This window comes from Chlorocebus sabaeus, chromosome 3 (genome assembly GCF_047675955.1).
Source record: "Chlorocebus sabaeus isolate Y175 chromosome 3, mChlSab1.0.hap1, whole genome shotgun sequence".
NCBI classification, from domain to species: domain Eukaryota; kingdom Metazoa; phylum Chordata; class Mammalia; order Primates; family Cercopithecidae; genus Chlorocebus; species Chlorocebus sabaeus.
Window position 1 is genome coordinate 9,816,854 of NC_132906.1, and position 288,358 is coordinate 10,105,211.

Genomic DNA, 288,358 nt, shown 5'->3' on the forward strand with positions numbered 1-288,358 from the left:
TTTTTTTTTTGAGATGGAGTCTGTGTCACCCAGGCTGGAGTGCAGTGGCATGATCTCGGTTCACTGCAACCTCTGCCTCCCGGGTTCATGCCATTCTCCTGCCTCAGCCTCCCGAGTAGCTGGGACTACAGCCACCCGCCACCATGCCCGGGTAATTTTTGTATTTTTACTAGAGGCAGGGTTTCGCCATCTTGTCCAGGCTGGTCTCGATCTCCTGACCTCGTGATCCACCTGCCTCAGCCTCCCAAAGTGCTGGGATTACAGGCGTGAGCCACCGCACCCAGCCTGTGATAAATGACTTTCTAAACACCAGAATCCTGTGTTATTTGATGGTCTGTCCTACTGAAGCCTTTTTCCTAAGGTTTGTCATGTGTAGAGCAAAGCCATTTTGTTTTTAGCTGTTATGGTTAATTTAGAGGGGTTGCACAGCAATGAATGGGTTTGGACCTGAAATGCAGGAGCTTGATTTGAAGTTTCATGACTCATATCAGCTCCACATTCCAGAATCATTTTCCAGGAACCTGAGATACATTCTGTTCTCTCCCTTGGCTCATCCTTCATGCCCAGGACATTGACGACCATCTAGATGGTGATGAATTCCAAGTTCATGTCTCCAGCCCACGTCCCTCCTCTGCATATCTCCAAAGGTCTGCTCAGCCTCACCACTCGGATATTTCACCACATCCACCCCTTTAGCCCGGCCCACTCCTGGTGAATGGCACGGCACTCATTAAGTTATGCAAGTCGGACGTGTTGGAGTCCTCATTGACGCACCCGCCCCCTCATCGTCAGAAATCTCTCCTCTCTCAAGTGCCTGTTTCTTTCACCTCCTCTGTAATTCTTGCTTCCACTCCTTATTTCCAGCTGTTCTTGCACTCTGTTTCCTGGCCTCATATCCCAGTCTTGCATGCCTAAGCCAGCTTCCTACCTGGTCCTCCTCTTTTCATTCTATTCGCCTAAACACTTTTCTATATGTAAATCTGATTGCCTCTCACTCTGTTAAAACCTATGGGTCCCAGTCTCCTTTAAGATAAAGACTGCATTCCTAAGGATGCTCCCAAGGCTCCACTACATCAGGTCCCTGTCTGTACCTATCCTGGCTCCTCATGCTCACGTGCCCTTGTCCCCTTTGCATAGCACGTCCAAGTACTATGTCCCCACCTACCAGCTTCTGGCACCTGCTGCCCCCTGTGCCATCCCTGCCTCACTCCTCCTTCCTGTCTCAGGCATCTTCCTCTTTTGGTCATAACTGCCCTGACCCTCAGCCTAGGCTGGGTGTCTGGCCACCTGCTCTTGAAAAGCCACTTGTTCCATGCTAAACCTCAGCTTTGCTTGGGATTATTTATTTGTGGGTGTCATTACTCAGTCTTCTTGCGTCTCCCCGACTAGACCAGGCTTTCATGTGACCAGGAGCTGTGTCTGGTTTTGCCACTGTTGTACTCCCAGTCACATCCATGGTGCCTGGGATGACATGCTTGCATAATACGTTCTCAGTAAGTGAATGAACCAATGGACTCACCTACAGAAAGGACCTTTGATGTCTCTCCCAACTCATCAGAGTAATCTAAAATAGTCAGCTTTGAAGGAAAAAGGAGTATTTGTTTGATGCCACAAAGAATTCTAAGAGAAAGGAATGCTCCGAATCTTCTAAGGCACATGTAATAGGAAGGCAGGTCTGGAGTGAAAAGCTTGTCAAGTTAATGATTAGTTTGGTGTTTCTTTTCCTGTAGGATTATGACAAAGTAACAAGATTGTAGATGTAATTAGCCCTGGCGCTTTGGCCTTACATTTTACACTTACCGGTTTTCGTGGAAGTAAATCTTGACTCCTACAGCTCTCATCAAAGTGGATGCTGCAAGTGCAGTGACATCATAGCAATAATGATGTGGAGTATTTATGACCAAGCTTTTTGTTGAAGGTACTTATAATACATCTTCTGTTTAGTGTTACTAGAACACCACGATAATTATTGGGCTGGTTATTTGTTAAAATGATTTAGACAAAAATTTTAGGAGAAAATTAGGTGCCATCGAATGCTAATCTGCCCTTAGCAGAGGATGATGAATAAATACGTGAAGATTTGCTCCCAGCGATTCAGAACTAATACTGAACAGGTAATAAACGAGGTTTTCAGTTATGCCTACAGAGAATAAGTGCGTTCTCTGAGCCATTCAGACCTCTGAAACCAGTACTACTTCAGAATAGGAGAAACTAGTTAATTTCCACATACTGAGATCACCTCAGGGGAAGCTCAGTTGGATTCTAGAACTATCACAAAGACATTGAACCCTGGTGTCCTAGATTAAACAAGAGTCAAGATCACAGTGAGAAGAGAAGAAACCTGTGCATGTGTGTGTGTTGATCAAGGAAGAATTTGCAGGTAGATTTTAAGCCTTCAGTTTGAGCACATAACTTCCATTGAGAGTAATAGGAATTGAATATGTAGCCAAAGAGAGAAAATTCAAACCAGTTCCCAGCACACAGTGTAAATTAGATATGTAAAAGAAAAATGGAACTAGGGATTTGTGAGGTGAGTCTAAGAGGAGGAAGACATCTTGAAACATTAAGAAGCACTGCCTATGAAAGTCTGGAGGGGACCGAGAGATAGAACATGGCACACACGGATCCATAATCATCCTCTCAACCCTCTTAATGCTGACGGATGGAGCATTATTCTGTAAGCAGTTCATGTGACCAAAGAAATAAATATGCAATTCTTGATTGGTTTTGTTTGTTTATTTATTTTTGTTTTTGAGGTGGAGTCTTGCTCTGTCCACCAGGCTGGAGTGCAGTGGTGAGATCATGGCTCACTACAGCCTTGTTCCTGGGCTGAAGTAGTCCTGCTTCAGCCTCCAGAGTAGTTGGGTCCACCCACCACCATACCTGGCTAATTTTAAAAATATTTTTGTAGAGATGGGGTCTCACTATGTTGCCTAGGCTGACCTTGAACTCCTGACGTCAGGCGATCCTCTTGCCTTGGCCTCCCAAAGTGCTGGGATTCTAGGTGTGAGACATCAGACCCAGCCTGTTCCTGGTTTTTATGCTTGGAACATCTTATATACAAATGGACTTTTTTTTTTTTTTTTGCCTTGAATCAGAGACAAAAATTGAGCTAAATAAGGAAAGGGAGTACATTTGTTAACTCCAACTCACTAACAGCTTCAGCTTTTTAATATTTTAAATAAGAGGAAATCTCTCCCTTCATTTTCATTCATCTGGCTGTGCCCATTCCACAATAGTAAATTTTAATTCATTTTGGCCAAACTCTGATAATTTTGACTCATTTAGAAGCTCAAGGAAGTAGAGTGTGTCAGGTTGATTTATTTCCCCTATAAATTCTCCAGGTTGTCTGTTAAAGGGATTTATGAACATAAGTCATATCTACTTTTTTAGTTACTATAAGCCTATAACTTTTATTCTGATTTCAGAGAGGGAATGTCTTTGAAATAAATCTAGGATTGTAGCTCCCCAACCAAGATGATTAATAAAATCACTTGGGGAACTTTAATATACAGATTCCTGGATGTCATCTCCTATTTACTGAATCAGAGACTCTGGTGGTGGGGCCAAGGAGAAAAGGTCCTCAGGAGATTCTGATGCCATTCCTCTGGGCCAACAATTAGAACTAGACTCCAACTTCTCTCCCAAAACAGAGGCCAGAAGGAAATCATTGCAAGTTCATGTTCTAGCAATGTTAGAGGAAGGAAAGTTAGACTTGTGAAGAAACTAAATATCTCCAAGTCAAATTCAAACTCTTTTAAGTCACCAGAGGATTTCAAGTTCTTTCTTTGGGAGCAATTCAGGTCCGGGGTGTAACTGGGCCTTTAAGGCTTCAGTTTTCCTTGAGCGGTTCCAGGTGACTGCTTCCCTGTAGGAACATTCTACTCTACCCGCTCTGCGCCGCATCCCAAATCTAGGGAATCCTTCAAGGCTCAGCCAGAGATCACCTCTTCCACGAAAACAGCGATGACTACAGGAGCTTTTTCTCCCTCTGAGAACCCCTGGGCTAGTCAGAGGCGTATAATTTAACACTTAATTGTTTTCTAATTGCTTCCGATCTGTTCTGTTCCCTCACCCTATTATAAGCAGCTCAAGGGTGGAGACCGTGGTTCTCTCTCAGTGTCTTTAACAAGGCTGGTTGCCTGCCTGGCTCACCGCTGTGGCCCCAGAGGCCCAGGCTGGCATGAAATTGGCTCTCCATGAATATTTGTTGAATTAATGAATTTGTTGATGGCATGAGTGTTGGAACATTTAGTCAGAAAATCATGGCCTGAAGACAAATCACCTCATAACGTGCTCCGTTCTATTCCATTCGACCAACATTGAATCCATAGGTATGGGGGGCCTCCTCTGGGCCGGGCACTGTCTGTCCTAGGTGCTGGGGACAGAGCAAAAATATCCTCGATTGATGCACTAAGTGTGAACCTGTAAGGGAGGGTAAATTAAAAGCTTTTGAAAATGGAATTGCTTGGCTGGGCATAGTGGCTTACGCCTGTAATCCTAGCACTTTGGGAGGCCGAGGTGGGTGGATCACTTGAGGTCAGGAGTTCGAGACCAGCCTGACCAACACGGAGAAGCCCCGTCTCTACTAAAAAATACAAAATCAGCCGGCCGTGGTGGCACATGCCTGTAATCCCAGCTACTCGGGAGGCTGAGGCAGGAGAATCGTTTGAACCTGGGAAGTGGAGGTTGCAGTGAGCTGAGATCACACCATTGCACTCCAGCCTGGGCAACAAGAGTGAAACTCCGTCTCAAAAAAAAAAAGAGAGAGAAAATGAAATTGCTCTTCCAAGTCCTGGAAACTAGGAAAAACAGTTCAGAGATCATTTCAATAACAACCATAGCTCAGAAAACATAGGACGATAGTCCAGTACCAGTAATTGGGTGTTGCAAGATTGCAGTTCAAAGTAGCCCAATGTACGAGACAGAACCACAATGAGAACTGTTTTTCTTCCCTCCCAGAGCCTTCCTCACCACATATTCAGACTGACAGAGGCCTCTACAAACTGGGCATTGTGGCTTGTTTTAATTTTGAATGTATTTTATGTTGAAAGTTTAGCTCTTTGGCAGCATGAACCGGACAGGCAAGCCTTGCCCATTGGCCCTTGGTGTCCTTTGATGTTTTCCCATTTCATGACAGAATTCTAGAGTCAAGATGTGAAGACCTCACACTAAGGCAGTTGATTTGAAACCACCCAAGACTTGGCGATTTGGTCTAAAGAAATAATAGTATTAGCTTTGCAGAAAAGACTTCTTTTCTATTCACAGTGATTTTGGTTTTTAATAATGTGATGGGTCCGTCTGTCCTTCCTGCTCCCTATTTTACCTGCCAGCATTGTCTTTCTGTGCACATGCTAAAGTCAAGAGTAGGCATTTCAGCCTAACCCAACGCCGCCCTTTCCTCAGCACACAGCTTGGCTCTAGCTCATGGTAATTACCTAAGGAATTGATTGCAGGGAGAAGCGGCCCACTGAAATTTCTACTGCCAAGTAATTAGGGCCGGAGAAGTTCCACAGACCATTAGTGTCACTTTGGGGAACAGGATTTTACAAACATTGTGGTAGGCACTTGAGCTGAAGTCCTGTGTCTTTTTAAGGAGGAATGAACCTCAGTAAAAGAGAGAAAAGAGGTGAGACGCAAATGAGAAACAGATGGAGAGAAATTAATCCAAAAAGGAATATGAGGGAAAGGTAGAAAGAAACACAGAGAGCCTTAGGTTTAGGTAGTTTTCTGTTTATCCGAGGAGATGGCCAGTGTATTCATTTAGAGGATTAGTTAGTTTTTTGTCCCTGTGTCTGTCCCTGAGTCAAGGGGTGCCTGTCACACAGGAAGGGAAGTTTTGCTAGGCAAACTGCTAACCAAATGACACCCCAAATTTGTTTCACACTGGCTTTCCTGGATTGGGAGCCCTTTACTGTAATGTGGTCCCCGGAGTCCCTGGCATGCAACACTGTATAATGGAGCCCTCTGGTGCTTCATCTAAGTCATCTTCTACGGGGGTCCAAGTCATTCTTCCTAGCAAAGGCGTCTTGGTGAAGTTGTGGTAATTATTTTGAAGCATTATTAAAATGCATTTGGTGTCAACAAATGGTCCTTTGATGTAGGGGTGAGATGGGACTACGAGATGCAGGAAAATGATTTGTTTCCTGTTATCATGCTCAAGATATATTTGCATAGATCGCTTTTCTGGTTACTTTGAATAGAGGCACCACTGCAATGCACCAAGGCAAAGGTCAGAAGTGTCTCTGTGTAAAGTTCAGCATGGATTTCTGACCACCTGTACCCCTGAGATTTTCTGATTTGATGTCATTAATATTTCCATTAGGAACAATTATTATATGACAAAACACATAAGATTTCATTATTATACTTTTTTTTTTTTTTTTTTTTTTTGAGATGGGAGTCTTGCTCTGTCGCCCAGGCTGGAGTGCAGTGGCGTGATCTCAGCTCACTGCAACCTCCACCTCCTGGGTTCACGCCATTCTCCTGTCTCAGCCTCCCAAGTAGCTGGGACCACAGGCGCCCGCCACCACGCCCGGCTAGTTTTTTGTCTTTTTAGTAGAGACGGAGTTTCACCATGTCAGCCAGGATGGTCTCAATCTCCTGACCTCATGATCTGCCTGCGTCGGCCTCCCAAAATGCTGAGATTACAGGCGTGAGTGACTGCACCCAGCCCATTATTACACCTTTTTAAGACCTGAAGATGAAACAAATCAGAAAAATAAAATGATGATAGTCTGAGATTTTTGTCTTAGAAACTGGGTCATTCTCAGAGACCTCAGAAATCTTAGACTAGGTACCCCCAAATTGACTCTCTCTCTTTTTCTCTTTCTCTTGTCAATCTATCATCATCTAGCATCATCACCTATCATCTATCTATATCTAATCTGTCTATCGTCAACTATTTATTTGCCTGTTTCCGTAGCATTTGATTCCTCACAGCAAGCTGTCTTCCCGGGTTCTGGAGAATTCTGCTTAACGTCCTCACTTCTCGTGGCAGAGTCCGACCATGGTTTGTTATCCCTGACATTGTTCCTTGGGGCAGCAGCCATGCTCCTTGGTGTTTTAGACCTTCTGAAAACTCTGAAAGCCGAGGCCCAGCCAATCAACACCTCAGTGGGGGTTGTGCTAGAATTGCCTCTGTTTGATTTGGTCAATATAACTTGTCTCGGGAACAACCTGTTAGTTCCCCCAGCTTGAAAACAATTCTACTTGCCAAGTTCCTGCTGACGGGCTGTGCTCCCTCGCAGCGCCAGTGGCTGTGCTCCCTCGTAGCACCCGTGGCTGTGCTCCCTCGTGGCGCCCGTGGCTGTGCTCCCTCGCGGCGCCCGTGGCTGTGCTCCCTCGCGGCGCCCGTGGCTGTGCTCCCTCGCAGCGTCAGTGGCAGCCAGCAATTCACCTCCAGGGGCCGGGAGTGGCTCCGTAGGAGATGAGACCCTGGAATCACAAGAATTCAGAGGTGGGGCCGGGCACTGCATGAGCCAACAGATTTATATTCTGGCTTCACCTTGGCGCTGCCTACTGGTCTCCCAAGCCCAGATGCCCCCTCACCTTTCCTGTAGAAGGGCCCTGTGGGCACTTTGTACTTGCTTCCCCAGTTGAACAATTGAACCAACCTTGAAACCATTTGTGGACACGACTGTCACCCACTAGACCATGGGCTCCCCAGGATGGAGGCCGTGTCTGATTCATCCTTGTTTTTAACAATGAATACAACACTCAGGTGTAGGGTGTGTAGCATTTATTTAGTGTTTATTATGTGAAAAAAATGAAGATACAAATGGAAGGAAAGGGGCAGGGGTGAGGGCGCGGGACTTCACTCTGACAGTCATCACGTCTGGTTCTAAGATCTCCTCTTTCTTCTCCCATCTCTGAGCAGTCCCTACGGGGTACATATGAACTTTTATGTCTCTTTCCTAGTCCTTCTTAGTCCCAGAGAAAAAGTGACAGGGGCCAGGCAAGACAACAAATGATCCACTCCCATATTTGTTAGGATGGGCTAGGTTATGCTGTGGTTAACAAATAGCTACCTGAATCCTAGCAGCTAAACGAAAAAAGCTGCTGGGCATGGTGGCTCATGCCTGTAATCCCAACACTTCGGGAGGCCAAGGCTGGTGGATCACCCGAGGTTAGGAGTTTAAGACCAGCCTGGCCATCATGGCAAAACCCTGTTTCTATTAAAAAATACAAAAAATTAGCCAGGCGTGGAGGCAGGTGCCTATGATCCCAGCTACTCAGGAGGCTGAGGCAGGAGAATCGCTTGAACCCGGGAGGTGGAGGTCGCAGTGAGCCAAGATCACGCCTCTGCACTCCAGCGTGGGCGACAAGGGTAAAACTCTGTCTCAATAAAAAAAAAAAAAAAAAAGGAAAAAAGCACTTAAAAATGTTGTTTGTTTATTAGATCGCTTACTGTAAACGTTTATCACAGACTGGCTGATTCTCTGCTCCGTGTCGTTTTCCTTTTAGGACCCCAGCGTTAGGGAAACTTCCATCTGAGATATTATTGATTGACAGCACAGAGGTCAAAATACTACAGCGAATCCCTCTCGCTCCTGATATTCTCTCACAGAAGTGACACCATCTCTGTTCACATTCCCACTGTCGAGACCGAGCCACACAGTCACACCTAATCTCAGGCAGCTAAGAAATGCAATTCTGCCATGTGCCTAGGAGGAGAAATGAAAATATTTGGTGCAAGGTGCTAACAAGTACCACAGCTCAAAAAATGAGATCTATCTGTCCATATCTAGGGCTACCTCTCTCTCTGTCTATCGAATGAGACTTTCTGCCACGCTTTCCATTTTGCCGAATCCCATCTCACTTATCATCTATCTATAGCTAATCTGTCATCCGTCTATTTATTTGCCTATTTCCGTAGCATTTGATTCCTCATAGCAAGCTGTCTCCCCGGGTTCTGTTACGTGATCCCAGTCCACCCAGCAAGGATAGCTCTGCAAAGGTCCAGGTCCCTGACAACTGTGAAGGGTCTATGGGAGCCTCTTATCTCATTGGAGAGGTCTAGAGAAGCAGACATGATGAGACCACTCTTCCCTGGTAGGTGATGAATTGAAGGGGGAGGAGAGCAAAGATTCTCAAAGTGAGGTCTCTGAACCAGTGGCATGGTCGCCACCTGAGAACTTGTTGGAAATGCAGATTCTTGGGCCCATTTAGAGGACCTGAAAAATCTCTGGGGACACGAGGCAACCCTCTGTGTTTCAGGCGACTCTGATGCTGCTGGCATCTGAGAACCGCTGGCTTTGGCTTCGGCCGGTCTTTGGGTCTCCTGCAAACACATGGGGCATCTGTTACAACTCACACTCTTAGGCCAACCTCAGACCTACTAGGTTGGAATGGCTGAGATTCCCCCAGGAGTTTTCACTTGAATAAATGCCCCTGGGGACGTTACTGTCTATCAAAGGTCGCAGAAGACACTGGCAAAAAAAGGGCCAAGGGGTCTAGGGTCTGGAAGGGTGGGAGTTCTGGGTTTGGAAGGCTTAGGAAAGTCAGGGAGTTGCTCTAACTACAGGAGACCAAGAAAGAGAAAAATCTGGGAAGTGTTAGCTGGCTAAATTAATGTAGTCAGCTTGTGATTATCCAGCTGGAGGACAGATAGGCCCTTTGACCAGCTGTTCCCATTTAACCCAGTTAGGATACTGATACTCCTTCAGCTCTCCGGCTGCACACTAGCACCTCTCTGACTTTCCCTCCACTCTTCCTGAGAGCTTCCTAGTGCTTCCTCCATGTGCTGGGGAGATGCTCCAAGGCTGCTGCATCATCTTCTCATCCTGCCCCGCAGCTCCATCCCAGCGGAGGTCCCCATGGGACCCCTGTTGCATGGCAGCTGTCCTCTTTGGCCACAGAGTTGGGAGGACACTGCTCTCCTCAGGTGCAGAACAGGGCCTCACCACCCTTCAACAGAGCAGGGACCAGGCTGAGATTTCAAACAAGGCTCTAGGGAAGGTTCAGGGAACAGCGAAAGGAAGTGCGACTCCAAAATGCGATCCTTGCTTTTCAGCCCTAGACCCACCTGGCATCTGGTGCTGGGCAGGCTTCCCCCTTCCCCTTCCCCTTCCCCTTCCCCTTCCCCTTCCCCTTCCCCCTCCCCTTCTCCTTCCCCTTCCCCTTCTCCTTTTTTGGTGGAGTTTTTGCCCTCATTGCCCAGGCTGGAGTGCAATGGTGCAATCTCAGCTCACTGCAACCTCTGCCTCCTGGGTTCAAGCGATTCTCCTGCCTCAGCTTGCTGAGTAGCTGGGATTACAGATGCCCGCCACCACGCCCAGCTAATTTTTGTATTTTTAGTAGAGATGGGGTTTCACCATGTTGGCCAGGCTGGTCTCAAACTCCTGACCTCATGATCCACCCACCTCGGCCTCCTAAAGTCCTGGGATTCCAGCGTGAACCACCGCACCTGGCCGTCTCCTGCTTTCTTCTAAACCTGCCTCCACATGGCCATTGTAAATGCTCCCCAAATTTCTGTGTCTTGGAATCAGGGTCACAGTGGACTTCTGGCTTCTAGGAGGGTGCTCCCTTCACCACAGGACCCTTTCCCTGTCCCAGGGCTGGCTGCTTCCTGGCATGACTCGCTGTGGGTAAGACGGTTCCTTTTAAAGGAAGGTCCGCTTTCACCCCAGTCAGTTCAGGTCTCCTGGGAGGCAGATACCAGGGCAGGATGAGACACACAGGAGAAATGTGTGTGGAGCATGAAAGGGGCTTAGCCTTAGTCATTGGCTGTCTTCCGTACCTCATCACCTGTCTGTAGGGTGTCAGAACAAATTAGTAACCATCAGCCAACTCTCCTGTCCTTGCAGGCATTATCCCCTTGTACACGCCAATGTCCAGTACTGGCAAGGGTATCCCCCTTGGCCCAGACATTTTCACAGGTTGCAGCCTATGAAATCTTCAGCACTTGGGCTGTCACTCTGAGTCTGGGACTATCCAGTCCCCACTTTCCATTCCAGAAGGAATCTGACTTGCCAGCTGGGCAGCAAGTGAGCCAGTCTCCAATATCATCTTATCATCACTTTCCTCACACCACTCCTGGTACCCACTGTGAGTTCTCTGAGAAGTCAATGCCAGGTGACATGAGGGAAATAAGAGATTTACTGGGACAAATACATGTGAATGATAAAAAGGGAGAGCAGGATCAGGTTGGAGGGCCTTCAGACTGAGAGGCAGCTCTGGCACCTGAGAAGGGAGAGCAGAAAGGAAAGATTAGACCAGAGGAGCCTCAGGATGCAACATGTTCTGAGAAAGTCTTGGCCAGGCCAGTTGGGTGACCCAAGCGAAGTGCATTTATTGGAAGAACCTCATGCTGGGCAGCAACGGCCTGACTCTGGGACCCCGGCTGTGCTCATCTTGTGCTGGGAGCAGCCCAGGGAAAGTGTGGCTTGGCATGAAGCCCATGGGGGGTCTGAAGGTACAGCAGCTGGAGGCTGCCAGCCATCCACATTCCCTGCAGCAGGCTCTCTTGAAGAGGGAGCCAAATGATGCATTTCTACGGCCGCCACATACCCAAAGAGTTTTGGTCCACAGTCCAATAGCCCAAGAAGACATTCGCACAGCCGTGTCCTTTCCCAGCCACTGTCCCAGTCCTGGCTATTGAGCCATCAGTGGCCTCCTGTGGCACAGCAGCAGCCTATCAGGCTCAGTGCCATTCCTTCTCAGCCTGTCATCAAAAGCTCAGTTATGCTTAGGATCCACTCCTATGCAGAGACGACTTGCTTCCTAATAAAGTAACTTCATGGAAAGGTACTAGGAATCTATTTGAGTTTTTTAATAGCTGGAAGTTACATCAGAGAATTTTGTTTTAGTCCCTCCCCCAATCAGTTATGACCCCAACAGGAAACAAATGGCACGCTCAGATTAGGGTAATTTGGGGAGGGCTTATTTACAAAGGTGTGAGCAGGACGCAGGAAGCCACAATGGGTAGTACAGTGCTCTGGGTCAGTGGCAGCTAAGTTCTCACCATCCCTAGGTCCTGGATGGGGCAGGAGGACAGAGTCACACAGAGGAGACCATCTTGAGAAGAACAGTGACCTCTGGATACAGGACACAGAGTCTGAAGCAGCCACTCCAGGAGTGAGCCTGAGGAGAAGGAGTCTGCCCTCACTCCATTTCCTCCCCCCACTGGCCACACCCAACCAGAGACCAGAGGGGAAGGGAGTCCCTGACGTGGTCCAGACAGGTGAGCATCCCAGGGCGGAGAGCAGGTGCTGAGTGGACTGGGGTGGGGGAACAAGAGCACACCCTCTAAACATAGAAGCGAGGTGCAGTCCAAGGTCACACAAATGGTTGAATAAAGGAGACGAGCAACAATTCATCCTTCATTCATCTACTTAGCAAATATATTTTCCAGGCAGCACAGTGTTAGGTCCCGGAAATACAAAGATGAACAAGTATTAACTTTGTTCCCTGCTGGGCATCCTGAGGCCTTAAGGACATTGAGTGACATAAGGTTTGGAAGCTGTGGCAGTTCTATTTTTCTTAATGTCATGGTCTCCTATTGCTGACAGAGAATTGAGATATAAGCTACAGTTACTATTCTGAGTAAGAATCTGCCTGTATCAACAATTGAGAGAAGCTGGGAGGGGTCTACTCACCCACTGAAGCCTGAATCCCATCATTTGGGTTCAGAATTGGGTGATAAAGGGTTTTTTCATTTTTGAGAGTTCCATATGATACTGCAGCCTCCAGCTCTCACCCCAGGAGGGTTAAGTCCTTCTGTCCCCGGCTCTCAATGTTGGCTGCTCTTGGGAATCGCCAGGAGAGCCTTCAAGAATGCAGATGCAGGCTGGGCGGGGTGGTTCACGCCTGTCATCCCAGCAGTTTGGGAGGCTGAGGCAATAGGATCTCTTGAGATGAGGAGTTCAAGACCAGCCTGGGCAACATAGTAATACTCTGTTTCTATAAAAAATAAAGAAATTAGCTGGGCGTGGTGGTGCATGCCTGTAGTCCCAGCTACTTGGGAGGCTGAGGTGGAAGGATCCCTCGAGCCCAGGAGTTCAAGGCTGCAGTAGTGAGCTATGATTGCGCCATTGCACTTCAACCTGGGTGACAGAGCAAGATCCTGTCTCTAAACAAACAAACAAAACCAAAAACAAAACACAGATATCTGGACCCACTCCCAGAAAGTCTGTTTAACTGGCCAGTGGGATCCAGCCTGCTACATGTTTAGATTCTCACCTACAGCCAGGCCTGAGCGCCAGGGAACCACTACCTGAAACCTTCGCTGAGAGTCAGTTATAAGCAAAACTGGCGCCAGGGTTGGAGGCAAATATTAGCACTGAGAGGGGAAACAGAGACACCAAAGACCTTTACAGTTTTGTTCAGTGTGGGCCACGCTGGGGTGGGGGACATTCGTGAACCTGCAGCAGGGCTTGCTATCATCTAACTGACATGGGTGGCAGCGTGAGGGGATCCCTATCTGTTGGACGAAGATGATTTGGAGGGGGTGCGTAGTGGGCACACGTGGACTGCTTAGGAGTGAGCTGCCCTTGAGCGCAGGGCCCATCTGGGGTGAGATGAGGGAGGATTTACCCTAAGGGAGCCCAAGTACTGGGCTGGGTCCTGTCTTATTTACAATTTTGATATTTTATTCATCAGGGATATTTTGCATTAATTTTGATTTGCGTTAAAATATCATTTATGGTGATCACTGAGTTCTCTGGTGCTCCTTTCCATGTTTTTTGCCAGAGCTGGTGAGACTCAGCTTACCTGGTCCTGGCCCTACTATGGGGCAAGGGACATGGCATTTATTGCAGTGCTGTTGGCTGCAGCTTATGATGATGGGAACAGGCTTCTTTTGCAATGGGACAGACTTGGATCTGAACCTCAGCCTCAGTGGCGTGACCTTGGGCTGGTCACTCACCTCTCTGAGTCTCAGTTTCATTCACTGGTATCCTGGGGATAACAGAAATCCCTAGGCTAGGCGGTAGGGCTGGCAGGGTGAAATTCATGCATCGGAAGTACCTGCAGTGCCATGGCAGGACCTGCATAAAGTGGGCCACCAGAGTGGGTTTCATCAAGGCTCCTGGGTGGCGGTGCATGGCACTGAGTCTGAGTGGGGCATGCTTCTTACCCCCCCCACTCCCCACAGCCCCACCCCCACCCCCACCCTCCTGCGCCCCCACCTCCCTGGCTCGGCAGCAGATGGTTCTGCGCCTCCTCTTTTCAGGTGCGAGTGAGCCTTGGCAGCTCCAGCTTCTCCCTTTCATCCACCAGCCCCCTGCCTCCTCCTGCCCTGGCTGCCTCTCCAGGCTCCCCGACACCATTGTCCAGCCCCCGCGGTGTCCCTGTCCCCGCAGCGCACAGAGGCCCCTTTGTCTCTGGCCCACACCTGACTGCGGCTCAGCAAGGCGGTGACAGCACTGCTGGCGGGCAGCCAGGCACTTTCGGCAATAACAACATTAGTCATGCCTCTTCCAGAAAGGCCTCGTAAACCTGCAAGGGTCTGGGTGGCCCTGGGCGGCCCTGGGCGGGTGTTTTTCATTTCCTTTCCCTGTTGATTTTTAAATGCGGCTGCTTTTTGGTGCCAAATGGAGACCCTCTGGGCCAGCCTTGGGACTGCTCCCCGGTGCTCTGGCTGGAGGGGACCGTCACCACCTTCGCCCCTGCAGAGCTGAACACTGAGCCTTGTGAGTTCTGGGGTCGAGGGCTCCAGACACAAAGGCCAATCTGTGGGTTTCGCATGGGCCGTAGGAGAAAACCCTGTGGCAGCTCCTATTTTCCTTCCTTCCCAGAGCACCCTGTTGCCCATCACCTGACACTGGCAACCCCCGAGGTGCAGGCCACTCCTTACTAGCGGTTTTCTTTTTCCTTTTCTTTTCTTTTCTTTTTTTTTTGAGACGAAGTTTCGCTGTTGTTGCCCAGGCTGGAGTGCAGTGGCGCCATCTCTGCTCACTGCAACCTTTGCCTCCTGGGTTCAAGCAATTCTCCTGCCTCAGCTTCCTGAGCAGCTGGGATTACAGGCGTGAACCACCATGCCGGGCTAATTTTGTATCTTTAGTAGAGATGGAGTTTCACCATGTTGGTTGGTCTTGAACTCCTAATCTCAAGTGATCTACCTGCCTCGGCCTCCTAAAATGCTGGGATTTTGGGTTTTCTTAATCCTCCGTTGGAGACATCCAGAAGGAGGTGGGGATCATGACTGCTAAGGAGTGAAGCTACGTGCCCAGCGTGTCAGGACGAAGCAGCCCCGCACCCAGTGGCTTCCTTCTCCAGAAACGCTGGAGCACAACGTGGAGTGGGAGGGCTGGCTTTGGGGAGGCTCTGGCACTGGAGTGTCTGCCTTGCGGGGGCCTGGTGCTGAGGGGGTGTCCCTGTCAGTGGGGGCTCCTGGCATTGAGAAGCCCCAGGCACTGAGGAGCTCCTGGCACTGGGGAATCCCTGGCAGTTAGAAGCCAGGCTGTTGGTACAACTGAAACGCAGAGCTGACGGTGGTGATCTTCAGGGCTGGCTCCAAAGATCTGCGTGTTTTTCTCCCACCAGGCGTGTGACAGGATTGCATTTTCTTGTCTTCTTGAACGCAGGCATTTTTTGGGTGGAAATGACTGTGCTGCTTTTGAGTGAGCGTTTGAAAAGCCTGTGCTTTGCTTTGCAACATTCTTTCCCTTTGCCATGGTAACTGGCAATGTCCTAGATAGTGGCCTCCCCTCGTTCCCCCCACCCTCATCAACCTGGGGCCTGGAGTGAGGACGATGAGCCGCTGGCCCTGGTTGTCCCTCAGCATAAGCTGGCCCATCCTGCCTGCTGCACTGACCGGCCCTCCCAGCTCGGCTCAGGCCACGGGGACAGGCAGGAAAAATACCATTTCTTGACCCCTTATAAACCTGCAGAGTCTTCTTGGTGAGCTGGGAGACTCTGCAGCAGGTCAGAGGAGCACCCTAAGAGCGTGGCACCCATGACTCTCCATCTGCTCACGCCTTGCCCGTCTTTAAAAAGGTGGATGAAATATTATTTACACCATGAAGCCTTCTATAAATAGGGTGGACAGTCTTACCACATAAAAACCCAGGACACACAGCTGAATTTGAATTTCAGATAAACAATGCTACACAATGTATAATTTTTTAGTATGAGCAATGTTTGTGACATACTTATACTAAAAATTACGCATTGTTTATCTGAAATTCAAATCCAACTGGGTGTCTTGTATTTTATCAGGAAATCCTATCTATAAACCTTTCTTTCCTCGAAACCAATGTAACATTTTTAACTCTATTTATGACTTTCTGCCCAGGATTGTAATAATAATGTTCCCATTTTATCTGTCCCGTTGGACTCTGGGCTTCTTGAGGGTACACCCATACAACTCAGGTATCCGGCACAGCACCTAACCCAGGCCCCTCACTTAGTACAGGCATTAACTCAATGAAAAAGTTGGTTCTGATGTGGCAGAAAGCTTTTAGAGGTGCTCAAAGAGAGAGAGAGAGAGAGAAAAAGGAAAGCACAAAGTATCAGACATTTGTATTTTTCTCCATTTTCCTGCTTCCTTCCAAATAACATCAGAGTCTAGCATTTTGTATTTTGCGGTGACCATGGTCTTAGCAGTTGGAAGGAGACCCTAACTTCTTTTCTAGGTTGTTATCGCCCTTTCCCAGCAGACCCTATGCTGGAAACCGAGCTAGTGCTTCCAGGATCCCTGCGCCTCTCTGAGAAGCTGCTCTGCAAACTCTTGCATCCTGGTGGGTATGGGGGCACTGGGAGGCACCGTCCTGGAAAGGGAACATGCCACCGAGAGTCAAGGCACTGGGCCTTCCTGGGCTGCAGCACATAGGTGGACGAACTCCTGCGGCACCTCCACAGTATCAACTCTGCTACAGAACCCTGGAACAAAGCTGTAGGGGACCGCAATGGCCGCTCCTGTGTTGAGCGCCTTGGGTGTGGCACACGCCATGCTTTCGACCTCAGAAATCAGCATTGGGAGCATCGAGGTTCCTGCATGTTGGACATTGGCCAGTTCCTGCTATTGAGCCCTTAGAGAAATGTCAACATCCTGAGAGCAGATGTTCCTCACTCCTCATTGCCAAGAAACTACTTAATGCTTATCTCACTTTCCCTTAGTCTGGGCTCAGAGTAGGGAAGTTTCTATTCATCCTCTAATCGCAGAAGCCAGCACTGGGTTTCCCTCCCTGTGATGCGCTAGGTAGCCGTATTCTCCCTGAGGTCCTGGATTATTGAGGAAGGCAGAAACAGCCCCAATTTTCAGAATCTTAGGAAACTTTAGACGACTACTACTGCCAGTGGTAGACAACGTACCTCTAACTCAACTCAAACGAGGAAACTTTTACAAACATTTATGCAGCTGGTGAACTTCTCTACATTGCAGAGTTTTCCCCCAGATTCATCCCAGTTCAGCTTCTCTTCCATCTCCATAACCGCCTGCATCTCAGGATAAACAGAGAGAGCCATGATCACCAGAACTGGACTTAACGGGTGTGCGCTCAGTGTTTCTTTGTGGGGGTTTCTTATCTTCTAGTAGACACTTGAGTATGAAACCTGCATTTAGTCCCCAAAATGGGTTCAAATGGATCTATCGGCTCCCAGTGTTCTCGACACTTAGGTCCATGTGAATATGCCCTAGCAGCAACATCCATGCATCACGTACACACAAGGTAAGCACAGGAACACACAGACCTGCAAAGTGAGCGGAAGCCTCGCCTTTCCCTGGCAGGGAACAGGAATGATTCTGGAAGTTAAAAGTACGATGTGAGGCCGGGAAAGGCATCAAGGACAGCCATGACCCAGTTTAGCAATCCAGATCTCACCCTGACTCCCGTTCCGTTTCTTTTGAGTTCTTATTTTTCTTTCTGCATCTACAGATGCTCCTTTATCTCTGTCCACAGTCAACCCAAGCACGGGATAGACCCCCTCGGCTTCCTGCAACACCTTCCCTGCCCACTCCCCATTATCAGACATGTTAGGAATGTTTACTGGAAATTGAAGCCAAAAGGCAAATTCACCACATCCGGAGCTTTCCCTGCTTCTCTGTCTTCTTTCCCAGTTTCTCCCACCCACGAACCCTGTTCACCTGAAGCTGTGACCAGGACGAGCTTCTAGATCCTGCCCATGCTCTGCATCTTGACGTTGGTGATGGTTCCATGTGCATTTGCTTTACAATTATTTTTAAAGCTGAACATATATGACTTATTCTTCTGTATGTGCAATGTATCTTACATTTAAAAAAAGAGGGGAAGACTTTCTGTTCATTTCTCATGTGGTGTGGCTCAGCTATCTCTTGTTTATTTCCTTCTATGTCCTTGGAGGCTTATCTTCTATTTCAAAGCAGTTTATCTAGGTATTTTGCTAAACATGGGCAGTCCTCCCACTAAAAGGAATGTCTTGGCATAAGATAAGATAAAATTTCATAGTAGGATGGACACGACACAGTTTTGAGAACTGCTAGGGTCCAGCATGGCCAGAACGTAGGGTGTGAGGGGCAGGGCAGATGAAGATGGCAAGGTTAAGTGGGCCTGCTCTGGAGGACCCTGCAGGCCAGGCCAAGGCACGTGCATCTCATCTTAGAGACAGAAGGAGCCATGGATCTAAGCAGAAGCATGCACCATTAGATTGGATCAGAGGTTCCCAGAAGGTGAGTTTAGAGCCTGGGAAACGAGGTAGGAGGGAATGTAATGAGTTCAGTCAGAAGAGTGGGCATGAGCAGGGGCAGTGTGGTGGAGAGGAAGGGGGGACAGGAGGCGTGCATTGGGATAGACAGGACTCCCTGGCTGCGTAGATATGACATGGAAGGGAGAGGAGAGACTGAGATACTGTGGCATTTCTAGCTTGTGTGTGACTGTGAGTGACTGTCATGCTGTTCTCGGAGATGGAGTAGTGGGAGGGAAGCAGGCCCTGGTCAGTGTCCACACGCGATGCAGAGCACACGGAGCCCAAGGCAAATGACAGAATTCTAGGACCCTTGGCCAATAGTCTACCCCTGTTTAGTTAAAAACAGTGACTAGCCAATCCCAACCCTTGGTCTCATGGCCAGGGTGAGCAAACTCCTTAGTTGTGAGCATCACCATCTTAGGCAGGGACAAGAGTGGAAAGAAGGAAAGGAAGGGAAGAGAAAAGAAAGGGGATCAGGCGAGTCAAGGTAGAAGAAGAGGCCAGGAATGGCAAGTGAAATGGGAGAGGAAGCTAGTAGAGGAGGGATGTGAGAATGATGAGATAAGAGACCAATGGCTGTGGTTATTGTTTTAGTCCATTTTTGTGCCACTATAAAGAAATCCCTGAGGCTGGGAGCAGGGGCAGAGGGCAGGTGACACACTCGTTTGAACAACCAGAACTCCGGTGAACTCAGAGTGAGAACTCACTCATTACTACAAGGAGGGCACCAAGCCATTCAGGAGGGATCTTCTGTCATTGGTCCCATGACACAGACACCTCCCACCAGGCCCCACCTCCTGCATTGGGGATTACATTTCAATGCGAGATTGGGAGGGGACAAACCATATCAGTTGCCACAGGGAACAACCTTTTCTTCAGAGTGTACATTCATTCACTTATTCACTCACTCGCTCATTCATTCAAGAGGAGCTTAAGTGTCTGTCAGGTGCAGGCCCTGTGCACAGGCTTCGTGAAAACTCCCTCGTGAACAAATCAGACGTGGTTCCTACCCAGGTGGAATTTACAATCTGGTAGGTGAGGCAAATAATGAACAAATAAAAACAGAATAAATGTGTAATTACAAAGTGTGATAAGGATTGTGGAGGAAGAATGAAGAAGGCTGTGAGAGAATAACAAGGGGACTGGATTTAGGAACGTGCCTGTCGCTGTGTGTATCTGCAGTTGTATGTGTGGTTGTGTGTGTGTGTGATTCTGTAAGGCAGGGTCAGGGAAGGATGAAAAGGCATTCTTTATGGAAGGATGAAAATCTCCAGGATGAAAAGGCAGGCTGTGCTCGTTGGAATAAGTGTAACAACCAACCCCCAAGTCTCAGTGGCTTACCATGATACAATTTTACTTTTCACTCACAATAGTCGGTGGAGAATCTGGGCAGCTCTTCAGGGCAGCTGCCTTCCAGATGTGGCCCTGTGTTCCAGGAGGCTTTGATCTTCCAGCATCTCCATGTTAACTTGTCTTCCAACAGCATCACAGCAGGGAACGGAGCGTGGAGAAATGCACTCTGATGCCGAAATTCCTCTGTTGCTGACACATGTCCCATCCACCGACATCTCACTGGCCACAGCATACCCCATGCCATGCCTAATTTCAAGGGGACATGAGCTTAAAAGGCGAGACAGCCAGAAATCTTGGGGAGTGTTAGTAATGCCTACCATATGGGCCAAGCCTGGGGAGAAGGGCGTTCCAGGCAGTAAAGGAGTCCAGGAAATGGGGGATGGGGGCGCGGGTGGCTGAAGTAGAGTGAGCAAAGGTAACGCAGTCAGAGTAGAATTTTTTTTTTTTTTTTTTTTTTACACAGAGTCTCGCTGTGTCTCACCCAGGCTGGAGGGCCGTGGTACGATCTCGGCTTACTGCAGCCAGGTTTAAGCGATTCTCCTGTCTCAGCCTCCCGAGTAGCTGGGACTACAGGCCTGTGTTACCACACCCAGCTAATTTTGTATTTTTAGCAGAGATGGAGTTTCACCATGTTGGCCAGGCTGGTCACAAACTCCTGACCTCAGGTGATTCGCCCGTCTCAGCCTCCCTGAGCCACCGCACCCAGCCAGAGTTTGATTGAAGAGGTGATCATGCATCAGATCCTACACAGGAAGGATTATGAATTCTAATCTAACTACAGCCTAAGGTTTTAGCACGAGGGAGTCAGGGTGCATGATTTCTAGTTTAAAGAGGTGGTTTGAGTTGTTGTATGGAGAAATGGAGGAGGAGACTATGGAAGTCGTTGAGGCTAGAAGTGATACTGGCTTGAGCCTAGAGCAGTAGTGATGGAGAGAAAATATAATTGAGACATATATTGGTGGTAGAGTTGATAGGGTTGAGTGATTGATTGGAATGGAGAAATAAGAAGGGTCAAGAATGACAGATAATTTTCTGGATCAAGCAACTTAATGGATGGTGATGCTGTGTTTGGAGGCAGGGAGACAAGGGGAGGAATAGAGAGAGAGACTGTGTGTGCGTATGTGGTATGTGTATGTCGTGTGTATGTATGTGGTGTGTATGTGGTGTGTGTATATGCTGTGTATGTATGTGGTGTGTGTGTCTGTGGTGTGTGTGCGTATGTGGTGTGTATGTGTGAAAGTGGTGTGTGTGTGGTGTGTGTGTGTGTCTGTGGTGTGTATGTGGTGTGTATGTGGTGTGTGTGTATGTGGTGTGTATGTGTATGTGGTGTGTATGTGTATGTGGTGTGTATGTGGTGTATGTGTGTATGTGGTATGTATGTGGTGTGTGTGTGTATGTGGTGTGTGTGTGTGTGTATGTGGTGTGTGTGTGTATGTGGTGTGTGTGTGGTGTGTATGTGTGTGTGTGTATGTGGTGTGTATGTGGTATGTGTGTATGTGTGTGTGTATGTGGTGTGTATGTGGTGTGTGTGTGTATGTGGTGTGTGTATGTGGTGTGTGTGTGGTGTGTGTGTGTGGTGTGTATGTGTGTGTATATGGTGTGTATGTGGTGTGTGTGTATGTGTGTATGTGGTGTGTATGTAGCGTGTGTATGGTGTGTATGTGGTGTGTGTGTATGTGGTGTGTGTGTGTGTGTGTATATGGTGTGTATGTGGTTGTGTGTATATGGTGTGTATGTGGTGTGTGTGTGTATATGGTGTGTATGTGGTGTGTGTGTGTATATGGTGTGTATGTGGTTGTGTGTATATGGTGTGTATGTGGTGTGTGTGTGTATATGGTGTGTATGTGGTGTGTGTGTATGTGGTGTGTGTGTGTGTGTATGTGGTGTGTATGTGGTGTGTATGTGTATGTGGTGTGTGTGTGTATGTGGTATGTATGTGTGTGTGTTTATGTGGTGTGTATGTGTGTGTTGAGGGGGAGAGCTCTAGGGTTCGGTGTTGTACAGCGCAGTGAGAGACCCTGTGAAGCACCCGGGTGGGGAGAGCTCTAGGGTTCGGTGTTGTACAGTGCAGTGAGAGACCCTGTGAAGCACCCCGGTGGGAATATCAGAGGGCAGCTGAGTGATGCCTGACTCTCAGGGGTATTAACGTTAGATGAACAAATGCTCCACTGTTGCACTTACAGAGAAGGAGACTCTCATGCGACACCCTGGGCTGTCTCCCCACTCACCCGCAGTCCTTTCTCCAAGTACAAATGGCACTGCTTATTTTAAAATATAGCGTATTAACAGGAAATTGGAGCCACAATAAAGCCAACAGATCAGAAGATGATTGCCAGTGGAAAGATAGTTGTGGCTGCACGCGGTGGCTTATGCCTATAATTCCAGCACGTTGGGAGGCCAAGGCGGGACAGGAGTTGAGACCAGCCTGGGCAATACAGGGAGACACTGTTTGTACAAAAAATTTAAAATAAAAAAAAAAGCCAGGCACAATAGTGCGCACCTGTAGTTCCAGCTACTCAGCAGGCTGAGGCGGGAGGATCACTGTTACCCAGGAGTTCAGGAATGCAGTGAGCTATGGTTGTGGCACTGCATTCCAGCCTAGGCAACAGAGCAAGATCCTGTCTCTAAACAAATTAAAAAAAAAAAAAAAACCCCGAGAAGAAAAGATAGTTTGTTACTCACAGTTCCTAAGAGAAGAAGGCACACCCTGCATGGGGTGCCACTGGGTTGGGGAACAGCAGCAGAGGGAGAGGGAGGCAGGGTGGACAGGGCTGGGATTGACTAATTTGAACACTTTCAGTGGGCTCTGGGGTGTAGGGACTGTCCCTAGTTGTCTGCTCCCTGGCCCTGGGGTTATTAGGGGAGGTGGACAGTGAATAGAGGAAGTGGTTTGGGTATGAACTCTGGATTGGTTCGTTTACATTTTAAAAGCATCCTCCTGGGTGAGTTGTTTAATATCTTCAGGAGTTGGCTGAACTGAATTTGATCAGCAAGACTCTAGAGGTCAAAGCATAAGAAAATAAGGGACATAATGTGCTGACACACTGTGTAACAGAGGCCCACACTGCGCCTAAGCCCCCAACAATGTTGAGAGGTTTAATGCCTTTGTTTGTTTGCTTGTTTTGGAAACGAGGTCTGGCTCTGTTGCCCAGGCTGGAGTGCAGTGGTGTGATCATAGCTCACTGCAACCTCAAACTTCTGGGCTCCAGTGATTCCCCTGCCTCAGCCTCCTGAGTAGCTGGGAATACAGGTATGCACCACTAAACCCAGCAAATTTTAATTTTTGTAAAGGTGGGGTCTCATTTTGTTGCCTCAGCTAGTCTCAAACTCCTCAAGTGACCCTCCTGCCTCAGCCTCCCAAACTGCCGGGATTATTGGCATGAGCTACTATGCCCGGCCTTAATGACATTTTTAAAAGCATTTGTAAATGATGTTGTTGAGAGTTATTCTAACACACTTACCACGTAACACATTTGTTAGTCATCTGCTCTTAGAGATACGTATAACAATAGGATGTATCTATCCTTCTTTCCCACCTCCTGACACCACTATCAAACAAATACCTTTCTTGGCCTCAGTGACTCTAAATGAACTCAGTTTAGATCAAACATGAGAGAAGGAAGAAAAGATGAAGGTGTATATTTAATTCTAATTTCCCCTTCTGAGAAACACTGTATTTTCGTTAGAGGCATGGGTTGCCTGGGAGATATGTTTATCAGGCCGGATTTTCAGTTGTCTGCAAAGTAACATGGACATTACCAAAAAGAGTTCTCATGCAGTTGAATGATTAGGGAAAGGACCACCTGGATGGATGAAGATGTTGGTCTCAGCTGTGCACTCTTGCTGTCAGGTTGCAGGGCTTACCTATCTCCCAACACTGGGCAGTTTCCTAGCTAGTCCCACAGATACCTAAGTCGGTCAGGTGCTCACAGAATGACTACTAAGTAGCCGCTCACTCCGCAGGAGGAGGAGGAGGAAGAGCTCCTCTGCTGCTTGCCGCAATGTTTGCTGCTCACTCAGAAAGTGCTGGGCCCTTGACCCTGGATTCCTCTGCTGCAGTGCATCCCACTGAGTGTGTAGCCCTCATCTGGGCCTGTTGTGCCATGGGACTCGGGGCAGGACGCCGGCTGCAAAGATGCTAGCGCTCTCTGAAGTAAGTGAGAGTGCTGTGAATAATATATTTTGTCTGTGATCCAGGAGTGTCATGTCTTCTGTCAGAATCCATGAAACTTGTTAGCTCACAGCTGGGGTAAAACCTTAAAGCTTCCATAGGTCTTGACATAAGAATCCAGCTATTGCATTCAAATGTAAGTAGTATATATTACAAAGCAGCTGTCAGTCCGTGGAACAGGGAGACCACGTGCTTGGGCAAGAGAGACACCTGGCAATGAACACCAATGGCCGTTTTAAAAGGAGGCAGGTGCTTCTACTTCATTTGGATCTTAGGCAGTAGGGCATTCACATAAGATGATTGCTGGTTTGAAGGAAAGAACGAAAAAAAAAACACAACCTTTTAGTGTTTAGTATGATTATAATGTTTAGTATGATTATAGTGTTTAGTATGATTATAAATTGATGATTTGTTTGAAGAATGAAAACTCCTAGAAGGGGTCACTGGAAAGGAAAACCTTAAAATCATGATGATCTGTAGGGTGATTTTCCTGAGAGAAAAGCATACTTTGCACTAATGGCTATCTTCCTAGTGAATTCATTTGGAAGCCAAAGTGGATAATTCCCAGCAGCCAGCCTTCACCCCAGGGGATCTGTCCCCCAGTCATCCAGACAGCAATGCCAATGGGTGGACAGTGGCGCAGCCCAGAGCCCAGTCCTTCCCTCACCCTTCCTGCTTGAAGTCCCGTCCCTCCATCAGCAGGGAGTGTTGTCAACTCGTTAACCACAGAGCAGGACATGGACAACTCCTCGTTTCTTTATGTCTCTTTTAAGCACAGCTCCATTGCACCCATGTTCAATTTTAGCCTCGGTGTCTGCCCTTAGCCACAAGTTCCCGGCATCTCTGTGGGAATTCATGATTGTGAGAGGAAGACAAGCACCCGTGTGAAGGGATGATTCACCCTCTCCCTTGAGAGTTTCAGTCTCAAAGCTGCCAGCAAATGGGGCTTGATGGAGACAAGTAGGAGACTGAGTATTTGGGCAGATGTCGTCATTTTAAATCTTTGTTGGGAGAAAAAAAAAAACCCCCAAACAAAATCAAAACAAAAGCCCTGTCAAACGGCAATATAGCCCTTCTTTATGTAATTGCTAGGGGGTCAGAGTTGCAAAATGCATAGAGAAGAATAATTCCTGTTCTACAAGGACTTTTAGGACAGGAAGAAAAAACACACACAACGAGAAAGGCCTTGTTAAGGCTGGAAATGCTCACGTTTCACTAGTAGGTGTCTGCCCTCGATGCCGTCTGCCCCTTGGGTTCTGTGGTCCCTCTCCTCACCTTCCCGCTGGCTGCCTCCCCATCCTTTGTCTCCTCCTTGCTCTTTTGCTCAGGGTTGCCTTCTCTGCTTCTTAGTCGCTTTTCCCATTTCTGTGGCTTCATTTCTGTCATTTTGTCCTTTCTCTTTTGATAGACCATGATCTGGTTTGAGTTCTTTGTGCACACATGTATGTGTGTGAGATATAAAAAAAATTAATATAATGCAGTGGGCAAAAAACCTTAGGGCAGCTTGGAAACAGACCACAGCCTCAGCCTACTACTTTGGATTCAGTATCTTGCTTCATCCTGCAAAAAGCCTATGGAGCATTAATAGACCCATTTTACAGATGAGGAACTGAGGCTCACAGAAGTTGAGTAGGTTACCGGGGGTCACACAGGTGGTATACTGTGGAGCCATGGCCAGCTCTACTACTCACACTCTTCATTTCAGAGTGTGTCTAGCTAAGGGGGCTGGAAGGGAAGTAAGCCTTGAGCAGTGGGGTAGCTTGGACTCTGGAAGCAGCACACTTGCGTTCATAACTTGGCTTCATGGACTAGCTCTGTGAGTTAGCCTTTCTGGGATTAATACTAGTGGTTCTCAGAGGGTCATTGTAAGGGTTAAATGAGGTGGTGGAGGAAAAGGTACTGTATCTGGTGCATAGTAAATGCTTCATTAATGTAACCAGGTCTGAAACCTAGGAGTCATCCTGGAATCTTCCATTTTTCTCACATCCCACATCCAATCCATCAGCAAGTCCTGTCAGTTCTACCTTCCGTATATCTAAACCCAGTCGCTTCTCACCACCACCTGTTAACCTCAGTCCTTGTCTCTTACCAGGTGATTGAAACTTCCAACTGGCTCTGGGTTTCCACTCTTACCCCCATCAGCCAGGACGATCCTGTTAAAACGTAAGTCAGATTATACTCTTCCAATGTTTGGAACCCTCTGAAGATATCCGATGTTATTGCACAAAGTTAATAGCTGAGGCCCAACAGTGGGATGCTCAAGCCCGACAGCAGCACTTTATAAACGGTAATGTGCACGTGAGCTACTGAGGATGTTGTGAAAATGCAACTCTGACTCAGTGGGTCTGGGATAGAACCCAAGATTCTGCATTTCTATCAAGCACTCCGCTGCTGCTGCTGCTGGTCCGAGACCCTGGTATTGAATAGCCAGATGCTACATTATCTGCACTCCACCTCCACCTTATCTCCTCTGTTATCCCCTTGCTAAACCTGCCCACCTTCATTAGCCTCCTTGTTGTGCCTCAATGCAACAAGTAAGTTCTACCTGAGGGCCTTTGCACCTCCTGTTTCTCTCTGTCTGGGAAATTCTATCTCCAGACACATGATTAGCTCACTCCCTCACTTCCTTTAGGTATTGACTCCAGTGTCACCCTCTCAGGAAAGGGTTGTCTGACATCTGTTCTTAAAATTGCATAACCCATCCCCGGTAACACTATTGGTTTTCATTCTCTTTTCTTTTGTTCACAGACTACAACTTTCTAACATCATACATATCATACTTATTTTGGTTTTTGTTGATCTTGCCCAGCTAGAAAGTAAGCCTTTTTTCAAAAGGTGAATTTATTTGTATTTATTTGTTTTTACTTTTTTAAATGTTAGATTCAGGGGGCACCTGTGCAGGTTTGTTACATGAGTGTATTGCATGATGCTGAGGTTTGGGCTTCTAATGATCCTGTCACCCAAGTAGTGAACATAGTACCCGACAGGCAGCTTTTCAACCCTTGACCCACTCTTTCCCCCCTTTTGGGATCCCCCACGTTTATTGTTCCCATCTTTGTGTCCCTGTGTACTCAATGTTTAACTCTCACTTATGAGTGAAAACATGTGGTATTTGGTTTCCTGTTTCTACACTAATTTGCTTAGGATAATGGTCTCCAGCTGCATCCATGTTGCTGCAAAGGACATGATTTCATCATTTTTTATGACCGTGTAGTATTCCATGGTGTATATGTACCACATTTTCTTTATCCAGTCCACCAGTGCTGGGCACCTGAGTTGATCCCATGTTTTTGCTATTGTGAACAGTAGTGCGATGAACATATGAGTGCAAATGTCTTTTCGGTTAGAAGGATTTATTTTTTGGGGGAAAGTATATACTTAGTCATGAGATTGCTGGGTTGAATGATAATTCTATTTTTAATTCTTTGAGGAATCTCCAAACCACTTTCCACAGGGGCTGAAATAAGTTGCATTCCCACCAATAGTGTTTAAGTTATTCCCTTAACAGCCTCAAAAAATAAAACAGTTAATTTTTGACTTTTTAATAATAGCCATTCTGACTGCTGCGAGGTGGTATCTCATTGTGGTTTTGTGTCTAATCATCCTCTGATGATTTGTGATGTTGAGCGGTTTTTCATATGTTTGTTGGTCGCATGTATGTCTTCTTTTGAGAATTGTCTTTTCAGGTACTTTGCCCACTTTATAACCAAATTAGCTTATTGATTTGTTTAAGTTTCTTATAGTTTCTGGATACTACTCCTTTGTTGGATGCATAGTTTAGAAATATTTTCTCCCATTCTGCAGTTTATCTGTTTACTCTGTTGATAGTTTTTTTTGCTGTGCAGAGGCTCTCAGAAGCAAGCTGGTTGAGGTCACACAGCCTTGTCTCTTTGTTCAGTGCTATATATCCTCAGCTACAAGAAGAGTGCCTGGTATATCAAAGACATCCAATAAATACATGTCAATAAAATTATTATTATTTTATTCCTGCTATCCAGATAGCACTGAAACAAGCTCCCTAAAAACAAAACAAAAATGAAAAATAAAAAACAAAACAACAACAAAAAACCCTGTCTTGTTCCATTCAGACTATAACAAAATATCTTGGGTTGGGTAACTTACAAACAGCAGAATTTGTTGTCCACAGTTCTGGAGGCCGGGAAGTCCAAGATCAAGGTACCAGAAGATTCATGTATAACGAGGAGGGTTCCTCATAGTCGGTGCCTCCTATGTGTACTCACGGGGTGGGAGAAAAGGGGCAAATAGGTTCTCTCAAGCTATGAATAAAGGCATTCATCCCATGCATGAGGATGGAGCCCTCATGATCTAATCACCTCCAAAAGACCTCACCTGTTAATACTTAATACTTAATACTCACCTCTTAATACTTGGGGATTAAGTTTCAACATGAATTTGGGGGGAAAACATTCAGATGTTTTTCAGATCATAGCAGGCCCTCCCTCTCCCCTCCCAAAAAAAAAAAAAAAAAAAAACAATTGGCAGGTCCTCTGCCACACTACAGGTATTCAGTGATTTCTCTGTAAATTGAGTTTCTGTACTTTAATTTAAAAGCAAAAGCTTGCTTCTCTCTAATATATTTCTATGGTGTGTGCTGGGTCAGTTGCTGAGAGTTGAGGCAGAATGTAAAATCCTGAGCAGAGACTGTGTGGGAAGACAAATTACAAAGTGCAGCTGGATGGCCAGGCTCAGCTGCCTCAGTCTTGCATACAGAGCATGTTTTAACGTTGTCTCCAGTTTCATTACTTTGTGCTACTCTTGGGTCTATTCTCCAGACCAAGTCTGAGTTCCTGATTGCTCAGTGGGACTGTGTGGGTTGGGGGGAGCCTTACACCCGACTGGTTGCTCCAGATCTTGGTCCTGAGTTAGGACCACCTTAGACCCATCCGGTTTCTCCAGATCTTAGTACTCAGTTAGGACCAGACTCTTGTCAGGCAGCCCTTTGGCTTCCCGAGAGAGAACATTCTTGGTCTCCCACTCACAAGGCATACCCCCAACTTAATACCTTTCCTGGATTCTTTCTATCCCCTTGGTGGTGACTTGTTTTCAAGCATTCCTAACTGCATGTTCTAAAATTCTCTAATTAATGATGACAAGGCTTCCCTGGCTGCAATCAGATCATGTTCATTTTTTATTTCGCTTCCTTAGTGAATCAGCTTCCTTGTGTCTTTCTCCATGTCCCATCTGAAACAGATATATACATATTGAGGTAGTATTTTGGGATCAACTTTTCTGTAGAATATGCACAGGGTTTTCCCTGTTTTTACTTTTGTTGTGAGTCATCTCCCACAGCATTTTAGCCATAATGTCCAATGAAAAGGGCTGTCTTTTTCTATGTATTTATTTATCTGTGGCAAGAGCACCTGCCACGAGATCTATCCTCTCAACGATTTTAAGTGCACAATACAGTATTGTTAACTGTAGACACAGTGCTGTGTACAGCAGATTTCTAGAACTTATTCATCTCGCAGAGCTGACACTTTATACCCATTGAAAGTCAACTCTCCATTCCCACTCCCCCCAGCCCTTGAGAACTACTCTTTTACTTTCTGTTGCCATGAGTTTGACTATTTTAGATATCTCATATAAACGGAATCATGCAAAGGACTTGAATAGACATTTCTCCAAAGAAGACACACAAATGGCCAAAAGTCATATGAAAAAATAATCAACACCACTAAACATCAGAGAAATGCAAATCCAAGCTACAACGAGAAAGGCTAATTCCTTGCCTCTGTAAAATGACACATTGTTTTTCTAATAAGTTTCCATTTTCTTTAAGTTTGCTTGAGTTGGGTTCTACCGCTTACAATAATGATAACACTAATAATTTAATTAAACTAAGTGCTTAATATGTGCCAAGTATTTCATATTTAGATAACTTTCAATCCCAGAGGAATCCACTTTACAGATAAAGAAATAGAAGCACGAAAAGAGAGGTTAAGTAACTTGCCCAAGTCACTTGGCCAGTAAGCAGCAGAGGCAGGATTTGAATTTGCAATCTGATGCCAAGGCCTACATCCTTAACCACAGTGATGTTGACCCTCTCCCAAAAGAAGCATGGTGTCCCTCCTATGAGCAGCCTCTCCGCATCTCTCCTTTAGGACAGATTCTCACAGGTGTAACTTGTGTCTGATCTTAACCACACAGAAACAACATAGAATAAGGGCAGGCATCATTTGTTCCCCAAGAATGTCTTTGGGTTCTAGATGAAAACATAGAGAAGGAGAGAAACTCCATGAACAAACTTGTGGCACCATGATTACGCCTGTTGTTTCAGATGCATTTCTTTTAAAATGGTAGGACACTGGCCTGCCTCAAAGTCCTATTAAAGGCAAATCCAGAAGTAAAATAGCTTCGGTTATACCTGTGGTTTGACCTACCTCAGCTTCTCTGGTCCCTACCCCTCTCCTCCATCAGCCAGAAGTTTCTGTAGCATAGAAAATATCAGGGAAAAAAGAATTTCACTAGACAGGAAGAGAAAGGCATCAGCTGTCATTTAAGGGAATTGAGAAATTAGGTCCCATGAGAATGCTAGTAAAAGTCTTGGTTAAAAATAAAAACATTTATCTTGGTTCTAATAGATAGAGGGGTGGGCCTGAACTCACCGAAGTCTCTGAATAAAGATGAGCATTTTCATGGCAGGAGACACAGAATTCTTTACTGACACTTATCTGTGGCAGCAAAGTTTGTGATGAAGAGATACACTCCAGCCAGCCCAGAGAGAGGGCGTTTGGAGACACAAATGGTCAGGGGCTGGCTTAGAGGGGACTGGGCATCGAGACTAGAGATGTAAGCTAGGTAGGATGGGAGTGTATTATCAATCTCGCTCAAGGTCAGTGAGCAATTAGATGTACTTTAGCTGATCATAGCAGATGCTCAGTTTTTTTTCACATTTTCAGAGATAGAGTCTTGCTATGTTGCCCAGGCTGGCCTCAAACTCCTGGCTTCAAACCATCTTTTCACCTCAATCTCCCGAGGAGCTGGGATTACAGGCACCACCTCATCTGGCTCTCAAATAGTTTTGAATACATTAAAAATAAAAATCGCTTCAATGTATTGAGCACTCTCTATGCCAAGGACTGAGCTGAGTGTTTTGCTCATCGAAATGCCTCTCCCAAAAGGCAGATGCACCGGCCATCCTTCTGCAACGGTCAGTTGGATGTGTCCACTTGACGAGGCTGTTACTACCCAGTTGTGGAGTCAAATATTAATCTAGGTGTTGCTGTGAACATGTGGTTTATAGATGTGGTTAACATCTACCATCAGTTGATTTTAAGTAAAGGGGATTAAAAGGGTGGGCTTCAGCCATCAGTTGAAAGGCCTTATGAGCAAAACCCAACGTTCCCATAGGAGAAGAAATGCCCCCTCAAGGCTGCACTATCAGCTCCTGCCTGAATTTCCAGCGTGCAGGCCTGCCCTACAGACTGCAGACTTGCTAGGCCCCATAATCTTTTTTCTCTTTTTTTTTTTTGAGATGGAGTTTTGCTCTTGTTGCCCAGGCTCACTGCAACCTCCGCCTCCCAGGTTCAAGCGATATTCCTGCCTCAGTCTCCCAAGTAGCTGGGATTACAGGTGTGTGCCACCACACCCGGCTGATTTTGTATTTTTGATAGAGACGGGGTTTCACCATGGTGGTCAGGCTGTTCTTGAACTCCTGATCTCAGGTGATCCGCCTGCCTTGGCCTCCCAAAGTGCTGGGATTACAGGCGTGAGCCACTGCGCCCGGCCTTAGGCCCCATAATCTTGTGAGCCAATTCCTTAAAACCAATTTCTTAATATACGTAAAAGACACACACACACACACACACACACTCCCCCTATTGGCTGTTTTTCTGGAGAAACCTGACTGATATACCTTCTAACAATCCTATGATTATCCTCATGTTTTAATTGAGGAATTTGAGCCTCAGAGATATTAGGAAACTTGTTCACAGTCACACAGCTAGTAAAAGGTAGGGCTATGCCAGTTTCTAAGATCTAGACTTTTTAATGCCACAAAACATGGACTCACCAGGATAGCTGAAATCCAAGAAGCCCAGCCAGGGAGTTCTGGAGAAATGAGTGCTCGAATGCAAGTCACCTCTGCAGTCATCTGCAGAAAAGTTCTCAGGAGTCTGGGGTGAAGTACAAGTAAAATTCTTGAAGTACAATTCTCAGAGAACCAGCTTCTTCACAACCTTGACATCACTAACAACCCATTGCTGGCCTGCTGCTATGCTGGCACCCTCGACTTTTCTCACCCAAGCTAATGGTATGTGCATTCTGGCTGCCTGGGCCGCCTGCCTCTCTGTGAGTACCTGGGCCACCGTGCTGCATGGCTGCTGGATGCTTCAGTGTAACAGTTGCCTGGTCTGCCTCCTGCATTTCAGTCTATAAGACAGACTGTGTGTAATCTTGCTCGCCAGCAAATTCCAAGCATGCAGCTCAGAGCTAGCCACATAGTCTATTCATCAGCCTGTGCAGAAGGAAGTCATGAATGGTTGCTGTGACATTTCCACTTTGCAGGTTGATTTGAACTTTGTCTCCATCCTACATTTTTTCAAAGGTGCTTAAAAGAGGCCAATAGCCCCATGACCTGAAGTCATTGCAAATCTAGAGCTCGGATCTCTGCTGCAGGATTAGCTGCCAATGAATGAATGGACAGCCTGCTGCCTGTTATCAGCGAAGTGCCCAGTGCCTTCCTGCGCTGGCCAGGAAGACACAGCTTGAGAACATCACCGTCATTCCTGGGTGGTCCCCTCACAGGAAGTCCACGCTCACGCCATGCCCCTTGGAGCATGCTGTCAGAATCAATAAGCTAGAGATGAATTTGCAAAGACCTGTCATTTCACGTGTAACAGGAGCAACCCTTTAGAAAATGAGCATTCCTTTAGACTCAGTAAACATCCGCAGGACAGGCAGAAACTGGCATTTAGGATCAAGTGAGCTGGGCTAGAAAGGGGTGGGGAGAGCTGGATGTTTATCACGTGAATGTCAGGCTGTCACCCTGAAACAGCTGGGGAATTCTCACTGAGCTGAGTGGTCTGGCGTAACATGTAAAATCATGATAGAAACAAAAAGAATCCTGGTTTGGGATTAGACGATTGAGACAAGCCCTGAAACCTTCCAGGCCTTCATTTCATTATCAGGGTAATCGGTCATCAGGAACATGCCTGAATTTTTAAGATAGGATTGCCTCGAACTTCTGCTTCTACAGCTTCAAGGTCTAAAGTCCTTGCTGCATTTGTGCAAAGCCCTGGAAGCTTCACTCTCGGCTCCCTCCTTCTCTCCCTTCTTGTGGGTGCTGCCTCCCTTTCACTGGGCACCGAACTAGATCCAAAACTCAGCACCTTTGCTTGTTTCCTCTCATGGAATCCATCCACTCTTGCGAAGATCTGCAAACCACAAGATGAGTATCCCAGGATGGCAAAGGGCTTCATCGTGTCTGGGTGGTGAGTATATGGGGCCAACGGCTGGCCTCCAGGCACTGCTGTGGTGTCTTTGAGTCCCACAGCCTCACACTGATGCCACCCCCACCTCCGCCAATCTCCAGCACCACACCTGAGACCCTTGAACTCCTGATGTGCCTGAAACCGGGGAAGTTCCTCACCACTCTCTTGTCTTACACCCTGCATGGGGCACCAGGATCCCCTCTTTGTGTGCTCACGTCTCTCAGAGGGTTTGGCTAAATAATCAGTCCGCTGAGATGCTGGCCTGAGGACAAACCTGGTGTCCACTGCCAGGCCATGTGGAGGAGCTCGCCTGCCTCTGACCACAGAGCCACGCACGACCCGTCTGGCTTCCTCTTCTCCTGCAGGATTTTTCTCTCAAGATGTTCCTCAGTGGCTTGGTGAATGCAGCTATGGTTATGGTCCTGTTCTCCAGACAAGTGGATGAATCGGGAGTGGATGTAGCTAAAGGTTGAGCAGGGATCTCCACTGTGAAGGAACAAGTGAGTTCTGTGCGCTTAGGCATCAGGAAGCCAGATTCATGTGCGCTCCAGAACACACCAGCCGGTGACCTCAGGCAAGTCACTCACTTTGCTGAGCCTCAGTTTCCACTTAAAAGGGACATAAGGGCATGTTTTCTATTTATTTCACAGTTTGTATGAAGCAGAAATGAGTGCACATGTGTGAAAGAACATCATTCAATTTGCACACAGTCTCCATAGAAGGTGTTACAAAGACACAAAACATACAAAAGGAGCCTATCTCTAAGTTTTCGGATTTGAGATTCTCCCCCGATGTCTGCCTGGAACAAAGCTATGTTGGGGATGAGCTCTAATTTTGCCCCTTTTATTGAGGGAGAGACAGAATAAAATTCCAAACTTGCTCACATAAGCAGGAAGCTGAAAGCATTCCTTCACATAGTCAGAGCTCAGTCAGATTCTCATCTAAAAAGCATTTAAGCAGCATGACTGAGGTTTAGGTGGTTTTCTAAGGTTGAGAGGACATGCACCTGATGTGGAGTTTCTGCAGCTTTTTGTCACGATGGCAATGTTCTTCCTTGCTGCGCCAAGGCTGTGTGTCCGGGGAACAGTGTCATGCAGGTAGCCTCACAGTTTACCACTTCAGCCGACCCATGTAATGTAGCCAGTTGTAATGTAGCCAACTGAGCTTCTCCCTGAGTTGGGGTATCACCCTGGCGTCCATGGGTCCATTGTTGTTCCTGACTCCCCCATACACGCTGATTCCTTCTCAGATTTCTCAGCTAGGTCAGCCTCCTGAGCCCTTGCATTTCCCTCAGACTGTCTGTGAGCACAGGGGTTCTACCTAGTCTACATTTCTTTATCTTTGGTGTGTTCTGTTCCCTCAATTCTTAGGATAGGAAATCAAGATCTGGTTTATCAGTGTTAAGTACAAGATGTTCTTTAGGCATCCAAGCTAAGTAGGCAGTTAAATATAGTATTACTGATTTACTGCTGTGTAACGAATTATTCCTAAACTCAGTGGCTTAAAACAACAAATAATATCTTACAGTTTCTGTGGCGGAAGGCATCTGAGTGTGGCTTAGCTGGGTCTTACCTTTAGGTGCATTCCCCAGACTGAGCCAGCACTGATGGCTCCACTTATCTGCTTAGGAGGAAGCTGTAACCTGTTTGGCTCAGGGTATCCCACAGACTGAACTTGAGGAGCTGTGATCTTATCTGAAGGTTCTTCTGGGACGGATCTGTTTCTGAACTCATGCATGTGGCTACTGGCAGGATTGGGTTCCTCCCAGGCTGTTGCACTGAGGGCCTCAGGCCCTCACTAGCTGTTGGCTGGAGGCTGCCCCCGGTTCCTTGGCACATGAGCCTCTCCCCAGAGTGGTTCACAGCACAGTAGCCGACCTTCATCAGAGTGAGCAAGCAGGAGAGCAAGAGAGGGCCAGCAAGGCAGAGGCCTAATCTCAGAAGCAATCTAGCCCACCCTCAGGAAGCGGTGTGAACACCAGGCAGTGGGGAAGATGGGAGCCATCTCAGGGGCCACCTAGCACAGCACACAAGCCTGACATTCTGGGGAGGTGGCTGGGCTCCAAACAGACATTGGCAAGTTGTCAGGTCACCTGGAGATGCAATAACGGGAGTGAATGTCCAAAGAAAAGAGGTCCTTGGCCTGAGCCCTGGATCGTCCAGCCTTTAGGAATAGGAATCCTGGAAGGAACAAACAATGGAGTGAGAACGGGAGGGCCAGGGCGGTCTGACAGCTGGTATAGGCTGAGGCTAATTAGAAATGACCACTCAGAAATGGAGATGGAAGTGAAGGGATTGGGAAATGGGACCACAGTTCTTAAAGAGGTTGCCTACTGAGAAGAGGAGCCCTTTCCCAATCTTCAGAGATCAGCACACCTCTCTTCTTCTCTCCTCCACCCTAGCACATTAAACACTGAACCTATCAGGTGGCCATCCTGTCCTCCTGGGTCTCCTCTTAACTTAAGGCTGGCGGGGGAGTCCTGAACTCCTGGGAAATGGGGAAGAACCTTGAGGGAGGTCAGTCAGTACAAACCAGGAAGCATCTGCAGGAGAGAGAAAGGTTAGCGGCTCTGGCAAATCATTTCCCCAGGACTTTGATCCGTGTGTTAGGCCCCAGCAGGCAGAACTGGCTGGCTGAGTCAGCACCAGCACACTGCAGCAGACAGCCTGACTTTTCTCTGAGTTCCCCTAGAGCTGAATTGCAGGCCAGGCAGTCAATTGAGAAAAGGTGCAATTAAGCAAATAGAAACAAAGAAGAGAAATAACAGCTGGCAAGCTCCTAAATTAGCAGCAGTGTGTGTGGTCTGTTTTCTGTCGTCCAAGACATTCCCTGGGCTTAGTATACTAGGTGTTCACTCATTCATTCATTCAGTAAATTCATTCACTGAGCATCTGTGTGTCTCAAGTCCAGCGCAGGTGCTGAAAGAGCATGGTAGGCAGAAGCCAACGATGGCCTTGTCCTCAAGGAACTTACAGTCTAGAAAGGGAGACAGCTGTGAATCCATGGTCACATGGATACATAAAAATTAGATTAGTGGGCTGGGCGCAGTGGCTCACAACTGTAATCCCACTGTAATCTGGGAGGACGAGGCGGGCAGATCACCTGAGGTTGGGAGTTCGAGACCAGCCTGACCAACATAGAGAAATCCTGTACTAAAAATACAAAATTAGCTGAGCATGGTAGCACATGCCTGTAATCCCAGCTACTCGGGAGGCTGAGGCAGGAGAATCGCTTGAACCCAGGAGGCAGAGGTTACGGTGAGCCGAGATGGTGCCATTGCACTCCAGCCTGGGCAACAAGAGCAAAACTCCATCTCAAAAAAAAAAAAATAATAATAGACTAGTGGTAACTAACAAAGACTGTTTCCTTGACCAAGCTGATCAGATTCCTCTCAGCACTCTTCTCAACTAGGCCCAAGCTCTGAGCTTGGCTCTTGTTCTGTACTTGTGGTGTTTATGTCACCTAGTCTTTGCAAAAATCAGTTTAGTAAGAGTAAGTCAGTTTAGCAAGAATGCCCTTATCCTTGATATCTGATGACTCTCCCTGTTTGATCAAATTCCTCATTCCTCACCCTCAATTTTTATCACCCTGCCTGCCTTCAGCAAGAATCCTAAGTCAGTTTAGCAAGAATCCCCTCCCTGTGATGTCTTCTCTTAGTAATTTTCTATCCATCCACCCCTCACTCTGTTTCTTGGCTATAAATCCCCACTTGTTCTTATTGTATTAGGAGTTGAGCTCCATCTCTCCCTCCCGCTGCAAGAATCTTGACACCTATTGGAATTGTCCTGAATAAAGTCTTTTTTTTACCGTTTTCACAATGTCAGAATAATTTTTAATGTAACTGTCAAGAAGGCGAAATACCTGACACTGTGGAAGCAAAAGTGAATAGGGGATGTGACCTCGTCAGGGAGGCCAAGGAAGGCTGGCTTAAGGAAATGACACTTGAGTTGAAATCTAACATCTTAAGGCAGGATGTAAGTTAGAAATTATCCCAAACTTAGAAATAAAGCAAAAGGATGACCACAGGACTTTCAGTGTCGTATTGAAACATTGTCTAAGAGGCCTAGGCACGGATCACCCAGTTCTCTAGGGGAGTACACCTGGTTTGATGTACTAGTAACTATTGATTAGGGCCCAAACTGTGTGGAGTTAGAGGTTAACTTGTAGGAGATTGTTAAGTTGCAAATGATTTTTTTTTTTAATTTTGTCTGGTTGGAGATGCAAACATTTCTGTCCAGTGGAAAAGGTCGTAGTTATATTGCCCTGTAGGGTATTCACTTGCTTTGTATTTAACTTTGCAAAGCTATTTCAATATTCCTTTCCTGAGAAAGCACGTAAGTGTCTGTTCCACAAATACTCTTTGTGCAGTTTTACCTCCCTGTCGGTTCCCTCATTCGTGAGTGAAATCAGTCTTTATCAGGTGTTCAGTGTATATTTGTATGAGAGCCATGCTTCTGGTTATATAAAACTCATACTTGGACAGAGGTGGGCAGAAGACATTAAATAAGTATGGTGAGCACCTATTTACTCCTGACCGAACACCTGGACTTATTTTTTTTTCAATTTTCAGTTTTTATGGGTACAGAGTAGGTGTATCTATAGAGTACCTGAGGTATTTTGATACAGACATGCAATGCATTATAATCATCTCAGGGTAAATGCGGCACCCATCACCTCAAGCATTTATCCTTTGTGTTACAAACAATCCACTTATACTCTTCTTGTTACTTTTAAATGTACAATTAAATTATTATTGACTATAGTCATCTTGTGCTATAAAATACTTGGTTTTATTCTTTTTTTTTTTTTTTTTGAGATGCAGTCTCAGTCTGTCACCCAGGTTGGAGTGCAGTGGCATGATCTTGGCCCACTACAATCTCGGCCTCCTAGGCTCAAGCAATCCTCCTGCCTCAAGGTCACAAGTAGCTGGGACCACAGGCACATGCCACCATGCCCAGCTAATTTTTTTTTTTTTTTTTTTTTTTGTATTTTTGGTAGAGACGGAGTTTTGCCATGTTGCCCAAGCTGGTCTTGAACTCCTGAGCTCAAGAGATACACCTGCTTCGGCCTCCCAATGTGCTGGGATTACAGGCGTGAGCCGCTACATCCCACCTTTTTCATTCTTTCTAACTACTTTTTGTGCCCATTAACCATCTCACTCGCCACCCCCAACCCCACTCCCCTTCCCAACCTCTTGTAACCATCCTTTTACTCTCTATCTCCATGAGTTCAATTCAAGAGCTAGACCTTGGGCTCTGAGAAAACTTGGAAAAACCTAAATGTGGTCATTGTGTTCATGGATCTACCGGACTCATGAGTTTAAAAAAAGCAGGAGTTAATAAATTATCTACTCAGCAAAGTGTCTCATTGCTACAGACACACTGGTTCCCACTCAGCAACAGTTGGGGGCTGTTGGTGTCCATCTCTCAATACAAGTTTGTATATCTAAAAAGAATCCCCCTCATATCGGCTCCTTTTGCATACTTTGCTCATTTTCCTCTCTAGCTACCAGGCTTGCAGTCTCAGTGTGTCTTTAGGTTCCCCTTCCTCTCCTTCCTCGGCCAGTTGCTCACTAAGTTCTGTCAATGCTTTCCTCAGCCACTCTTTGGGAACTGCCCCTTTCTCTCTGTCCTGTGGTCCCCTCCCACTCCAGGTGCAGGGATCTGTAGCATCCTCTTCCCTCTCTAGGGCGTCCCACTTGTTATTGTCAGATTAATCTTCCTCATAAAAATGATGCTTCCCCATGTCACCGCCCTGTTTAAATCCTTGGGCACTTCTGCAGTTGTAACCCAGACTCATTTCCAGGCTTCCGAAAGCTTTCTACGGGAAAAGCCAAGTGAGGTGCTGGTCATAGTTTCTCCTTCTCGGAATCCTCCGAATGTCTCTCCCCAGGCAGGCCTCCCGCAACGGGGGGCTCTGAGGATAGCTTGCCAAGCCGAGAGACCCACTAATAAATGGATTAGACAATGAGTGGGTGCTTGATTCACGGGCAGCCGGCACACGCGGCCTGACATAAAGAGCCGCCCAACAGGAGCAGCCGGGCCTGGCTGGAAGCCACGGAGACAAGCCGATCCTCTCCTGGGAGTCTAACTCCAGACAGGAGCCGCAGAGGAGAGTCAGCGTGGGGCCGAGGGCTGGTCACCCAATCCAGAGCGCTGGTGGCAGCCACAGACGAGGGCACCGCCAGAGCTACATCGTGTTCCGAATGTTCTCTTGGTGCAGTAATTCTGTCTTTTATTTTCTATATTCTGATGCTTTGACACCTGGGCCTTGCTGGCCCTGGAGGGACTGTCCCTCCCAGGGTTACCAGTTATTCCAAAGATAGAAAACTACTTCCCACCCCCCCACCCCCCACAATGTGCTTTTCAAATGCAAACCAACCCCTCCACAGCCCTGCCCCAACCACCTCTCCACCTGCCCTAATCACTCCTCCCGCAGGGCCAAGTCCCTAACTAAGGACAGCCCATATACCCCAGAGCCCACTGAAACCAGCCCACCCTGAGCCTACCTGCTCTGCCTTGCCCACACCTTCCAGCATGCGCCACAATAAGGGCCCCTGTCCACAGGTCCAGCCTCTCCGGCAACCTCCCGACTCGCTCTGGGGCTCCCCTGTGTGCCCCCTCCCCACGTGGCATAGCATGCCCCCTCCTCTTGGAAACCGTAACAAGCTATCTTTTTGCTGGCAGTTGTCTCCTATCTGTTTGCCTTACCATACCTCAAATTTTTAATTAATTCATGCGGTTTTAAAACACTCAGCTCCCACACTACATTCCTGTCTCTCTGGAGTTTGGCAATGTGACTGCCCCTGCATTTTTAGAGGCAGAGCTGTGTGCTCTTCCTGCCTCATTCCTGCATCTCAGAGTCAACCCCCTTCACTTAAGGTGCTTCGAGTGTCTCTGCTCCTTGCAGTCTAAAAAAAGCCAACTTTAGGAATTCCCCATCTTACCCGTATCTACTGACACCTTTTCTTCTACTACGCTTCTCAGACTCTCCGCTTCAACCATGTAAGCCATGTTTTCATTCGTGTGTGTTCCCGTTCTCCGTTATCTTGCTAATATAAGGTCTTCAAGGAATGCCCTCCCTCCTTTCCGTTGCCAGGTGAATCTATTCTTCCTTTAAGACCTGACTTGTGTTTCATCTCTCCCGTGGTGGCTTCCATGACTCTGCTTCCCCGGGTGGCTTCTCTGTGACTGGCTCTCAACACCTGTATCACCTACTCCCGGGACACGTACAGGCAGCCTACGCCACCTTACATTAGTCAGTATTCACTTCTCAATATTCAGGAACTGTCTTTCCCTAAGGCTTTATGTTCTCTTGGTTCAGGGACCAAAGTTTTGATTTTGTGGGATGATGGGATGCATTTGATACCAAATACATCCTCCACATCTTCCTTCTCATTGAATTGCTGTATACAATTCCCAGTTCCCAGAACAGTTGTTGCCTATGGACCTAGGCCCTGGCCTACAGGGGAAGCCAGGTCTCTGCTCACCTCTAGTCTAGGCTTTTCCCGTTTGGGAGGTGAGGTCGGCCTGCCCCCAGCTTTACTGAATGGAGAGCGTGCGTTCATTTCCTAATATGTCAGGATTCTTGCGAAGATTTTGTTTGCTTTAGTTTGCTGTCAGGCCTGGAAGGGAAGGTGAAGTGGGGAGTCAGCGAGGAGGGGGCTGGGCCACCTGGTGGGATGTTGGGAACTATTTTCTGTGCAGAGGCCAAGGCTGAGGCTGGGGCTGGGGGTGGGACACATGGAAATCAAACGTGTACTTCACAGTTTGGTCCCGGGCTGACCTGTTTATAATAAAAACATTTGGTTTGACTTCCACAGACTCCAACCCATGATGTCAATGTTGTTGCATTTCAGGCCACATTCCTTTAAGTCTCCGGAGAAGTTCTTTACAAAAAGCATGAGAGGTGGAATCAAATAGTTCCTGGGATTGTCTCCAGTCTGAGACATCACATTTGCACTTTAAGCAAATAATTCAGATACTAAAATTCAAGCCCTAAATATGCCTTTTCAACTACAAACTAATTATTTGTGTCTAAATCAATGGACGGTGTCTCTTTAAATGTTCCCTTCATTCCTCATGCATGCTATAATCAGCAGATGGCCCTACCTTCCCCCACCACCCCGTTTTAAACAGACCCTTCTAATAGCTAATATCCTGCAGTGACCTAAGCCATTAGAAGGATTAGGCCATTACTATCCTGTCCAGCAAACACACAATGCTCACGGGGATTGCTTTTTTTTTGGTTGTTGTTTTTATGGATGAATCAGGGCCCAATGGTGGGCTGAAAAATCAAAACAGGGAGGGCAAAGGCTTATAGTCATTCTTTTCAAGGACACCTCCCAAACAGCCTTAGGATTTGAGATTCCTTTGTTAGAATGACGGCAGATGTCAGCTTTGTGGCTAGCGCAAGCTCTGAAAGGACACAGTACGCAGACTTCTGTCCCTCATTTCCTTAATATCTAATACTCATCCTTTCCAGAGCACCACCACGACTCTCTCTTTGCTCTGCCTGTCCACACAGGCCTGTTTGTGCTGTAACAGACAAGCAACCAGCAGCCCAGCCCAAAGCCACGTTGCAGGGCTCAGGACTGCTCTGAGACACTGCCACCCAGTGGCACTTCTGAAGCATAACAGCACACAGAAAGGAAGCAGGGAACCCAGTTTTATAAGCATGGAGTGGGTAGGGGGTGCAAAAGCTGGCCTAGAATCGTGAGGCCAAGCTGCAGAAAAGCATGCTCCGTGGCACGGAGGCAGGTAGCTAGTTTGGAGATGGCTAAATAGGGCAAGTGACAAAAACACGAAGAAAGGCAGCTGGAATATAGAGAGGAGTAAAGAAATGTGATGACATGGAGAGCGTGAGCAGTCTCTTTTCTAAATGGAAGAAATACGCACTTTCTCTAAGTGAGAGCTGGAGCGAGATGACCGAAAGATGAGTCAATGGAGCCCTTTTTTGGAGTCGGCCTCAGTTCGGATTACTCAGTATCTCACATGTCTGGGTTCTTATGGATCCTTGAGCTTTGCTGACTTTGGGGAAGTCATTGTACTTCAGTTTTGTGACCCGAAGGGGCTGAGCTGAACCTCTAAACAGCTTCTCTGAGCCCTAACAGTGAGTATGTTATTAAATACCTGAGACGTTGAGTGAATAAGAAATAGAGAAAATGCAGGCTGCGAGCAATCCTTAAATCTTGTGTTTGATTTCAAAATGCTGTGAGGGAGAACCTGAAAAATACATCCGCTTACACCTTTGGTGGTTCAGCACTTGCCAGGAGAGTGCATGGAAGGGACCCCCATCCCACAGGGCGTGGGTGACTCTACCTGCCATCTAACTTCCCTGAATCTCGGCAGCAAAGGCTAGTGCACTGAGATCTGGCACCTCCAGCACTTTCAGTGTAGGGGGAGAGAGGTTTAGAAGGAATTGGGCTTCTCTAAGATTGAAGCTAAACCAGAAGCTAATGAGTTAGTAATTTAATAGGCCTCCCTTTTTGGCAATATTTTCATTTTAAAAAGAAAACTTCTGTTAGAGGGCAAGTAATTCCAAAGAAATTCGATTCTGCTGGTTGAAATGTAAGAATCCAGCAGGCGGTGAGGGAAATTTGTTTTCTGGCTTCTCCAATCTAATCTGATAGTGCCTGTCTTGCTTCAGTCGTTAATATTTCTTGGGAAAAAGCATATGTGATCACTCTTTTAAAAACTGTTAGAATCACTTTCCTATCCAAGGTCTGAAAGAAGATTTGGGCTCAGGCTCCATTTGAAGAAATCCAGGTTGTATTTCCCCCAGCATTTAGGGTTTGATAGTTTCTGCTTATCTAAAGTGCTCACATTGCAAATATGAGCAGCAGGGCTGGGGATTTAAATTCTGTCTTGATGAGAATGTGAACTGAAATACTCTGTCCACTGCCACTTTATAAGCTGGGAATCATCAAGCTAGCTACAAATACCTCGAGGGGTCCTTGCAGTTGCTCAACATAAATCAGCAAAATGACAGGCAATTGACTTTGAAGACAGCGCTCACATGGCTGAGTGGCTGGAGCTGCTGGAAGCAGATGAGGGCATTTTCCTGTAAACATGATTGTTATTAGCAGCAGAGTAAATAGCGAATCGGGCTCTATCTGTCAGACTCCAGTCTGCTCTGGATTTTTCATTAGGTAGAAATCAACATATGACTCAGTGCAGCAAAGTTGGCAATTATAAGAAATACGTTTCTATTTCAACACCTGGTGAATACTTCTGATTTTCCCAGAAGGTAAGCAAGAAGGAAACGATTTTGCCATGATTTCATGTAGGGATAAAATAGGAGTGCGGGAATCAGTCCTTTCACTGCAAGAGCAATTCAGCTTCTAGTCCGGGCTCTGATGCTATCTGACATAATGTCTGGCATAGCTCAGATTTTGGCTAAGTGGAAAGTGGAAAGATGCACATTTGAAAGGTTGACCCTACCAGTATCATGTGAGGTCACTAATTCATATGCCTAAAGAACCCAGGAAGGTAACATCAGTAGCTAAGCTGGCTGCAGGGGCTGAGGCCAAGTGGACTGTGCCAGCCCTGTCCAAGGAGGCAGGCTGACCCTGCTCCAGCATGGACTGCTGCCAACTGGGGCAGAAAGCCTTGGGTTGTCATATCAACTGGTTTTTCAAAAGAAGCCAGAAATTGGGATTTTCATGTAAAACACTAGGTGTGCCAAATCAAACATGTCTATAAACCCAAAAGCATCTAGCCTGTTTGCAACCTTGTATTGGGCTCCCTTCATGTTGGATTCTTCCACACTCATTCTAGCTACACCAGGTCTCTAAGCCATTTCAAAGGATTTCCAGAGAGAGCTTGCACAGACTCCCTTAGCAAGGAAATGAAAAAATCTATCAGCTCTCCAGATCTAGAAGGTTTTTTTTTAAAAAAAATTCTAATTTAGATCTTTCGTGCTGCAACATAAACCACTTCTTTTTATTCTCAATCGATGGAAATGAATCAACGGAAATGATAATCATAACTCCCATGGGAATTTTAAACTCAGTTGGCACTGAACAGAAGGAAACCTCTTAAATGCTCTGGAGCTCCGTTCTCTCAAACGTAGCTTGTGCTATAGAGGAGTGAGAACAGTTGTAACTCTGGTGAGCATGGGTCAGGTCACCACCTGCTTTGAACCTCAGTTTTCTCCTTTAAAAAATGGGTTTTCTCCACCTCATGGGCTCTGTACTGTGAAGAGTGGGTACTGGCTGACTGCAGGAAGATGTTTGTCTCCTCTGAGGTCAGCTCATCTGGCTGGGAATCTCAACACCACCACTTACTCCGTGTGTGACTTTGGGCAAATTTCTTACCCTTTCTAAACCAGGTGTCCTCATTTCTTTCTTTCTTCCTTTCTTTTTTTTTTTTCTAAGACAGGGTCTTTCTCTGTCACCCAGGCTGGAGTGCAGTGATGTGACCACAGCTCACTGCAGTCTTAATCTCTTCGGCTCAAGTGATCCTCCCACCTCAGCCTCTCAAGTAGTTGGGACCACAGGAACATGCCACAACACCTGGTTAATTTTTGAATGTTTTAGGACATGTAGCCCAGGCTGGTTGGTCTTGAACTCCTGGGCTCAAGTGATCCTCTTGTCTTGGCCTCCCAAAGTGCTGGGATTACGGGTGTGAGTCACTGTGCCCAGCCTGAGTGCATTTGTGTGTGTTTGGTGGGGGTGGGGGGAAAGGTGTCACTCTGTTGCCCAGGCAGGAGTGCAGTGGCACAATCTCTGTTTACTGCAGCCTCTGCCTCCTGGGTTCAGGCGATCGTCCTGCCTCAGCCTCCGGAGTAGCAGGGATTGTAGATATGCACCATCACGCCTGGCTAATTTTTGTATTTTTGGTAGAGATGGGGTTTCACCATGTTGGCCAGGCTGGGTCTCGAACTCCTGACCTCAAATGATCTGCCTGCCTCAGCCTCCCAAATTGCTGGGCTTACAGATGTGAGCCACTGTGCCCAGCCTGGGTGTCTTCATTTTTAAGACAGAGGTAAAATAGGGCTTTCTCCGTAGCATTGTGGAGAGGAGTAAATGGAAAGCTCTAAGTCAAAAGCTTTGCTCAGGCCCCGGCCCTCAGAGGGACTGGAAGGACTGGGCACAGTGGCGATGATGAGGAAGGAGGAGTCTAGGGTGATCCCAGGTTTCTGGGTGACTGGGTGGATGAGGGAGAATTAATAAAGACAGACGATACCAGAGAAAGAACTGGGCTGGGAGATAGGTAGTTTCTTCCGTTCAGGACATACTGAGTTGAAGATGCCTCAGAACTTTTCAGGAGGAAAGGCCCAGTTGGAAGTTGAGAAATGGCTTTGAATACTTGGCCAGAAACAGTCTCAGCTGTAAGCAGCTGTGGCAACTGTGCATGCGTGAGGATGCCTAGAGAGGGTGTAGCTTGAGAGGAGAAGAAATGCTAAGAGGACCAAAACTCCAAACGGGATGTTAAATGCTGACACAAGCCAGGAAAGACTGAGATTGTGCATCCTGAGAGGTCAAGGGAAGACCTGCAGAAAGGAGCTTCCTGGAAACCAACAGAGAAATAGAAGATAAGGTTTCCATCTTCGATGGCTTTACAATCTGATGAAGGGGCCAAAACAGAAACACACACAACAACCAAAGGACTTTCTCAAGACAAAATACCAACGAGGACCAATTAAAGCAGCCCTAGATAGTGTGGATATGCCTGGGGACTTCAGCAAGAAGGAGACACGGGAGGCAGGCAAGGTGCACCACGGGCTGTGGAGAAGACGTGCTGGAGCTGGGTTTGCAGAAAGGAATGCATCTGGGCTGGCCAGAGGCAGGGAAAGGGCATCCAGGTCACAGCTGGGCTGGAGACCAAGGTTCTGCAGGGTGGAGTCAGGATTCTGTAGGGTGGAGCAAGCCCTGTTCAGAAATACAGATGGTTTCAGGCAGAAACGTCGAGGCATTTGGCTCTGATGGAGCAAGTATTTTCTTCTAAATAGGGACTTTCTTCTCTTGTGTCAATTTTCTTTTAAAATTTTTCCTTTATTATTGAGCTCTGTTCCTCAGCTCCTTCTGTCACTCTAGAAGCTCGTTTCCTCCTACCTCTTCCCTGTGGGTGATATGCACACTCGAATGTCCCCAGTCAGAGGCAGACACTTTCCAGGTTGATTTTAATTTCTCTAGGAGCCTGAAAGGTTGGAAAGAGCATGGAATCTGAGCCCAGGGCCCTGGGTTGGAGCTGCTGCCAGTTACAAGCTGTGAAACTGTAAGCAAATCATGACATTCCACTGCGGTTGCCTCTGGAATGGAGAGGATGCTACTCTGCTCCTTCAGTTTGTGACGCATGCTATGTGAGGTCATCTAAGGGAAGCCATTAGGGAAACAGTGACAGCACAGGGGTGAGGAGCTCACATAACTCCTTGTCCTACATGGGATTGACCTTCAGGGGCCACTGTGGGGTTGAAGTCAGGGATTCTGTGGGGTGGTCAGGGGCTCTGTGGGTGGAGTCAGGAGCTCTTTGGGGTGGAGTCAGGGCTGTGGGTGGAGTCAAAAATCTGTTGGGTGGAGTCAGGAGCTCTGGAGGGGTGGAGTCAGGGGTCTGTGGGATAGAGTCCGGGGCTCTGTTGGGTGGAATCAGGGCTCTGAGTGGAGTCAGAGCTTTGTGGGTGGAGTCAGGGGTTCTGTTGGGTGGAGTCAGGGCTCTGTGAGGTGGAGTCAGGGCTCTGTTGGGTGGAGTCAGGCATTCTGTGGGTGGAGAATCAGGGCTTTGTGGGTGGAGTCAGGGGTTCTGTTGGGTGGAGTCAGGGTTATGTTAAGTGAAGTCAGGGCCCTGTGGGGTGTAGTCAAGGCTCTCTAGGGTGAAGTCACGGCTCTGTGGAGTGGAGTCAGGGCTCTGTGGGTGGAGTCAGAGCTTTGTGGGTGGAGTCCGGGGTTCTGTTGGGTGGAGTCAGGGCTCTGTGAGGCGGAATCAGGGGCACCGAGCTTCTTGTTGGAGGCTCTCTGGAGGGAGTCCGTGGCTCTGGCAGGGCGATGGTTGTGGGGTAGTGAAGCTGCACTGGGGGCTGGTGCCTGCTTGCTGACTGATGAGCATTCTGGGGACTGACGTGGGGAGCAAAGGCCCACCTCTCTCTCTACCTGTTTAAGGCCCACGACATGGCTACAGAGTGGAGAAGGTGCGAAGGCTGACCCCCGTCCTGAGAGGACAGCAGGGGCCTGGGCATGTCGGCATGGTGCTCCTGGAATCTCAGGAGAAAAGGCCTAGGACGCAGAGGGATGGTGGATGCTGGGCCCTGGCGGGGGGATGGAGGGAACCGAGACGGGTAGAAATTCCTGGAAAATGAAGACAGCGCTATTTCAGAGGGGGACTATCCCTGCATCAGAGGAGGAAGCTGCTGACTTTTGCTGAAAGGGAAAGGAACATGCAGGACAGCGATGGTGGCAGCAGCTGGGCCGCTGAGGGCAGGCGAGTGTGTGCTCCGCGGCCCTAAGCCTGCACCGGCCCGGTCCTTCCCTTGGAGCAACGGGACCTCCCCGCAGGGACCTGCGCATGGGGACTGGGGCACGGGACAGGGCTCCGCAGAGAAGACCGGCCTGCGCGGGGCAGCTGGGCCCACCAAGGCTGCCAGACAGCCCAAAGCCTTCCCAGGCTGCAGGGAGGCCCCAGCTGGTGTGGCCTCAAACCCGGCATCTGTTTCTTCACTCCTGAGGCTCCCTTTGAACTTGAACCTTGCAAAGCCCAAGTAACAATAAAAAAGCCAAGGAACAGGTGCTGCTGCAGAGGACGGAGGACAGGCCGGCTGGGAGCCTCAGCGGGTGCCGTCTTTGTTTCAGCGCCTTCAGTCTCCCCACTCCCGCATGAAACTGCTCGGGACCCACGTCAGCGCCAAGTTCCAACAAGGAAAATATAGCAGCGCACAATATGTTGTTTTGGCAGAAAGCTATGAATTTTAGTATGGAATGTCTGTCACAGGGCCCATCCAATTAACTCACTTGTCGAGAAATCAGAATAAATAGTTGAGAGGAGGCGACTGCAGCTTTGCTCAGACCTTTATTTCTTATTTGTTTTCGTGGTGAAGCAGGTCTGCAGTCACCAGGATGTATATTTAGGGCAGGGAAGGAGAGAATACGCATCTTCACGGTGGTTCTCCCTTTGGAGGGAAAGAAGGGTATTTTCTATGCATTTTGGAGGAGGGAATTCTGGTGAGCTTCTGTTTTAGAAAAGTGTTATGGAGGCAACCCTGGCAAACTCCCTCGAGTTTTGGACTCAGCGCTGTTGAGTCTGAGACAAGGACTGGGCCCGACTAGAGGAGTTTCTCTTCCTCCTTAGGTTTTCCACAGTGGCTGCTGAGCGTGGCAGTGCCGGGTGAGTGGGTCAGCAGCCCCACCTGACCGCGCATCTGAGCCTGGGCCGAGCTTCCTGATGGGAGGACACCGGGTGCTCTGGGTTAGCAATGGCAGCTGGCACTTGGGGGTGCTGGCATGCCTCCCAGGGTGCCTGCTGTGCCCAGAAACTTTGACATTTGTGTGGACTCCCTGCCAGAAGCCCTGCTGCATAGTCAAGGCCCTTGGGAAAGAGGCACCTCAGATATTCAGCAAGGGGGCTTCTCTGGGAGGGCACCGGCCATGCCTGTGCTCGACCCGTGTGAATTCCCAGGGGCAGGAGCTCCTTGCAGCCCCGGGCAGGGTGCTCTCCCTGTTCCACAAATTGCCAACTATGATTTACAGACATTCAGCAGATAAAACTCTGAGGGAGTCTTCTGGTGGCTCTGTGAATGTAGAGCCTTGCTACAGCAGAGATGAAACCCAAAGCCAGTTTGTAACAGCCTGCATTCTTGAGTTTTGAAGGAACCTAATGTGAGCCAGTTTTATGTAGCCAGAGGGACAGCCAGGGGAATACATTTCAGCTGCCCAAGAAAAAACTTGGCCCATAGCTCCCCCATACCTTTTTCCAGCCCAGTGCTTCTGAAAACCACCCTCTCTCTAATCCCGAGGGCCCCTGGCCTCCCCTTTGAAGTATTCACTCTCGGGGGGTGGGGTGCGGGGGTTTACATCAATATTTCTCCAGTAGTGGGGCAAGAGCTAATCCAAGGCAAAACCAGTTTTTGACCTTTGCTCTCATGAGCAAAGTGCCCCCAAGTCATGAGGACCTGGAAGAAGGGAAGGGCACCTTCTCTGTAGCCTGCCATCCACATCCGAGGCTGTCAGTCAGGAGGCAAAGGCACGGTCTTCAAGGGCTGCAGACTAAGTTCGTCTTTGTGCTCTGGTGCTGCTTCCATTTCAAAGGCTTCGCCAGCGAATCCCGTGAGTCATTCCTGGAACCTTCAGGAGTCTCCATGGTGATGGGGTTGAGTGGGCCTGGGGGAAGCCAGCATTTACTCCACTTCCCAACAAGTTCCTCTTTTCTGATTATTTTTTTTCCTTTTTTTTCCAATAGAGACTGGGGCTAAGGCTTGAGCTTTTTTGTTTTTTTAAACAAATCACAAAATAAGAACTCCCTAAGCCTTTTTTCCCCATTTTATTGGAAACCCATTCTAGGTAAATATATAATCTATTGTTACTTGCCTCTATTGAGACCATATAAAACAACAAAGCACAATAAAAACTGTGCATTTGCTTTTTTTTTTTTTTTTTTTTTTTTTCTTTTCCTGCAAGTGTTTTCAGAAGGGATCTGGTTTTCTTGTTTTCCTCAGTGAAAAGATGAAAAGGCTTTGGGTAGATGATTGTAGTCTGAAGCAGAGATGCCTGCAGCATCAAGCCCAGAGGAAGGCTAGCCTACTACTGCCCCCGTGGAGGTCTACCAGGAGTCTGAAAATGATGCCCAGTCATGGTTGGCAGAATTGTGCATATTCTTATAATCCCCAACGTTCTTCACATGTACAGACCTCTCCTTCATTCTGTAATGCTCCGGAAAAGCATAGTATCTGGGGTTTATTAGGCAACCAGCATTAACGTTGCCATTTTAGCTACAGAAAAATGTAGGTAAATCTACAGGAATCTATGGGATTTTCTACATGGTACTAAATATTAAAATTTGAAATGAATTTAATGTGAATTAATGAACATCAATAATCTTTGGGGGTATAAATCCTCTGTCAAATTTCATAATGGTGTGTGGCCCCAAAGTTCCCACGCCTGAGGGTGAAAATGAGTTTTCAGTAACATTGAAGACTTGAATTCGGCTGACTTCGTTATCCCCTCGGGCTGAAGCAGGAGGTGCAGCTTCCTGAAGTTCTGCTCCCAGATTTCTGGGGGCCTCGGGGACATCTCGCATGTGCTCCACTCTGGAGAGCGCAGCCGATCTCTGCCGGTGGCTTAGAGTGCCAAAGCCTCGCCCGGGGCTGGGGGGAGGTGGGGAACGGCTTTCTCTGCTGTGTTAGTCCCTGTGTGGGGCTCCACAGCAAGGCTGGTTGGGCCTTCATTGACCAGCCATCCAGTTTTTGCTTCCAGTCTGCTCTGTCCTCCCTCAGCCCCAGCCTTGCCCCCAGGGGACGGCTCCAGGAGCATGCCAGGTAAAAGCCCCATCTTTGTATTTGGAATCCTACTTGGCTCTGACAGCTGAGGCTTTTCTAACAGGCCAAGCTCACCGAATCTCACTCTGGGTTCTTATAGCCGTGAAACCTTTTCAAAAGATGATAAAAGCCCCAGCCATTCTCTCAGAAAAGTGAACACACAGGTAACATTTCACAGACAAACTCAGGAGTTTCTGGGTCTTCGGGAGAGAATCCTTCCTCACGGGAATTTTCTCTCGAGAACTTTCTCAGCCCCTGCTGTGGATGTCAGTCCAGCCTGGCTCACTACCGAGCCTGATACACTCATTCTCGTTCACGGCAGAAGCCTCACCGTGGGTGTGTCCCAGGCCACGCTGAGGCTGTCACAACACGCACAGTGGTTTTCAAAGCCCGTATTCCACATGTGCTGTCAACAAATAAGTGTGCAAAAAATATGACTCTACGCAAGCCTGTTCTTCAAGACCTCTCAAAAACTCTGCTTGGAAACACAGAGTATCAAGGCCTGATTTCAAATCCCAGCGAGCCCAGGAGGCCAGAACCTGGAGCTGGAGGATCCAGAAGGGAGTGGCCTTGGAAAAGATATCTGTGGGAGTCCTAATCTAACGTGGATTTTCAAAAATTCACACAATTAAATTTTTCTGCCTATTGTTTTGCTGGTAGTGAAGTAGCTTTTGCTCTGTTGCCTAGGCTGGAGTACAGCAGTGCCATCACAGGTCACTGCAGACTCGAACTCCTGGGCTCGAGTGATCCTCCCACCTCAGCCTCCTGAGTATCTGAGACTATGGGCTCATGCCACCGCACCAGGCTAATTTTTTTGTTTTTATTTTTTGTAGAGAGAAGGTCTTGCTATGTTACCCAGGCTGGTCTTGAACTCCTGGATTCAAGCAATCCCCCTGCCTTGGCCTCCCAAGGTGCTGGGATTTCAGGTATGAGTTTCAGATAAGTAACTTACCTCTGACTTGTCCCCCTCTGCATATTGTCCTTCGGCTCCTAGATATCGGGATGCTATTTGTATTCATTTCCCAGGACTGCTGTAACAAATTACCTCAAACTTGGTGACTTAAAACAGCCAAAATTTATTCTCCCATAGTTCTGGAGGCCAGATGTTTGAAATAAATGTGTCTGCTGGGCTGTGTTCCTCTGAAGGTTCTAGCGGGGACCTTTCCTGGCCTGGTCCAAATTCTGGTGGCTCCAGTTATTTGGTGGCTGCGGCTGCATCACCCAGCCTCTGCCTCCATCTTCTCACAGCCTTCTCCTCCTCCTGTATGTGACTCTTCCATTTGTCTCATAGAATGTTTGTCACTGGATTTAGGGTTCACCTGGCTAATCTAGGATGATTTCATCTAAAAATCCTTAGCTTCTAAAAATCCTTTCATCTAAAAATCCTATCCACAAAGACTTTTTTCCAAAGAAGGTTATATTCACAGGTTCCAGGGATGAGGGTGCGGGTATATTTTTCAGGGGCCACCGTTTAACCCACCACGGTATTGCTCATTTATATCCCTGCATCTAACAGTGCTTGGCATGCCGAGTTTGACAGTCACTAATGTATTTGTTTTTGATGGTTTAGATTTAAACTTGGACCCAGGCACTCTATCTGCTCCATTCCCAGATCTCAATAAAGGGTGGTATGTGTTTGGAATACAATCAATGTCTTTGACACTCCTTGACTATGAAATAAGCCACTACGCTAATTAGGATAAATAGTTTCTTGCTTTCCTTAGGGATTTCTGTTAGAGTATTTCATGCTATGGTTTCAACTTATCACATGCTAAGTATGCAGGAATCACATAAGCATAAGGCAAATATGTTTTAAGGTCTTTTTTCTCCCCAGAATGGGGTCTTTTCAGACCCTCAGTGTCTGATTATAAATTGGATTTTATTTATGAGATAAACTTTCATGTATGTATTTCATAATATTTATGAGGATACAAAGGTAAGTATTTATAGGAGTACAACTATATATGTAGATGATTTTATTTCCATCATGTGGCATTTCAGTGCCACCTGATACTGACTTCCAAGTGTCCATTTAGATGATATGCATACAAAGGAAGTGACATGCTTTTTATTCCTTTAAAAATATAGCTGATGTGATGCCCCTAATAGAGAGTAAATGAATATAATCAAGTTTTCCCTGCTTTGGAGTACAAATTTTAAGCTTTTATATTAAAACCTATTTATGCCTAGTGTTCCATTATTGGAACACTAAGCATATGGGAGTTATTTATATCCTACTGCTCAAAGTTATCACCAGGGTCTGATTTTTCGCACTCAAAAAATTGCAACCTCAGGCATAAATGGGTTAAAATGTACTATGACGTATCTCCGACTTCATCCTGGAATGGTTTTATCTGACAGGGTTAAAAGTGGCAATGAGAATAAGTCTGACTTTGCCAGCAGGAAATTTTAAAAACAACCTCTCCCTGTGTATGTAACTCACATGTTATGTACCTTACAATTCATGCAGCTGGTCATATTTTATTTATGAAATATTTGAAATCTGGAATCCAAAATCAGGGAAGGTGCAGATTCTTTGTTCCCTATTCATAGTGGAAATGAGTCCAAGTTGCTTTATTTTTAGCGTTGCCATTCCACATTATTTTAAAGATAAGACTTTTGGGGTGACAATTTATTATTATTTTTATCAATGTGTATTCATTTTTCCAATAATCAAGAAACAGAAAAATCAGAAGAAAGCCAGAGAAAAAGTGAGTTTCCTGTCTGCAGTGCTCAAAGCATACCACACACATTAAGAAATGACAGAAATGCACAAGCTAGACATCCAGCCGATCAAAACACATTGAACAGTCAAGTTTAAATGGGAGCATGCGTTCCAAGTCTTGAAGTTTAAGACACATTAACGTTAAGCCTTTCAACTTCACATAGTAATACAATCCAGCAACAACACAGCATCAATCAACAAACTCAGACTTCACTGAAAGAAAGAGCTTGTGCTTCCCCCAAGGGAGCCCTGTCGACAGATTGCACCTCAAAGTTGAAAGGACAGTTAAAACTGCCTCCTCCTTGTTGCTTTCTCTGTTCTGGGACCACTTTGCAGTTTTCCTTCTTTCCTGAATATGTTTTATCTCAGATACAAATAAGTTGGCTCTTCTGCAAAAGACTAGCCAACTAATCTACCACAGAGTTAGTTCAGTCTCATTGTTTCAAAGAAATTTGTGTTTTAGTTTTAAACTCATTGACAATTCTATGTGTTTTTAATTAACTTCTTTGACTTCAGTTGTTTGAAATCCAAAAGTGGGCTTGGATAAAAATTAGCTTTATCAGTTTATGTCAGTGTGTGTTTAACCAGGCTTTTTCTTTACTATACATTAAGGCTGGCTTTTCCTGCGTATCTCTGTGGCAGACACTGGTTGGGTTACCTTGTGCAAAATGGCTCACACCAAATAGGGTTGGGGGAAAGAACTGACGCTTCCAAAACCAACTATGGTTGCAATTGTATACAAGTGTCAAAGAGCCCGCATTCTTTATAAAGCTTAGCTAGGCATTGAGCTGTAGGCTTTTAAAATATGACTTCTTTGTGGGGTTGTTTTGGTTTTTTGTTTGTTGGTTTTGAGACAGGTTCTCACTCTGTTGCCTGGGCTGGAGTACAATGGCACTATCATGGCTCACTCTAGCCTCGACCTCTTGGACTCAAGTAATTCTACCACTTCAGCCTCCTGGGTAGCTAAGACTACAGTTGTGTGCCACCACACCCAGCTAATTTTGTTTATTTGTTTGTTTGTTTGTTTTTGTAGAGATGGGGTTTTGCCATGTTGCCCAGACTGTTCTGGAATTCCTGGGCTCAAGTGCTCCTCCTGCCTTGGCCTTCCAAAGTGTTGGGATTACAGGCATCAGACACCATGCCCGGCCACAATATGACTTCTTAAGCACCTTTATTACACCTAAGTGATGAGCCCTGTCTTTCAATTTGCCAGATACAGGGTGGCCATATAATTTATTGTCCATGCAAGGATCTTTTTGAGAATGGTTAGGGTTGCTAACCAAATGGGTTGCCAGGACATCTGGTGTAAACCTGGACATCCATATATGTGGGACTCTTCTGCTCCATGTGCCACTACCAAGTGTTTCTGAAGGCCACCTGTATGTTGAAAATATCACTAAATTTCACCTGCTAATTGTTGTGATGAATCTATGCATTTTTTCTCATCCTGGAATCATCCATGACTTCCTGCTTGATCCATCAGATATCAGTATCTCACTATTTCTGGACCCCAGGACACTTTTCCACCACGAAGTTCTTTTTCTGCTTACAGTGCTACATCTGTGTTTCCCATCTGTTTGTGGAGATCCCAGTGATTCTTTGGGACCTAACTCAGCAGGGTCACTTCCATCACCGTAGCTTCCACAGGGCTGTACTTGTATCCTCCTTAGGGCACTCAGCTCTTTCTGTTTTGTTATATTTTTATGTGTTGTATTATTTTCATTACTGAACTGAGAGAAGGAACCAACCACAAAGCTGTGCCTCTACATTACTCATTGAATGTGAGCCCCTTGTCTTAGCTACTTCTTATGTGTTTGGTGAATTGTTTTTAAAAGTGTGGTCGGAAATAAACATCCAAGAAGGTAGAAAGCCTTGTTGCATTTGGCAAGGAACAGGCCGATGCTACTGCTGGATTTGAATGCCAGCTGCTCCAATTAAGAGCTGTGCAATCTTCTGCAAGTTACTTAACCTCTTGGTGGCCTGTAAAATAGGGATAATAATAGTACCGACCTCCTAAGATACTGAGTATTTAATGTTGCCAGGCATTGTCTTCACAGAACAGTGCTTGGCAAACGGTGCCTGGCAACATTAAATACTCAGTATCTCAGCTATTTTTATTGTTCAGACTTCATTTCCCTATTTTTTGAGGTTTTATTCACATTTTTGAATTGTATTGCAAATAAAAGAAAACCAAGAGCTATTGGCATGTGTAATGGAGGGAGGCCTAATGGCCACCTACGTCAGGCACACCAGCAACATCCACTGAGAACTAATGCCTTGGTGACCCAAAGGACACTTTGGGACAGAAGAAAAAGTCCTCTTGACTTGAAGAACCAACCAGGCCAACCCCTGATCTCTGATCTCTCTGAGATCAGACAGTCGAGGTGCTGGTTCTCTGCACATCTGCAGAATAGGGACCTTAATAATACCTATCTCATGGGGTTACAGTAAAGATGAAATGAGATCATCTGTGTAAAGCACTGAGCATAGTTTCAAGTACCTGCTCTACATTTGCTGTTGTTCACAGCATCTGTCCTGGAACATGAGCTGATTGTTGAGAGAGGTGTGGTGGGTGTTCAGGGAAAGGTATCCTCATATTTCCTCCAGCCATCAGGAACCTCATGGGCAGCTCCACCAGGAGAAGCTCAGCAAGAAAGTGAGAATGCAAGCTTCTCATTTTTTTGTTAGAAATGGTGATGAGGAGAGCACCTTCCCCTCTCTGCGAGCATCCGGTGCAGGAAGGCCAACATCTACAGCTGCAAGAATGATCGGGTCGATGCTGAGGCAAGAGTTAGGATTAGCAACAGAAGTGGCAAATTAAGGCCACTGACTGGCAAGCTGGGAACAGCCAAGAAATCTGTATAAATCACCAAGGACAGAACATGAGCTCTTTGAGACCCTGCAGGGAGAAAAGAGGCTGAAAGTATCCACAGTTCTTCTGGAAGGGGGCTCAGAACCAGTGAGTTTTCATTAGCATGGCTATTGCATCATATAACCCTGGAGTGACTCACCCAGACTACACTGGTCTAAAGAACTCAGTTACACAGAGCACAAAGCCACTGTCCCAGGGAGAGAAGTTTATTTGCTTCCAGGTGCCTCTGTACCTAACTGTTACTGTTCTTTTCCCAGGGTTCCCAAAGAAGAAAATTCCACCAACTTTTCTTGGCACTCTCTGCCAATAATTAGCAATTTTTTCTTTATGTTTGTCCTTATTAATGCCTATTCCTGTTCAGCTGTGCTCATGGAAAGATAGCCAGTGTGGTTTGCCCTCCCCCAAGCAAGCACATCTCAGAGTCCAAATGGCACAGTTGCCTTCAGTTAATTTTCACTTAGATCTTAACCTTCTCAGTTTATTTCCACTTGAACTCTGGATATTAAAGTAGAAATAATGCTTTGTGACCTTTAAGCGGAACACCAGCTGCTTCTCCACCCTTTCCCCTGTGGTTTAGTGACCCACACAGTCCAGTTCTGCAATAGCCTTGCTTCTGGCGCTCTAACCTCCTTCCCAGCAGGGAATGACTAGTGCTCAGAGCCGCGCGTCACACCAGCGTTTACCAGGCAGAGCAAATAAACGGCCATCTGAGACATGCTTTCAAACAGAGATCTCTGTTCTTGGCATGAAGGTTAAGGTTAGTGAAAAAAAGTCCCACCTCTGCCCCTTTCTGCTCAATTCCGCCCCTTTATCTTCCCAAGGACATGATGAGAAAGATTTTTAAAGTGATCACAGTAGTTTATCTTCATGACATGGGCAGAGTTCCATGAGTCCTGTGACTCAGTGACACTCCGAGGGACCCATGACTGTGGGGTGGGCTTGGAACAAACTCACTGTTGGCAGAAGCTGTCCACTGCCCCTATTTTTTGCCCTGGCAAAAATAGATTTCAGTGGCAACTTAGGAAGGGGCTGTGGTGGGGAAGAGGTTGTGGTAAGAGAACGTTCTCTCACATTCTCCAAATCTTCCAAACCAAGCTTTACTCTATGGGACCACTTCGCCCAGAAGTCTGGGCAGGAGCTCAGGCTCTGACATTGTCACGGCTCCCAGCTTGATGGATGGGAGGAGGTGGGGAGCTGGGTTTCCAGCCAGGAACTAAGGGAACTCTACGCTTCTAGAGTCCCTTGTACTTACTGGGATGGTGTTCATGGCTTCTGCCCACTGAGCCTGCCAAAACTCATTTTGTCACAGCCAAGCCCGATCACTCCCCATTCCCTGCTCCAAAAAAGAAGAAACCTCGCTGCAGCTTCATGGAGACTTGGTCAATCTGCAGTAATTAAAAATAGAGGCAGTGGGGCATGGGGAGAGGGAAAGAAAAGAGGCTGGGGGCGGGTGATGGGACAATCTGAGTTTGGAGTTGCAGAGTGGGAAACTACAGGATGCTGGGAATACACAGGGGAGGAAGCCTTCTTCAAGCAGGCTTCCGATGTGTGTATGGATCCCCTTTGGGTTTTGGGATAATTAGTGAAAGATGAGAGTTATCTTGAAATTCCTTTTGTTTGCAGGACTGCATGTTTGGCTGCTCTGTGGGGGTCCAGGCTGTGTAAAGGTCTTGGATTATGGGCTCACTCATCTCCACAGGGCAAGTTGGAGAAGTTTTTCTTGACTCACTGGAAACAGAAGTAAAAGGCTGAGGAAGGCATTGTGGGGTGGATATATCGCACAGGCAGTGGTGAAAAGTGGAGGTGATGTGGTAGGGAGGAAGGCATCCGTGTTTGCTATTCCCTTTCTATTTCTTCCGTCAGGGAGCCTGGCGTCCAGGTCACCTGTTGCCCAGCAGTGGAGCAGTCACTTCATGTCACTGTGTCTCACAGTTGTCTCTGCTGTTGGCAGCTGGATGTGGGAGGGAACAGTGAAGAGACTACTAAAGTTTAATGTCCTTTTTATGACCAACTTTTGTTGCTGGCACCTTCCTCTTGGAAAAAGACACTGATTTATGACTGAACAATCCCTACACACAGAAATCAAATCGTTCTTTCTGTCTCTTAGCTTATTTTTGTTTAGAGGAGTGGATGGCTTCCATAGGCTGTTCAGAAAATGGCTGGGACAAATCGGAGTAAAAAAACTTAAAGTTTTTATTTCTGTCTCTTTCTCCCCACAGAGGAGTTTGAAATTCTTGCTTCAGGCCATATGGAGTGGATATTCCTTCCAGAAGGAAATTACAGACCACTCTCTGTTTCTACTCAACTGCTTTTCAATCCGCAAGTGGACTCTTTGAAGCAGCCTTTTATTTACCTCAGATTCTGACATGAATAATTGTTTAATTGCCTTTCAGCCTACACAAGATAAGGAACCATGTCTCAAAAGTTGTGTAATTCTCTTAACTAAACAATAGCCAAGCCATCCGGAGTAGTTTTCAAAGAAAGAAAAGAATTCCTCACACATGTTAAGCATTTTATTCTTTTCAAAGTGCATTGCTCTGTATTATTTCCCTAAATTGGATAATGTCTACGAAAGCACTGTGTAAATTACATCCCATAACAAAAAAGTAAAATGTTATAACAATGATTGATTTGATTTTCCATGTGGGAAACTGAGGCTTCATGGGGTAAGTTACAATCCAAAATCACAGCAGTTAAACGGAGCCCAGATGGAGGTCTGTCTTCTACCTCCAGATGTGTCATCTCCTCTGCAGAGGATGTTTCACCTCCTGGGGCCTTCCCAGCGGAGTCCCAGGATGACCCGCAAAAGGCTTCCCCAAGGGTGGGGCCGGAAGCAGGGCTGTAGGTTTGTGTCCTGAACCTCCCACAGACCCTGCTGACTCCCTTCAAAGGCTTCCGGCATAGCGACTTGCCTTTCCATCGTGTTCAGTCGTCACCAATCAGCCGTCTGCAGACTCCTCTCCCTCATGTTGTGGCAGAGGAGTTGTACATTCTCTAGATTTTAAAAATATATAGGTTACTTGTTCTTTAAAAAAATTGTCTCTGAAATAAGCTCGCAATCCATTTGCATATTTTTAAAACGTGTTAGCAAATTCTCATAATAGGATTTGCGTTTGTTAGAAGAGGACCTGGGGCAGAAATCACAGAGGGATGAAGCACCTGCCACTCCCCCATCCCTCAGTGGGTGCAGCCCACCCAGGGAGGCAGCAGGATACAAGGTCGAGGAGTACTCCCAATACCCCAAAACCCCATGCGAAGTGCAGAGCAGCCTGACAGTAGGCGCAGGATACTGGAGGGAAGGGCTCAGGAGGGTTTCAAATGCATCAAAGGACACAATCAACACAGTGAAGAGGCAGCCCTAGGAGAATCAAAGAAAATATTTGCAAATCATGTATCTGATAAGGGATTGGTATCCAGAATATATAAAGAACTCCTGGCCAAGCACAGTGGCTCATGCTTGTAATTCCAACACTTTGGGAGGCAGAGATGGGAGGATTGCTTGAAGTAAGGAGTTCAAGACCAGCCTGGGAAACAAAGTAGGACTCCATCTCTACAAAAAGAAAAAAAAAATTAGCTGGATGTGGTAGTACACACCTGTAGTCCCAGTTACTTGGGAGGCTGAGGCAGGAGGATCGCTTGAGAACAGGAGTTGGGAGGCTGTGGAGAGCTCTGATCTCACCACTGCACTCCAGCTGAGCTGATAAAGTGAGATGCCCTCTCTTTAAAAAAAGATAAAAAATATTAAACATTTAGAAATAAGAACTCCTGTAACTCAACAACAAAATCAGTCCAAATGAAAAATGAGCAAAGGACTTGAATAGACATTTATCCAAAGATGATATGTATACAAATGGTCAATACGCATATGAAAAGATGCTCAGCATCACTAATCAATCATTAGGAAAATGCAAATCAAAACCACAATGAGATACTACTTCACACTCATTAGGAAGGCTACTAATGAAAAAAAAGTATTAGAAAATAACAGCCGGGTGTGGTGGCTCACGCCTGTAATCCCAGCACTTTGGGAGGCCAAGGCAGGTGGATCATGAGGTCAGGAGATCAAGACCATCCTGGCTAATACAGTGAAACCCTGTCTCTACTAAAAATATAAAAAATTAGCTGGGCATGGTGGTGGGCACCTGTAGTCCCAGCTATTCAGGAGGCTGAGGCAGGAGAATGGTGTGAACTCAGGAGGTGGAGCTTGCAGTGAGCCCAGATCATGCCACTGCACTCCGGTCTGGGCAACAGAGCGAGACTCTGCCTCAAAAAAAATAAAATAAAATAACAAGTGTTGGATATTGAGAAACTGGAAGCCAGATGCATTGGGAATGGGCAAGAATGTAAAATGGTGCAACCACTATGGAAAACAATATGGTGGTGCCTCAACAAATTAAACATAGAATTACCATATGTTTCAGCAATTCTGAAGCAACGTTGCTCTCTGGGGTAAATATCTGAAGTTCGCCATCTCATGCCAGGGAAATTGAGTATGCAGACACACAGGAAGTGGGTCTAGGAGCAGAGTTTTAATGGGCAAAAGAAAGAGAAAGGAAAACAGCTCTCTCTTCTGCAAGAGAGAGGGGCACCTGAGTGGGAGTTCTGGCCAGTCACGGAGTGCACAGGGTTTCATAGAAAGACTTGAGGAGGCGGTGTCTGATTTACATACGGCCCAAAGATTGGTTGGACCAGGTGTGATGTGTACATAGCTTGAGGGAAGCTGGCTGCCCCACCTTAATCTTATTATGCAAATGGGCTATTTGCCTGACTAGCTCCATGTTGTCTGTCCCTACTGCACATGTGGTTGGCAAGGAAAAGGGAAGATGAAGCTGCCATTTTGAACATGCCGATTTCCCAGGTAGCCCCTTTCCTATGGGCACAACTGTCAGCACTTAGAAGAGGAACCCATGCCCCTCCTCACCTCTGCAGTGTGTGAAGATCCCTCAAAGTCCCTTTCCCAGGGGGTACATGGCCTGGGAAGGATGAAGGATGAGGTGTCCAGCTCCTCCTCCAGGGTCATCTACCTGAGAGTTCATCTCTCCTGTCCCATCCAGATGGCAGAGAGGACAGGCTGTGCCCATCAGGGACCATAAAGGAAACTCTCCTGATTCACTTGGCTCCTCCAGAGGTATACACCCTGTGTATACAGAATTAATACAGAGGGTGCTACATGACAGAAGTTTGACCTCGTCCCTTTTTCCATTGGTTTTTAAGCTTTTTTAAAGCCAAAACAAGTGGTTCCAAATCGGCACACACACACACACGTTCACACACACACACACACACACACGTTTTATACTCAATAGTTATTAAGGCCAACTATAAATTTTGCTAATGTCTTTGCTTCTTGCTGGACTACACTTTCCAGCAATTCTTTCAGGATAATTGATGGTTGGGACATTTTCTCAGGTCTTATATGTCCAAGAACATCTAATTTTACCCCTCACACTTCAATGATAATTTGATTGGGAAGAGAATTCTATAACAAGGCCGCTTTTCCTCAGCATTTCAGAAAGTGACTACTCCACTGTCGTCTTCTGCTGGGTGCTGCTAGTGACGTGTGATGTTAGACTGATTCACATGCCATGGTGGGTGACCTGCTTTTACTCTCTCAAAGATTTTAGTTTTTCTTTATCCTTGATATTCTGACATCTTACTCTAATCTACAGGGGGTTATTTGTTCCATTTTAAAAAAATGTATCTTGCTTTGTCCTCCAGGGAACTTTCAATTTGAGGACCTCAGTTTTAGGAAATTCTTCTCTGTAATTTCTTTGTTAGTTCTGCTCCCTCTTCTCAATTTTTTTTTTTTTTTTTTTTTTTTTGCTACTGGAATCCTTAAAAGAGGGCTTTTTAACCTCCTGTGTCTAGAGTCCATATTTCTTACTTTTCCTTCTTCCATTCCATTTCTTTACCCCTGCATCCTGCTTTCTGGGAGATTCCCTCATGCATTTGGACTCATTTGGATATTTGGCCATCCTGCTTAGGTGTCTTTATTATTTATTTCTTTATTTATTTGAGACAGAGTCTCGCTCTTGTCACCAAGGCTGGAGTACAGTGGCGCAATCTCAGCTCACTGCAACCTCCACCTCCCAAGTTCAAGGGATTCTCCTGCCTCAGCCTCCCAGATAGCTAGGATTACAGGCACCCGCCACCACACTTAGCTAATATTTTTGTATTTTTGGTAGAGACGGGGTTTCACCATGTTGGCCAGGCTGGTCTTGAACCCCTGATCTCAGGTGATCTGCCTGCCTCAGCCTCCTAACGTGCTGGGATTACAGGCGTGAGCCACCGTACTCAGCCAGGTTTCCTTATTAACAGTGACATAGACTAATTCAATCGACACTGACTGCTGATAGGAGAGGTGGATGCAGCCGCCTCGTTCTGTGCTCCACACTGTTCACAGTGACACCATGGGGGAATGAGTCCAATGTGGCTTGGTTCTTCCCTTCCCAAATAGGCACCCTGACTCTTGTATCTAAGCTACCCAGCTCCTCGATTCCAACCACCAGGTGGGACAAATGTTTGGTGGCACCTGTCCCTTCTGCAGCAGCAAGACTCTCTTGTACACACCTCAGGCTTTTTTTTTTTTCTTCCTCTGATCCTTTTGGTGGCTCTTTTAGGGATTTTCAGTTTCTGAAAACTCCCTTCCCTAAAAAATCTCCCTTCTAGTTTTCTGAGTATTGTTACCTTTTTTTTTTTTTTTTTTTTTTTTTTTTGACTCACTCTGTTGCCCAGGCTGGAGTGCAGTGGCACAATCTCAGCTCACTGCAACCTCTGTCTCCCGGGGTCAGTGATTCTCCTGTCTCAGCCTCTCCAGTAGCTGGGATTACAGGTGAGTGCCACCATGCCTGGTTAACTTTTGTATTTTCAGTAGAAATGGGGTTTCACCATGTTAGCCAGGCTGGTCTCAAACTCCTAACCTCAAATGATCCCCCCATCTGGGTCACCCAAAGTGCTAGGATTACAGGTATGAGCCACCACGCCCGGCCTGTTACATATTTTTTCTATTGTGTCTGAGAACCCAGTGCTGAAGGGAAGGCAGTAGTACGTGTTTTGGCCACCATTTTGAAAAAGGAAAGCTTCAGATAACATCTTAGAAGTTCAAGATGTAAAAGATACAGTGCAGCACTTTAGTTGAAGCAGAGGTGGAGGCCCCAGAGGTCTGCTTCCCTTCTCCCTCACAATGGCCTGTGAGGAGACTGCAAAGAACACCCAAGGCTCTGTGGAGCCTGGCATGTAAACCACCCACCCATGTTATTATTGTGGCTTCATGTTAGCATCACAATAGATTTGATAGTCGGCACCAGGATCCTGATAGCCTGATTCCTCCAGTAGTGACAGACTACTTTTTTAAATCTGGAAACTTGGGACCCTTTTAGGACTTTCTCTGAAATTTCAGTTTTTTGATCTGAGAGTTCATTTGCAAAGAACCATAATAAGTAGGAGGCCATTGGCTCGAGGCTGTGCAGGTACTTTGGGTTCCTACATAGTGAACTGCAACCTAACTTGGTATAAAAACAAATGAGAACGTAACTTAGTGTATTTTTTTGGAACAACTGGTCTCAGCCAATCACAAGCAGCCAAGCTTCAGCCATTCACAGGTAGTCAGCTGATTAGACCATGTCCTAATAAGGCAAATGCCTAGCCATAAACAGTCAAGTTATGTCTGCACTTTACCTCTGCATTCAGCCTATAAAAGCCACAGCTCATGCTGCTAACTTGGAGCTCTATGAACCTCTTGTGGTTCTGAGTGCTGCCTGATTCATGAATCCTTTTTTGTTCAAGCCAATTCTGTTGAATTTACTTTCTATAAAGTTTTTCTTTTAACAGAACTGACTCTCTCTGAGCTCAATAAATTATCATGCCGTTTCTGTCTCTGTTTATCAAGCCCAACTACTTCCACAAGTGCTCTCTGATGACTTAGTAAGGTGGATCTTCATACCACCCCAAACCATAATCTTTCAATATGTAGTGAATATACTGGCTAGGAGTTCCACCTATGTAAGAGGTGTTTTAAAATTACTTTATATGGAACTCTCCAGCTGTGGATATGAGGTAAGAAACCCATTTGTCTCGTGCACACAGCGGGGAATGGTTGAGTGCAGAGATTATTGTTGATGTTTTGCTGTGTGTTCCTCTGTGTAAGGCCTTCCTCAGGGCCACTGAGATAACTTCAGTGATTTATATCACCTCAACACTTTTAACGATTTAGACTTTCTTCTCTCTTGGTTGTATTCCTGTCTAAGGCTGGTCTATGCATGACCCAACCTTGTTCAGGTAACTTATTCAGAGGTAGAAGACATTTTATTTATTTAGAGAAATAAGAAATCATCATACCCAACTAGTGATTTGAGTAAGAGATTTAAACAGATTTTTTTTTTTTTTTTTAAATTCTTGAAACTATCTTTTTGGACAGGCAAAATTTTAATGTGTCAAAGATTTATTTAAACTATATTTCCATTATCTAGAGTAGAATAGTGAGTTATGTCAATTATTTTGTTAACTATCTTACATTTCAGAGTCCTATTTACATACATCATTTCCAAATACACCATAGAAAGTCTACTCAAGCCTCCATTTTTTTCCAAATATTGAGTTGTTCTTAGTTACCTGTGATCATAAAATGGATTTTAGGCAGTATTATTTGGTTGATTTTTGCTTCAACTCCAGCAAATCAAGCAGTTTGTTGGTTTGTCACATATTCATCATCTATTCTCTTATCTGTGCTTTTTTCTAAGCAGCCCGCCGACTTCCACCAGAGGATCCTTGAGATTCCAGGGAAGCTGACTTTATCCATGGGAGTGAGGCATGAGGTCAAAGCTAAGCCAATCAGTGCCTTCCATTTCTTGGAACACAGCTATTGGCTGCAGAGGGGGCATGTGTCTTAAGGGCATCCAATCAGAATGAATTTTCAGATTTTCCTTGGAAACATTAGGCAGGAATGCTTTACTGCTTCCCTGCTTCCCTTCTGGATAAGAATGAGGAAGTAACAGCCCTGAGAGCTGCTGGAAACCATAGGGGACCTCAAAGGGAGTCAACCTTAGAATTTGGCCCCAAAAAGGGCAACATGAAGAGCTAGAAAGAAATAAGGTTCTTGGTGACATTGTTGAGCTCCTGGATCAAGCCTTATCTGGAGCCAATATTATCTCTGGCATTTTCAGTTGCCTGAGCCAACGAATTCCCTTAATTGTTTAAGCTGTTTTGAATGGAGCTGTCTGTTGGTTGCATTCTAACTTGTATACTTTATAGATGACATATTAGTATACAACTTCACAGTTTAGAAATTGTATTATCTTACTTCATTGTCACAACATCTCCATAGAGGTATTTAGAAAAGCTGTTACTCCTCTTGTTTTATATGAAGAAAGGGACCGTGAAAGCATTGCCCTAGGTTAAACAGATGGTTAAGTAGAAGAGGAAAGTTATATGAGGACTGGAAGAATGTGTTTATTTTAAAGTTGTATTCTCAACATCTTTTAAAGTGCTAGTCAATTCAATGTAATAAAAATTTGTTGAACAAATAAATTAAATAATAGAGCTGTAATAGTAAAAAGAATAATGGACTTAGCTGTAATTGATCATTCATTTTTTTCCAACAAATATTTACCTAATGCCTATGTAGAGGTAAGAGACTCGGTTGTGCCAGTATGTCTAGTGAAAAAGACAAAGAAAATTGATATTTCTGATGTTCTGATGCTCTTTTTAAAGTTTCAGAGAGTTAAACGATTATAGTATTTACATATCAAGTCCTGCCATGACTTGCTAGGGAGGGTCCTTGTGTTTCAAATCTCTCTCTCTCTCTCTTTTTTTTTTTTTTTTTTTTTGAGATGGAGTTTGACTCTTGTCATCCAGACTGGAGAGCAGTGGAGCAATCTTGGCTCACTGTAACCTCTGCCTCCCGGGTTCAAGAGATTCTCCTGCCTCAGCCTCCCAAGTAGCTGGGATTATAGGCGCCCGCCACCATGCCCGGCTAATTTTTGTATTTTTAGTAAAGACGGGGTTTCACCATGTTGGCCAGGATGGTCTTGATCTCCTGGCCTCAAGTAATCTACCTGCCTCTGCCTCCCCAAGTGCTGGGATTACAGGCATGAGCCACTGCACCTGACTGTTTCAAATCCCTTTTCTACAGCATATATCCACAGTTTCTGCCATGTTCGCCTTGAGAATGGGGATCTCTGAGGTAGAAAGTCATGCCAATTGTTTCATGTTGTAAGTACTCAGTACCATCTGATTACCTCACAAATATTGAATTATATTCTTCTCGATGTCTAAGTCTCTCTCTGGCAGTATGTTAGAATGTCCTTTCATTCAAATCTCTTGGGGACCATTAAGAGTTGAATTTTACTATTTTAGCATGTATTATAGTAGATCAAAACTCCATACTTCGTGAGTGAGGCAATATATAGATTTGAGATTCCATCAGATTGCAAAGTAACAAGAAAGTAGAGGGAAGATCACCTTGTGGGAATGAGGCACCAGCTAACCAAGCAGTCAGGGAAATAGCCTGAATTGTAGTTCCCCAAGGATGGAATGAAAGAAGCCACAACCAAGAAATTTAGCTCCTTAGATCTAATAGAAACCTCAATGAATTAGATTCCAAGAATCGATAGATGAAAATTGTTTCAGGATTTAAAAACTCAGCAAGGTTCCATTTCCTCTTTTCAGCCCTGAGTATTGGAAAGAGCAAAAGCTTTTGAGTGAGACAGAGCAGGGTTCAAATCCTAACTCCAACAATTGAGTTAAGTAACCTGCTCTCTCTGAGAGTCATTTTCCTTATCTAGAAAATGGATAGTATTTACCTTAATAGGGCCAGGCATATAGGAAATGATAGCTGTTATTCTGTACTTTTTATATAAGTAGAATAAACTTAGAGTCATGGAAAAAAGTGTTGTCACACTTATTTTTTGCTTTTCTTAGAAGAAAAAAAAGGCTATATCTTCAAAGTGTCCAATAGCACAGAAAGAAAAAAGAAAATGAAGGGCACATTTTGTAGAATCAAGATTTTTTCCTCAAATTCAGTCATAGCCCCATAATGAGCTAATGAGGGTGGAACATGGCTCTCTTGTATCTCTCATTGCTACATTTACTAGCTTTCATCTGAGAGAATGAGGGACGCTTTAGTTCAAATACTTGAATACTGTTCCAAATGTCTCATGTTTCTGATAATGTCCTTCAGGACCCTGAGCAAAGTAATTCTAAAAGAGATGAATGACTGTGGATTTTTCAGCAGATTCTTGGTATCCTTTCAGAAACTTTAAGAACAGCTCCTTAACTCTTCACTCATAAACTTGGTGCTGTTTCCCCATTTCTCTCATCTTTGAAGTTGAGTCCCATCAGATGTCAATGGCATGATTTATTCACGTCCAGGGCCAATGGAAGAAGCGCAAGAGTGGGAGGCTGTTAGCTCTCGCCAGCGCCCCCTCTGGCCACTCCGGCAAAGACCGCCAAGTGGCAGCACACATAATTCCGGTGCAAAGCTCTGGTGTGGATGGAGGCGGCTCTGAGCACAGCCCAGAATGTTGGAACAAGAATGGGGTGGCCTGGCTTGCTGCTTCTGAACCTGTGTCGTCTTCACTACTGTGATTAGAGACAAAAAAATAGGAGAAGGCTTGCAAATACTGTGCAATAGAGGTGGTAGTTTTACATAAATCTAAAAAATTTGGCGTGAGGTTTATGGAGACTCAAAACAACTTAAGGAATGAAATGTTTTTCATATAAAATGCCTGATAATTAACCTCTTCTTACTTTTTAAGTTATTAAACCTGAATTTTGGTGGATCTTTTTTTTTTTTTTTGACAGTATTAAGTCAAATCTGTGATATGTATAAAGTATCACTGACATAGTTGGAAAATTCCTTTATCCTACACCACCCCCAATGGCTCCCAAGTACGTGACTTAGGAACCTTAGTGAGTTCATCAGTCATTCAAATCAAGGAAACTTATAGCTGAGTATTCTGCCTTCTTCGGAGAATGCAAATGTTGTAGTCCTGTGTCTCACTTCTTTCTCATCCTGAAGTTGAATTTAGTCATAATTGTTATACTGCTATAGCATTTGACCCTTTTCAAAACATGTTTATTCACAATATTACAAGCAGAGGAGATTTCGCTGTTTTTGCTTTTTAGAGGAAAACATTGGTATTCAAAGAAATTGACAAATTTTTGTTTAATCTATCTATTACAGTCTTGGATATTAATCAGTTTACAGAATCACTGAGTCTAGAGAAGAAACCACACATATCAGTTTTAAGTTGCAAGTTAAGTTTGAGATAAGTTCAATTTTAAAAAATCAAATTATAAATACATTGGAAGAAAATTTTTTAAAATACTGTTATGATTTGGGGGAAGGTAGATAAAAACTTTATAACTGGGGATCCCAGGACAAAAGTCATAGTGAAAAATATTGCTAAACTTAAGGGCTTAAAATACACGCCCACCTACACACACATTCAAAATTTATGAATGGGCCGGGCGCGGTGGCTCAAGCCTGTAATCCCAGCACTTTGGGAGGCCGAGACGGGCGGATCATGAGGTCAGGAGATCGAGACCATCCTGGCTAACACGGTGAAACCCCGTCTCTACTAAAAAGTACAAAAAACTAGCCGGGCGAGGTGGCGGGCGCCTGTAGTCCCAGCTACTCCGGAGGCTGAGGCAGGAGAATGGCGTAAACCCGGGAGGAGGAGCTTGCGGTGAGCAGAGATCCGGCCACTGCACTCCAGCCTGGGTGACAGAGCCAGACTCCGTCTCAAAAAAAAAACAAAAAAAACAAAAAAACAAAATTTATGAATGGTAAAAAATATATTCTGATATATTTTGGAATTTATCAAGCAAAAAGGCAAATGATAAAAATTTTAAAAAGTAACATGTTTAATATATAAAGAGATCTTGCAAACCAATAAGGAAAGGATGTCTCCATATGTTAACAATGGATCTAAATTGCAAATTCACAGTAGAAAAAATAAAAATGGCCAATAAATATAAAAAGTTTTAACCTTCCTGGTAACGAATTAAAAAAATTATAACAATAAAATTTTCCAACCTGGTGGGGGAAAAATAAAATAGAATAATAGTTTTGGCAAGGACTTTAGGAAAGAGGTAACTTCATGCTATGGTTTTAGGAATTGCAGTCTGGAGAGCGGTTTGACATTCCATATCAAAATCCTTGAAAAAGAGCATAACGTCTGATCCAGGTTAAGGATGAATTATCAGCCAGTAATTGGACAAGTCGCCAAAGATACAAGTGCAAAAATTTTTATTTTAATCATGAAAAATGAGAAACAACTTAAAATATTGGTAATATGGGGTCATAGATATCATAATTAAGCCATAAAAAGAAAGGCTATGAAATACAGTGCCATGAATAGTTTGATGTAATTTTATTTAGGAAAAATGCACACATATTAATAAATACACACATATATAAATATGTATCATAGTGTACATATAAATTATATATATTTCTATGTGTGCATGTGTATGTGTGTATATATATGGAGAGAGAGACAGTGTCAGTCTTGGTTCTCAGTACTTTACATATAACAATTCATTTAATCCTCCCTACAACCCCAAGAAGTGAGTGCTGTAATCAACTCCATTTCACAAATGAGGAAACTGAGGCAGAAAGAGGGAAGCACTTGCCTACAGTCACACAGCTAATGAATGGCAAAGCCAGGATTCAAATCCAGATGTTGAGGCTCCTAAGTCTCCCGTTCTAAGCACCAATCCGGCTCTCCTGGGTGACATAGGGAGCTCTATGCCCTCTGCTCTAAACAGATAGACAAAGGCTTGGAGGATGCACAGTAACTGACATTCAGTGCTTACGTCTGGGTGGTGGGATGATAGAGGGGACTTCTGTTTATTATTTGAAAAAATTAAATCAATACTTTCTGATTTTTCTGCACTTACAAATCACTTAGTGGTGAGGCAAAACAAGTGTTTTTGTTTTGTTTTATTTTTTAACTAAAAAGTTTAGAAAACGTGGATTTCTGCCCTTGTTCCACTGCTTTGGTAACTTATAGGCCAAAATCGGATTAAGGGAGGGCTGGTCCAGCTTTCCCCATTCCATCTCTCTGCTAAACCCTTGATTGTGAAGCCTCACAATGACACAAAATGTGTGTGTGTGGGGGGGGTTTGCCTTTTTGTTTTCATTTTATTTCTTTCTGAACATTCTGTGCCTGTCAGTTTTTTCTAGTAAAGGAACTATTGCATTAGGCCCAGCATTCCAAAGACCTGACATGCAGGCCGGGAGTTCAGGCCGCTCATGTGAGGGGCCTCCCACTCTGGCTATTGTCAGCCAGGCATTGCCAGGTTTCTTGTTATTTCTGCCCAGTGTTTTTTTCAAAATCGCAGAGGATCTTAATGTGAGGAAAATTCTCTCTCTCTCTCTTTTTGTTTGGTGACTCAAAAAGTTTTGACTTTTATGATTGTGACAAATACCAAGGGGACTAGAAATAGGACAGTGTTTCCTGGTATTAAATAAATGGAAGTTTTTAAAAGAGAACACAGATTTCTGAAATCTGTGTCAGCTTGATCAACTCTGGGGTGGACCTGTTTAGACTCTTCAGGACCATGATGGTGGTGACAGTCATAATGACGGTCACAATTTTCTGGGGGCTGGCCGTGTGCTCTGCCTTGTGCAAAGTGCTTTCTGCGCATTGTTTTTATTGACTGCTCCTAGCATACATGGGAAGGAGTTAAGGGTATCCCCACTTTTTGCAGGGCCCAATGGTTTCCTGGCTGCCATGGAGTCACAGAGCTCTGATGTGGAAGTGCTGGGATCTTAACTCAGGTCTGTCCAAGTTCGAAGTGTGTGCCTGACCATGCAGTTCGGGTCTAAGACCAGAGGTAACTACTGACTTTGTGGAGAGTGAGTGCCCACTTCCCATTCCCTCATCCACCCTGGAAAGCACCGGGGCCAAGAGGCTCAATCAGCGTTTATGGAATGAATGAATGACTGGGTGAATGAATGCATGAACACAGCCCCCACCAACATGCCAAAGGGTGTGAACAATAGAAAAAAGGCCATTGTGTAAAGTTCCTTTTAAAACTTTAAGACAAGGACTTGAGGGATAAGCAGTCTGGGTTTTGGGTGGCTTTATTCTCTTTTGGTCTAGATTCTTTTAAATGTGAAGGGGGAATAGTTCTGGAGAGAGAGAAGGGTGCTAAAGGTTGCCTAGAGAAGACAGAATAACTTACTTTAAACTCCAGTTTGGTCTCTGGAGCAGGGCATGGCAAACTTTCTTTGGAAAAGGCTAGGCAGTAAATATTTTAGGTTTTAAGGACCAGAGAGTCTCTGTTGCAACTATTCATCTCTGCTTTTGTAGCGTGGAAGCAGCCATGTGTAAACAAATGGATGTGGCTCTGTTTCAATAAAACTTTATTTAAAGGCTTTGAAATGTGAGCTTACTTTGTATTATTTTTGCATGTCACAGAATTATTATTCTTTTGTTTTTTTTCCCAGCTATTCAACAATAATACCCAAAATGAGCTACAGATTCAGTGTAATCTCTATACAAATGTAAAAAACATTCTTAATCATGGTCATACAAAAATAGGCAGCAGGCTGGACTTGGATGGTGGACCATACTTTTCCCACCCCTGTTCTATAGTCAGACAGACACGAAGAGTGAAGCTTTTCATCTTTTCTATATTGCCAGCTCAGCTGGCTTGGGTAGGAAGAGGTTTATAAAAAGTACTTCTTCACTGCACCAGCTGTATGGCTGGGCAAATTACAAGTTACTGGCACTCTGTGTGCCTCTATTTCTTCTTCTATAAAATGGGAATGTAACTAGTTCGTAGTTTGGAGGAGTAAATAAAATCATCCATTGAAGGCACTTGGAACAGTGTCTGACATGGAGAAATCTTCACTAAATATCAACCATTCTCATTATGGTTGTTGTGGTTGATGCTGTTTGTCAATGGGGTAGAGAAAGATATGAAATCCCAGGAAGAGTTTGGCCCTTTGTTCCAGGAGCAGCAATGATTTTGACAGTATTATGGGATTCCCTGGGTTCATCCCTTGACTTTCCCAATCTGCCCATTTTAGGGAAATAAATCTTTAGAGTTGGAAGCATCTTCTAGTGCAACCCCCTTTCTAAAGCCAATCTTATCTGTAGACACCATTACTAAGAGCCATCCCTCTATTTTTTATTCTTTTATAAGATAGTCAGGTGCAACCACAAGAGGAGATGCAGGAGAGGCTCACGAAAAAACAAAGCTGATTATATTATACCCCTAGGGACAAGGGGTACATAAGCCGTGTTGGTCCATATGAGAAAAACACCAGGGTGGAGTGTGCAGAAGACAGGATGAGAGGGAGGTTTAAGCCATAACCCTTGTTGGGGTTTCCAGAGAAAGGCAAGGCAGGGCAGGGTGAACTGTTTGGATGGGCTAGACTGAATAATTCTGGCAGGCTTTGGGCTACAAAGAGTGGTCTCTGTTGTTGGCACCTGGTCCTGGGATGACGTAGGCAGAGGAATACAGCCTCCTGGGATGCACTGGCCAGATACAGGAGGTCTGGCACTGCCCTGGTTAGTTTGCACATCAAAGGCATGCTTCAGTCTGAGTCCTTTGTCTGAGGATTGGCTGGATCCAGGAGGGGCCGTCTCTCCCCAACCAGAAAGTTTTTTTAAGATGCCAGAGCATCACAATATACAGAAAATTTTAAAGTCTTTGCAACATACCCTCTCAAATGTGATTTCAACTGCGTCCAACCCCATTAAAAGTTCTAGATGAACCCTCAGTTGTGTCCTGTACCTAACCAACATTTCTGTTCTTAGGCTTAGAGACCCTCCATCCTGACTTTCTCCTACATAACTGGCTGTGCTCCTGTCCCCTTCCTAGGTCCTCCATCTCGTCCTCCAACACTTATTGACCACTTGTAGCTGGCTTGACTTGAGGCCCCTGGAGACAGGGAACAGGTCTTAGGCATCTTGGAGTCCCACACTCCTAGCCCATGCCAGCATTCCATCAGTGTTTATAGAATTGAGTGGTCCCTTGGTTCCCACACGTGGTTCATATCAACAGACTCACTCTTCTCCAAAGTCACTTGCGCCTCCTCCAGACTCTCCATGTACCAGATGCTCCCAGATGCTGCAATGTCCTAACCTACATTTGCCCCAGTGCCCCACAGCACTGAGCGCCCCACCAGCAATTAAAGAGGTTTAACCAAAGTACCAAAGCACATACGTAACCAGGATCAACTGACTGGCCTGGGAAGGCTTCTGTGTGAACCCTGCCACCAAAAGCGAGTGTTTGTTTGGGCAGACAGGAAGCAGTGAACTCAGAGAATAACACAGGCAGAGCCCAATGAGGTAAGCAGAGGGAAGGAAGTAAAATTTTCCATTCTAGTTTAGCCATGACTAAAGTTGTCAGGAATCAGTGCAATAACTTCGAATTTGAACGTATTTGCATGAGTGGATCTCTTTGCAAATCTGGGCTTTTATTTTCCCATATGTTCCTACTTTAGCTTTCACAAGACTTTTTACAGTTACAATTGCAGAAGAAATGATCTGAGACATGTTCAGATATATTTTGTTCATTTATTTAACAAACACTCAATAGTGCTTATTTATGCCAGGCACTGTTCTCAGAACTTTATATATAACCATGACTCAATGCTGCTTTTCATTCATTTATTCATTCATTCAATAAAAATACATCTGATATCTTCTGTGAAACCACATTGTACCAGGAATAAAAAGGCATAAGATGCCGTTTTCTTTTCTCATGGGCTTCGTGGGTGAGACAGACAAGTAAATCAATAACACGGTGCTTACAGGACATGATGTGATAAGGGGACACACAACATGTATCACTTGTCCTATGGGACAAGAGGAAGGACACCAAAATTAGCCTTGAGTCAGTGATGCTGAAACTGGGTCTTGAAAGATGAGTGAAGGGTTGTGAAGACAGGAGGAATGTGTGGCAGGAACAGCCTGTCCGCAGCATCAAGGGAAGGCCAGCTGCACCCTCAGGGAGCCGCAAGCCGTCTTCCACATCCTCAAGCAAAGGCTGTGTATCTGAGCATGAGGAAGGGGCTTAGACAGCTTGGGCGGCCATCACAAAGTGCCACCAGCTTTGTGTCTTAGTCTGTTTATGCTGTGATGACAGAACACCACCAACTGGGTAACTTATAAAGAACAGAAATGTATTTGCCTCACAGATCCAGAGGCTGGGAAGTCCAAGATCAAGGTGCCAGTCTCTGGAAGAGGCTTCTTGATGTGTCCTCCCATGTCCTCCCATGGCAAAAGGTGAAAGGATCAGAGAGAACCAGACTCGCTTTTGTAACAAACCCACTCTCCATAACAAACCAGCTCCTGAGATAACGACATGAATCCATGCATGAGGCAGCACCCTCAGGACCTAATCACCTCTTATTAGACCTCACCTCCCAACACTGTTGCCTTGGGGATTAAGTCTCCTATCCATGGACTTTGCTTGGGTTTGGTTTGACACATTCAAACCAGAGCAAAATGCAAGTTCAGTTTCTGATGAGGGCTCTCTCCCTGGTTTGTAGACGGCTGCCAATGGCCGTATCCTCATGTGGTCTTTCCTCTGTATGCCCACAAACTCTGGAGCCTTTCTCTTCTTATATGGACACCAGTCCTATGGGATTAGAGTCCCACCCTTATGACCTCATTTGACCTGAATGACTTCTCTAAACTATCTTCAAATACAGTCACATCCCATGGTGCTGGGTGTTAGGACTTCAGTATATGAATTGCTGGGGGGACGTGGGAGGAGGGATTGGGAGAGAGGAGACTGGTATGAAGGCTACTGAGATAGTCCCAAGAAAAAGTGGCAGAAGGCTAAGCGAAATCAATGGCAGTGGGTTGGGAATGAACCAAGAGATTCCTGAGATTTGTAGAAGGCAGAGTCAGTGGGTGGAGGCAGCCAGTTGGCTAGGAGGACTGGGGTGGAGGAACAGCAGAAAAGGGTAGGGGTGGAGGGAGGAAGTAAGAAGGTGCAGTCTAGAATGCCCTCACAGTGCTGGACTGAAGGGTGGTGATGCCTCCCTGGGAAGAGAAACCCAGGAGAAACAGCACATAGGGCAGGAGGAAGACGATGAGTTGCAGGTGCCAGGGCGAAATCACGTGGAGAGGTTAGCAGGAAGTTGTGTAGATTGGTCGGAGAGCCTGACAAGAAATCTGGCCTGGAGCTAGAGATTCAGACATCATCAGCTTATAAGTGGTCATCAGAGCCAAAGATTTGGACAAAGTCATCCAGGGAAAGGGAAGGTAGACAAGGACAGAACTCTGCAGCTTAGGAAAATGAGTGGCCTGAAATGAGGGACAAAGACTGGGAGAAGACAGGGAGCTGGCACTATTACTTGAGAACCAGGTACTGAGCTAGATGCTGTGCGTGGGCGATCACCTCATTGTACTCTTACAGAAGTCCCCTGATGTAGGCATCAAGCAAACACTTACATTGCACTTACTATGTGCCAGACAATTCTTTGCCATAGCTCATCAAATCCTCACAAACCTCACTCTTCACATATGAGGAAACTGAAGCACATAGGAGTGATGTGTTCAAGACTGCAGAGCTAGACTCAAGACTCCAACCCAGGTGACAAGTCACCAAAGTCTGAGCTCTTAACCATGTTGCTATCCTGCCTCTCCCTCTATTACCCTAATTGTAGAGATGAGAAAATGAAGGACAAGAGAGTTTAGGAAACTTGCTCAAGATGACATGGCTAGCAAATGTTAGAGTTAGATTTTCAACTCTAAACCCTTTGCAGCTTTCACTACATTGTGCAAGTTCTTCACCAGCTAAGGGGAGAAAGAACTGTAGGGACGAGTGTAGTCTAGTGAGATCAAAACAGAAAGTGTTTATGAAGTTTAGTAACAAGGGGGTCATTGGAGACTTGGTCAGTTTCAGGAGGTGTATTGGGCGGAAGTCAAGGTATAAAGTCTTGAGGAGTAAATGTCAGGCAAGGAATTTAGAGAATATTTTTCAGGGAATTTGATCATAGAGAAAAGAAGAGACAAGGAAATGTACTAAAAGGGAAAGTGAGGTGTTAAAATGTTAAAAAAGTTATTTTTTTTAAGATAAAAGAAACCTGTAGATGTTTGTATGTTGACAGAAAATCCAAAAATGGTGGTAGTGGTGGTGCCTAATTGATTTTTAATCTCTTGTGAATTTGGTAAGGTTGAATCAAAGATTCTGAATATCAACTTTGGACCTCCAAAGCTGAGAAATTGAGCCTGCAAACTGGTGATGTCACTAAAGCACAGTTACCTTAATGGGGACACATGAGGACGGCAAAATCTTTATCTTGTCTTATACCTGTGAGCATAGCCACAGACTCACCAATGGGTGATTGCCTTGCTATAAAGTCTCTAAATTTGAGTGGTAACATTACAGCTAAACTGTTAATCTCACTTGCAGTGTAAATAGCTATGAGGTACCCTACCCCAACTGCAAAGATTTAAAACCATGAGAAATCACTGCTGGTGAGAAGACAAATTGGTGCAAGCCCTTAGGGAATTAATGGCACACGTTTCCAGAGCAATACACATTCTCATATCATTTGTCCCAGTAATTCCATCTCTGAGAGCTTGGATACAGAAAAACAAAATCAAAGTCTGAAGATGTTTATTGCAGCATTGTTTGTAAGGAAAAACCAGAAACAATCTGAGTGTTCAGAAGTGAAGACATGTCTAGACACACAGTAGAATATACACTTAATGGAAAACAGCATAGCGATTTAAAATACTCACAAAGAAAATGCAATTTTCACAACATAATATCCATATAATGTTAAATATGCAAAGCAGAATAAAAATTCTACAATAGGAACACAACTATGTAAGCAACCCCAAAAAAAAGACTGAAAAGGTCTTCACCAGGAGTGATTGTTTGCCTGGTTGGTACTCGGGTAATGAAAAAGATACTAAACATGAAAAGATCTCTCTAGCTCTCCGCGATTAGCAATGGCTTACATTACATTGATTACTATTTTTTTCTGTTCACTTTTTCATATCTTTCTCTGGCATTTTGGTAGTGCATAAATTACCCATAAAGAAATGCAGGTGTTTTGCTGAAAATGCATCAAATGAAACCTCTAGACAACATACCAAGAAAGCATCTTTAAAATATTTTTATTATGCTCAACATCATTTTTCTGTATAAAACAACACACAATTATTTGGAAAATACAGGAAAATTGTAAAATCACAGAACTGTGGAGAGGTAAAGAAAAATTTCATTTAATTCTTCTACTCAGATCTAAGTGTTGATACCTTATTGAGAAGGAAATGGATTTTTTTTTTTTTTTTTTTTTTTTTTTTTTGAGATGGAGTTTCGCTCTTGTCACCCAGGCTGGAGTGCAATGGTGTGATCTTGGCTCACTGCAACCTCTGCCTCTCAGGTTCAAGCGATTCTCCTTCCTCAGCCTCCCAAGTAGCTGGGATTACAGGCATTCACCACCATGTCCAGCTAATTTTTGTATTTTTAGTAGAGACGGGGTTTCACTATGTTGTCCAGGCTGGTCTGGAACTCCTGACCTCAGGTGATCCACCCACCTCAGCCTCCCAAAATACTGGGATTACAGGCATGAGCCACCTTGTCCGGCCAGGAAACGGATTTTGATGGGAGGGACTGGTATGTTTATCTTAAACAAATGCATATAATTCTGATATAAAACCCTAATGTAACATTTTACTCTTCAAGAAAGCCAAATCATTCATAGACAGTGTGGTGTAGGTTTAAGGGCAATCAAGAGTTGTTGACCTTGATCTATGCGAAGCTCACAGGGTGAGTAGTTGAGTTCGATCTATGTGGAATGGGGAGGATAGGGGCTGGTGAGGGCTATGTAGTGGACCTGCCCTCGTTGACTAACTAACTGAAAGCAACTTTTGCAGCTGTTACTGTTGTTGAGGGTGTATTCCACCAGCAGGCTGGAGACATAGGCAAAATATAACTAGATTTCAGCCACATGTTTGGACATGGTGCCAGAAGACTAGTTCATGCTGATTCCTGCATTTCTCCCCTTTGAGGACAGGGGCCATCCTCTATTCAACTCTGTATCTCCAGCAAAGCACTGAACATAGCAGATGCTCAATTAACATATGTTGAAGTAAACTAAAGGCTTGGATTCAAATTCCTACCCTATCAAGTATTAGGTAGATGCTCCCATCCACTTCTTTGGCTTCAACCCCGTCTTTGATCTAGAGACTTTCAAATCTCAATCATTGACCTTGTCTTTCCAAAATGCCAGACCCAACTAACTCCTTGCCTCCTGGACTTTTCTACCTTGATGTTCCATAAGTAGCTCAAAATTAGTATGTCCCCCTTGAACTCATCACTATCTCCCCCAAACCCCTACCCTTCCTCCTGTGAACCCTTGCTTTGTTAACAGTGTCACCATCTGTCTGGGTACCCAAGCAAGAGACTAAGTTCTCTTCCTGCTCTCTTTCATTTATTTACTCATGAGATCCTTCCTGCCGACTCTAACTCAAAAATGTTGAAACCTTATCTCCATTCCTATAGCTGCTTTTGTCCAGACTCTCACCATATTTATCTGGATTATTACCTCAATCTCCTAACCAGTTTCTCTGCCTCTGATCTTCCTGTTTCAAAACATCTTCTACATGGTCATAACCAAAGGTGTCTATCTGAACTCAGGCAAAATTATGCCACTTCCTTTCTTTAAAACATGCCAAGGCTCCTCATTGCCTTAAGAATCCAAATTCCCAGACAACTCAGAGAGCCTGTCACAATCTGGCTCCAACAGCCCTTTCTGGTCTCATCTCATATAGAACTCACCCCTCTCATCCCAAATAGGATGGTCTGCTCTAGCTGTTTTAAAAAATCCCCCCTCCCACAGATGGAACTAGCATCTCTCTTTGCATAGAAGGGCACAGAATCTTCTCTCCCATCTCCTTATTGCTGCTGCTCCTTCCCCTTGGAGCTTCCACTCTCTATTTGAAGTCTAGCCATGTGTTACCTCATTTGAGCACCCTTCTTGGGGCAGAGCCACTTATTTCTCATAGTGCTTAGTACATACATCTATGGTAGCACTTATTGGGTCCGTGTGTGCGCATATGTGTGTGACCTCAGAGCTTAAGATGGTCCCTGGTGCATAGTGATGACACTGTCAATGTTTGGGACAAGAGCGAAGTCCTAAATAGGGCATGATGGATTTAACTGCTGGCACCAAATCCTTCCCCTGTGAAAACAGCCCCAGCTTCTGAGTCCTATCTATGGTCTCAGCCCACCCCCAGACCCATTCTGTATGCAGGGATCCTCAAACTTCCCTTTGCAAGAAGATCTTCTGGATGCTTTTTTTCCCACAGGTAGAGCATCCTTCCTGTGTCACAAAAGATTGAGTCAACAGTGATCAATTCATGCTCAGTGAATTAGATTTGTTCAGAGAGGCCCAGAGATGGGGTAATGATCCCATGGGTAAAAGATCCATGTCTGAAGAAATGATAGGTATGCACCTAGAAGAAGAGAAGAGAGTGGGGCTTATTTACATTCTGAGATTTAAATGAGATATGGCCGGAGGACTCTTCATTCCATCTGATTAAACCTACACAAGAGTTCATGTGGGGGCACACAAAGACAAACTAAAGATATTCTGTTAAGTTCTACTCAACTTTTAGGATGTAGCTTAGAATCCTAAATCACAGTACTACAGAAAGCCTCGAACCTGGGCTAGGTTCACTTCCCATCCCATCCAGGCTTCTCTGCAGCAGAAATAGGTGTTTAATTAAATGGAATAATATAGTCCTCCTTTCATACTTCAGGAGATCAATGAGCCCATAGCTAGCGCTCACATATTTATAGACTGAACAAATGAATGTATTTTGGGGCTCAAGGAGATCGCGACCTACTGGGAAGGCAGGGGAGGTGGGAGGATGCTAGGACCCTGCTATCCCCACTACAGGGCACACTGCAGTCTAGGGTTCACCGTGCAGTAGAAAGGACAAGCAAAGCAATGAAACCCACGTGGGATTCGTGAAGGCTTTATGGAGAAGTGATGTGATCAGTGAGATTTCTAGGGGGAAGGGATCCAGGGCCAGGAAGCAACTGAAGGAAAGGCTGAAAGGAGGGAAATGCAGGGTACAATCTGGATGGAGTTAAAATGGCAGAAAACTGAGGCTGAGTGAGAAGAGGTCTGGTACTGAGGTGGGGACCGGAGTTCTAGCACTGGCCTTTTGACAGCCTCTGGGTCCCAGGTGGAGTGGGTGGGGCGAGAGCCCTCGCATTCTTCTCCAATCAACACCAGGGGTGTGGTGTCTTAGGCAAGGGTGGGTGCTGTGCGCCCTGCCGCCCACCACAGGCAGGGCCTGGGAACCCGGGGAGGACTCTCCCCACCTCCAGCCTCCGGCAGTGTCCGCCAGGCAGGGCGGGGACCAGCCCTGGTGTTGAGTAGCGGACCCCAGGGGGATGACTAAGCCTTGGCTGCGAACAGACGCGAGCATGCCAAGTTATGAGACAATGATAACTCGCCCGGAGCCTCTGGGGTCGTGGCCGTGGGCCGGCAGGGGCGAGGCGGGCGTCCGGAGGGCGGATAAAAGGGGCCGCGCTGCGCCGGGGCGGCTTTCTCCGCGCGGTGCCTGCAGGGCTCCCAGCGAGTGGCAGCTTGGCAGGGGCCGTCCGGGCGGTCGGATTGGCACCTGAGCGGCCACCGCGCCCCGGCCAGGCGGGCAGACCGACCCCCTCCGCACCCCGCGCGCGGCTGACGCAGGCAGGACGCCCTGCCCCTCCCGGGGACCATCAGGTGCTGGCTGGGGGAAGCAGGGACTGGACGGAAGCAGGCGGTGGGAGGACCGACGACGCGGGCATGGCGGGGGCGGCCTGCGAGCCGGTGGCCAGGCCGAGCCTGACCTCCATCTCGTCGGGGGAGCTGCGCAGCCTGTGGACCTGCGACTGCGAGCTGGCCCTGCTGCCGCTGGCACAGCTGTTGCGCCTGCAGCCGGGTGCCTTCCAGCTGCGCGGCGACCAGCTAGTGGTGGCCGGGCCCGGGGAGCCGGCGGCGCGGGGGGGCTTCAACGTCTTCGGCGACGGCCTCGTGCGCCTCGACGGGCAGCTCTACCGCCTCAGCAGCTACATCAAGAGGTGGGTGGCCTCGCCGCACGCCCCAGCCCGTCACCTGGTACCCGCAGAAGCCTCCACCCGGCTGCGGTCTCTGGGAGCCTGGGCTCTCCTCGCCGCCTGCATCCCCGCGTGGCCCACTACTCCCTGTGCTTCTAGACTTTCCTTCTGCTTCCATCACTGGGAGCCTGCACGCTCGCCCTGGTTCTTCTGCTTCTTGCACTGATATTTTGCAGCTGCTGCTTGAAGCCGCTCAGAAGGGCATCAGGCCCCGGGCGCGAGGGGGAGGGCAGGGGCCCCAAGTCAGAGCTCATGACTGGCGGATGCTTCTCCCATTCTGGCTCCTTAACTGGGTCAGATGAGCTCCAATTGGGGGCACACCCTTTAGGGGCTGTCTGCAGCGCTGCCAGACTCACATCCTGGCTTTGGAGCACGGGTGGCGGTGGGGAGCAGGGAGCATGCACCATTCTGAGCACGGCCAGCCCTCTCCGGTGAGGACACCGAGTGGAGAAGCATGCAAAAGCTCAAAGTTTCCCATCCCATCTCTGGTCTCCCTTCGTGTTTCAAAAATAAACAAAGAAACCGAACTGAGAAGGGAACAAAGGCCCTGGAAGTCCAGACTGGGGCCACGTGGGCTGTGGAAGGCATAGATAAGTTCTGGGGAAGTAAGTGTGAAACCTACGGGCCTTCATTGGAAGGAGGCCCCCAGGATGCTTGACTGTTGTGGACAAAGTGCCCCCAAGCTCTTCCTGGCAGACACGAAGCTGGCAGGATGTGGCCCAGCCATCTGAAGCAGGCTTTGTGCCACGGGGTAAAAGAGGGCACTTCAGGCCTGATTCCACATGGCCTCAGGCCTCCAGAGGTCACCCTTGGCAAGGGCCTGGAGTGCAAAGCCCTGTTATATTTGTGCCAAGAGCGCTGAGTGCCTGAAGAGGCAAGCATGGTCTAGAGTTTGACTCAGAAATGAATAAGATAGCCAGCTTTTGAGACACAGTGCCTGTGCTACTGGGAAAGACAGCGTGCTGTGGCACCCTGTGGGTAGCAGGGAGCCAAGAGAGGCAAGCAAACAAAATGAGATATTGAACGTGCAGCCTCCAAAACTTCTGGGAAAAAAAGCTTCCTTTTCCAGACAAAGATAGTGAGGGCTCTGAATGCCTGAAGAACCATTTCCCAGCAAGAATTTCTCCCTCTCTTAGTGAAATGAAAATTCCAATCCCAAACCATAAGCGGAGGACTGTGGGAGGAACTGAGTCAGAAATCAGATGTGTGCAGATTTACAAAGAAGATACCCATTGTATTTGAGAACAGAGTATGAAAAATAAAAATGTCCAGAATTAACTGAAGCCATAGGCTAGTCTTTTGACAGAACCAGTTCTCCTAATTGTAGCAAACAGTGCTGCACAATCTGATATGATTTTGAAGTCTGTCATCTAACTTTTGCTTTGAACACCTCCTACACAAAAGAAAATTAAACAGCGGTGATTCCGTGACAGCTTTGAATCTAGAATAAACAACTGGGCCACAATAACCAGGTAACACAGACCAGGGTACAAATACAAACCAACAAATAATAGGCTATCGTTGTATAAGCAATACTGTGAGGGCTTTTGTACCTGGGAAATAGCAAGGAGCCTCCAAAAATAATTTGGGTGATGGAAGGAGCTATCTATTGTCCTCAGGCAGGGAAGGAGGCTTTTATAACTGAGTGTGCAGTCCTGAAGGATGGCCAGGAGGGAATCTGGTCTAAATGGAGACAGTCTTCTAGGCAGAGGGAGAGGACTGGGTGTGGGCAGTAGTGAGAGGTTCTGCCCTTGTGAATCAGGAGGTGGGAGGCACGCTGAAGCCAGAACTGAGATATCTAAAGTTTCACTCCTCTGAGCTGCCAAATTTGCCCAGTTGTCTTGGCTTTAGGGATAGCATACAACCTCCCTCCCTCCCTCCCTTCCTCCCTCCCTCCCTCCCTCCCTTCCTTCCCTCCTTCTTTTTGAAAAATAAGCTCTGGCCAGTTTTATTAAAGATTTGCAGATTTTCTTTCACCAGTCTGTTCCGGCATGCTTCTAAAGATCTCAGGGCTAGGTGCAGTGCCTCATGCCTGTAATCCCAGCACTTTGGGAGGCTGAGGCAGGGGGATTGCTTGAGTCCAGGACTCCGAGGCCAGCTTGGGCAACATAGTGAGACCTCCTCTCTACAAAAATTAGCGGGACGTGGTGACATGCACCTGTAGTCCCAGCTGCTTAGGAGGCTGAGGTGGGAGGAGGATGGCTTGAATCTTGGAGATGGAGGTTGCAATGAGCCAAGATGGTACCACTGCACTCCAGCCTAGGCAACAGAGTGAGACCCTGTCTCAAAAAAAAAAAAAAAAAAAAAAAAAAAAAAATTCTCAGAATCCCCTGGATCAGTGACACCAGGGTGCCCTTCCTATGGTATTTTCCACATGTTGTGTCCAATTTAATGTTATGACCGCTGGAGTGGTAGATGGCAGCTTTGAGGGTATGTGGCTTAGTGCTGTGTTTCAGATTTCCTCGAGACCAGGCAGTTGGTGAGGATGACCAGTTTCACTTTGCCTTGTCTATCATCTTCAGAGCTGGCTTGCCCCAGCTTGTATTTTCCACCCTTCTTAATGGGTTGGAGCCTAGAGTGGATGGACTCCAGTGACTTTTCATCTTCTTTGTGGCCAACATATTCTGGCCTTGGGTGTGGGATGGCCTCTAAGCAAAAGCAGCCACCAAGATGGCCAGGGATCCCAAAAGGCAGAATGATTCCTGATCATTTTGGACCATAGAACTTTTGAGAATTGTATGTAGATTCCCCAGAAATGTAGATAGATACCCAATTATTGGTGACCATCCAGGATGTTCATGAGATACTTGGACCCAGGTTAAGAGTCCTTGCTCTATTAATTAATTAGTTCTTTTTAACTCAACAAATATTTTCAGCATACAGGATAAGCCCCTGGTGTAATTAGAATTTCTTTCTGGGACCTCCTATGTGTGTACTGTGGCTTTCATGAGGCCCTTTTCCAAGCAACCCCGAAAGGCTAAAAGCCACCAACCTTGACTTTCAGATGATTCACTTGCTAAGAGAGCAAGAGGATGATTTTAGCAGCACCACTTAGGTTCATTTTCTAATACTTGAACATTTTTATAAGTACATACCTACTAAGTAAACTAAGGAAATCTAGCATAGTGGGAAGGTTTAGTGATGGCCACCAGCCCTAAAGCTCCTTCCAGAACCTACTTGAAAATATTTGTCCTACTTTGTAGGATTTACGGCAAGATCTTTATTTTTAGTTTTTTCTTTCAAGATCAGGGTTTTCACCCATGTTGTAAACACAACGTGCTCAGGACACAAGATGTGGGTAATGGTCATTCAGGGAGCTATTCATTCAATATTTAAAAGTCAAAATTACCATTAACTGTGACACACACACGTGCACACACACACACACCTGTTTTTCCTATAAAGCAGCCTCTTGGTGAAGTATAATGGCAAATGTTTGGCAAAGAAGACCTGGAGTCCCTTCTTTTTGGTGCTCCCCTAGCATGAAAGAAGCTGCTTGGGGAATAAAAATAAATACAATAGTAATGGTGGCTACTAACATTTACTTGAATGGTGCAAAGTATTTCTCAGCTATTATCTCATAACAGTTTACAAAGTTCGCACTATTGCTCCTTTTTACAGATGTAAGCATTAGGACTCAGAGCTTAAGTCATTTACCTAGGTAAGATGCTGCTAAGTGGGAGGACCAGTAGAACCAGGAGAACCTATGCTTTCAGCAAATTACTTCGAACCTGAAATAATCTTGCTTTATCACTCATTTCCTGAATCTACAAATAAATAACTGGAATTATGTCAGCTAGTGCATATCTTGTACAATCAGCCTACAAAAGGAAGTAAGTGCAGTGATTTTAAAGAAGCCACTAAAAGCAGAGCCGTGACCTGCTGCTGGGTGGGTGACAATCACACCTACTCAGGGCGGAGAATGCAGGTGAGGGGAGCGGCACTCATGGGGTTAAAATGAGGACAGGCAGGCTGGAACACACTTGGAAGTTTACTGAGGGAAGCCTCACCTCCATCCCGCAGTGGGAAGTGCTGGGCTCTGTCTGCCAGCTCAGGCCCAGTTCTCAGAAGAGGGTTCAACTTGAGGCTGGGAGGTTGGAAAATGTGGTCTTAGATGTAGCAACCTGCTTAGGACAGCAGCCCCTTAGCAGGACACATAGTGATGTTGGTGGAATAGTAACCATGCATGCATTGAGCTGTGAGATTTTTAGGAGAGTCAGTCTAGAGGAAGGGCTCTGCCCTTCACTAGCTGAATGACCTTGGGAAATTTACTTACTGTCCTTGGGACTCCATTTCCTCAACTATAAAGTGGTAATAGTAATAATACTGAAGCAGCACCAGAAGTCAAGAGCTTTACACACATTACTTAATCTCTTAGTCATTCATGGGGTACCTTTTGTTAGCCAGATTCCATAGGTGAGGAAAATGAATGTCTCCAAGGTTAAAACACTAGCTGAGGTCACAGAGACAAAAATCACACTCAGATCTGATGACTCCACAGCGATGTCCCTCCCGGCCTTCTCTCCTGCCTGCCTTCTTCAGAGCCAGGCTCTGGACTTGCAGCCACACTTGGGTCTCCTTTCTACTCTCAGCTCCCCTGGTCCTTGCCACCTACCTGCCTGCCTGCCTGCATGCAGCCATCCTGTAGTCCCCATGGATGAGCTAGACTGTGACTCTTCCTGGGGTGCCCCCTGCCCCTGCTCTTGTCCAACCCTTGTGGGTTGTTTGGCTTGACAGGACAATCTCTCTCCTACTACCCATCTCACCCCAATACATGGCTCTAACCCCCGCCCCTCCTGACTTGCTCCCTTTGGCTTCACAGACAAGGAGAGAACCCAGTGGAGCCTGGACACATGAATACAGAGAACTATGCATTTCTTTGGCGTTAGTATGTTTGAATGATTTACCAGTTTGCAAGCCTATGAATAGAAGGGACCTTGTCTTAGACCAGTGCTTCTCAAACTTTAAATAAGCAGGCAAGTCTCCTGGAAACCTTGTTAAAACACAGATTCTGATTGATTCTCAGGGGAGCCCCAGATTCTTCATCATGCCAGGTGATTCCAGTGCTGTTAGTCCAAGGATCACACTTTGAGCAAGAAGGTTATACATTCATAATTTCATACCAAAATCGTGTATTTTCTCATCTGTCTCCCTAGGAGATTGTATGCTTCTTAGAAGCTAGGCTATCCCCTTTCTCATCTCTGTGTCCCCAGTGCCCAGCACACAGTAGGTACTCAGTAATCATTCCTTGCATGCATAAATGAATGAATCATCCTCTGCCCCGGTCAGAGTTTCACACACACTAAGTGTCAACAATTCCTTAAGGAATGAATGCGTGAACATGTGTACCCTTGAATCATGTCTGTGTGAGCCACAGACATTAGAGTGAGAAGTCTAAAAATTTTGCTTTGTTTCACTAGAACTAGGGCAGAAGGCGGAGGGAAGAAGGAAAAGAGATTAGGGCGAGACTCTGTGTAAGGCGATCAAACTAACACTGGAAAGTCATGGCAGGGGCATCCTGCTTCCCCCAAGAGTAAAACGGCTCTGCAAGTTTTTGCTTAGTGTCACAGCAAAGAATTATGAAGGTGACAAGCAGTTCCTGGGCCTCCTACACAGACTATTGCAGTGTGTGTTCCTCTTTGTCTCTGCTCAACTGTCCATATATTTTTTTAATGAACACACACACACACACACACACACACACACACTCCACCCTTTGATAGAGTTCGTGGAGGATTTGAATTCCTATCTGTCATTGAGCAGAAATTGTTTAGAGCCAAGGGAAATTTGGGGCAGCTTTGAAAGGTGGGTGTCTTAGAGGTGGGCCATCTTTCAGTGACTCCTGATTTGCTAGAAGCAAAACACAATGCTCTTTTTTGGTCCTCCTTTTCAGATGTTGCTGTCATTAAGTTGTTCCCTTTAGCCTCCTAAACTGAAAAAATGAGGAAAGGAATTGAAACAAGGGAGGAGCAACTCTTGCTCATTTATCAGATGCTGATATTTTCCTAATTTCCTGGGAACTTAAATGAACACAGCCCTGGTTGGGAGTCAGAAGTTTACAGAACTTCATCCTATGGGTTTGCCAAGTTGGCCAGGATTAGAGACACTCATGATGTTTATTAAGCATCTACTATGGGTTCAAATTCATATGTCTACTTTACATGTACTGCATTTACTCATCATGAGAGAAAAAAAATACTGTTATGCCCTTTCCACAGATGAGTGAACAGGTGCAGAAGGTTAAGAAGCCCCTCAAGGTCACAGTGAGTTGTAGCTCTGGAATTGAATTCACATAGCTGGCAAATTAGGACATGAATTCAATCTTATTTTGAAATACTGTGCTTCCCATTACATTGTCCTGCTGGGGTTTTTTGTTTGTTTGTTTTTAGTTGGTTGGTTGCTTTGGGTTGTTTTTTTGTTTGTTGAGATAGGGTCTTGCTCTGTCGCCCAGGCTGGAGTGCAGTGGTGCAGTCATAGCTCACTGCAGCCTGGAATTCCTGGACTCCAGCAATCCTCCCGCCTCAGCCTCCTGAGTTGCTAGAAGTATAGGCATGCACCACCACACCTGGCTAATTTTAAAAATTTGTTGTAGAGGCAAGGTTTTCCTAGGCTGGTCTGGAACTATGCTGCCCAGGCTGGTCTATAACTCCTTGCCTCAAGCAGTCCTCTGTGTTGACCTCCCAAAGTGCTAGGATTACAGATGTGAGCCACGACACCCAGACTTGCCCTGCCTTTTAATCTTTGGATTGAAGCCAAGCTTAGAAACTTTCACCCCAGAAGCATTTTGGGGTCAGGATAAAGCAATGAAGAAATGAGAGTTTAAGAGCCTATCTTAAAGTGTTTGCTTTTCATTCCTAATGATAATTTCAGCAACCATGACAAATATTCAATATGTAGAAGCAATATTTGCATTAGTAATTCTGAAATATCTATGATTAAAGGCACAGTGTGATGGCTCATGCCTGTAATCCCAGCACTTTGGGAGGCTGAGGCAGGCAGATCATTTGAGGTCAGGAGTTCGAGAGCAGCCTGGCCAATGTGGTGAAACCCTGTCTCTATTAAAAATACAAAAATTAGCTGGGCATGGTGGTGTTCACCTGTAATCCCAGCTACTTGGGAGGCTGAGGCAGGAGAATTGCTTGAACCTGGGAGACAGAGGTTTCAGTGAGCCAAGATTGTGCCAGTGCACTCCAGCCTGGACGACAGAGTGAGATTCCATCTCAAAAAACAAACAAACAACACACAAACAAAGAAGATCGAATAACTAGTCCCTAATATAATCTAGTAAGGATAGTCTTAAACTAAAACCAGTGATTACATGTCAGAAACTTAAATATCTGTGCCCGTTAACAACTAAATTCTCTGATCTTATTGTATTTTAGTGAATGCTCACATTTATTTATTTCAATGGAATTTCAAGGTGTTTAAAAATTGGACCATAACCGGGAGGCTGGGGATGGATGAATTAATGAGGTATTCCTTATCTGTGGTCTGGTTAGAGATAGGGAGCTTATTAAGTAGGGATCTTGCTACAGTCTCTTGTCTGTTGGTTCTGGCATCAGAGATCTTCTATAAGCAGTGTTTTCACACATCTGTGGTACAGTGATAACTGGCATGCGCTGTGATGAGGTTTACAGCCTGTTAAGGAGCTGAAATTCAAGTAGCCCCTGAATCACCAAAGGCAGATTAAATTATGTTGCATGTAGTTTTATTATCCAAGGTGTTTTATGAAATTCAGGCTCAAAAATGGATAGCTCATGTGTAGGTCACAGATTACACTCAACGTGTGGCTATCCAGCAGGTTTCCTTCCGTGACCATGCCAAATACCTGCCCTTTGAGACCAGTAGCATTCGAAAAAACCTTCCACCAAATTCCAGGGAAAACTGATTATTCTCTGAACCAGAGATCATTTGTAAATTGAGATTTTTATCTGTGGGACCACTGACCCATCAGATATCAATCAGTTTTGTATGCAGAGGGAAATACTGTACTGGCATTTGTGTCATCAGAAAAGGCATCAAAACTGCAGATTTTCTGGATGCATTGTACACAAATGCCATGCGCTTTCCATTAAGAATGACAATTGGACTCCAGATATTGAGAGAAAAGAGGAATCACCCTGAGGAATATACTAAAGGAGCTGAAATGACCGTGACTGAACTCCGTGTAAACAGGGTGGTAGGAGAAAGGGAAACCTGCCTCGAGTAGGTCACAGGTAGAGCCTGCCCCTGCCCCTGCATCACCCAGCTATCTTTTTATGTGTATGTAAACCAGACTTGCCCTTTTCTTCCTCTTTTGCTACAGGTGCTTTCTTTCTCCTTTCTCCACCTATATCCTCACCCCACTGTATAACCACAGACTTCACCTTCTCTTCACCCCCTTCCCAAGCCACTCTTGCCTGCCTACCTAATGATAACTTCAGCAACTATGATAAATATTCAACATGTAGAAGCAATATTTGCATTAGTAATTCTGAAATATCTATATTTGTGCCGGGCGTTTGGCAGCTGAATAGATGGATGGCAAGAAGGATGGGCGAGCACGGGGCACCCTGCACTGCCTCCTTCCACTGCCCCCTTCCTGGGCTCTGAGCCCCTCCAGCATGATAAGGCAATGAGACACATGTAAATACTCACCTGGTGTCCGGCTCATCAGCGGGATTCAATGAAGCTGCTGAGTGAATGAATGAATGAGCCCAGCAAATGGTGGTTTTCTTTTTCCCGCCTTGTCCTTTGCTTTCTCTCTCTAGTAACTTTTGGCAGTTGGTCAACTGGGATAAAAAGGGCAGGAAAATTCTCTCCCAGCTGATGTGCAACACCAGCACCACTCCCCTCAGTCTCCTGAGGTTCCCCCATCCCCCCCTTTCTCCTGGTCTGCCCCGGTGAGGATGAGGGCAGGGGAGGGGTGAAGGAAGAACCACACCAACGCCCTGTGTGGGTCTGCATTCTCTTACCTGGCCGTCCATCCCCTTGAAACACCCCAGCTCCCCCTCCCAGTGCCCCTCCTCCATTCCCATCATCCTCTCCTCTACTCCTGCCATCCTCACCCGCTCTGTGAGCGTCAACTTCCACACCAGCCTTTTTCTTCTCTGGAACACTGCAGCCCGATGTTCCCTCCCCACCCCAGGAACAGCCCCCAAGCAGCCACCACTACAGATGTGGTGGGAGGTGGAGACTGCTTTAAAATCTTGGTGAAATAGAAGGCAGGAAGCATTTTAGAGGCTCCATCAGGGGTCAGGTTTTAAATGCTCTCAAAATCAGGTCTGACAATCCCAGCGGAAAGATAATGACACAGATTTCTAAGAAACCAAGCTGGGAGACAGCCGAGTGGAAGCTGTGTTTTCCTGCCTCAGGGTAGATATTCTCTCGCATGCTCTTGACACATGCCCTGGTCACTGTCTTGTGTGCTGGCCCCTCCAAGGGGCTTTGGGAAGTGGACGCAGGGGAGGGATGCTGAGAGTACTGTGGCCACCGCTCCCTGCAGCGGCTGTTTTCTTGCCAAGGCTGTGATTTTCATGTCAGGCACTGGAAAGACAACCAGCCAGAAAGAATTGCTTGGAGCTGTCTCTGCTGATGACTAGATATAAGAAACAAACATGCTGTGGTGTAGCAAAAGGCAGCCTGCGTGCTCAGCTCAGCCAGCCATTCGCTCTGTGCAGATGCTCGCAGCTGTGTCAATGGGGAACCAGCTCCGGGTTTCAAAGAGACTGCGGCAGACGCATCCTTCAGCCCGCTGGGGGCCATTCAGCTTGCCTACATCCACATGGCATCTGAGTTTGGGTTTAGTTAGAAAATCAGCCAGCTTCTTGAAGGAAGCTAATCTGCACTTGGACCTTTTTATCAACAATGCAGATAGGGACGTAGCTAGGCTGCTTGGAAGATGTGAAGGGCAGGGAAGAAAGCTAACATGCTGGATGACAGAGTCAGGATTCAGAAAGATCTTCCTAAATGAGAATAATGAACAAAAACCAAAAAGGCTAAATTTAACAAGGATGTAGTGAAAAGTCCAACATCAGTTGTTTTCGTTTTTTAATTACACAAGCTCAGCATAGGGAGGATGTGAATTAGTAATAGTTCATATGAATATTGGTTGATTCCATAATCTGTGGAGGGGGCTGGTTTATCTTGGGATTAGTAGGGCAAGTGGGGAGAAGGAAAGGAAAATTCTAGGCCCACAAGTTAGACAGGATGACTCCACTGGAGAAAATTCAGGTAATTCTACTTAAGTCGAATTCATTCTCAATTCAGAGGGACTTAGAGCTCTTATTGCTTCAAATGAACCCTTTCAGCCCAAATGACAGATGATACTGATGATGATCTGGTACAGTCTGAGAGCCAAACATCGATGCCAGGACACCCCCAGGATCATGGCTGCCTGTGGGCTGCGCTCTGATCCTTCAGCCAGTCAGCCACGACCAGAAAGATTCACTTATATAGTGACCTCTGTAAGGACGCATTTCAAGGAACTTCCCTCCAAGGTCTGTGGCTGTGGCAGATACCTGCCCAGTACATCCCCTTCCTAACTTAGATGAAACGGTATGTTACATTTGCAATGATCTCTGCTTTTTCATAGGTATGTGGAACTGACCAACTACTGTGATTATAAAGACTACAGGGAAACTATACTGAGCAAACCAATGTTGTTCTTTATTAATGTACAGACCAAAAAAGACACCTCAAAAGGTAAGTATCTGTATTAGTCCATTCTTACACTACTGTAAAGAAATACCTAAAACTGGGTAATTTATAAAGAAAAGAGGTTTAATTGGCTCATGGTTCTGCAGGCTATACAGGCTTCTGCTTCTGGGGAGGCCTCAGGAAATTTATAATCATGTTGGAAGGTGAAGGGAAAGCAGGCACGTCTTACATGGAGCAAGAGGAAGAGAGCGGAAGGGCAGGTGTTGCACACTCTTAAATAACCAGATCTAGCAAAAACTCACCCACTATCATGAGAACAGCAAGGGGAAAATTCGCCCCCATGATCCAGTCACCTCTCACCAGGCCCCTCCTCCAACACTGGGAATTACAATTCGACGTGAGATTTGGGCAGGGACACAAATCCAAACCATATCAGTATCTAAATAGTTTTGGTTTGGTCCTTGCTGGGACCAAACTGGGCTGGGGTGTGGACTGAGGCATGCTGATGAGCAGGGCAGAAATCAGCTTGTGACGAGGTGGACAGCAAGGAGCCTGGTGTGTGAGGTCACCTGAAGCACAGCACAGGCCTCCAGAACAAACCCCTCAATGATCCTAGGGCAGAAGCTACCTGTCTGGGTGGTTTCTTTTCTACTTCCTGCCTAGGCGGGAAGTGATCTGACATTCTGAGACTTTGGAGGTTGCAGAAATGACTAGAGTGATGAGGATGATATATAACATGCTCTACCACATATCAAACACTATGTCTAAGAAGTGCTCTAATGTAATGGATCAGCACAACTACTTTGTAGGGCTTATCAACTGAGGACGTTATGAACATGAACATCATTACTATCAATAATTATTCTGGGATGAAGATATAAACTGACCCGGGCAAACTAGGATGCATAATTATCCCACCTAGGAAGTACTTACACTATTCCCGTTTTATAGATGAGGAAACTAAGAAAATAAATAGCAGTTATGGATGCTTTTCTGTTTCATGCTATGATGTCAGAATGTCGTGTTTAGACACATCTTTTTATTGTTTCTTCCAAGAAATTAGATTAGCTGGTAACAACTATATTAAACCAAATTTCAGTATGAAAATGTCTCCATTTTGCCTTCCTCCTCCTGCTCAGAATGATATGTGGGGGAAGTCATGGGCATAACGTTCTGTAATAGAAGTAGAATTTCTTAAACTTGCTTCTAACTAACATTCTTAAAATGAGTCCAAGGGACTAAGAAATGATCTACGAATTTCAAATAGATTTTCCCAAACATTCACTCTCATTCAGATTTGTGGAGCTCTCTCTGCTCATTTGACAGTAAAAAGTCACGATGCTCTTTCTGCAGGAGAGGCCAGGAACAGAACGCCCAGTAGCAAGAAATGCTCATTAGAACATCCGAAGCCCACGTGTTCCTTGGCTTGATTATAACCAGAAAGTCAGATAGTTCTTTAGGAATGTAATTCACAGCTGTATCAAGTACACCCCCTCATCCATCACTCAGGAAGAATGTAAAAAAGGAGTAAGAGCCCTCTTCATTTTAACATTTTAATGAAAGTGTAGGTAGTGGTACAAGGAGGAATTTGTAGGTAGCCTACAGAATGTATGAAGTTGTCGAACAACTATTATGGAAGGAGGCGTGTGTCTGAGGCATGCTATAATGTAATGAATCGCCACAGCAGGAATTCAGAAACCCAGTACTAGTTAATTGTGACAAAAGCTGTAAAATGAAGAGGCTCCATGACACAAAGCTTAAGACGATCAATTTTAAATTGCAAAATTGTGATTAAGGCGATATGTCCAGTCTTGCTGTTATTTTAAACTGCACTTTTGTGCAAATCAGAAAAAGCTACCATTTCCTCAAGATGATTACTAATGCTTCCCACAAGTTTGTCATAATGTACAAACAATGTCTTTAAATGTGAATGACAGCCTCTAGAGTGAGGCAGTGTACAACCTCCCCCATCAGCACAACCGTGGAGTGTGGTGGCCATGAGTATATAACGAGCCCAGAGGTGCTGGTTTGGTTTACGTGAGATTTAATTCAAGGTATCAAGCAGTTTGCTTACTTTGTTTATCTATTGTGTTAAAGAGAATATAAGGCAGCTTATATCTAAAGTGCCCAAAAAATAATTTGGGAGAAAGTAAAACATGGGTAAGGAAAACAAGATAAATAAGGTTAGTTTAAAATGCCTTCCTCAAGGACATAAACACTTGCTGTTGGTGGACCAAAGGTTTGTCTCTGAGATATCTCAAAGCCAGTATAAAACATTGAGTTCTAAAACTCACACAGTGGCTGGTCCCTGGCTGTTAAATGGAGGAGAACACAGATATCTATGTGTCTCCTTAGACCAAGGACTGAGTAATTAAGGCCACGGAGCTTGATGCTGGGGACTGGAAAAGTTAAGAGGTTGCTGGTTACTAATATTTAATATTTTATATTTCCTAATGAGTAAACAACCTTCTTTGGCTTAAATCATGCAGAATTGGACAAGAGGGGTTACCAAACCAAACTAATCAATCAACGACAAAAAAAATCTGTCTGCCAGGACAGACACATGGTATTATTTAAACAATGAGAGGGAGATGTTTTCCCACTTGGGACTGTGTTAGAGGTAGCGGCAGGGAGAAGAATTAACCTCCAGCTGTCTTGGTCCATAGAACCCTAGACTAGCCATTCGTCAGAAGCATGTCTGGTCCCTGGAGAGAATGGGGAGAGCAGGGCATGGGGTGGGGGTAGGGGTGGAGGTGGAAAGCATGGAGCAGCCCCATTTCCTGACCTTTGCAAATTTTCTTTTTCAAAGAAGAAAGTTTCTGTAAGAGCCAAGTTGTGATTTGAATACCTAGCAAGTCATGGTGACTTATGCCTATAATCCCAGCACTTTGGGAGGCCATGGCTGGCAGATTGCGTGAGTTCAGGAGTTCAAGACCAACCTGGACAACATGATGAAACTCTGTCTCTGCAAAAAAATACAAAAATTAGCCAGGCGTGGTGTGAATGCCTGTGGTCCCAGCAACTTGGAAGGCTGAGGCAGGAGGATCACTTGAGCCCAGGAGGTTGAGGCTGCAGTGAGCCGTGATTGTGTCACTGTACTCCAGCCTGGGTGACAGAGACTCTGTCTAAAAAAAAAAAAGAAGAAGAAGAAAAAATCCAGCACGGCAGAAACATGAAAACCAGCTATCTCGATCTTTCACTTTCCTTCCCCTCACTGGATACATGCTGTGGAGGCACACTTCTCATCTGTGATAATTATAGAGTGGAATTTTTGATTTCTGAGACTCCAGTGACAAACCGCAGCCTTGTGGGAGCTGATTGTCTAGCCTGCCTTTATAGCGGCCCAGAACCTCCTTCAAATCTGCAAAATTCTCAGAAACACTTCTAGAAATCTGGCGAGGCTTTGTAGTAAGGATGTGAGGGAGCAGAGAGGAAGGTTATAAATGAATAAAATCTCCAAAGGAGGCGGGAAACACTGCTATAGCAAATTCTAAGAAGCATGCTTATGTCACATGGACATACTTGTTTCTGAATTCTGCTTGCTAATTTCTAGAAAGGACATACGCGTTTCTTGTGAACACAAGGCACCCCAAGATAAGAAGACAGATAGAGCAAGGGATGGACATGGTCATCTCCTCAGTGATTGGAGAAAGTTACCGGCTTCAGGTAAGCCTAGCTTGTCTGAATCCAGGAATGTCAACTACTTGGAAGGAGCTCATGCATTTCATGCAGGAACTGAAGCCCTATTGCCCTGGCTTAGGCCAAGAGAATGGCCCTTAGAAAACAAAGTGCATCTGGACACTTTGTTCTCGAAGGTAGCATTATTGCTACCAATGAAGTGAGTTTAGTTCTTAGCGACCTATTAGAAATGGGGTAAAAATACATGTAATTTTGGTCAAGCAGTTCAGAATTTTTAGATGGAATACGATGCAAATGCAAAGTTTTGTTAGAAAAAATAAAGACAACAGTTTAAAAATATCTGTGAGAGTGAAAGGGAAATAAGAGGTATGATGTTTGGATATTTGGGCGGTTGTTAGTTCTACAATATCAACAGGATACTTATGTCCAGGAAGTCAATGCAATGTTCCTCTCTCTTTCAGTTTGATTTTCAAGAGGCAGTGAAGAATTTCTTCCCCCCAGGAAATGAAGTGGTTAATGGAGAAAACTTAAGCTTTGCATATGAATTCAAAGCTGACGCATTATTTGATTTCTTCTATTGGTTTGGGCTCAGTAATTCCATTGTAAAAGTAAATGGAAAAGTTCTGAATTTGTCAAGTACAAGTCCAGAAAAGAAGGAGACGATTAAGTTATTTCTGGAAAAAATGAGTGAGCCTTTAATCCGAAGGAGCAGTTTCTCTGACCGAAAGTTCAGTGTAACTTCCAGAGGTATGTTAAAAATTCCCAAGGACATGTGGAAAGTAGTTAAATAAAAGGGTAGAATAAAATAATGGAAGAGAGTCAATTGATTCAAAAGGCAAGACCTATTAATAAAAGGGAAACAGATCACAAAATTCAGAAAGTAAGAAGTGGGACATGTTTATTACCAAAAACAAATGTAGTGACTTTTCCTTTTGGGCCCCTTTAAGTTTTCTGACATCAGAATTATATTATGTGGTATAATCCAAAATAACTTTAAAGATTATTATTAATTTAAATGAGTATTAATGATCATTTAAATATTATTGGCAATTATTTAAATATTAAGAAAGAACACTGCCTTCCAATTGTTCACATTCTGTTGTACAGAATGGTGAGTTGGGAGTGGTCTACATGGTCAAGATATCAATCTTTTTTTTTGAAACAGAGTTTCACTCTTGTTGCCCAGGCTGGAATTCAGTGGCAAGATCTTGGCTCTCTGCAACCTCCGCCTTCTGGGTTCAAGCTTCAGCTTCTCCTACCTCAGCCTCCCGAGTAGCTGGGATTCCAGGCGCCTGCCACCACGCCTGGCTAATTTTTGTATTTTTAGTAGAGATGGGGTTTCACCATGTTGGCCAGGCTGGTCTGGAACTCCTGACCTTGTGATCTGCCCGCCTCAGCCTCCCAAAGTGCTGGGATTATAGGCGTGAGCCACCGTGCCCGGCCAAGATATCAGTCTTTAACTGTATTTGGAAGGGTTCTCCAGATTTGGACAGAGTACAAAAGAATAACTCTTGAGAAGGTTTCATTTAACACACTCTTGATGACATATGGCAAGTTCTTGGTATTGACACTTTTGTGGCTGCAGGTGGCATGAATCACAGCTTGTCTGGATGTATCTTCTGCAGAGCCCGTTCTGTCTGTCTTTTGCTAGCCTGGACTGTAGAGCAACTTCCCTGAGTCAGGACTCTTGCTGCTAATTGCAGAAAACCAGCAGTCTCTGTGAAGTTGTGGTGTTCTCAGAGTTCACCTGTAAAATACAGAGTCCTCATTAATTGTATTTACAGCCTGTGTTTTTTGCTTTTGTGTGTGTGTGTTTTTCATTTTTTGAGATGGAGTCTCACTCTGTCACCCAGGTTGGAGTGCAGTAGTGCCATCTCGGCTCACTGCAACCTCCTCCTCCTGGACATAAGCAATTCTCGTGTCTTAGGTTCCCAAGTAGCTGGGACTACAGGTGTGTGCTACCATACCCAGATAATTTTGTGTTTTTAGTAGAGATGGTTTTTCACCTTGTTGGCCAGGGTGGGTCTCGAACTCCTGACCTCAAGTGATCCAACTGCCTCAGCCTCCCAAAGTGCTGGAATTACAGGTATGAGCCACCATGCCTGGCCACAGCTTGTGTTTCTTTCTTCAAATGTTTACAACAAAAATGCTTGCTACTAGCTATTTCTTATCCTAGACGTGGTCTCTCTCTTTCTCTCTTCCTCTCTCCTTCCCTCCTTCCTCCTCTCTCTCTCCATCTCTTTCTCTTTCTCTCTGTGTGTTTTTCTCTCCTGCTCTTTCTCCACCTCTGTCTTCATTTCAGTCTCCATCTCTTCCGTCTCCATTTCTGTCTCTGTCTATTTCTCTCTCTTTCCCCTCTCTTTGTCTCTCAGTCTTTCTATTTATTCTTCCCATATTGTTTCAGCTTTCTCTGCCTGGGAGTTCCTCACAAAGATGCCTTTGTGTTCTGCTCCATTGCAATCATGTGGAGGATTATACTCTGATCCTTTTGGAGGGGATGATTAACTGGCCCTTTTGCTGCATTGCCATATGTGCCTGGGCCTTTCTCTGACACCCCCCAGTTCACCTATCAGCCCCAGCAGCCTGGGCAGAATTTTCCGGTTTCACCATGGCTCACCCTCTGTCCTGTGGGCTGCCTGGAGTGTCCACCCCATCTTTGGGACACTGAGGAACATTTGAAGTTAGGCAGAGCTTCCTTAAAAGTTTACTCTAAGCCGGCCCCGGGGCCACTTCAACTTCAGAGGAGTGTCGCAGGGTCCTTCCTGGAAGCTGTCATCATGCACTGCAGACAGCACAGCCAAGACGCACCTCCTGCTTGTCACGCAGTCCAAACCTGGCACCACAACAGGCAGGGCACAGGGCCACCAGGGCACTAACCTGGCTCCATCCCCTGCAAAAACTGGCCTGTGTCCTCAGTAACTGTTCCCAAAATGTAAGCCTTTGGCCCTCAAGTGTGAACGAGTATATTAAGCTCATTGCAAGTTTACTCCAGCCCACAAGAAAGCAAGTGACAATCTTGTCCTACTAATAAAGAAAAAGCAACACATTTGTGTTTAGCCTTTTGAATTTTTCTGAGGAAGCCAGGATTCTCTATTAATTATTGAAATAGTTATGTTGCATGAATCTGAAAGGCACTGTTGGTTTTGTTTTTTTCTTTCAGTGATAGTAATAATGCATGCCTTGTTTACTGTTTTTTAGGTTCAATAGATGACGTTTTTAACTGCAATCTGTCACCCAGATCGTCTCTGACAGAGCCTCTTTTGGCAGAATTACCATTTCCAAGTGTTCTGGAATCTGAAGAGACACCCAACCAATTTATCTGATTGGACTGAACATTCTAGCAGTTGCTCCTACACTCCAGGGTTGTGCTAGACTATGGGCCTGGGGGAGGGTAGGAGGTGGGAGGCAGGAACTTCCACCTGCGTGTCAATCTCCGGCTCCTCCGTGGCTTCTACGGAGAGCTGCTCTCTTCTGCTTCTGTGGATGTGATGCCCTGGCACGCGATTCCCAGGGCAGCTGGTTCCCCTAAAGATTATGATTACCAGGATGGAAAGGCCTTGGTCCTATGGCATTGGGTGGGGCTGGGGGATATTCTCTACTTTGAACACTTCTCCGAAGAGGCAGAAGGGCCACAGAGTTCTGCCACCTTGAGCATTTTTCTCAGTTCCCTGGGAGTTTTCCTGGCAGCCTGTGTGGGAGTGGTCTGCTTGGCTGTTGACCCAGCATGCTTCATAAATCAGGATTTGGCCCTCTGCTTGGGGCATCCAACCCCTTGAACTCAGACCTATTGCGCAAGGGGATAAGAGTTCTGTTCTCTTGCCAACCTGGCTGGGCAAAAGCCTGTGCCATCTTTCACCGGAAGGCAAATGTGTTTTTCATCCTGCCATATGACACCTATGAGAAACGTTCACGGTGAGATTCACTGGAGGAGTAGCCAGGTTGCTAGGACAGTAACCCTGCCACACACTGCCTGAAACTGGAACTCCCTTGGCCTCCCTCTTAACTAAGTGACCCATGTGGAATGAAGCCAGGAGATACAGTACGGAACAATGAGAGGGGAAAGGTATTGGACACGGCAGTGTCCTCCTTATTGAAAGCACATTATGTCAGTTGGGAATTTTAAATAAGCTTTTAGCAATCCTAACACTAAAAGCAAAATAGAAGAAAGCTATACCATCACCATAATACATTTTTCATCTCATGGCTACAATGGAAGTCTTGAAAAGGAAAAAAATCCTATCTACATATAAAAACCTGCATGAATGAATCACTATATATGCTTATAATGAGGAAGAGTTATGGGTCCTGAGTGTAATTTTTTTATCCTTTCTTAAAAAGTTTCTGTGTTATGTATTTTGATAACACTACTGATGATCCTTCCATTTATATTTGAGATATTATGTACCACATTTTCACAATTAAAACTTTTCTTAGCATTCAAACTAGAATTGATTAAATTTCTGACTGAGGCTTCATGTGAGCTTTCCATTGTGGTTTGTGGGTGGTGTATTTGCCTTGTAACTTAGTGAATTACAATAAGAATTGTGGATTTTCATAGCCACATTCTCAAGAAGAGCCTTTTGAAGAACAGGGCTATGAAGTATTTGAAGAAATAAAATAAAATTTGATACTGATCTTTCAGAAAAGAGAAGGGGAATGCTACTTAGTAACAGAAGAGGTTAAACATTTATTATTACACTCAGTAAAAAATGAAGAGTATTAATAATAAACTAAGTTAACCAGCGCAGACAAACCTTACATGGATATCAAATATGAAATGCTTCCCAAAGGAAACAGAAACTCTATTCACAAAATTGACAAAGAAGTTTTTTTTTTAAGTAGTGGAATTGAGAAAAACCATCAGCATCACCCCAGGAATGGACTAAAAATCTGGAAGGTTTCTTTCACCATTAAAAACTTCTTTTCAGTCAACTCTGTACCAAATGCATTCACCCATCCAATATTCACTCAGCAAAGTTTTATTGATTGCCTATAAGAAATATACACTGTGCTAGTGTATTTTATTAGTAACTATCACAAAGAAGTTATATTGGGCAATCTTTAAAATTGATGAAAAGTCTAGGAGCAGATCTTCCCAGGTAAAAGAGGCCCCACAGTGAGTATAAATGTGGCCCAAGCTGGTATTTTAACAGTTTAAGGTCAATACAATCTGTAGGACAACACTGACCTAAGCAAATCATTCATTCATTCAGTTCATCTTCATTCATTCAACACACATGTTTGAGTGTACACACCAGGTAGATGCTGGCATACAAAGGTGCCTAAACATGGCCCTTGCCTTCAAGGAGCTTCCACTCCTGTAAAAGAAGACCCTTGTATAAGCTAATAAGACTAATAAAACAAGTGCTCTGAGATAAATTCAAAAAGGAAAACATCTAAGATGCTTGTAATCTAGTTCTGGAGATAAAATCCAATTACATGTAATGTAAAATTTAGTTATTTTATTTTATTTTATTTTTGTGACAGAGTTTCGCTTTTGTTGCCCAGGTTGGAGTGCAGTGGCATGATCTCGGCTCACTGCAACCTCCGCCTCCTGGGTTCAAGCAATTCTCCTGCCTCAGCCTCCCAAGAAGCTGGGATTACAGGTGTGTACCATTATGCCCAGCTAATTTTTGTATTTTTAGTAGAAACGGGGTTTCACCATGTTGGCCAGCCTGGTCTCAAACTCCTGACCTCAGGTGATTCATCCGCCTCGGCCTCCCAAAGTGCTGGGATTGCAGGAGTGAGCCACCATGCCTGGCAAAATTTAGTTTTAAAACAAATATTTAAGGATTGATTGATCCGAGTGATTGATTTACCCAAGCTCTCAGTGATCTTGGAGGCTAGTCACTTATTCCAACAAGAATGCAAGTCCAGAAATGATTTACAGAATGAGGGAGTTTCTTTTTTTTTTTTTTTTCTCATTGCCTGATGGTACTAGATTGATTTTTGGCTAAAAGATAACGTTGCTCAACTTGACCGCCTACCTTAATTATCAGCTTGAATGCCGTTTTACTGTTTCAAATATCCAATCTATCCTCAAAGAGCAGTTTTGCCCCCGTTGAAGAAATTCAAAATAATATGTGTGTCAGTTTTCAAAGGGAGTTTCTAAAGAATTTCAAAAATGCTTCAAGTGATAGCAGCAGTAATATGGTTTGGCTGTGTCCCTGCCCAAATCTCATCTTGAATTGTAGTTCCCATAATCCCCACATATCATGGGAGGGACCAGGTGGAGATAGTTGAATCATGAGGGTGGTTCCCTCGTCCTGTTCTCTTGAGTGTGAGTCAGTTCTCGTGAGATCTGATGGTTTTATAAGGCGCTTCCCGCTTCACTGGGCGTTCGTTCTCTCTCCTGCTGCCCTGTGAAAGAGGTGCTTTTCTCCATGATTGTAAGTTTCCTGAGGCCTCCCCAGCCATGCAGAACTGTGAGTCAATTAAAGTTCTTTTCTTTATGAATTACCCAGTCTTGGGTATTTCTTCATAGCAGTGTGAGAACAAACTAATACAAGCAGCATTCAAATAAATGATTACTTTGGAAAAGAGAACATTCATTTGGATGGATAAGTGCTGGTATAACAGATTGAAAATGACTGTTCACTTTTGCTGTTTGCTACTTGCATAAACCTGAGAGAAGAACTAACAATGGAAGGCATTGATAATTACCCAATGGCCGCCACAGCCTGTGTGTTTCTTAAGTGTTCCAAGAAGAAGCTGGGCGCTGTGGTTCACACCTGTAATCCCAACACTTTGGTAGGCTGAGGTGGGTGGATTGCTTGAGCCCAGAAGTTTGAGATCAGCCTGGGCAAAATGGTGAAACCCCATCTCTACAAAAAATACAAAAAAAAAAAAAAAAAAATGTTCAGAGAAGAATTAGGGAGAGAAGGGCTGGCCGAGGAGGGAGGTCACACATAAAAGGGATTGATGAGGTTTTGATAGAATCAATAGTCTAAACTTGCTGTTATGGTTTTATTTAGATGAAATATAAGTAAATTTGGCAAGTAGCAAGTTAGAAGCAGAGCTTAGAATTTACCCCATTAAATTAGACTATCCTAATAGAAAGTAACTATATCATTGTTTTTTCTGGAATTTCCAATAAGAAGACTGAAATTATTCTTGGACTACTTACCTACAACCCCTTTTAGTGACAACTATGACCTAGACGACTCAACAAGATCTGAGTCTGTGATGGCTAATTTTACTTGTCAGCTTGACTGGGTCACAGTGCCCGGATCTTTGGTCAACAGTCATTCTGAATATTTCTGTGGGGGTGTTTTTGGATGGGGTTAACATTTAGATCATGGATTTTGAATAAAGCAGATTGCCATCTTTGATGTGGGTGGGCCTCATCTAATCAGTTGAAGGATGAACTAGAATAACACATTGGCTTCCCCCAGCAAGAGTGAATCCTGCCAACAGTCAGCCTTCAGACTCAAGCTGCAACATCAACTCTTCCCTGTGTCTCCAGCCTGCTGTCTTACCCCACAGATTTTGGACTTGTCACAACTGTGTGAGACAATTCCTTAAAAGAAATCTCTATTTAAGGATACTCGAATCAAAGCATTGCATACTGCATCATGATAGAAAGTCTTTTGTCCAGATATAAGAGCAAAGGCAGAGAAGCTTCACTTTGTATCTTTGTATCCAAAGTAGTTGACGAGGTGGCAGATTGTCTGTGACCTCTTCTGGGCTTTTGGCAGTGGCCACCTGTCAATTCTTTTACCCGTTCTTTATTAGCTTGCTCTTTGAATTTTTGCCTTCAACTCTTTCTCCCTCTCATTCGGGAGATGACCTTGCCTCTCGTATGACCTGGAGCAGTGCTTCTCAAACTGGAATGTTCCTAGTAATCCTCCGGAGATCTTGATAGAGTGCAGACCCTGATTTAGCAGCTCTGGGCTGGGCCTGAACGTCTGCATTTCTAACAAGGTGCTGCTGAGGTTACTGGAGCACAGCAAGGTTTTAGAGCCGTCCATCTCAAACTCTGTGAATCACCTGGGACCTTGTTAGAAATGCAGCACCTCAGGCTCCGCCTGACTTCCTGAATCTGAATCCGTGTGCTCACACACGCCCAGAGGCAGGTAGGCACACTCAGATTGGGGAGTGGCTCTCCAGCACACCTGTCTTCTCCAGGCCTGGGCCCCATCTGCTCTCTCCTCTAGCTTCAAGCTCTATCTTTCTGCTCCTGACCCTTGGCCTAGGAATTTGGTTACTCCTTCCCTGTTTTAAGTAGTAACTTTCTCTACCTGAGCCCCTCCTCCACCCCTGGTTAAAGGTTTTCTTCTCTGTTACAGTTTAAACTTGAGTGTTCTATATTTGCTGTCTCTTCACCCTTACCACCCATGCCAGTCTTTACTACTTCATATCATGTTCTCTGTGTGTGTGTGTGTGTGCGCGCGCACGTGCGTGCATGGACATGCACACACAGGTGCATGTGTGCATGCAGAAAGAAACTGATTGTCACAAATTTTTCCTTTTTTTGTTTTTGGAGATGGGGTTTTTCTCTGTCACCCAGGCTGGAGTGCAGTGGCACCACCACAGCTCACTGCAGCCTCAAACTCCTGGGCTTACTCAATCCTCCCACCTCAGCCTCCCAAGTAGCTGGGACAACACATGTGCATCACCGTGACTGGCTAATTTTTTCAGAAACAGGGTCTCCCTATGTTGTCCGGGCTAGTCTCGAACTTCTAGGCTCAAAGGATCTTCTTGCCTTGGACTCCCAAAGTATTGGGACTACCAGCCTGAGCCACCACGCCCAGCTGTAATCATTTCAACTGAAAATAACCAATTAACATTTCACCCATTCATTACAACTATTCTCAATTGTTTTGGATCGATTTGAAACTCTGCTAAACACACACCAGTAACCTAAATTAGTAACGTAGATGCTTTAATTTCTGAATGATTCACTTACTCTGGCAGAATGATGTGGAATTTTGCCTCTCCTCCTTCTGGAATGAGAGGTCAGGATTTACTTAAACTTCCAACCTGCCCCTTCACTACATTGTTTAACCCAAGCATGCTCAGGTGAAGTCCAAGCTTCTCAGGATGGCCTGCAGGGCATTCTACCCCAGCCGGCTCTCAGTTTCCCCTGACACACTTTACAACATGGCAATATTAAACTACTAAAGGTCTTGGGACTACACATACTGTTCCATGCCTCTGGCCCTTGAGCTAGTTTGCGTCACCTCCCCCTGTTCACCTGGCTGACTCCAAGCACCATTGAGGACCCAACTCAGGTACCTCCTCTTCTAGGAAGTTCGTTCACTATAATAATCAGGGCATTGCCCCAATGCCATCATACAGCTCATATTCAGTGCACGATCAGTATTTGTTGAGGGACAGAAGAAAGCGGGGGAAATATTCTACTTAATCAGTTAGAGGAGTTGCCTCAGGCAACCAGAATTCAAAGGCAGGAATAGCACTATACCGCTCGCCATAAAATGGATCCACGCAAAAATACACTTTGAAGCAGAAATGAAAGACTGTAAAAGGAATGAAGATCAGAATAGCAACAAGAACAATACCTTAGATTTGTGTGATTTTACAATTTATAAATTATTGGTGGAACTCATCATGTTTGCGGCAGAGTGAGGTGGGTGCTGGTATTCTCATTGACAGATAAGGAGACCAGGGCTCAGGGGAAGGGTCTGCTTACCCTGAGGGGCTGCAGTGACAGATCTTTTGGCTCTCTATTTGGTTCCTACCCCACCATTTCACAGCTTGCCTAAAATGAGGCAAATCGTAAGATATTAATAAGAATTCACTTTCAAAATTCTATATACTTGCTGCTCTATTTTAAAAATATATTTCTCTTAAATTATGCTATGCTAATTAGCTCTACCATTTCCAGACAGTAATCTGTTATTGGGTGCTACTTTTTAAATTTAGATGCCACTACTAAATCCTAATTTAGACTCATTCCTTTTAATAACATCTATGCCTTCTAATGTGTTCCACCCTCCATTGCTTCAAAATATGAGAGTTTATAATGTGTTATATTCATTCCATTATATGGATAGAACTCTACCTTCAGAAAATTCTAGTTTAGCTCTTCATTTTAAAGACATTCCTTGCATATATATTTGGGATCCTTACCTTGATGCTTTTTCTGTGTCTTTTGATAAATTCCTCCTTTGTTACACTGCACTGGTTCTCTGAGGTCTTACATTAGAATAACCCCTTAAGATAAGGAACTATTGTAAATTGCTTTGTAAACAGGTTGCCAGCTGACTCCAATATGTATTTCCTGGCTTCTCTTTTCACCCAGGTGGGTAATAACTGTGTTGTAATTTGGAGGCAGTCAGTAGTTACTAACCACCTAGTATGTCAAATTACCAGGTAGTGTTATCCAGCAAAAGGGGCTCACTGCACTAGAAACCAACAGTATGACACCAAGTTTTTGAGAAAAGAAAAGCTTCATATTGCAAGTCAACTTCTGAGGAAACAGGAGTCCAGTTCAAATCTGTCTGCTTGTACTGGCTTTAAAGCAGTAATTTTATTACAAAAGGTTTAGGGGTGGATCCTGGCGTTAGCAGGTAATTGGTGGAAGCAAAGGGGACATCTGGGAGGTCTTCAGGCATGCATGGTTCTCTCTTCAAGCTTCCTCGTAGGTCCCATGTGCAAATTCGGAGGGAGTTGGTATGAAACATGTGGTAGAAATTCGGGCTGTGACATCAGCAAGCTTGCTGTGTGCAAACGCCATTTGGCCTTATTGATTCCAGCTGATTTCAGTCAGTTTTGTTGTAAGCAGAGGGAGTTTCAGCAAATTGTTTCTTTTCTAATCTGCCCCTGAAAACAAGAATCTGTTATTGGTGTCTTTGACTCTTTGAAACAGTTTCAGTCATTCCCAGGATATGAAGATAAAAGACCCCCTTCATCAGTGAAAACTCTCACAGGAGGATGAAAGACATAGCTTCCTCTATGAGAGTAGAAGAACAATTAATCTGACACTCACAAACACTATGGTTGGTGCCAGGAACGTGGCCTGGTGAGGAGGAGAGTGTCACATCCTCCTTGCCCACTCCTGTTTCCACCCGTGCATTTCTCCTTCTGCCCCTCTCCTAAGCCAGGATGACCCTTCTGACTGCATGGAACTATCACAGAAACTGCTTCCATTTACACCAGACAACTTGGGATTCAGTCTTCTTGCTTGGTTCTTACTGCAAAGATCCGTGACCACTTTGCCCACATTTGCTTAAGCTGAAAGCTAATGGATGAAAGTTTGCAGTTGAAAATCTGACACTACTACTTTCTCTTCAATGTCTTCCCTTTTTGCTTTTCTTAGGAAACATAGGAGACCGTGGTCGGGAAAGCTCACTGCAAGAACTATACAAACAATGTGAAAAGTAAGGCGTCCATAGGATCAAAGCCACATCTCTTTGCTCTCTGCACCCCATTCCCGCGCTGGCCAGGTTAAGCCTCCTTCGTGGCCAGCACCCGTTGGCAGGGCCGAACTCCCTGGAACCCGAGCCTTGTCTCCATAGCGACGAGTCACAAAGCGGCCCGGGGCTCCCGCAGCGCTGAGTTCAGCCAGAGTCAGGGTCCGGCGGCCGCCTCCTCGGGCAGAATGGAACAGCCCGGGCCCAGGGCTCCGGAGGATCCCTCTCTCTGCCACCACAACCTCCAGCCAAGTAAGACAGCAGACTCTGCCGGTCTGCAGGGTGGGGAGGGGGCTTTCCCAGGGAAAGGATCCTGTTGAGAAAAAGGGGCCTTAGGTCTTTAAGGGTGTGGCATCGCTCTCAGGAGTACCCTCAACTGAGGAAAAGAAGGGGAGTCAGGGAGAATTACAGGGTATTCATGACGTTGCCCCTTTTCTGTCCTTTGCGTACCCTTTGCCAAGTCCCCGCTCCCGAAAAGGCGCAGGGTTAAGTTTTAAACACTCAAGGAAACGCCTGGCTAAGAGGGGACAGGAAAAAAGGAAGAGCTGGTGATTTTCCAAGGAAAACAGGGCCAAAGGCAAAGAAGAAAAAGTCCGGGAAGATCAGAAGAGAACAAGTCCTGCATGAGTCCCGATCCCCATACAGGGTCTAGGAAACAGCAAGGAAAGTGGGGGAGGAAGTGGCTGCTGGCTGCAGTCCCAGCGGTGTCTGCAGAGGCGGGGCCCTCCCTGGGCTGTCACACAGGCTGGGAGCCATGGCCTTCAGCTGCCGCCTCTAACCCGAACTGATTTTTCTTCCACAGAGATTTTGTATCTCACAGAGGTAGTGCTTTTCATCCTAATTCTACCCGCAGATGCAGCAGGTTCACCAGTTCAGGCTTTTGGGTCGTGGAGGGAGAGCCACTCTGGCTGTGATGCTAGTGGCATGATTACCGTGTCGTCAGCTCCATCATGGTCTCTTGTGGCAATAATTGCCCACTGCTGCTGTATAGCTGGGTAATTGTCATTCCACGGTGACTGCGGAGCACTGAGGGATTGTTCAAGCACAAATTTCCTAGACTAGTGCTCCCACAAGAATGAATGAAGTTCATATTTTCATTCCAATTCATTCCACCGTGAATTAAGAGTGGAAAATGAAAATACTTAATTAGTGCAGAAAATATCTAATAGACTCAGTTTCTATATGATGACAAGGCAAACAGGAGAGACAAAGGAGGGAGGATCCCCTCCTAGCATCCCGACGGCACCCCTTTGGATGCTTCTCTTCCATTTCTAACCACCCTGTTCTCCCACTGTCTCCCCGTTGCATCCCCTTCTTGTCTGGGAACTGTTAGAGTCTTCCAAGATTGATCCTTTTAGGCTTACCTTCTCTTTGTGACCATATCCTGCCACAGGGCTAAACGTGCTGCATAAAGGTGCCAACCACTCTCTAACCTTTATCCCTGACTTGGACTTTCCTCCTAATTTTTCAGACCAGAATATCTAACTGTCTACCAGACAGTTCCACGTGGGTGTCGCAGCAGGGCCTCCAACTTGACATGTGCAAAACCACACTCCTTGTCCTCCTCAAACCTTCCAGACTTTGCGAGTTCAGTTAGGAGGGTCCTAGCTCCTCAACTTAGAAGGGAAGGCAGCTTCCTTGAGACTGCAGTTCGATCACCAGGTCTCTCTGATTCTGCCTCCAAAGCTCATTTTCTCTTGGGTGAATCTGCCCCTTTACCTCCAGGCTCGGGCCTCTAATGGCTAGTCTGTGCCACTTCATCCCCCACTGCTGGGTAAGTCACCCTCCAAAAGGTGGGCTTGATGTGTCACCACTGCCCAGCTTTGGTCCAAAATAGGATGAGGTTGATGGTGACTGATGACTAACTGCTATTGAATAATTGCTACAGATGGGCCTCTCAGGGGCTGTATTAGCTTCCTGTGGCTGCTGTATGTTCCCACAGACTGGTGGATTCAAACAACAAAAATTTATTTGCTCACAGCTCTGAAGGTCAAGAGCCTGAAATCAAGGTCTGGAAAAATCTGCACTCCCTCTACAGGCCCTGGGGGAGAAGTGGTCCTGACCTCTTCCAGCTTCAGGTGGCCATGAGCACTGCTAGTCATGGCAGTGGCTGCTGCCATCATGCTGGCTGCAGTAGGGAAGCACAGCTGGGGCTGCAACGCTCCATGGAACCCGTGGGAGTTGCCCCTTCTGAGTCGGGATGGGAGCTCCCTGTGCTGCTACAGCCGCCCAAACCACAGCTGCAGACCCAGGCCTCCCGCTCTATGGAGCAGGCAGGACCCCCGTCATCCTGGGCAAGACTACAGCCACCCAAACTGCCGCTGTGGGTCTGAGCCTCCCTGTGCCTCTGAGCCTCCCTGTGGAACCCACGGCTGCAGACCTGGGCCTTCCACTCCATGAAGCAGGCAGGAGCCGGGGACAAGCGGGAGCTTTGCCTCTTCCACGTTGGTCAGGCAGGAGCTCCCTGGTGCAGCTGTGGCTGCTCTCCCAGGCACAGGACCTGGGCATCTCTGCAGCCTGCACCCTTGAACCCCCCAGGAAGGACACCCTCACCCACCCATCCCTGCAGGCTCAGGGGTATCTCCTCCCACTGCCAGGCCACACCCCACCCTCATCCCTGCAGGCTCAGGGGTATCTCCTCCCACTGCCAGGCCACACCCCACCCTCATCCCTGCAGGCTCAGGGGTATCTCCTCCCACTGTCAGGCCACACCCCACCCTCATCCCTGCAGGCTCAGGGGTATCTCCTCCCACTGCCAGGCCACACCCCACCCTCATCCCTGCAGGCTCAGGGGTATCTCCTCCCACTGTCAGGCCACACCCCACCCTCATCCCTGCAGGCTCAGGGATATCTCCTCCCACTGCCAGGCCACACCCCACCCTCATCCCTGCAGGCTCAGGGGTATCTGCTCGTACTGCCGGGCCTCTCTCCACTGGCTCTGATCTCAGAGTGGGGTTGGGGCCAAGCCCCAGGGCTGTGAATGGCAGCCGGAGGTAGACAGAGTCCTGGGTGGAAGGGGCTGGGGTGCCCAATAAGGCCCCACCTTCTGAACAGGGAGGGCCTGAAGACTAGGGATCAGGTTGCTAGTCAGGAACCTGAGTGGGGACTCATGCTGCCTCCTCCGGCCTGCCCATGGCCACCCATGGACCAATCAGCATGCACATTCTTCCCTCTGAAGTCCATAAAAACCCTGGGCTCAGCCAGAGCAGGGAAGAGGATGGCCAGAGAATGAAGAGGGCAGGGAGAGACAAGGGAACCACCATCTGTAGAGGAGTATGCTCTCTGCTGATAGCTGGAGATGATGGGGCAACTAGCTGCAGAAAGGAAGGAGTACCCTTTCCACTGCCGACAAAGAGGAGCTACCCTCTCTGCTGAGAGCTTCAGAGACCTGCAGAGACCTCCGAATGACTTGCCTATGGAGAGGACTATGCTCTGCAGGGCCTCCTCTCTGCTGACAGCTGAACACCTGACTGGATGACCTGCCTACAGAGAGAAGCTACTCCTTCCTCCGAGCTGTTCTAACACTAAAACTCTTCTTCACTCTTCACTCTTCACTTGTCTGTGTACCTCAATGCGGGACAAAAACTCTGGCAAAGGCTGGCAAAGGCACTGCAGGCACAGAGATTTCCAGCCAGAAAAATCAACACCCCAGAGATCCTGTAACACTAGCTTGTGGCCTCATTACTCCAGGTCTCTGCCTATGTCTTATAAGCACACTTTTCATTGCATTTAGGGTACACAAGGATAATCCAGGATGATTTCCTAATCTCGAGATCTTTCATTGCATGCACAAAGACCCCTTTTCCCAATAAGATCAGAGTCACAGGTTTTGGGAATTAGGACATGGACATATCTTTTTTGTAGTGTCACCATGTGGCACATTACAAACAACTTGTATTTATGAATAGCTTGAATGCCTAAAACAAAATGAGGGAATAAAACAACATATGTGAAAATATTTTGTAAAGTATGATAGAATATACATATTAGTTACTATTTTATAATATTTTTATAGCTTTATATTTTCCTAATGGTGAACACATCCAGTGGGTGGTCAAGGTTAGCAGAATGAGGCTTTAGGATGCTTTGCCGACCTGTCATTAGCCATCTTTCCCTTTGCTCCATTCACATGGGGCTATTTGTTCTGTCTCATCTCAGACTCTCATATCTCCTGCTACTTCCTCTGTAAATTGCTTTACTTCATGTCCTGTGTTTCTCTTTCAAACATCTACTAAATTAAATCACAGCTCAGGTGCCAGCTATGCTACGATGATCCCTGGGCCTGCCCTTGCTGCACCATCTTCTCATCCAAGCAAAAAGAATTGCACCCTCTTCATGTTCCCTGTGACACATAGGCCATCAGCACCACATTAAACTTGTGCTTATAGGATACATAGCTCATCTCTTGGCTTGTGATTTCTCCAAGGCCAGGTCAAGACTCTATGTCCCAGTGCCGCACAGAGCTTGGTCCATGGGAGGGCTTGGGGACTTGTTTGCAGGAGGAACAGAAAATGAGAGAAGAAAGAATGAGGAAGACATAATCACAGGAAAGATGGATATGAGCTACAGAAAAAGACATTGAGACACTGAGAAGAAAGTAGTGACATGCAGAGAACATACTAGAAACAAATTTTCAGAATATTGTGATTACAGATTTCTCAATGAACATTTCTGTTAATGAAGAAGATTAATTCCAATAGCATACTGTACTTTCAGAAGCTTTGCCAATGGAGGTAAAAAGCATGGAAATACAGCCCCGACAAAAAGGGTTGTAGTAAGGGAAATCATTAACATGAAATTAAAGGAAGATGTACCAAAGATAAAGTGTGCATCCAAGCAGGTAAGGATTAGGGAGTGGACGGTGTGCCTGATCTGTACAAATGTAACACAGGAAGAGGGAGGCTTGCGTGGCCTCGGTTCCTGGAAGCAGTGAGGCATGCTGCTCTTGTCTGTCAGGCTCCTAATACAGGCACCTGGCAATTGGTGACCCCAGCTACCAAACTATCTTCAGAAGGGATAGGACCCTAGATGGGAGCACAGAGAGGCATGTCGTGTTGCCCACATGATTGCTTGGGAGGTGCTGCCTGGAGTGCTGTTCTGCCAGGCTTTTTGAGGCATATCTGAGTCTAATAGAAATGTGATCTGGACTGTTAGAGTGGTTTACCTTAGAAAAAAGAGGGAGAAGTTATGTGTGGCTTTTGTGCAGAATATCCTTCCCGATCCTTCCAGAAGTCCAATGCAGAAGTTCAAATCAGGTTAGAGAAGTCTTCTTTTATGAGTGGCATACCTCACAATTTCTTCCCTTTTACTTGTTCACACTTGTAATTCCTTTAACAAAGAACATTGAATTCTGCTATTGGGATAAAATGCTTTCAAGCATAAAGTGATGCCCACTAAAGCAGGAATATTGGAGAATGACATTATTTCTTGTAGAGCAGGATTAGAGAGCAGACACTAGGAGTGCATAGAAGCACAGGTACGGAGTGGGGAATACAAGGGGCTAAGGCTTCAGTTCTCTAAGGGGCTTTTAAGTGGAGGTAGAACTTCAGCTATGGTTAAGGGCACAGGTTATAGTTGCGGATGATCAGATCCTGATTGGAAATGAGAGTTTGTTAAATTATAAACAAGACTTGATTGGAATAGATGAGGAGATGAACATTAAGAGATTCACAGATAACAGGAACCATAAATATTTGGCCAGAGCTCCCTATGCTAAGCAGTAGCGTCTAGCTTTTTAAAATAGGGAAATTGAAGAAAAATACTTAGTAGCAATTGTAATAGGACACATGAAGGGGAACAAATATAGGCAATGAGTATGCAGAATACTGGCTACAGTATTCTAGGGATGAAGTCATAAATCCTAGAGAACATCATGTATTCAAAAAGTAGAGACGTTCAACCCGGGTTCTGATGACATCTAAAAAGCAGCAGGTAACTACCCAGATATGAAGAGTGAGAGAATGACTGAATTTTAAATTTAAAATGTATATTCCTGAGAAATTTGGTGGTACTTTGTTGACAATGGAGGTTGGAGCAAATAAACAGTGTTGTTGCTGGTATCTACCTTAGTTCACTTTCTGTTGCTATAACAGAATACTACATACTGGGTAATTTATAAGGAAAAGAATACTATTTAGCTAATGGTTCTAGAGGATGGAAAGTCCAAGAGCATGGCACTGGCATTGGGTGAGGGCCTATTAGCTGCATCGTAACATGGTGGAGGGCATTGCATGATGACAGGGCGAGAATGTGCTAGCCCAGGTCTCTCATCCTCTTTGTATAAAGCCACCAGTCCCACCCTGAGGACCCCTCTCTGATTACCTTATCTAATCTTAATTACCTCTCAAAGGCCCCACCTCCAAATGCTATCAACATATACATTTAGGGATTAAGTTCCCAATATGCAAAATTTGGGGAACACATTCAAACAATAGCACTACCAATGGTAAGTTCTCAGCTGGCATCCTCCTGGAACCATCAGCAGTCTTTGACTCCCTTCCTTGGGACACTTTCTTTGACTTTCAGGATGCCACTGGCTCCTGCTTTCTTCATCACCTTGCTAACAGTGCTTTTCAGCCCCTTCACTGGTTCCTCCTTCTGTCTCCAAATTCTTGACATTGGAGTGTTCCAGGTCTCAGCCTTGAAATTTCTGCTCCAAGTCTACTCCCTCCCTCATTGATCTCCCCACTCTCATAGCTTTAAATAGCATATATACCACAAGATTTTGCACAACCATTACAAGACATGCGTTAGAACCACACCAGATAACTTGGAGGGGTTTTCTATCAGAAACTGTTGGTGACAGATATAAGAAAAAGACACTTTGTGGCATATGAACCCACTTTTGTGAAACAAAAGGTTGATAAGTGAAACCCAATATGTCTATGTATAAATCAGCATGTGATACCTCCATAGGTATGCAAAGAAACAGGCACAATTGTTAACATGTGCTGCCTGGGAGGAGGGATAGGAAGGAGAGTGGCAATGGCAGGGAAAGAAAGAAGTAAGGAGGTGTCCATTATAAAACCTGATGTATGTGATATGATCCCCTGTGTGTAAAATCATATCTAGTATGATGCAAGTATAGGTACATCTAAGATGATGCATGTAAAGTTGGTGACCAAAACATAATAGTGAGTCTCTTAAGATGATAGAATTTCAGATGAACTGCTTTCCTCTTTATATTTTTATGTCTGTCTTTAATTCTTTAAAATAGCATGCATGAATGCTCAGGAGAAACAGTAGAACTATCTTTTATTTTGGGGTGAAACATAAATAAGTCAAGCTTTCCCTCATTCCTATTAGAGGCTGTATTTTGGCCTTTATTCCTTAGACTCTAAAGATAAATTATCCAAAATGTTTTTTTTCTCTTGCAAAATTATCTTAATTGTTAAAACAACATTTCATCAAAACATTCGGGTTTGCCATATTTAAAACTGCTTTGTTGTACTTTTAGCAGGTGGCCCCAACTGGGATTCCTATGCTACCACTATGAGGACTGCATTCACGCCTAAAACAGAAGCAGTGCCTGCCTTCACTCGGTAGATCATTATTTGAGTTGGATTGATATACATGTTTTAATTTGTTGGCTTGTCTTTTATGACTCAGAATCCAAACACATAGACAGTAATTAGAGAAGCCTCATAAAAATGCTCTTGGGTAGGGGCTACTGTGTGCACAGCTCTCCTCCAAGTATCAGTGATACCCGCTCCCCTCAAACAGTATCCAGACCTCCTATTGGGAAACCAAGAAAATGGCTACTAATTTTTCATAAAGTTGCTGTGTATCGTGGTTTACAGCAGACCTAATATACAGGTTAATAAGGTTGTGCCACCTAAACATTCATGTGACTTGAATCCATTCCCTTATATGTAGTAGGCAGGCAATGACAATTGAGTGAATAGGTGAATGGATGAACAAATACTTGTTATCACAGCATCACCAAGACTAGTCTTGGAAGCTGGAGGAAGGCCACTGTCCCCCTATTCTTACCTCTACTCCTCCAGATACTGCAGTATTGGCTTCAACTTCTCCAATTCAACCTGAGCTGAGGGTAGTGGGAGTTTCTAAACATCAGCTGCCTTTCTGAGCTTCTAAGCTCATCAATAGGTGAGTGAGAGTGGGATTAGGGGAGCCCCATCATCTTTCTTTCTTTTTTTTTTTGAGAGGGAGTCTTGCTCTGTCGCCCAGGCTGGAGTGCAGTGGCACAATCTCAGCTCACTGCAAGCTCTGCCTCCAGGGTTTACACCATTCTCCTGTCTCAGCCTCCCAAGCAGCTGGGACTACAGGCACCTGCCATCACGCCTGGCTAATTTTTTGTATTTTTAGTAGAGACAGGATTTCATGTTAGCCAGGATGGTCTCGATCTCCTGACCTTGTGATCCACCCGCCTCGGCTTCCCAAAGTGCTGGGGTTACAGGTGTGAGCCCTTGCGCCCAGCCGCCCCATCGTCTTTTACTTTGTCACTGGTAGGTGTGAAATCGTCATAGAGAGCCTTCAATTATCATGTTCATTCTGTGAATTGTGTCCAATAAGAATCTTTTCACCTTAAGCCCGGCCAACGTGGTGAAACCCCATCTCTACCTAAAATACAAAAATTAGCCGGGCATGGTGGCGGACACTTGTAATCCCAGCTACTCAGGAGGCAGAGGCACGAGAATTGCTTGAACCCGGGAGGCAGAGGTTACAGTGAGCCGAGATCATACCACTGCACTCCAGCCCGTGCGACAGAGCGAGACTCTGTCTCAAAAAAAAAAAAATAATAATAATCTTTTTGCCTTAAAAGTTCAAGATATTGAAAAGTGGGATGGAGTATTGGTAAGACCATGGCTATGGAGTTAGGCAGAAATGCCGTCTATCCTCAGCCCTCTGCTCTTACCCATATTATCTCCTCAGCCCTCTGCTCTTACCCGTATTATCTCTGCTACCTTGCACAAGTTAACAAGCCATCTAGGGCTCAGTTTTGTCATTGGTGAAATGGGGACAATGATACCTGCCTAAAGTGGCTGTTCTGAGGACACAAAGCACTAGGATAGTGACTAACACAAAGAAGTTAGTCATTTTCATTCATTTTTCCCATCATAGTATATGATAAATTTCCAAAAAGTACAAGGCTACAAGATTCCAGATTTCTGAGTTACTAGCTATCCCAGTGAGTCGCGTGGTAACTGGGAAATTGTATCATCTGATTGTAATGAAAGTGCTAGGTATATGACTGTAACAGTTGCCTGAAGAAGAAACGTTTAGGGGATGAAAGCCAAAAACAAATAGATAACTTAGGGAGTCTAGGTCAGTGATGTTTGAATTTATGTAATTACAAAGTTCTCACAAAAATTTTCAGTATAAAAATTTTAACTTTTTTTATTTCAATAGCTTTTGCGGTACAAGTGGTTTTTGGTTACATGGATGCATTGCATAATGGTGAAGTCTGAGATTTTAGGGTACCCATCACCCAAGTAGTGTACATTGCACCCAATATGTAATTTTTTATTCCTCACTTGCTTCCCTCTCCCTCCCTGCTTCTGAGTCTGCATAGTCCATTATATCACTCTATAGGCCTTTGGGTACCCAGAGCTTAGCTCCCACTTCTCAGTGAGAATGCATGGTATTTGGTTTTTCATTCCAGAGTTACTTCACTTAGAATAATGGCCTCCAGCTCCATCCAAGTTGCTGCAAAAGACATTATTTCATTCTTTTTTATGGCTGTGTAATATTCCATGTTGTATATATACCACATTTTTTTTTATCCACTCACTAATCAATGGACACTTAGGTTGGTTTTATATCTTTAAAATTGTGAATTGTGCTGTGATAAACATACACGTACAGTTGTCTTTTTAACAAAAGGACTTCTTTTCCTTTGGGTAGGTAGCTGGTAGTGGGATTGCTGGACCAAACGATAGATCTACTGTTAGTTCCTCAAGAAATCTTCATACTATTTTCCATAGAAGCATACACCATCAGTGTTTAAGTGTTTCCTTTTCACCACATCGTTGCCAGCATCTATTGGTTGTTTTTTTTTTTTCTTTTTAATAATTAAATTCAACAATACTTTTTGCAGGAGTAGGGTGGTATCTCATTGCAGTTTTCATTTGTATTTCCCTGATGACCAGTGATGTTGAGCATTTTTTTCATATGTTTTTGGCCATTTGTATACCTTCTTTTGAGATATGTCTGTTCATGTCATTTACTAACATTTTGATAGGATTTGTTTTCTTGGTGATTTCTTTGAGTTCCTTGTAGATTTGGGATGTTAGTCCTTTGTTAGCTGCGCAGTTTGCAAATATTTTTCTCCCATTCTGTGGGTTGTCTGATTAATCTAATTATTCTTTTTGCTGTACAGAAGCATTTCAGTTAAATTAGGTTTTATTTATTTATTTATTTATTTATTTATTTATTTATTTATTTTGCATTTGCTTTTGGGGTCTTAGTCATGAATTATTTGCCTAGGCCAGTGTCCAGAAGAGTTTTTCCTAGGTTATCTCCTGGAATTTTTATGGTTTCCCGTCTCTTATGTTTAAGTCTTTTGTCCATCTTGAGTTGATTTTTGTACAAGGTGAGAGATGCTAGCCAATTTTCCCAGCACTATTTATTAAATATGGTGTCCTTTCCCAAATTTATGTTTTTGTATGCTTTGTCAAAGATCACTAGGTCGTAAGTATTTGGCTTTATTTCTAAGTTCTCTATTCTGTTCCATTGGTCAACGTGCCTACTTATTTATTTATTTTTTTAAACCAGTACCATGCTCTTTTGGTAATTATAGCCTCGTAGTATAATTTGAAGTCTGGTAATGTGATGCCTTCAGATTTATTCTTTTTACTCAGGATTGTTTTGGCTATTTATGCTCTCTTTTGGTTCCATATGAATTTCAGGATTGTTTTTCCTAAGTCCGTGAAAAATGATGTTGGTATTTTGATAAGAATTGCATTGACTCTGCAGATTGCTTTGGCCAGTACAGTCATTTTCATAATATTGATTCTTCCGACCCATGAAACACATCCATGGGGTGTGTTTCCATTTGTTTGTGTCACCTATGATTTCTTTCAGCAGTGTTTTGTAGTTCTCCTTGTAGAGATATTTCACCTCCTCCCTGGTTAAGTATATTCCTGGTATTTTATTTTTTGCAGCTGTTGTACAAGGGATCGAGTTACTGATTTGATTCTCAGCTTGGTCATTGTTGTATATAGCAGTGCTACTGATTTGTGTACGTTGATTTTGTAACTTGAGACTTTACTGAATTCTTTTATCCAAACTCTAGGTATACGATCGTATTATCAGCAGACAGCAATATTTTGACTTTCTCTTTTCAAACGTGGACACACTTTATTTCTTTCTCTTGCTTGATTGGTCTGGCTAGGGCTTCCAGTACTATGTTGAATAGAAGTGGTGAAAGTGGGTATCCTTTTCTTGTTCTAGGCCTCAGAGGAAATGCTTTCGACTTTTCCCCATTTGGTGTAATGAAAATTGTGGTTTTGTCATAGATGGCTCTCATTATTTTCAGGTATATTCCTTAGATGCCTAGTTTGTTGAAGGTTTTCATCATAAAAGGATGCTGGATTTTATTGAATGCTTTTTCTGCATCTATTGAAATGATCATGTGATTTTTGTTTTTTGATTCCATTTATATGATATATCATATTTATTGACTTGCATATATTAAAGCATGCCTGTGTCCCTGGGATGAAACCCACTTGATTATTGCATATTATCTTTTTGATGTGCTATTGAATTCAGTCAGTATTTTGTTGAGAATTTTTGTATCAGTGTTCATCAGTGATATTGGTCTGTAGTTTTCTATAGACCAGTATTCCTGGTTTGGGGTATTAGAGTGAGACTGACTTCATAAAATGAGTCGGAGAGGATTCCCTCTTTCTCAGTCTTTTGGAATAGTTTCAGTAGGATTGGCACCAATTCTTCTTGAACGTCTGGTAGAATTCAGCTGTGAATCCATCTGGCTCTGGCTTTTTTTGAAGTCGACAGCTTTTTTTATTACTGATTCAATCTCACTATGTGTTATTGGTCTGCTCAGGGTTTCTATTTCTTCCTGATTTAATCTAGGAGGCTTGTATGTTTCCAAGAATTTATTCATTTCCTCTGGATTTTCTAGTTTGAGTGCATTGAGGTGCTCATAGTAGTCTTGAGTGATCTTTCATAATTCTGTGGTGTCAGTTGAAATGTCTCTAGTTCCATTTCAAATTGAGTTTATTTGAATATTCTCTCTTCCTGGTTAATCTAGTTTATGGTCTATCAATTTTACCTTTTCAAAGAACAAGCTTTTTGTTTCATTGATCTTTGTTTTGTTGTTTGTTTAATTTCATTTTGTTCTGCTCTGATCTTATTTCTTTTCTTGTACTAGCTTTGGGTTTAGTTTGCTTTTTTTTCTCTAGTTCCTTGAAGTTTGAAATTAGGTTGTCAATGTGTGATCTTTCAGACTTTTTGCTGTAGGCATTTAGTGCTATAAACTTTCCTCTTAGCACTGCTTTTACTGTATCCCAGAAGTTTTGATAACTTGTGTCACTATTATCATTTATTTCAAAGGGTTTTTAAAATTTCCATCTTGATTTCATTGTTAACCCAAAAATCATGCAGGAGCAGATTTTTAATTTCCAAGTATTTGTATAGTTTTGAGAGTTCCTTTTGGAGTTGATTTTTAGTTTCATTCCACTGTGATCTGAGAAGATACCTGATACGACTTTGTTTAAAATTTATTGAGACTTGTTTTGTGGCCTATTGTATATTCTGTATTGGAGAATGTCCTATGTGCTGATGAGAAAAAACGTGTATTCTGCAATTCATGGGTAGAATTTTTTGTAAATATTTGTTAGGTCCATTTGCTCTAGAGTGTAGTTTAAGTCCATTGTTTCTTTGTTGACTTTCTGTCTCAATGATCTGTCTAGTGCTGTCAATGGAGTGTTGGAGTCCCCCACTCTTATTATGTTGCTGTCTATCTCATTTCTTGGATCTAGCAGCAAATATTTTATGAATCTGGGAGCTCCAATGTTAGATGCATACAAATTTAGGATTGTAATATCTTTTTGTTGGATTAATCCTTTTATCATTATTTAACAACCTTCTTTGTCTTTGTTTACTGTTGTTGCTTTAAAGTCTGTTTTATCTGATATAAGAATAGCTACTCCAGCTCGCTTTTGGTTTCCACTTGCATGGAATATCTTTTTCCACCCTTTTTCCTTGGGTTCATATGAATCCTTATGTTTTAGGTCAGTCTCTTGAAGACAGCAGATATCTTGCGGTTTGTGGATTTTTTTTTAATTCATTCTGCCAATCTATTAAGTGGAGTATTTAGGCCATTTATGTTCAATGTTCATAGTGAGATGTGAGGGACTGTTCTAGTCATCCTCTTAATTGCTTCCTAGATATTTTGTTTTCTTCATTGTGTTATTTTATAGGCCTTTTCAAAAGGTTCTATTCCGATATATATTGACCTTTTGTTTCAGGATTTAGAACTCCTTTTAGCACTTATCGTAGGGCTGGCTTGGTAGTGACAAATTCCCTCAGCATTTGTTTGTCTGAAAATGACTTTATTTCTTCTTTGTTTATAAAACTTAGTTTTTCTGGATAAAAAATTCTAGGCTGACAGTTACTCTCTTTAAGGAGGCTGAAAATAGGACCCCAATCCCTTCTGGTTTGTAAGGTTTCTGCTGAAAAGTTTGCTGTTAGTCTGATAGGTTTTTTTGTTTTGTTTTATTTTTTAATAGGTTACCTGATGCTTTTGTCTCACTTCTCTCAGAATTATTTTCTTCACATTGACTTTGGATAGCCTGATGACTATGGGTGTTGGTGAAGTCCTTTTTGTGATGAATCTCCAAGGAGTTCTTTGAGCTTCTTGTATTTGGATATCTAAATCTCTAGCAAGCCCGGGAAAGTTTTCCTCATTTATTCCCTCATATAATTTTTCCAAACTTTTTACTTACTCTTCTCCCTCAGAACACCAGTTACTCTTAGATTTGGCCATTCTACATAATCCCATATTTCTTGGAGACTTTGCTCATTTCTTTTTATTCTTTTTTCTTTATTTTTGTTGGGTTAATTCAAAAGCCTTGTTTTCTAGCTCTTAAATTCTTTCTACTACTTGTTCTAGTCTGTTAAAACTTTCCACTGCATTTTGTCATTCCCTAAATGTGTCTTTCATTTCCAGAAGTTCTGATTTTTTAAAATCTATTTCTTTAGAAAATTTTTTATTCATATCCGGAGTTGTTTCTTAGTTTCTTTATGTTGGTTTTCACCTTATTTTGGTATCTCCTTGAGTAGCTTAATAATCAACCTTTTGAATTCTTAATCTGGTACTTCAAAGTTTTCATTTTAGTTTAGATCCATTGCTGGAAAGCTAGTGTGATCTTTCAGGTATGTTATAGAACCTTGTTTTGTCATATTGCCAGAATTATTTTTCTGGTTCCTTCTCATTTGGGTTGACTATTTATTCTAATTATTCTTGAATTTATTATTTATTTGATTTTTAAAAATTTATTTTTTCCCCCTTAAGGATGTGACCTTAATGTTTACAGTTTATTGTAGCCCTAATTTGGCTCTTGGTGCTTTCAGGCGTGAAGACTCTGTATAAGTTCCCTGGTTATAGAGAGTCTTTGTATGATGGCTTTGTCAAATGTCAACATAAATTTAAATAACTGCAAAAGATTAAACTTCCTCCCCATCCTACATATTGACATTTTAAAATAAAACTTTTCAATAAAACCAATGAATACTCTGAATGCTTTAGCAAATTAATACCTGCCATGATCTTTTAAATAAACACACAAATAAGCTCTTCTTTGATCATTTATTTCATTTCTTTCTCTTCTTCAACTCTCATTCCCACTCCACTTCCTCCATAGAATTTTTCCCTGCTATAATATATTTTATGTTTGAAAGTAATTTATTGATCATTCTATTATACTTCTTTGCAACTATTTTAGTATATTAATTGAAATTAATTTTTAAACATGTTATATGACCGTAAGTATAGAGTTAATCACAATTATTTTAGTACACAATTGCTCAAAGCAATAAATACATTATAAATGCTCATAATTATGAAATACAAAAATTTTTTTGCAACTGCATCTTAATGCGATAAATGTGGCTGTTTAGTTTTCAATTAGTTCGTATATCTAGTTTTGAGTGTTGTTATTTTTAGAATGCAACTGCACTCAGCATCACTTTTTTCTGCTTCTCTCTTTTTTCAATTTATAGATTCTAATGTTAAGAAACCTTGTTCATATATATATATATTTAAATAAGTAGGTGCAAATGAAAGGAGTTTTAGTATAGCAGTGTCACTCAGTACTCTGAACTCTTTCTGAATTATGTCCCAGAAATCACAATGTGATTTTTAATGACTGATCAGCTGACAGCTTGGTTGAGTACTCCTTCAATTTTGTTGAAAGCAATTAATAAGATGATTTATCATCCAGTCATTGAGTTATTCCCTTTCTCAGTTTCTGAGAATATGCTGAAAAGACACGTCTTAACACATGACTATTAAATTGTGCCTGTTACTATTTCACTTGGAGGCAACTTGTTTAATTTTCTATATTCAAAAAGGATTTGGAAAATGGAAACACAAATTTTAATAAATTTTTATCATGCAAACTTTTTTTGATAAAAGGCTTTTATCATACTTTGAATATATTTTTATCAAAATCTCAGAGCTGAACATTTAGCTTATACAGTTTATACCATCTTTACCTAGCTGGTAAAATCAGTCCTTGTTGTTCAAATCAGTAAGTAAAATCAGGTTTATTTCCTGTCCAAATAAAATCTAGTTATACTTTCAATTCAAATAAATGTTAATATATGTTTTGAGAATATTATAAAAACCACTGAAAAATAAAGTATGGAATGCATATTGTAGAGAAGACAGTGAAAAGTACACAAGAGAAGTGTTAAAAGATTTGAGTCTGATATGACTAATTATATCCAAGTAACTTATACAGTTAGCTATACATTTCATTGCATCATATCCAAAAAAATGCAATAAAATGTGTAGATAAATGTATAAGTTGTTCGTGAAGAGTATAATAAAAAGCATGATGTTTCCTAAATATATTCTCATGTATATAGAATTCTGCTGCTTTCCTTTTGGGAATGATTAAATACTTATGTATAAAAACAGAAACAATTTTATTAATTTCATCAGACATCAAATCAAATATTTACTAGTATTCAATGAAAGAAAGTTACATACAGTGAAAATTAAAATTGGTTTGGCGGGTCAGCCTATACTTTCATTTACTGTTAAATATTTTACAACATAAAATAAAATGAAACTTGGCTGTGTTGGAGTATTTTGTAACATGATTGGATTCAGAATAAAATTTAAATACTTTATTGAATGATTAATACAAAACCTGAAAAAAAATACAAGATTCCTATTTGTCAGTTGTATCCAGTGTATCTTTAAAAATTTGCTGTCTCGAAAAGGATTCTGGGCTGGGCATGGTGGCTCATTCCTGTAATCCCAACACTTTGGGAGGCCAAGGCAGGTGGGTCACCTGAGGTCAGGAGTTCGAGACCAGCCTGACCAATATGGTGAAACCGCGTCTCTAGTAAAAATACAAAAATTAGCCCAGTGTGGTGGCATGTGCCTGTTGTCCCAGCTACTTGGGAGACTGAGACAGAAGAATTGCTTGAACCTGGGAAGTGGAGGTTGCTCCAGCCTGGGTGACAGAGTGAGACTCTGTCTAAAGAAAAAAAAAAAAAAAGGCAAGATTCTGGTTATATTTAAAGTAATCAGTGTGACCAACCTGTGCTGCTTCACCATCTCAGAGCTGCTTTTCTTTCCAGGTAATGGCACATCCTAGAGATAAGCTGATAAATGCCTATCTTTAAATGTGGGAGAAAGGAGTCATTTTAAGCATTCTGCATCCTCTGTTCTTCTCTCAGAGGCCTCTCCCTAAAAGGATGTGAACGTTTTGTAATTGTTAGGAGATAGAAAACCAGACATTCCTCTCAGCCATGCTCTATGACATACCTAAATTCAGAGCCACCCACAAAGAACTAGTACCCTGGGTATAGCACAACCCTTCACTCTCTAGAAATACACATGACATTGAGAACCACAAGCCCAGGCATGTGGTTCCAATTGGAGCTTGGATTACAAGGAGGTGTCTCTGAAATCACTCCGACCATGTTTCCCTTCACCAGAGGCCCCCCTCACGGTTGGAGGCTTATTCCTCGAGGCAATGTACCATAGAAAGGGCCTGTGGTGAAATGGGGAAGAGAGAATCAGGCAAGGGGTGTAGGAAGAAAGAACCTGCATACATTCGCGGGTTCGTTCTCAGGCGGATATGTTCTAGGAAAGAGTATATTGAGAAATTGAGATCTGAAAATTGATTCTTTTAAAGCTTTTTGTGGCTAAGTGTGGTGGCTCACAGCTGTAATCTCAGCCTGTAGCATGCACCTGTAGTCCCAGCTACTTGAGGCGGGTGAATCGCTTGAGGCTAGAAGTTCAAGACCAGCCTGGGCAACATAATGAGACGTCATCTCAAAAAACAAAAATAAAAAATAAATCAGCTGGGCATGGTGGCACATGCCTGTAAGTCCTAGCTACTTGGGAGGCTGATGTGGGAGGATAGATTGAGCCCAGCAGTTTGAGGCTGCAGTGAGCTATGATGGTACCACTGCACTGCAGCCTAGGCAACAGAGCAAGACTCTGTCTCAAAAAACAAAACAAAACAAAAACAAAAACAAACAAACAAAAACAGTTGTTTGTGCTTTATCCTCTCCCTTTGGAAACTCTCCAGTTTATATCTGAATGACAATAAATGATCATCCGGATGTTTGTTTCCAACATCCCAGATATTTGTTTCTTACAGAGATAACCTGAATCTATCTAGCCCTCTTTTAAAGATAAGTCAAAATGAAATATTTTGAACATACACAAAGGAACATACAAGGAATCCCCCACTACGAGTCAGCAACAGCAATCATCGCTGGTTAGCTACTGTTGTCTGCGTCCTCCACTCATCCTTCCCACTGGAGTATGTGGAAGCAAATCCCAGGCGTTGTATCATTTCAATTCTAAAGATTTCATATGTATCTCTAAAAGATAAAAAATGTTTTAAAAATCGTAAAAATACTATTATCTCACCTTTAAGAAAACCAATTCCTTAATATCAAATGGCCAATCAGCAATCAAATCTCTCCAATTGTCTCATAACTTTTTTTTTGTAAAGGCAGTGGTTTGAAATTGAATCCAGGAAAGGTCCATACATGTCATTTGGTTATTATGTCTCTTACTTCATTTAATCTTAAAAAAAAAAGAGAGAGAGAGAGAGAGAACCTTTTTTTTTCCCTGACAAATTCACTGTTGAACAAACAGAATCATTGTTCTGGGACTTTTTTTTTTTTTTTTTTTTTTTTTTTTAATCTCCATGATGCCATTTAAATGATTTCTCTTTTCATGTATTTCCTATAATCCAACATTATAAAGACTTCATCTGATTCAAGTTCTGCATTTTGGCAAAGATATTTAATAAGTGGCAATGCATGTATTCACTCAGAAGCTCATAGTGTCTGGCGCTCCTCTTTTGGAGCTGCGAGTGGACACTGCTGGTCATTGCCTAGATTCATTATTTCATTAGGTGCTTGAAACTAGTGATATTTCAATTCTTATATTTCTTCCCTTTATCAGATGGAAGATTTCTATAGAGAGAAGCTTTTCTTCACCAGCTATTTGGTTACACTGAAGTGCCATTTGTACTGGAGAGTGTTCAGCTCTTTAAAAAATTAATGAAATAAATTTCATATTGTTATGTTTTTAAATTTTATTTTAGGCCTCCATACTTTTGTTAAAAGCCATCCTAAAATACAGCATTGTTTTCCTTCAAGGAAAACCTGAAATTAAATTAGTTCTAGCATCAACTCTTATGTCAATCTATCTTTTTAAAAAATGTAATGAGTAAAATGATTTGACATGGGTACTTTTGTGAGATTTGGTATTTAACCTCTAACTCTCATTTCTGCTGGGTTTTTTTTTTTTTTTTTTTGGAGCCAAAACAGTATCAGAAGATTAGGATACACATATTCACTTAGTGATCCTATTCTCAATCAGACACAATACAATGATGAGTACACTTGGAAATCATACTGCAAAGAAGATTTGATCAAAACTGAGCCTTCAAGAGGAATCAAGAGCCACAAATCTCATCTCAATGAAGTAAGATCATATTTACATATGTGTTGAATTTAATACTGTATCAATAACCCATAAGAATGAGAGTTTAAATATGTCACAAAGATCTTTCAGCTTCTACAGTTACAGGATACATGGTTCTTCTCAGACTATTTCCTGTCTACCGTCTCACATTTATTTCTAACCACTTATGTTCTATCCCCTGGAGTTTTTTTTTTTTTAAAAAGGACTTTTAAAAATGGAAGTGTAATTTACATAATATAGAATTAACCTTTTAAAGTGAACAATTCAGTGGCATTTAGTACATACATGTTGTTGGACAGCCGTCACTTCTATTTTTGTTCCAAACCATTTTCATCATCCTAGAAGGAGACCTCATACCCATTAAGCAATTACCCCCGACTCCGCTCCCCACCGTCTGCTTTCTACCTCTGTGGATTACCGTTTGTGGATATTTTAGGTGGAATAGGTGTGGAATTCCACCTATTTTATGTGGAATGGGTGACCTTTTGTGTCTGGCTTCTTTTCACTTAGCATAATGTTTTCAAGGTTCATCAGCTAAGAACTTATCTGACTAGAAAGATGACAGGAAAAGCACTACTATGAAGACTACCGATGTAGCATCCGTGTAGCAAATATCAGTACTTCCAATTCTTTGTCACAGTTGAATAATATTCTCTCCCATGGATAAACCACAATGTGTCTGTCCGTGCACCCATTAATGCCTCTGTGGATTGTTTCCACTTTTTGGCTATTGTGAATTGTGCTGCTGTGAACAGCCATGTACAAGTATTTGTGCTTAGCCTTATGTTTCGTGCACTTTCAAACCTCCATTTTTAAAATCATTCTGTTTCCTCTACCTAGAATGCCCTTATCCTGTGCACTAAGGGAACCCCTATATTTCTTTGAGACTCGGATTAAAGAAAGCCCTTCTCCCCTGGATGGAAATAACTGATTCTCCCTGTGTGTTTTCTTGGCTTTCTGTTCCCTTCTCCCATCACAAAAGGCAATGCTTGGTTGTAGTAAAGGGTATCATTTACTTGACTGCCACGTGGGATGGGACCACCTAGGATGGAGCCACCTTGATGCATTCAATAGATGATAAGACATAGAATGAACAGGATTTGATGACTAAAAGGATGCAAAGGATAAGGAAGAGGAAAGTATAATGTTCAACTTCTGACTTGGACAGCTGAGCGTATGCAGACGCTGTTTACTCAGCTGGAACATGGTGGAGGACTAGGTTGGGTGGAGAAGGGCATTGGGGGAACATGTAGTTTTAGTTGAAGACATGTTGGTTGAAGATATGTCCAACTGGCAGTTTAATAGACAGGTCTGGAGCTCATGGGGGAGAGATGAGCTAGACATATGGACTTGGAAGTCATTACAATGTACACATATAGCCAATTCAATTTGGTTCCTTGTGTTATCCATTCATTGTAACCTATTCAACCCTGAAAAAAAAAAGTATAGATTTATACATATATATACATATATACATATATACATAAAACTCCTGTCTCTAAAAACTATATATAGTTATATACATTTTATATATATATAAATTATATATAAATATATTATACAAATTATATATTATTATATATAAAATATATATTATATATTATAATATATAAAATATATTATATATTATAATTTATATATATTTAATATATAATTTATATATGTTATAATATATATTACATAATATATAAATTATATATTTAATATAATTTTTATATAATATATAAATATGTCTCTAACATATGTATTATTACATATAATCATATATATTAGAGACAAAATCTTGCTTTGTGGCCCAGGGTGAAGTGCAGTGGCACAATTAGAGTTCACTACAGCCTTGAACTCTTGAACTCAGGTGATCCTCCCACCTCAGCCTCCAGAGCAGCTTGAAGTACAGGTGCATGCCACCATGCCCAGCTAATTTTTTACTTTTTGTAGAGATGGAATCTCACTCTGTTTCCCAGGCGGGTCTCAAACTCCTGGGTTCAACCAATCTTTTCATCTTGGCCTTCCAAAGCCCTGGGATTGCAGCCATGAGACACTATGCTTGGTCATCCTTTATATTTTACAATTAATGTAAAAGAGTTGGTTACAATATTATACTGTATGTATACAATATTATACAGTATTTATATACCCACAAACACACGACCATATAATTTTCCCTTCCTCTAAGTACTATTGAAGGCTCTCAACCAATGAGAGCTAGTGTGGCAGACTATCTCGTCCTCAGCCAATGAGAGCTAGCGTGGCAGACCATCCTGTGTGTTCTCAGTCAATGAGTGTTCAAATGCCAGACGGCAGCTCCTGTTAATCTAGGCATTGAATGTCAACAACTGCTAACATTACACAAGAAAAACAATCATATATTATCCGCCTCCTACAGCCTTGTGAAACACCATTTATTCAGGGATGTCTAATCTTTTGGTTTCCCTGAGCCACATTGGAAGAAGAATTGCTTTGGGCCTCACATAAAATACACTAACACTAATGATAGCTGATGAGCTTTAAAAAACGAAATCGCGAAAATATCTCATAATGTTTTAAGAAAGTTTATGAATTTGTGTTGGGCCACATTCAAAGCCGTCCCGGATGGGGCCGCAGATTGGACACACTTGACTTCTAGTTTGGTGAATTTGAGTCTCTGGATCCACCTGCCAATTTGCAGGCAATATAGGGGACAGAAGAAATTGTTAAACAACAAATGCATATGCAATCAACAAAATCCAGACTGTGGGGACCCCTGCACATCAAATGACTTCAATAGATAAATTATAATTTTATATATTGGTTTTTCCAGTTGATAAATTGTGAGGGAAAGAAGGGGATCAAGAGAGAACTTGAAAATTAAAAGAGATTTAAGAGGCAAATTTGGGACAGTGAGAATACCTAACTATTTTGAAGAATTTTGGTGCAAAGGGAAACTAGGAATAGCTTAGTAACTAGAAGGGGAAGTAGAGTGAAGAGAGTGCTTTCTTTTTAAGATAGGAGGAATAAACGCATGCTTGGATACTGACGGCAATGACCCAGCAGAAAGGAAGAGATTCAAGTTGCAAGAGAGAAGTGAGGATTGTTGGAGCGATTTGCTGGAGTAGACTCAGTAATGAGGGATCTGGTGCTGCAGGCAGGGCTGGGCCTTGCTGAGGGCACCTGCAGCTCCCCTCCCGTCACAGCATGTGTGAGTGCAGGTGCAGTGGCTGGGACACGGTTGGTGGCCTGTGGAGGTTCTTTTCTGGTGGCTTCAGTTTTCTCAGGGAAATAGGAAGCAAGATCACAGGAAAGAGGGACGATGGCAAGAAGGGGTGGAGGTTTCAAGTTTCATCATCCTAAAATCTCTTTGGAGGTAAGAAGAGAGGGCCGGCCCTTCCCTGTCCTCCAGGAAGTTGCTGAGGCCTCTGCATGGGAGGCAGGGGTTCTCCTCAGGGACTCCCAAGGGGAAAGCAGTCACTGCCTGTGCTCCTTGGGAATGGCCAGAACTAGAATTAACATGGGTTATTTCTTCCCCTGGTCTTATCTGTAGGAGACTTCTGGTTGGAAGCACACTCTTTGAAGTTTTCAATCTTATTTTCTCATTTTCAATGTGAAAAGTCAAAGAAATGTACAGAGCCTGCGTTTCAGCTAGGTCAACCAATGGCTCCTATTGACCAGCTCCCTGCATCCACGCACCTGCAGTGGCAGCTGGTTGTAAAGGATTCTAAAGAATATGTGCACACAGACACTCAGATTATTGATCCTATTAGGTGAGCCCATATAGATTTTCTTGAAAATTGTGTTTGCTTTGATAGGGCGTTTTCCCGTGGACACTACCTCACTGTCAACAAACGAGGACACTAAAGAACAGCCTCCCTTGGAAAATCCCTGCTTCAATGAAAGAAGTTAACAAGGCACTATCAAATCAGTTTATTTCCCTTACTAAGAGAGACTTTGTGGACAGATCGAAAGGTAAACACGTTTGTTTTCCTTTTTTTTTGCCGGGTCATGTAGTGGGCCCTGGAGTTGCGGTGTTTGGCAGTATGCGTGTGTTCTTCTCCCTCAAGGAACTCAAAGTCTAGGCATGGAAACAGGCAATTTTGCAAATAAAAAACATCAAGTATCAAAAGGTGCACCTTGTGGGAAATGAGGGTTGCTATGGGCATACAGGAGGACATCCAGCCTAGTGTGGGATGGGGGGTCAGGAAAGGCTTCCCTGCCTGGCCCGAAGGATGAAGAGGAATGAGCCAAGCAAAGAGGGAGGGGAGAGTGTTGTTGCAGGATTGAAGGCCCTGGAGGAACATTTCAGGAACTAAAAGAACTTCAGCAAGAGCAGAGCATCAAGGGCAAAGGGAGGGTTGAGGGAGGAGATCAGCGTGCGCAGAGAGAACCCAGTCTGGAAGGGCCTTACAGGGTACACTAAAGAGTCTGGAGTTCATCCCAGAAGCAATTAAGAGGTTTTTATTAAGATACTGACACAATTCAGATGTCAACTTTCAGAAGCCTCACACTGGCTGCAAGTGAAGAACGGAGATGGCCTTCAGGAGGAAGATGGACAGGAGGAGCCTGTTAGAGGAGTGCAGAAAGGAGTGAGGTCGCTTGACACAGGGCTGTGGCAGTGCGAGGGGAAGCAGGATCTGCAAGGTGGGGGCACAGGCACTTCAGTCAGCAATAAGCCCCTTCCAGGGTAGGGGCTGTGGCTCTTTGGCTCACATTGTCTCACCGGCACCCACCCCAGTGCCTGGCTTATCACAGGTGATGAAAATAAATATTGGCTGAACAAATGAATGAATGATAGGGATGAGTGACTGACAGATGTCAGGGATAAGGGAGTAACAGGAGTCTGCCTTGGAGTTCCATGTGGATGGAATGCTGGTGTCTTCTGTAGATAAGTAGGAAACCACGAGAGGATGAAGTGAGGGCCATTTTATTCTCTCCCTTGTTAGAGACGAAAAGTCCAGCATGCTGTTCATCCTGCTTCCTGGAACAGCACATGTGTCCCGGGATGGGAGCTCTGCTCTGCAGATTCCCCTGTGAGAATCTAGATTCTCTTACGCTTCACCTGGCTCTGCCCTTAGGGCTCTGGGGCTGGGAATACCTTTGACTGGTTTTTTGCAGGGTAAGTAGAGATGGCATCATAGCTCCCATGTCTCAGGGGGTCAAAAATGAGTTCCATCTATACCGACACATTTTCCAGAAATGACATATTTGGTAATTCAATGCAATTTTGTTCTTGCTTATCGGCAGGAAATTTACTTTATTGGGAATTCATGAAAATTGATTGTATTTTTAAACTCAAAGACGGAAACCTTTTCGTAAGTTACTGAGAAAGCAACACACGCTGGTGCAAGACTCTAAGCCCTGTGACAAAATGGCAGTTGGAGTATTGGTGTTCTCCTGCCTTTTGGTGACAAAATAGTGACACTCAGTGACAGTTGAGGGAGGCTGGCTGCCCTGTGGGCTCTGAACACAAGCCAGGGAGTGCTGAGGCCCCTGTTCACCTGAGGAGAGGAGAATGACATATCTCGCAAGGCCTAGGTGTCTCTAGTTTCATCCTACATCCCCCTTCCTGCCCCAACAGAGCCATCGATCCCTGTGAGCTGTGGATCTGTCTCCCTGTCCCCTAAACAAGAACTTTATCTTTCTAGTTCTCTGGCCTTTTCTCCAACGTCATCCCTCTATCTCTAAAGTATTAATCCCACCCCACCGGCATGCACATTGACTGTAGTATATCCCATCTAGCATGTTCCAGATGAAAACAAAAACAGAGCTTTCCCTCAGCCCCATCTCTTCTTTTAGCTACTGTTCATTTCTCTGCTTCCCTTCATAAACAGCCAGCGTTTACTAAGACCTTAGCTTTTCATAAATTAACGCAGTTAATTTTCACAACCTGTGAAGTTATTACCTCCAATCATAGAGGGGGATCTAAAACTCAGTGTGGTTAAGCAACATGCCCAGGGTTGCCTGGCTCGGGACTGGTGGAGTCTAGGATTTGAACCCAGGCAGTCTGGCTTCTCTTGTTAGAACTACCTCCTTCCCAGCTAAAATTCCTTCAAGAGTCAGTTTATATATGGTGTTCTAAATTCCTAACTTCTTGTTTATAGTTTTTAAAAATTAAAATTTACTTTTATTAAACGAAGGTATGCATATACTTAAATGATTACTTAGAGGCTTATAAAGAAACAACAGTAGTTCCTCAACCTACCTTGCTCCATCCCTACTCCTATTTCTCATTGGCAGTCAATTTCAATCTGGTTAACTATTTCTTCTTATGTGATTTTTAAATAATATGCTTCTACTGCTCTTCCTTCATTCATAGATTTTAGACATTATTGACTTCTGTTTTAGAAGTCGAGGATTTGGCTGTCCTATAACTCTGTCTCATTGGTCCTCCATCTATCATGTCAATATAATTATATTACAGATTTCTTCTTAAATTCAATTGCTAGTGTATATATTATGATATGACATACTGTGATTACACAGGTATGTAAATGTTTGCTGCTGAGCCAAGTTGTATTTCATTATTTCCTTTACTTGTTGTTTTCTCTTATTTTTACCAGAATTAATTGTTTTTCTCTACGTATTTAGTTTTCTACATGCCCATCACTATTTTTTTCCATACTTTGTTGTACACTTACCAGATTTTTTCCCAAACACAATGACAGACTAGAACAGAGAAAAGAGAGGAGAGAAAAATATTAAAGGAGTAATGCAGGAAAAAATTCTCAGAGTTTCTAGATTGAAAGGGCCCCTGAATGCCTGACATAATGAATGACAAAAGACTGTCACTAATGCATGTAAGTGTGGAATTTCAGAATGTCAGGAATAAAGAGATCTTAAGAGTTTCCAGGGGGATAACATAAAAAAAGGATCAGAAATTAAAATGGCATCTGTCTTCTACACAGAAATCCTGGATGCTAGAAGACATTTGGAAAAATGTGTTGAAGGGAAGTGATTTCCAACCTAAAATTCTATATCCAGCCAAACTATCAAGCAAGTGTAATGAAGAAAAATAGACATTTCCAGACTGACAAGAATATACTTTCGAAAGTTCCTCCAATACACCCTTTCTTAGGAAGCTACTGGATAGTTGGATTGAGCCTTGAATTATCTTACCTTTTCTCTCCTAGCTTCTTTCTGTTTGTATTTTTGTTCTGTTTATTTGAAAACTTCTTTACCTTTTTTGTTTTGTTTGTTTGTTTGTTTTTCATGGAGACAGAGTCTCCACCAGGTTGGAGTGCAGTTGTGTGATCTTGGCTCACTGCAGCCTCTGCCTCCTGGATTCAAGCAATTCTCATGCCTTAGCCTCCTGGGTAGCTGGGACTGCAGGCACACATCACCACATCCGGCTGATTTGTTTGTATTTTTAGTAGAGTCGGGGTTTCACCATGTTGCCCAGGCTGGTCTTGAATTCCTGAGGTCAGGCAATCCACCTGCCTTGGCCTCCCAAAGCGCTAGGATTACAGATGTAAGCCACCACGCCCAGCTGAAAACTTCTTTACTTTATAATCTAGCTCTTCTAATAAATTTTATTACATGTCTCACATTTTTAATTTCTAAGCTCTCTTTCTTCCTCTCTCCAATTATTTTTTAAAAACAGCATTCTATTCTTATTTTATAGATGCAATAATTCTCATGAATTTTAAGATATTTATGATAGACTTTCAGCATTTTCATCTGTTTCTTGCATTGTATCTATTTTTCTCTGAGTGTCTTAATGGTCTAATGAAAATTTGATTGTCCATATTTGCAAGGGACTGCAGGCAGATTTATTATAAAGCTAATAAAACTCAAGTTCCACTTTTGTGAACTCTTATTTTTCTTAAAGTAGGTGCACACAAAATATTAAACTCCAGGGCTCAAAAACCTACAAAGGAGGTACTCAAATATAATTAAAAACTATATACAGAGAAGGGACTTGTTAGCTGGTACTTGACTTAGGTGATTAGAGGATGAGCTATCTTTTTGGGGGGAAATCCCTAAATGTCATTATTTGTGGATCAGTCTCTCCAGAGAGGTAATTCTGACTGCTGGCATTCTGAGAGCAGGATTGGCAAAGCAAGGGATTGGGATCTTCCTGGCTGGTGTGCAGACTTTCACTGAACCCCCTTTTTTCAATCAGGCATCTCACTCCACTCACCTTTTACTGTGCCTGGTGTCCCTCAGTCCAGAACTTCTTTAGTTCAGTTTTGCAGAGAATAAACTTCTGGTTAGGAAGGAATAGTCACGTGATGAAGCAGGGTTATGAAGTTGTTCCAGGAAGCCACTTGGTATTCAAGTTTATAGCCAAGCCTCTGTGTTCAGCCCTGAGCCTCAGTCCCTGCCTTCCACTGTACCTGTTACCTTTGAGCCTGCAAGTTCTCTGTAGTGTGGGTTACCTAGTTCACGTCTTTGCTGTTCCCCTCTGCAGTCATCTAGGCTTCAGCTTCCTCTACTTTGCCCAATCTGTTACTATATCTACATTTGTTTTCCATTTTCTAAAAATGTATGAACATTTCTAATCTACGATCATTCCAATGGAGTTTGGGGACAGAGGAGTCCTAAATACAGGTATACAATCCACTGAGTTTAATGGGAAGCTTACCCTTTGACTTTTCAACCCCTTCCAACCTGGTGTCTGCCCCGACCATTCACTGAACTGCTCCTTTCAAGGTCTGCAATGACCTTCAAATGGAGATTTTTCCATTTGCATCTTACCCAGCCTTTGAGCATCATTAACTGTGGTTTCTGCTCTCTCTCGAACCACTGTTCTCCTTGCACTCCTGTGTTTCCACACGCTCCCAGTTCCCCCTTACTTTTTTGACTCTTCTGTCTGGTCATTTTTCTGTTTGGCCTCTATTAGAGTTTCTGATTCCTTTAAAGAGCAACTATCCTGAGAACCTCCACATTTGTATCTCTTCCCAAACCTCTCCTCAGACACTTAGTTTCCTATACTGGGTGCTGAGTAAAAGCCTCATGAGCATTCCAACTCATCTCCTTCCCCCGGCAGCCAATCTTCCTGCATTATCCATAGGTTCCCTCCAATTCTTTCACCACCTGGCAGCTAGAGGAGCTTTCCCAGTTTTGTCCCCTCTAACCCACTGTCCATAAGACAGCCACAGTGAGTCTCCAGATGTGCAAACTGATGTCACTTTATGGCTTAAAACCCTTCAGTGAATTTTCATTGTCCTCAGGATAAAAGCTAAATGCCTTACATGAGTCCTGTACAATATGGTCCTGGCTGCCACGTCACCTCCTCGCTTGTCAGCCCCCACCCTCATGACCTTGCCAGCCATCCCGACTCACACCCTCCACATACCTCCATGCCTCGTGGCCTTGGGCTGGCTGCACGCATTGCTTCCTCCCTGTGGAGCACGTCTCGCTTCCTTCTCAGCCTATGTCTACCCATAATTTAAGTCTAGTTATAGGCCTCACCTCTCTTCTGGAAGCTTCTTTGATCCTCTACCTTTGGGTTGTTGGCCCTCCCATGTGTTTTAACAGCCCTGGTTCTTAACTTCTTTTGTAGGACTTATGATATTGTAATAATCTAAGCTTCTGAAGCACAAGGGCCATGTCTTAGCTTTTTATCCTCGTTATGGAGTTAAGGTAAATGACTGAGGAGCACTGAAAGGTGCTGCTTTTCACATTCAGGCTTAGAGAACGTGGCTTCGATGAATCAGAACAACTGATAGACAGCGGAGCTAGTTCCCATTTGGCTATAGGTTATGTGTCAATGGTCTTAATGGTTTTTTCGTTTGTTTCGTTTGTTTGTTTGTTTTTGAGACAGAGTCTCACTCTGTCACCCGGGCTGGAGCGCAGTGGCCTGATCTTGGCTCACTGCAAGCTCCGCCTCCCAGGTTCACGCCATTCTCCTGCCTCAGCCTCCCAAGTAGCTGGGACTACGGGCGCCCGCCAACACACCCAGGTAACTTTTTTTTTTTTTTTTTTTTTTTTGTATTTTTTGTAGAGGCGGGGTTTCACCGTGTTAGCCAGGATGGTCTCGATCTCCTGACCTTGTGATCCACCCGTCTTGGCCTCCCAAAGTGCTGGATTACAGGCATGAGCCACCACGCCCAGCTGGTCCTAATAGTTTTGAATGGTCCTTGCTGAAAACTGACTTTTGTATTTGGGCCTTTCTGTAGATGCCATGCCTAATCTTAAATGGGCCAGTTTCTTTCTTTGGGCTAAACCATTCCAGTTTTACTGGAAAAGAAACCCAGGGGAGCTGAGCTCCTGAGGAACAGGACCCCTGCGGGGAGGCGTCACTGGGTCAGGTCAGCTCTAACTCATGGTTGTTATTTCTGTCCATACTTCAGCACAACTATGGGGGTTTTAGATGTTGCTTAGGTCCCTTTTTATCAGGAACCTCTCTTCCCAATAACGCGTGAAGCTCATTAACACAACATTTTATAAAGACAACAAAAGCATCAGTTTAAAAGAACTAAGCCCATGGAATGAACAATATATAGTTTAGTAGGAGTTACCTTAAGCATAGATTGATCACATAGGCAGTCACTAGAGTGTATTTCAGAAATTAATTACTAATCCATAGCAATTATGTTTCCAGGTTTTTTGGTGTGTGCGTTCACTCATTAACTTAGTAAATACTTAATGAATTCTATTACTGTGGTAAGTACAGATGGATCAATGAAGAGTGAGACTCTTTGTATTCTGCAAAACTCTTCCCAGGTGATTCTGATGTCTTATCTCCATGTGAGATCTACAGTTCCAAGGCTTATGGTTGTAAGACTCACCACATTCCCTGTTCGTTCTACAGATATCTAAGTCTAGGTCCTGGCTTTTGCCTTTTCTGGGTCTTCATCTCCAATGATTCCACATCTATGCCGGTCCATCATTGTTCATGTGGAATGGACGTTCCAGACCCTTCGCAGCCTGGCCCCAGCTTGCCTCTCCTGTTCTACCCTCAGCTCCTCCTCCCTGCCCTGCATGCCCCACCCTTCTGCGAGCAAGGCCAAGTTTCACAAACACATTACGCACTCTTTGCTTCTGTGTCGACCTGTTGTCAAAGCTCCTTGCTGTGACTGCCTTTTAGTTCCTGTCGTCCTCCTCTTCCTCCAACACAGCCCCTGCTCATACTCTCTCTGGGCTCCTGTAGCACCCTATTCAAAGCCCTGCGTCAGTAATTCTAAGCACACGGGTGGTTTGTTTTCACAGTGTGAGTGCCTGGGGCTCACACTTCTGGAGGTTCTCAATGTCTGGGATAAGGGTCAGCAGACGTATTCTGCGAGACCCTTCCCAGGTTATTCTGATGTTATATTTCCATGTGAAATCCACAGTTCCAAATGTTACGGTTGCAAGAATTACCACATTACCTACCTGTTTGTTCTGTAGATATCTTTGTATTCACACTCATTGTCTTAAGGTAGGATGATGATTTAATTATGTGTAACCTTGGCAAATAGCACAGAACTGATATAGGAACTACAAACATTTACTATGGAATGGTAGCTCTAGGGAAGAGATATAGGTAAAAGCATCAAGTGTTTCAATGGAAATTTGTTTTTGCTTATAAAGCTCCTAGTGAAAAAACCAAGTGCCTCAGTCTGTTTTGTGCAGCTTTGACAGAGTATGTGAGACTGGGTAATCTATAATGAAATAAATTTATTTGTGTCATGGTTCTGGAGGCTGGGAAGCCGAGAGCATAATGCTGGCGCCTTGCAAGAACCTTCTTGCGGCATCATCCCGTGTTGGAAAATGGAAGGACAAGAGCGTGAAAGTGGGAGAGAGAAAGGAAGCCAAACTCACCCTTTTATCAGGAACCCACTCTTGCAATAACTAGCCCACTCCCACGATAACAGCATTAATCCACTCATGAGGGCAGAGTGCCCAAGACCCAAACACCTCCCATTAGGCCCCACCTCCCAACACTGTTGCGTTAGGGATTAAGTTTTCTTTTGTGGGGACACATTCGAATCATAGCACTGAGTTATAGATGGAAGTTACAGGAACAGTACCAGATGGTTTTTCAAAATATCTTAAGGGGTACCCAGATTTTGAGCCCCACAAGTTCCTCCCCTCTATACCCTGTCTTCTGTCTGGGCAGTTTATGAGGTCATTACAAGGACTATTAAATACCTATGCCCTCTCCTCCTGAGTTATCTGAAGTAAGAGGCAACATGTACTGAAATCCTCTCCTCCTCTGCTGGTCTAGACAGAAATAATTTCTTAAAAATCAATACAAAAATGCTCTCAGGTGCCAGCAGATGCAATTATGTATCCTTTGATATAAAATGTATACCAGTAGGTACCATTGTAAATTGTTTGATATACAATATATATTAGGATCTGTTTTGAAAAGATCTATTGGAAAACTAATTTGGAAGAGAATTGAGTTCAGTGTCAATAGTAATTTGCACTGTTTGGACATTGCTCATGAAATCCATGGTTTTGACATCTTTGTCTTTCTGAATAAAGATGGTGTTATATGATATGCCTCTGAACTAAGTCTTTGTAGCAAGAATCAGGAATGAACTCATTCTAAGTAAGATGGATTGTAACTCTTGCCTCTGTAATCTGATAATGTTTGTAACACTGGCTTCAGTGCTTCATAGATATTTAATGAATATGTTTTAGCAGAGATATTTCAAAGAAATAATAGTGGTGCTATCCACTAATGCCAGTGATGTTACCTAACCCTCCATCAGTAAGGGATAAGCTTCCAATGTTTTTTTTTTTTCCCCAGATAATGGGGACGATATACACCACCCCATCTAGGCCTGCCAGATTAAGCAAATAAAACTATGGGATGCCCAGTTAAATTTGAATAATGACATGCAGTAGATAGCAAGTATTTACACTAAAAAGTCATTATTTATCTGAAATTCAAATTTAACTGAGCATCCCACGTTTTATATGGCAACCTGGCCCTATCCAAAATCTCTCTGACACCCACCTCTGCCCCAGGGACCAGACAGACCCCGTGGAGTGATCAGCATCTTCTGTGCCCACTGAGCAGACTCTTGACATAAAAATACATTCACTAGAGACCACTTCTGATCATTTGAGCATATACTTCCTGTGACTGATAAAGCAGAAAATTATTTCTTCATTGAAGTGTTCATACAGAGCACCTTGACTGGACCTCTAAACACAGCAAGAGTGGGTTAGCTACTTTGTTCACAAGGAGTAAGTATTGCCTTCCATTTCCATTCCACCCCAGCTCAGAAGATTAAGAAAAGTTCTCACGTGTCTCTGGAAAGTGAAAAGTTACTTCCTCAACCTCCAGACACCGAATTCCGAAGGAATTACCAAATTCCAGCTAAAATTCCTGAGCTTCAGGATTTCAGTTTCAAATACGGATGCTACTCAAGCTTGCCCGTTGCTTCTCAGGGTCTAGGTGAGTACAGCTGCGGTTTCTTTTTCTTTTTCTTTTTCTTTTTTTTTTTTTTTTTGAGGTGGAGTTTCACTCTTGTCGCCCAGGCTGGAGCGCAGTGGCACGATCTCTGCTCACTGCAGTCTCCACCTCCCAGGTTCAAGCGATTCTCCTGCCTCAGCCTCCCAAGTAGCTGGGATTACAGGCGCCCACCACTACGCCCAGCTAATTTTTTTGTATTTTCAGTAGAAACTGGGTTTTGCCATGTTGGCCAGACTGGTCTAAAACTCTGCCTGCCTGCCTCAGCCTCCTGAGCCTCCCAAAGTGCTGGGATTACAGGCGTGAGCCACTGTGCCCAGCCCAGCTGCGGTTTCTAAAACAACCTCACAGATCCTAATCCCTGGCCCCAAAACTTCTCAACACAGAGGGCGTTTGGCAGCCCGTTTTCATAATAGTCAAGAAGAAAGCCAGGGATTCTGGCATGAAGTCAGAACTTCATCGCTACGGCTCCCAACCTGGAACCCGGGGAGCCAGTACATTTCGGAAGATGACTGACTGCTTAGGCCAAGAAATGAGTGTCATCCCTGCTGGGGAGGGGCAGTGGTTGGGATTATGGGATACTTCCTCCTTTTAAAAAATGAGAGGAAGGATGCGGTTACTGTAAAGTGACAGAAAGAGATGAGGTGGGAATCCAATGTAGTCTCAATTTTCTACTGGAAGTGTATCCACACGTGCATCCCTTGAAAGTTTTCAAAAATTCCGTGACCAAGTCACCTCCAAGCTACTAGTTAAGCAGAAAACTTGGTGTCAGTCTGAGACATGATTCATTCCTGGTATGGAGTTGGGATCAAGTAGTACCTGAGACAATAATCACAGAATTGACGCTTAGCACCTCGGGGTCAGAAGGTGGCCTAGAAATTACCTCGTCCAGAGCCTCATGTAGTGTGTGAATCTTCCTGACTCCATCCTTGCCAAGGGGTGACAGTGCCCCTGCATATCCACTTCAGGGTAGCCCCATGCCCCCTTGTTGTCCGATGCTCCAACTGTGTAGAAGGTGTAGCAGCTGCAATATTCCCTGCTAAACTTCTGGCCCCTGGTTCCGCTTCTTCCCATGGATGTTAATTAGTATAAATCTATTATTCTATGAAAACCTTGCCATATGCCTTCTAAGTCTTCTCTTTTCCAGTTAGAGCATTTCCAGGCCCTACAAACACTCTTCTCAGGGTGCAGTGTCAAATCTCCTCACCAGTCTGGGCCCTCCATTTGCTCAATGACCCCTTAAAGGGGATCCCTGGAGCTGGAAGCTGCTCTTAAGGTTTAAAAAGATTGGGCAAATCGTGAAAATTTGGTTTTTACATCGTGACTTTATTACTTTTTTCATTGTAGTTTCTTGAATATCAGAACTCACATTAAATGAGCAATATTCATAATCAAATGTAAGTGATTTGGGTGTTGCCTGCACCTCATACCCCCATTAGTCCAAATGGACGATGAGCCATGACTGTAAACATCATCGTTCTTCCCCAATGCTCATCCGAAGATGCCTAGGTCTCTGGAGGGAGGTCCCTTACTGTGCCATCCCAAATGTGCACAGAAGATGTCCTGAAAGAAAAAGAAGCTTCTATGAGGACCTTTGTTTATTAAGCAGGCAGTGAATGTCACCATCATAGCGGCCAAGGGCAAACTTCCTGTTTACCCTCTGAAAGTTTGCTGAAAAATCAACTGCCAAAAGGCAGATTAAATGGAGAAAAAGCATATAAATTTATTAACATGCACGGGAGTCAAGCAAAATATAAGAACTCAAAGAAATGATGGAAAGGTTGATGATTTTATACCATCCTGAGGTTATAGAAAGAGCTGGTTAAACAGGTTATGGGAGGGGGAGAAGAGGAGGCCTGGCTAGCAAAGGTGGTCTTGTTCAGTGGTAGCAGCCCTCAGAGAGAATGATGGTAAAGATTTCTTTTAGACCTCTAAAGTCTGATCTTAGTTAATCTTTCTTAGATCCAGACAAGGGAAGGCCTTGGAAAGCCAGGCTGCATCAGCGCAGATTCCCTATGAATGTAGGTCACCCCACTCTCAAAGACAACCTTGCAGGGCTACCTCTGTCTATAGGCCTTCTCAACAGCCATCTCAAAGTATATCAAAGACGTATAATTTGGGGTGAAATATTTCAGTTTCCTTCACCATCATAACACACTGACCTGCATAAGAGTCAAGTTTAGGGAAAACTTCTCTTCTGAAAGTGACGGTCAAACTCACCCTTCTGGTCATTGTCTCCCATCACTGCCCCTTCCAGCAGCAACAGGCTGGAAGTCCCTGTAGCTCTGCTTAGCCCTGGTCAATGGAAAAACTGGTTTAATACAGAGCCTTAGTGACCAGCATCATGAAGGATACTGCCTAAGCTCAAAGCTGGGCTGGGGGCTGTCAGGGTCATTTTCAAACAATAAGGGTAAGACTGCTGTGCTTGGGTGCCAGCCTCCCAGCATCTCCTCCCCTGTGTATTTCTGTAGTGCCTTCTGTGCTGCACAGCTTCCTGAGGAACCAAGAGCACACGAAGAAACAGACCACGTACCAAAGTGACTACGACAAAACCTACCCAGATTTCTTAATGCTTTTAAACTCATTTACTTCCTCTCAAGTCAAAGAGTACCTCCAGAGTGTTTCTTACAAAGGTAAGATGAGGTTTTATTTCATGCACTTACAGATCATAATACCTTGCTTTTGCCAAATAGAAACTGTTCCAAGTTCTAGCCACTGGAATTGAATGCCCACAAAAATGAAAACATTGCCTCAAAAAATAAAAAAAATCTCATGGTGTTGTGCAAACCTCAATCCACTGAAAAGACATTTTCCTTTAAGGAGGCCCCAGTGACTTATCCCTACTTATTAAAAAAGAGACACACAGTTTTCACTCATTTCTGATCTCATTTTGCCTGTGGTTGAATTGCTCCAGGATGATTCCTCTTTTTCTTAGAGCTAATTGATTTCTCCTCTGGGTGTTTGTACAGTCACATTGTTTTGCTGTACTTTGTCTAATCTTTATCTTCTCTTGCTGGTACATTTTTGTGACAGGCTTTTTAATGTACAGGAAAATCTCTATATGTCACTCTCTCAAGGAGAGCGAATGCCATTGATGTAGCTTCACTCCATATGACAAAGACTTATCCTAGTTTGCAGCCAAGTGACTGGAATTATTTGGGAGCATCTTAGGGGCAACTGGTCAGTCTAACTGAGAGTGTGTAGAATGTCCACTCAGAGAATAAGAGAGCTTGAGGAGGAGACTGAGCTCTTCCTGTAACCTGCCTCTCAGCATCCTACGTGAGGGATCACCCATCCCCCGCTCCTCCTCATTTGTGGGCACAACACCCAATGCAGATGTAAAAATTTATATAAAACATATTCATATGCCAACTAAACTAATGTATCACATACATTTATAAAACATACAAACTTACAGAAGGAAGTAAAAATCGAATATCAATAAAGGTCTAATATTTATTCCTGTACCCAGCTGAGCATTTTCTGTACCCCATTTTGTGCTCTAGGCTATTTGGGGGCTACTAATTTATTGTGTGCCCTGTGATGAGGTTGAGACTTCCACTGGCCGTGTGGGATCCCTCCAAGTGCTCTCTGTTTCTCGTCTGACTCTCTTGGGCCTCCAGGTGCTGTCCCCAGCCACAATCAGAAGAGCTTGCACCTCTGAAATCCTCACTGAAAACCTTGTTTATGGGATCTCCTGCCCTAAGAAACACTGAAAACCTACTGTAGGCAAGGCTGACAGGGAAGGGTGTGTGTGTGTGTGTGTGTGTGTGTGTGTGTGTGTGTGTGTGTGTGTGTGTGTTTTGGGAGAAAGGAGGTATTTTCCACTCTCACACATTAGGGCTGAGGGCCTAAAGACCCTTCTAGGAACTTGAACGTTGCGTTTCAGGGAGGTACAAGAAGCAGGTGTTTCCCTCCTATTGAGACAGGAGTATGCATTTTCTGTTGAGAGAAAGGAACATGGAGGGAGTATGATGCCTCCCTGCTCTCCACAGATGCCTCTGGGCCAGTCTGGCACTTCAGAAGAAAACTAAGAGGCTCCTAAGGGTCCACTGGCTCAATCTTCCCAGAGGGCCCAGGCAAGGCTCTGCGGCAAGCTCAAGTCAGCCCGCCTGTTCTTGCTCTCAATTTTGTATATAAAATTATCCTCTGCATTTTACAAGAAGCTCTTTTTACCTTTAGGATCCACATCGGTTGGGCCCTGTAGAAAGAGGATTTTTGTCTTTGCTGAGCAGATGCTCCCATCTGCCCAGGGACTTGCAACGCAGATGCAGCTGTCATTTCTCTGCCCCCATGGAAACCATGGCGGCTGCAGGCACTGCTGTCTCTTACTTTGTGTCAGGTGCAATCCAAGCCTTAGTGGCGCCCCCTGAGGGTGAACTAGGGACTCCTCAAAGTGCTCGGACAGCCTTGGATCTACATTCTCCAAGATACCAAGATACCATAAGCTGATCTTTCAGGTAAACACTCTGTCCACCTAATGGGGCTTTCCTCCCCAGACAGGTGAGGTATGACCTGTTAGCTAACAAGGTAACTTAGAATAAGCTAAGGTTTTGTTTCTTCTTAGCTCTTCTGCTTTCCTGGTTCCCTCGGGGCAGCACCAGGGGCAGGTGCCTAAAGGCTCATGCCCCAGAGCTTTGCTCTTGGGTGCTGCCTTGGGCTGATGCAAGATCTGCTTCCCACGGATTTTCACTCCTCTTTCCAAGCTCTGCTGTAGAATGGCCCACTCCTCAATGCCAGCTTTGTTAGAAGCTGAAAAACAAATGGAAGATTCCCTCTGAATTCTTATGCCCAAAACCTCTTGTCATTTTCTAGTGTCAGGGGTGGCACTGATGCTTTTCAGCTGGTGAATATCACAGCAGAGCTTTTGTAGCTGAGTACATATGCAGATAATTTAAGAACCTGGCAGATGTGTTAGGCAGAATTATTATTAACTCAGCTTAAATTATTTTACAGAATTATCTCTCATAGGTGGTAGGCTTTGATGGAATAGGAGCCTAGAACAGGTACATTTTGAGAGAGAGGGGGGGGGGAGAGAGAGAGAGAGAAAGAAAGAGAGAGAGAGAGAGAGAGAAAGGGAAAAGACCAGGCTAGTTCTTAAGTAATGGACAAAGTTGGATAGGAGGTGAGGGTATGAGAGAGAGATGGTGTGTGTGTAGGGGGTGAAACACAGAGAAGAGAAAACTCCAATATGACAAAAAATAAAACTGTGAAAGCATAAAGGAAAGAGAGCTGAAGGCAAACCTTTCATTTCCACTAACTCTGTGTTACTACTATTTGGTATTCAGTTTATTTATAACTTGAGGAAGTTGAACTAGTTATCTTTGGTGGCTATTCTACTTTCAAAATTGTTTTAATCCCCAAGTCCACTTCAGACCACTCAAAAGCTTACTCATTGGGCAACTGTTTCCTATTGGTAAAGACTGTGTCATCAGTCCACTTTTCCCCCAGTTGAAAGGTAAAATGATCTGAAACCCAGTTTTCTGTGAATTTGTTCAGCTATGGCTCCCTCCCCATCTCTTCCTCCAACTGAAACTCCCACAAATGGCCATGCAAAAGGTATTTCTTCCTAGCCTGTGATTCAATATTAAGAATCAATGTATTTACTCAATAAATTCTCAGTTGATACAAAGATAAATAAGTAAACTTTCTTCTCAGGGAACTCATTATCTGGTATGGGAGATAAACACATAATTAAAATGTCACCAGTTCTGTAATCAAAGTAATCTTTGGGTATGGTAGCAGCCTGTGAGGGGTACTCCCAACCCTGTGGATGGACAGGAGATGAGGAAAGGCTGCCGGGAGGAGGGATCCTTTAAGTCTTAAAGATGAATCTGCATGGTAAAGAGAAGCAGGACCATTCCTGGCAGAAGCAACAGCATAAACAAAATCATGAGGAAATGAATTTGCATTTATACATAATAAAGATTGGTACCATTTGACTTACAGCAGGTAGCCTTTTTGAACAGTTAAATTGACATTAAATTTTACACACTCTCATCCTTTTTTACTAATTCATGCAAAACTTGATGAACCATGTATGTCTATCTCTGGTATCAGAAGAAAGGATTTTTTCTTATATAAATTCTTTGCTATAAATTCTTTGGTAATAGACACAATGCTTAAAATGTTTAAAACTAGAAAGACTGACAATAGCAAATATCAGTGAGAGGAAGCGGTCAGAACCCCATATAGCATTGGTGGGAATATTAAAGAGTAATGAATACAATCACTTTGTTGTTGTTTTGTTTTTGTTTTTGTTTTTGAGACAGAATCTCCCTCTGTCACCCAGGCTGGAGTGCAGTGGCACAATCTCAGCTCACTGCAACATGTGCCTTGAGGATTCAAGCAATTCTCATGCCTCAGCTTCCCAAGCAGCTGGGATTACAGGTGTGTACCACCACACCCAGCTAACTGGTTTTTGATTTTTTAGTAGAGACAGAGTTTTGCCATGTTGGCCAGGCTGGTCTCAAACTCCTGGCCTCAAGTGATCCACCTGCCTTGGCCTTCCAAAGTGCTGGGATTACAGGCATGAGGCACTGTGCCCAGCCATCAAAGAGGACAATCGCTGTGGAAAGAGGTCTGGCAGCTTCTCCTAAAGATAAATATATACCTACTCCATGACCCAGAAATTCCACTTCTGGGTATTTGCCCGAGAGAAAGGAAACCATATGTCCACAAAAGGACATGTGCAAGAATGTTTATAACCACTTTATTCTTAATAGCCTCAAACTGGATGCAACCCAAATCTCCAACAGTAGATAAACTGTGACATATTCACATAATGAAATACCACTCAATAAAAAGAAATTAGTTATTGATATATACAACAAAATGTATGAGCCTCAAAAACATGCTGAATGAAAGAAGCCAGACACAAAAGAATACCTTCTGTATGGTTTCATTTATTTGAAGGTCTGCAACCGGGAAAACTTACCTTTGATGAAAGAAACCAGAACAGTGGCTGTCTTGAAGTAGGGAGTGTTGACTGGGAAGGGGCATGAAGGGTCTTCTGGGATGGAAGGAATGATCTATATCATCCTGTGGTCATGGGTTACAGTAATGCATGTGTCACTTCGTCTAACTGTACACAAAAGATTAGTGAATTTCACTTTATGAAAAGAATACCTAACAAAATACTGGAGACAAGGTATGGAGTACGGTAGGGATGCTTCAAAATTAAACATGAAATCACAAAAACAAACAAATAAAGACATAATTGGAGAGAAAACAGGAACAAACACACACACAGACATCCCTGATCTATGGGCCTCCACTGGCATTTGTGACGTTGAGCAGGATAACATGAACATTGAATATGAGCATGACATCATTTGCATTTTCACTCCTTTTTGGTTTTGGCTGCACAGGTGATAACTGCTGGGAGTGAATAAAGTTTTACAGCTCCAGTCTGTACTATTAAAAATATATATGATTAGGGGCTGGGTGCAGTGGCTCCTGCCTGTAATCCCAGAACTTTGGGAGGCTGAGGCAGGTAGATCACTTGAGCTCAGGAGTCTGGGATTATACTAAAAGTACAAAAATTAGCTGGGCGTGGTGGCGCATGCCTGTAATCCCAGCTACTCGGAAGGCTGAGGCAGGAGGATTGCTTGAACTTGGGAGGCAGAGGTTGCAGTGAGCTGAGATTGCACCACTGCACTCCAGCCTGGGCAATAGAGTGAGACTCCATCTAAAAAAAAAAATTTATATATATATATATATGATTAGGAGTAGGGACTCATAGATGCTCAGAACCAGACAAGACTCCTTAACGTTACAGATCAGGAAATGGAGGCCAGGGAAGGGAGTTGAAGGGCCTTCCCAAGGTCAAACAGTTACCATTCAAGGACAGCAAAGCTTACCAATGTTGGTGGGTACAAAAACAGCCCTGGCTTCTATGAAAATTTTGGAACAATAATCTGTATTGTTTATCATCACTGTTTATTACTATGCACCCAGTAATAAAAGGATAAGATGACCATTTATTGTTTTTGATGGGCCAGGCACCGTCTGGGTGCTTCACACACAGTATCCCTAATCTATTCCAACGTCTGTGCATTGCAAGTACTGCTGGCTGTATTCAAAGATGAGCAACTGAGGAAGTGGAGAGGTTAAATCATTTGCTAACACTTGCCAGCACAGAACTGAAACTTAAGGCCTGTTTCATTCTGAAATTCGTGTTCTGTCCCTTGAATATTAAGTTTACTCCTCTTAATCAATAATTACACAACTGTGCCTGTTTAGGGATTAGGTATAATAGCCTGCTATTATTTTGATCTCTTATCCAATTTGTGTATTTAGTAATATTATCAGATATTTTCTTCCTTCCTAGAATTTCTCAATTTAGCATTTAAATACTTACATGGAAATGTTCATCCTGTTTTTCTTCATACTTTTCAGATAGACAAATTATTGATCGCTTTATTCGTACTCACTGTGACACTAACAAAGAGAAGAAATGAAAAGAGAAAATAGTACAAGTGAAGAAAATCTGAAAATCAATGGAAACACGAGGACATTCTTAGTCATTTTCTCAATTGTCAAGGAAAAATAAGATGCAAACAGCTTCAATTATGTTGGGATAGTCATGAATTTGTGTCTTTTGCTTTGCTTTATTTTTAAATAATACGATTATTTAAGGCTACAAAATTTCCCTTGAACATAGCTTTAGCTGTATCCAGTAGGTTTTGATACAGTGTTTTTTTCTTTTCCCTTTTGGATACTTAATTTGTGATTTCAATTTTGATTTCTCCTGTGAACTAGGAATTACGTGGAAGAGATTTTTTTAATGTCTCAGTAATTAGAGACTTAAAAAATCATTTTATTGCTTATCTCTTCTTTGAATGAATGAAAGTTTAAAAATCTGCTTTTGGGAAATCAATTACAGTTTTATTTAATGCCATTAATCAAGTATATGATTGTGTGTTACGTGAATATGAGAAAAAAATTATAGTTTATTGTCTTTTTTAAATCCTTTATATCTTTAATTGTATACTTGAATTGTCCAATTCTGAAAGAATATTGGAACCTCCCACAATAAATATATTTTTATTAATCTTCCCTTGTATTTCTGGGTTTTTTGCTTTATGTATGTGACTGCTGTATTTTGTATTCTATTAGGGTTTATGAATTATACAGAGCTTCTTCATTAATTAACATTGCCCATTATATGTTATTCATCTTTGGCTGGTTAATGCTTTTTGGCTTTAAATTGCATTTTAATTGATATTAATGTTGCTATTGGTGCTGGTTTGATTTTGGTTTTACCTTTGCATTTGCTCAGTATGTCCTTGCTTTCATTTCCAATCTGTCTTTATAACTTTGTTTGTAGAAATAAATTATGCCTGGCTTTTATTTTGTAACTAACATGACAGTCTTTGTCATCAGAGAATTCAGTCAGTACAGAGCAACTGTGATGCTTCACATACTGGGTTATGTTTTCTATATCATTTTTTTTGCTTGCCATTTGCTGTTTGTTCTTTTTAGTTTTACTTTTCCTAATTTTCTTCATTTTCCCCTCTAATGTTAGTTTTGGAAATATACTGTTTTTCATGATACTAGTAGTTTTTATTACACATGGTCATTACTAGATTTGGGTTTCTCCCCCAATATATAAAAATTCTATCATCTCTATGCTCTCAGGACCTTGTACTTCCCCGTTCCTCCCATGGCTACTGACTGAGAAGATATCCTTTATTTCCTCATGTCACACTGTACTTTTCACTACATTCCCCGCATGTGCTCTTATGCACGAGCACACACACACATGCGCGCACACACACACACACACGCACACACAGAGCCGCCAGCAGGGCTTGTGTGGAAAAGAAGCTTGCCCTCTAGGTTTCCCACCAGCAGCAAGAGTTTGTTGTTGTCGTTGTTGTTGCTTTGGGGTTTGTTTTTTTCCTTTTTTGAGCCCTTGTTCGGGCCTGTCCTATTTCCTGCTCCCATTTTGTACCAAGGCAGTCATATCCCAAACATCCCTGCTTTAGACAGGGGTAGTTTTCTATTTATCCGCTAACTGTCTCCCCACCCCAACATCCTTTGCAGATCTGGGTCAATACTTGAGCATGAAGCTGCTTTTATGCCTTTCTTAGAGTGCTTAAGACTGTCAGAGTGACCACCCAGGAGCTTTACACGGACTCTCTCTTGGTTCAGTGTGTGTCGTGCGGGGCTTCCTGACTGTCCTCACAGCAACCGTTCCAAAGCAGAGGCCATACTCCATCAGGGCCCTGAGCCAAATGTTAATAAGTGAGTAGCCCCTTTGGTCCACAAATATTTATTGAGCACCTACTACACACCAAGCAGGGCTTTAGGGGATGGGGATAGTGCACTAGTGAAAGACAGTAATGGAGCTTCCATTCTAGAGGGAGGCACCAAGAGGCTCCTATTTGAGATGAAACTTCAAGAGAAGAAGGAGCCAGCCTTGGAGAGATGGGGCAAGACCTTTCCAGGCATAGATAACAGCAAGGCAAGGGCCTTATGATAGTAACGATTTTGGTATTCTAGGAACTGGAAGAAGGTGGACTGGTTGACACATGCATAGTGAGTTGGCCGGGGACAGGGAAAAGTTATACAAAAAGAGATCAAGGAGGCAAGAGTCGGATCATGGTGTGAGTGCCATTGTATTTCTGATAGCATAGACTCTTGCATTCTATGTAACTTTATTTCACAACAGTCAATACATTTCTATTGATTCAAGTTGCAGATCACCCATGAATGTTGATTTTATACTATTTGTCTTCTTCAAATTTTGGTAGCAAAGTTTTGTGTAGGACTTGAGTTTTTCACCACTGCAGATGTGTCTGTGCATGCCTCTTAAGTTTTTAACCTATCTCTACACCTTGGGAGTCCCAAATGGGATCCCTGACCTCCCAAATGATTTTATAAAAATTTACATACATTAAGGTTCACTCTTTGTACTATAAAGTTCTATGGGTTATGACAAAACATAGTGCCAGGTATCCACTATTACAGTATCACACAGGATAGTTTCACTGCCCCAGAAATTCTCCATGCACCACCTGTTCAATGCTCTCCTCCTCCCCTCAAACCCTGATTACTTCTTTGGAGATCATTTTGGTATTCTGGGGGTAGGGCAGCCAAGAAAAGCCAGCATCACCTACCTTGCTCTGGGGCAGAGAGCCTATGGATGAGTACTGCCATCTGTCCAGACACAAAAAGTCATCTTACCTACAGGGTTCTAGAACTTGTCAGTGATAACACTCTAGAGCAAGATGTTCTACTTGTAAATACAGTATTGAGAGTCATCTTCAACAGACTTTTGCTTTAGGGCTGGTGGTAAAGTGAATTATTGGTCCCAATTATTCATCTCTCCCTGTATCCATATCCTTGGCCATGTAACCTTGCAGTGCCTCCCACTAAAGATGGAATGTATTTCCCCTCCCCTTGTATGTGAGCATAGCCATGAGGCTTTCTTTGGCTAATGGGTTGTTAGAAGAAATAAACCTGGGCTGCTCACTGGTCCCAGGAGAAAAACGAGTCACCCCAGCTGACCTGCCCCAATGACTCACAAACTGTGAATGAGAAATAATTGCTGTTTGCTGCATGCCAGAGGCTAATGTAGCAATAACTGACTGGTACAGGCACAGCGTTTATTTAGATGCAACATTCCTGGGACCCTCGAAATGAGGAAAAGCTTTGTAGAATCAGTTCTTTCTCACAAATATTAAATTCTATCACCATCAACAAATGTGTGTTTGAAAAGCAATTGCATTTTAAAGAGTGTGTTGGAGGTTCTCTTGTATCTTAAAATCTGCCAAATGGCAAGGGTGTTTTAAACATTGAACACTGTAAAGTTTCTCATTAGGCCAGTAGCCACTGCTTTTTTCAATGTGCTAGAAGCTGTGAGTGCTTTAATCTGGTTCATTCTCAGAGAAGATCGGCAAACCCAGATCAGCCATGGACCTGGCATGAGTTAATTATGTGGCACTAGAATCTCTATTATTATATTTGTAAGATAGTAGTTTTTCAACAGTTACTAATCCTGCAATTTTTTTTTCTTGTGGTATCCTCCAATGGCTCTTTGATTCTCTTTGTTTCCTTCCTGAAAAACTTACCCTTGTTAGGGGATTTCTGGGGTGTTGTTGATTTTTTTCTGGTTGGGAACCTCTGTGGCCACAGCACCTGTGCTCAAATTGTTGTCCTGCATCCAGGAAGAATGAGGCACACAAGTGAAGGGTGAAGAGTTTCATTTAGTGTTAGAACAGCTCAGAGGCGTGGGTAGCCCCTTTCTGATGGCAGGTCATCTCTGAAGCTCTCAGTGGATAGGGTGCTCTTCTCTGCAGCTGGTCCTCTGGTCCCATCATCTCTCTGCCCTCTTTGTCCTCTGGCCATCCTCTGCCCTGCTCTGGCTGAGCCAGGGGCTTTTATGGACCTCAGAAGGGAGGAAATGCATGCCGATTGGTCCATGGGTGGCCATGGGAGGGCCAGGAAGAGGCACCAGGAGTCCCCACTCCAGACCATGGGACTGGCAGCCTAGCACCTAGTCTTCAGGCTCTCACTGGCCTGAGGGTGGGCCCTTACTGGGGATCCACTTCCTTCCACCGAGGACTCTGTCAGCCTCCCACTGGGACTTGGTCTCAACCCTGCTGGGAGATTGGAGCAGGCGCTGGGAGCAGAGAGAGTCCAGGCACTGGGAGCAGACACCCCTGAGCCTGCAGGGGCAGGGGTCCTTTCTGGAGCACTCAAGGGTGTAGGCTGCAGAGATGCCCAGGTCCTGTGCCTGGAAGGTCAGTGCAGCTGCACCCGGGAGCTCCCGCCCCACCAACTCAGAAGAGGCAGGGCTCCCACTAGTCCCCAGCTCCTGCCTGCTTCCTGGAGCAAGAGGCCCAGGTCTGCAGTGGCGAATGAGGCAGCTGCAGCAGCACCTGGGAAGGCAGATCCTGTCTGTTGCCGGTTCTCCCAAGAGCACAGGAAGGCTCTGATCCACAGCTGCATTTTGGGTGACTGTAGCCTCACCCAGTAGGGTGGGGCTCCTTCCTGCTCCCTAGAGCAGGCGGCCTGGGTCTGCAGCTGTGGTTTGGGTGGCTATAGCCACATGGGGAGCTCCTGTCCCAACTCAGAATGGGCAGGGCCCCCACGGGCTCCAGGGAGTGTACAGCCCCAGCTGCGCTTCCCTGCTGCAGCTGGCATGATGACAGCAGCCACCACCATCACCCTTGCACACACCCTATTCAAAATACAAATGCATATTTTCTATGCTTTCTAGAAATATCTGTTCTTTGTTTTGAACCTCTTGAAGAAACAGTTATGTAAATGCATTTAAAATTGTTCCACTTTGTTTAAAAATGCTTTTGTGAATAAGTAGAAAACAACATCCCTTTAGAACGAAGGCTTCAATAATTTGTAAGAAAGTAAGAAATAAAACGCAGGGTTATAGGAAGTTGTTTTCACTACATGTTAGAATTCTCCTTTCTGTACAGGAGGTGTGTGAGGCTGGAGCAGTGCGTATCAGCCTTGGCTACCTAATCAAATGAGCTGGAGAGATTTTTTAAATCCTGATGCCGAGGCCACTTTCCAGACCAATTACGTCGGAACTTCTGGAGACAGATCACAGGTGCTAAAGCTCCTCAGGTGATCCCCGTGCAAAGCAAAGAGTGAGAACCACTGAAGTAGAGAGGGGATCTAATTGGTAAATTGCACCTGCGAAGGTTAAGTTGGTAGTTTAGTCAAGGTCTAAGCAGGAAGCAGAATCGACCCCATTTGTTTCAGATGATGGGGCTTAAATAAAGGGACTACTTACTGAGGATATCAACCTGGAGTAAGGCTCCCAGAGACTTGAGAGAGAAGAAAGCTGTTACCACCTCTCCCTGTGACAGCCTGGGCTGTTGGGGAGCTGCTGTGCCCTGGAAGGGACAGAGTCATTTTGGGGGACATGTCACAGGGAACAAGAAGGGAAAATTCCTGTACCCTTGCTTCTCCTTCCCTGTCACATAATCTCATCTCCTGGCAATGGCTCTCACTGACAAGCCCAAAGGATGCTTACCAGCAAGGTATTGACGGAGATGCAGTCCAAAGGGTTAACCTTCTGTGGCACCAACCAGGCCAGAAAAAGCAATTAAAGGGAATTCGAGAGTCAAATAAGATATAACCAAAACAGTTGGCCAGACTTGCTAAACAAAAACCACATAGGGTATGGCCAAGTACTGAATAAATTTTTGAATGTAATTTTATAAAAAGTTTTATAAAATAGGGAAATTATTCATTTAAAGAATAATCTTAATAAAAAAGATATCATAGACATATCACAAAATTGGGACTATTCCAGAAAATTCAAGGCATATGACTCTGACAATTTAAACTTTATCCTTCATTTAACATTTATTTTTAAATATTTTTAAAGTCTTTCATACCAGACACCCTGCTGTACTAGATACAGAAATGAAAGACACAGTAATCTATTCTTCTATTCTTAAAGATCTAAGAGTCTAGCAAAGAATACAGACAAGTTGGCAAACGTAATGAAATTTACAGTTTTGCCAGTCCAGAGCAGCATGCCTCACTTTGGGGGATACTCTCCCACCCCCATTCAGCCATGTGGTTCTGATGTCAGTTGAAGGATCTCTGTGCCCTGCTTGGGCCAGGTACCATCTGAATGTGGTACCTTTCCTCTCTGGCCATGGTTGGGGTTTGGCCCAGGATTTTCTTCCATGGGGACTGTTGCTATGAGGCTGTAAGAAGATGTGTCCAGAGCTGCCCGTGGTCTTCCTCCCAGTCCCACAACGGCAACCAGCCCCAGAGAATGGCGACCTGAGAGAGGATGTATGAGGAACGAAAGAATCTGATGAGATTAGAGTGTCTATCCTTGAAACCATCTCCACCCATGCCACACGAACAGTTCATTTCTTGATTTGACTACAGCTGGATGGAGCTGGATTTCTGCCACTTGTAATCAACAGGCTTCTAACAAATACAGAAGGAAATCTTAGTAACGTCCTAAAAGAGCCATGTGCAGAATGTTATGGGATTTCTAAGAGTTTGCCTAACCCGGCCTGAAGGGTCAGGAAGGGGTTTCTGGATCAAAGTAAAGGCCCAGGTTTTTATTGGATGTACAGCTGCTATAATTAGGCTATTTTCAAAAGCAAGAGTTTCAAACTGAAATGCCTACGGGGGTGCATAGGCAAGAAAGCAAGATAGTTTTCTCTTTCTATACTCTCCAGCTACTCTCACGCAACACAGAACACTACTGTGACCACATGTGTGGGTTTTTCCCCCACCGAATAGCCCCAGATAGGTGTCCTTCTAGCTCACAGTTCAATTCAATTGTGACACTACCTGGAGTTAGCGCAGACCCGGCAGGATGAGGACTCAGGAAACCATCTTTGCAAAAATTATAACACTGAGAAATCTGTAACAGTGAAAGGGATCTGACTTAACCAACTCCATCTTGTGTCTGACCTTCAAGCTGCCCTTGTTGATTGCTGGGCATAGGCTGAACTAACTTTGGGAGGAACTTAGTTTATAGTTTAACTTTGAAACAAAGATGGTAGCAGCCCTTTCTCAAAACAAACCCCTTCTTGCCTGGGGACTTGAATGCCTTTGTAGGACTAACAAATTAGCCACAAGAAACGCAACTTCCCCGTTAGTCCTGCAGATAACATCGCTATTGTAGAGCCTAAGATTTGGGATGTCTTTTCAGGTGTTTGGATTTCTGATGACCGATGGCTCTACCCAGACTCACCACCTGGTCCTGTGGTCCCCACCCAGGAACTGATTTATCGCAAGAAGACAGCGTCAATTCCCTATGATTTCATCTTCAACCCAACCAATCAGCACTCCCCGCTCCCTGGACCCCTACCCACCAAACTATCCTTGAAAAATCCTAGTCTTAGAATTGTTGGATAGACTAATCTGTGTAATAATAAACCTATGGTCTCCCGTTCAGCTGGTTCTGTGATAATTAAACTTTCTCTATTGCAGTTTTCTTGTCTTGATAAATTGGGTCAATCTAGGCAGCAGGCAAAATGAACCCGCTGGATGATTCCACTCAGTCCCACAAGACTGCCCCCCATTGCAGGTGCCAACAGGAAGTAGGAAGTCCCCAAGTTACTCACAGCTTCTGTCTGACTTGGCTACAAATTGAAAGTTCCCATGACTGCCTTCTTGAGTTTGATCATTTGCTAGAACAGTTCACAGAACTCAGAGAAACACTTCACTCACACATGCCAGTTTATTATAAAGGATATTACAAACGATGCACATGAAAGAGCCAGATGAAGGACTACATAGGGCACAGTATGGGGGAAGATGCAAGGAGCTGCCAGGCCTTCTTCAGGCACACCCTCCTCCAGGCATCTCCAATGTCCAGCAACCTGAAACCTCTTCAAAGCTCTCCTTTTGAGTTTTATGGAAACTTCATTACATGTGCATAATTGGTTACATCATTTGCCATTGGTGATTAATTCAAACTTCAGTTCTTCTCGCTGATTGGGGGATGGAGCTGAAAGTCTCAATTCTCTAATGAGGATTGGTTCCCCTGGCAACCAGTCTGCATGTGGAGTCTATCCTGAACCCTCCCTCCTTCCCCAGCAGTCATCTCAGACATCTCATTCACGTACAAAAAGACACATCACTTATCACTTCAAAGCATTCCAGGAGTTGCGTGCCAGCAAACTGGACAAATACCAAAATAGGTATTTCTTATTGTAAGTCACAGTATCACAGGGGGCCTGGCAGGTAACCTAAATGAGAGAAGGGGGGCCAGGAGTGAGACCACAGGGAGAGTGACTGGTGAAATGAAAAGTACCCGCTATGTTGAAAAGGGCTGCTGAGTTATCGTAATAGCAACAACAACAACAACAAAACTATTTTACTCCATTTTTATTTAAGAGGCCTTTACCCATTCCTGCTCATACGCTAAGATAATTTTAGAGCACTAATATGCAAAAACAACAATCATGTAGTTTACAAAACACTTTGGGATTGAAGGAGACATATTTAAACAGCTATGTTTTATTAAAGATTTATAGGACCATTCAGACCTGACCAAGGACAAAGACATTCCCAACCTCCCCAGACCCTTGCTGGCACCCAGTTGTCTGCAGTTACTGGTTAGCTCTTCATCTCAATTCCCTCCTCTTTCCCCTGCCGTTAACATGAAAAGTACCTACAATGGGTACTGGCTTAAGATGGTGCTTTAGGACAATAGTCCAGCATCTTCTCGGTTTTCTGGCTCTCCAATAAACCTACTTTTCCTCCCATCAATTTTTGTCCCTCTTTCTGCTTGGCAGGGCCATGCCCCTCTGAAGCTTGTAAGGAAAGATCCTTCCCTGTTTCTTCTAGCTTCTGGTAGCCTAGGCATTGCTTGGTTTGTAGATTTATCATGCTAATCTCTGCCTCTGTTGTCACATGGCATTCTCTACCTTCCTTCTGTGTCTGTGTCCAAAGTCTCCTCTTCCTATAAGAATTCCACTCATATTGGATTATGGCCCACTCTAATCCCTCATGACTTTATCTTAACTTGATTACATCTGCAAAGACCCTATGTCCAAATAAAGTGGCATTCACAGGTTCTGGAGGTTGGAAATGCAACATACCTTTTTGAGGGACACGACTCCACTCATCACAGAGTGTAAGTTGGGTACAATCTTTCTAAGGGACAGTTTGGCAATATGTTTCAGAGTTCCATTTTCAAATTACGCTAATGACATCTTTGCACAAATGGGAAAGTTACATACCGGATTTTGTAGTGATGGTTCATCAAAATGTCATGGTCAGCGATTGTCTGAGGCTGCCGGGTGGGAGTAAAATAATTTACCGAGACAGGAATGAGTTAGAAAGGCAGGTTTATTACAGAAAGGGGAGTTATGTTGCAAGGATACAACAGGCAAGACAGCAGAAGGAAGGCTGTCTGCCGAGGGGCAGGGCCTGGCGGGGGAGTTGCATAAGGAGGCTGAATGTTTGTGGATAGGACGATGGGGCATAGATGGGCTATGAGCTGAGCACATGTCACAGGATGCCTGAGTGCTACTGCGCCTTTTGCAGTTGGCCCCATTTCTAGGAATATTTGTTCCTTTTTACCCCGGCTAAGCCCGTTCTCTAATTTTTTCTCTTAACTTTTTAGGGCCCCACGCACAGCACTATGTAAAACTCCGAAAAAATGTCAACAACCGTTATGCTCATCAGTACGGAATCGTTCAGGAAATTCAGAATGAAGCATTATGTACACGTTTAAGTCTATTTTTATTGATATGGAAACACAGTCTAGATATCTTGCTAAGTGAAAAAAGCAGGTTACACAATGGTATGATCTCATTTATATAAAATTGTACATCTTTACATCAATGTAGAGCCTGAAGAAGTGTTCAGCAAATTAACCAATTAATAGTGGTGATAGTAACTTAGGAAAGAAGTGAGGCAGAGAGAAGTCAGCTCCACCTAACTGAATGGAATGGGCTTGTGATAGGAGAGAGTTCCTGTGAGCCAAACAGAGGTAATAAAGCTATCGGGGCAGAAAAAACAAACCACCCCAAACAAAGCTACACAGATGTCCACCCCAGGGAACTTCATCTGGAGGAATTGATATCAAAGTTCTGTACTAGATGATACATGTAGTATTTAAAATTAGAGCATCTCCATACTTTAAAAAAAAAAAAAAAAAGGTTGGGAGAGGTCATTTTTGTGAAGTTTAAAGAACCCTGCACTTGAAGACAGAGAGCTGGGCTGGCCTATCTCCAAACAGAAATGGCTGTATTGCTTACTGATTATGAAATCTCACATGCATCACATCTTATCTGGACTTTTTTCTTCCTATGTAGGTGAGGATTGCAACCCTGCAGCAGTTATTACAGGGATTAAGTAGATGAACTATTTGGGGGCCATGGGCAAACTGGGAAGTGCCAATTCATTCTTCGACTGTGTTAGGCAGCGTTCTAGGTTCTGGGAATTCCTCAGGAAAGGGGATAAATGTACATTCATGGAGCTAATATGCTGAAGGGAGAAAATTGATAAACTAATAAACAAATATATGCTATAATAACAAGTAAGGAAGTATGAGAAAAAACATAAAATGCATGTAATACAAACATGTACTTCATATAAATCTGCCATGTAAATATGTATCACCGTGTCGAGTTCAGAAGTAAAAAGAAAAATACAACAGGCTAAGGGCATAAAGAGGCCTGAGAGGTTGCTATTTTAGGTAGGGTGGTGGGAGAAGCCCTCCCCATAATGTGGCACCGACCTCATTCCTGGTGGACGTGTGGGAGGAGGGGAGAATCTTGGGACCATCTTGGGGAAGAGGCTTCCAGGCAGAGGGAACAGCACAGGAGCCCTGCGTGTCCTAAGAGCAGGTCAATGTGGCTCCAGAGAAATGAGGGAGACTGGTGGTAGGTGAGGTCTGACAGGTCGAAGTACAGACCAGGGTATGCCTCTGAGTTTGGACTTCGAATGAGAAAAGAAATATGGCAGCGTTTTCAGTAGAGACTTGACACTGCCCAACTTCTGTTTTAAAAAGATCACTCCCTGCATAGAATATATTGTTGGGAGGCAGAAATGGAAAGAGGGAGACCAATTAGGAGGCTGTTGCAAAGCCCAGGTGAAAGTCATCGGTGGCTTGTGCTGGGAGGTATTGGGAAAGAAAACGAGGAGTGGTGGATTCGGATGAAATCCACCTGTATGGATGTAGAACTGAAGGGACTTGCTGACGGACTCACTGTGTGTTTGGGAGAGAAGCGGGAGGGAGATGACGCCAAACTTTTGCCCTAAGCAGTTGGAAAAATGGAATTAGCATCTGAGATAAGGAAAGTTGGGGAGGAGTGGAATTGGATAATAAGGATTCAGTCTTGGATGGCAGGTGGCACCCAAATGTAAGTTAGAATTATTATTGATTTCACCCTGGTTGGGCAAGATGCTAAGACAGTATGTTCAATAGCAAAGTTATTTTCCTCTTTGTTGACTCCCTGACATTTCCTCCCCTAACCTCAACTCCACAGGAGCACCAATTACCTTCACATGTGATGGGATTCACTTACCTGGGAAGGAGTGGAGAAAGGAGGAAACTACCCTGGTACTCCAGTAACAAACCCTAGCATTGACAGAGGAAGCTGAACCTCCACTGCGAGTAGATCTCATTAGCATCAGCTGCTCCCAGCATAAAACCAGCACAATTTTCTTCACAAGGCATCTCTCTGATCATTAGTGATAGCTCCACGGGACTGAGTGTACATGATTCTAACCAGTAAAGGAGAACTTGGGAAGTCTGATACCATGAACTGCAGAGGAAGAAGTTCTGCTTTGGGAATGTTAGAAACCTCTCCTGTTAACAGGTAAGAAAAAGCTATTTTCAGTCCTTGCTTTTTAAAAACTCTCATAGAATTTTCAAAAATTCCATTAGCTTGGATTATAGGTGGAGAGTTGTTTGCTGTAAAAATGGGTAGTATAAGGTAACAGTTTATGTTGTCAAAGCAGTATTTTGCTCCTCAGGAGGAAGGTAGAGGGAGGTCAGTTCCATTCACTGGGAAGCCTGACCGCTTCGCCCACAGCCTGGCATGAACTGGGGTGTACAGCAATGCATCAGGCTCAGTGTGTTTAATGGGCTGTTGCTATGAAATTTTTGTCCCTGTAATCAGAGCCTCTGCCTTGATAACTTAATTGCACTTAAAAAAAACTCTTGAATTTGAGTACATCCTGAGAATATCACGAGGGCTTTTGATTAATGTAAAATTAAAGCTCTTTCAGAAGCATTAATTGAATAAAGAGAACACTATTCAAAGAGCTGTAAGGACATCCCAAACCATTTGAAGATACAGACTCTACAGTCATTATCTTAAAATCTGGTTAATTAAGGCGCTAAGTGTCATTTCAAACATTTTGACTTCCGGGTACTTTATATTTAACTTTCTATCTAATTTTCTTGTTCTCCTGACCATTAGGAATCTATTTTTTCTTCTCACATTGAATCCTTTTGTTTCCATGTTAGCAGGAAAATAACTCTAGAATATTTCCGATGCAGTCTTTCAACCCATCTTTCTTACTTGCCAAGTGTTGACGAAATGTCATAATTAGAAGTGATCTGTTTCTTCTGTGGTGACTAAGCTAAAACATGCTCCGTGCTTGGCAGAATAATTTGTTTTTTTGACTGTTGAAAGAAACAAATTGTAAACATAATATTAAGTTAGTGTTAAGATTGACAAACCATATACTTAACAGATTGGGTAATTGCTATTTCCCCGAATAAGGTAAAAGAAACCATTAAGTTATGGGTTAACGGTCAAGTTAACAGGTTGACTTGAAACCACAAGTACCATTTCAGATGTTTTTGGCTTAAAGTCATGGAAGACCCATAATGCCTAACATTTACAAAATTAATTGCCTTACAACATAAAATAGGTGGTAGCGAATTCTCCTAAGTTGGCTAATTCAACATGTAATTTAAATGAAATATTCCTCACTGTGTGAGCTTTAGTCCTCACATTCGTCCTGGTTGCAAGATTCTGCAGCACCTCCATGCAGAAGCCCCCTCTGAGGCAGGACTGGAACTCTGCTTTCTCCTTTTTTATCACTTTTTAAGAGCAGAGAAACCTTTCCCCAAAAGTCACCCAGTAGACTTCCACCTACGTCTGATTGGCCAAAGTTGTGTCAAACGCTTATGACTAAACCCAAATCAGAGAGGAAAGTGGGTTGCTATGCTTGTCTCAGGCTCCTTGATTCACCCACTGAGATGAGGGAGAAACTCCTCCTTTCATGAAGGGCATGACCCCCAACACCTACTCGAAGGCAGAGTTCTGTCAGCCAGGGAAAGATGGGCAGAATGGTTGCTGGGTGGAAAAGCATGTGCTACGGTTTGATGTTTGTCCCCTCCAAACTCATGTTGAAATGTGATCCCCAGTGTTGGTGGTTGGGCCTAGTGGGAGGTGTCTGGGTCATGGGGGTGGATCCCTCATGAGCGGCTTACTGCAGTCGCCATGGTAATAAGTTCTTACTCTGCTAGTTCCTATGGGAGCTGGTTGTTTAAAGAAGCCTTGGCACCTCTTCTTCCTCTCTGTCTTGCTCCCTCTTTCACCATGTGACATGCCTGCTCCCCCTTTGCCTTCTGCTATGATTGTAAGCTTCCTGAGGCCTCACCAGATGCAGATGCCAGCACCACACTTCTCGTACAGTCTGCAGAACTGTAAACCAAACAAACCTTTCTCTATAAATTACCCAGTCTCATATATTTCTTTATAGCAACACAAAGTGAACTAACACAGCATGGCAGGCACCAGTGTCTGCCTGTACAGTCTCCTGGTATTCCTCCTATCTCTCCAGCCGCTGCTTGGCTGGAGTGGCTTGTCTAGGCTGGAGTAGGTCTTAGAGCTGTTGATCTGGCTGGATTTGCAGGGGGTGACTTCTCCCCATGTGTATTCATTTGGGTCCCCGCTAAAGTGATAGCAGCTACCAGAGGCAGACTCTTCTCATAGTGATGACAGGAGGGCAAGTGGAAACTCCTGAAACCTTTTAAAGCCTAGGCTCGTGACTGGCACCCTGCCACTTCTACCAGTTAGTCAAAGCAAGCTGCAAGACCAAGCCCAGAGTCAAGGGCAATGCATATGCCTTTTGCAGGAGGATCCACAGAGTTATAGGGCAAAGAGTATGGATACAAGGAGCAGGAGGAATTGGGGCAATAATTCAGTCCACCTGAGTATACACTGCACTGGGAGAAGACAAAAGAGAAAGCCTGGGCTCAGGTTGAAGTGATGGAGTCCAGGGTGGAGCTGCCTGTCTCTCTATTCCTGGCTGCATCTCACTGTAATTCAGACTACACCGTATGTTCTCTTTGGAATAGACTACCCGATAGAGGCTCCATCTCCCCCAGATCCGTTTGTTATTTATTCAGTAATGCCTGGACTACTTTCCAGGCTGGTGCCCTGGATGTTGATTCCTCTAGTATGGTTGTTATGGGAAACATTTCATTTCACATCTGCTGACACAATTTGCTGTCTCTCTAAAAAAAAAAAAAAGAAGAAGAAGAAGAAGAAGAAGAAAAGGAGAAAGAGAGAGAGGTTCATACTCCAATGGCTGTAAAGGATAAGGAGTAATTTATTCAGAGCTATATACAAATCAGACTATCGTCTTCCAGACAGAATCAATAATATAATTTTAAGCCCACACACATTTACAAACGCTAGCACTCCCGTGCAGCTGGGTTGCCATGGGCAACCAGGGCATGCCAGCTCCTGATCTGAAGCAGGCCGATGTCTCCCAGCCTTGTAAGCACATTCTGCAGACAGAATTCACAGAAGTCAAGGGAGCTGAGGATGTTAGTGTTGGCTCTGATCTGACCGCCACACAAATGCACCCCTGTGATGGTTTGGATTAGCTCTTGTCTGAACTGCTTAGCTTTATTTAAACTTCTGTTTGCACAGGACATCTTCAGTCTCCCTTCTGTGTCTGTGTTTCAGCAGGCTGGAGATGGAGGGGGAGGTGTGTGAAGGACCTGTGGGCAAGGAGGAGAGCAGGTAATGAGAGCTCCACGCACAGCCACTGGTGATCACAGCAGCCAAGGGTGGGGCTCAGGCCCACTGGGGACAGGCTGGGTGCTAAACCAATGGATCTTCCCAGTAAGAACTGGGCCCAGTGGATCTTCCCAATAAGAGAGCCTAATGGGGTGTTGGGAGTGGATGTGTGTCGGATGTGAAAACAAGAGCCAGAAACAGGAAGGCAGGAAGGAGAGAAGAGGGTGGTCTGGCAAACGCAAACATTGGAAGCAGCTGGGGACAGGCAGGTCCTGGTAAAAGGACTGAGGAATGGGGAGAGTGCACAGGAATGACCCATGATGGTTGCATTTGGACATGTCAGTACAAACCTAAATACACTGTCAAAGGAAGCCTGAATTAGAAATTTCGTGGTGAGGAAGCCTCTGACCTTCACAAAAACATGAAAACATTTAATGAAGAATGCAGAGATTTTTTTTTTAATTAGGTAGTATGATAAAATCATGTGACCTGTCCCTACCCAACTAGACCTAGTCTTGGTCAGACACAAAGAGGTACAGATGGATAGAGAGGCCTGGGCTATATCCCACACCCACCACTAAACCAGCATAGCCTTGACCTGTAACAGAGGCTTTGACCTCTGTGTCCACATCTGCTGCAATGGAGAGGTGCCTTGGGTGGGAAAACCGAGCAGAAGGTCTTAGGGGAGACTGGGCGGGTGAGGGGACCTGGAAGCCTGGGGTTTGTGTGAGTTGGGGTGGGGGAGACTCATCAGAAAAGTCTTTAAAGTGCAGCAGAAAAATTGTAGGAAGCTCTTGGAGATCACCTGGTCCAACCACCTCCTTTCACAGACAAGAAAGTTCAGATCACAGAAGTTAAGTAATTTGCCCAAGGTCAGAAAACCTGAGAGGCAGGTGGAAGGCAGTGGAGGCCGTACTGACCACGGGGCAAGGGAAGCCCCAGGCTCCAAGCAGGGGGTGGCATGAGGAAAGGAAGGGTCAGGAAAGATCTGGGATCCAGAAGGATTGTGGAGAAAGGCAAAAATTAGAGGGCCCCAGAAACCACTGCTGTTGGGGGTCACAGTGACAGCAGACAACAGGAGGACAGTAGCTAATGACATGGTCCTGGGCAGATAAAGGGGATGAGGGTGAGAAAGAGGAAAATCATGGCTGAACTTCTGAGTGTCGGTGGCAGGTCAGATGGTGCTTCCGTGTCCGGGAGAGTAAAAGATGACTCTGGTTGGGAGGCTGGGCAGCTCGTTGGATGGTGGGACCATTCCTAAGGAATGAGGCTACAGCAGCTCCCAGCATGCTGAAGGTGGAGGAGCCAGTCAGACAACTGGGGGAGAAATCCTGCCTCCAGGGAAGGCTGCCCTGCACCTTTAGGATCAGTGGGACCCCCGCCCACCATGCGTCACTCATGCTAGGGTAAGCTGCAATGTCTCTGGCTCCAAGGCTTGTCTCTGACTCTTATCTCCCTTGTTCCTAAATCCTCTGGCTTCATATTTTCCAGTATAGACCCCAGATTCTGATCTTCTATTAATCTACGTGCACAATCACCTCTGAAGTACTAATCTCGACCGTTGCCATCAGATGCCTGATTCCTTGTGCACGCAGACATCAATGACACCAACGTTTCTGCAGGAGGACAAGACACCCTTTCCCACTGTCTGTCCTGAGGGACCCCTTTTCTGAGTAACCTCACCCTGCTGTGATGGTGCCTCCCATAGCTCTCCCAAGCTCCAGACCCTTATTGCTAATTTCCTGGTAAGCCTCTCTACCCAGATATCTCAAAAGGGGCTTTGATGACTCCAGGGGAATCAATGATCTTAAACTGCACTTCTTTTCTCCTTTTCTCACAGCCTCTTCCCCTGTGTCAGTCAGAGCCCTGGAGCCATCCTTCCTCTCCCCTAGCCCTGCAGTCACTGCTGCTGCTCGTCTCCATCCCCCCACCCTGCCTTGGTGCAGGTCCCCTGCAGTTCCGTCCTGGGCTGCTGCAAAGGGTCTCCTTCCCTTCCAATCTCTCCTTCATGCTGCAGGGAAAATGGTCTTTCCCCGAAGCCTTGCTGAGACGGCTTTTCATTTTCTTAGGGATGTTGAAATCCAACCTCCTTAATATGACCTGCACTTTCCTTCAGGATCCCACCCCTACACATTTTTTGGTCTTATCTCTTTCCCTTTCCTGGCTGGCGCCAGAATTTCCTCATGCTTAACCACTAGCAGCTCCATGATTACATAGAGCATCCAGCTCATTGTTGCTTCTGCACTGTTGTACTTGTTCTGTCTGTTCCTGGAAGAACAGCCCCTCTTGTCTGCCTGAAAAACTAATACTTACCCTTCCAATGACTTCTCCTTTGGGAAGCACCTCCCCACCCGACCTTGGCAGCCAGAGGTAAGGGCTTCCTCTCTGTGTTGTTGAAGAGCTCCAAGGACAGCCTCTGACATAGCACTTACTGCACTGTAATATTGTTGGCTCCCCTCTCTGTCCTTGGTTTTGTCTTCATTGTCTCAGCAGCTAGCACATTGTCTGGTGTAGGGTATGTTTTTAATGAATGCTGGTCAAAGTAAGATGATGGAGGAAGACATGAGTGAAGAATTCCAGCAGTGCTCCCTCACTGTGCCCACTCCCATTCTGAAGGAGCTGCTTTCAGTGTTGAACAGAGGCTGACTCCCAAGTAAACCATCCCCCGCAGACTAGCTGCAGCTTTGTGGGTACAGATTCTGCTAAGCTGGGTAACAGGTGGGATAGCAACAGCATTTAGAACCAGAACAAAACCTAGGGATTCCTTAGCACACCTTCTCATTTTAGGAGCAAGGCTCAGAGGGTGAGGCAGCATGGCCAAGGTCACATGACTGGATAGTTAGAAAGTTACTTCAACCAGGCACAGTGACTCACACCTGTAATCCTAGCACTTTGGGAGGCCGAAGCCAAGTGGATCGCTGGAGCTCAGGAGTTCAAGGCCAGCCTGAGCCATATAGTGAGACCTTATCTCTACAGAAGATTTAAAAACTAGCCAGGCATGGTGGTGCATGCCTGTGGCCCTAGCCACTTGGGGGAGCTGAGCTTGAGCCCGGGAGGTCAAGGCTGCAAGGAGCTGGGATCACATGACTCCACTCCAGTCTGGGAACACAATGAGATCCTATCTCAAAAAAAAAAAGAAAGAAAGAAAGAAAGTCACTTGAACACATATCAGACCTAAAGTTCCTTGGTCTTTTTCTTGCAAACCTTCTGCTTGCTACAAATGGATGGGCTAATTCTTTCATTTAAACAATACTTTTTTTTTCTGGCTACAAAATAAGTGTTCATTATAGAAAATTATAAACTGATTGTTTAGACTCACTGTAGAAAATAAAGAGAAAAGCAAAGAGAAGAAGATAGGAATCATGTGTGGACATTCCACCAGAAAGACAATTAGTTCTTTCTATTTTGGCTTTTAGGATTGCAAGGAAAAGAATCCCGTGGAGTTGGCTCAAGCCAAAGGGCTTTGTGGTAGGGACACAGGTGGAATAACAAAGAATCTCACAGAAATCTTAGAGCAAGAAGCTGTCTCAGGGCTGGTCCTTATTAAGCTGGAGGGAGAGTGGCTTTGGATTCAAAGGATATTCAGGGATCCAAGAACAAATAGCTCAAAATTTTTACCCTGGAGCCCCACTGTTTATACAACCCAGTTCACTCCATATACCTGCTTCTTTCGGTCCCGCCAGGATACTTTGCAAATGTGCTGGTTTAGACACTGAGAAAGACTTGCATTGGTCCAGCCCATCTTTTCAACAGTCCTTGGATTGATGGACATCCTTTATACTGTGCCCAATCAGCTGTGAGCTAGAGCATCAAGGGCTTGTGACCAGCCTCTTGTAGGATAGTAGGAGGCTGTCCTGGCTTCAATGATAATAATGATAATAGTCAACATGCATGGAGCACCTGCTACATGCCTTGCACTACTCTAAACACTGCACACACATTATAACATTTGCTTTACTCTTTGCTCTATGAGGCAGGCACCGTGATGATCACCACTTGACAGTTGGGGAAATTAAATATCGTAACCCATACAGCTGTAGCTCTATACTCGACTGCCCCAGCTAAAACTGTGATGCACCTATAATGCTCCCATCTCCTATCCTTCTTTTCCCCGTCAGTCCCCTTCCTGCCAAGTCCCAGTGCTCTCACTTTGGTTGCCCCAAGTACCTCGTTTAAGTGCTCCATGCTCCAGAATCATCTCTACTCCCTCACCTCTCTCCCATCTGCCCAAATCCTGCTTCACTCAATTCACCCCATCTCTCCATCCTCCCTTTACCTGACCCCAGAGAAGCCTGGTCTGGCCTTTTGGAGTGTAGGGCCTGCCATTAGTAGAGGATTCTTTCCTCTAGGTAGACTTGGTGTTCTTTGGACGCGGTGAAATAAAATATCAGGGCACTGGACTGGGTGCGGTGGCTCACCCCTATATAATCCCAGCACTTTGGGAGGCCAAGGCAGGTGGATCATGAGGTCAAGAGTTCGACACCATCCTGGCCAACATGGTGAAACCCCATCTCTACTAAAAATACAAAAATTAGCTGGGCGTGGTGACACCTGCCTGTAGCCCCAGCTACTTGGGAGGCTGACGCAGGAGAATTGCTTGAACCCAGGAGGTGGAGGTTGCAGTGAGCTGAGATGGCACTACTGTACTCCAGCCTGGTGACAGAGAGAGACTCCGTTTCAAAAAAAAAAAAAAATCAGGGTACCAAGAGTAAGCGAGTCCTTAAAGGGTTTCTGGGCTCTGTAGAATGGATCCTACACGCAGAATCCAAGCCACATCCAGGTTTTACCACGATGCTCCCAGCTTCCTGCCTAAAGGGGGCACTGTTAATCACCCACAAATCCTGAACCCCGAAGATGGCAGTCCTCTGATGACAGGGGACAGAAGCCCTGCAGTCCAGCTTATAACCTATAGCTGGGCCCTAAAGGAGACAACTTCCTTTCCCCTGAGCCAAGTTATAGGCAAGATGAAATGAGCTTGCAAACTTCTGTGGCCCTATTTGGCAACCAGAGAGATGAGTATTCCCCTAATCTCTCTATTTCAAGAAGATCCAGCAAGCAAGATCTTTAAACGAAGAAAGTTTAAGCAAGGGACTAGTAGGCATTATGCTCTCCTAAGCACAGATCTGCAAGGGCACAGTGCTGGGGCATAGAAGACTAGAATCTATTGTTGCCTCTGTTTCCTCAAGACAGAAACACTCACATGGAAGAACTGCAATCTCAGGCACCTTTGGGAATTTTCCTGAGCAGCTCCCAAAGTGCTGTTGTAAAATTAACTGTAATTAGGATTATTGCTTAAACAAACTGTCACATATCTAATTACCATGTAATACAATCAAATTTATCATGAAATACATGTCAGATTCACTTTGATGTAGACTTTATGTGATTACAATCTTTACCTACTGTGAATTTTTTTCTTAGTAGTTTACTACTTACTTGTTATATTACATGTGCAGAATTAAAAGTGTTTAAGAAATGAGTGGCTGGGATAGAGAACTCTTTCTTGTCCTGTTTTTCATTCATTATGAATAAATAAGAAAAAAGTATTATTTTTATGATTATCTTTTGAGACAGAGTCTTGCTATGTTGTCCAGGCTGGTCTCGATCTCTCCTGGGTTCAAGTGATCCTCCTGCCTCGGCCTCCTGAGTAGCTGGGAATACAGGCACGTGCCACCATGCCAGGCTCCTGCTTTTCTTTCTTTTCTTCCTAAAGTGGGTGAAAAAGGGCTTTCAGCCTGATGTCTTCCATCTTGTTCAATAAAGACAGAGAGCCTATCCCCCTACCCTCCAGAGTCATTTTCGTGGTTGGAACCACCTCTGGGAAGATGGCTGTTGTGCTGCACAGAAGGGAGTCGCATGCGGGCTGGGTGGGCCCCGTCTCACCGAGACCCTGATGGGCCTGTGTCTCGGGTGGGGTCTGCGCAGCATCCTGAACGCAGCGGCGATCCTGAGGGACCCGTGATGCATCTAGCCCAGACCTGCCCCGCTGGGTCTCGGCGGGTGGACGAGCAGGGGCCGCCGAATGCTGACCTGCGGGTTGGCTCCTGTGGGCCTGCCTCACCGGGCGGAGAACGCACAGCCACTCCATGGGAACCGAGGAACTCCCGCACCGCGCAGTCCTGGCTCGGAGCCCAAGTGCAGAAAAGGCAGGGGCGCAGCCACATCCGTGGGCCAGGGCAGTCTGCCAGGCGGGGCCTTGGGACTGGGCTGGAATCCCCTAGGCAAGGCCAGGAAGTTAGCCTTCTGCCAATGACGCCGTTTAAAGCCCAGGTCCAGAACAGGTGCTTGGTGGCCTTCTGCAGAAGGTAGCATCCCGCCTTTGCTGCCTATAACCCCCCTCCCCAAACTCGCACACCTCCCAGCCACCCCGGTACCCACGTGGTGTGCTTCTGCCAGTTTCTTCCTCTGGCTTTCCCATGCCCACCAATACTTCCCTTTCTATGCCCACTTCCTTTCCAGTCCAATCCCATTCTTTACTTTCCAGAGTGACACTCACCTCTTTGGATAAATCAGATTCATGCTAACAATGTTAGTGTGTAAATAATTTCCAGTAATCCACTGCACTTGATTTCAATTCAGCAAACATTTATGGAGCAATTCCATAGACTGAGCCCTAGAGAAAAATCAAATTTAAACGAAATCCAGCCCCTCAAGGCTTTACACAGCTAGCGCAATTTTTTCCTCAAAAGAGATGTTTTTAGGTGGTACCATAATGAGATTTTTAAAATTTTAATAATGTCATTTACGTGTTAACAAGCTGTAAGAGTATAACAAGTCCGTTAAATCCATTATTTCAAGATTACTTTTGTTTAGAATGAGGCTAAAGACAGTAGTATAGAAAATAAGTGAGGCTACTTAAAGAAAAATATTCAGTAAATAACACCGAAATGGCAAAATCTGTGCAGATGATGGACTCATGGCTAATTTTTAGGAAGCAGGAACTCAATGGGAGAGGAAGACTGTATCCAAAAGACACGTAATCCTAACAGGGAAACTGAGAGGGGGAAATTATTTGTGGTTTTGGGAACAAGGAAGGCTTCTTGGAGGAGGTAGCATTTGAGATGGGCCTTGATGGACAGCAGAAATAAAACTAATGTTGAACAGTAAGCTGGAAATGGATTATAAGGAGTTAAGAATTGGGTTTTGTTCCTTATGGCTTAGTTACCTGTGCAAATAATATTTCAAAAGAGGCTTTCCTGAAGGCAAGGATCTTCATACTGTGGGTGAGATCACTGGAATATGATTGGCATCTAAAATACTGACCAACAGTTACTGTCAGAGTGCAGCTTCCAGGATAAGCACAAGCAGTGTGAAACTTTTGCTTCCAAGTGAAGATGGAGTCATTTGAGTTCTGTGAAATGGTCACAGTCAAGAAAGTCTGAAACCTGTTGCCTGTGTGATGCACTTTCAAGCATGGTGAAGCCTCACGAGGAATCTCTCGCTGTTCCCCTCTCAAGTTGGGGCACACAGAAGTCATCTGTGTTGGCTCCACTTCAACCTTCCCTTTCCCAGCAAGTCCTTTTTCAGTCTGCTGGGACAAAGTAGGAAGGTTTGGTAGCTGTCAGAGGATGAGGGAGCTCTGTGGGGCATACTTCATGGTTGAGAGTGAGTTTTTAACTGTGGTCAAGCTGGGTTTTTTGTTTTTTGGGGTTTTTTTAAGCTTTATTTATCAACTAGATATACAATATTGAGCTTTTTTATTGATCTTTATCAACTTGCTTTATTTATCAACTAGATATATAATAAACTGTGCATCTTGAATATATACAATTTGATGAATTTGGACAAATGCATGAAACCATCATCACAAAAAAGGTAATAAACATATCCATGACCTCCAAAACTTTCCCCATGCCGTGTGTGTGTGTGTGTGTGTGTGTGTGTGTGTGTGTGTGTGTGTTAAAAGCACTTACCATGAGATCTACCCTATTAACAAATTTGTAAGTGCATTCAGTATTGTTGACTTTGGTAGTATCGTTGGCTATAGGTGAAATGCTATACGGCAGATCCCTAGAACTAATTCATCTTGCATAACTGAAACTTTATAGAGGTTCCTCAAAGAATTGAAAATAGAACTACCATATGATCCAGCAATCCGACTTCTGAACGTATACCCAAAAGAACTGAAATCAGGATCTCAAAGAGATGTCTGCACACCCATGTTCGTAGCAGCACTGTTGACAATAGCCAAGACATGGAAATAACTCCACCTGGTTTCCATCCTTTGCTAATTGGGTTAGCCAGTTCGGGGACTGCACTTACCCAAGCCATATTGCTTGTGACTGGACTGTGTTTGGTGGGGAGCCTCTGAGGCCCGAGGCTCCTCATTGCCAGCTTGGAATAGTGACAGGATCTGAAGCCCCCAGCGTGAGGTGTGTGTGGGCTGGTGCAGGATCCAGGCTGTGTGGGAGGACGTGGCATGATGCCACTTCAAAGTAAAAAGGGATGGCCTCAGTGGCACACGTTTAAATTCGCTGCAGAAAAATAAGCACACAGCAGCTATTTTTAATTTGCCTTAGAACATACGAGAGCCAGCATTGCTCATGGAGCAGAATATTGGCTTTGGATAGAGGAGATGAAGAGGTTCTGAGCTTCACCGCTCACTTCTTTGCTGAGAGACACTGGGAAAGAGCCCAGGGGAGACAGCAAGCAGCTGAACTGGGCCATTTGTGAGCTGGTACGAGTTCACCTTCAGTGTCATCATACTCCTTCCATCTCTGAGGACCCCAAGCTTGTTCCCCTACCTGCAGGTCAGCTCCTTCGTATACTACTCCTCCCTCTCTCAAGGTCTGCTCCCAGGCAAAGGTCTGGAAGTTGCTTTCTCAATCTGGTGTAAAAGACTGATAATAGCTTGCATGTACCTTTGTAGACGTTTTTGTATTTTGCAAGACTGAACACCTTAATGCCAAGCTGTGCCGCTCCAGTTGGCCTGCCCGGCACATCAGCGGGGAGCATGTCTGTAAGGGGAGGGGCCTTTCCTTACACAGCTGGAACACAGCATGTAGTAGCTGTTTATTCCACCTCTGCAGAGAGTCAGATCTAGTTGACGCTACTTAGAATTAGATTTTTAAAGCTGGAAAGAACCTGGTCGAATTTCCTTCCATTAATGATACAGAAACAGACCTGGAGGCCTGATGTCACTTCGGTTCAATTCGACAGGTGTTTTCTGAGCACCTACTGTGTGCCAGACACCAGCCTGACATAAGAGAAGCAATGAGTGATATGATATGGCACCTGCCCTCTGTCTTCCCACCCTCACGCAGCCAGGCAGGGCATACGCAGGACCGCATCCTTGCTTCTACAGGCAGGTCCACTAAGAGTGGGCAGACAGACCACCAGTAGGGCCAGCATTGGAAATGATTCTTCAATTTGCTAGAACTATGAAGAATGACTCATACAGCACTCCCAGAAGGGTACCGTCTTTGTCATGTCTCTGAAATCTTGGGAAATAAAGTTAGATCTCGAATGCAGGGATTAGGGACACAAACCCAGGAAGTTCATAACTGTAAGCTTCTCTCAATCCAGTTGAATTCAACAAATATTTGTTGAGTGCTCGTTTGTGCCCATTACTGAAAAGGGTACCAAGAGCACAGGAAATACCTGTCGAATGGCTAACATAAGAAAGTCTCGTGGCAAAGCGTGATTGATTTTCAAACTGCAGCTCTCTGCCCACTAGTGAGTTATGACATCGGCTTAGTGTATAGTAGACACAGCTTAGGGGTAGAGAAAAGGAAATAGAATAGAATAGAAAAAAAATAAGAGCACATTACACAAATTAAAGGTCTATAGTGTTTCACAAAATACGGTGTATGTGTGTGTATATATATATAATCGATAACGTGTGCATATATATGTTTAACAGATTCTTACTGAGGGTTGTGATATAAGAGAAAATTTGAAAGTCATGATTTACAATACATACCAAAGGAAGGGGTGATGCTTCAGACTATGTGCCTGTGGTAGAACCAACTAGAATGTAAGTTAACAGACAGTGTATCAGTTATGGATTGCCAGAGTCATGCTGCATAACACATAACCACAAAACCTCAGTGGCACACAACAGTACTCACTGGTTTTCTCAGGTGCCTGCTCATCAGCTGGAGAATTCTGTTGGCTGTAGCTGGCTGGCCCACACATCTGAAACCCAGCAGGCCACTGGCTGGCCTAAGATGAACTTGGCTGGGAACGGGGGCCCCTTGGCTTGCTCCATGTATCTCTCCTCTTCCAGCAGACGAGCGTGGGCATGTTCTCACAGAGATCAAATGAGCTAGAGGACACATCCATTGTGCATACCTTTTAAAGCCTCTTTGGCATCATGTTTTCTAATTTTCCACTCACCAAAGTCACAAGCCAAGCCCCAAATTATATGGCAGAGTGTGGGCCATTTTTACAGTTTACATCAATGAGCAGGAAGGTTGGATTTGCTCTGATTCATCCTGTCCCCAAACTCTTGGCCTTCCCTTTTTTTTAATCTTTATTTGAACATCTGGTGCCTAGAACTCCAGAGGGTATGGCTAGAGCCTTTGTTCCCGTTGCAACTAACAGGTGGAAAAGTTACAGGTGGACAGCAAGGAGGTGCCCTCAGGAGACCCACTAGAAAGAAGATACAATACAGGACCTGGCAGGGACCTGGCATCTCCTGGCAGGGCAGGGCTGGGTGGAGGGCAGTCAGGAGAGAGGATATGAGGGAATCTACAGGAGGGAAGTTGACAACTTGGAATATCCCTGTTCTTCCCAATTTTGTGTTCAATTCAAGGAGGGAGTTTCAATCAACTTGTTCCAGGAAGAGGATAAATTAATCCCATTTCTAGTGTAGACAAAAACAAGCCTTCTATTCCTGCCACTAATCCGTGATGTGACCTTAGACAAGATACTTCCCTGGGTCTCAGTTTCCCCACTGTAAGGGAAGGGAGATGACTCTATGGGTTGGATGGTGCTTTCCAGCTTCGTCTTCTCTGCCTTCCTCCAATGCCTTGCTCATGGTACAGATGCATTGCTTAAGGCCCGCTCCACCATCCAGTGCTCAGGACACAGAGCTAATCCACCTTAACCTTCCCTACTAGGGTGGCCATTGCCTCAACAGCCTTCTCAACATCCCCCTCCGCCAGCTGACTGGTGTACACAGGCAAGATGAGCTCTGCCATGCTTGTTTGGTAAGGCTGGAGGAAGCAACACTCTTTATTTCTAAGCCACTAAGAGGCCATGGAATACACCTGAGCAGCTGGAAAAGTAGCAATATATTCATTTCAGATTAATTTAGAGAAGTGAGCTGGAAAATGCTTGGGCCGTGCCTTGCAACAAATTTGGGTCCTCTTAAAAGCTTACATAAGCTGTGATATCCTGATGGTGGGAAGTCTTTCATACTCACTGGGGGAAGGGGAAGGATCTGACTCTTGAACGGTCACCGTTACTTTTAACTATTTTAAAAGAAGAATAAAGGAAGAACACCTTCAAGTAAAGGCATTTAAGGTTCATTTCTAAGGGACCAGGAACTTGGGTTAGAACAATTTACACTAATTTTTACACTAGATGAGAAGAGAGGTGATAGTGGGCACTAGAGGCTGGCAAGTCCACACTGCTCCCCCTCTGCTCATGCATCTGTGTTCTCCCTGGAGGTAGCTGGGGAACCTCAAGCAGAGGCTGGAGAGCTGGGCTTGAGTGACCGGTGAGCAGCGTCGCTCTCCTGTACTGGGATCCTGGTTCCAGCACTTACTAGCTGTGGGAAGCCAGGCAAGTCCATCAACCTTTCTGTGCCTCAGTTTCCTGATCTATAAAATGGAGACAATAACTGTATCTCTCTTGCAGAGTTGTTGAGAGGATTAATAGAAACGTGCACGTAAAAGACTCAGTGCTTGGCACATAATAACCTCAACAGAGGCTAGACGTTAGTGACAGTGCTGTCCAAGCCTGCATTCATTATTTTAAAATTAAAGTACTTTTCTAATTTTTGGCTCCTAACATGGCTAAAGAGACAACTCTCTTTCAAGTTTCAGCTTGGGGTGGGTTTGAAAGGTCCCAGCACAATCGCCCCCGCCAGTTTTGCTCTCCTTCCCTTGTTTAAGCAATATCTGGTCTCCATTTTTACACAAGTGGTTTAACAACCTAGATTCACTGACGAGCTCCCTTTAGCCTTCCCTCCTTTCCTCTTCATCAGGACAAGCTGCTGGAGAATCCTCTGAATTTCAACCCCGGGGAAGCCCCAAATCTTCTGGAGTCACTTTCTCTTTTAGAATCTTAAGACCATTGATTCTATCTGTCTATTTTCTAAAGCTGTAGAGACAGCCACTCAAGAAACAGAATTTCAAAAGGATACTATATTCGATGAATTAGTCAATTCCCTTGTGGTAGACGTGAAATTATCCCTAAACCACCCCAACAGAGGAGACTCTTACAGTGACAGGCAAGGAGATGCTGGGTTGTAACAATAGGAGAGCTCATTTGCAATGCAAATGAGCAACCAGCAGGCAAATGAACCCTTATGGGAAAACCACTCTAATCATAAAACCCACTTGCTTTGGGGAAACTGCAATGTAAGGACAAGCAGAATCATAGCTCCGTGAATTCCCTCTAATATAGGATATTAGGGAATTATCCGGGTAGTTTTCTATGAAATTGTATTTGAATGAAACAAAAGGCATTGCTGGGCAGTAGATAATACCTTTAAAAATTGAATCCACAACTGCAGACTAAATTATTTATGGTTGTCACTATAGCTGTGATAGTTTGGGTATGAAATAGTCAGGCTTTTCCCTCTGTTTTTATTTGTAGGAAAACAAGTCATTCAAGCTTTTTAGTGATACAATGTGACTTGCTGTCGATGGCAGTTAGGAATTTCCAAGCCCTGCCAAGCACAGGAGTACCCAGAAGGGACATATGTTTTCTCTGCTTTGTGTTCCAAATTTGCCTTAAAAACATGCAATTATGTGAAGGCCTGATTTATATTTTCAAGGAAAAGCACAATAATGGCCCTGTTTTCTAGCTGTGTTTCTCCAAAACGTATTTATATTGCTGCCTTTAAAAAAGAAGTTGGCTAATGATCACTGGATTTTTGCTTTCCTTCGTGACATATGAAAATTTGATGGGGTCTGTGAGATTTAAGAACTGTTTTCTTAAGTGCAAAGGAAATTTAGTTAACATAGTGTTGTGCTGAGAGCCTGACAAATCTTCTGTACCTTTCATCCATTTCCTTATTTTTGTGGAGAGTGGGAGAAGAGAGGCAGGAAGTGAGAGAAGATGTGGCCAGAAGGCAGTGATGGTAGCATGACCCCAGAGGACAGACAAGAAACCTCAGCCGGCTCCAAAGGCATGACAGGTGTAGGTGTGTCATGATTGTTTGGTGGTGGAGGTGGGGTGAGGTGGGATATTTGTTGGGGATGGCTCTGAGGAGAATTTGTGAAGGGAAAAAGGCTTTTCGGTTGCATTTTATGCTTAAATGAAAATTACTGCAAAGCCCTTTATAAATTATATAATCACACTCCATTTAGATTTCATGCCCTTCATTGCTATTATTAATGATGGCTTTCACTCCACTCTCTCAGCAGCATTTCCAGGAAATGTATTGAGAGAAGATGAGTTAGTCTCTTTCTGGATTGGGGAGCCCCCTCCTGGGAGGTAGGGCAATTTTTGTTGTTGTTTTTTCTTTTTCAGTGATGAAGGTAGAGAAAGGCAAAAGGGCAATTCCACATAAAATGGTAGTTAGTGGACAGGCAATCCATCACAGTAAAAAAATTTCAGGAAGTATTGAAGCTAAGCCAAAAAAATATTCAGGTACAGTGGAAAAAATGAAAGTTTGTGGTAGGGATATATAGGCAATATATTTTGATTCCTTTGTACAAATCTACAAAACAAATGTGTTTTATGTAACTTATGGGCTAAAAAAGTATTTATATCTGATATTTAGAATTGTAAGGGCTCAGAAAAATACAATGTGAAAAACTGTGACAGGAGCATATCTTTCCTATAATTTTCTAACCTTAAGAGAAATAATTTTCAAATCCTTAAAAAGTTGTTTCACCTTCTGGATTTCACATCTAGAACTCAGGAGGAGAAGTCATCTAGGTGTTCTTAGAGACAGGATCTTTTTATTAAAGCTCAGACCCAAGTATGTTTTTCTCATGTGTTGTGTGTGAGCCTGGCAAACTCTTATCTGCTGTTTTGGATCCCAGAGGAGGCTTTGGCCAAAGAACACTTTGAATTAACTCAGTGGTAATGCCTTTTGTCTGATAAGGGAAATGGCTCTCAGTTTGATGAAATATCTTTTGCATGTATTTAAATACTGGTAAGATCTTTCTCCCAGTTAACTTTTGAAATTACCTCTTGGGTTTGGATCTTGCCAGAAGAGCCCTACAAAGAATTTTCAAGTAGAAACTTCAGGCTACATGTGTCTCCTCCACTCTAGAGCTGGGTCCTTGGTTTTGTTCCTCGATGAAAAGTAATTGTGAGATCATTCAAGTCACAATTTGAAAGATGCTTTAATTTTATAAAATGGCAGATCTCTCAATAGTCTTGGTGTCAGTCTGCGTTTTACAGGAATGGCCACCACCTTGGAGACTGGTACACAGAGATTTCAGGAGATGATCCTATTGGGAGAAAAGCCAATTTCCTCCTTTGCTATTTGCCTCAGGCCTCATGAGACAGTGTAACAACATCAGAGCCTGACTCGGCTGTACTCACTCGTGATAGTTTATTCATTCTAAGCCAGATGTTTGGGGATTTTCATTTATAAAAGGCAAATTGGTGAGACAGTAGCTAAGAGACTGAAGGTGAGGAGGAGATATTCTCTGGTGATGTTTATTGACTAAAAGAGATCCAGTTTCACTAACACCAGAGTACCTCCGTCCAATGGCCGCAGCTTCAGAAAATTTACCCCAGAAAAAGAGATGGCAGGTCAATTCCCCCAAGGCCTCCTCCTGGCTCAGCATGGATGAGAGAGGGGCTGGGGAGCATGGGATGTGGCAGAGGCAGCTCTAACACACAGGAGCCCTGACAGGGGACAGTCTTTCAAATCTGACACAGTAAAATACTTGGAGACTCCCTTTTCTCATTCAGTCTAGTTCTTGATCCTTTTTTTGAGGGGGTGTGGAGGCTTCCTCTTTTCTTTCTGAAGTCAAAGCCTATCCAACCTCCCTCTCCTCCCACTACCTCTCCACCTCCTCCTTCCACCCACCCAGTAAAGCCAACCCTACCCTAGAATTTGGGGTTGTGGAATCAATTAAATTGGCATAGAGACTCACAACAGTGAAGGCTGGAATATCCAAAGTTACCTGGAGGCTCAGCTTATCTCACTGGCCTCATAAAGAGAGAAATTATGGGTCTCCAGAAATTGTATTTTACAGATATTACTATTAGCATTATACATTTTTAATTTATTTTCTTTTTGTTTTGATAAGATAATATCAAATGACCCTTGAAGAGTTACAAAACTTAAATGCACCCTTTCAGGTAGGAATTGGCCAGGTGAACTTTCAAAATATTCATCTGGGTAATTTGATTTTCTTTTTGAAGATTGATTTTTCAGTGAAAAAATCCTTTTAATTCTATAAAATAGCAATGAAGATTAAATTATTTTTAAATTGTCACTTCTTAATGGAATTAGAAACAAATTGTGACTGCATCAGAGAAATGAACAAAAGAGATACATGTTAGAAACTGACAGAGTTTAGGTAAGTCTAATTAGACATTCAATTATTTGGACTTTGGCTCCTAGACTAAAGAAAATGCAGCTTATGTTCATAGCTAATTATTCTTTTTTGCTTTCGGGAGTATGAAAAGAGAGGAAGACAGCTGCTGGATCTGGAAACTTTCAAATGCATAATGAAACAGAGTATGAGGTCACAGAATAAAGTAAATGGGTTTTATAAACGTTGGATCATTGAAACCACAGTTAAAACTTTAACCACATGAACCAATTAGGCCAGATCATCTATCTGTAAGATCACTCTCAGCTCTGAACTGTAATTTCTACTTAAAACCCATCTGATTTACTGAACAGTTTACATGGAAAAATATATTTAAATTACTTAGTACACTAGACCAACAAGATATTTAAAGACTTTTCTTAAAAAGGAGAAAAGGCCAGACGCGGTGCCTCATGCCTGTAATCCCAGCACTTTGGGAGGCTGAGGCGGGCAGATCATGTGAGGTCAGGAATTCGAGACCAGCCTGACCAACATAGAGAAACCCTGTCTCTACTAAAAATACAAAATTAGCTGGGAGTGGTAGCCCATGCCTGTAATCCCAGCTACTCGGGAGGCTGAGGCAGGAGAATCGCTTGAACCCAGGAGGTGGAGGTTGCAGTGAGCCGAGATCAAGCCATTGCACTCCAGCCTGGACAACAAAAGTGAAACTCTGTCTCAAAAACAAAAAAACAAAAAAAAAAGGAGACGAGACTTTTATTACATCACTGGTTTTATATGTATTTTTGTCCAGAGAGTTTGGGCATTTCCCTTACCCCAATCTGCCGGAATGAGGTATTTTAAACTTTTTCTCTGCCACCTTGGTTAACCTAGAATATGAAATCTTAATGAATAAGGTTGTACTCATATCATAAAATAAAATACATATCATAAAGGAATAAGCTGTTTAAGCTCTATTTGTTAAGGTTTCATGATTATGTCTTAAATTACAGGAAAAAAGTATTCAAGGTAAAGCTCTATGATCTTGTTCCTGGAGTTTGAACAAAAACACACTCTTGTCAGACTGTAGGCTGGTGAAGTCCCCAGGTGCCCTTTTCAAGGGCAGAGCCCCAGATTCCATGGCTACAGTGGGAGTTTAGGTGTGCTTAGCATTTCACCTGCCATGGGAAGGGAATGTTAAATAACACATATTTTTTAAAAATGCCCCTTCCTGTCTTAATCTATTCGGGCTGCTATAACAAAACACCTTAGACTTGGTGGCTTATAAACAATAAACATTTGTTTCTTAACAGTTCTGGAGGCTGGAAAGTCCGAGATGAAGGCAGATTCACTGTCTGGTGAGGGCCTGCTTCCTCATTTCTGGGCAGCACTGTCTCACAGTGTGCTCATGTGGTGAGGGGTGAGGGGTCTCTCTGGGTCCTCTTTTTATAAGGCCACTAATCGCATTCATGAGGGATCTGCCCTCATGACCTAATCACCTCCCAAAGGCCCCACCTCCCACCACCATCATATTGGGAGGTAGGATTCCAACATATGAATTTTGGGAGAATACAAACATTCAGACCACAGCACCTTCATTTGTGTGAAATGAAACAAACTTCCTGATAGGAAGAGAGAGGAGCATCTTATTTAAATGGATAAATTATTCAGTGTTTTAGCAATATCCCAGATATTTTAAACCAAAGTAGTGTCATTACCTATACTTTTAGAATGCCTGCCTGCCTAGTCATCCACCCATTCCTTTATTCCTTCTGTTCTCCCCTCCCTCCCTCCTTCCCTCCCTCCCTTCCTTCCTTCCTTCACTCGTTCCTTCCTTCCCTCCTTCTTTCAATACATATTTACTGTGGGAGGCTTTGTCTTAGCCCCCATGGTGCAGTCAGTCAAGTTATGGTCTGTGTCCTGGGGAAGATCAGAACTGCAGTAGAATTAAGCCTGGGTGCAGTGGGAGCACCCAACCCAGACCAAGGAGTCAGGGAGCCTCCTGCAAGGTGAACCTTGGGCTGAGTTTTGAGGGATGAAGGGAATCGCTCCATAAAGGAGGGAGAGAGAAGCAAGGCCTCCTAGGCAGAGGGAACAGCATGTGCAAAAGCCCAGAGGCATGAGTCCACATGCTGCCTGTTACACACATCCAGTGGAGCGTGTGCGAGGAGAGGCGGTGTGGGACCAGGACAGACAATACGTTATCTGGGGCCATTTTTGCTCAGCAAAATGTTACCCAGTACATCACTGAGGAGCCATGAGACCATTTCTCTCTTCACTTATGTATCAAACAGTCATTGACTTCCAACTGTGTGTCCACGTTGCTTCAGGATCTTTATATATTTTATTTCATCAGTCTCCAGAATATCAAAAGAGCCCCCGTCAAAAGGATTCTTATCCCTATTTCATAGCTGAAAAGAATGAGGTTGAAATAATCTGAGTAACTTGCTTGAAACCCCTCAGCTACTAAGGAATAGATTTGGGATTGGAACTCTAGTCTGTCTCTAAAGCTCATTATATCAGTTAGGATTGGCTTTAACTACAGGGGACAGAATATACATAACCTCAAAGGCCTAAGTGAGGCAGAAGCTTTTTCCTCTCTCATGTAGGAAGTCGGGGGTCAAGTGGCTTCGTGAAATTTTCAGGGACCAGACCCCTTCTACTCTGTGGTTCTGCCATCCGCAGCCTGTGCGTTCCTCCTCATGGCCCAATGTGACTGCTCAGACTCCAGACAACACGCTCTCATTCCAGCCAACAGGAAGCGAGGCATGTCAAGGAAAGACTCACCCCTTCCCTTAACAGACAACTCCCAGAAGCTGCCCACGACACTTGCATTTGCAACTTTTTAGTCAGAAATTAATCATGTGTCATATCTAGCTGCAAAGGAAGCAGGCAAATGTGGTCTTTGTTCATTTCTTTTCCACTATACTAGGGTTTTGTATTCTAGTACCTGCTAAGAACCAGAAGGTATCTCCTTTGCTCTTTCTATGCAATGCTGACTTAATTCATCAAAATTCAGTGCCAAGAAGGGGAAGGAGTGCTAAAGCATACATTCAGGCAGGGCACGATGTGTAGGATGTTTCAGATGTAGGTGGCATCTAGAGGAACAGTGGTCGCAGCCCAGAAGCATACCAAGCCCTGTGGCTTCCTTGCAAAGCCAAGAGGGTGTCCTAACTTTCCTAGAAATACTGTACTTAGATGCTCCTCGTTTTAAACTGATAGTGGTCTGCAGTTACCCATATAGAACTTATCATTTTCTATTACATGGTTGGTTTGCTTGTCTGTGACCCTACTAGATAGTGAATGCCACAAAAGTGCATCTTTCAGCTCTGAAGCCTCAGCATCTGGCACAGTGTTTGACCTACTATTGGTGCTCAGTCTGAGTGTCTCCAAACTGTGTGGAGGCAGAGTTCAGTGTCCCTGGGTGTCCCACTGAGAATCATAACCTTTCATGCAGAAGCACATGCTCCTCCTCAGCTCTGGGCTGGAAGGAGGAGGCTGGGTCTCTCTGGGCATAGCCCACAGTGCTGCAGGGCCAACAAGAGCCCATCTGATGGCCCATAGCCTCACCATGCAGCTCACAACACACATGGCCCTTCCCTGCTGCCATCCTGTCTGGAACCTCAGAGTGCCCAGGGGTACACACAGCTCTCCCAGGCTTGGCTCCACGGTCACAGAGGTGATCTTGGGGGCAGCCTGAGCCCAGTGTGTAAATGCTACTCCTTTTCTGCTTTCTGTTCCATCTCTGACCCTAGGCACTTGTTGAAGCCATACCTCTGGGTATTTTGGTTTGTTTGTACATTTATTCCAAAAATATGTGTTAAATATTGTGTGCATGGTATTGTCTAGTGGTTATGGTGAAGTTTGGCAGTCAGCCCACCCCGGGAATGTGACATGTCTCCACTGTAGCACGACTTAGAAGGAACTGGTGCTGAGCTTGGTTGCACAACCAGCGTCTTTCTTTATGGCCCCTACACTGGCCCCGGATGTTGACTCACCACCACGCAATGCCCCGGTGTGTTGGACACTAGGCATCACCTCATATTCTCCATTTCACTGTCATTACTGCTCAAAGGCAGACACCCTGGGATATATGAGAAAACCAACACCTTACTTCCCAATACAGACACGTAACACAACCAGCTCTGTTGAAGCTGCCTTCTACATATGTTCATGAAATTATAGATCTTGGGGCTTGAAAGGACCTTAGAGTTTTCTTAATGTTTAACCCCTTCGGTTCTCAAATTCTCTTCTCTGCTAAACCATGAGCCAGCATGTGCTTGAATGCATTCAGGTAAAAAGAACTCAATACCTTATAGAGCAGCCCATTTCAAGGTTGGAAAGCTCTGACCTTAGATATTTCTTTCTCCCCTATGAGCCGAAATTAGTCCTATTGACATTCTACCCTCTAGCCCAATTTCTATACTTTTCAGCCACTGTATTAGTTATTCGTTGCTCCATAATAAATTATCAAAAACTTAGTAGCTTAAAACAATACACTTTTTCTTTTTCTTTCTTTTTTTTTTGAGACAGTCTTTCGCTCTTGTTGCCCAGGCTAGAGTATAATGGTGCAATCTCAGCTCACTGTAACCTCCACCTCCCGGGTTCAAGCAATTCTTCTGCCTTAGCCTCCCAAGTAGCTGGGATTACAGGCATGCGCTACCACGCCCAGCTAATTTTTTGTATTTAGGAGAGATGAGATTTCACCATGTTGGTCAGGCTGGTCTCAAACTCCTGACCTCAAGTGATCCAACTGCCTCGTGTCTCACTGTGTTTGTAAATGAGGAATCCAGGCATGGCCTAGCTGGGTCCTCAGAGGGGAGACCCTCAGCTGGGCCTCACCAGGTTGGGGGCCTCATTTGAAAGCTTGCCTGGGGAAGGATCTGCTTCCAAGTTCACGTGACTATTGCCAGGATTCAGTTCCTTGCAGGTTGTTGGACTAACGGTCTCAATTCCTTGCTGGCTGTTGGCCATAGGCTGCCCTTAGTTCCTTGCCATGTAGGCTTCATTATAGGGCAACTAACGGTATGGCAGCCAGCTTCATCAGAACCAGCAAGGGAGCGAGTCTGCTGGCAAGACAAACTATGATCTCATGTAATGTCATCACAGAAGTGACATCTTCTCAACGTTGAGGTATTCTATTGGCTCCAAGAAAGTTACTCAGAGCATGAGAATAATATAGGCCGTGAACACCAGGAGGCAGGGATCACTGGGTTCATCTAATGGTCTGCCTGTATAGCCACCCAGAAAAAAGTCTGTCTCTCCTGCAGAATGAGCCTGCTAATATTTGAAAATAATTCTCATGACTCACACGTCTTTTTGTCTCAGTTTACACCCAAGTGAGTATCCTCACCATCCTTGTCCTTTGAACTTGATTTGCTGTTTAACTCAAAATGAGACCCCTAAACAGAGACTAGTGTTTCGTCAAGAACTGACCAGGGCGGAGGGGGACTTCCTGGAAGCATGAACACTGAGGAACCCACAGCTGCTTCTGCTAATTAGGGCTTGATTTAAAAAATAAAAGGTCTAGGAGCCCAGGTCTCTCACTGGAGAAGGGCTTTAGTGTCTGCAATGAATTTCAATTAACCATCCTATTAACATTTTGGAGTTCCAGAGATCTTTGAGTATTATGCATTTTTGAATGTGAAATTTATATGAAGATTTCCTCCTCCTTCTATACCCCTTTCCCCAGCAATCTAGTAATTTCTATAAACAGATTTGGGGTTTTTTTCTCTCTAGAGTATTAACAAATAGAATAACTTTTCATGAAAACAAACTATGAAGCAGTGAGCAGAATTCAGTGGGGTAAGCTGGATGTTTTGTGAATCAGATTTGGAGTTCCAGGGAATTTGCACAATGTATTTATTTCCAAGCCCACTCCTTTCTGGAGTACCCTTTGCCCCTCAGTACCTTTGGCCAACCTGAAGTTGAACCAAGGGGACATGCTTGCTCACAATGTTCAAATTCTTGCCATGTCTGACTATACTTGGAGTAGTTCAACTAGGAATTTCGGTAACTAAGGCAAGTTCCTAGAAGGGTATCCTAAAACTAAGGATTGAAGGGTGCATCCACGACTTCACCCCAAAGCAAGAGCACACCAGTGAGCAAGAAACGCCACGGGCAGCAGCACCTGGTGATAATCAGATGAGTGTTTGAAACAGGGATGCCACAGAATAAATTCTCAGCAAATATGATCATCATCGTGATTAATATTTCCAAATTTGGGATGTATAATAACAAGAGGCTAAGAAGGCTGCTTTTAACATTCTTCATCGCCATGTCCATCAGTGCACTTCCATTGTCTTAGAATGAATTAAGTTTTAAAATGACAAGTTGAGCAGTAAGACATCTCTCTATTCAGGCCGGGCATCCTGGCTCACGCCTGTAATCCCAGCACTTTGGGAGGCCGAGGTGGGCAGATCCCTTGAGATCAGGAGTTCAAGACCAGCCTGGCCAGTGTGGTGAAACCACATCTCTACTAAAAATACAAAAATTAGCCAGGCATTTTGGCATGCGCCTGCAGTCCCAGCTACTCCGGAGGCCGAGGCAGGAGAATTGGTTGAATCCGGGAAGCAGAGGCTGCAGGGAGCAGAGATTGCGCCACTGCACTCCAGCCTGGGCGACGGAGCAAGACTCCGTCCAAAAACAACAACAAAAACACCTCTCTATTCAGACTTTTGGCCAATTTCCCCGCCAAATTAAATACAAGTGGTCTCATTGTCGTTTGATTTGAAAAGGAATATTCAGGATTCCAGGGAAAAGAAGGAAAGCTGCTAATGAAGTAGGGCTTTTGGGGAACATGGAGAGAAAACGAAGATTTCACAAGCCCCAAGTATCCCCGACCCCTTCACTCTGACCACAGAGTTTTTTCTGCAGGTGTACTGCTAAGATTCAAAATGAGGCACACTTCCTGGTGGGTAGGACTGCGGACTGTCACACCAATGGGGACTCATGTCTCTGGCCAGCCACTTCCTAGTTATGATTGTAGGCAAGTTATTTGACCTTTCTAAGCTTAAGTTTCCCAGTTTGTAAAATGGGGTGAACAATAGAACCTATCTCCCACAGTTATCTTGAGAATTGAGAGGAAGGTCTGTGTTGCATGGAACATGGTACACTCTCAATAACAACCATCATCATCATCATACTCTTTAGAGAAAGAAACTGGCAGCAGAAGCAAGCCCAGCAGCTGGGTAACAGACTTCTGGGCTCCGCTCAACAGGCACACCCCAGTTATTACCCCCCAAGATTTTGGCAGCCGCACTTATGTGCTAATAATGATGTTACGTCCAAGAAAGGAATTATCCATGCCCAGATGGTAAGGAGAATTTTTGAAAGCCAGAAAGACAGTGGACGTTTCATGAATTGTCCTTTATCCTCCAGGGTGGCTTCCGCACGTATCTGCAGCTAGCGTATTTGGAGCGAGCTAATGCTTTGGCCCGACAGAAAGAGGTTTCCTCCGTGCTGCCTGCTGGGCTGTGGAGGCTGTCATACGGGGGTCCCGTGCTGCGCATTCTCTCTATGCCTGACGACACCTTAATCATGATCAGAGAAGATGGAGCTATTTATTTCTGGTCCCTGCAGCTGAAGTTGAAAAGAAGAAAGCGGGTCTTTGTATGTGATTTTCATTTGATAAGGATGCTGAGTGCTACAGTTTGATTTTATTTGCTATTTTAAACTGCTTCTTAAGTGGTGTGATTACATAAATTGTGTCCTTGAATATAATATATTCATGCTGGATTTTGCCAGTCTGTAGAATGCAAATAATATATGATCTCTCTATGTAGTGCAAGATAAAGCTTCATTTTGCTTCTAAAATCAGATGGAATGATGAATTACATGTGATTCCATCATGTGATTTATTGTATGTCTTAATGAATGACAAATAGAAAAGAATCTTCCCTTCCTCCCCCCATTAACGGTTATATCAGTTTAGGTAGCTATGTTAGGACTTCTCTTCAGAGAACTTACTGAATGACAGAATTAGAAATTCAAAAGACAAAAAGCACAGGGGACATATGCTTAGGAATGACAATGCCTGACCCATTCCAGGATATGTTCTATTTTTAAAGCCATTCTTTTATTATCTTAACAAATATTTGAGCCTCTGTCACAGACCAGGCATTGTGCTGGGTGCTGGGAATACAGAAACCCAGTCTCTGCCCTCAGGAAATGTATAATCTATCCCAGATATTATAGCTGCCCCAAAGCCCTTGGGATGCAGAATATGCCCTCGCTAGAGAGAGAGAGAATAAAGTTGACTCTCCAAATCTATGGAACAATTTTTTTCCACTTGAAGGAGAAAATAAAGAAAATTATATTATGTTAAACAGGCATCCTACAGGCAAGAATGACTTGAGACAACTGAAAATGTCTGATCATTTAAAAGGCATATGCTTGTTCATTTCCACCCTTCAACCCTTTAGGACAAGGCCAACAGCCAGAACCCCAGGTGGATGACAGATGTCATCAGCATGCTACACTGCAATCAACTGATCACTGGGACCAGATGAGTGACGCTGCTCTTCCACCCAGAAATGAACAATTGGCCAAGAGTGGTGGCTCACGCCTGTAATCCCAGCACTTCGGGAAGCCGAGGTAGGCAAATCGTTCGAGCTCAGGAGTTTGAGACCAGCCTGGGCAACATGGTGAAACCCCATACCTACCAAAAATACAAAAAAATTACGCAATGTGGTGGTGCACACCTGTGGTCCCAGCTACCTGGGGGTTGGGGGCTGAGGCAGGAGAATTGCTTGAACCCAGGAGGCAGAGGCTGCAGTGAGGCGAGACTGCGCCACTGCACTCCAGCCTGGGTGACACAGCGAGACTCCTCAAATAAAAAGTAAAATTTAAAAAAGAGAAGTGAACAATCACTGTTATGGAATCCATTTTCATGTATGAATTCACATAAACAGACACATGTTTGTGGTATGAAGATAAAGTTAGGAGACCCTTTTCAGAAAACACTAAAACTCATGTGTCAGTCGAAGCTACCATGCCAGGTTATCACTTCGGCCTAGTGCAGTGATGTTGCCATTGGCCCCAATACAGACCAAGGTTTTCTTTTGGGGAATACTTCTGGGGCCAAGGTACGGGCCAGATTAGAAAAACATTAGCCTTGGTACTTTTTAATACACCTTATTTTACATTCAACATAGTTTTCCTATTTTATTAGCCACAGAATTTTGTCTGTAGTGCTCTGAACTGATCCAAAACATAAAATCCTCAGTAGAAAGATGATCACACTCATGGCTGAAGCACCTCAGAAGAGCAAGTCTTAGGCTGGGAATGGAGGCCCCAAGGTTTTAATCAATGGCAACATCACGGAAACGAATAGGCAGGGTCCTGGGCGCTGCTTGACTCTTCTTAGTAACAGGCTAGGTCAAAGGCGGTGTGGCTTGGTGGGAAGAAAATTTGGAAAATGTCAAATCAACGTTGAAGCAAAAGCAATTTCTAGGCCATTGATCACTGCCCACAAAAAAATAATAATAATCTTTTTTAAAGAGCAATTTCAACACCGTAGGAGAATGAATTATGAGTGAGTGGGTCCAGTCTGAAAAATGAGGCCGTTTAGTGCTGGAGTCTGGGGGGGAGTGGCTATGAGAAGGGAGAGTGATTGAGGTTCTCACAGCACTGCCCACCAGGACACCCCTCGGACTCCTTGGAAGCTCAACTCCTTGCAAGGGTTTTCTCCTCTCCACCTTGTCTTTTCCAGAAGTCACCAGTTCCCTAGGATTTAACCACTTGAATGAAAAGTTAAATACAACCTCAAACCATCTAGGCTATTAAATATAATTAATGTTAGTGTTACATATCATATGTATACATTTATTAATATATTTAAATCATTAACATGTATTTATCCAAATATAAATATCATTAACATAATAAATAACTATTTTAAAAGCAACAAATTTAGATGTATACATTCAGTCCAGTTTGATTTTTTAAAGTACATTCAATGACTTTATCATGTGTTTTAAGCATACAGAAGTTCGGAGATTGGAGCAGGAGCTTACGAGGCTCTCTGAACTGACAAACCAGAAGTTGAGGCAGGGCGCATGCCGTTGGGAGGCAGGGAACCACTTTTGAACTGCCGGACAGGTAGAAAGACAGTGAAAAAAGCCATTTAGCACTGAGACAAAGGCAAGGCCTGTGGACTTGAGAGCGCCTGTGTGAACAAGTCAAAGCAGTGAGCTGTTTTACTCACACCCACAAAATTATTCTTTTCATCAGCTCCAAGATAGACAAGTTATCATAGGAGGGAAGGGGTCTGCACTGCAGCTTAGGAAGAGGGGAATCAGGGAGGCACCAAGTGAATCCTTTAGTGTAGAGAAAGAGGCCTTCCACCCTCCGCTTTGCAGAGCTAACCCTTTTCATATTATCAACATCAAACAGCAGCTCACATCCTGAGCACGCCACAAACCCCAGATACTGGACTGATCCCTTTCTCCCACATCATCTCATTTAATCCTCACCTCTCTCCTATAAGGCAGGGACTGTTATGATCCCGTTTCACAGATGAAGGCACTGAGTGCTTACCTGGGATCTGAATACCCCTCTGCTGGAAGCCAGAGCTCAGGTGGTTGAAATTTGTGTTAGCCTCCTGGTGGAGAAGGACCCGCCCCCTGGGCAGATTTAGAACCAGGCCAAAGAAATATTCCCAAATGGGGAGAGCTGGGAAGGAGGCCTCAAGCTCCACCCTGCTAGGCCATTGTTGGGTGCCTCTGTTTTGTGGGATTTGTGGAATATAAAGTATTTCTACAGAGGTGAAGTGGGAAGCTTGAAGTCTACTCCAAGTGTGCTTGATTTGTAAACAGGCACCGTGAAACCCAGCTGTAGGAGCGCTCTAATGTCAGCTTGGTGGCCTGGAAGCTGTGCCTATGGTGCTGGACTGCTGGCAAGGAAAGCTGTCTGCAGGGCCAGGAGGCTTGGCTGTAGACGGCTGCCCCTGGACGTTAGAACCTGGCCTCCTCTCTCCTGAGGCGGCTGTGTTCAATCAGTAAATGTCAGGGTTCCAGACAGCCTGTCACAACCACGGCACAGCTCCCTCTTTGTGCCCAGCAAGGACACGGAAGCCAGGGAGGTGAAATTGTTTTTAGAGTCATGCGGTTACAAATTAATTTCTGTTTTAAATGAGACTGGATTCATTTCCTGAAATTCAACCGTGATCACATTACTCTGCTTCTTAATAGTTACCAGTTCCTTCTCCAACACAGCAACGTCCGAACCCTTCTGAGGCACCCACATCCCTTCTGCCTTCCCAGCTTTTGCCTTGCTGTGCCTTGAGGCTGGGGAAGCATCAACCTAACTGAACAGGGAACCCTCAATGCATCAAACACTGTCACCTCCATACTGTTCCCTGTGCTGCCCCTTACCCCAGCCATCCGTCCAACGACATTTGTTGAGCACTCACTATGCCCTGATGTTGTTGAACACGGAGATGCACAAGTGAATAAGACCTGGTTCCTAACGAGCCATAAGTCTCATAGAGCAGGTGGTCCTGCTACAATCCTACCATTCTTTCCAGGTCACACATCATTGTGAAGATTGCCTAGAATGTCCATCGTAAGCAGAAGTGAGTGTCCTCAGGAGGTTCCTCAGCCTTGAGCTGCGGCCACCAGTGTGCAGGTCCTTAGTCATTTGTGGGTGACACCAGATCCTTAAGATTTGCTGTCTACTGTCTGGTACCTACATATCAACTGGTGCGTGGTAGCTGCTCAGGGAACGTTTGTGGATTCACCAAGTCAGAAATTCTTCTTTAACTGGACGAAGAGAAGGTCCAGGCTCATTTTGCCTGTCCCTTCCCCCTCCTCCTCCTTCTTCTCCGGATGAGATAGAAATCTCTTTCAGCTGCTCAACAATTGCAGCGAAATAGGTCTCTCATTCATCTCTCTCCTATCAATCATTTCTTATATTGAGACATATAGAAAAAAGTTAATGGATTTAGAAGGAAATGATTGAAAAGCAAAACTGTCACTGAGTGGGTTCTTGCAGAGCCCAGGAGACACGAGCCAGGTTCAGCTGCCCTGCCCTGGAGCACCTTTCACATAAGACAAAAAGGCCCTCTTCCTCTGGCGTGCAGCTCCTGCCCTATGGGACACCGCGTTCCTCCCCAGCCCATCCAAAACCCCGATTCCTATCCAGAGGGCAGTGCCCACTCATACCCCATGACAAAGTTTGGAGATGATGCCGCAGCTTCCCCATGCCCTGACGGGGCCCAGGCTCCCAGCCCCTCTGCACTTTGCATCTACCCCGTAACCACCCTCATATGACCCCAGCATCCAGCATCAGGGCATCTGGGCTCCTCCTAATGCAGCCCCGGGCTCTGGGGAGGGCAGGACAGAGTGGTGGACTCATGCAGGCTCCAAAGCCTGAGGGGTCTGGCTCCCTTCTCAGCCTTCTTACTCATCTCTGGGGACCTGAGCAAGTCATGTCTTCATTCTCAACCTCAGGTGTCTCACTTGCAAAACAGAGCTTATACAATTGGCCTCCCCGAGCTGTGGTTGAGATGAAATGCATGCTGTAGATAAGGCCCCTAACACAGCACCCAATAGCAGGAACTCCACATGCAGGACACCCTTTCCTTTTCTAATCCTAGTGTGCTGCAAATGGCAGGAACCATGCTTGATGGCCCCCGGGGCTTCTGTCCCCACATCTGGCCCTCAAAGCCAGTGAAACCCCTCGCCTTCCAATCCTCTCCTGATTTGGGAGCCCCAGCTGCTCCAGGCTCACTCAGATCCTGTCTCACTCAGCTTTTTCCAGTCTCAGGGCCTTGGCACATGCAAGCCTTTCCTTTCAGATCTTGATTGAAACCTCCCCTCCTCTGACCATCCTTTCCTAAATACTTCATCTAACTATATCTTCATGACCCTGTTCCTTTCCTTATTGCGTGTAGCATAGGCCCATGAGTATAGACGGTGAATTGTCTATTGGAGGTCCCATTCACTACACAATGGGGGCAGGAACCACATCTGCTTTCTTCCCCACTATAAGCCTAGACAGTGCACGGCACATAATAGCTGTTCAGTATTTTCTTAAATAACTGAACAAGCAAAGGCTTAGACTATGAAGTCAAAGCTCACTTGGAGTCCCAGGAAGTTGTCCGAATGCTTTGTGCCTCAGCTTCCTTGTCTGTGAAACTGGTAGAATAAAAACAGCACTCATCTCCTGCATTGTTGGGAGGCGTTCTTGTGATAGTCGCTCCCTGGCATGCAAAAGGGGCTTTACACGTGCTGGTTTTCATTATCATCACGATGACATGGACTCCTGACCAGGCGGGGCTGGATGGACAGCATTCCAAATTCAGACGGGTCTAGGGATGCCGTGGACCCAGGCAGTCAGGAGGACCCTATTCTGCCCCCTCGACTCCTGGGGCTTGGAGCTGTGTGTGTGCCCTTTGCTGTGGATTTAGCACACAGGATGCCTCACCTCAAGGTGTGCACAATTTGGTGAATGTATTTGCTGGAGCTGCAGGGCACCACAGACTGGGCGACTTAAACAACAGACGCTTGTTTCCCGCAGTTCTGGAGGCTGGGCATTCGAGACCAAGGTGCCCACCCATTCTGTTTCCAGCGAGGGCACTCTTCCCAGCTCGTCGATGGCCGCTTTCTCACTGCATGCTCATGTGGCCCTTCCTCAGTGAGTGAGGGCAGAGAGAGAAGAGGAGGAAAGAGAGGGAGGAGAAAGAAAGAGTGCTCCTTGGTGTCTCCTGTAAGAACACAAATACTATGTGAGGGCCACTTCGTCATGACCTCATCAACTCCAAGGCAACGTCTCCAAAGACCGTCGCACGGGGCCTTAGGCCTTCAACACGTGGATTCGTTGGGGGAGACCAAGGCATTCAGGCCCAACACTGCATGTTTACCGACTTAGGTGGTGCACTCCACCGACGCCACCCTCCCTTCCGAGGGCCTCGTCTGGATTGGAGCCAATAGTACTGTCTACACACTAGTCTCCTCAGCCAATGGCATTGTCTGCTGATGATGTCATTCTCTGACAGCCCCTCATCTGCGGCCTGGCGTCTGTCTAGGGTTGTCCCGGAAAACTAGGAGTGAGGATCAGGATGCTTCTCTGCTCCTGTTAAGTGGAGACTAAATCTCTCTCTCTCTCTCTCTCTCTTTCCTTCCTTCCTTTCTCTTTCTTTTTTCTCTCTTTCTTTTTCTTTCTTTCTTGTTAAGCTTGTAGACACACCCAATAGAATATCAATTTGAAACAGCACTTACAACCCATTATAACTTCCACAGACTGGGCACATATATGTGCAGGAAGGGGCTGGGGGGGGTTGTCCCTATGCCACCCTAAAACCTCACTGAAGGGTGACTGGCTCATTCCTTACCGATTTCTGGCTAAGCAACCAAAACATAAGCTTTGTGTTTTATCTCCATTTCATCGCGCCATCCCCTCTCACACCCAGGTCTAAACACTTAGAGCAATATTAGAACCAACATGGTATTTATCATAATACCCTGGAAGAGCTGAGTTCTGGTGAGAACCATGATCGCTAGTTTCAGGGGCTGAAGGCTCCAGGGAGCACTAATCATGGTGTCTGAGTGCATTTGTGGGAGCACATTGTAAGCTAATTACCACGTGTGGTGCTCACTCTATCATTACCTTTAATATATGATTTCAAATACAATACAACTCCTATTTTGTTGCTTTCACAGCACTGCAGACTCCAAGGCATGCCTCAGCCTTAAAAATTTTAGATAAAAAATAAAGCAAAAAGGCAAGAGAATTGTTTTTGACAAGTGATAAATGTACCTACCTAATAGAGCTCTTGGATCATAAGAAGGCATTCAACAACTATGTTTAAACAAATAAATACGTTAATAAATAAGTAATTTTTTATCCCAGGCTGACCTACTGCTAATTTGTCTGCTAACCAGGGCAAGACATTGCCCTCGTTGAATATAAAATAAACTAACAACAACAGAAAAAAAGTTTACTTTCCTAGGGGACATGACATCAACCTAATCCAGGGCATTTGTTGCAATAAAAATTTAAAATTTTAGAGCATTTTCTTAAAAAATGTATCAGTGAGAGACCAAATAGACACTGGCTTCACTTCTAAATTAGAGACATTCCTCTTCTGTTCTGTGTCAAAAGAATGCTTGTATCTTGAGTCCTACTTGGCTATGAAATGAGCTCTAAAATAGATTTTAAAACACTGCTTCCTCAGGATGTCCACCTCAGGGAGGCAGACAAGCCAGCCCACCTTGGCATGTGGGGACTGGGAGCTGGGTAGAGATTTGCAGTGGCTGTGAGGGGACCCAGAGAGGCGGAACATCCCTTCAGACTGGGAGAGCGACGGGGGCTGTCAGCAAAGCCCTCCCAGAACAGTCACGGTGGGGTTGGAGGACAATAGGGAGGCAGGCTGAGGGACAGAAAGGACATTTCAATCCATAGGAGCCAAATGAGCATGGTGGGTAGCAGTGGGCATAGAGTTGGAAGGGGGCTGGGAAGCATTGAATTATTTGGAAAAGCTGACTTATTTTGGAGTGAAGGGCCCCTTTGAATGAAAGAAACAGGAGAGGATCAGGAAAAACAGTCAGGGTTTGCTAATGAAAGGTCATTTATGCCCCTGCCAAGGACTTTGTTCTGCAACCTAAACACTGTGCACATTCTAAATAGATGTCTAAGGACACTCACACTGGTGGGGATGGGGGGACGGATTAGACAGCAGACAGACAGACTGATGGGGAGAGTACTGCAGACATTCAGGGACCTGAGCTTCCTCATCTGCAAAATGAGGGGTTTCTTTTGAGGACTCAATGAACGGACAAACATAAAAGCCAGTTAGCTAGTGACTGGCATATAGTAAGTGCTCAGTAAATAGTAACAATTGTTGTTATTGTTATGATCCACATAAGAAATGCTGAAGGAGCCAAAAAAAGGCTGAAACAGCAGCTGGGGTAGGGAAGGAAACAATTCCGGAACTTTTCAGGATATCCAGTCAGCTGGATTGGTTACTGGCTAGAGGTGCAGGGCTGAGGGCCGAGGGGCCAGAGGTCACTCCAGATCTGGGTGGCCAATGAGGCCATTCAGTTTTGTTCAGTTTAAGTGAGATGAGCATTAAGATCCCTTCCATTTGTTCTTCTACCCCTCATCCTCTCTCCAACACCATACCCACCACAGTAGCAGAGAAAGGGCCAGGAGAGAGGACAGGACCCTGAAAACCGCCCTACTCCCCACCCCTTACCCCTTAGCCTACCTGGGGATGTCCTCAGCTGTCTGCCTTTGCCTTTTTGTTGGCCCTTCCTGAAGTGTTGTAGACCTCAGTTCCACTTAGCAAACATTCATTAAGCACGCCGTGCGCACCAGACCTCACCGAGGTCAAAGGCTGAGTGAGGAGTGGAGATTACAGCAGTGAAGAGAGGGCATGGGTACAGCTGGGGGACACATGCAAGCCCGTGGCGGGGCTTCTTTAAACTCCTGTAGGCCCTTGAGACCCCCAGGCAGTCACCGACCACTCCTGAGTGTGCTCATGCCAAGTCTGTAATTCCGCTCTTCCTCCTCTCTTCCCAAATCCCCAGCAATCCGGCTTGCATCTTCCTCCCAGCTGTTGACCTTGTTTCCCACCTCACTGGGAACATCAAAACCATCCGGCAGGAACTTCCACTGGCTTCCACTCCCCCACCCCTCTCTGTGCCTACCAACACCCAGACCACGGACTCCGGTTGGCTACACCGGATGGCCTTTCCACATTGCATTCACAGCAAATCTCTCCACTCCATCTGAGATCCCAGCGTCTCCCACCCACTCAAGGAGAGCCCTCTTGCAAATCTCCCTTCACTTTCCATCCTTTCCACTCTCCACTGCCTCATTCCCATTAGCTAATTAAAATACTGTTGTTTCTTCCTTATAGAACGAACAAACAAAATTCTTCTCTATCTCCCTTTTATCGGTCAGCCAATGTCCCATTTCCTTGCAGCACAACTTCTTAAAAGGAACAGAATCATCCACATGCCATCTCCCCTGTCTACTCCCACCAAGCTCCCTCGCCCGCTCTTTCCGGGGCCACCAACAACACCATGCTGAAGGTCTGCTGTCAGTTATCTGAGCTCCTCTGATGAAAGCCATCATTTGATCTAGCTGATCCTTGCTGGTTCCTCTCCTTCTCCCTGACCTCTTATCCTTCGAGTGTCTTGGCTTCTAACCTGGTTCTCTTCTCCATCTACTCTCATTCCCTCTGGTGATCTCCAGATACCACCGGTATGCAGGTGGTTCCCAAGGCTGTATCTCTAGCGCAGATCTTTCTCCCAGGTTCCAGCCTCATATCCAACTCTCTTCTCACGGTCTCTGCTTTGAAGTCTGCCAGACATGTCCAAGCCCGCAGCAGCTTGGACTGGAGATCCCTTCTGGCCTGCACTCTGCCGCCGACCATGCTCCTCAAGGAGCTCCTGTTCCAGACCACTGGGCCGCTCACCTCTCCCTGCACAGGCGAGCAGCTCCCCAGTCAGGAGCACGGTCACAGCCCATGCAGCATCCACTTCTGACCATGAAAATCCTACCGGTCCCCAAGATCTGACTCAGATGTCACTGTCTTCATGGAGCCTTTGCCGGTCCTCTGATCTGGAATTAATTCCTTCCTCTTCTGGGCCTCCAGAGTGCTTTCTTTCTATCTCTATCCTAGACATTAGCACATCTAGAGTCAGCAACGTTCATTCACTCAACAAATACTGTATGGGACCACTGAGAGCCAGACGCTCTTCTGGGTGCAGGGAAACCTTCGATGCACAAAAGAAATAAGATGTTCTGCTCTCAAGGAGGGATCATTTGAGTAGAGGGAGAGCGACAATAAATATTATATATATAAAAAGATATTATTATATGTCATATATTATCATAAAGATATAAATTATATAGTACGTTAGAAATATTTTGAAAATTATATTAGGTTGGTGCAAAAGTAATTGCAGTTTTACTTTTGCACCAACCTAACAGATATAAATTATATAGTATGTTATAAAAATATTATCAAGATGTAAATTAAATTACTATAAAGATATACATTGTATAGTATGTTAGAAAGTGATAAAAGCAAACAAAAAGGAAAAGTAAGCCCAAGGATGCATTTGTGTGAGCATCGGTGGGAAGGGCTGGGCTGTCGGGGGCAGTATTAAGGGAGGTGGCTAGGTCAATGAGAAGGTGTCATTTGAACTGAGACCATAAGGAAGCAAGAGGGTGAGCCAGGGGACCACGGGGATACCTGGGGAGAGCAGCCCAGAGAGAGGAACAGCTGGAGCAAAGGCTGGAGTGGGAGCTGCCCTCACCTTGCACACAGGGCCTCCTGACATTCATGCCCCAGTCCTTTCCCACATGCCACGACACCACCCCTGCCCTGCCTTACTACCCCCTGCCTCTCACAGTGACTCCTAAGAGGCAAGTCCTTCCCCCTCTTTTGAGCCATCTTTATATCAAAGGCGGTAGATGCAACTTGTCTCGCCTTGCCTTTTGGAACAGTGTCTTGCAGTGGTTCTGCTTGAACTGCCCCTCCTCTGCCTCAGGTGCCATCCTTGGCCTTCCTGTGAACCACATTCTCCCAGTATTAAGTATTGCCTTTCATTTTCATGGCTTCGGCCATGACTTAAGCCCACTTCTTGATGCCACTGGAGTCTACCTCTTTTAGAGAAGTCCATGTTTCCACCCTGAGTCAGGCTGGGGGATCCCTCCCTTGCTGTGTGAGCAATCGCAGAGCAGAGATCTCCACTGAAGGCCCCTGCTTGCCTTCTGCCCTCTAAACACCAGGGGCATGTCCACAAGGATGTCCCACAGGCCTTTCCAACGTGGAATGCCAAAACATAACTGTGCTCCCTGCAAATCCTTCCGTCTTTCCAGCGTTTTCTAACTCCATGAGTTGGATCAGCTTCCATTTTATCATTCAAGTTGGGAACCGTGGAATTCTCTGTGGATGCCTCCTCTCCCGAACTTCCACTTCCAATCACTGACCTCCTCTTGTGGCTTTTGTCCCCTCATTTCTGTACTCCCAGCCCCAGTGTGCATTCCCATCATTTTACACACATCCTGGCTGATTAGTTCACTGCCCCCTGTCTCTCCTCTTTGCAACTAAGCCCACATACTCTAGGCAGATCTGATTATGCTTTGCTCAACAACCCTCAACAGATCATGATGGAATCCTGCTCCTATCCCAGTGCATTAAGGCCTTTCTGGACACGGATGACCTGCACTTCCTCCCAACTTCCTTGAGGTGCAAAAAGGATGGTGTCACCGTTGTTTTCTGGTTTTCATCCAAGTTGATGTGAAGACATTGGCTGGCTCTCTCAAGATCTGGCAATCACCATGATGCCCCAAATGAGCTTTCTAACAAACGAGAGGAATCTCAGTTGCCCTTCACTGACTTAGCACAATCAATTGCGTTCAAGTCAAGCACACACTAAGTAAAAATGGCCTACGTTCTTTCCTTAGCTGGGTTATGAGTTGAGAGCATTGAGGGGCCATTTACTTTATTTGGAAGGCTGATGTCTGGAAGAGAAGAATCTAACATCAATAACTAGAGACCCTTCAGGGTGATCTATAATCTGACTGATCCTTCCCTTTTTCATACCTAAAAAGAAATACCAATTTGCCTCTTGTAGACAGTGTTCATCTATCCCTATGTCTGCCACCTTCCATAACTGGGAGTCAATGATTCTCTCCATTTTTCAGGGAAAACCGAGGGATTTGTTCTGTGCTTTATCCTACTGCATTCCAGAGAGAGAGAGAGAGAAAAAAAAAATGGTTCTTTTAAAAAATCAAAAGCAGTTCCAATACGGAGATGGTAAGATCATTAGAATTTGGAATACCAAGATCTGTCAGAAATGGACTCACTTATCATAAACGCTTTGAAATTGAGGAAAGTTCAAAGAAACAAAATCTGGAGCCAATCCAAACATCACTGGGCCTCTCCAATTCCCTGGCTCCCTGGTTCTTTCCAGTGTCCATATGTGAACATGCCCCGCGTCTGGAGCTCTGTCCTAAGCTCTGTGGAAAATGTCAGGTTATTACATGTGACAAAATGCTCTTGTGGGTCACCCAGCTGCAGCTAGTTCGGTAAAACTTCCTTTTGCTTCCCCTGACTCCCAAATGAGATGGTGTCCTTTGCTCCCTTCATCCATATTCCGACACATAGATTAGCTAGAGATGAGAAATTCCTGAAGAAAGAAAGAAATAATAAGTTTTAAACTGGGCCTCTTTGCATCTTAAAAAGAAATCAAAGATAGCCTCTTTGCAAAGCTCCGTCTTTTTAGACTGCGACCCCCAAGTGTATTGCTGTTGCTGCAGCACACTGGAACGTTTCCGATGCCGCTAATTCCCAGGATCTGGTCTCCTGCCAGAGCTGCAGAGTGATATGAATAATTTCTGGGCTCCCTTCCTCAGGGTGGATGCGTTTCTGGGATTTTTTCTTGGCAGACGTGCCATTGGAGTCTATCTTAGAGAAGTCAGCGGTTTTGCGCTTTGAAGCCGGATCGGAGACTCCTTTCGGGGTGAGCAGCAGCGGGGCAGAGATCTCCACTGAAGGCAACTCTTTCCGTTTTTCAGCAGCCTTGTTGTGAGAAAAATATGCCAGTATCCAGGGGCAAAGATTCCTAAAAGATACACCAGGGATGCAACCGCTGTGCGTTGTGCCTGATTTTAATGTAATGTAGCAAGCGTGAATCTCAGTCTCTAACTTCAGATATGCAAAAAATAGAATTTTCTTTACTTTCCTAAACTCAAGTTCACTTTTATTTTGAGCTCCCACCACCCACCGTAATATCAGTCATTTCGGAGGTTCCCTCACCGATGTTGTGCAATGGTTCTGGGATCCCATAGTTGAGGGAATCTTATCTTCATTCCGAGCCGCGCAGGGACTTTGGGCCCTATGGCTGTCTCTGAGCCAGGACTCTGCACAAGGCTGCCCCTGGCACTGTCTGCCTCAAGCCCACACAGCCACTCCTCCTTGGGGACTCACTGCCCCCAGCAGCCCTTTTGGGAAGCTGAGACTGGACACCCACTGCCCTCTCTTCCTCCCTGTTTCTTGTGGTTCCTCTCCTAGTGGTTACCTTTCCCCAACCTAGGGGGCCTCTGTTTTAGTTCTGGGGAAAATCTTCCTCCCTTGTGCTTTTTTCACACCACTCTGTCCCTGCCGTGTGGCTCACTGGAGTGTCACCTTCTCAAGGAGACCTTTTCTCACGACCTCTACGCAGATACACTCTCTCCACACTACCCAACCCGAGCCCAGAGCTCCTTATAGCCCATACCCTGCTTTATTTATCTCCATGGCACTCTCCGTCACCCGACACACAATCTATTTATTTGGTAATTTATTTGTGATGTGCCTCCCCTCATCAGAATATAAGTGACGTGATAATAAGGGCTTTATCTCCTGTATCCCAAGGGCCTACAACAATGCCAGGCACATAGTGTCGATTCAGTAAATACTTGCAGAATGAAGGAACGAATGGATTTGGGGGCGTGTCTGGCTGTGCCAGGCACTGTGCTAGGCACCAACATTCATCCAACTGGGAGTGAGTGAGTGAGGCTGCAGCCCTGAGCTTGGCTGCGTGGTGACTGGGACTCAGAAGTCCAGGAGGCCACAGAAGTGAGTGCATGTAGTTGATGTATTAGTCTGTTCTCACGATGCTAATAAAGACATACATGATACTGGGTAATTTATTTTAAAGAAACGGATTTAATGAACTCACAGTTCCACGTGACTGAGGAGGCCTCACCATCATGGTGGAAAGCCAAAGGCACATCTTACATGGCGGCAGATGAGAAAGAATGAAAACCAAGCAAAAGGGGAAACCACTTATGAAATCGTCAGATCTGGTGAGACTTATTCACTTCCACAAGAACAGTATGGGGAAAACTGCCCCCGTGATTAAATTATCTCCCACAACTCCCTCCCACAATACGTGTGAATTATGGGAGCTACAGTTCAAGATAAGACTTGGATGGAGACACAGCCAAATCGTATCAGTTGGGGAGGGAGTAGTGGGAGTACTGGGTCTAAGAGAGGGAGCCCTGTGGCCTCCAGGACCAGCTGTGATAGTGGCTGAGGCTGATCATGGCACGTGGCTTAGACGTTGAGCAGCCAAAGGTGAACGACTGTTACCCTGAGGAATTTGGGTTTCGTGGTGACTTAGGAAGCAAGGTCTCATCTGAGAATGGGAACTGGGGAACAGGTGTTGGAGACTTGCAGAGAAAGGAGGAAGTGAAATGGTCTTGGAAAGTGGGAGAGGACAGACGGCTGCCAGGAAACATTGAGAACCTATTTGTGGTTTGTGGTCATGAATTTGAAGTCAGACCACTCAGCACAGTTCTACGGTTTGTCTCCAGCCACATTTTCATGTGAATTCGGGCCTGAGGTAGGTGGAAAGTCAGAATTAAGCAGGGGTGATGTTTTGCCAAACAAGAGCAAAAAAAGAGAAAGCAAGGGAGTTGAGGGTGGACATGAGGAAGTGGCTATAATCAGTCATGGGGTTTCAGCCAAGTAAGAAGGAAAATGAGGCAGGAGAGGGCCAGGGATAGCGAGCATGTGTGAGGACCAGGGGGCTGAAAGTTCCAGTGCTGGAGCCGGAGTGTGGAGGATATTAGAGGTAGAATTATTGGAGGAAATATTGGAGGTAGAAGGTTTGAAATGGAGATTCTGGAGGGGTTCCCATTACACTATTGACAAAAACTACAAGTGTGACCATGGCTGTGAGCGGCAGGAGTTGGGTGGGAGACAAGACCACTGGGAGATGTAAACGGAAAGACATGAGAAACCCGTAAACTGGAAGGATTATCTACAATGGCTTTTAAAATCACCAAGAATTATGAACATAGTGTTGAGGAGAAGGATGGTGTGCAAGAAGCTCAATTCTCTGTTTAAAATCTGTAAAAATGTGAGATATAGAGAAAAAAATTTGGTCCTAACAGGTCTTTTTGATAGCTCATCAGAGAGCCTCAAATATTTGTCTTCCTGAAGAACACATATTTGTTTGTTTGTTTTTGTAAACTACTCAACTGTCCAGACCTTCTTAGCTAATAATGTCAATATCCCACATGGACTGAATTGGTCTTTGCTGGGAAAAATGTTGTCAAATCTTTGCAGGTGAATATGGCTTCATGATGAAACTTCTTGGCCCCAGGGAACTTGACTTTTTACGATCTTTCCCACTTCCTCTCTGTTTGAAGAAGAAATTGACTGGCAGATTATTAAATACACTCAGAAATAATCTTAAAAACAACCTTTCTAAAGACACGAAAGAAAGTCCAAATATATGGAAAGTATCTATGTTCCTGGATGAGTACATTGGATATTGGGAAGATATCCCAAAATTAAATGCCAAATTCAATGAAATTTTCATCAAAATCTCTATGAGATTACTTTGGAGCTTAACAAGTTGAGTCTAAAGTTCATCTGGAAAGGTAAATATGCAATAACGGCCACAAAAATGTTGAAAAAGAATGAGAGAGAGGTGGAGTCAGTGGCTCACACCTGTAATCCCAGCATCTTGGGAAGCTGGGGTGGGAGAATCCTTTGATCCCAAGAGTTCAAGACCAGCGTGGGCAACATAGAGAGACCCCATCTCCACTAAAAAAAATTTTTTAAAAAATAGCCGTGTGTGATGGCATGCACCTGTGGTCCCAGCTACTATAGAGAGTGAGATGGGAGGATCGCTCAAGACCAGGAGTGCAAGGGTGCAGTGAGCTGTGATGGCATCGCTGCACTCCAGCCTGGGCAACAGAGCAAGACCCTATGTCTAAAAAAAATTGCTTTAAATTGAAGAAGGACTTGAACTATAGATAGTAAACCATGCTGTTAAGTTACAGTCAACAAAAGCAGTGAAATACTGGGGCAAAGAAGAGACAAGCAGGTCAGTGACAGACCTGTTTACATGGAAAAAAATATTTGACAAAACTGACATTTCAAATTAGGGAGGGAACAGTCTAACAAATAACTGCTGGTTATTTATTTAGGGAACAGTTAAGTCCCTATACAATAGTATATATCAAAATAAATTCCAGCTAGATTAAAGATCTCAATATTTTACAACTATATAGAGGAAAAAATATAGGAGAATATCTTCATAGCAACATGGGTGATGAAAGTCCTTTGCAAAAGCAGAACTCTAAAGCCAGAAGTCAGGGCAGATTTGACTACAACAAAACTTGAGGAATATTTCTGTACGGCAAAAGATTAAAGTGTCAGAACTTCTAGGACAGGTAAAATGTATTTATTTATGTTTTTGCTTATTAATAACAACACTGTCTAAAAAAGGATTTGGGAATACTTCCAGAAATTTATATAGAATAGAATAAAAGATTATATTTATACACACATTTATGAATGGAGGTATGGAGATATATATATACACACACACACACACATATATATATGAAAATAAAGTCAATGAAGAAAATATATTTCATAATACCCTAAACAATTTTTAGAGATGAAAAACACATTTCCCTTTGAGCTCCCATAACCCCAGAAAAAAGAAGGAAACAACATCCAATGTAGGCCTCAGAGTGTCTGTGAGAGAATAATAACTCATGTGTTTAAAAGACATGCAGATTTCTCATACTGACACAAGAAAGAAATATTTCTAGAAGATTCCTCTGTCTTTGGAAATAAAAATACAACAAATAAGTCCCATATAAACTGACGGATTAAGCATTAAATTTAATGTAGCTACACAACATCACACAATGTCAAAGCCTTACCATGGCAATGTTAATTTCCAGAAGTTGGCGCGGCCTCCACCTCTTGCATCCGTTCAGCCCCTTCACTGGTTTTTGACGAGAGGTTCAACCGTACTGTCACAAATCATTCTGTGATTTTCATAGACATCAGTGAAGGTTTGTGGGGTCACTGGGAAAGGTCACACCACTTGTGTCTGGCCACCTCATTCTCCACTCCTCCCGCTCCTTCTTCTCTTTCCTGGCCTCCTTCTCGCCTCCGCCTGCCATCGTCTCCACCCTCCTGCCAGACCCACCCATACTTCAGACTCCCCCCATTGAGGGGAGCTGCTTGCCTACCCTGGTCCTGGCACCAGCCGGTGGCACCCAAACTCAAAGTGCCTACCCAAAGCAAAGGGTCACAGCAATTCCTCATGCAAACCAGCCTCTCTCTAAGAGAAATATCCTCACTCTCCACCTCATATGCTGGGTTTAGGGAACCAACAGCCCTGTCCCTCCCCTCTGATATGAGAGATCTGTGGCCATGTCCGGGAGGTCCCTGCAACTCCTTCCAGGCCTCCCAGTGTAACTTAGAGCCTCCTGCACAGAGGCCTCAACAGCAGAAGCAGCTCTCTGCAGCCATCTCTCAGCTCCCACTCTGGTTTTATAAATAAGTTTCTTATTTTAATTATAAATCTGCACAGTGGAAGTAGACGATTAAATGAAGAGAATCTGAAATCACTCCTGATCCGGGCAAAGTAAACAAGTGTCTATTTCCAAGACTGTTCTACAAATAGAACACGGGCCTGACACAGAGGACATGTGTCGGATTCCCCACCACACACGCACCACACACACCACACACACACACACACAGACACACACACACACACACACACTCACACACACACACCACACACACACACCACACACACTCACACACACACACCACACACACACACACACACACTCACACACACTCACACACACACACTCACACACACACACACCACACACACACTCACACACACACACACACACACACACCACACACACACACTCACACACACACACTCACACACACACACTCACACACACACACACACCACACACACTCACACACACACACACACACTCACACACACACACCACACACACACCACACACACACACACACACACACACACACACACCACACACACCACACACACACCACACACACACACTCACACACACACACCACACACACCACACACACACACACACTCTCACACACACACACCACACACACACCACACACACACACACACTCACACACACACACTCACACACACCCCACACACACACACACCACACACACACACACACACTCACACACACACACTCACACACACACACACACTCACACACACACACCACACACACACACACTCTCACACACACACACACCACACACACACACACCACACACACTCACACACACCACACACACACACACACACTCACACACACTCACACACACCACACACCACACACACACACACACACCACACACACACCACACACACCACACACACACACACTCACACACACACTCACACACACACCACACACACACACACACACTCTCACACACACACACCACACACACACACACACTCACACACACACACACCACACACACACACACTCTCACACACACACACACACACACACCACACACACACTCACACACACACACACCACACACACACACTCACACACACACAACGAGTCTGTCATTCTTAATGTCTGAAGATGGGGTTTTGTTTTTGCATTCCTTGCTTTAGTTCCATGGATCCTGACAAGTACCTGATTCTCTATGGCGATGGCCAGGTAGGCGTGGAGGGTGGAAGGAGAGTGGAAGGCGCTGAGTCAGGGGCCAGAAGACCATCTGCCATCCTTTCAGGGAGAAGTGAGGGGGAGGGACAAGGACAGGAGCATCTGTGTCTCAAGCGGAGGCAGAACGAAGAGAGAAGCGGAAAAGGAAGTGCGGCGTTGGTGAGCAAGCCATGCCGAGGGAGCAGGTGTGAGTGCTGGCTTGTCTGCCCTTGTGCTCTTTTTAGTGCTTTCCGTTCAGTCCTCACGACATCCCCACGAGGTGGTTATGACCGTGCCATTTGTGACAATAGGGAAACGGAGGCTCGTAGCAGCTATGCAATTTGCCCAAGGTTCTATGCCCCTAGGAGGTGGCAGAGCTGGGATTTGAACCCAAGCAGGTCTACTTAGCCTGTGCACCTGCCACAAGGCTTCACTGACCCTCGAGGAAATGAAAGAGATGTTCCAGGTGACTATGTAAAGAAACGGGTCTAGGAACACAGAGTCACTCTAAAATCACTGAAGTCAGAGTGCCAGGGGAAATGGCACATCTGGTTTCCTTCCCATCTGCAGGGGAGATTCTTGTTAATCAGGGCCAGGAGGGAGAAATCTTTTCTCTGTATTTTGCTTCAGAATTAAAAATAAGTCTTGCCAGTCAAGGTGGCTCATGCCTGTAAACACAGAGTTTTGGGAGTCTGAGGCAGGAGGATTGCGTGAGGCCGGGAGTTCAAGACCAGCCTGGGCAGCCTAGCAAGACTCTGCCTCCACAAAAAATAAAAAATAGAAAATTAGCTAGGCATGGCGGCATGCGCCTGTAATACTAGCTACTCAGAAGACTGAGGTGGGAGGATCGCTTAAGCCCAGGAGTTTGAGGCTGTGGTGAGCTATGATTGCTCCGTTGCACTCTAGCCTGGGTGACAGACGGAGACCTTGTCTCAAAAAATAAATAAATAGGCTTAAATGCAAATTCCCTTGGGAGGTAGTGACACAAACACGGTGGAAGGTGAATGACGGATATCCTAGAAGAACAGGTTTGTACTGGATAAAGACAGGAGGGTACCAGATTCTTGAATCAAGGAGGGGATAGAAGAAGAAGGAGAAAGGAACACACAGACATTGAAATCCAGCTGGTCCCAGTTCCTAATTTTGCTCAGGTGTTGCCTTTCTCTCTACAGCTCCCACGTGGTGGGAGCCGGGATGATCTGGGAACTGCCCAGCTCCAGGGATCATCCACACAGCCTGCTGCTCGGATGGTGCCCCTGGATGTGTGCTGCGCCGCTTCCGGGCCTGGGACTCCCCCAAATGGACCTCCTCGCAAGGACAGGATGAGCAGGGGAAGCCCGCCTTGGTCACTCGTGCCGGTAGTTGCCAGCACCAGCCACTGCGTAAACGGGGCTCCCTGGCTCTATCCCTCTCCCCGGCTGCCCTTCTGGGTGCAGCCTATCCTGGCCACTGCCCTCCACCAGGAGCCAGGGAACAGGATCCGGGTAGGTACAGCAGCACCACCTGTTCCTTATGCAAATTTATTGGTAGAAATGAACTTTTTTCATTTTTCAGTTTTTCAAATAATCATTTCACTTCATCCTTCTACCATACTATGCTAGTAGCAATAACTGGCTACTCCCTACACCTGCCTTGGCGGCAGCGCAGCTCACTTGTGTAAAAGGCCTGCACACTTCAGGTGGATGTAGAACAAGCCCGCCCGCTGGAGGCGCGATCATTCACTGCCCCCTAGTGGACCAGAGGTGCATGAGCCAGGATCCGTGCTTCCGCTTTGATGTGGGTTCTGAGAGAATCAGGGCTGCATTTTATTTCAGGAAGTTTTCGGCCTCTGCTGCTTTAATCTTTGCTGCTGGTGTCTACGGTTCTTAATTAACAGCCCTGAAATGGAATAAAATGTCAATCAAGGGTGACTCTGTGTAAAGCTATATTTAAATGTTAAAAAGTCGTGACATTTTCAAACAGTATTTCAGGCCTCATTTGATGCTCATTTTAAAAATCAAATTTTCGTTAGATTATAAAAAGGCTTAACGTGAACGTCGCATTAAGGAGCTCATGTTGGCATCTAGCATAACCTCAGGTTTTGTGTAAGGGAAAAAACAAGTTTATTTATAAAGCAGAAGCACTGACTCTGCCTGCCTTGTCACCTAATCGCCTTTTGGTTTTCAAGGTTTTCACAATTTGCACGCTTCTTAATTGCCATGTATCCTGGCAATCAGGAGCCCAGTCATACTCAGCATACGGAAAGCCACCTCTGCAATAGCTGACAATGGCCAGGGGAACTTGGTTTGTCACCACATGCCACAAAGGTGCGTGACTGTCCTTGGGGCAGCTTTAGATTTGTCATACCTGGCCCTAGATCATGCAGTTGAAGATCTTTCGATAATATTCATCTGCATTACATTCGACATACGAAGAGAACTGTTTCTGTAGAAGGTTAAAACACTGACTTTTCTACCCTTTCTGAGCTGTTTCCTCATTGCCAGGACTTGAATGAATTTGGAACTGTCCCAGTGCTCAGTGACGTCATTGTTCTCACCTTGTGGCAAACTTAGGTAGTTGGGCAACTCCCCTACCCTTGCCTGGACTCTGGCTGTCAAAGCCCTCCACTGATAAAGTCTAGGCCGATCACACCCTAAAGCATTTCTCGTATGTGTGGATTTGTTTCTTATCTATACCTGAAGAATGGCGCTGGTGAGGTACCACCTTTGGGAGAATTGAGAACATCATCCCTGAGATAATTCTCTGTGCTTTGCGGTTCAGATGAGTAGAACAGTTCCAAAGGGAGTGGCATCTGCGTGAGATCAGTGAGGGGACATGCTGTATCCTCCCGGGGACAGCCTTGTTCATTTAATTCGTTCATTTCAGGCTGACTGTGGAGTAGACCCAGCCCTGATGATAGCAAACTTCCAGGAGCTGTTGGTGAGAAGGCTTCGGTGTGTCCACACAGAGCAGAACTGAAATTTTTCCACCCCGTGCAGATCAAACACCGCAGCAAGTGAAGTGTTTCAGAGTCCTTCCTAAGCAAACTGTAGTTTTCCCCAGAATGTCACAGGAAGTGCTGCTGGTGATTCATCAGGTTAAAATGCTCCTCATGAGTCAGAAGTAAAGGAAAGCTGCTGCTCTGTGTGGAGGGCGAAGAATCGTGGCTGGCCCTGAGGGTTCCAGGGGTGGGGCGGGGCAGAGCTGCTTACTAACCGATTAGAACGTTCCAGTAACAACACTCGAATGGCTGCTGGAGAACACAGTGAAACCCTTGCCTATGGAAATTTTTAATAAAAGAATAAAAATAAAATAGGCTTGGAGATACAACTTGCCGGAGGGAAACCAACCAGTAGAGCTGCCTTTCCCGTAAGTCCCTGTTGCAGCCCAGCCAACCCTTTGGCTGCCTGTTTTATTAGAGTCAGGCCAAAGGCCCGTCGGGTGCCTCCAGTTTACCTGACTTGGTTTAAATCAGTCAGTGGAACTGGGGCTGAGTGGTCATCTGGTCTACCCACTAGCCTCTGCAGCCACTAACTTCAGGATATCATCTCTAGCAAAGTCCTGAATCCAAGACTGAATTGAATGCTAGGAGTAGGGAGAAGGGAAGGCACAGTAGTAGGGTCATGGCTGAAAGCTAAGCATACATTTGTAGCTACTTAGGGAATTTTTAAATCAACTAGAAAAATCAAGATAAAACACATGTGAAATGATTTTAAAGTGCACTTTTAAAAAAAAAAAAAAAAAAGGGACATAAAACACAACTAGTATTGCTGCTTTCTACTCTGATACTGCTGTTAGCCCCCTAAGGTCAGCCACCCATCTCTTCGGGTCGGTGTGTGAAGTGACACAGTAGGAAGGTGGGCACAGAGAGAGCCCCTGGTCCAAGCCGGCCGTCATTCAGCTGAGAAGACGGCATTCCTGGAGGCTGCACGCACACCATGCCGCCGCACCCTCTCCAGCTGATCTGTGGCCAAGCTGCCTCACAGGCAATACTGAGCATGTTTTATATAAGGGTTTCAAAGCTGCTGCCGCTGCTGCCACTGCTGCAGTGGCTGTAACCTGGCCTTCAATGTCTCTGTCTAGACAGATGCATGGTTGAATAAAGGATTCATCCAAGCCCTGTGTCACCCTGGCCATCTGGAAAGTCGCCAACCACTCATTTAGCAAATTGCTATGTTTAAATGCAGCTGCTGTGTCTCAATGTTTATGCTACCAAGACAGATCGCGTGATGTGATTCCTCTTCTTTCATTTATCTACACCGCTCCTCTTAATCTGCCTAGGAACTTAAAAGGCTGTTAATGCATGACAAGGCACTTGACCCGCGTGATTTCCAAGCCAAGGGGGAGCATCCGTCTTGCACTGGGTCGTGCTTTCCTCAAAAGCAAGGGCACCTTGCCTGTACTCCCGTCTTAATGAAGGCTGCCTTTATTAAGAAGCCCATTAAGCTCCACAGTGCCCAGCCATCCGACACTGTAAATATGACCCTTTAGAAATGCATCCAGGAGCCCTGCGCAGGCAGCTGGCCTGGTAGCGAGCACTAGCCCTGGCAGTCGGGAGGGAACCTCCGACCTCAGTTGTCTGTAGAAGGAAGGGCATTGTTTGATGGGCTGATGCTTCTCTCCTTTTGGAAAGATGAATTACAATCTTTGGCAGATAATGTCAACAAAACCCCTGAGATGATTTAAATAAGTGTTGGAAGCAAAATGATTTCAGAATAGCAATGAGCTCTTAGGTGTTTTACCTTGGTTTTCTTACTTTTAAGGAGGAAAAGGAAGGAGATTAAAGGAGGAAAAAGCCGAGATTAGGCAGTTTGTCACCTGGATATCACTGGTCACTTTGGCGTGGTGCTGATTATTATCTGTTATTTATCAGGGCAAATAATTTTGGTGACCACTGCTTACATAAATTGCCTACCTCTTTTGGGGGTCACAATATTATTAACTCCAGAAGTCAGAAGTCAAAATCAGTGAGTGTTTATCAAATGAATATCGTGTTCTCAGTCCTTAGCTAGGCCCACTGGAAAAGCAACAAAACAGCACAATAAATGATCTGTGCCATTAAATCCTATTGGGAGACAAAAAGAAACAAATACAAGAGAACTAGCACAGTGAGGAGTGAGGATGTGGTCTTCAGAACCAAATCCCAGATGCAATTCTGAGGTGTTCACCTTGTGAGCCTCAGTTTCCTCACTGGCGAGAACAGGTGGACATATCTCTCTCCAAGTTATTTTCAGGAGTGATTGAAACAGTCTTTACAACAGTAAGAACCCAGCGGATTCTATTAGCGGTAGTCAGAGGGTGTGGGATCTTGACTGTAAACGCCAGAGGAATTCAGAGGAAATAAAGAACATTTTGGACGGAGTGAGCAAGACCATCTTTGTGGGTCAGCTTGATCCTGAAGGAAACAAACTCTGGGGAGGGAAAGTGCATCTGATAAATGGAACAACGTGAGCAAGACACAGAGATGGCAGGCAGAGAAGAGGTGGGGCCACTGGGTGGACTAAAGGAAAGAGCTCTCATTTTCATGTGTGGGGGTGGAAATGTTGAATGAATGACAGGCCCCATGGATGGAAGGCTTTGAAAGTCAAGCTGAAGGGCCCTGATCTAATCTAACTGATAACAGGGCTCCACTGTGATTTGGTTAGCAGGAAAGCTGCAGAGTGATAGCCATGGTATCAGTGAACAGGGTGGTTCCCTGGAGAAATGCGGGCTGGGAGATGGGTTCAAAGGCTTCATACTATTCCAGGCTGACGGATGAGGGGTCAGTGGAGTGGCCGTGGGGTGGATGGAACTGAATAAAGCTGGCATTTCCTTCCATGTTCAACAGACCTGGTGACTCCATAAACACTGGGTAGGAGACAGAAGGAAAAGGAAAGAGAAAATGGTTTTACAGAGCACATTTTCCATGCCAGACACTAGGCTAGATATATTCCAATCATTCTTATCGAGCTCCAAGCGTAGGATCCCAATCCCAGCATACCAAGAGAATGGAAGGCGCTGCAAGCAAATGGAGCTGCTCAGCTTCCTGGCTGGCCAAGCTAAGGCCCAAGGTTTGATGCTGAGTGTGTTGAGAGTGAGGTGGCTTTAGAACAGCCAAGTTCCCGCAAGTGCAAGCATCCTGTTGGAAGCCACAAATCCCGGTTTGGGATTCAGGGAGAGATGTAGTCATGAATATCATTGGCTTAGGGAAGACAGCTCAGCAGTAAGACTCGAAGAGCACTGGAGGGAGGAAGTGTTGGGGTAACAGAGAGGAAAGGAGCCAGCAGAAGCTAAGGGAGAAGGGATGTCTGGAGGGAAGAGGTGATTAACAGCTGAACATTCAGGGAGCTCGAGGAAGAAGAGAGACTGAGAAAACCCCATGTGATTTATTTATTAGAAATGGAACCAGTGGTGAGAAAAATGTCAGTGGAGGATCAGGGAGAGAAGCCAGATTGCCGGGCTCTAATGAGAGAGTGTGAAGTGAGAAAATGACACGTTAGCTAAGGAAGAGAGACATGGAGGCAAGGGAACAGTATATGGTGACTTTTTGAAATTAAATGAAGTTCTAAATGGTGCTATAATGGCATGAAAAAGTGATAGAACCCAATGATGCTGATGCAATTCCCATTAATAGTTATGCACTGGAAAAATCTTACATAAGACACTTGACACAGAATTTTTGGTATATGTCATACTGAGGTTAAAAAAAATAAAAACCCAGCAGGCTGAGATTTTATTTGTACCCAGACTGAGATAGTTTGGTAGGAAAATGACATGACCTACTGTGAACTCAACTAACACCATAGTTTGTTCCAGCGCTGATGGATCTGAGCTCGAAGACCACAGGAAGCCCAGCTCTGCTACTCGTGACTTCTGTTCCCTTGGGCACATCATTCAACCTCTTTCTGCCTCAGTCTCCTCACCTGTAAAATGGAAATAATAAAATTGCTGACTCCATAGGATTATTGTGAGGATTTAAGGAAATAACACACGCAAAGCATTTAGCTAATTCAGAGCCAGTGCCTGGCACTTATTCAGGAATATAGTCTCCAGTCACATTGATACCAAAAAAATACTAAGCTAGCTCCTACCAACAAATTAGCAGAATTTATTTCACACAGGAGACAGCAAGTTTTGCAATTATACACACCTTGATATTATACTAGTGTTTCCCTCCATATCAAATGCTGTTCCAAGTGCAGATTGCTGCAAAAAACGTGCTGGAGTGACCAAGATCCTCCAAGAGCACAGCCGCATGCATCAGGGACCTCCCTGGGACCCTGGGTCCTGGCATTTGGACAGTGCAATCTGGCCAAGCTCACATCCACTCAAGGTTATGGCAGCTCCAGTGTCTCTTGAATGTGAAAGCCCATCTGTCTGGGGAGAAACAGAGAAGCCTGGAAAACTCTCCACTTCCTTTTACACAGAAAAATATTGCTTGTTGTTTCTACTAAGAGAGGACAAGATTTTAGTGTGTGGGAAGTAAATGGAATATGTTGTGTTTTTACTTCTGCAAGAAATTTATTTTTCTTTTCTTTTTTAAATTGTGTTGCAGGGATGTGTGACCGTTCTGCTTCTGGCACCTGTAAGTGAACTATTAAGGTAAATATTGAAGTTTAAACGTAGTTTTGAAAGAAGAGGAGTAGCACTTTTTAAAAGCAAGGACATAATCACTTTACGTAACTGTTGCCATGGGGTAAAGGAATAAACTAGCAAATGTTCTCAAGATGGTTTAGGATTGGGATTTGCTTTTTCTTCTCCTTTCTAATTTTCTCAGATTGTAACATCACATTCGCTCCCCCTGGTGTGTCCATCTCCCAGCTTCGCTCCGATATTCTTCTGCCATGGTGCAATACCATGGTGGACCTCCAGAGTTGGTGCATTGAGTACAACAGAGCATTCTACCCGGTTCAGGGGATAGAGGAATGAAACCTAAACTAGTCATAGCAAACGTCAGGATGAACATTTCAGCTAAACATAAAGTGTTAAGAGAATCGGATATATCATATTAGTATTAATCAGTCTGTATTAGGGCAGGCAAGCTGCTATAACGAAGAAGTCCCAAGTTCAGTGACTTCTCACAGTAGAAATGTACTTTCTGCTCATATAACAGCTCCTTGCATGTGTTTGGTGGGTGATTCGGGGGCCCAGGCTCCCCCCTAGGGCTTTGGGTCCTCTGCAGCGGGCAGCATTCTGGGGAAGAGATGGAGTGGGTGGTCCTGCAGGGTGATTTTATGTGCTATGCCCACAGTGCTGTGCGTCACTTCTGCTCATACTCCAGAAGTCAGTCACATGGCCACCCTAATTGCCACAGAAGCTGGGGAAGCTGAACAGCACAGAAAGGGAGATGGGTTTAGTGAACAATTTGCCAATCTTTGCCACATACTCTTAAAAAATAAAGTATCAAGGAAACAACACACTGTATGTCCCCTGGGAATTTTTGCTTATGGCGTGAAAGCCGCTTTGTCATCAGAGAATTCTCATATTCTCTTTTCCTGCTGCCTCTCCCTTTTGTTTTCTTTCTTTCTCCTTTTTTTTTTTTTTTTTTCTTCAGACAGGGTCTAGCTCTGTCACCCAGACTGGAATGTGGAGTGCAGCAGCACCATCATAGCTCACTACAGGCTTGAACTCCTGGGCTCAGCTTTTTGAGTAGCTGGGACTACAGGTACATGACACTGTGCCTGGTTAATTACTCTTTTTTTTTTTTTTTGGTAGAAACAGGGTCTCACTATGTTGCACAGACTGGTCTCAAACTCCTGGCCTCAAACAATCCTCTTGCTTTGGGCTCCCAAAGTGCTGTGATTACAGGCCCGAGCCACTGCACCCGGCCCCTACCTTCTTTCCGCTCCTCTCTGCCTCAGCCCAGCCTGCTGAAGCCGCCTCCTCATGGGCCCTGGAGTGGGCTCTCTTCAGCACCTGCCTGTGCTTACCTTCCTCAGCATCTTGTCTTACAAACTGTGCAACGAGAATGTGTCCTTCCCTTCATGCCAGCTTTTCAAATTCCTCTCCCATCTTCGGTGCTCAGATCTAATCCCCTTGCTTTCGAGAAGTCTCCCGGATCACAGGACACAGGCTCCTTCTGTAATGCTCCTTCTCGGCACCTCCCAAGGCCTTTCTCAGTCACCCCCTCATGGTAAGGTTTTGTAGACGTGTCTCATCTTTCCAACAGATCTTACACTGCTGGAGAGAAGAGCACCTTGTATCTTGGAGACACTCAGCGCTTCGTTGCTGAGGGCAATAGGAGAGAGTGAGAGGACGTGCCTGGGAGCCCGAAGCTCCGCTTCCTGCCCAAAGGCTCCCCGCAGCTTGGCTTTCGCCACTCCTCACCTCTGCCTCCACGTCCTCCCTCATAATCCGAAGACACTAGTTCCTGCACCACCTTTCCTCCCAGAGAGCCTTGAGATGCGAATGAGGTAATTCAGGTGTATCCAGAAGGAGAAGTGCCCCAGCTCACTCACCAGGAGGAGATGCGCAGGATGTCCTGAGGACAGGACTCAGGAGGCAAACCAGCACCTGCAGGGCGGAGCTCCGGGAGCAAAACCCTGCAGGAGCCAGCGGTAAAGAAGTGGCTCCCTGTGTGCTTCTTGGAAACTAGAGGCGGTTTTCCTGAAATGAATAGGAAACAGTAAGAAATAAACACCCTTGGCTTTTGGCTTTGAAGTTAGCAAAATGATACCCTTTTCAAACAAAAAGGCAAGACTGGCTAAAATCACTTTGTGATGGCAATTCAAGGGTGGCTTAAAATAGCATCTTGCTGCCCTCAAGGCAAGTGCTGCTGTACTGCTCAGGATCACGAGAAGCTCACTTGCCGGCCTCCTCACCAGCAGCTGCTTTTGCTTGGGACTCTGTGTGCACCCCTGGAATGAGCTAGCTGAGAGAAAATCCCGAAGGCCTTGGAGACCCCCTGAATGGAGGGGCCCGGGAGTACCCCATGCAGATAAGGCTGGTCTGGGATGCAGGAGTGTGGCCTCCTTCAGCTTCAGCTTCCCTGGGAGCAATGCAAGCTGCCTCCTGGAGATGCTGAAAGGATCTAATGGTTCATACCAAGCGCCAACGCTGTACATCAAATATAAGTACCGATTCACCCACGATGGTCTGTGGATGCGGAGACCCGGGATTCTTCTAAATGGAACAATCATTGGTTTATTTTAAGTTTCTGGGTAAAATTTAAAGTGCGATCTTTGAAACGTCTCATTTCCCTTCAAGGGAGGGAATGCGTCCCTTTGGAGAACAGCGGATTGAAATTCAAGTGCCTCTTGCTCTTTTACATCATCTGGAAGATGTCAGGAAAGGGCGTGATGCACTCCCTCCTCAGCCCCAACACATTTGTTCTGGAGGTGACAGGTGCATGGTTTACAGACTGGGACACCCACGGGGATGTTTGCAGGTGCCCTGGGAATCGGCGTGAGAGCCACATAGCAAGTGACCGTACAGGCTGGGATCAGGAGTGACTCACCTCTGATTTCATCTCGGTAGGGAGCTGACACTCTTGCCAAGCTGTTGGCCAGTGGCCACTGATTTCAGCAGAGGCATCAGCAGGTCGTCTGCGATGGCTGTGGGCCTTGGCCAGGAATGGGAGGGCCAGACACACGCTAGGACAGTGAAGCGCCAAGGCCAGGTTTGCCCCTGGTGGAATTCTCATAGGCTTCTTGCTTTCATAGAGCTAAGTTTATAGACACAGCTACCCACAGGCAGAGCACACAGAAAAGCCACAGAAGTCACTCCCCAGGCACACAGACCACCTTCACAGGCGCTTGTCCACAGGGCAGACCCACAGATAGCCAGAAACACCCCACAAAAATCCCCAAACCCAAATGCATAGACCCTCACAGATGCCACAGGCATCCCACGAATACCTGTACACTCACTTTATAGAAACTCCATACTCACTCCAGAGACACCCTACAGATACCCCACAATCTCCCTCACCAACACAACTCACAAACCACACACACCACCACACACCCACAAGATCCCCACTGACACCCACACAGACACCTTCACAGGTACCCCCAAACATACCCCAAAACATCTCAAAGTACACCCAACACCCTGGCAGACAGCCCAACACATACTCCACAGATCCCTTTGCGTCACTCACCCCAGCTCGTCTCTTCACGTCACCCCACAAAACCCACCACAGAACAGATACCCCCTCCAAAGCAACCCACACACCTCCACCACACCCCACATACCCTCACAGTGCCAGGTACACAAACATGTACCTGTACACAAACTCAGACCCCATGTGCACACACAGAGTCAACTATACAGATCCCCTGCGCACATATACACACAGTCAACCAAATAGATCCAGTGTGCACATGCACACACACACATAGTCACCCACACAGATCCCCTGTGCACACACACATCATCACCCACACAGATCCCCTGTGCGCACACACACATCAGCCACACAGATCCCCTGTGCGCACACACATCATCACCCACACAGATCCCCTGTGCACATACACACACAGTCAACCAAATAGATCCACTGTGCACATGCACACACACACACCTACACAGATCCCCTGTGCGCACACATCAGCCACGCAGATCTGTGCACACACACAGTCACCCACACAAATCCCTGTGCACACACACGCACAGACCCCCTATGTGCACATGCACAGTCACCCACGCCAACCCACTGTGCACACATGTACATAGTCACCCACATAGAAGCCCTGTGCACACACACACAGACCCCCCTACACACATACACAATCACCCCACACACACACACACAGAACCCCTGTGCACACACAGTCACCCACACAGACCCCCTGTGCACACACACAGTCACCCACACAGGTTCCTTGTGCACACACACACAGTCACCCACACAGATCCCCTGTGCATACACACACACAGACCCCCATGCACACACACACAGTCACACACAGGTTCCTTGTGCACACACACAGTCACCCACACAGATCCCCTGGGCGCACACACACACACAGACCCCTTGTACACACACAGACTCCCTGTGCACACACACACACACACAGTCACCCACACAGATCCCCTGTGCACACACACACTTGCCCACACAGATTTCCTGTGCACATAGTCACCCACATAGACCCCCTGTGCACACACACACTCATGTACACACACAGTCACCCACACAGACCCCCTGTGCGTGCACACACACACACAGACCCCCTGTGCACACACACACACAGAACCCCTGTGCACACACAGTCACCCACACAGACCCACTGTGCACACACACACAGTCACCCACACAGACCCCTATGCACACACAGGCATTGACACTAGCCTGGCATACCAGTAGCCTCCACCCCTCACCTGGGAATTTCCTACCACCACCCACTCAGACATGCTCCTCTACAGAAACCCTCCTCGTACAGAGGTCTTAATGGAGACCCCACCAAAGCCCTTTCCTCAAAGACGCAGACCCGACACTCACTGGCCTGAAAAACCCGGATGAAGACGCAGACACACAGACATCCTGCTCCATTCTACAATTCATCATTTGAGGCAATCTTCTAGCTATAATCTGGAAAATCAAGACAAGCCATTTATTGCAAACAACTGGGTTTGTGGTGCAATACTCTGGTCACAGGGTGATGGAACAAAAAGTGCTTAGGTAGGATCCGGTGATGCATCTCTCAGTGGCTCTCGCTGGTCCATAAGTCCGCGGGGGGACTAGGCGTCTCCTTGCCACAATTTTGAAGGAAGAGGAGTGCAGCTCAAAGACTGAAGCGCGATTTCTGGAGAATGTCAGGTCCATTTGTCCCCCAACGGTCTTGTTACAGAACAATCTGCCATGACCCCTGCAAGGTGGGGGTCCTCGTCCTGCGCTCAGAGACAGCTGTCCTTCTGCTGATGGAGCAGAGCTGGGGCCCCTGCCTAGCTCTGCAGCTGGTTTTCCTTACAATCCAAAAGTTTCAAAACAAAAAAGACGTAATGCCTCCAAAAAATTCCTCAAGATTTTCTTAGAAAATAGGTGCTTCCAAAGCGGGGTATAGTATGGTGGGTGTTAGAAGGAGGAGGGGACAGACGTGGGAGATCAAAAAGAGAACCAGGAGGACGCAGAAAGGGATTAGAATGCAGGAAATAGCTCCGGCCAGCTGGTGGCCATCTGGGAGCCACGCAGAACGGGAAAAACCAAGTTGCTGAGTTTCTAGCAAGTGGGTACAGTTTGTCATGAAAAAAGGTTACTGCTTGGAGAAACTACAGAGAAACCAGATTCTTGCCAGCTATTTTCTGTAAAAAAAAAAAAATCTGGTGGTTTCCCTAAGAATCGGATTGCTGTGAATTTGCTTCTGTCTGAGGTAAACTAGCTAAGGACATCATCATTTTAGGAAACGTTAGATAGCATCTGAGGGTGTTGTGGGATAAGACTCTCCGGATGTCAGTGTGAAAACAGACAGTGGGTAAAGACACGCGGTTTTTACCTTATACAGTGATTTTGTAAAGTCTCAAACAGGACCAGAAGGAAGGCCAATGACTGTAAGATAAGAAGTAAATTAATGTGATTGGTTATTTTTGTTTTGGTAGATATTGAAGGCATATTATATGCGTTTGGCGGTGACTGTCCAGGAAGAAAAGAAACAAATTGTAAAGTCAATCTGCGCACTGTAATATATAAAGACATTCTGTGTCCACTCAGTTGTCCTGCGGAGAACCAAAGGACAGCGTGTGTGAAACAAACCTCATAATGTCTTTGCCATCCACCAAATAGCATCTCTTCTCTCTCCCCCAACTCTGTGAATGGCTCCACCACTGCCCTGTGGTCCATGCCAGCTAAGTCATCCTAGCTGCCTATATCCCATATCCAGAGACAGTCGTGTGCTGCTAATCACGGAGGTATGTTCTGAGAAATGCGTCTTTAGGCAATTTCAGCATTGTGCAAACATCATACAGCATACTCACATGAACCTAGATTGCATACGTATTTTTATTTATGTATATTTTTTATGGGAAACCAAGTGTCCCAGCACCATTGCTGAATATCAGTCATTTCCCCCACTTCATCTGCGATGCCATTATCAAATGCCATTTGTCACGTTTCTATATATGCTGCAAAATCTATGAGACCACTGTGGTATATGCTGTCCATCACTGACGGAAGCATCATTATGAGGCACAAGCCTGTACTTAGCCACCGAGTCCTGACAATTCTATCTCCTTAATAGCTCTAGCCCATGCCCTCCCCACCCCCCCCCTCCCTCCTCACGGCAACTGCTTCATTCAATCTGTCAGCATCATCACAGCAACAAACTTCTAAATGGTCTCACCAGGCCCAATTTCAAATCCTTGCACATCACTCTTCATATTTTAACTGGGTGGTTTTTGTAAAAAGAGAAAACGAATCCAATCTCATGTTCATTTAGCAAACATTGATTGAGCGTCTGCATGTGTGAGGTTTTGTCCTAGGTGCTTGGGTGTCAGTGAACAAAACAGAGACCTCAACCTTCAGACTAGTGGAAGGAGAAAGACAATAAACATAAAGATATCATAATTATTTTGAAGGTGGTAAGTGCTGTGAAAAAATAAAGCAGGGTAAGGGATCAAGAATTCCTGGTGTGCATACATGTGTGTGGAGTTTTCGATAGGGCAGCCAGGGTAGGCCTCACTGAGAAGTTGACATATGACCAAAGGAGGTGAGGGACTGAGCCACCTGAGGGTGTGTGGGAAGGGCACTCCTTGCAGAGAGAAGAGTCAGAGATACGCCCTAAGGTAAGAACACACGTGAGAGCTTCAAGGAACAGCACAAGGACTGGGGTGGCTGGGGCAGGATAGGTGTGGGTTGAGAGTGGAGGGAATGAGACCAGGGAGCTGTGAGGGGGTCAGGTGATATTGGACATTATGGCGGGTGGTGCCATTGCAGAGTTTTAAGCTGTATACAACTTGCTCTGACTTCTCTATTGGATGATGGCTCTAATGATGCTGCTCTCTCAGACCAGAGGGTAGCAGAGAAGATTGTGAGAGGTGCTGATGTCTCTCTCCCACTCAAAAACCTAAACTCTTCAGTGTGATCCACAAAACCTTTCAGGATTGAGGCTCTGCTTACTTTTCCTGGTTCATCGCTGATGATGCCTTCACATCCCCGTGGCCCCCATGTTCTGGAGCAGGTGGGCATCGAACAAGCATCCCCTTCCCTTATGGCCCCATGTTTTTGCATTGGTTCCCTCCTTTGCCTGACTGTAGTGCCCTTGTGGGCCTCCACTGAGCATCTTCTCCTCAGGGAGGTCTTCTCCTCTCTAGACAATGCAGTCTGTATGAAGTCTTGTACATACCTCAGTGATTGAGATTTTATCCCCGAATCAGAACGTTCTGTTCACAACCTGTCTCTCTCACTAGAGTGGGCACTACTATTAATAGAACCTAGAAACTAGAGCTTTTATTTCTGAATCCCAGTAGACCTTGGACAGTTGGGTGGAGGTTGGATGGATGAAGGATGGATAGATGAATAGATGAAGGATGGATAGATGAATAGATGGAGGATGAATGGAGGATAGATGAGTAATGGTTAGAGGATGCATGGATAGTGGGTGAATAGATGGATGGATGGATGAATGAATCAATGGGGGATGGATGGAGAATAAATGCAAGACAGATAGAGGATGGGTGGGTGGCAGGTCGATGGATGCGGAGTCTTTCATTAGATATTGAATTCAAGGGATTTTATTTTTAGCTTATAATTAAGCATTATAAAATGCTCGGAAATGAATTATAAGACATTAACTTCTTCATTACCAGAGAGATGGCTGAAGGAGTATGTGCAGGTAACTACTTGTGAGCATACGTACTCATCAACTGCACATGATGGCTGTGTTGCTGGAAAGTCGAATATAAAAGAACTTTTGAAAAACAGCATCTTATTTGCCCATTGGCTAAATACTATTTGAGATATGCTTTATTATTATTTTTTTTTGACATGCTATTCAGTTAGCAGGAGGTCACGGTATAACTTCAAATTTCTCAGTACCTACCTTCCCTACCAACTTATGTCAGATATACTATTCAGCTGAAAGTGATTGACTTCAGTTTGGCAAAGTACTGAGGAAAATCCTTCCAGAAAAATGGGGAGTGTTTTTGCATTGCATAAGCATCTCCCAGTTTATCTGTTTTTCTGCGGTTGTCTTCATATGGGGCGTAGGCTTTAGGGTTCCCCTTTCCCACTGGGAAAGCGTATGATTTCAAAAAATGCATATAATTTTAATAAAAATCAAAATAAATTTTGAAACAAAAGAAAAATAAAACATAATGTCCAAAAATGTCCAATTTTCAAGAGTTTGAAAATGACTACTAAGCCTTTCCCTCTCACAGGTGACCATTTCTAGTTCTCTCAGCTGTCCTTCATATGACCTTGTTTCAGGACATCTCACTGTCCTGGCTTTTTCTTCCCAACAGTGGCCCGAGTGCTCAGGACTGGATGCCACACAGCACCTTATAGCCCGCCTTGTCCACTGGCATAATATGGCCCATATTCTAGCCCCATAGTCCACATCCTTTACTTATAAATTCCTGTTTTGAACCTAAATCCAGAGCTTTCATTGATGTTAAATTTCATGTTATTGACTTTTTTGCATTCTAATCCTATTTAGCTAAACTAATTTTCATTGCTGACATTGGTCTGCAGTAGATTTGCTGTACTCTCTCAGCATTGCGTCATCAGTAAATTTAGCAGTATTTCTATGTATTCATCCAAGTCCTGGATTAGACTGTTGAATAGGGCACAGCTGAGAACAGCCCTGTGGCCTGTCACTACAAACATCCCTCCAGGTGGGATTCCCCTCATATTACTTGCTTCACTTTGAGTAGAGGTGTTTACTCATTTGCTCAAAGGATATAATACAATCACACCTTTAAGGAGAAAATAGAAAAGAAAAGGTACTGATAATAACAGTTTCAGGAATTGTTGTTCCTCTGAAGAGTCACAGCAGGACAATTCACAGTATCTGTCAGTTGCATCTGGGTAAAAAAGAACGAACTGGTTAGAGCTTTGCCCTAAAATGACCAGGCCCTTGTCATCACTCACACACACACACACACACACACACACACACACACACACACACACACAAAATTGCTCAGTGCCTCGGCTAAGATCAAGAGTCCCACATGGCAGAGGCCTTTCACAGCCGTGGTTCTGGGTCTTCCAGATGCCCCTGACTTTGTGGCGTGTGGGAGTGGGCTCTCAGAGACCACACCCATGGCTCTGCACCACCTCTCAGGGCATCCCAGACAGGGGCAAGCACTGGAGGTCCTGGTTGCATTGATGACCTCCTCCATCCTGTTTCCTTAGGGATTCATGCTGGTGCTTCGATAAATCTTAGATTATTTTTTGACAACCTGAAAGACAAAGTTCAACGTGAACAATTGGCTGATGACCCAAATTCACCAACCCTGCGTCATGGGGAACTGTTGTCTGGATCTGACCAAACCAGTATCACAGTAGATTAAATAAAGTGATAGAAGAAAGACTTTAGGGAGGCGCGGTGGCTCAGGTCTGTTGCCGTGGCGCATAAGGAGGCGGCATTCGAGACCAGCCTGGGCAACATGAAGGCAACAAGCCTTCATCTATATAACAATAAAAAAGAAGAAAGACTTTAAATCTCTTCTGTAGATGCCCTCAAAAGAGAACAGCTTGTATCATAAGTCTCCCGGGAAATCTATCTGCTTCAAGCTTGCTGGAGGTTAAAACACAGATTATGGGTATTGTCTAAATTAAGGAAATATTGGTGGGCAATACAGAAACTATTATCAGAATGAAAAATAAATTACAATCAAGTCCTTATTTTAGAGACTTTGTCCCCATCAATTAATTCACACACAAGTGACTGAATCCACGTCTCCATGCTGTAATTCCAAGAAGTTTAAAGATTTTTCTTTGTTTTCTTTCTTGAAATACGAATGCATGCTTCAAATCAGTTACCTTTGATTTCTGATCATCGTCACTATCTTCTTAATCTCACTAAGCCTGTAATCTTGGCTGGCTTTTTTCTTCTGCCCCATTTTCTGTACCAGAAATCTCTTCCCAGAAATTAACTGTATCTAGAGAAAGGCAACAGAGGTGGTGAATGGTATTACGAAGGACAGCTTAGTGGAAGAGGGCCAGAAAACAATTTTATCTGGGGGAAATTCAATTGGGAGAAGATTAATTGACAAAAAAAAATGAGTTGAAGGATTCTCAAAGTATCACAAAGGAAGCAGCAGGCTGAGGAGACGTACTTATTATTTGCTCTATTGTTGGAGAACAGACAATTCATAAAGTAACGATATCAGACTTTTTAAACTGCTTCTTGAAAATTGCTTTTCAAAAAGAGATGTTTCATTTAACCAGTGCGATTAGATGCTGTGGGGTATTGTTATGGAAGCCAAGTAAATTTACACAATAAAATAAATCTTAAAAGGACAATTCCACAGGTAAAATGGAAGTTGTCAAGTAGTCAGCATTAGTTTCTGAGGCGCCATCCTCTGAAAGCTGAAACAAGACAAAGCATAGCTCCTGAGAGTTCTGAAGCATGAAGATTGAGATCTACTCAAGCTACTAACTTTCTGGACTATGTGAATGGGTGAGGAGAGGATGCAGGGACTTGTGTGGAATGTTCGAGAAACTCAGCAGTAAAGAATTTCATCAGGCAAAGAGGCCTGATGGAAAGGCATCTCCAAGACATGAGGAAGCTTGACAGGAAGTTCATCTGGAAAGACAGTGAGTCCTCACATAGACTCTCCCTCACTCCTGCATGAGGCAAGAAAGTCTAGCAAGGGTTACAGCCAAATCAGGAGTGAGTGCTGAGTAATTGTTGATTAGAAACCAAGAGTATCTGACAAAAGTACTATTCACAGAAGATTACCAAGAAATAACTTTGTAGTGGATCGCAACGTACAAATGTAACACTTAAAAAGTAGTCAAAGGTGGTCAGGTGCAGTGGCTCACACCTGTAATCCCAGCACTTTGGGACGCTGAGGCGGGTGGATCACCTGAGGTCAGGAGTTTGAGACCAGCCTGGCTAACATGGCGAAACCTCATCTCTACTGAAAATACAAAAATTAGCCAGGTGCAGTGGTGTGCGCCTGTAATCCCAGCTACTCGGGAGGCTGAGGCAGGAGAATCGCTTGAACTCTGGAGGCGGAGGTTGTGGTGAGCTGAGATAGTGCCACTGCACTCCAGCTCAGGGGCGACAGAGCAAGACTCCATCTCAAAAAAAAAAAAGTAGTCAAAAGTGATGAGCAATTTAAACAAGACAATGAACTGCCATGATAGCAATTAAAAAGTGCAGAGGAAGAGAACTTTATTATGAAATGCTTAATAAAATGGGAAAACAATTACTAGGGGAATTTCCAACATGGGGACTGCCTTGAAGAAGACAATGCATTTCCATAATTGCTGCTAAACTGTATAAAAACATCTTGCCTACAGGCTTCCATAAGGCAGAGATCACTATTCCAGCTTGTATCTACTGTAATATATTCACTCATCTCAAAGGATCCCTCACAACTCTGAAACAGTCCCACAATTCAATGATTTGTTGAACCATGGGAATGTCCATTATAGACTATTGTGTATAGTTAATCCATCCGTTATGAATGTTTTAAGCTGCAATCCAGACTGCCTGGGTTTGAATCCTCATCCTACTGCTTGCTAACTTTGGCAAGATACTTACCTTTCTGTGCCTCAGTTTCCTCATCCCTTAAAAGGGAATAATGAATAGTGCTTATCTCATAGAGTTGTGTTTAAGAATAAACGGATCAAGAGGCGGGCGTGGTGACTCATGCCTGTAATCCCAGCACTTTGGGAGGCTGATGTGGGCGGAGCACACACTTTAGGTCAAAAGTTTGAGATCAGTCTGGCCAACATAGCGAAACCCTGTCTCTACTAAAAATACAAAAATTAACTGGGTGTGGTGGCAGGTGCCTGTAATCCCAGCTACTGGGGAGGCTGAGGCAGGAGAATTGCTTGAACCTGGGAAGTGGAGTTTGCAGTGAGCCAAGATCCTGCCACTGCACTCCAGCTTGGGCCACACAGCAAGACTCTGTTTCCAAAAAAAAAAAAAAAACGAATAAATGGATCAATAACTATAAAGGTATAAAGTGCTTAGAACAGTGCTTGACACATAGTAAGAACTTAATAAATGTTTGCTATTATTAAGTAACAGGAAAAAATGACTCATAGAGAATAAAAGGGTCTGCTTCTAACAAACATGTCAGGATATAGGTGGTTGCCCACATGGGTTTAGCTTATTAATGATGCAGTCAAGAGTTCTGAGTCTTCATCCTCTCATTTCACCATCCTTAGCATCTTGACTTTTTGTCCTTCACACTGCGGCCTCATGGTCTCATAATGGCTGCTATAGCTCCAGACATCTCAGTTGTGTTTGGAATCAGGAAGAAGAGGGCCAACCAGGGGAGAGGAAAAACAGAGAGACAGACACACACACACACATATACATACAGAGAGGGGAAAGAGAGAGGGTGTATGTATCACACTAATTTCACATTTTATTAGACAAGAAAAAGTTTTCCCAGAGCTCCTCTGCTGATTTCACTTCATTTCACTGGCCAGAACTGGTTCACATGAGGCCCCTGAGATTAGGAGATCTGTGCCTTGATTTTGTTGGGAAGAAGGCAGAGATTGCCTGTTGGGTGGACATTCACGGCATCTTCCACAGTTCATCATTCCTCATTGCACCAACCGCTTTGTTCCTGCCTTGGCCATGGAAAGGACAGCCTGTCTCAGAGCCCTCATTTGAATTAATCAATTATTCAAGAACTTTTATGACATGGGACTCCACAGATGCCACCATTTGCCTTCATGCATGTTGACTACAAGCAAGGTCCACTTCTTTGCGGGACTGACTTCAAAAGTGCAGTATCATATTTTGAAAGGCTGCTCGAGCCCTTACTGGAACACACCCAGTGTGGAGCCCTCACCCAGTCAGTTTGTTGAATCCTGCTCACTGTTGGGGCTCGTGGGACTCTAAAGGAAGCACACTTGCCTTCAGGCTGTACACATCTCGTGAGAAAATAAGAGCAGCACACATCAAACATGGCAGCTACATGCTCGACTTTTCTGGAGTCCAGAAAAAAGAGAGGTCAAATGGTCTGACATATGCAGAGAGGCCCCAAGGATGATTACTGAGGCCTCCAAGAATGAGAAGCATCATATGAGTGAAAGCTATGGGGACAGGGGGTGATTCCTGACCTGAAAGAGCCTGAGAAAAGGCTACTAGTTAGAATGAGAAGGATGTGTGATGGCGAGTCATTCTCATCTTTTGAGATTTTTATGTTTTTCCCCTTAGACCTTGGAAGAAGATGCCCAAAATTGAGAACATGCCAAACATTACCATCAACAACGTCGTGACCTCTCCAAATGTAAACTATATCCATTGGAAAGTGCATGGAGACTGGGTTACTCAGGTTAAAAAAAAAAAAAAGTAAAAGTAAGTTAGAATTTGTGGTAGGATGAGGTGGCTCGTGTCTGTAATCCCAGCACTTTGGGAAGCCAAAGAGGAAGGATCTCTTGAGGATAACATAACAAGACCCCATCTCTACAAAAAAAAAGTCTTTAAATTAGCCAGGTGCAGTGGTCAAGATTTGTAGTCTCAGCTATTTGGGAGGCTAAGTAAGGCAGGAGAATCACTTGAGCCCAGGAGTTGGAGGTTACTGGGAGCTATGATCACACTCCTGCACTCCAATCTGAGTGACAGAGTGAAATACTCTCTCTAGAAAAAAAAAGAATTTGCCAGCCTGTCCTCTGTCTCTCTCCAGATATGTCCCACAAGCAGTCAAATAAATAAGAAATAGTAAGTATTCTTTAATAAGTCACCACTGGTCTGGAGATAACTTCTCAAACCTAGCTGAAAACAACAAAAAAAATGTTCCGTGTACACAGAATAGTATAAAGAATGATACACATCTGGTTTTCTGAAGCTAGTGAAATTAATCAGTTTTGAGCTTTCTGCTGTGATTGGCTTGGGAGGGCCTTATCCCAGGTGTCTTTTGAGTCTGAAGGCAGCAGATAGGGTTTCCTTCCTCATGCTGGAGTAAGAGGCAACTCAAATGGCCAGAGTGTCTTAGGACCAGTAACGTGATTACCAATGTGAGATTGACTCCCTGAGACTTCTATTGGCTCTGAGAAGCTACATTTGTATCTCTCAAATGCATAAAGCAAGACAGTGTCCATTTATGTCAAGAGAGCCCAGAAACCATGTGCAGAGTGGACACGCCAGCCGAAGGAACGGGAGGGGAGCAGTGTCCCGAGGATGGTTGTGATGAGAGCGGCCGTCAGGGGAGTATGGTCTCATGCCTACACCTCTTAACTCTGTCTAAACACATCAGGCTTCGGCCAGGCCGAGAAGTTTCTTAATTATGAAGCCTTATATAAGAAAAGAGTGGGGGGAAATACAATACAATGAAAGGAAAAACATAGAAAAATCACCAAACATTTGATAAGTGAAAAGGAAAATTAAAGGGGAAGAAAAATTGGGCCAAGAAAATAGCATTTGTCTAAAAGATGAAAGCCAACAAAGCAAACATGAAGAGAAGAAAATTAAGTACCAATCCTACAATAGAACCAAAATGTGACTTAAGACAGCTGGGTACAAAAAGAAAACAATAATCTGAAAAAAGAAGAAAGAAAAAAACAAAACAGTAATCTGAATAAACAAGCATACATAGTAATATGACGTGTTTCTCAAGGATAGCTGGAATGGAGAATAGGGTTCTTTTTTCTTCAACTTTATTGAGGCACAATTTATATCATAACATTCACCCATTTAAGTGTACAGTTTGTAAGTGTAATGAGTTGTGCAAATATTACCCTAATCCAATTTTAGAACATTTCCGTAACCCTGATAAGATTCCCTCCTGCCTGTCCCCACTCCCAACTCCAGGTAACCACGGATCTACTTTTTTTCTTTTTTTTCTTCTTCTTCTTTTTTTTTTTTTTTTTTTTTTTGAGGTGTAATCTCACTCTGTCACCCAGGCTGGAGTGCAGTGGTGCAATTTCTATTCACTGCAACCTCTGCCTCCCAGGTTCAAGTGATTCTCCTGCCTCAGCCTCCTGAGTAGCTGGGATTACAGGCACCCCCACCACACCCGGCTAGTTTTGGTATTTTTAGTAGAGATGGGGTTTCGCCATGTAGGCCAGGCTGGTCTCGAACTCCTGACCTCAGTTGATCCGCCTGCCTCAGCCTCCCAAAGTGCTGGGATTACGGGTGTGAGCCACTGTGCCCACTGATCTACTTTTTGTCTCTATAGATTTCCCTTTTATGTCCCATTTCATGTGAATGGGATCCTACAATATGTGGCCTTTTTGGCCTGGCTTCTTCCACTCAGCCTGACAGAACTGTGCTTTCTGTTGCTTATGGATGTTTCATCCCCCTGAATTGACAGTCCCTGACTCCACTGTCCCAGACAGTGTGCCTCCTCTGCCTGGCCCTAGTCAGACCCTTGTGCCTCAGAAGGTGGAAGGAACAAGCCCAAGACGCAGAGTCAGTGCCGCCCAAGAGGCCCGGTGTGCATCTCGGGGAGAAAATAAAGCCAGGCGTTGGCCTGGGCAGTGTGGAAAAGGACCTTGGAGAGAGAAGCCATCCAGTAGGAGAGTTCTCAGGTCTGCTGTCCTGTTCTGCCCTTTGCCTCAGCAGTGTGTTCATGACCTTGCTCCCTGAGGGGACTGCATGTGAGCCACCTTGGGGGAGTCTTGTCCGACAGAGAAAAGGAGGCACAGAACAGCTCCGGGGACCTGCACCACTCTGCTCTACAGGTGGCCCTCTGGCCCCTCAGTACTGTTGTCCTTTAGCTCCAAATTTACTTACCTTTCCTCTTCCTGTTCCTTTTGGTCTCTGGTTTCCAAACTCTGTGAGGGTTAGAACCAAAAGCTACTATATTCCCAGCATCCTCTGAGCCTAACATTATGCCTGCGAGCTAAGTGACAAGTCCATCATCCTTTGCAGCTAACATGTTGTACTTTCGGCAATAGGATGGCATTATCCAATTTACATGCTCATATTCTTTTCATTTCTTTAATTTTTGTAGAGATGGGTTCTTGCTATGTTGCCCAGGCTGGTCTCAAACTCCTGGGCTCAAGCAATCCTCCTGCCTCAGCCTCCCAAAGTGCTGGGATTACAGGTGTGAACCACTGGCTCCCAGCCACACCCATATTCCTAATAAGGACTTCCACTGGCAAAGGTGGCCGGAGAGGAGAGGGGCTAGCTCCTCAAACCTCACAGAATCTGGTCCCATGCAGCTAGGACTGCCCCTGGCCCTTTTTCAGGGTCCTGCCCAAAATCGCTGGTTCGCTAATTCCCGCACATTTGTTCGAGTCCAGCTCTTGATTTTCCAAGATGGGGGTCGAGGGCAGTTTTATTCCTCCTGGTGTGAGATTCAGCATAGCTTCCAATTTAAAAATGATTTCTAGGGAAGGATACACTGTTTTCTCTGTAAAAGCCCTGCAGCTATGCAGACAACATTCAGATTTTCTCAGAAAAATCTAAAATAGGCAGTAGAAACTTGAGCACGGTCTGTCAGAAAGGACACCCGGGGATTGTCTGTTCTAGTGTTCGCCTCCAGTGAGTGTAACGGGAAGAGACCGTCACCCACTCCACACTCCGCCAGGCCACCTACACATGTCTGCCCACACAGACGCGTGCTTTTTTGAAACGTTCCTATCTTTTGAGCAAGTGGTTCCTTTCTTCCTCATGAAATGCATTTTGAAAGAATGCTTTAGACATTGTTACAAACTCTTGTAATCTGGGGGGTGATCTAATTAATTAGCATTTTCTCACTTTTTTATTTCTAGCTGAACTACACTAGGATTCTATGAAAGCCGTCATTTCCAGCTCCATCCACGGCCCCGCTCTACCAATAGGTACTGCTTTTACGCCTATCTTGCTTGTGTGATGTGCTCTTTCGGGGTGTTGGGTCCTCGGATGGCTCCCACCTTTATAGTTTCAGCATTGCGACAGGCATCCCACACTCTGCTAATAACTCCCAGTGCAGCTCGAAAATGTAGCGTCCTCCACTGCTTAGTTTGCCTTTAGTTTGGTAAGCTTCACACCACGTGGCCTCCAGGCAGGCAGAGTGAGGGAGGGCACTCCTACCACCAGCTTCGCATGCACTGAGAGCTCCATCACTGTGTGTTGACTTGAAATCAGAGCAAAATCCACTGCAAGTCATGTCAGGCTATGCGTTTGAGCACCCCTAATGTGCTACGTTATGTGAAATATACAGTGATATTGACGTGGACAGTTGATATGGGTGGAATTTGTATGAAGTGGAATTTGGAAATTTTTAGAAAATTTTAAGAAAGGCATGCTGGATGTAAGAGCCATCAGTGAAAGCCCAGAACCTGAAGACATGTCGACTTTCTGGAAGATAGACTTACAGCAAGTGAATTCCCAGAAAGGCCCACGGAGAACCCAACTTCTGACTCACCCTCCATCTTACAGCCCCCAGTGAATCACTAAGTCTGGGCATGGACTTTACCAAGCTGATCTCGGGTTGACAGAGTGGGAAGGGTGGCAGGGTCAGGCGGTGCTATTCATGTGGGAGTCAGTTTGTCTGGGCTAGACTGAGGACACACTCCCTCAGTAGTAGACTTTAAGAGGTCAGACTGATCCAAATTTGAACCAGGAATCTAATGCCTTTATGATGGACCGTTCCTTGGATCCCAGGAATCCCTGAAATGGATGCAGACCTCTGGCCAGCCCTGGATCTTCCTAACTGGAATGCTTACTTAAGGGCAGGCACCGTACAAAGTGCCTTACGTGTATTACGTTATTTAATCTCCATAACAACCTTATGATTTGCATCCTGCTTACTATACACTCCATCTCACAGGTAAGGAAACTAAAGCACAGAATAGTTAAGGCATTTCTTGGGGCCTTCCCCCGGCCCCCACCACTACATTGAGAGAAACCCAGCTCAAACTGACTTGAACAAAAAGGAGAATTTTTTGGATGGCTTATATAACACAGGATGGGCGGGAAAACAGCTCCACAGAACAGGGACTCCAGTGCTGCTTCATCTCTGTTTTTACCTCACCCGATTCCCTCTGCATGCCACTCCCCTCAGAGGGCCATGAGCCTTTGCCCTGCTGAACTGCACAGGGACTGGCTGATGCTCTTGATCCTCAACCACCGCAGGAAGGGTCCTATTGGACCAGTTTGGCTCAGGGACAATGACAATTCAACTAACCCAGAAGAGCAGGGGCAGTCATATTAGGCGGTGCCCATCCGAGCCACGGGATTACAGTACAGGAGGGGGTGCTGTCTCCACAAACGGGGACAGGGAGGGGAGGTTCACTGATGACAGAAGATATGGAGAATGGTACCCTGAGTCACACAACTCAGCTAGGGAAGGCTGGGCACATGAACTCCATCTGTCTCCAGAGCCTGTGCATTTAACCGTGGGGCCCACGGCAAGGGCATCACTTGGGCATGTGTTAGAAAGGCAGGGCCTCAGGCCCCACCCCAGAACTGCTGAATCAGAGTGTACCTTTGAAAAGACCTGTGGGTGACTCGTGTGTGCATGAGGCGTTCTTTAATCACAATAATCTACCATGATGTTTCCTAACAACTTGCCTCTTGAAGACCTTCTTAATTTTTCACACTTACTGTATTAAACTTCATATTCATACTGTCAAGCTTTTGAGGGTATACTGCAAAGCCCCATCCAGATAGCCAGTGTCACTATTATATCACATTTAATTTTCAGTTGACACCGATGATGATTCTTTACATGTTTGGCTTACTAGTTTTAAGTAATTTTCATGTTTATCAGTGGCTCTCAGTCTTGGGTGCCCACCAGAATCATCTGGGGGACTTCACAACATCTCATTCCCTGGGTTTTATGCTCAGAGATTCTGACCTAATTGGCCTGGACACTGAGACTTTTTAAAGCCCTGGCAGTGATTCTAATACACAGCCAAGAGCAAAAACTGTTATTCAAGGGGGTACAGCCCAGGTATCTGTATTTTTAGTCACTTCCCAGTGACTTCCATTTGCAGCCAAGGTCAAGGACTACTCACATGCATTACATGATTTGGTCTTCGTGGTATCCCATGGGGTACGAATTGTGCCCATCACCATTTTACAGACGAGGAAACTTAAGCCCAGACAAATTTGCCCACCAGGTCACTTAGCTGAAAGAGGAGGAATGGGGACTCGACTCCAGTTTTTCTGACCCCCAAAGCCAGGATCCCACCTGCATTCCCCTAGACTTAGGCTGTTAAAGCCCTTCAGGTTCTGGGACTTATACTGGGACAGCCTAGTATCAAAGGGAGATTCTGACCCTGGAGCAGAATAAATCTCTGATCCCAGGAAAAGGAAATGTTATTATTCATCCCTAGGGCATTGAGAAGGTGTAACCTGAGAAAGCTGCCCGAGTTGCCTTTGGTTGGGTTCCCTGCCTACCTGAGCAAAAGCAGAAACAGCAGCAGCAGCAGCAACAGAAGACAGGAATCCCTGAAGAGCCCAAACATAGATGGTCCTTCCTGCTGCCCGGCCAGGCCCACCCCCTGGGGAGGAGGCAGAAGCAGAGAAGGTCAGGGTTGTGTATTTATCATGGAGAGGATGGTAATGACTTGGGTCACTCAGATCTTCTCCAGATACTTCATTCACTGGGATTATCTTCCCTTTTTTCCTAACTGTAACTATCTTTTAGTTACCTTCTCTCCCTCCTCTCCTCCTCCTCCCAGCTCCACTCACCAGCCCCACCCCTGGACTTTAAGGGCCTGGTTTGAACTCACCAAGTGTTGCATTTGTAATGCACAAAATAGTTAACACCATTTTAAGCGACTTAGCAGTCAGCCACCCACACAATGACGCCAGCCATTTCTTTTTTGATGCCTTCCAGCCTAGTGGTGCCTGAGCATTTCTGAGCCTTTGAGAAGGCTGAAATCCTAGTTTTCTCCTTCTTTTATCTTTTAAAATCTAGTCCCATTTGCCGCTGAATATCTGAACATCATGGAGGATCTGTAATGACTTGTGCCCAAAGTGTCAGCCTTCCGTGGAATATCACCTTGCTGCTTTCTTGCTAGAAGTCTGCTCTGAGCCCCCTCCAGCTCTCTGGTTTATGGCCTAGGAGTGCACATCACATTATCTTTCAAGGAAAGCATCCTTTATAAAGTTCTGATTCACTGACATTTAAGTCACCAAAGTGTTAGAAAGAGATACTCAGTGGTCAAAAAGATTCTTGGAAATGTTCATTAGGCTTTCTTGGAACTAAGAAATTCGGTTTTCCAGAAATATAATGGAATTGAATCCTAAGAAATGGAAATTCAGCCTTTGGAGGCTGAAGCAGCTCATAATCCAGTATTTGTTAGGACACATCAAAAGCAATGACTCCAGAGCAAGAAAGTCTTAACTCTAGCCCCAGCTCAGCCACTAACAGAGCTGTGACGTTAGGCTTCAGTTTCCCCTCTGGCTCAATCAGACAATTGGGTATGAGCTCTAAGGACCCTTCCAACTCAGATGCAGACTCCTTATTCTAAAGAAAGGGTTCTGTCCATCTCTTCTTCCTTCTCATATCACAGAAACCTGAGGCCACTACAATTGCTTATAGCTCTAAACTATTATGATTTCATTAAACAAGTCTCTCTTGAGAGCCAGACAATCAGACTGTAGAAAGGATTCATGCCCAGATCAACATCATTCTAGTGACTTTTTGTTGAGTATTTACCATGTGCCAGACATGATGCTAAGATAAGATACTGAAGCTCAGAAAGCCTTTGGAGTGAAACTCCTAGCAAAAGTTGCCTAGACTCACCCTTCCCAATTCCTCTCCCCACATTCTCTCTAGGAACCCCTTCAACCTACTCTGTGTCCCCACAATGCCACCAAAACTACTCTCATAAGAGTCAGCAGTGCCCCTCCTGTTGCTAAATCCACCTACCAATCTTCATCTCATCTGCTGTCAGCATTTGAGGCACTTAATCACCCAGGCTTTCTTCATATGCTTCTCTCACTTGGGTTCAAAACCCCAACCTGTCTTGGTTTTCCTTCACTCCCCTGGTTGCTGCTTCTCTGTCTCCCTTCCTTATCCCTCCACATCTCCCTGACTTGATGTTGGAGCCCCCAGAGTTCAGTCCTCATTCATCTCTGCTTCCATGTCTTGCTGTCTTGCTTCCATCACTGTCTTGCTGATACCTCCCAGTATCATTGGTATCTGTTAGCTCCAAATTTATATCTCTAGCCCAGGTCTCTCCCTGAATCTCAGCCTGGTGTTTCCAATGATCTTGACTTGCACATGGTTACCTGCACTTGGACAGATAATGGATGTCAAAATGAAGTCCAAACCCCAAACCCAGATCTTCTCCCTCAAACCTGTTTCACCATCTTCCCCATCTCAGGTGGGGCTAAATCCAACCTTGCAGTTGCTCAGGCCAAAAATGTAGTGGCCACCTTTGATTCTTCTCTCTTACAACCTGCGTTCTACTGTTGGTTCCACAGTCATAGTATGCCCGGCACCTGCCCTCTTCTCTCCAGCACCACTGCTACCATCTAGTAAGAATCATGATCTTCTCTTTTCTGGATTTCAGCAAGCGCCTCCTCGCTGATCTCCCTGCTTCCATCCTGCCCCTTCAGCCTATTCTCTCACAGCAGCCATGGAGATCCTATAAAACTATAGGCCCAAGCCCTCCAGATCCACCAATGGGCCCCATCTCACTCAAACTAAAAGCCAGAGTCTCCCAGGGCCTGTGTGACTCACCCCAGTCCTTCCCTTTCTGTCCTTGTCTCTGACCTCTTTCTCGCTCACTCACTCCCAGCCACTCCAGTCTCTTTAAATATATTTAGGGCCTTTCCACAGTTTCTCCCCTCTGTGTATAAGGTTCCCCCTGCAAATATCCACAAAGCTTACTCTATTGCCTTTTTCAAGTCTGCTCAAATGTGACTTCTCAACGAGGCTGACTCTGCTCACTTTATTATCTATTGGAAATGCCCACCCCCTGGCTCTTGGCATTCCCAATCCTCCTTACTTGTTCCACCCTTGTTTAAATCCATTCATCTAATCGCCTTCTCATACACTATATTGTTTACCTATTGTGTTTGCTGTTTATGGCCTGTCTTCCCTCAAAAACAGGGATTCTTGTCTGTTTTGTACACTGCTGTGTCTCAAGTGCTTAGAATAGTGTATGGCACATAATAGATGCTCAATCAATACTTATTGAATGAATGTGTTTGTGAAGTTAAAATTCAGAGCTACACCCATCTCTCTCCCAAAGCAGTGGTCAGAAGCAGCACACTCTGGGAAAGCCAGAGGTAGGGACAAGCCCATCAGGGGTTTCCTCCTGTGCCCGTCTCATATCTCCCCATTCCCCTTGATATGGTTTGGATTTGTGCCTCTGCCCAAATCTCATGTCCAGTTGTAATCCCCAATGTTGGAGGAGGGGCCTGGTGGGAAGTGATTGGATCATAGGGGTGGATTTCCCTCATGCTGTTTTCAGGATAGTGACATCTCTCATGAGATCTGCTTGTTTAAAAGTGTGCGGCACCTCCCCCTGCTCACTGTTCTTTCTCCAGTCTTTTAAGATGTGCCTACTTCCCCTTCCACGATGATTGTAAGTTTCCTGAGGCCTCCCCAGCCATGTGGAACTGTGAGTCAATTAAACCTCTTTCCTTTATAAATTGCCCAGTCTCGGGTAATTCTTTACAGCAATGTGAGAACAAACTAATCTATTCCCCACCCCCAGTGTGTCCCCACAGCTCCCTGTGCCCATATCACTGCCATTGCCAGGAGTGTGTATGTGTCCACTATGTGCCATGGCATCAGAATCCCACCGCTAATCGGTTACTGGAGGGTCATCATCCTGTCAGGAGCAAGGGGGGTGACTCACCCCATTCTCATGGCTCCCTTTGGAGAGTTCTGTCTCCGCTTCAGGTGACAGCCCTTCCACAGCACCTCCTTTACATACTCCTAGACTTTAAAACTTGGCTTAAGGTCAGCCACCTATTCCCAAATAGGCTTACCTCAGGCAAGGAGGGGAAATGGTGACACAAGAAACCAACAATTGCATAGAGAGCTCTACAGTCAGGAAGTGCTTTCAAGTGCTTTTGTTTATTTAATGCCAGAATCTCTGGCTTCATTTTTGTTATTAATGAACATGAAAGGGGATGTGTCTTGGTCAAGTCCATAGAGAAACCAGGGCTGTGCCTCAAGTATCTTCTCACCTGCAAATCTGAACAGGGTTCTGTTTTGTGACAACAGATCCGTGGGTTCCCATCATACTGTGGATGCAAGGAGGTAAGAGACAAGGAAGGGCAGGTAAGAGAGGCTCCAAGATCCACCTCGAATCATTAAGAGTGAAAGTCTAAGCTTTGGGGGAACACACTCATCTGACGGCCGACCCCTTGGGGCGCTCTGGACCTATGACCATGGAGGTGGCATCTGGGCTGGCCCTGATGCTATAAGCCACAGTGGACAGTCAGCATCACCCTTCCACCAGGGCCCCAGTTTCTGAAGATTTACCTGCTGGTTAGTGTGCTGGGAATCTGACTCGCCTTGAATCTGCTCTTGGTTTCCATGGTGATTACTTAAACTTTTCATCATCCTTCCTTTAGACCTTGGAGGAGAGCTATGCTCTCTGGTTTCCATGACAACCATTTAACCATGTATCTCTGTCTGGCTGTTTCAGAAAAGAACTGCTAGAAATCATGCAAATGAACTAGCTGCTCTCTCCTTCCTTTAAGAAAATAAAAATAAAGTGACACACCTGCTTAGAAGTTTCAGATCTCTGCTCATAACAAGAAGGGTGACTGTGTCAAACTGCTGTTTGAGGAGGGTTTATTGCATTGCTTTGACACTTTAAGTGCTCACCAGGAGTCTCAGGCTCACTCTGCTGTCTTAAGCAATTACGCTCACCACTTATCCTCCCTCCCCTCTGCCTGGCAAATGAAGACCTGCAAGTTAAAGGCTGTTTACCTTCCTACTGTTTGTTGAAGGAGGAAGGGAAGGACAGGGCCAGAGTGACCAGCCAGCCACCCTGCCCAGCTAGCCATTCACCACTGTGGAAAGACGCTACAAAAAGCATCGTTGTTACTTCCAGTCGCTGTCAATAGACTGGCCGGGGTGGTCCAAGACTCAGATTGCAGCCCCAAATTATGTGGAAATCACACAGCTGAGTCATTGGGAAATGGCTTTACATTCTCTATCAGAACTCATGGATGAAAGAGCAACCCCTCTTGATGTCAGGGCTTTGAGCCAGTCAGAGAGCTTAGGAGAAGTAGAAAGATGAGATAACCTGCTTCAGTTTGGACATCTGTCCCCTCCAAATCTCATGTTGACATTTGATCCCCAATGTTGAGGTAAAGCCCAGTGGAAGGTGTTTGGGTCACGGAGGAGGAGCCCTCATGAGTGGTGTGATGCCATCCTCACAGTAAAGAGTGAGTTCTCATTCAATCAGTTCCTGTGAGACATGACTATTCAAAAGAACCTGGCACTTCCTTCTCCTCTCTCTTGCTTCCTCTCTTGCCATGTGATCTCTGCACACACTGATTCCCCTTTGCCTTCTGCCAAGAGTGAAGGCTGCTTGAGGTCCTCACCAGGAGCATTTTGCCTTCTGCCAAGAGTGAAGGCTGCTTGAGATCCTCACCAGGAGCAGATGCTGATGCCATGCTTCACATACAACCTGCAGAACTAGGAGCCAAATAAGCCCCTTTTAGTAATAAATTATACAACCTCAGTTATTCCTTTGTAGCAACACAAACAGACTAAGAGAGCACCCTTTCCCTTCCTGGACACATCCCTGAACTACACTATAGTGACATGCCCCTAAACCTGGGGTCCCAAGAGGCAGCATGAGCTAAGGCAGTCATGGATAAGCATAGTATTTAAAACATGTTTTGAAACTGGGTAATATTTAAAGTTCTGGAACTTTCTCACAAAAATAGAGACTTCCCACTACTCTTGAAAAATCAGCAGATCTGTGTTAGAGCTCTCCTTGACAAGGGTCTACTGGGTGGAGCTGCACCCATCCTTCCAGATTAAGCATACATTCACTTGGGTTGAACTTTTCTATTTATTTATTTTTAAAAAATTTAGAGAGAGGATCTTGCTCCATTGCCCAGACTAGAGTGCAGTGGCATGATCATAGCTCACTGCAGCCTCAAATTTCTGGGCTCAAGTGATCCTCCTAACTCAGGCTTCCAAGTGGCTGGGGTTGCAGGCATGCACCACCACACTCAGCTAATTTGTTTCATTTTTTGTAGGAACAAGGTCTTGCTATGATGTTGCCCAGACTGGTTTTGAATTCCTGGGCTCAAGCTATATCCTCCTACCCAGGCTCCCAAAGTGCTGGAATTACAGGTGTGAGCCACTACACCTGACTGAGCCTTCCTAAATAGAAAATTCTTCTCCATGATTCCCGAAAAATATTTGGATTATAACTTGTAGTAACAGGCACAACACTCAAACAAAACCAATTATCCCTCAATTCATAGCTGAAGTCATACATGACGGAAGAGACTTCTTGTCTAGGGATAAAGGGAGTGGGAAGCTGAAGATTGTTCTTCTACCTTCTTCCTCCAAGGCACTTTCAGTCCCCTTAGACAAGGCTGAAGTCAGCAATCAGAGTAAGCCAGATGGTGTGGAGGGGAGATGGGAGAGGCCTTGATGTGTATACTGAGGATTTCCTTCATGACCTTCTGGTGAGAATGATGTTTGAAACCTATAGGAGGACCTTTGATTGCTTCTGTTTGATGCTACTATTTTGATTCTGTTTTCAGTAGATTCGTAAGCCAATAAGTCATTTGCCTGAAAATATCTGCCAAAAGAATCGTAGGACAAAATTGCTGGTTGGTTGATGGAACTCGTAGGTCAACTTAATGAGCCCCAATTTAAAAGTCAGTCTGGATTTGAGTATTGGTTGCACCAATTCTTGATGACAAGCTTCTTAACCTCTATAGGTTAAGTTTTCTTACCTGTAAGATGGAGATGAAGATGGTTTCCTCACTGAGGGAGGCTCAAACAAGATTGTTTTTGGAGAGGCCTTGGCGCTGGGTAGAAATTTAATAAAAGTTTTCTCCAAATACAATGACTTTCTTTATGTCACTTTTCTTTCCCAGGTGACTTTTCTTGTCTCTTATTAGAGAAGGAGGGAGAAACATCTTGTGTTTCCTACCCACATCACTTTTATCCTTCAGAGTATCTGTGGTTTAACACCTGGGGGTGAAAGAAGAAGAAAACACTAGTCATCGCTGAAAATGAACCTGAGGCCTTTAAAAACCAGCAACCTGTCAGGAAATTGACTGATCATATTAAGAAACTGTATTTTGTTTTTCTGTGAATATTGTTAGGGGGCAGTATGGGAACAACAAATGTCAAGCAAAAGACGAAAGAGATAAGGAATGTTAGAAAAGATGTTAAGGCAAGAAAAGGCCAAGCATTCCTTGGTTTGCCCCAAAGGCGAGCAGAATGTGATCAAACAATCTTTTGTATCTACAAAGGAGTCAGGGCATTTTCATTCCGTAAGGGAAAGAACTTGCTGCTGACAGGTGGAAACAATCAAACAATTAGAGTCTGGAATGCTTATCTGCCTGGGTAAGCTGTTTTTCTCCAACCAAGAGTGCCATTGATGTAGTAAGGTGCCCGAAAGCTGGACCGGGGCGCTAAATCCCTATTAGAATAACTTAAGAATTTACATCCAAAAGTAATCCCCCATATGCACAGCCTGCGAAACTTCCTGTTGTGGCCTTTAAAGACTCATTCCTTGGTGTTTATTACAGCTCATTTAAAATGTAAATACTTTACAAGGACAAAGAGACTGTGTGAAGCCATCATTCACCAGAGCTGAGGATTTTTAAAATCAGATTGCTAGGGCTGGGCGCGGTGGCTCACGCCTGTAATCCCAGCACTTTGGGAGGCTGAGGCGGGCAGATCACTTGAGGTCAGGAGTTTGAGACCAGCCTGGTCAACATAGGGAAATCCTGTCTCTACTCAAAAATACAAAAATTAGCTGAATGTGGTGGCATGCACCTGTAATCCCAGCCACTTGGGAGGCTGAGGCATGAGAATCGCTTGAACCTGGGAGACAGAGGTTGTAGTGAGCCAAGATCATGCCACTGCACTCCAGCCTAGGTGACAGAGTGAGACTCTGTGTAAAAAAAAATAAAAATAAAATACAATCAGATTACTGTTTTCCTCCAATGGACCATGATCAGCAGTACAGAGCACTTAGGGATTTTGATGTGCAATCAGTGGACCTTTTTCAGTGTACCTCACTCAGATCTCCCTAAGTATTCATTCAGTTCTCCACTGGGGTTGTTTAGCCCTGTCACAGTGAAAGACTCTACCATCCCTAAGGTGTAGCAGAATTGACATAAAAGGGCAGGTGAAACCGGTGTAAGAAAATGGATTGTTCTGGAAAACCTGGAATTGGGGTCGCAGGGTAATCAGTGTAATCAGTGAAGATGCGATACCATCACACCCTCAACGGATAACATCGTTCTCTTTACAATCAGCCCCTGCCTTTCATCCTGTGCCCTACCGAGCAAGTGCTCCAGGAACACTTTCTTGATAATGACAATTAACTACCATTTTACTGGGTTCTACAACCCAGTACATTATCTCTAATCCTCCCATCAACCCTACTTAGAAATGAAGAAACTGAAGCGCAGCGAAGTGAAATAACTTCTTAGAAGTAATGGCAGAATTAGGGTTTAAACGCAGGCTTGTCATTTCTGCTGAGCAGTGAAGATGGGAGGAGAGTGGGAAATGAGGAGCTGATCTCTCCTGCATTGATAGTGGGAACCAGGGATGCAGACAAGGCATGGAGGACATGCCAAAGTTCCCAGCAGAGCCTCCCTCCCTGGCATTGGTTGGGGGTCCACAAGGAGACCCTGTGCTCAGCAGTGGCAGGAGGTGCCGGGACAATGCTGTGTCACAAGTTAGCAGGGTGGGTCTGACTGTGTTGCTGCCTTCCAACCTGACCAAGTTCTACAGCCCCCATTTCCTCATCTGTAATGGTGATAAGAGGATCCACCTTCCGGAGCAGTAATAAGGACTGAAAATGAGGTAAGCCACAAAAACACTCAGCACAATGTCAGATGCAGAATAAGAAAGAAATTATGTTCTGCCCACTTCTACTAAGACTCCCATTTGGTAATTGAGAACAATTTGCTGACTTTTCAATGACTTGGTTATTCTTAAAAATATAACCTCGGCCCTGCTTATCTTCTCCCTACCTCTAACCCTCCCAGCCCTTAGACCCTGCAAGAGCACTGTAATCCCTCAGAGATCCTTGAAACAAACTTAGATTAAAAAGCCGTCCCCCCCAGATTTTAATACTGTTCACTCCAGCTTGCATAAAGTGACAACAAACTACCACGGAATCCATTCCAACCACACCCTGGGCTCTTCCTCGTGTATTCCTTTTATAGTGATTATTGTCAACAGTTGGAGAAACAAAGCCCAAGGCTTCATCTCACCCTGAGTTATGTTGCTATAGCTGGGTATTATTTGCTTCAGTCCTTTTATCACACAAGACATACTTGTGTAATTTCAGAGGGAGACGTAACCCTCCTCCAGGCTGAACAGAACTGCCAGATCCAGGCCAAGTTTAGTCTTGCATTTTTATTTAGAAATAGCAGATAGAGCTGCCTTGCGTCCATCTGTTCTTTTTCCATTCCAGAAAACCAACAGGTATGCTGAGAAGCTGCACGGCCCCAGTGATCCACATCCACGTATCTGGTAAGGATAACAAAATATTTTCTATGTCCACCAACAACACGATTAAGGTATTCCCTCTTCTGTATTTTGGTGCATCCTCCAAGACAGGTTCAGATAGGGAAGGTCTCCTTTTCATATTTTCCTTTTCCCCTCTTTGACAGTTTGAGGACCCTCTGCCTCAGTAGATACTCAAATGGTATTTACCTGTGTGAGATTGCTTTGCAAAGAGAGGCTATGCAGGCAATTGAACTCTCAGTGAACTTTCCATACCAGGTGTTTTGTGTCGGGGTGAGTGGACTCTGCAGGATTTAGGGCCCTGTATGCATACTGTGCAAGTAATCCCTGTCCCAAATAGTCCCAATAGTGTGTGTTGGAGGAGGGAGAAGTGTTGCTGGGGATGGGATGGGGCCTCAGGGAGGCAGTGGCCCTTACCACCATTGCTTATCACCTTATTTTGAAAAACACACATGGCAACTGGGCCCTTTCTGAAATGTCACTTGTAAGGCTTAGAATTTCTGAGCCTTCTGGAGGGAGTAATATTGCCGTTTTGATTTCACGTGCCTTTCCACCTCTCTTCACACCTAAGATCCTGTCCACCTCTAAAATTCGGTAACCCTGTGACTGCCATAGTGCACTATTTTTTATACAAAAAGAAGTCTCATTGATCTGCTTCAGCTATCATTTCGCATGCTTCTCTAATGAAAACGACCAAGTGTTCCTAACTTTTCCACCTTCTATTCCGGGCTGTCATGGGGCTGGAGGGAGGGAGTTTGGAGTGAAGAAACGGAATGTGGAATACTTAGGAAGATCAATATCACCGCTTTGTACAGATACAGAAGTCAGCTCACTGACCACTCACATCATAAATGATTCATAGATGTTATAGACTCAATTATGTCTTCCCTCCCCAAAACACATATGTTGAAGTCCTAACCCCTAGCACCTAGAGTGTGACCTTATTTGGAAATAAGGTCATTGCTGATATAATTAGTTAAACAAAGGTCATACTGGAGTAGAGTGGGCCCCTCATGGACTGTGGCTGGTGTCCTTATAAGAAGAGACAATTTGGAAATACACAGACTGAGGAGCGACCATGTGAAGAGCGAGAAGACTTGCAAGACAAGAACATTGTTGCCATCTGCAAGCCAAGGAGAAGGGCCTCAGAAGAAACCAACCCTGCTGACACCTTGATCTTGGACTTCCAACCACCAGAACTGTGCAAAAAATAGATTTCTGTTGTTTAAGCCACCCAGATTGTTATGGCAGCCTAGGAGACTAATGCAATAGATTTGCCTAGTCTGTGATCACAAGGAGCAGGCCTGATTCATTTGTTCATTCATTCGACACATCTACTGAATGTCTACCGTGTGCCAAACATGTGCCAGGAATGGGAGATACAGCACACACAAAAATAGTCAAAATATCCTGCTCTCATGGAGGTTACAGTCTTGTGGAGAGGAGGGATGGAGAAGGGATGGCAGAAAACAAGTAAAATAAATCAAGGAAATAGTATGTTAGATGGTAACAGGTGCTATGGCAGTAAGGCAGGCAGTGGGGGAGAGAGGCAGCAAGGAAATTTGTTTCCTATTTCTAATAGGCTGGTCAGGAATGACCACAGTAAGGTGACATATACAAAAACATCTGAAAGAAACGAAGGGGCAAGCCATGTATTTATCTGTGAAGAGCGTTGCAGGCACAGGAACCAGAGAGTGCAAAGGCCCTGAGGTGAGAGTCGAGAGGAGATGAGATCGAATGGAAACATGATGGTATGCAGGAGGTGTATTGCAGAGTGCAGTAGAGGCCTGGCTAAGGGCTTTGGTTTGTTGTTTTTGGTTTTGTTTCTTGTTTCTTGTGACATGATATGATTTTCATTTTCACAGACTCTCATCGTATTGTGTTGCTAATAGATTATAGGGTGGCCAGGGCTGAAACAACAGATTAGTCTGGAGGTTTCTGCAACAGCCTGAGTGAGAGGTGACACTGGCTTGCACAAGGTGGCCTCAGGAGACCTGGAGAGTGATTTGGTTCTGGATACACAGATTAACAATCCCTTATGCACAATTCCAAACTTCAGAAAGTCCCGACAACTGAATTTCTTTTAATAAGGCTGAGCCACATTCACTTGGCAATGAAACAACCTGAACTGATTTGAGTCTGTTTAACAGTCTTTATCTCACTTGAAGTAAATATTTGTAGGTTTTGCTACAGAAATATAAATGTGTCTGATTATGTGGTGCTGCCACCAAGTCCACTGGGGGCATTAGTGTGCTATATGACCTTTAAAAGTTCAAAATTATTTGAATTTCCAAACATACCTATTCCAAAGGGTTTCATAAAAGATATTGAAGACAGGCAACTAAAAGCACAGACAAGAGGATTTGGTGATACACTAGATAAGTTTCTAAAAATAAGAGAAAAAACGCAAAAGCATGACACACTGAAACATACAGGATGCATCGAAGGCAGTGCTTAGAGGCATAAACACCTGTTAACAAAAAAGATCTTAAATCAATGATCTCACTTTCCACATTAAGATACTTAAAAAGAGGAGCAAATTAAATCCAAAGCAAGCTAAAGGAAGTAAGATTAGAGTGGCAATAAATGAAATAGAGAATAGAAAATCAATAGAGAGAATCAACAGAACCAAGAATTTTTATTCCTTTGAAAAATCACCCAAATTGACAAAACTTCACCTAGATTGACCAAGGGGAAAAAAGAAAAAAACTCAAATTACTAAAATCGAGAATGAAAGAGGGAACATCACTACCAATCTCAAAGAAATGAAAAGGATTGTAAGGAAATACTATGAACAATTATACGTCAACAAATTAGATAATCTAGATGAAATGTACACATTTCTAAAAATACAAACTACTAAAATTGGCTCAAGAAGAAAAAGAAAATCAAGAGGTTGAATTATTAGTTTAAAAAAAAAAGCTTCAAACAAAGAAAAGTCTAGGCTTCTATGGCAATCACAGGTGAATTCTATCAAACATTGAAAGAAGAATTAACACAATCCTTCACAAACTCTTTTAAAAAAACAAAGAAGAGGAGGGAACATTTCCTAACTCATTCTATGAGCCCAGTATCCTGATGCCAAGCTCAAAGACATCACAAGAAAACTATAAACCGATGTCTCTTACAAATATGGATTCAAAAATTATCAACAAAATACTAGCAAACTGAATCATACAAAAAGAATTATACAATATGACCAAATAGATTTTATCCCAGGAATGCAAGCGTGATTCAACATATGAAAATCAATGTAATATACCATATTAACAGAATAAAAGATATTCGACCATATAATGATTTCAATTTGTGCAGAAAAGGCATTTGACAAAATCCAATACCCTTTCATAATAAAACTATTCAACGATCTAGGAATACAAGGAATATATGTCAACCCAATAAAAGGTATCTACATGAAACTCACAGCTGACATTACACTTACTAGTGAAAACTCCTTTCCCCTAAGATCAGGAAGCAGGAAGCAGACATGAATACCTGTTCTTACCACCATTTTTAAATCCATTTTATTTTATTTTATTTATTTTGGCTATTGAGTTTTTTGAGTTTCTTGTATAATCTGGAAATTAATCCGTTGTAAGATGAGTAGTTTGCAAATATTTTCTCCCACCCTACGAGTTGTCTCTTCACTCTGTTGATTGTTTCCTTTGTTGTACAGAAGCTTTTTAGTTTGATAGAGTCCCATTTGCCTATTTTAGCTTTTGTTGCCCATGCAGAGTATAAAGAACTCTTAAGCTCAGCAATAAAAATACAAATAGCCCAGTTTTAAAATGGGCAAAGGATTTGAGTAGATGTTTCTTCAAAGATGGCCAATAAGTACATGACAAGATGCTTAGCGTCATTAGTCACAGGGAAATACAAAGCAAAACCACAATGAGATTTCTTTTTACACCCACTAGGATGGCTAAAATCAAAAGATAGGCAAATGTTGACAAGGATGTGGAGAAATTGGAACCCTTCCACATTGCTGGTAGGAAATTAAAATGGTACAGCTACTTTGGAAAACATTTTGGCAGTTCTCAAATGTTAAGCATTGAGTTGCCATAGACCCAGCAATTTCACTCCCAGGAATATACTCAAGAATTGAAACTGTATGTTTACACAGAAATCTGCATATGAATATTCATGGCAACATTATTTATGATAGCCAAAAAGTAGAAACAACCCAGATGTCCATCAACTGGTGATTGGGTAAACCAAATGTGGCGTAAATGTAGAATGGAATAGTATTCAGCAACAAAAAGAAATAAAGTACTGATACGTTACAACACAGATTAACCTTGAAAACATTATGTTAAGTGAAAGCCAGTCACAAAAAGCCACATGGTATTTTGTTCCATTTATATGAAATGTCCAGCATAGGCCAACCCATAGAGACAGAAAGGAGTTATGAAGTTGCCAGGGCTGGGGTGAGGTAGGAGTAAGGAGTGGCTGCTATTGGTATGGGGTTTCTTTTAGGAATAATGACAATGCTCTGAAAATTAGGTGGTGGTGATGGCTGAATAATTATGTGGATATACTGAAAACCACTGAAAGCATTTTTAAGGGAATAGGGCAAGAGGGGAGCCAAAGATGACACCACGGTTTGGGGTGTGAGCTAAAAACTAAAACAAGCAATATGGTGAGTGAGGGGCACATAAAACCAGGAGCTCCATGTGGATGTGTTGGATAGAGTTGTCCTGAGTTTAGGGGAGGTGCCAGGGCCAGAGATATGAATTTGGGAGTCATTAGCATTTAGATGGAATTTTAAGCCATGGAATGAATGAAATCTCAAAGGGAGTGAGAGTGAGCAAAGAAGAGAAAAACCTTCAGACACTGCGTACTGGGGCCCTGGGATGTGCTGGGATTTTTTTGTGTATGGGTCCAATACAGCTCCTGTATAGTGAGCTTAGAGTCCATCTCTTGGTGATGATGAGGATATAAAATTAAGTTGGTGATACAGCAAGGATCCAAATTCAATTCAGTCCTCTGGGCAAACTTCATTAAAATGGTAAGATTTGTGAACTTTAGTTTTTTTATTTGTTTTAAAGATAAAATTCATCCAAAAACATCATCCAAAGCCACAAAGTTGGAGACTTCATAGTTTCAATGAGCTTTTCTTTTTTTCCCCCAAAATTTGCCGCCCTCAGATAATCATAATTCTGTATGTGGGGACATGTCTTATATCCTATTTTCTTTTCCTAGTGCCACTCCATTTTCTCCCAATCTAAACTCATGATTACAAGATTAGCATCTTGCCTGTGATGATTCAGGCATATTGAATCACTTCCCAATGTGTATTTAAAATATATTGAAATCCTATCTTGGAAATGTGGCCTGTACATTATTTCAGAATATATTATTCCTATCAAATAAAAACTAATCAACTAGAAGCCAAACAGCTAGATTTCTAGCATGCCTGATCTGAGAGTCTTCATTCTTTGAATTGCTTTTTCAGCCCAAATATTTAACTCCTGTAAATCACAGGGACACACAAAACATTTCGGAAGTCTGCTGGTTTCTGGCATTCTCTGAAGGAGAGTAAAGTGACAGATTCAGATTTCCTTTTTCGCTTGTTATTTTCTGTGAATTTAAAATTGCATATCACAAACAGAGCTATTTTGTGTCGACCGGAATTCAGATGGAAAGAAAGTGATCTCTTGTAAGGAAGATAGGCATGGTGTATCGGCTGTGGTAAGGCTTGCCTCTGTCACAAATAAACCCCACGTTTTCAACAGGTTAAAGCCAAAGTTTGTTTCTGTCTTCTGTGACATCCAACACCAGTGCCCCTGGTGAGTGGGTGCTTCTCTTCCACCCGAGGACCAGCCTCTGTCCAGCGGGTGGCTCCCCTGCCGTAGGTTCTCAGAGTCCTCTGCATCCACATTCAAGGAATGTGACAGTAGAGAAGGCGCGCTTGCTTCTTATGAATCCCAGCCAGAAATCACATGCATCACTGCCTCTCACATCCCATGGCTGAACTCCCGACCACTCTGGATAAAAGGGAAACTGGGTCATGCCTTCATTTGGCAGCACTTCTCAGCCACAACTCTACATGTAGACAGAGAAGCATAGATTCTGCGGGGAACAGAAAGCTTTGGAGACATACAATCATGAGTTTCAACTGTGAAACTACCACAGGCTAGATGACCTAGGGTGAATTATTCAATTCTTCTGAACTGAGTTCCTTAACTCTTTTGATCACTTGTACACTCTCTGACTAAATGGGTGAAAGACCCCCATGTAGGGTAGTTGAGCTCATTCAAAGTCATGTAGAAAGTGTGCTCACCAACACGGAGTTTTACCAAGTGACTCATTTGAGCCCAAGAGACAAAACTCTAACTCAAATAGCTGGAGCTAAATAAAGGAGGATTTGTTGGTGATTGAAACCAGATCATGGAAGAGTTGGCCTCGTGGGCAGCTGGGTTCAGAGATGGGACTGTTGCTAGCATGTTCTCTGCCTGCATTTCTCATTTCTGCTCCTTGGTACACCTTGGCCTCCTCAGCTCCTCCTGCAAACAACTTTTCTCCCTCCAAACTGTAGGGAGCATAGATGCCCACAGCCCTGAACTCATCTTCCAATTTCAGTTTCACTACCAGCGCCAGCTGGAACAATCGGAGGAAAGGACACAGACTGACGAGGCATGGGTGCCAAGACCACTCTTAGAAAAAAGGTGGGTGCTGGACTGACAACAGATACATCAGTGATGGTTACTTTTTGATAGCTATTTATATTTGGAGGATTTAAGGCCAATTTGCTGAATCGGCTTCAACTTCAATATGAAGAGTTTCTTTCCACCTTCCCTTCTTGGACTTTGGTAGGAGTCCCTGTGTAGCATCCCACCTGACATCCTTCTTTCCAGGCTCCAGAAATAGCTCTGTGCTCCTTTCCCAGCATTAAAACCCTCCTTCTCTAAGCAATCTTATGTCATTAAGTGTGAAACAAATCAGCAGATCAATGAATTCACATGGAGGTATTAGTGACTGATAATAGCTATGTATGTTACCTTTCTATCCAGAAAACTGAGCATCGTCAAACAAACCAATATTCCAGAAAGGAGAGAGGATGCTCCTTGAAAAAGCAGCTCTAAGGGCCACCTTTTCCATGGGATTATTGGACTGTGATCACTACGGCTGTCCCCATGCTGCCCTGCTGGGAAGTACAGCTCCCCTGTTTTATGCCATGACTTAAAAGCATACATTAAAAAGGCTGGGACTGTCAAAATGAGTTCGCTAACTGCTAGGGAGAACTACAGAAAAATAAACACAGAGTATAAAAACCACAAATAAGAGTCTGGCTTAGGAGGTAAAGGCTTCAAATCTCACCATAGCTAATTTGCTTCTTGGAGACTCAGAAGAGGAAAAAACTCCATTCAGGCATATCCCACCCACTCTAATTCTTAGATTTCCCTGTGATGTTCTGGAGGGAGTCTGGCCTGTGGTTAACCCCTGGTTTAGCTCCTTCCTAGCTCTGTAAGCTTGGTTGTGTTATTTAACTTTGCTGGGACTCAAAGGACCGTGCCTGCCTCCCAAAGTCTGTCTAAGAGAGTATTAATTTGCTGGGTCTGTCATAACAAAGTGCCACAGAGCAAGCAGCTTTACAACAGAAATGTATTGGCTCGCTGTTCTGGAGGCTGAGAGGCTGAAATCAGGGTGTCAGCAGGATTGGGTCCTTCTGCGGGCTGTGATCGAACATCGGTCCCGTGCTCCTCACCTCATAGCCAGCGGTTTGCTGGTGATCTTTGGCATTCCTGGGCTTGTAGAAACATTACCGGGATCTCTGTCTTCATCTTCACATGGCGTTCTTCCTCTGTGTGTGTCTATCTCTGAATTTCCCCGTATAAGGACACTAGTCATGTAGGATTCAGGGCCCAACCTACTCATCAGTAGGAACTTCTCTGAACTGTTGACATCTGCAACAACCCTATTTCTAAATCAGGCCACATTCCAAGGTACGGGGGTTATTTGACATATGAATTTGAGGGGGACGCAATTTAACCCACAACACAGAGTAGACGAAACAATGCATGTAAAGAATTTAGCACAACATCTGGTACGTGTCATCTCACTAAACAACCACTGCCTTTGTGACAAACATCATCTTCCCAGATTCATACTTGGCCTGACTGCTCCTCCCCCAGGGATGCAGTCCTCCCTTGCAGCCCTCAGCAGGTCACAGCACATGAAGATACTACAAGAACTATGCCATGATTTACACACCAATCACAAGAAATGACTGGCAATACCATCATCATTTTATTTATTTCGTTTTATTTTAAGACTGAGTCTCGCTCCGTTGCCAAGCCTAGAGTGCAGTGATGCGATCTTGGCTCACTGCAACTTCTGCCTCCTGGATTCAAACAGTTCTCCTCAGCTTCCCCAGTAGCTGGGATTACAGGTGCCTGTCACTGCGCCCGGCTAATTTTTTTATTTTTAGTAGAGATGGGGTTTCGCCATGTTGGCCAGGTTTGTCTGGAACTCCTCACCTCAGGTGATCCGCCCACCTGGGCCTCCCAAAGTGCTGGGATTACAGGGGTGAGCCACCACGCCCGGCCACTATTATCATTTTAATCATGTTGTACTATTGCCATGTTGTAGCCACTATTCTAAGCATTCTATTTTTTTAGTTTTTTAATTCCTAAAAACAACTCTACGAGGTAGGTACTATTATTCTCCCATTTTATAGATGAAAAACCAGGCAGAGAGGGTGTAGTCACTTGCCTGTTAGGAGATAGCACTGCGATTCCAAACCAAGCAGGTGGCTCTGGACTTATATGCTCAGTCAATATCCACCCTGAAGTGTATTCCCTGTGTCCTTCAAATATCTCCCTAGTCACTGGTTTTGAAAACCTGTTTTAAGAAAGGGGAACATATATGAGGGCAGAGGTAGCTCTGTGCCTCAAATCAGGTGCATGGTGTCAGCTTTGCTATGAAAGTAAGGTCTGCGGAAGGAGATGTCACTGGTTTTCTCCTTGTAGGGGACAGTAAAGCACATCCCCCGAGTGGCCTGGGGGCAGCTATCCCCTCTGCTCAGGCAGCTTCAGCATGGCAGAAGGGACCAGGAACACAGGCCTCGCTGTCTGCTTCCTTTGCAAACAACTAAGGAAAATGAACCCATTTCAACATATTATGTTGGTGGGGTGGGTATAGGGCAGTCTTTAAATTTTGGTCAAGCCAAGCCAGGCCCCACGACGGATAGTGGCTACACGGCAGGCTGTTCAAGACCTCTAATGACATTTTCCCCCATGTCCTTCTCCGATCTGAGATCTGGAAGCCTACAGCTGCTTGTTTATGGCGTCGCCCAAAGCCCGTGGGTTAAAGGGGAGCTTGCAGCCTGCCTCTACCTCCCGATCCCCGAGCCCTGCGTGTGAACACTGACAACGTGGCACTCCTGTGCCTGAGACAGAGGGAAGGAGTTGTCCTCTTGGCTCCAAGCACCCAGTTCTCTAGAGGGTTCTGTGGAGCCCTGTGCAGCTGTTTTCAGCCTTCTGCTTAATGTTCTGCAGTTAAGATCTCTGTGCAGGCTCCCGAACTGCAGGCCCTGTGTCCCTAGCTTGGAGGATATTTTTGGTGACCTCTCTTTAATGTTTTCCATTAATTACTCCAGCACCACCTTCCTATGTTATTGAAAAGCCTGTAATCTATCTCTTAGGCCTGTTCTATCTACTGGCCCTACTCCTATAGTAAACTGCCCTAAAATTTACTATGGGGCGCTGTGTATTCAGCCAAAAAACATCGACCTGGCTGGCAGATGTCAAGCAGAGATAGCCCTGGAGGGCCAGCCCACCAGTCTCATTGCCTCAGCAGTGACCCATGTCTGAGACCCCTGTCCCTGAGGCAGGACAGCCGTGCAGAGATAGCACACACCTAGGTGATGAGGCAGGCTGGATGGAGGGTTCCCGGATGGGCTGCTTCTGCCCAGGGCCTCAGCATCCAGGAGCTCTGATGCCTCGAGACCCAAGCCTCTTTGGTTCCTCTGCAGGTGAGGTTTGCTTGGTTTCCAACCAAACCAAGCTTGGTTTCTTTGGCACATCTTTGCCAAGCCACGTTGCCATTGCCTCCTCAGTAAAGAAAATGAGTGGCCGTCTGCCTTACCTTTTCCCACCGAGTGGTGTCACTGAGGCCACTGAACCCCTATCGGCTCCAGCTGCCCATCTCTGTCCTGCCTGTGCTGAGACTGCCTGATCTTCCTGAAGAGTTTTAAGTTCTACCTCCCAGATACCCAGTAGTCATCTAGCCCAACTCTGATGCTTTACAGAAAAGCAAACCGAGGCATAGAGAAGGGAATGCATTGCCCCAGGGCACAGAGGAGAACTGGGGCGGGTTATTGTCCTGTCTTGGGATGCCCAGTACACAGCCTTCCATGCACTGGGCCACTTTCATTGGAAAGGCTGAGCTCTCTGTGACTTCAAAGGGAAAGAGAAGCCCTACGCTTTTTAAAAAAAACAATCAGACAATAGGAGGTGCATTGATTAGTCTCCTTTTTCAAGAGCCTGCAAAGAGGGCTTCTTTCAGATGGTCCTGAGAGGCCCAGGGGACGTGGGGTCAGTCATGCCCATTTTCCCAGGCTCCCCCGGGGAGGAGCTCTGCCCTGCCCACCCAGCGGAGCTGTCAGCAACCACCACCTGCACTTTGAAATCTGCCATCATAGCCCACTCATGGGTCAAGAGTAACCCACTGTCATCGCCCCGTTACCTGCCTTGCCACACCGACACAAACACGTTCCTCGTTCCCTGTCAGCAGCTGCCTGCTCGGTGTTCAGCTATATCCCCAATCCAAACTCAGGAGTGTATGGGAGCTAAAAAAAGGATGCAGGAAAGCTTTTACTTTGAGCTGATTCTTACAGCTTACATATTTCAAATCCCATCTATATGGTAATGATGACTGGATTTCCTGAGCCAAAAATCATGACGTGTGGCCTCCCCAATGTTTTTTCTTGATTTGTGAGCACAGGCACAAGAAGACTCTCAACTACAGTGATTGGACTCCATGATTAAATCACATGTCAAGAGTTAACTTCAGGGAAAAGTGATCAAACCTCACCACACCAGAAGTACATGGAGAAGTTTAGAATGTGTGGCTCTGCCTGTGTCTGTCCCCTCCCTTTCCGATGCGCTCGCCGAGGCCGTGAAACAGCCTTCCTGTTCAGGACCAAGAGAGCCCGAGCAGAGCAGCTGCCAAGTCATCATCACAGCCGGGCTCGGGAGCAGGGTCTTCACTCAAGATGGCAAAATAACCAGCTGAGAAACAGAAGCTTCCATCAATCAAGCTGCTGTTTGTTCTACATGACAGCATTGTGTAGTACAAACAGCATGTTTGATTGATTTTTTTGGAGCAAGGTGACTGAAATTCTACTTCATGGCAAACACAGCCTCAGTCTCTAGTGCCAATGCTTAAGTGCCAGATAGTTCACCTCCCAACCCCCTGCCGCCCACCACTCCCCGCATCCCTGCTCTGTCACTCAGGAGCTGTGTGACCTGGATCCAGTTACCCAACCCTCATCTGTGAAATGAGGAGCCTCAGCTCCTTCCCTGCAGTGCTGCAAGGGGAAAGGAGGAAAGGAAATAGGGTGCTGGCCCGCAACCCGTGTTTTCTCTTTGGGCCTGGACTTCCCAGGGCCTTCCCTCCTCCTCCCACACCCAGTCTCCACCTTTGCTTCCCGAAGCCCAGAGACCCTTCATGAAAACATTTCTTATGCCAAATTCTGCTCTTTCTTGAAGAGGATTCTCCCATACCACGAATCATCTGGGCACCAGGTCTGAGGCTTGGGATCTGTGGGAAGTTCACCTGTTCCACTGTGGCCAAGCCTTGGGGCTAAGCAGTGGAGCCACGATAAAGGCAGAGGGTAGAGTGGTGATCTCAGAATGAACATTCCTTTCTTAGGTGTCCACTGCCTGCCAAGCTCCTCCTTTAAATAAAAACACTTCATATCCTTCTCGCTTACTCCTCAGAAATTCCCATCAAGGATCCGTTTTGCTGACAAGAAAATTAGTCCACAGGGGTTGGGTTGCTTAACCCCAGGGCTGTCTGGCTTTCTGTGTGCTGACCTTCCAGAGATGGCTCGTGGAGCGAGGCCCTGCACGCTCAGGTATGATCTTCGTACCTGGATGTCCACCAGAGTCACACAGCAGGGCCTCCCAGGATCTGACCTGGCTTTCTCACTGCTGGGAGCAAGAAGCACTGCCTTTCATGCACGAGGATTCAGAATGAGCTAACGCACTTGTTTGTGGGGGAAGATCTAAATGAATAGGGAAGAAGATCCATTCTGCAGGCTCACAAGCCTCATGCCTGGAGAGGAGACGCGCGTTCTGAGTTCTAAGGTTTGCCAGTGACTGCCACTCATCGCATGCCAATTACATACGCGAAATTCTGTGCTCGTGCCATTACATATTTTCTCATTTAATCCTCCAAACAGTCCTTTAAAGTAGATGTCACAATCCCTACCTTACAGATAAGGAAGTTGGGGTTTTGAGCAGTGGAGTGACTCGCCCAAGGTCACAGACCCATCATCTGAACCAAAAGCCTCTCCCCATGATCATCCTTTAACAGCGCAGTGGACGCCTCACCCTGGATATCCATGTCATGCAGTTGGCTCAAGTGTTCATCCTCTTTCTGTTTTTCTTGAGCAAGAACTGCCCTGGAGCCTCACCTGACACTTTCCCACCAAGAGCTCATGGTGTGCTACAGGTACAACCCCGTCTTCAGGCACGTGGTCAGCTTCTCCCAGGCATCTGTAAGTATCACATCCTGCTCTCTTCAGCAATGATGTGTTTGACAGGGTGAGCCTGGCCTCTCTGTCCTCACCTTAGAACTGAACAGCATGTTCTCGGGATGTTCTGTCCCTAGAAGTAAACAATGGGAGAATCAATTCTACTCTACCGAGGATCAGGTATTGTTTGGACAGTCTACTATGATGGTCAGATGAAAGCGTGTACCGTTTCTCCATGGTCCGCAGTGTGAGCTATCTGGAAGGATAATCCTGGTAGTATTATTTCTTTGCAATTCTCTTGTATGGTGTGAGATGATGACTCCCACCCTAACACCTTGTAACTCTAATTCAGGTTGGAGGATTCTGCAGAGCATTCCATGTCTGCTGCCCCTCACCAAAGGGCTCGTGAGGCCCATGCCATCTGCATCCTGTTCATGGCTCAAATGCAGCCCACTGGCGTGAGGCAGTGTTCCCCCAAAGGGGATGGGGCATAATCAGTGCTTGTTGAATAGGAAAAACACGCAGATCCCATGATTCATGTTCTTCTGTCCTCGAGCTAATGGGAAGGCACACCCCAGCTACACCCATGATGGTTTAATGCTCTGAAGTCTCGTAATATTAGTTCAGTCACTTTCTGAATCACTGGCCTGGGCTCTGATGTTACATGAAAGCAGCCGTGGGGCATGTGGCCGTGCCCTGTCTCCTTCTTCCTTCCCGGGCCTTAGAGCATCTCCACCCAGGCCCCGCCATGTCCATGTCCTTTTCATAGTCACATGTATTCCAGCTTCACTCCGGGGAGACTCAGACGTCTTCCCACTTTCTTGCCCAGTTTCTGCTCCAGAAATCAGTCATCACCATGGTTTTATTAAGTATTTTTAAAAATAGATTACAGTTGGCTCTCTGCATCCATGAATCCTGCCTCCATGGATTCAGCCAACTGTGGATGAAAAATATTCCAAATAAATAAACAGCAATACAACAATAAAAATGATACAAATAAAAAACAATACAACGTAACAACTATACACATTGTATTAGGTAATATTACTAATCAAGAGGCAATTTGAAATACACAGGAGAAGCGCTAGGTTATATGCAAATACTATGCCCTTTTACATTAGAGACTTAAGCATCCTTGGATTTGGGTATCTGCAGGGGTCCTGGAACCCATTCTCTACCGATATCAAGACCTATTGTTCAAAATTATTTTATGATAACTCAGTCTCAATACATCTCAAAGAAGGTCAGCTCCTACGTATTGGAGTTCATGCTCATAAAGAAGTATTTATCTTCTATTTATCAGATTCTCTTGTGACTCCAGTGAAGCTGACCTTTTACCTTCTCAGCATCCTACACATTCCTGCCCTGTGGCTCTGTCCAACCATTTCCCATCTCACCTGGAACTTCCCTGCCTCTTGCCCTTCTCTTCTGCATGCCTTAGTGATCCTTCAAGGTCCAACTCAAGTCATAGCATCTCCGTGGAATTTCTCTTCCCTACCCTGACTCACGCAGGCTCCTCCTCTCCCTGACCACCCCATCTTAGTCCCTCATATTGTAATCACCCAATGAGTTCACCTTGCCCGATGCCTAGACAGAGCTGATTTATCAAGACAGTGGAATTGCAATGGTGAGAGAGTAATTCATGCAGAACTAGCTGTGCAGGAGACCGGAGTTTTATTATTACTCAAAAGAGTTTTTAAGGATAATTTGGTGGGTATGGGCTCAGAAAGTGGTGCGTGCTGATTGGTCGGGTTGAAGATGAAATAATAGGGGGTCAAACTGAGTTCTTCTTGCTGACTTCTGTTTCTGGATGGGATCCCAGAACTGGTTGATACAGACTATCAGTCTGGGTGGTGTCATCTGCTACATCGGAATGCAAGGTCTGCAAAATATCTCAAGCACTAATCTTAGGTTTTATAAGTGATGTTATTCCCAGGAGCAATTTGGAGAGACTCTTGCAGGCAGAGGCTGCATGGCCTCTAAGCAGTAATTTCTAATCCTGTAGCTAAGTTGTTAGTCCTCCAAGGCAGACTGGTCCCCAGGCAAGGAGTTTTTAGGGGAAAGAGCTATTATCAATTTTGTTTCAGAGTTTAAACTACAAGCTGAATTCCTTCCTAAGGCTAGTTCGGCCTACATCCAGGAATGAACAAAGACAGCTTAGAGATCAGAAGGAAAATGGGATGGGTTAGGTCTGATCACTTTCACTGTCATAATTTCCTCAGTTATGATTTTTGCAAAGGTGGTTACAACATCATGGTGTTAGTTTGTTTCCTGTGAGTGAGCATCCCCTCTCCAACAAGTCAGTGGGCACTTGAGGCCAGGGATCTGAGCATCTGTGTTTTGCCTTCTTTCTTTCTTTCTTGATCTTTCAAAACCCTTCTTCTCTTTCAAGACACAACTCAGATATCAGCTCCTGGGAGAAACCTTCCTAGACCCTCCCCCACCAACCCCCATCTAGGCAGAATGAATGGCCCCATTAGCAAGTAAGCTTCTAATTCTATGGTAACGCAGCCCACCTCTTCCATAACATTACTTTTGATAAGCACATTTCCCCTGGCAGTAGGTGGTAAGTAGATGTTGAATGGAGATACAAATACTCACATAGCTATTACTCTAGCAGGTACATGCTGTTAATAAACTCTCCAATAATGACTGAATGAAATTGTTAATTTGAGTATTTGCTCACCTTGCAGATATGGCACTGTGTGAAATCTTTATAATATCATTATGGCCACTGCCACAATCCATAGGATCTAAACTACATTACACTGTTGACATTTGAAGAGGAAAGAATATAGATCAAGGTCTTCATGAAGTCCAAATTTATAAATAACATTATAAATGTTGTCCATTTGGTCATATAGCACTCAGGACCACCAACTTTTAGTGCCTCTGAAAATGTTTGAAAACCGCACAATGAAAACTAGTAAAAGTTTTAATTAAATGTTTACAACATATTACATGCCACCTATGATTTTATTTATATATATAGTTATATAGAATATAGAAGTTTATTTTGTAACAATAACATAAATAATTTTTATCAACAGACCTTAAAACTATAAATATCGTTTACATGATTGTAACATTAAATAGGAATATTTTTTAAATATGAGATGTGGTTGCCTTTTAACATGCTTGATTGAATAGAATCTCCAAAAGGAAGGACACTTGAACCTGTGAAGTTCTTGAGTCAATCCTGCTGTGGTATAAAACTCCCCCTACAAAGTGTGAGTAAGGTATACCTGAGAAAGCATAAATAGTACCATTAGACTTTTCTTGATTTCTAAATAGAACCCTAAAGTTATTTTGAAAGATATTTTCATTGTTCAATCTTTTCATTTCCGTTATCAGCAGTAGCAGATGGCTTTCTTTGTTTTTGTTTTGTTTTGTTTTTTTTAAAGAAACAAAGAAGTGCCTTTTTAAGCACTTAATGGGAGACCTGAACCTAGAAAGGCAGGTGGAGAGGGAGCATGCCTTCCTTGGGTGTGGCTCCAGGCTGGCTGCCCAGCCCAACTGCCCAGCCCACGCGAGCTCTGGCTCACTCTTCCATGCCAGCACCTCGTCACCAGCCAAGGGGTACTTAATTCAAATCTGGTCCTGTAAGGCCCCAAGGGGTTCTTCCTGCCCACTGCATCAGGAAAAACCACAGCCTTGCAGGAGGGAAACAGTTTAATAGATATGAGTTCAACCATGCCACATGGGAGATGGAGTTCCTACTCAAATCATCTCATTCAAAGCTCATAGGTTAGGAGTTTTCCAGAGGCAGTTTGGGGGAAGGGGTCAGGGTGGCCAGGTAATAGGTACTTGCTGCTGATTAGCTGGGGTAGAGATGAACTCATAGTATGTTGAAGCTGTCTTCCTGTGGAAGGAATCGCTTCTGGGTGGGGCCACAACAGCGGGATTGTTGGTCCAGGTGAAGCCATCAGTGTCAGAAATGCAAAAAAACCTGGAAATAGATCTCAAAAGGCCAATCTACAATAGTAGTGTTATTTGCAGGAGTAATAGGAGAAGTTACATGTCTTATAACCCCTGGAATAATGTCTGCACCTTAGCAGGACCCAGGTTCCTATCCTCCCCCGCAGCCTAATAGCCTCCTATTAGCTTTATAAAAGCAGTTGAGTTTTGGGCAAGAACTGTTATCATTTAAACTGTAGCCTAAATGTCTTCCAAAGTTAGCTTGACCCAATAGCCCAGGAATAATGAAAGGAACGGCAAGATGGGGTTTGGGTTAGCTTAGCTTATTGTCATAATTTTCTCACTGATATAACTTTTGCAAAGGCAGTTTCCGTCCTGAAGCAAATTACAAATCACTGCATGTTGTAGAGCTTTGGGTTATCTGCAAGTGATTGAAACCACTGAAGTGAACTCCAGTAATGCTATGGGCCTGTTGCAATATTACAGATGACAGTAATGCTATGGGCCTGTTGCAATATTACAGATGACCCACTAGCACCTGAGTGGTAGACATCCCTAGAAACCTTGGCATTGTTAGAGGACAGAGGGAAGTCAACAGCGTGTGCACAACTGAAAATTTGTTCTCAGGGATTTGAAATCAACAGCAATGAGAGGATATCTTCTGGCTTTTGGTTTGGAGACCCAGAACTTTCATGTCAGTGTTGCTGCCTCTTACAAAGTGGCAGATCAGAAGAAACATTCGATAGTTTTTAGAAAAGATGCTGTCCTCATGTGATTTCTCCTCCCACACTATCACTGTCTTTTAGAGATGCTGTTATCAAAACACCAAGAGTTCAGTCTAGGTCCTGCTGCTCACCACACAGAAAGCCAATCACTGAGATAATGAGTATTGCCGGGGAAGAAAGCTTTAATCTGAGGCTGTCCCCAAGGAGAAAGAGAGATAAAGTCTTAAAATCCATCTCCCCATCATGTCAGAGGTATTTGAACTAGAGCAACTCCATCTTGAGTAGGGCAGAGTAAGGCCGAGACCTTCTTGGCTGAATTTCCAGACAGGTAGGCATTCTAAGTCATAAAGTGAGATAGAAGGTGTAGGAACCTAGTTTTTAGATTCCTTCCTGGGCAGGGGTCGTCGCGAGAGACCACTCGACACGGAAGTCACAGTGGAGAGATTTATTGCTAGCGCGCTAGGGTCCTATGTCCGAAGTTGGCCACAGGACCCCGAATGCTTGTTACAGACAGTTTATAAAGGCAAAAACTACAAAAATTCACAAAGCTTGAGGCGCAAGATGATTGGAGCAGGTTATGGCCTGAGCAAGATGTCTTACTCTAATTGGTTGGTTTGAACCTGGTTTGAACCCGCGCGGGGTATTTCCCGGACTTGTTCTTCTGTTTGAATTCCAGGAATTTGGGTGGGTGTTTTAGATAGCCACACGGACATCGGGCGAGTGCTTTAGATGGCCACCTGGTCATTGGGTGGGTGCTTTTAGATAGCCACCTGGTGTGGCTTTTCTAAGCTTTTAAGTTTCTAAGTCTAAAAGTCTAAAGGTTTCTAAGTTTCTAAATCTATTTTCAAAGGTCACACAAAATACAGGTGATAAAGACTTTGCTGATAAAACAGGTTGCAGTAAAGAAGCTGGCCAAAACCCACCAAAGCCAAGAGGGTGATGAGAATAACCTCTGGTCATCCTCACTGCTACACTCCCACCAGCACCATGACAGTTTACAAATGTCATGGCAATGTCAGGAATTTACCCTATATAGGCTAAAAAGGGGGGTTGTGAATAATCCATGCCTTATTTAGCATATAATCAAGAAATAACCATAAAAATGAGCAATCAGCAGCCCTTGGAGCTGCTCTGCCTATAGAGTAGCCATTCTTTTATTCCTTTACTTTTTTAAAAAAATTAATTAATTAATTAATTAATTAATTTTTTTGAGATGGAGTCTTGTTCTATCGCCCAGGCTGGCATGCAGTGGCAAGATCTCTGCTCACTGCAAGATCCGCCTCCCGGGTTCACTCCTTTCTCCTGCCTCAGCCCCTCAAGTAGCTGGGACTACAGGCGTGTTAGCCAGGATGGTCTCCATCTCCTGACCTCGTGATCTGCCTGCCTCAGCCTCCCAAAGAGAGACTTTACTTTCTTAATAAACTTACTCTCACTTTACTCTATGGGTTTGCCTTGAATTCTTTCTTGTGTGAGATCCAAAAACCCTTTCTTGGGGTCTGGATCAGGACCCCTTTCCAGTAACATCTTTCTGGTGACCATGAGGGACAATACTGATAAGACTTCCCTGCCCAACCCAAAGGAAATAGACTGCAGCACCATTAGGCTGACTTTGGGTAAGTGGGGTACATTTTCCCGGGTAAAGGATGGGATTGGGTTAGAGGCCCAACTTAGGGTAGTTAGAATCTCTCCTAAGACAAAGGGGGTTAAAGGCCCCTCTTAATAAAAGGCAAGGACGCTTGACCGAACCTGGGCTCAAGGCCCGACTTAGGAAGGTTAGAGTCCTTCCTAAGATTTAGGGGGTTGGAGGTCACTCTCAGTAAAGTCCCCCTCAGCTAAGAACGGGTTTGGCACTAAAGGATGTTAACCACTATTCTTTTTGGATTCATCTGTCTTGATCTCTTTGCTGATGGCTATGGGTGACAGGATTAGGCTTGTACAGGATAATGGGACATGAGAAGCCTTTTTTTCCCCAAAAGAGAGCTGATGGGACTGCTGGAAAAGATCCTTTTGTGACCAAAAAGCAGCTGCCTGAACTTTTGATTCAGTGTCTGCTACAATGGGTGGGTCTTTCCCTGGCCTCCCTGAGCTCTTCACCTTCCCCACCCTGCCACAGGGAATGCTTTTCTCTCCCTTGCTCTCTCTTCTCTTTCTTACCTTTTCTGTTACTCAGGGTGACCATCTTGCCCACAAACCACATGTTGAAAGATGTCCTTGAGAGCTCGACCTTGCAACCATGTAGCGATGCTTTCTCTGGTCGCCACTATCTGGAGGACAGGAATTTAGGGGTTCATGTCAGTTACCCCTAAAAACTATCCTAAGCGGTTAAAAGACATTGCAAGCTCAACATTGGCTTCTCTAAGTTCCTTCTGAGAAAAGCAGTGGAAACTGCCCAGTGCTATAGCTCAGCAGTTCAGGCTTGCTTTTCACAACAGCAGCCCTGGTTCAATCCTGGCTTAGGGACTGAGTACTTTCTGGTTTGATATCTGCATGACCTTTACCATTTGTTAATTCTCTACCCCTCCACAAGCTGTCTTGAATTTTTCTTTCTCTGAGCACCTAGGAAGTTACCTTTGGTAAAGCTCAAAAGCCAGAAATGTTAGCTGTTTGGCCTGGCTAAAGTCAGGTAATAAGAAATTTAAAAGGACTTTTTAAGACAGTGCTATAGTTAAAAGTCAGCTTAATTAAAAGTGAATATTCAAGCAAGCTCTAATGGCCTGCAACTCCCTGGAACAAAACAGGAGGTGCCACAGACCCCATTTTGGGAAAAACCTCTGTTTTCTTCATAAAACCCCAGGAATTGAAAGTAGATAGATCCCTCTCAAAAGTTAAAGCTATGCTCTGTTTTGCATTGTGTTATCTGACATTTTTAACTTTTGCAAGTATCAAAAATTGCTTTGAATGATGAGAAAGCCTTGGTGTGTAATAACTAGGTGGGAAATACACTTTTATGGATGACCAATGGCAGTTATGGGGTGATACACAGCTCTTTGCATGTTTGAGTCAGAGAAACACTCCTGGCTACCTAGAAGGTAGGGAAATACCTTCTTATCGCCCGCTGATGGAGAAGACTCCCATGGGAGATGGGCCAATTCCCCTTTTTGAGGGGATCCAGGATCTGGTATAAAATGGGACCCTTAATTATGGGGAATCTGTTCCTTGCCTAAGGGTTGGTTTCCTGATTGCTTTCTTACTCCTCCCTAGTCCCTGTTTTCCCAAGTTCCCTGCTATATAAATTCCCTAGTTTTAGTCAGACTGTTATTGGAAGGGGTTCCCTATCCAGACCCCAAGAGAGGGTTCTTGGATCTCTTGCAAGAAAAAATTCAAGGCATATCCATAAAGTGAGAGCAAGTTTATTAAGAATGTAAATGGTTGCCCATTTTTATGGCTATTTCTTGATTTTATGCAAAACAAGAGGTGGATTATTCATGCCTCCACATTTTAGATCATATAGGGTAACTTCCTGACGTTGCCATGGCATTTGTAAACTGTCATGGCGCTGGTGGGAGTGTAGCAGTGAGGATGACCGGAGGTCACTCTCATCACCTTCTTGGGTTTGGTGGGTTTGGGCCTACTTCTTTACTGTAACCTGTTTTATCAGTAAGGTCTTTATGACCTGTATCTTGTGCCCACCTCTTATTGTCATCCTATGATTTAGAATGCCTAACTGTCTGGGAATGCAGCCCAGTAGGTCCCAGCCTTATTTCACCCAGCCCCTATTCAAGATGGAGTTGCCCTGGTTCAAATGCCTCTGATATTTTTCTCCTCCCTTTTATAAGAGAACTCTTAATCCTAAGGGTTGCAAAGGGATGAAGATCTATCTTCTGTAACTTCTTCAGGCTGTACAGGGATGAAGACATTAGCCTGGCTAATTTTGCATTTTTAGTAGAGATAGGGTTTCACCATATTGGGCAGGCTGGTCTTGAACTTCTGACCTCAAGTGATCCACCTGTCTTGGCCTCCCAAACTGTTGGGATTACTGGCATGAGCCACCGTGACCGGCCAATGTGAAGTTTTTCCTGGAGGAAGACACCCAGACAATGAAGGGAATTTTCCAGAAGAAAATGTGTTCAGGCATTCCCGAGGACCCCAGTTGCTCCCCAGTGGTAATTTAGGCAACTAGTCTCTTCTAGAACATTGGAAGCAATTCTCTGCACCTTTCGACAATTGTTTAGAAATAGAGAAAGCAAGCACTGTTATCCCCCAACCAAATGCACGGTTAAGGAAGAAGTCAGAGACTGGAGTAATTAAATTCAGCTGCCATAAATCAAAGACTAAAAATCTACCAAATTCCCTCCTGAACACTCAGAGGGTAAAAGCAATTCTTGGCCAAGCTCTGTTCATAGTTCAACCTTACCTCCATGGATCCATGCTCCTAGGACCAGGCAAGCCTCAGAAAGGCAGCTGCTGATGGAGCAGCATCTGACGACCCAGAAATTACAGGGCATCCTATTCTTGTTTCCTGATCCCTTAAACATGGTTAAAAAAACTGATTGTAATTTATCAAATCACATTTTACCTTGCTCTTCATAAACAAAAGAGATTATGTTCTTGTTCTCTCCGTTAATCAGATGGATATGCAAAATTAAACTATAGTATTAATTGCCCACAAACATTAAACAGAGGAAAAGCTTAAATATCCAAATAGAAAGTTCTGTTACTGTTCTAGGTGTATCATAGCTGTTGAGTGAGACAGAAGTATAGTTGTGTATTTTGTAAGTGAAACATATAAAATGACGATATTTCAAAACCCTCCGTCAGAGGAAAGAAGATCTCCTTCTTTCTCACTCTGTTCTTTTTCTTTGAACCTTCTTTCTCACTCTCTGTTAATTCTTTTTCTTCTAAACATAGATTTTGGAGAAATCCTTTGCACCTTTGCTTTCTGGTAGAAGTCAGGTTGTGATATAGACAGAAGAGTTTCCTCCCTCCCTGCCTGCCTTCCTTTAGTCCTCCCATCTTTCCTTCCTTATTTCCTTTAAAAACCTTTATACGGCCAAGTGCAGTGGCTCACGCTTGTAATCCCAGCACTTCAGAAGTCCAAGGTGGGCGGATCACAAGCAGGAGTTCGAGACCAGCCTGGCCAACATGGCGAAACCATGTTTCTACTAAAAATTCAAAAGTTAGCCAGGCATGGTGGCGGGCACCTGTAATCCAGCTACTCGGCAGGCTGAGGCAGGAGAATTGCTTGAACCGGAGAGTTGAAGTTTGCAGTGAGCCAAAATCATGCCATTTCACTCCAGCCTGGGCAACAAGAGTCTAAAACCTTTTTACTGCATTTGTTGCACAGTTTCTTTAGAGTTCTCTAGTTCCATTCCATAAGACGAAGTACTAGTTAGAACAGCTCTCAGGGCTAGAGAGGGTATCCCTGGGAATCAAAACCAAGCCTGTGCCTTGAACACCGGTAGTGCTTCACCTGGTCTCACACTCTTTTCCCTGTTTTCTTACCCTTTGTCAAGGCTGGTCTTGGTTCTGCCTCCCAGCCTGCAGGGTCTTCCAGCTGTGGCCACATCCCCTCACTCCCAGCTGCCATTAACTGGTCTGTCAATTGTCCCACCTTCGGTTTCTTCCTTATTCCTTCTGCCTGACCCTTACATCCTAGTTCCTCTCTAAATGGAAAGAGGAGATGTGATGCTATCCACAGACAGCTCTGCGGAAAGAAATTTTTTTAGTGGCTTAGGTTGGGGAAGGGGATTAAGAGGGGAAGTTGAAAGTGCTGACTAAAACTAAGTTTTAAATCTCCCCGTGGCATTTTCTTTCTCTTGCTTGCTATGCTGTGTAGTCACGGATTTCCACGTCTTTAAACTCTGTAAGTTCTTTATTCATTTGAAAGTCTGCTGTATTTCACAGCGTAAGCCTGGCATCTGCAGAATGATCTGAGAGATGACTACCTGAGAAGTCTTGGTGTTGAATTTGTCTTTTGGAATTACAGGTTCCTGGGCTGATGGCTTTGGTTTTAGCACATGCAACAGCTAAAAGGGTCTTATTACGAAGGCGAAGCTATGCAGACCATCTAGGAGAGCTTGTCAGTTGACATATGATTTGCTGAAATGCAATCACCCAAACGTCAGGAGCAGATTGCTTTTTATTCCTACTAGCACTCGGGGAATTTGCTTTGACATTTCAAAAATCTGCATTACTGGTGGGTGGGGGGGGAGGGGTAGGGTTATAAAATGTGCTGACACCTTCCCTCTGAAGCAGCAAGTGTCTGGCAGCTCATTTTATTGCTTGTACAATATCTCCTCTTTGGCTTTGGATACAGGACATGCCACGTGACTTTTGTCACTTCTGGAAGCCACAGTCATACTGGCAGGATGACCTGGTGAGCCTTGGTCCCCTGTCTGTCTGGCACACGACGAGGGTCTTTTTTTCTCCAGGGGCTCCCCCTGAGTCTTCTGGGTCTGCCTCAGGGCTCACAGCATCTCAGAAACCTCTGCTATGGCAGGATTCATGATTGAGGTCCAAGTTGAGCCAAAAGCACTGAGTGCCAGGGATCCACTTCCTCTTTCCGAAGAGTGACAGCCCAGTGTTCAGGTTGGGGCATGAGGCCAGTGGCACAGAGTCCATTAATCTACCTGGGAGTCCTGGGGGGCATGAAGGGAGGCTCAGGGTGTGTTCGGTGTGATTTTCCCCCAGGAAGTATCTTCACTGTGCTTCTGTTTGGTGGACCAAACTCTATGCATTCACTGTGCCATCCTTTGGCAGCCAGGGAGCCTAAGAGATGACATTCCTATTGCCTTGTGGCTTGTTAGGGGCCCATAGCCAGGAGACTACTTGTGATTCTTATTAGGACTCAAAATGTCTCCAACTTTACACAGCTTCCCTGGACTAATTGACCTCCCTCAAAATTGTCTGGATGCCAAGTCAATAAGATATGTGTTAAGAAAGCAAGGTCAGCTGGGTGCGGTCGCTCACATCTGTAATCCCTGCACTTCGGGAAGCCAAGACAGGCAGATCGCCTGAGCCCAGGAGTTTGAGATCAGCCTGGGCAAAATGGCAAAACCCTGTCTCTACAAAATAAAACTTTTTAAAATTAGCCAGGTGTGGTGGCACACACCTGTAGTCCCAGCTACTCGGGGGGCTGAGGTGGAAGGATCGCTTGGACCCAGGAGGTCAAGGCTGCAGTGAGCTGTGATCATGCCACTGCACTCCAGCCCAGGAAACAGAGTGACACCTTGTCTCAAAAAAAAAAAAAAAAGTCACTGTGCCCCACCATCTGCCATTGCCTCACCTACCTTAAGTACCCTGTAAATATTCCAAAAGGTAAAAGTCACTAGAATACAAACTCCATGAAGACACACCTCATTTGCTTTTTCACTGCGGTATTTCCAGGACTTAGCCCAGTGCCTGGTTTACAGTAGCTGCCCAGTAAATATGTTTTCATTCAACCAGCATCTGTTAAATGCCTGTTGTGGACCAAGTGTGTTATTCACTAAAGATGCAGTAAGGAGCAAAACTAGGCTCAGTAGCCCCCTTCATGGAGCTTGCGGTTTAGCGAATGTTGAGTGAAAGAACAAATTTATGCAGACAATGCCCCAGGAAATCGTGGCCATTGCAAGGGCAGAAATCATGCATGAGTCAGTGAAGTCCATATTCATTCAGTTTTCCATTCATTCAATGCATATTTATTGAGCACTTGCATAGCTCAGTGGATAGGCACAGATGCTACAAACACAAATGAAACATAATTCCTAGCCTCAAGAATCTCATGGACTGGCAAAGAGATAAACCACTGAGGAAATAATAACCATAGAATGTGACAGATGACCTAATAAGGCATAAAATGCTGGGGTAGCACAGAGATGGGAACCGCCAACTTTGCTAGAATATCATACAGGATATTAAAAGATTTATGGGATTGAGGACAAGGTGAGAAAGGCAGTCTAGATGAGGGGAAAGGGGGAAAGCAGGAGCAAAGTCGGGATGCATGAGAGGCTTGTTTGGAAGGACTATGGAATGTCTGAGGGGCTAGAGCATTGGGTACAGAAGAAAAATGAGGTTAGAAATTTAAATTACAGCTTGAAAGCCAAGCTAAGGTATTGTCTTAGGCTTCTTGTGCTGCCATAATAAAATACCATAGACTGGGGAGCTTAAATAACAGAAATTTATTTCTCCCATATCTGGAGGCTGGCAGTTCAAGATCAGGTGCTAGCATATTTAGGTTCTGGTAAGGGCTGTCTTCTTGGCTTCCAGACAGCTACCTTCTTGCTGTGCCCTCACATGGCTGAGAGAGTGAGCTCTCTGGTGTCTCTTTTTACAAGGGCACTAATCCCATCATGAGGGCCCCACCTTCACGACCTCATCCAACCCTCATCACCTCCCAAAGATCCCATCCCCAAATCCTATCACATTGGAGGTTAGGGCTTCAACATGTGAATTTGAGGGGACAGAAGCATTCAGTCCGTAACAGCTGCATAAACTTCATTCTCTAGGTGGGGAGGTTATGGAAGGAGGAAACCAGACCGAAGTGCTCACAATTGTGGAGGGGCAGGGTGTTGGTCGGGGGGACCTGGCAGCCCCGGCTTGTGGGGGAGGACATGGCATTGACCTCTCTTTTCCAACAGTCTCACAGTGCATTTTTTCAGCTACATTCAGGCAGAAGGGGCATCTTAGGTGATCAAGGATAAGTCCCCAGTGGGTGCTCTGTGGTAAGGGAGACAGAATATCCTTCTTTTTTTTTTTTTTTTTTTTTTTGACACAGAGTCTTGCTCTGTTGCCCAAGCTGGAGTTCAGTGGTGCGATCTCGGCTCACTGCAAGCTCCGCCCCCCGGGTTCACGCCATTCTCCTGCCTCAGCCTCCTGAGTAGCTGGGACTACAAGCCCCGCCACCACGCCCGGCTAGTTTTTTTGTATTTTTGGTAGAGACGTGGTCTCACCGTGTTAGCCAGGATGTTCTTGATCTCCTCACCTCATGATCCGCCTGCCTCGGCCTCCCAAAGTGCTGGGGTTACAGGCATGAGCCACCACACCCGGCCGGGAGAAAGAATATCTTTACAGGACCAAGAGAAGCCAGTTCTTTTCATATTGTAATCATCCTGCAATGAGGATGGTTGAAAGATGAGGGAATGAGCAGGGACTCTTTGAACTCTGCAGCACTTTGAAGACAAAATGGTCTTCAAAAGTCCGTTTTGGTTTTGTACCTTTCCTCAGGGTACATATCTTTTTTTTTCTTTTTTGAGGCAGAGTTTTGCTTTTGTGGCCCTGGCTGGAGTGCAATGGTGCAATCTCGGCTTACTGCAACCTCCGCTTCCCAGGTTCAAGTAATTCTCCTGCCTCAGCCTCCCGAGTAGCTGGGATTACAGGTACCCACCACCATGCCCAGCTAATTTTTGTATTTTTAGCAGAGACGGGGTTTGTCATGTTGGCCAGGCTGATCTCGAACTCCTGACCTCAGGTGATCCACCCGCCTCGGCCTCCGAAAGTGCTGGGATTACAGGTGTGAGCCACTGTGCCCAGCCTCTTCAGGGTACGTACCTAAAACTCCCGGCCAGGGCTTGGGTTTCCTTGTTCCATTTCCATCTGCATTTCAGCCCAGTGAGGGCACCTTGTCAATATTCTGTTGCCAGCACTGTGGTGAGGTGAGGAAGCTGCTAGGACTAGCACTTCCCTGGGAGGAGCAAGGGCCTCAGAGGGGATAAAACTGACCCAACGAGAGGTAGCTTCTCTCTGGCTGACCTGCAGACAGACTCCAACACAGAGGGGTGGGGGTTCCAGGTGAGCCCTTGATTGGGAAGCCCCAGAAGGAGGGACCCCTCTGTACTCTCTGTCATAGGGATTAAAGAAATAAAAGTTAACTAGGAGTGACTTGGGATTTGATTTCTTAACTCTGTCCCTCTTTTTTTTTTTTTTCTTTCTCCAAACCATAGGCCCAAGGAGGACATTCTCTGTCCTCTCCAGTTACAATAGGGAGATTGTTATTTGAAAAGTCATCTCAGGCCACATATCATGGAAGCTGAACACTCCCAGCCCCTCTGATGGCCCAGATGATAGAGTAGATGGAGGGGCAGGCTCCGTGGCCAGTCTGCACAGGCCCTGCTGGCTGGAACTCCTGGCAAGTTGTCTGACGGAGTCTCAGTTCTGGACTGCTTCCCAGTTAGAAGGGATTGGCCTGGTTTCAGGTTTGACTTGTCAGATGGAGATTCCCAAAGCTGGAAGGACACTTAAGAGTCCACCTAACTTAGCCCACATCCCCAGGCACCTGTCCATCAAAGTCAGGCCAACCCACCACCTCCAGGAGCCCTTTCTCATCAGCTGCCAACTTGCCCCTACTAAGCCCCTCAGGCTTGCTGGTTCTGCTCTTACTTTTACTCCTCTGCTTTCTGCGCCCATTCCCCATGTGCTTCCTCCATCCAGCTAGCAAGCCTGCTCCCCAAGCCCAGTGCAGACATCATCTCTCTGATGTCTTATCCAACTGGGTGTCCTCAGGCTTTTATGCCATCCTCATCCTCAACCCCCTCTGGTGACCTATGACCTTTGTACCCCCACTTGGGTCTGCCTGGGTCTGTCCTTAATACCTGTATATTGTGTTACAAAAATGTGCCCCCCACCCCACTACCCCTATTTTTGTTGTTTTTTTTTTTTGCCCGGGTTCCATTTCTTTCTGCCAATGCAGTCATAGGTTCATGCATTCATGTATTCATTCAAAAAATACTGAAGAACACCTGCTCTGTGCCAGGCATGGTGCTAGGTGTTGGTGCTTAGAGCTAGTAATCACATTCCTCTCCCTCCATGTCCTGAACCATTTGATAAATACATATGGGAAACAAACATAGGATCCAAATATCTACCAGTTTTGTTGCTGACTGTGCTGGATTGGAGAACTGGCTGGATCCCACAGCCAAGTGGGCTTCCTTCCTACCACTCTTCCCTCACCTACAGAGTCTAGGTCCATCCTTCCCAAGCAGCAGGCCACAAATGCTCACCTGCCAACAGCCAGGGGCTCTACCACCCCAGGCCCATGGAGCTCCAATAGGGGAGACACAGGGATTGGACATTTTTGCTTAAATTTAGGAAGTTCTTGCATCTCCTGAAGCCCAACCAGAAAATACTGAGAGCAGTAAGTCCCAGATTACAATCCCTTGCTTCAGACATTTGATAACTCATTAGTCAAGGAGAAGCTCTGATGACTTATTCAATCAGAAAATATCTTTGAGCCGCTTCCATGGGCATAACCCACGAGAGAGGCAAAGAGGAAACAGAGAGATATGAGGCCTGGTGCTATCCTCAAGGGGCTCGTAGTCTAAATTCAGAAACAAGAATGTATACCCAACAGGTAAAATAAAGATAAAGCCTTGCAGTCAGTCCTCACTGCTGCTCGATTAAAAACTCAAACCACTAGACCACTGAGATTAAAAAGAAATTCTTAGCTCTAGATTTATCATCCAGTCTATTCCTATCCTCCTTTCCTACACATATTTTTTAAAAGATTATTCTATGAAGCTCTTTCTGAGAGTGTTGAAGAGTTTTAAAAAGTCTCCTGGGGGGCCGGGCATGGTGGCTCATGCCTGTAATCCCAGCACTTTGGGAGGCCGAAGTGGGCAGATCACCTGAGGTCAGGAGTTTGAGACCAGCCTGGCCAACATGGTGAAACTTCATCTCTACTGAAAACACAAAAATTAACTGGGCATGGTGGTGGGTGCCTGTAATCCCAGTTACTCAGGAGGCTGAGGCAGCATAATCGCTTGAACCTGGGAGGCGGAAGTTGCAGTGAGCTGAGACTGCACCACTGTACTCCAACCTGGGCAACAGAGCAAGATGCTGTCTCAAAACAAAACAAAACAAAATCAAAAACGCAAAAACAAAAAACAAACCTCTTTGGGACCTTTGGGGACAAAAAGTGGCAGCAGTTTCTTCTAAAACTTATTTTCATTGCCATTAAAATGAAAACAAGACTACTAGCCAAGAATGCAATGTTGACCTTTCAGCTAGCAGTTCTAATATAAGACCCTGTTCACAGAAGCGTTTATTGATCAAAGTTATTTGACATTTTGGTGGTTTTCAGAAGCCGGTCTTCTCCAATAATGCGAAGCCAACTATAGCCACCAATGACTTACATGTTTGCATTGAAAACAATTGCAAAAATGACATAGAAATATATGAAAATTTCTCCAGACTTCCAGAAAAGAACAGTCCTGGCTTTTCTTGAAGGTCAAACCAGAACACAGTGATCTTTGCATATGGGATTGGTTAGGGGGTCGCCATCTTATTTGGAAAACCATCTGGGCAACTGTTCTGAAGTCATTCTCAGGAAAGAGGGAAGCTAAGAGAGAAAGGCAATTGTACAAGCAAAGCCAAATGAGTAGAGAACATATTTTTTCTGCTGACTTTCCAACATTTTAACTTCATTCTTCCTTACGTTGGGGATGTAATTCTTTCTCTCACCTCAAAGAGAAAGAATTTGAGAGGGAAAGGGAAAGAGCATGAAATTTCAATCAGGCTAAAATCCAGAAAATCTGTGCATTCACTGGGAGACTAAGGCATTTTATCTAGGAAAATAATATAACAACATTTGTTGGTTACCTCTTCTATGTCAGTCATTTTCCGGAGTGCTTTTTAATATTTTGTCTCATTTAGTGCTCATATTGATTCTGAGAGATAGGTACTATTATATTCATTTTCATGAATGGGGAAACTGAGGCTGGAGAATTAAAGGGCAATGGTTGTACCAGCTGCCATTTGTTGAGCATCTTTGTGCCCGACACTTTACGTTCATGAAATCTATTCAGGAAGGTCATGTAGTACTAGTCACATAGTGTCTTGTGTAATCCCTTTTCAGACCCTATAAAGTAGGAATTTTCCACATCACAGGTGAAGAAAACTGAGGTATAGGGAGGTGAAATGCTCCTCCAGGCCCCACCCAGGTAAGTGGGGAAGCCGGCTGCAGGCCCATATCTCTGTGCCTCTGCAGCCTCTCCCCTGGAATGAGTGTAAGCAAAGCAAAGGAAGCTCGTGTTTGCTGCATCCTCCCCTCTTTCACCTCTCCCACCTTGCCCCCTAAGTGCAATATTCCCATGAGCTTGGTAACCTGAGAGCAAGGTAATGCTTAGCACAAATCACTAGTGTTATTTTCGGGGAATCAGGGAGGATACTGGGCCGAAGAGCAAGGCAGGAACCACATCTCCACATAGGTGACCCTCCGTCCTGCCTCTGAGAGCATTCAGCCCCCTAAGAGCAATCACAAAGGACAACATCAAGGGCATGGGCTTTGGAGGCAAACAGCTGGGGTTGAATCCCAGCCCCTCCATTAGTAGCTGTGTTTGACTGTGGGCACATCATGGTTCTTCCTAAACAGCAGTCTCTCCCCCTGTAAAATCAGAGGATAATGCCCACCTAGGATTGTGATACTGCAATATGGTAATGTCGAGAAGGTGCCCAGTTCAGTGCCCAGAACATACAAAGTGTTCATGATATGGACAATTTTGGCTATGACCATCATCCACTTGAGGGTGAGGCTTGAGTTCGCTGTGTTTATTGTGGCTCCCCAAGTGCACAGCCCAGTGCTAAGCTCATGGTCAAATTGAAATAAATATTGTTGAATGCTTAACATCCTGAGTTATGATAGTGAGCCTTGGGAGCACAACTCCAGCACCAACCCCATGATTTATATAATTTTTGTCTTAGCCTATTCAGGTTGCTATAATAAAATACCATAAACAAATGGCTTACAAAAATTTATTTCTTAGTGTCTGAACATTGGAAGTCCAAGATCAGGGTGCCAGCATGTTTGGGTTCCGGTAAGGGCTCTTGTCTGAGGTGCAAACTGCTGGTTTCTCCTGGTGCCCTCACATAGCATAAAGAAAGCAAGAGAACCCTCTTGGGACCCTTTTATAAGGTCACTAATGCCATTCATAAGGCCTCTACCCTCATGACCAAATCACCTCCCAAAGGCCCCACCTCTTAATACCATCATACTATGGGTTAAGATTTCAATATATGAATTTAGGGGACATAAACATTCATTCCCTAACAAACCCTTATTTATATAAGACATCCATTTCTCCCTCAGCCTGGGCAACGTCCCCCTGAACTCCCCCAGGCTCAAGGAGGGTAAGATAAAGAGAGCTCTTTGCCCAGGCTCCCAGTATCCAAGTAGCAACATTCTTTGTAGCTCTTGGAGGTTTGACTCTAAGTAGGTTTGTGGGATTTTCATTCGACAGCAAATATTTCAGTTCTATGTACTAAGCACTCTGAGAGGGTTAGGGATAAGTAGTGAAAAGACAGATGCGGCTCCTGTGTTGATGGCACTTTAAGTCCAGTAGAAGAGTGGAAGACCAGGGAGGTAGGAAGGAGTTTAGAATCGATTCCTGGCTTAGTGTGTGGTGGCGGTCTGGGTTTGACATTTACCACTCCCTACAGCACCCTTCTCTGCCCCTGCCGGTTCCATCTTTCAAGACTCCAAATCAAATGCTGCTTCCCCTGAGGCGCTCTCTGACCCTCTTCCTTCAACACACAGCAAACTTCCTCCTGTGCGTGCCCATGGCATTCTGTTCCTTCCTCTGGGATAGTTCTCGGGAGACTGGTTCTGATCTCTGCTTCTCCCTCTTCCCCTGCTCTCAGCACCACGCTTAGTCCCTAGACGTAGTTAACAGACTTCCATAAAAAATAAGTGAATGAAGGAATGGGCATCTCTTTATGGCCTTGAGCAAATCTTTTAACTTGTGTGTGACTCCGTTTCCTCATCCAGCAATAGGAATAATGATCCATCACTATGTGGGCAAGAGTCCCAGTGACCTTTAAGAGGCGTCATTAAAGTTAAACGGCATTCCCCCCGCCCAGGGGGTCCTGGAAAAGCGTCCTCTTGGGAAGGGCCTGCAGACTCCCAGGCTAAGCCCCTGAAAGCCCACCTGCTTAGTTCCTCAGATACCTCAGCCTCTCCCCACAGACTATACCAAGTTACCATTCCCTGTCTCTCTGCAAAAAGTCCTATGGGTCCTGGGGCAACATCCAAGTCCCCTAATCAACTACGGACGGCCATTAGCCTTCCTCTTTGACATTACCCCATCGACCAGAGAGGCCAGTGCTGCTGAGGGCACTTACCTGAGAGAGAGCAGTGAGTACGTGACTGTGTGAGAGAGAGCGAGCTGTGGGAGAGGAAGAGCTGTGTGAGAGAGGTGTGAGTGTGAGAGCTGTGAGTGTGAGCTGTGAGTGTGAGAGAACTGAGTGTGAGCTGCGAGTGTGAGAGAGCTGTGTGAGGCCTATGAGTGTGAGAGTTGTGTGAGCTGTGAGTGTGAGAGCTGTGTGAGAGCTGTGCGTGTGAGAGCTGTGCGTGTGAGCTGTGAGTGAGAGAGCTGTGTGAGAGAGCTGTGTGTGAGAGCTGTGAGAGCTGTGTGTGAGAGCTGTGAGTGTGAGCTGTAAGTGTGTGAGAGCTGTGTGAGAGAGCTGTGTGTGAGAGCTGTGAGAGCTGTGAGTGTGAGAGCTGTGCGTGTGAGCTGTGTGAGAGAGCTGTGTGAGAGAGCTGTGAGTGTGTGAGAGCTGTGAGAGCTGTGAGTGTGAGAGCTGTGCGTGTGAGCTGTGAGTGTGAGAGAGCTGTGTGAGAGAGCTGTGAGTGTGTGAGAGCTGTGAGTGTGAGAGCTGTGCGTGTGAGCTGTGTGAGAGAGCTGTGTGAGAGAGCTGTGAGTGTGTGAGAGCTGTGAGAGCTGTGAGTGTGAGAGCTGTGCGTGTGAGCTGTGAGTGTGAGAGAGCTGTGTGAGAGAGCTGTGTGTGAGAGCTGTGAGAGCTGTGAGTGTGAGAGCTGTGCATGTGAGCTGTGAGTGTGAGAGAGCTGTGTGAGAGAGCTGTGTGTGAGAGCTGTGAGAGCTGTGAGTGTGAGAGCTGTGTGAGAGCTGTGAGTGTGTGAGAGCTGTGAGAGCTGTGAGTGAGAGCTGTGTGAGCTGTGAGTGTGTGAGAGCTGTGAGAGCTGTGAGTGAGAGCTGTGTGAGCTGTGAGTGTGTGAGAGCTGAGTGTGAGAGCTGTGAGTGTGTGAGAGCTGTGAGTGTGAGCTGTGAGTGTGAGAGAGCTGTGAGTGTGAGCTGTGAGTGTGTGAGAGCTGTGAGTGTGAGCTGTGAGTGTGAGAGAGCTGTGAGTGTGAGAACTGTGAGTGTGAGAGAGCTGTGTGAGAGAGCTGAGTGTGAGAACTGAGTGTGAGAGAGCTGAGTGTGTGAGAGCTGTGTGAGAGAGCTGTGAGTGTGTGAGAGCTGTGAGTGTGAGAGCTGTGTGTGTGACAGCTGTGTGAGACAGCTGAGTGCGTGAGAGTTGTGAGTGTGAGAGAGCTGTGTGTGAGAGCTGTGTGTGAGAGCTGTGAGAGAGCTGTGAGTGTGAGAGCTGTGTGAGAGAGCTGTGTGTGTGAGAGCTGTGTGTGTGAGAGCTGTGTGAGAGAGCTGTGTGTGAGAGCTGTGTGTGTGAGAGCTGTGTGTGTGAGAGCTGTGTGAGAGCTGTGTGTGAGAGCTGTGTGTGTGAGAGCTGTGTGAGACAGCTGAGTGCGTGAGAGTTGTGAGTGTGTGAGAGCTGTGAGTGTGAGAGCTGTGAGTGTATGAGAGCTGTGTGTGAAAGCTGTGTGAGCTGAGTGTGAGAGCTGTGTGTGAGATAGCTGTGTGTGAGAGCTGTGAGTGTGAGCTGTGAGAGAGCTGTGTGTGAGCTGTGTGAGAGCTGTCAGTATGAGAGCTGTGTGAGCTGTGAGTGTGAGAGAGCTATGTGTGAGAGAGCTGTGAGTGTGAGCTGTGAGTGTGAGAGAGCTGAGTGTGAGCTGAGTGTGAGAACTGTGTGTGAGCTGTGAGTGTGTGTGAGCTGTGAGAGAGAGCTGTGAATGTGAGAGCTGTATGTGAGAGCTGTGTGAGAGCTGTGTGAGAGCTGTGAGTGTGCACTGTGAGTTTGTGAGAGCTGTGAGTGTGAGAGCAGTGAGTGTGAGAGCTGTGTGAGAGAGCTGTGAATGTGAGAGCTGTGTGAGAGAGCCGTGAGTGTGAGAGCAGTGAGTGTGAGAGAACTGTGTGAGAGAGCAGTGTGAGAGAACTGTGTGAGAGAGCTGTGAGTGTGAGAGCAGTGAGTGTGAGCTGAGTGTGAGAGAGCTGTGTGAGAGCTGTGAGTGTGAGAGAGCTGTGAAAGTGAGAGAGCTGTGAGTGTGAGAGCTGTGTGTGAGAGAACTGTGTGAGAGAGCTGTGAGTGTGAGAGCAGTGAGCTTCATGGGGCACCACCAAAGCTCTCTCCCTGCCCCTGTCCTGAGTGAAGCGAGTCCTGCTGGGCCTTCCTGAAGCCCTGGGCAGTGAAGCTGGCATTAGCTACTGCTCCCTAGTGGCCAGTGGGCCGGGAGGTGAGCCTGGAGCCTGGGCTGTGCTCTTTTCTGAGACACGGGAGACCCTGAGCCTCCACCCGGCACCTGGAGCGCCCCTGTTGTTTCCCGGGGTGTATTCCCTCTGTAGAGCCCAAGCTGACTGGCACCCCCAGCCTGCTCCGCCTCCACCTCCATCCAGGGAATCAGTCCCTTGGGGAGCAAGGACCCGACACCCACGTCCTCCCTGCACTCTCTGAGGGCTGATGGGGCCCCAGGCCCTCTGAGGTCAACTGGACCAAGGACATCACTTAGTCAGGGTCCCTAAACACCACGCACAGCCTTTAAAGGGAAGTGGCCATCACAGCCCCAGGCAACCCGACAAAGGAACCAAGAGAGTTGGGCAAAGGATCCCCACAGGGCAGAGCTGGCGGGGCCTGGGACATCCGCTTCCGAGCTGGCTCATTTCTAGAGCTGGAGATCGGGCCCCCGGGAGCGAGAACGGGCTTCTGAGTCCAGACTGCTGATAATGGGCACTGAGCAGGCAACGTGAGCCAGGCTGCAGTAAAATGTCACAAGCGGGCCAAGGCCCAGCTCCAAAGCTCTAGGATTGTAAGTAAGGCCGCCAGTGACATTCTGGTTGCTGGAGGCCAGGAGCTGGGTGTCCCCGGGTAGCTGGTTACTTGTGCTCTCCGTGCCGGCGAGGGAGGCCACCCCCGCGGCCTTGGCTCACAGCCCAGCTACAACGCTTCTGGCCTGTGGGCACCAGGTGCCCTTGGATACCTCTCTCTCTCCACCCTCCTCTCTGAGGCATCCATCGCTTCTGTTTTACCTGGGTGGGAGCACAGAGCACCTCCTGCCACCCCTGAGGAAAGAGGAGGAGGCTTCTGCGATCTTTTAGGGAGCTTCCAAGAAAGAGGAAGTGGTTTGCACACCCCCCACCCTTCCACCCGCAACACACACACATACACAGAAAGGCTTGCTATGTGAACACCCACACATGAACCACAGGCAAGAATTGTGACTGGTGGGCCAAATAGAATCCCCAGCGAATTCCTTTATTAGGCAAGTCCCACAGTGTGTTTACAATAAATGCACACACACATGCACCAAACACATTAGTTGCCATCAGAGCCCGAATCTTCTGCACTTTCCTCTGTAGCTGAAGCTGGCCTGAGTAGAGGCTACTCAAGTCGTTTAAATAAAAACCCACAAAAAGGAAGAACCCCCTTCCGTGATATACACTGAGAATTCTAGCTGATGAAAACATATATAAACGAAAAGGAAGAAGAGGTGTTTGCCCCAGGAGTCATGAGGCTGCAGTGTCTTCTCCGCACAGGCTCAGACACCAGCCCCTGGTGGGAACCTAGCAAAGCGCAAAAGCCGCGGCCCTCTTCCTTCCGCTTCCCTCCAGCCCAGACTCTGTCACCTCCCGGAGGCTGTTCTATGGAGTGGGGCCTCATTGCAAACTGCATTCCTGTAAGCTGGGGAGTCCATTGGAAATCACTTTCAGAGACAGGTTCGGTGTTTCGTTTTGGTTTGGTTTTTGACACTAGACTGATTGTGTAACACATCACCTCTGCCAGGTGCCAAGTCCTAGGTTTCATTTATCTTCACGGTGTTTCTAACTCACTGGTGGATTGACATAGGCACAATGACTAGCTCTTACCATTGATTGAATACAGCATTTCACTAGCCATTGCCCGGCAGGGAAGCTTTGTCTGTAAGGGGCCCTGTGTGCGTCTCAGTCCAGGAAAAGCCCCAGTCAGCAGCATCTTGGTGACCGCAAGAGATGCCCTTTCCCACCTGGCTGACCAGCAAGGCTTTGTGCATGTCTATGACATCCAGGAGTATGTTCTGCAGGGACCAGAGCTCCAGCCTCCCAAGAGTAGACAATGAACTTCATGTTAAACTCTATTGATGAGCACAGCTTCAATTTTAGTGTAATATTCTGGTTGGTCAAATTAAATTGTACCAGCAAGGAGGGATTCTTTTAAAATCTTTAAAAGCAGATTTAGAGGAAAATATTTTAATGAAAATATTCAATGCTGGCAAGGATGCAGGAAAAAAGGCACACACACTCTTGAATAGAGGAGGAATTGCTGTGTGTTATCTAAAGGGCAAGTTGACCATATGTATCCAAAGCTATGAGTGGCAATTCTACTTCTAGGGATTTGGCTGCAAGAAATAATAAGAAATATGCCGAGAGATTCAGTTATGTGTTTGTGCACTGGCACATAGTTTATAAGAGAAAGAAAAATGGATAATGTATCTGTCCAACATAAGGGAAATGGATTAGATACAAGATGGTATAATACATTGGAGTATAATGTAGTCATTAAATAATGATGCTATATATGGAAATGTATTTGCAGGAAAAATATTCATGATGAATTGTTAAGTGAAAAAAAGATTGAATCACAAAATGGTATCACAGTATGATTCTATCTTTGTTAAAACAGAAGTAAACACGAGATCGAAGGTCTGAAAAAATATATACACCCAAGTTTTAGATACATTAAGTTTTTGTAGATGAGGTTATGGGGATTTTTTATTTTCTCTTTGGAAATACGTTTTTTCTAATTTTTCTGTGTACATATTGCTTTGGTAGCAACAAAAATATGTTTAAAAATTTAAAAACTCTTATACAATTATAAAAATTCTCATGTTTAGAAAAAACGCAAACTGTACGAAAGAATGAAAAATGAAAAACAGTAGTTGTTTTTCTGACCTCCCCTATGATCTTAACCTCCCATATCTGCTTCCTGGTAAGACAGTTACTGAATTAAATTTCCTTCCAGAAGGTTTGCAATACATGTGTATACAGGGACACAGACACACACACACATACACACACAACACAATACCTTTTCAGAACTTGGTTTTTTCATTGTATCTCTTGAACAACTTTGCAAATAATCATATTTAGCTCTACCTCATTTTTAAATGGCTATGTAATATTCCATTAAATACAATTTAGAGGTAAAATTGAAAGCCAATTTAGAGGTAAACATTCACATACTTCTCTTTATTTACCTGTTTCTATTCCACCACAGGAGAACTTTAAGTGCTACTGTGAGAGAAATCAGAATTTGGAAGTAAGAATGGTGTGGCTTGTGTTTGTTTTTACTCCAAGAACTGAAGAGTAGCTTTCACTTGGCTATTTTAAAAATGATTTTTGATTATTTGGAAACTTCTGCATGCTTACCAACCTGTAAGCACTGAAAAAAAAAAAAAAAAAAACATAAGATGTTCACCTTGCACAGTTCTCATTTCGTAGGTCTTTGGACCTGGCATAAGGTCTTAACACATGGCAGGTGCTCAATGAACACTTACCAAATTAACAACCAATACTTTGCCACAGCAGCACCTCTCCCCCTGTTGGATGTACATCCCGATCTGACCTCGTCCTGCAGGAACGGTTACACAGCAGCTAGCATCATGGTGCGTTAACTCTCCCATCATATTTAGATACGTTCTTCCTTTTAATTTAGATGTGACATTCTGAAGGGTGTATGTCAGCATGGTGACATCATGAGTACCATTCTTTTCAAGTTCAAGAATTTGTAAAAGAGTTAAAATCATTTTCCCAATTTTGATCAAATCAATCAGTCATCTCAGAAGCCCTCTGAATTAGTCAAAAGAGGAAAGCAGCATTTCAATTCTTATGTTGATGAAAACAAGACACATATTGCATGCATGGAACTAAAGGAAGATATTGGAAGCTTTCTTTTTTAAAAAAAAAAAAAAAGAATGAGTGTTTTCCTTGAATTGACCTGGTGTTGTAGTGTAAGTTTATAAGCTTAGTAAGTTTAAGATTTTTCTTCACTGGGGTTGAAAGGAGTCAGTGCCAAGGGTGAGATCTGAACTCTTGCTGGATGGTTGTTTTCAACCTCTTGATCTTCCTGCCAGATCCATCATCCACAAGGTGTTTTCTAAAAGATCTCATTTGATGTCTAAGGCTGGAGTTGGCGAGTCTGGAGGGAGCATGGTGTGGTAGGAAGTGGGGAAAGAAAGGTATCAAGAAGCCTTCGAGAGATAAACCTGGCATCTGTATCCCAACCTTAGTTAAAGGAGCACTGACATACTGATCTGATGTCCCTTTAATGAGGTAGCAGCCTTGGAGAATTTATCTTCCCCTTTTATCTCATTAGTTTGGAACCGATAGAAGAAAAGTTTCTGCTGTCATCCTCCCTTGACTGCACTGTGTGCCTGTGGAGGAGGGACAGGGCAGACACCCATCCCTCCTCCTAGGAGACATCCACCTGGCCTCCTCCTAGTCTCAGTCCTCCATTAATATAGCCAAAGATGTAGCCTCCATTGATTTATTAATTCTCTGAGGTAAAATGAATTAGTCTGCTCAGGCTGCCATAACAAAATACCACAAACTGAGTGGCTTAAGAGACAGAAAGACATTTTCTCTTAGCTCTGGAGGCTGGAAGTCTGAGATGAGGGTCCCAGCATGGTTAGGCTCTGGTGAGGGCTCTCTTCCTGGCTTGCAGACGGTTGCCTTCTGGTCGTGCCCTCCCATGGTGAAGAGCCAGTGAGCTCTCTCGCATCTCTTTTTATTAGAATGCTAATCCCATAGGATCGGGGCCCCACCCTCATGATTTCATCTAACCATAATTACCTCCCTCATGTCCCTATCTCCAAATACTGTCACACTGGGAGATTAGGGATTCAACAGATGAATTGGTGGCAGGGGAATGGGAAACACGATTTGGTCTACTGCATAAAGTTACCTTACTTTCACAAAATTTAGTAAAATCAAAGACATTTGTACTTACAGAAGTCAGCTTAACCAAAGGCAGTAACTTTGGTGAGAAGCTGGGTTATCATGAGAGTCATCTCTTGGTAGGAACAGTTCAGGACTAGGGGGTCGGAGGGAAGAAGTCTGGTGTGTGTGGGATGTAGAGACCAGCTTAGCCTGACTTGCTGCCCAGAGGGACTCTGTCCTTGTTCCAGTAGGGTTGTCTTATCCCCTAGCTTATATTCCTTAAAGCAGGTGCTAGGACTATTTTGGATTTATCCTGCAAGTTCTTAGTATATTTCTGAGTAGACTATGCACTCCTGTGATGTGTTTTGTAGGAGATATTCTAGGCCTCGGTGCCCAAGGCCAATTGCCCTGGAATTGTTTCTTAACAAAATACAGAGGCAGCACTTAATTTGATTAAGATGACCTAGTAAGGATTAAAAAGACCTCACAGTCTTCGCAATAAGCTTTGCTCTGATCATATGCATAAAATTTATTCACTTATCTCTATCCTTCTAGGGACCTTTGGGCAGAGCAGCCTTTAGAATATTTTCACTCCTGCCTCCTGGAGCCACCTGAGATTCCCCTATGAAATTTTGACAGATCCCCAGGGCATGCTTGCTCACCCTGGAAGAGAGATGTTTCTGCTGGGCACAGGGTGAAAGGAGGAGCAGGAGAATGTGACAGAGGAAAAAGCTCGTGCTGAGGTTGGTGCTAGCACATCCGTTGCACCTGTGTTTACTTTGTAGCTTGCAGGCAGATCAGCACAGAATACAAAGCGTAGCTTGAAAGAGTCAAGGCATGATCCGGAGAAGCAAGTAAATACAGGAATGAAAGTACGTTCCTTCCATCCCAATATTCATGCTACTCACTGGGACCAGGAGGACTTGTTGGCCCACCTGTGGGAGGGTTGAACTTCCAGCTTTGTCCTCCTTTTGACCAACAAAAGGCTGTTGCCCCTGACCTTGGAACACAAGGAGACACAGCACCATACACAACCAACTGTCACATCTGAGAAAGCCAGACCAGGAACATTCAATTGCAGCATACACCTCACTGCTATGAGATGCCTTTAAAACAGGGCTTCCTAACCAGTGAAAGGCAGAAATGATCAGTTTAATGACCAGTTCTATGAAAGTCAGTCAGAGCAAGAGATTTTGAGAGGGCCCTGGTCAATGCAGTCTTGATTTAGAATTTTGTGAAATATATGGATTTCCAAGAAATGCCTGCCCTTTAATAAATTGAAAAGAAGGTCATTTCATGAGCTATTGCTCACCAGCTATGTCACAACTCAAGGCAGAACACCTGCTCTGCCAGCAAAATCATGTGTCGTAGGTTTTTCCTCGGGAGCCTCCTGGAATACTGATTACACAGTATAACCTAGTCACTGACTCCTTAGAGCTCCAAACATGTTCAAAATTAGAAACAAAGAGACAGGCCAAGCATAGACCAGGAAAAGCTTCTATCTTGTCAAAAGTCGCATCTCCACGATGTTGCTCCCAGACATGTTCCCAAGGTTATCAAGAGGTGCTCTGGTCACTTCCAGAAGACTCTGAATATGTCGGTGTGACACGTGGGGCAATTTAGAAATACAGTAATTTCAGTGTACGTTTGATATGGAGAAAACAATTTTGATAGACCCACAACTTAGAAAACAAAAGTACAGGGAGAGGTGAGAAGAGAGGAAAGAAAAGAACAAAAGGGTTTGGTGGGGGAAAGAAAAGAACAAAAGGGCGTGGTGAGGGTGCTGATGTGGACAAAAACCCCGGTTGGTTGACTGTGAGCTACAGCAGATGTAGGGAGAAACCTGCCTGCAAGTTCAAATTTCAGGATTAGGGAGGAAAGGGGATAAGCTAGGAGGAAGTGGAGGGAAAGAAGTGTGGAAGGGCAGAGGCAGAGGGAGGAGGGATGGAGGAGGAATCGGGGAGAAAGGATACCCAGTTCAAGAAACTCAGAATAGTTACGTGATGCTCACTCCCCAAGCACGCGAGAGGGTGAGCAAAGGTTTCGCACGTGACCTTGATCTTGTATAAGAAAACCATAGGGTGATTTTGTTTATGATTCTGTCCAATTGGACCATGGATACCTGAGGAACTGTCTGTATATTATTTCCAAGAAAAATACACAGAAAAAAAAGAACCTAAGCCCTTCTATAGTGTATCTGGGCCAGTCAATGGGAATCCAAATTGTGTAGTTACAGAACAAAATGTTTGTAGCACTCTTCATGAGTTAGGGTTTCCTGGGTTCCACTTTCAAGTTCACCCTAATTAGTTTGTGCCTTTCTCTAGCAGTCATGGCCACCGAGTTAGCTATCGAATGAGGAGTGAGATTACATGATCTCTAAGTTTCTTTCCAGCCCTAAAAATGGCAGGTTTCTCTGAATGTCTATTTTGAAAAAGCAATGTGTTGTTTGGATTCTGGATCTCAGTAACGATTCTTCTGGGATGCCAGAGATCAAACACGACCATAACAAAAATAAGTTGACTGGATGCAGAAAATCATTCACCTGGAAAATATCACATATGAGTTGGTAGTCTGAAAATCAAGTCAAAGCTCAGGAGAAAAGGCTCTTGTTATCTAATGGATTCAGTCAGCCTGCATCTTGTTCCAATGCAGAAAATTCATGTAACGGACAGGTGACCCTTGTTCCCCATGACCAATGTGATCATGAGTTCCTGTTCCCATATCTGTTCCTTATTCCAGCCTGAAAAGACTGATAACATTCTCTCTCCAGAAGATTCCATCCTTGAAGCTGAGATGAAAGAAGGCATAAAAAAACAGAACGCACTTTGCAATAGCGATTAGTCTGAAAGAATCACCCAGGTCAAAGAGAGGGCCCTCCTGAAATGATGCAGCCTTTCTTGGCAGGAGCATCCCAGGCCTCCCTGTCATCTGCAACAGTCACTGTCCCTTAGCCAACCCCACCACCCCATCCTGTTAGTATAACTGAGGTCACAACTCGAATCCCACACGTCAAATGTCCTTCTGCAGGATTCAGGGCACTCTAAGGCTCCCCCAGTTTCACCGTCAAGGCCCCCCTCAGTTCTTCAACCCAAGTTCCATGGCTGATGTTCCTTCCCCCAGTGCCACTTAAGGTACGACTGCCTCACTCTTCCTCCTCAGGACCCCTGTGCAGGCAGCCTGGGCTCCTGAGAGCATGAGGTGGAGGGCAGGCCCTGAGGCTCCCAAAGCTATGGAAACCTGGGGTACCACAGAGACTCTGTGTGCCTGCCCGGTCTCCCTGTGCTGTGATGTGGGTTTTACAGGGAAGCAGGGCAAATTAGTGCCTCTCTCTAGCTGTGTGTTATTTCGTTCCCTGGGTCCCACGCTGGCCTTCTTGGGTCACAATCCCTGTGATGTTTGCATCATGATAAAACCCCCTAACAACGCATTTTTCAGAATGGAGATGCGTGACTGTGTAACTTTAAAGGCAAGGAACCATTAAAAAATGATGCACACATCCCGTAAACATTTTATTTCAATTTGCAACATTAAGATGTACATTCCTTCGCCAATCTTTTGATGTAGAGCCAAGGTTGTTTCTTGCACTGAGAGCTGAGTTCAGCATGGTCTTCTGTGATGCATTATATATGATTTTCAATTTCCACTTTGTAAAAGTAGAGTAAGAATTTAATGATATTTGCAAAGCAATAGGAGTGCAATATCCTTGCAGATTTTTATAATTTCTCCCACACTTTAACAGTGGTTTCACATATCCTCAATTCAGTATCACCCTTCAGCTAGTCTTTTCAAAGTCTTCATCTTAGCTTTCACCAAGTTCTTTTCATTATATTTCACGTGAATTTCATGAATTTTCATTTTGTTTAAATAAATTTATCAGTACAATGAAGTGCACGATGGGCACAAACAGGTTTGAGAACAAACCTGATTCTAAGCACACAAGTCAATTCCTCACCTGCTGGAGCCGAAGTGCACCGGTCACTTTCACCACCTTCCAGGTTAGCATTCAGAGGGCTGTGGGCATTTGGCAGGGCGTTGACAGAGAGCCAGCTAATCCATCAACTCACCTAAGAGAGTGTCTACTACTGCAGCGATCCTTTGAGCGATGGATTCCCTAGAAATAAAATCGACATTTTCCCTGGGCAGCTTGGCTGTGGGACCAAGGACAGGGAGAGAGAACCCAGGAGGGAGGAAGGCGATGGCCCTGTGGTCAGCACACTCATGTTGGTTCTACAAGATACCTCACATACATTGTCTTAGTGGGGCCCAGTTTCTCAAATAGCACACACCTTATTCAACATCAAAAAAATGTTGGAGATCTTCCACCCAGGGATATCTCACACATTTAGGTAGGAAATCACTGAATTCCGTTGTTAGTTCTCACAACATCCCTGGAGATGTTCTATTTGTTATCTCCACTTTACAGATGAAGAAACTGAGGCCTAGGGAGGACTTGTAATTTGCCTAAATTTAAACCACCAATATGTGGCAAGGCAGGAATAGGATCCCACTTCTCTTTCTGCCACCCCACAGTGATAAGGCCTTGGAGAAGGAATTTTATAGGAGCATACAAAGGAAGGGGTGTTGTTTACAAATGCTCCGAACACTTTGAAGATTTGGACAACCTCACATTGCTGTGGAATCAAGCACGTCCTTGCAAACTGCAAGCCAAGTGATGGTGCTGGTGTTAACCTGCAGACTTGCAGAGGCTGGGTCAGCTTACACAGAAAGAAGGAGAGAGATGGCCGGGATGAGGTGCTTCCCAGGCTGTGCAGGATGAAGTGAGGCATGGACAGGCAACTGGAAATCATCTCCAGAGAGGTGGGGCCAGGATGACCCCAAGGGATGTGTGTGGAGCAGAGTGGGTGCAGACACCTCAAGTGCTCAAAGAGAAGGAGAGACGGATTGAGCAGAGACTGTAGGTCAGGCAAGAGGAACGAGAGAACAGGCAGACAACAGTGCCACAGAGGCCAACAGTGCTCCAGGAAAGGGTGATTAATACCTGGTAACCCCAGTAGATCAACAGCATTCAGATCTGGTCCAAAGGTTTTTGTTGAAAATTGTTCATGAATATCTCCAAGGAAAGGTTGTTCAACATTTCCCTCTGCAATATTTGGTGGCCACCACTCAGTGCCAGGCGCTGTGCAGTGATACAACCACGGATGGAAAGGAGTCTGTATCCTGAAGGAGCTCACACATCCCTGGCTGTCCCCTGACAGGATCGGAATGCAAAGCATGGTGGGGGTGCTCACTTGGGAGGTCAGCAGGGTGCCTTCCCAGAGGGAGAGAACTTAGGCTGAGACCTGAAAGATGAGTAGGATGTGGCCATCTGAAAGGAAGCCTTAAGAGAAGGAAGAGCTGCTACCATGCAGATGAACCTTGAGGACCTTATGCTAATGAAATGAGCCAGTCACAGAAAGACAAATACTGATTCCACTCACAGGAGGCACCTGGCGGATTCCAATTCATAGAGACAGAAAGTAGAATGGTGATTGCCAGGGGCTGGGGAGAGGGAAATGGAGAATCGTTGTTTCGTGGGTATAAAGTTTTAGTTTTGCGAGATGAAAAGCACTCTGGAGATGGAGGGTGGCGGTGGTGGCACAACAGTGTGAATGTACTTAATGTTGTGGAACTGTGCACTTAAAAGTGGTTAAGATGCGTGTTTCACCCCAATTTTTTTTTTTGAGGTGGAGTCTTGCACTGTCACCCAGGCTGGAGTGCAGTGGCGTGATCTCGGCTCACTGTAACCTCCACTTCCCGAGTTCAAGCAATTCTCCTGCCTCAGCCTCCAAGTAGCTGGGATTACAGGCGCCAGCCACAACGCCCAGCTAATTTTTTGTATTTTTAGTAGAGACAGGGTTTCACCATGTTGGCCAGGATGGTCTCGAACTCCTGACCTCGTGATTTGCCTGCCTCGGCCTCCCAAAGTGCTGAGATTACAGGTGTGAACCAGCACGCCCAGCCATTTTTCCACAATTAGAGACAGAGAAGAGCCTGAGGCAAAGCCACTAGGCATGGGAGAGGGGATGTCCTGGAAATTTCTAGTAGTTCAATGTGGTTGGCACAGAGTTGGGGGTGGCAGATGCGAGGACAAGATGATGAAGGGAAAGGGTTTGAGGAGTGGAAGCAGATGGCCTTTCCGAGGGATTTAGACGCATCCAGGAGGAAGGAAAGAGTGGGTGACATAGGACCAAGTAGAAGGGATTGACGTAAATATTTTTTTGCTAATGGAAAATGTGCAATGGCCATGCTCCACCTGGGGTCTTCGCTTTAAGCAGAGGTGCCTGAGGAATCTGCACCCTGTACTTACCTGGTTCTTTCCCACCAGGCTGCCGCTGGGGCAGAGCAAGCCCTCCTGGAGAGCACCTGTGCTAGGGGTGGCCCAGCATTTACCAGACCTTCCAGTGCCACCAGGTCATCTGCATGTTGGCTCTCAGGGAGAAGCCAGATTTGTCTATTACTGGCTCAGATTTGTTTAATTTAAATTTTCTTACACGGGAAGAAGAAGGAAGTGAAGCTGCCCAGAAGGAGCCCTGATCATAAAGCAATTTCCTTGTCTGAGTTCTAAAGAGACCCAGCTGCTATTTTCTTTTCTTGGCAAATTTTTCCCTCTGCAATCAAAAGGTCTGACTGAGATTAAGCTTTGCCAGACAGGAGCAAAGAAGAGCAAAACAAGGAATGATTTCAGCCACCATGGGCTTCTTCCCAAAACAATTAGAGCTTGAATTTCAGCGAACAAATCGAATTTGAGGTTTTTCTTCCTGGGAGGCCATTGTTCCATTGAGCAAAGAGCACAGGGCTGATGAACTGAGCCGATGGCTCCCCGAGCACCTCTGCCACAGATCCAAATGCCACCTACAGCATCTGCCTGTAGGTGGGCTGAGAACAGGGGGAGAGAACCGTGAGGCTATTGGTGAAAAACACTGGCAGATTTAAACATTAACTGTGTGCCAGGCGGGCCTTGCTT

General features: G+C 44.9%; 2 protein-coding genes and 2 long non-coding RNA genes across 11 annotated transcripts; 3 read left to right on the forward strand and 1 right to left on the reverse strand.

Annotated features, from left to right (window-relative positions):
- Positions 1-18,408: 18,408 nt before the first annotated feature.
- MEDAG (mesenteric estrogen dependent adipogenesis) lies at positions 18,409-102,136 on the forward strand. 2 transcript variants are annotated; one of them, XM_073013185.1, is made up of 6 exons: positions 18,409-18,589; positions 26,223-26,293; positions 92,317-92,426; positions 95,935-96,047; positions 96,482-96,767; positions 99,219-102,136. In XM_073013185.1, exons 1-6 carry the CDS (start codon positions 18,446-18,448, stop codon positions 99,341-99,343), a joined length of 849 nt encoding a protein of 282 aa, XP_072869286.1. In that variant the 5' UTR covers positions 18,409-18,445; the 3' UTR covers positions 99,344-102,136. The 2 variants fall into 2 exon arrangements, with proteins under 2 accessions (XP_072869286.1, XP_007958253.3); XM_007960062.3 differs by lacking the exons at positions 18,409-18,589; positions 26,223-26,293 and adding an exon at positions 81,087-81,707.
- LOC103214233 (uncharacterized) lies at positions 42,323-59,268 on the forward strand. 2 transcript variants are annotated; one of them, XR_005236545.2, is made up of 3 exons: positions 42,323-42,693; positions 51,879-51,971; positions 58,862-59,268. It is a non-coding gene; the product is annotated as an uncharacterized lncRNA (long non-coding RNA). The 2 variants fall into 2 exon arrangements; XR_012091842.1 differs by lacking the exon at positions 42,323-42,693 and adding an exon at positions 49,618-49,837.
- A 3,406-nt stretch (positions 102,137-105,542) lies between the features above and the next one.
- On the reverse strand, positions 105,543-107,476 carry LOC119620094 (uncharacterized). The gene is made up of 3 exons (XR_005236544.2): positions 107,139-107,476; positions 106,113-106,805; positions 105,543-105,741 (listed from the first exon to the last, which is right to left on the reverse strand). It is a non-coding gene; the product is annotated as an uncharacterized lncRNA (long non-coding RNA).
- TEX26 (testis expressed 26) lies at positions 107,435-148,948 on the forward strand. Of its 6 annotated transcripts, none has more exons than XM_073013188.1 (7): positions 107,435-107,647; positions 114,852-114,936; positions 126,404-126,569; positions 130,355-130,511; positions 139,702-139,878; positions 142,365-142,526; positions 148,294-148,948. In XM_073013188.1, exons 1-7 carry the CDS (start codon positions 107,584-107,586, stop codon positions 148,353-148,355), a joined length of 873 nt encoding a protein of 290 aa, XP_072869289.1. In that variant the 5' UTR covers positions 107,435-107,583; the 3' UTR covers positions 148,356-148,948. The 6 variants fall into 6 exon arrangements, with proteins under 6 accessions (XP_072869289.1, XP_037842778.2, XP_072869296.1 ...); XM_037986850.2 differs by having other exon boundaries at positions 126,413-126,569; XM_073013195.1 differs by lacking the exon at positions 126,404-126,569.
- Positions 148,949-288,358: the final 139,410 nt, after the last annotated feature.

Excerpts from the sequence above, each read along its gene's own strand:
- MEDAG (XM_007960062.3), top strand. The coding sequence starts at position 81,433 with ATGGCGGGGGCGGCCTGCGAGCCGGTGGCCAGGCCGAGCCTGACCTCC. Across the intron at positions 92,427-95,934 it reads CAAAAAAGACACCTCAAAAG|AAAGGACATACGCGTTTCTT; the intron begins GTAAGTATCTGT and ends GCTAATTTCTAG. Across the intron at positions 96,768-99,218 it reads GTTCAGTGTAACTTCCAGAG|GTTCAATAGATGACGTTTTT; the intron begins GTATGTTAAAAA and ends ACTGTTTTTTAG.
- TEX26 (XM_073013188.1), top strand. The coding sequence starts at position 107,584 with ATGGAACAGCCCGGGCCCAGGGCTCCGGAGGATCCCTCTCTCTGCCAC. Across the intron at positions 126,570-130,354 it reads ACAAATCTCATCTCAATGAA|GGCGTTTTCCCGTGGACACT; the intron begins GTAAGATCATAT and ends TTGCTTTGATAG. Across the intron at positions 130,512-139,701 it reads CTTTGTGGACAGATCGAAAG|CTCAGAAGATTAAGAAAAGT; the intron begins GTAAACACGTTT and ends ATTCCACCCCAG.